This window comes from Xiphophorus couchianus, chromosome 3 (assembly GCF_001444195.1).
Source record: "Xiphophorus couchianus chromosome 3, X_couchianus-1.0, whole genome shotgun sequence".
In the NCBI taxonomy this organism is placed as follows: Eukaryota; Metazoa; Chordata; class Actinopteri; order Cyprinodontiformes; family Poeciliidae; genus Xiphophorus; species Xiphophorus couchianus.
In genome coordinates this window covers 17,226,850-17,465,334 of record NC_040230.1, presented here as the reverse complement: position 1 = coordinate 17,465,334, position 238,485 = coordinate 17,226,850, and the positions used below count along the sequence as shown (strand labels likewise).

At 38.8% G+C, this 238,485-nt stretch overlaps 16 protein-coding genes and 1 long non-coding RNA gene across 28 annotated transcripts; 4 read left to right on the top strand and 13 right to left on the bottom strand.

The window, feature by feature from the left end:
- Positions 1–2,210: 2,210 nt before the first annotated feature.
- Positions 2,211–8,449, top strand: gsdmeb (gasdermin Eb). Of its 2 annotated transcripts, XM_028012804.1 has the most exons (11): positions 2,217–2,346; positions 2,441–2,443; positions 2,644–2,873; positions 2,977–3,169; positions 3,410–3,584; positions 4,418–4,538; positions 4,626–4,724; positions 6,950–7,077; positions 7,159–7,330; positions 7,423–7,496; positions 7,610–8,449. In XM_028012804.1, the coding sequence occupies exons 3-11, from the start codon at positions 2,669–2,671 to the stop codon at positions 7,826–7,828; spliced, it is 1,386 nt and encodes a 461-aa protein (XP_027868605.1). In that variant the 5' UTR covers positions 2,217–2,346; positions 2,441–2,443; positions 2,644–2,668; the 3' UTR covers positions 7,829–8,449. The 2 variants fall into 2 exon arrangements, with proteins under 2 accessions (XP_027868606.1, XP_027868605.1); XM_028012805.1 differs by lacking the exon at positions 2,441–2,443 and having other exon boundaries at positions 2,211–2,348; positions 2,642–2,873.
- Positions 8,450–9,448: 999 nt separating this feature from the next.
- Positions 9,449–20,614, bottom strand: pals2a (protein associated with LIN7 2, MAGUK p55 family member a). Of its 2 annotated transcripts, XM_028012801.1 has the most exons (14): positions 20,469–20,614; positions 17,748–17,832; positions 17,134–17,256; positions 16,410–16,528; positions 15,482–15,634; positions 14,734–14,883; positions 14,345–14,572; positions 12,808–12,939; positions 11,900–12,002; positions 11,732–11,803; positions 11,478–11,639; positions 10,836–11,038; positions 10,627–10,755; positions 9,449–10,521 (listed from the first exon to the last, which is right to left on the bottom strand). In XM_028012801.1, exons 3-14 carry the CDS (start codon positions 17,162–17,164, stop codon positions 10,345–10,347), a joined length of 1,659 nt encoding a protein of 552 aa, XP_027868602.1. In that variant the 5' UTR covers positions 17,165–17,256; positions 17,748–17,832; positions 20,469–20,614; the 3' UTR covers positions 9,449–10,344. The 2 variants fall into 2 exon arrangements, with proteins under 2 accessions (XP_027868602.1, XP_027868604.1); XM_028012803.1 differs by lacking the exon at positions 16,410–16,528.
- A 2,744-nt stretch (positions 20,615–23,358) lies between these two features.
- On the bottom strand, positions 23,359–24,777 carry LOC114141905 (peptide YY-like). Its single transcript, XM_028012806.1, has 4 exons — positions 24,513–24,777; positions 24,188–24,370; positions 23,996–24,085; positions 23,359–23,485 (listed from the first exon to the last, which is right to left on the bottom strand). Exons 2-4 carry the CDS (start codon positions 24,349–24,351, stop codon positions 23,461–23,463), a joined length of 279 nt encoding a protein of 92 aa, XP_027868607.1. The 5' UTR covers positions 24,352–24,370; positions 24,513–24,777; the 3' UTR covers positions 23,359–23,460.
- A 5,664-nt stretch (positions 24,778–30,441) lies between these two features.
- malsu1 (mitochondrial assembly of ribosomal large subunit 1) lies at positions 30,442–31,945 on the bottom strand. The gene is made up of 4 exons (XM_028013259.1): positions 31,556–31,945; positions 30,970–31,145; positions 30,795–30,876; positions 30,442–30,716 (listed from the first exon to the last, which is right to left on the bottom strand). Exons 1-4 carry the CDS (start codon positions 31,860–31,862, stop codon positions 30,559–30,561), a joined length of 723 nt encoding a protein of 240 aa, XP_027869060.1. The 5' UTR covers positions 31,863–31,945; the 3' UTR covers positions 30,442–30,558.
- A 713-nt stretch (positions 31,946–32,658) lies between these two features.
- On the bottom strand, positions 32,659–36,597 carry smpd5 (sphingomyelin phosphodiesterase 5). The gene is made up of 7 exons (XM_028013255.1): positions 35,479–36,597; positions 34,348–34,423; positions 34,132–34,272; positions 33,924–34,013; positions 33,784–33,847; positions 33,500–33,659; positions 32,659–33,342 (listed from the first exon to the last, which is right to left on the bottom strand). Exons 1-7 carry the CDS (start codon positions 36,559–36,561, stop codon positions 33,235–33,237), a joined length of 1,722 nt encoding a protein of 573 aa, XP_027869056.1. The 5' UTR covers positions 36,562–36,597; the 3' UTR covers positions 32,659–33,234.
- LOC114142145 (SUN domain-containing protein 2-like) lies at positions 36,522–44,923 on the top strand. 2 transcript variants are annotated; one of them, XM_028013258.1, is made up of 8 exons: positions 36,522–36,634; positions 40,951–41,041; positions 41,146–41,309; positions 41,409–41,482; positions 41,570–41,690; positions 41,788–41,891; positions 42,033–42,206; positions 42,469–44,923. In XM_028013258.1, the coding sequence occupies exons 2-8, from the start codon at positions 40,953–40,955 to the stop codon at positions 42,574–42,576; spliced, it is 834 nt and encodes a 277-aa protein (XP_027869059.1). In that variant the 5' UTR covers positions 36,522–36,634; positions 40,951–40,952; the 3' UTR covers positions 42,577–44,923. The 2 variants fall into 2 exon arrangements, with proteins under 2 accessions (XP_027869059.1, XP_027869057.1); XM_028013256.1 differs by having other exon boundaries at positions 41,143–41,309.
- A 2,400-nt stretch (positions 44,924–47,323) lies between these two features.
- Positions 47,324–48,176, top strand: LOC114141982 (uncharacterized). The gene is made up of 3 exons (XR_003594935.1): positions 47,324–47,473; positions 47,549–47,664; positions 47,739–48,176. It is a non-coding gene; the product is annotated as an uncharacterized LOC114141982 (long non-coding RNA).
- Positions 48,177–51,633: 3,457 nt separating this feature from the next.
- On the bottom strand, positions 51,634–59,542 carry grinab (glutamate receptor, ionotropic, N-methyl D-aspartate-associated protein 1b (glutamate binding)). Of its 3 annotated transcripts, none has more exons than XM_028013576.1 (7): positions 59,392–59,542; positions 56,228–56,597; positions 56,044–56,147; positions 54,933–55,133; positions 54,541–54,669; positions 54,305–54,448; positions 51,634–52,452 (listed from the first exon to the last, which is right to left on the bottom strand). In XM_028013576.1, exons 2-7 carry the CDS (start codon positions 56,550–56,552, stop codon positions 52,303–52,305), a joined length of 1,053 nt encoding a protein of 350 aa, XP_027869377.1. In that variant the 5' UTR covers positions 56,553–56,597; positions 59,392–59,542; the 3' UTR covers positions 51,634–52,302. The 3 variants fall into 3 exon arrangements, with proteins under 3 accessions (XP_027869377.1, XP_027869378.1, XP_027869376.1); XM_028013577.1 differs by having other exon boundaries at positions 56,228–56,557; positions 59,392–59,517; XM_028013575.1 differs by lacking the exon at positions 59,392–59,542 and adding an exon at positions 58,076–58,210.
- A 723-nt stretch (positions 59,543–60,265) lies between these two features.
- rbm24b (RNA binding motif protein 24b) lies at positions 60,266–68,379 on the bottom strand. Its single transcript, XM_028013578.1, has 4 exons — positions 68,054–68,379; positions 66,649–66,772; positions 66,435–66,489; positions 60,266–61,798 (listed from the first exon to the last, which is right to left on the bottom strand). The coding sequence occupies exons 1-4, from the start codon at positions 68,219–68,221 to the stop codon at positions 61,429–61,431; spliced, it is 717 nt and encodes a 238-aa protein (XP_027869379.1). The 5' UTR covers positions 68,222–68,379; the 3' UTR covers positions 60,266–61,428.
- Positions 68,380–69,510: 1,131 nt separating this feature from the next.
- Positions 69,511–112,859, bottom strand: kif13a (kinesin family member 13A). 5 transcript variants are annotated; one of them, XM_028013570.1, is made up of 40 exons: positions 112,463–112,859; positions 112,135–112,225; positions 96,817–96,829; positions 94,450–94,510; positions 93,624–93,716; positions 92,914–93,094; positions 89,874–89,961; positions 89,240–89,374; positions 89,044–89,156; positions 88,837–88,948; positions 87,695–87,907; positions 87,495–87,605; positions 87,279–87,413; positions 85,824–85,954; positions 85,487–85,573; positions 84,684–84,859; positions 84,283–84,502; positions 83,500–83,662; positions 83,235–83,378; positions 82,998–83,147; positions 82,514–82,678; positions 82,212–82,385; positions 81,965–82,116; positions 81,743–81,875; positions 81,510–81,656; positions 80,451–80,483; positions 78,545–78,644; positions 78,335–78,461; positions 78,197–78,252; positions 77,978–78,102; positions 77,487–77,663; positions 77,311–77,403; positions 77,044–77,196; positions 75,551–75,628; positions 75,414–75,467; positions 75,059–75,146; positions 74,819–74,970; positions 73,277–73,429; positions 71,351–72,533; positions 69,511–70,911 (listed from the first exon to the last, which is right to left on the bottom strand). In XM_028013570.1, exons 1-40 carry the CDS (start codon positions 112,515–112,517, stop codon positions 70,778–70,780), a joined length of 5,949 nt encoding a protein of 1,982 aa, XP_027869371.1. In that variant the 5' UTR covers positions 112,518–112,859; the 3' UTR covers positions 69,511–70,777. The 5 variants fall into 5 exon arrangements, with proteins under 5 accessions (XP_027869371.1, XP_027869372.1, XP_027869375.1 ...); XM_028013571.1 differs by having other exon boundaries at positions 75,560–75,628; positions 112,463–112,858; XM_028013574.1 differs by lacking the exons at positions 112,135–112,225; positions 112,463–112,859 and adding exons at positions 107,149–107,243; positions 107,333–107,404.
- A 1,263-nt stretch (positions 112,860–114,122) lies between these two features.
- LOC114139258 (E3 ubiquitin-protein ligase NHLRC1) lies at positions 114,123–116,162 on the bottom strand. Its single transcript, XM_028009073.1, has one exon. The coding sequence runs from the start codon at positions 115,783–115,785 to the stop codon at positions 114,586–114,588; it is 1,200 nt and encodes a 399-aa protein (XP_027864874.1). The 5' UTR covers positions 115,786–116,162; the 3' UTR covers positions 114,123–114,585.
- A 2,401-nt stretch (positions 116,163–118,563) lies between these two features.
- Positions 118,564–128,685, bottom strand: ptdss1a (phosphatidylserine synthase 1a). Its single transcript, XM_028013051.1, has 13 exons — positions 128,238–128,685; positions 127,752–127,843; positions 126,418–126,462; positions 126,199–126,323; positions 125,925–126,083; positions 125,571–125,722; positions 124,446–124,587; positions 122,831–122,943; positions 122,664–122,729; positions 122,053–122,152; positions 121,833–121,901; positions 120,614–120,680; positions 118,564–119,974 (listed from the first exon to the last, which is right to left on the bottom strand). Exons 1-13 carry the CDS (start codon positions 128,417–128,419, stop codon positions 119,892–119,894), a joined length of 1,395 nt encoding a protein of 464 aa, XP_027868852.1. The 5' UTR covers positions 128,420–128,685; the 3' UTR covers positions 118,564–119,891.
- An 8,323-nt stretch (positions 128,686–137,008) lies between these two features.
- LOC114141910 (uncharacterized) lies at positions 137,009–139,151 on the bottom strand. Its single transcript, XM_028012812.1, has 7 exons — positions 139,012–139,151; positions 138,765–138,930; positions 138,550–138,642; positions 138,399–138,455; positions 138,065–138,166; positions 137,854–137,982; positions 137,009–137,767 (listed from the first exon to the last, which is right to left on the bottom strand). The coding sequence occupies exons 1-7, from the start codon at positions 139,041–139,043 to the stop codon at positions 137,738–137,740; spliced, it is 609 nt and encodes a 202-aa protein (XP_027868613.1). The 5' UTR covers positions 139,044–139,151; the 3' UTR covers positions 137,009–137,737.
- Positions 139,152–146,808: 7,657 nt separating this feature from the next.
- plekhg4b (pleckstrin homology domain containing, family G (with RhoGef domain) member 4B) lies at positions 146,809–169,734 on the bottom strand. Of its 2 annotated transcripts, XM_028012810.1 has the most exons (24): positions 169,472–169,540; positions 165,336–165,533; positions 163,225–164,470; positions 160,168–160,371; positions 158,612–158,735; positions 158,101–158,194; positions 157,513–157,599; positions 157,184–157,300; positions 156,783–156,881; positions 156,248–156,390; positions 156,035–156,173; positions 155,813–155,935; positions 155,333–155,485; positions 154,174–155,045; positions 153,833–154,082; positions 152,985–153,074; positions 152,641–152,865; positions 152,316–152,486; positions 152,057–152,234; positions 151,115–151,231; positions 150,386–150,667; positions 149,798–150,033; positions 148,432–148,494; positions 146,809–147,153 (listed from the first exon to the last, which is right to left on the bottom strand). In XM_028012810.1, exons 1-23 carry the CDS (start codon positions 169,538–169,540, stop codon positions 148,450–148,452), a joined length of 5,262 nt encoding a protein of 1,753 aa, XP_027868611.1. In that variant the 3' UTR covers positions 146,809–147,153; positions 148,432–148,449. The 2 variants fall into 2 exon arrangements, with proteins under 2 accessions (XP_027868611.1, XP_027868612.1); XM_028012811.1 differs by lacking the exon at positions 148,432–148,494 and having other exon boundaries at positions 169,472–169,734.
- A 17,457-nt stretch (positions 169,735–187,191) lies between these two features.
- On the bottom strand, positions 187,192–217,034 carry nkd2b (NKD inhibitor of WNT signaling pathway 2b). Of its 2 annotated transcripts, none has more exons than XM_028013170.1 (10): positions 216,727–217,034; positions 216,596–216,622; positions 216,401–216,492; positions 191,273–191,333; positions 190,830–190,957; positions 190,270–190,365; positions 189,974–190,115; positions 189,452–189,509; positions 189,247–189,371; positions 187,192–188,126 (listed from the first exon to the last, which is right to left on the bottom strand). In XM_028013170.1, exons 1-10 carry the CDS (start codon positions 216,749–216,751, stop codon positions 187,513–187,515), a joined length of 1,368 nt encoding a protein of 455 aa, XP_027868971.1. In that variant the 5' UTR covers positions 216,752–217,034; the 3' UTR covers positions 187,192–187,512. The 2 variants fall into 2 exon arrangements, with proteins under 2 accessions (XP_027868971.1, XP_027868970.1); XM_028013169.1 differs by having other exon boundaries at positions 189,247–189,374; positions 216,727–217,033.
- A 4,344-nt stretch (positions 217,035–221,378) lies between these two features.
- trip13 (thyroid hormone receptor interactor 13) lies at positions 221,379–228,433 on the bottom strand. The gene is made up of 13 exons (XM_028013336.1): positions 228,130–228,433; positions 226,690–226,843; positions 226,468–226,594; positions 225,292–225,347; positions 225,104–225,194; positions 224,940–225,012; positions 224,787–224,850; positions 224,605–224,691; positions 224,348–224,454; positions 224,079–224,232; positions 222,658–222,770; positions 222,482–222,551; positions 221,379–222,403 (listed from the first exon to the last, which is right to left on the bottom strand). Exons 1-13 carry the CDS (start codon positions 228,198–228,200, stop codon positions 222,308–222,310), a joined length of 1,263 nt encoding a protein of 420 aa, XP_027869137.1. The 5' UTR covers positions 228,201–228,433; the 3' UTR covers positions 221,379–222,307.
- Positions 228,434–228,954: 521 nt separating this feature from the next.
- Positions 228,955–236,160, top strand: brd9 (bromodomain containing 9). The gene is made up of 17 exons (XM_028013335.1): positions 228,955–229,141; positions 229,937–230,148; positions 230,220–230,342; positions 230,419–230,548; positions 230,646–230,703; positions 232,080–232,224; positions 232,337–232,447; positions 232,895–233,070; positions 233,206–233,338; positions 233,488–233,563; positions 233,670–233,765; positions 233,877–234,009; positions 234,102–234,213; positions 234,309–234,365; positions 234,493–234,598; positions 235,578–235,748; positions 235,878–236,160. Exons 1-17 carry the CDS (start codon positions 229,093–229,095, stop codon positions 235,976–235,978), a joined length of 1,989 nt encoding a protein of 662 aa, XP_027869136.1. The 5' UTR covers positions 228,955–229,092; the 3' UTR covers positions 235,979–236,160.
- Positions 236,161–238,485: the final 2,325 nt, after the last annotated feature.

Sequence of the window (238,485 nt, the reverse complement as noted above, 5' to 3'; positions counted from 1 at the left end):
TACTCTGAGCATCACTATGAACAAACCGTAACCAATGTAAAACAAGGTGAAGGCATCATCTTTTTGTTCCTGCAAGGATGGACAATCTGGTCAGAGATAATGAGAAGATTGGATTGATCAAGATAAATAAATCCTGAAGGAAGACCAGCTGCTAAAGATTGGGGCGGATGTTCTCTTTCCACCAGGGCAATAACTCTAAGCATACAGCCAGAGCTACATCAACGTTGTGACTGTTGACTTTTAAAGAGTTTGTTTGCAAAGAAGAAAGAGAAAAAGGTCAGTTCAACCCTGAACTAGAAATATGTTGTTAACCATTTGAAGCTAAAATTGCCTTGTGAGTCTACAAAGCATAAAGTCAGACGGGTTGTATACAAATGCTCGACCCACACTTTTTTATCCTGGCAGTTGTAATTAAAAAATAAATGACAACCATGTCTGCATTTATTTTCTTTTTCCAATTATTCCCAACTTTGTGTTGGTCCACGAGATAAAAATATCAATAACACAAACAGATGTTTGTGGATATAACAGCAAATGCAAAAGTTCGAGGTTCATGCTACTTTAGCAAATACCTGCATGTGAAGCAACACCTCTTTAAGATTAGCCTGTAATAAAGGTTATCTAAAGTTGACTTCAGTTTGGGTGTGGATGACAGATCATCTTCTCAAATGCATCACTTTGTTCAGTGATGCATTTGTGTGCTGCTGCAGTTTGTGTGCTGCTGCAGTTTGTGTGCTGCTGCAGTTTGTGTGCTCCCGTCTTCTTAAAAATCGAATTGGTTCAGAAGCTCTCTTGTTGTGTTTGGACAAACATGAACAAAATACCTCCTACTAAAGTATTAACATCAAATAGTAAAATAATACCTGTGTAACAAGCAGACAATATTTTTGTATATTAAAATGGGTCTATTAAAGACTCAAAGTGACATTTTTTACTCATTAAACAGTTTTGCATACAGTTGTCCTGTTTACATGGGGAAAAGTCCAAAAGGCTGCCCAATTATAAAACATTTGAAAGCAGGAAAGCCGCTATAACTGCTTTCAAATGCTTTTGAAAGAAAAATAACTCTAACTAGCATTTAAAGACTTTCTTGCTTTCAAATGCTTTTGAAAGCAGTAAAGCCTTTGCTTTGCACTTACCTTTACTGTATGCTTACCTTTACTGTGAAGGTAAGCATAAAGTGTCTGCATAACCCTTTCACACCCTACAAGTCTCTGTGAAATGAAATCTTTGTGATTAAGTGGAAAGACAGTGTGGCTTGAGTTCTATAGCAACAATGTAAAACTGCTTATCATCCTGGATAACCAGGACATTTTTTAAATGTTATTACATATTTTAAAAGCTGTAAGACATCATTCCAGTTTTCTAACGAGCCAAATTAAACTAACTAAAAATTCCGTACCTGAAAATGTTCTTTTTCATGAAAAGGAAAATCTGTGCACCTAATTTGTATGCTCAGGCCAGTTAATTCTCCCCTCTTAGAACAAAAAATTCAAGCGATTGAATTTTAGCAGCCACTGGGTGGCAACATAGATCAATAATTTGAGTGAATCTATTGGTGCCTAAACGTTTTGCCATGAGGGCCAAAATAACAGTAAACGTTCTTGGGGATCACAATAGCAGTAGTCAAAATAATGTTAATAATAGTAAATAAAAAAATTAATTATTTTGCCCTTTTTAATTTGATCTGCTCAATAATAAACTCAACATGCAACATTCTATTTAAGCTAATAAAAGAAAATCACATTTTTGTAGAAAAGGGCTTTGTAAAGTAGGCCTGGTCAAATGACAGGGCGTCAGCCATATGCACCCCAGAGGTCATTTGAAAAGTGTCCCAGACCACGATCTTGCAAGAAAAACAGAACAGAAACAAAACAGCATATGGGTTACTTTCTCCTGAAACATCAAATAAAATCCATCTTTAATGCCCTGCTGTCCAGATTCTTTTGGTCGGAGGCCGAACAAAGTTAATCAGTGGGCCGCAAATGGCCCCCAGGCCGCACTTTGGCCTCTCCTCATTTATAGCAAATCTTCCAGTCGGGATGTTGTTCTGCGAATATAATCAATATTCAGTTTTATTTGTAGCTTCAACAAGCACATTTAGAAGTCAACTATTGAAGAGCTCGTCAATTTAAGAGATAATCACTGTAGAAGTGATTTTTCAGTCTATTTGATCATAAAGGAAGAGAAAGTAGAGCAAGCGCTTCCTGTACTGAGGGCGGGGCTTTCTCGAGTCCTTTGTCCAAAACAGACTGAAGTAACAACAGTATAATAGTAGTTAGCAACTCCTTTGTCACGTAACTTTCATAACTAGCTTAGCACTAAAGCAATAACTCCAGAGAAGCGGTAAGAACATGTTTCATATGTATATATTGTGTTATTTTGACGTTTTATTGATAAACGCACAGCTCTGATTAAAAAAACTGTTTGTAGATGCTAGGTTGTTTGAGCTACTTTAGACGTTGAACTATAGTGTTTAAACCGAGTTTTGCATTATTGAAGTTCAATGGACCTTATGAACCTTAATCGAAGCTACGTTTTTATCAATTAGCACCTGGACCCGACAGAATCCAGGTGCCAGATGAAGGTAAACATAACCTTTTCTTATGTCTTGCTAACTTGATTTCACTTTATCCGTCAAAGGTTTTTTTTATGAGCCGCGGGAGAAATGTTTGCCATAGCAACCAAAAACTTTGTGAAGGAGGTGGATAATAGGGGCTTACTGATCCCAGTGTCCAGCCTGAATGACAACTTGGAGCTTCTGACGGTGGTGGTGAAGCGTGAACGCTCCTGGTTCTGGCAGAAACCCAAATATCTTCCAACTGACTTCACCCTGAATGACCTGCTGACAGGCGATTCGCCCATAACACCAGGTAAGTTAATAAAAATAAAAAAACAACACTCATGTTGTTTTTTTTAAAGCATTTATTACAGCAAAGTGACAGCAAACCTTAAATGGTTTATTTGTATTTACAGCTGTGCTAGATACAGACTTCATTAAGTACAGCGGCACATATGGTGGCGACGTGCAGGGAACAGTGGATGCCAGTTTTGTCAAAACCAAATTGAATATAAAGAGTGAAGGCTCCTCCAAACTCCAGTTGTCCTTTGGCAGTCTGAAGAAAGAGGAAGCGGACGTCCCGAAACTGATGCGAGAATCCAAAGGCAGGTTAGCTCCCCTAACTGAGTCCACTCTGATAGATTTAAATGTCCCATTGAAGAAATATAAACAGAAGAACGTTTTTTCCCCTCAACCGTAAAGTTTATGAGGGATTGATTAGAGATGATCATATTTTTCTATGTACAATAGACAAACACATAAAATAAAATGACAGGCCTTTCAGTACTTTCATAGAACCAGACTTTCTCTGAATATCGTACATTTGTGTTTTTTGCTGTTTTTTTAAAGAGTTCTGGACATGTCGCACTCTCTGATCCAGCAGACGAAAGAGAGAAAGAAAAATGTGTTTGGCATTGTGAAGGAGCGCATCATGACCACACAGCCATGTTCAGTCGTAGAGGACGTGCAGCAGCGAGGATGGCTCGTGGGGACTCTAATTCCCTGCATCCCCAAAGTGTCTAAAGTACAGTGAATAAGAACTACCACAGACACCAAACACATTCATGCTTTCAGTATCTGCATGTTAAGTTTATTGTAAAAGTGTTTTTGTTCCATTTTTGCCTGCATGTGATGGTGGGCATGTTGCCCAATATAAATATGGTGGATTTGAGAAATGGGCTATCATCACTAGGTGCCCTACTGTTCCTGAAACTAGTTTCAGTTCTGCATGCAACTTGGCAAATCAACTGTTGAGCAGAGGGAGCGGAAATATTGTTCTATTTAAAAAGACGCAACGTGTGGCAACTGCATGCACGCACACCACATCTGAGTCATTGTTAATACAAGTCTAAAATTTTATTTAAATGATTAAAAAATAAAACTTGAATAAGATAGACATATTTTTAATTATTCACCATCTCATTGTCTACATTATAAATACCAGAATTTCTAAAATGATGTCAAATCAGGGTGTATTTTCCCCAGATTTATACAGAAGATCCTCACTTGTCACCCTGACGTCACCCATTCGTCCACTCTTTTAAAAATTGGTCATAAATGGACTTAAAATGCTGGAAACTTCAGTCTCAAAAATGGTCAGAACCCTGACAGCTGAAGTTGTAATATGTTGGGAATAGAAATAATATTTTAGAGATGGGACGATAAGAAAAACCATATTTTAGATGTATTTTTAATAGCTTTTGTTTTCATTGACACAATCTATAAAAGTTAACTGGAAATGGAATCATTTCCAGTTCAGTAAAAAGTAAAAACTTGAGTTTTTCTTTAAAAAGACAAAATTTTGATGTGGTATATTATGTCTGAGCTTCCCTGAAGTTCTGCTAACTTTCCACCCAGATTTTACTGACGGAAAGTGGAAAGTTGAGCAAAGACAGCAACGTTACATTGGAGATTCCTCCTCACACCACGATGGCCTACGGCATCATAGAGCTGGAGATCAAAAGCGACGGGAACTTTGGTGAGGATACTCTGAACTCTATTTAATAACTTTTGCTAATTTAACAAGACAAAAATGATGAACTGTCTATAAACTTTTTTTCCACAGAGCTGTGCGTGATGTCAGATGGAGGTTTTGAAGTAGACGGCCATGGCAAGAAGAGTCTGCTGTGTTTCTCAGTTCCAAAAAGCAATGTGATTCAGCAGGGTAAAATTACTTTGCTTTTTTGTTTCTTTTGTCACTTTTCTTTTTTCTGTCTTATCTTTTTAACAGAAAATAGCATCATTGATGATAACTGCTGCATCACAAATACATTCTGAAGCTTTAGGATTATAATAGCATGATAGTTATATGGTCTGACTTACATTAGTGTATCTTTTCTGGCCTGTGTGATAATCTGTGAAGTGCAGATTATCCAAATGTCTCGAGACATTTCTATTTTTTAATGTTCAGATTTAAAGGAAAATTTAAATTAGTCCTGGACAGTATTACCTCTGGCTTTAAAGTTTTCTTTGCTCAGTAACCACTCTTTTCTGATCAGGGGTTGCTGACTGTTCAGTAGACGAGGATGAAAAACTAAAGGAGACAGAGCTTTTGCAACAGTGACCTTCAGACTCTGGAATTGTCTCCGTCTGAACTTGAGATTTGTGGATTCGGTGGTCTTATTTCAGAGCTGAAAACATTTTTACACTAGCCTTTGCTTTCATTTTGTTTTTTATAAGCACTTTGTAATACTTTTCTTTAAATAAAAATTTTACTTACTCACTCTTTGCCCTCATTCTCAGCCGCAGACCTGACTTTTTCATTGCTTTGCCACTCGACGTACCTTCAGGCATATTAGAGATTGTGAATGTATTAATCAGTGTGGCATTGATACATTAATCCACAACTAAGAAAAGAACACATTTTAAATCTGACCACTTCACACTTTATTACTAGTAGCTTTTTTCTAAAGCTTTTTAAGGTTTTATACCGCTTCTTTACTCCATTACTTGACCAGGTAATTTACTTAGACACCTTCTGCAAGACTGGTGGAAGCACCAATAAAAACCAGCCAATGTCTAAAGTATATAGAAGTTGGGAGCTGACTTAAGACTATTGCTCAGCCCTGGTGACAGATACAATTTACAGTTGAAACCAAAGGTTTACACTCACTGAATAAAAAGATACAGCTCTTCTTTTTCCTCATTGCCTGAGCTGAAATCAGACCATACTTATCTTGTTTTAGGTCAGCTGTAATTACCTAACTTATTTCTGTTCCCTAAATGCCACTACAATGAGAGGAAGAATACGTATTTATTAAAGTCTTCTGAAACAGAAGTTTACATACATTTCCCTTGTATTTGGTAGCATCGCCTTTGACCTGTATGACGTGGGTCAGATGTGGGTTTCCTTCCACAAGATTCCCACAAGATTCTCACTGTAGTTTGTTGGAGTTCTGGCTCATTTCTCTTGACAGAACTGCTGGAACTAGGTCAGGTTTTCAGGCTGCCTCACTTGCATGCGCCTTTTCACATCTATCCATACATTTTCTATTGGATTGAGATCAGAGCTTTGTGATACCTACAGTACACCAAACATTGATTTTGTTTGGCGGTAGTTTTAGGGTCATTGTCCTGGCTGATATCTTTAGATGTTGCTTCAATATTTCCACATTAAAGTTCACTAGTTCATCCTGCAGAAAAGCAGCCCCACAACATGATACTGTCACCATCATACTTCACAGTTGAGATGGTGTTCACAGGCTTCCAAGCATGACCCTTTTTCCAACGCCTTTATTACGCCTCTAACAGTTCCACTTTAGTTTCATCAGACCACAGGACATGTCTCCAAAATGAAAGTCTTTGACCTAGTCTGCATTTGTAAACTGCTATATGGCTTTTTTATGTCTCTTGAAATAATGGCTTCCTCCCTGCTGAGTGGCCTTCCAGCCCATGTCTGTGAATAGAGACACTGGCTTCAGCAGCGTCTTCACAAGATCTTTGGCTTTTGTTCTGAGGCTGATTTTTGGACCAAAAGACATTCATGTCTGGGACACAGAACCCATCTCCTTCCTGAGTGGCACGATGGTTGGACATTCATTCATGTCCATCTTTGACAACTGGACATTGAAGCTTCTTCAAATTGTTTCCGAACATGAACCAGACGTGTGAAGCACCACACTTATCTTCCTGGAATCTCGGCTGATTTGTTTTGGCTTTCCTATTGTACCAAACGAGAAGCAGTGTGTTTGAGGTGTGGTCTTTAAGGTACAGCCACAGATGTGGCTCCAATTAACTTAAATTTGTCAGATGCGAAAAATACTCCAACCAAAGTAGCATATCCATAGAATCATAGGAATCCTGAATGTGCCCCTGTCATTGTTAACTTTTACTTTGGGCATTGTAGATATTTGTAAAACAAATGATGTAATTTGATGTTCTTTATCCAAGAACTGGAGAAACTGAAGGATCATTTCCAGCAGCTTTCCACCCTCCCAGCCTCCACCAGGTCGTCTCTGCTCCAGCACATCACAGGACTGATGCAGGAACCGGCAGCCGTTGGCGCACTTCAGATCATGGTAAAGAGCCACACTGATGTGCCTGGTTTTTATCATAACATTAACAGAGCAGATAACTGTAGGTGCTTCTATTTGTGACAGCTGGACTGGATGTATCTGGGTAAGAAACCCAGCCTGAATGATGACGGATTAAAGGAATCTCAGCAGCAGAGCATCCAAGCGATTTTTGAGGTGTTGGAGCAGTCTGGTGCAGAGGAGTCGACTCAGAGCCCAGTCCTCACCGCACTGCATCTGGTTGTCAGTGCATTAGAGGGTAAGACAAAATCCCCAGTGTAGAAAGGAAGAAACTGAACTGCTGTATTTGTTGGGTTTTTTTTTACATTGTTTATTAATTTTATCTTTCAGAGTTACCAGATGATTGTCTTCCTGTTTTAAGTGTTTGCAGTAATCCTGCAACCCTACAGACTTTGGAGCTACTGGTTAGTGAGGACCGTTCCCACCCTCAAGTTAATTCAACAGGTCATTTTAAAGGCAGAAGCTAAATTATTATTAATTCTTTTGAAACACATGGCTTTCCTTACATTTGTTCTAGGTGCAGTGTGTGTCAGGAACCCGGGAGAAGACTCTGAGCAGCACAGCATTGCCAGATGACGACTATGAAAGGACTGAACATATTTTTGCCTCCTGTAATGTGTCTCTACGGAGAGACAGCGATATGCTACGGGTTGAAATCAAGCATGAACCAGGAAATCATCCCCTGATTCTCTGCATTGCTATTAAAAGTCTCGCCTCTTTAGCCTGTGGCTGTTGAACCATATGAACTGTATACTGATTAAAAGGAAATCCAATATATTATGTTTTCTTTGGGGATTTAGTATGGACAATTATAAATAAGTGCTTGAAACATAAATGTGAGAATGAACATCGGACTAAATATTTTTTATTGGCAGATTTTACATTGTATAAGACTTGGACTTCATTGAATTGAATGTGATCAAATGTCGATACCCTAAATACGCACCATCTGATAATTAGAAATCTGTTTCAGCAAAATTCATGTTGTACTACACTACAATAAGCCTTTTGTGGCTTGAGATTGTTTTTGCCCTTTTCAATTAATTGGCCAACAAATCTTTTTTTTTTTTTTTACATAAAACCAAAGAAGTCTTTTAGAAATTGATTTAGGCTTTGACTATTGACTGTGAGGTGTTTTCTTTAAAACTTAGTAATTTTGTGTTTTTAAAAACACTTTGAACTGCCTTTCTGCTGAAATGTGCTATACAAAAAACTTGATTCTTTCACCTAAAGCATCCAAGGCCGACTTCTACTACAAATGCTTGTATTCATGGGCCTCGCATGCAAATTTTTAAACATGAGAAGTTGTGCACAATGAAAGGATGGTGTTTCCTTATTGAACAGTGTCTTGCAAAGATCCCACTTTCTCGATTTCAAGTTAAAATTTTAGCTCATTTAGGATTTTCTGTGACAGACCAACAAATTAACAAATAATTGTTTAGTAAAGAAGATAGGATAGGTGGTTTACAAAAAAATTAAAGTGTGAATGATATTTGTTACCCTGACACTTGAATACAGGTGTTTTGTGAAATGGTACAATCACAAGCTTCTATGTATTTCAGTGGGATTTTATTTGATGGATCGAAACATAAGAGAAAATTTGTTAAGTGGAAGTAAATTGATGCATGTTTTTTTTTCCCACAAATAAAACTCTAAAGTGCAGCAGATATTTGTGCTTAGCTGCATTCTTTCTGACACCACCAAATAACATCCAGTGAATCATTTAACTTGAAAAATTTATGCTCAGTAAAAATCCATCTGGTCTATGAAGGCCTCAGAGATTTGTTAGAGAAATTTTGTGAACAGCATCATTAAGATCAAGGAACACAGCAGGCAAGCCAGAGATCAAACTAAAGTTTAGGTTGTGAAACCAAAAAGCCACAAAGTTAAAATTAGTCCAAACGTTGCTTTGGTGCGCCTCAGTTACAGTTACATTGATGTTTGTAATGTTAAGAAGCTCAAAGAATTTGGTAACTTTTGCAAAAGTCATTTTGATTGAAATCTCAAGATTGATCAATTTGGACAAGAGTGTTTAATAGACCTAAACTTCAGATGAAGGTCCAGAGTTCATGTAAAACATGAAACTGGTCCAGGAAAGGGATTATAGACATGTTTCAGAATAAATGGTCCAAATTATGTTTAACAGCTCCAGAGTATCGAGGATATGTTTATTAATAGTTATTTTGAATATTTATTAAAACATTGAAGGTTTCAACAGTGTGATGGCATATATAAAAAGCTGCATCATTGCAATAGTTCAAATATTCTAGAACATTTATGGAGAAATAACTAAAACGGAATGTTTGCTTACTGAACGGACAGGAGGGGATTTTTACTGAAAAAGATACGAAGCAGATCATTAGAAAACACCTGTTATTTTATTACACATCTGAAAATACATCTTATCTGAAATCTTGTAAAATAAACCTTTAGTAAGTAAATATGAACATTATTTAAAACTGTTAAGTCTTTGTATTATCACATCTAAAGGGATAGTTTACTGAGATGACGTACCCTCTTCAACGGCCCTGGGTAAGCTTTTTTTTTTTTCTTTATAAACACAAACAGCACCAAATCCACTGGTTTAACAGTCCAAAAACTTAAATACTCTAACAGTTAGCATTATTATCAGAATGGCTTTACCAGCCTTTTGTCCAGCTTCAGTGAATGCTGGACAAATACTACAGTATTCCTTTGCTTTCTGTGCAACAATGATCTTCAAAGAGTGATCGGAGGAACGGCTTTCAGAGAGAACACTGAACTAAAATAATGTAGGGGAATACATTTTAGCAGTAAGAAGATATAAGAAACATGATGAATGACTAAGTTTGTAGTGACAATGACTTGAAGCAGTGGACACACACTGTAAACTTAACACTGAGGTATCACATCCTTTTCTTTGACAGAGCCCTCATTTTAGGAGAATAAATAAAACTTACCTTTACAAGATGTGAAATTAGACAAACTGACAGATGATTAAAAGCAATCTGACAAAAAAGCTGCATCTATTTAAATAGAAATACTCTCTAAAAAAAAAAAACAACATATTTGGCACTAAATAAGTACTCTTCCTGTTGTTTGGACAGTTGCATAGTGTGTTGGAAAAGAAAACTGGCGATTTAGATTAAGGTGACGGATGCAGTTTGTACCAACGAGGTTGACGTCCCATTCTTCCTGTGTGCAGCACAGTGTTAAAAATTGTATTTAATCCCAGGCCCAGCAGCTCAGACAGCAGGTCCAGTAGGAGGAGCTTCAATACACCCAGCTGACTGGAACCCACTGAGGCTCGACAAATAATCGCTCCACGGTATCTTGCAGCTTGTCGAACGCCTTGTCCAGATTGTCATTGACTATAGTCAGGTCAAAGTAGTGGCTGTACGCCCGGCGGATCCTGGCACTCTCATCTACCGTCTTCTTTAAATCGTTCTCCTGCAACAGAAGCGGGAGTCCAGTTATACTCTGATGGCAGTAGCTACTGTTCAAGAGCACCAACGATCACCTCACAATACGCGAACAGGAATTTCTCAGGATTACCGTTAGGATTTTGGTGGTAAGGCCAGCATCGATCACGGCTTTGTGCATGCCTCTTAGTGTGTCCAGCTCAGGAGCAGCGATAAACACCACGAACGGCATAAACTCTGCAGTCTTCAACACCTTCAAGGCCTGTGCATAAACTGTGTTGTCACAACCAAAGCTTCAGGGCAAAACAGCTCCCTGTATGGAAGGTGCTGAGGAGATTTTACCTGAGGGTTCACGTCCAGGATGCACGTGCGGCCGGCCTGCACCACCTCGTGGATGGAGTCGATCTTTGTGCCGTAGAGGTTCCCGTCGTACTCGCCATGCTCCAAGTACCGGCTCTCCTTGATGTCACGCTCCATCTCCTCCCGAGTCACAAAACAATAGTTCTGCCCATCTTTCTCCTCTTCTCTGGGATGGCGGGACGTAACTAAAGCCAGAAAAAGTCAGGAAATTAATCACATATAGTGCCTTGCAGAAGCATTCTTTCCCCGTCATTTTTGGGGGGAGTATTTAATGTGAGAGACCGAAACAAAAAAGAACATAAATGAGGTGAAAAGTAAAATAAAAATCTGAAAAGTTTGGCATGGAACCATATGATACAAATTTACCTAAGTCCGAGCTATTTTGAAAAGAGTAATGGACAAAAAACACAAGTGTGTATTTGTGTAGTGCTGGTTGGGACAGACAACATAAACTGCATCTGGAACAACAATCAATGGTTCTAGAAATGATTGATTCTGGGGAAGTGAAACACTTTCAGATTTTTTGTTTCTAAATTTGTCAGTGGACACCTTCAATGGGTATGAATACTGACAGCACACTGTAGACAATTTCTGTAATTGTCCAGGTTTGTCTGGCACACTCACAGGGGACAGTGGCTCCATATCTTAGAGGATTCATAACAACAAGGCGGTTCTTCAGGCTCCTCCTTCCGACCCCCTGGGCTCCGATCAGAACCAGCGTTTTCCTTCGAAACGGGGGCATCCTGGCCACTTCCTCATAGATCTGCAGCTCATAACGGTCAAACTCTGCTCAAGGCAATGCACACACTGAATGAGAACTGCATCATCTCAGATACATTTTGACGAAAACACCATAAAGCACATTTGGTGATATACACCTGCGTTCTTAGAAGTGAGGTACATCATTCTTTTCTTCTTTTTCTTTGCAGTCAGAGTCCCACAGAGCATCCCTGAAACACAAACGCCAAATCCAAAGTGCATCTGTCAGAGAGACTCAACAATGGTGTCTGGTTTGTTGGGAAACTGGGGACGTGATGTGTGCTGACCTGTACCAGCAGTGCCCCAGTCTCTCCTCACAAAAGCTTTTCTCTTCTCCTCCAAGAACTGACTGGGAATCAGGCCAGTCGCTCCACCAACAACTTTGCGTGCCTTTGTTGGAATTAAAACAGTTGAGAAAAGAAATGAGGTCGATCTCTTAAATGTGGCACTCAGGAAAAGAAAGAAAAAAAAAAAACATTTAACTGAATCTCAACTATAGTCTCTTGTATATGCCAGTACCTGGTCTCCCTATTCACCTTTGATCCTTTAAAATGGGGATCGAGGTTGTATTAAAACTATAATGTGTCTTCTGTACGCAGTAAAGCTGTGGAAATGTTTTTATAAAATCAATGCTTTTCCAGATTCAACTACGCAAAGAAAAAGGCCTTGACCTCTTTAGGAATTAGTTGTTTATTTGTAAATGATGCCAGAATAAATTAGATAAAATAAATCTAAAACATGTTAAGGTCAGTTAATTAGACAGAAAGATGAGTTCTGCAGAGCACTTTTTTTCTTATTTACATGTGGAAACTAATGCAGATATACAAGAAGATATTTTCTTAAACCTTGCTGAAAAGCAAAAGGTGCTTAATCAAATTATTTAAATCCAAACTCGCATAATATATCAGAAATATATCAGTTGTCAGTGTCTTGCACTGTCTAAGAAGCTACAGGACAGAGAGTGATGGAAGCATCCCATTAAGATGCGTCCATATTAAGTGAGGAAAAGGTGGATTCATGCCCACAGATATAATTCCAATATCTATCAGTAATACTATTGAAATCACATGATTTCTTAGTATTTTGCAGCCCTACTCCAAACATCAAGGAAGAACACAGAAAAAAGGACTGAATAAACCAGGCCTGTGAAAATCTGAACATAATATTTCAGTATTTCTTGGTGCTGTTGACTCACCTGCCACCAGTTGGGGTCTTCCTTGTTGACAACATGAAGTATGTCTCCTTTAGCAAAGGCCAGACCTGCCTCTTTACAAGGGATCAGGTTATCTGTAGTTGGGTTGTAGCTGAAGTATGGCTTCAAATAAACCTACAAGTTAAGAATTAAGTTAAAATTCAGTGCAAAAAAACCAACTTAAATGTATAAAATTCTTTTAAAATGCCTATGAATTTTTTATATTGGTGTGGAAGAATTCTGGTCAATTTTTGAACTTAAACCCCACATTTAAGGGCATGCTGCAGCATCAAAAACAGACTGAATCTGAACTACTCCATTTGAAAACCTTCATTTTGTTCTTAAGGCATTCAAAGGCGGACCAGTGGGTGATGTGTCGGATCTGCACAACCCAGCTGTGTTTGTGCTTAATCTCACTAGGCATAGGTTGGACATTCTGCTTCAGGATTTTCCAGTAGAGTAGAAAGCATGGTTTCATCGATTTAAATATCTGAGTTACTGCCAAACTGGTGGTGTGACCGTTCCTGTTTTACCCACAGATTTCACTCCACGTTGTTGTTTTTTCTTATTTTGCAGGAGTTATGAGACACGGAGGCAAAGTTACTCAACAAGTTGTTGCTAGGTAACCGAAGTAAAGGGAACTTGAAACTGCTTGTTACCCAGCAGGTTGTTACTAGGTAACCAAAGAGTGAGTTAGTTGATGCCATTCACTTTGCTTAGCTGGCCGTGAGAGGTCGAGCGGCCAAAGCCTTTCCTCTGCCTACATCCCCCAGAATCACATGTGGGTCTGGATCAGAGTTTATTCTATATATTGAATATTCTACCAGATATATTACCTGCTGATATTGGTCACATGACTATCATGACATATACTGTTAATATGTGGTGGTAGGGTTTATTGTCCAACCCTACCACCACCACGTATTGACAGCTGATGACTCTTGGCCGTGATATTAACCTCAGAACACTCCCATAGATGTAATTTCTTCACTCACTTTCTTATTGTTGAATCATGAAAACTGACACGTTTAACATGTGGCGTGGGCCTGCAGTGATAAAAGTAAAGCTGAAATCTGTAGGGAGCTTAAAATATATCAGAATGAGCATTGAATAATTTATTCTGTTAGCATAAATGGAAGGTAACAGGGACATTAAAAAATAGTAGAAAAGAGGGATTAATCGGTCCCATTTGGCAGAGATGTCAGTGTGTGACATAACCTTACACACTCTGCCAGTGTCAGCCGCTGTGTGTGCCTGTTACAGTAAGGACCAGAGGGGTGTTCCAGTGAACAGAGTGGTATGTGTCCTACTTAGAGTGCAGAGTGTTATTAATAGTTCCTCGTGGACTCAGTTTTCAAACGCCTGGCATTCTGCAAACAGCCAGTCAGGCTGCTCCCCCCCAGTCCTTGGCAGGTTCAGGACAAATCCATGCCATTCCAAGTAAGAGTCCCTGTGTCTGGATTACTTGTACATCGAGGAATATATAATTCATTAGGACTGTGTGGGATTTGACATGCTGGTGACACTGCCTTCACCTCACCTGCGGGGGCGCCGGTATGTCTCTGTAGCTCGGCAGGACCTTGAGTGTGACGCTCCCGCTGCAGTTTCTCAGCAGCTCCTGGAGTTCCTCGGGGTTACTGCCCACTTCCTGACCGTTGACTTCCCGGATGACGTCGCCTGTGTGCAGCATCCCCTGCCTATCGATGGAGCTGCCGTGCAGGATCCGTGTGATCACCATCTCCCCGTTCACCGCGCGGAACGTCACTCCCTGAAGGAGAGAACGAGTGGGTCGTTGACAGTGACACAACCTCTTGCTATGAAACAACTTGACCAAGTCAAATTAAAACGCTGAACTGAGTCACGTTAGATGGAAAACATGGAGGATTTGCAGTGCTACATGTCCTCCTCTGCAGAGATGAGGGTGCTTACCAAAGGCTCCCCGGTCTTTTTCTGGATGCCAATCATCCTCACAGCGTCGGCGGGCATTAGGGAACTTGGAGAGAGGGAATTGCTGTTATCCATGGCATTGGCCATTTCATAGGACTTTGCAGCCACCTTGTCATGAGCTTCAATCAAAGACTGAAACAGGAACATAGGGAAAAATTTTATAAAACAACAATACAAAGCTTTTTTGTCAATAAATAAATAAATAATCACTGCAACATCAATTTAGCAAAACTGTTCCTAAAGAATGACTCAAACTATTTTGCTTTGTTTATGTCGGCGCTGACTGATGATTTGGAGAACATGACTCACCATTATTGCTGTCCTTCCAGCAATAAAATAAAGCCAGCATCATTTATAGCAGCCATTTTACAGGATTAATGATGAAAGCCCTTCCCTCTTGTACCTTGTTTCCTCCACCATTAAAACCAACTCAAACGTGCTTTCTAGTATTCACACAAACCCAACAACAACCATTTCCTGAGGATTTTATTTCAATAAAAACTAAAAGCCAAAGACATGCGCTGTCACTCTATCTATATAATTCTGCCCAAAGTTAATTTTAGCTTCTAATGCTGGCCCAGAGACTCAACATGACAAGTTGCCATGTATCTAGCAGACTAAGGGGGGAAAAAAAGGCTCAAAATTTCATTATTTCACAAGTTAAAAAAAACTTTCTCATCCTTCCTGATCCAATAAACCTTCATTGAATGAGCGATTACAGTCTTAATACCTTAAAGTGAGGCTCTTGGAGGATTCTGGCGAGCTCAGCTGCAGCAGGATCTCGTTCTTCGAGGTTGTTGAGGGAATCCAAGATCTCTGTGAGCAGCTGAACGTTGTCGTCCCCCACAGCTTCTAGCTTGACTTCCTCAAGGCGCTCGTGAGCCTGAATGCACAAAGCAGCAGAAAAATGACTGAAAAATTATACATAAAGTAGAGATAAGAATGTACATGACACCAAAAAGATGGGACCACAATAAATACTTTTAAAGACTTGTTTCACCTCTGAAGTTCACAAATATTGTGTACATGTCAACACAAATATGCGCTGCAATAGCCTGGCTGCATAATGTTGCTCGAACTATGCTATTTAAGGACCTTTTGGTCTTTTTACAACATTCAGTCTCCTTCAGTTTACACCTGTCATGAGTTATGGAGAATAGGATTAACGTTGATGAAGTTCAGCTGTGGCCCCACATGATGAGGGCTGCAGTGGAGAGATGTTGTAACAATATGGCAGACTCTTATCAACTTGTGCAAGGCAGAGGGAAGAAATATTATTAATGTTGCTGTGAAGAACCCAAAACAAAACTGAATGCTGAAATTGAATCAAAAGTTAATTATATAATTCCACTCAAAGATTAATTTAAGGATGTGCAACCAGGTTATTGCACTTTCTTTGTCTTTTAGTCAGTTTTAGCGTACAGATCAGTTAAAACATGACATTTTTACTCTTAACACTTTTTCCTATCACCTGCATATAAAACTAGGGCTGCACCGATTTCAATTTTCTGGTCAATCACCAATCTTGAAAAAGCTAGACCTGCCAATCCCTCAATATATACCATGATCCTGGAAATTCCTCTCCTCTCTATAATGTTAGAATTTGCTTTTGCTAAGCAAGAATACAAAGTAGTACTAATGGGAAGTTTGCGCTTCACCTTAGCAAGAGAACGGACGATGGGGCTCTCCATGATTCCTTTGAGGAAGATGAGGTCAATATCTTTGGCTCCAGTTCCTGATGGCATGTCTTTCAGGTTGTCAAGAACCTGCTGCATGGCTGGAGAAGAACAACGTCGTCTCAGACACGAGCTTGACCAAATGAAAGATCATGACCAGCAGACAACTGCATGTTGGCTTAAAGTGGTATGACTTGCATTTGTGAAAGTAAAAATCGGAGCTGATTGTTACATCTACTGGAAAATAACTGGAGTAAAAATGCCCAAGGTACGAACAAGTTGACAGAAATAAGCTTAAAAGCATCAACCGTTACTGTTGGAGCAGCAACAAACACAGATTCATATAGTTCAACAAGATTGGTCCAAAGAAAGCCACAAAATAATCAAAGATTTTTGGGTTTTTTTATTTTTAGCTCACAGAAGACAGCTAAAAATTTCTTTCAACGTTTCCCTACACAGACATACAAGCATACACAGGTGTTTTCTTTCACATTAGATAAGCAGATAAAACAGACGTAGTGATGTATGATAGTGTTTGATTTAGTAAAGACTATTACTTCGAAACATTTGTTTTGTTAATGCAATATCAACTTTGTAGTTGACAATGTGAAGTTCACAAGCAGCAACAGGACATAAAAAATAACAAAATAGTTAATGATTCGAAATCAGAAACAGCTGTTTTAGTTTGCTGTCCATTGTGGCTTACCTGAGCCAGACTTTGCATTGGCCACGGTCATGTTGATTATTCCTGAGCTCAGGATGGTCAAACTCTGAACACGCTCAGCAGCCGCCCAAATGCCCGTTTAAAAAAACCAGAGCAACTGCAGAGCTGAAGGGAGACAGAAACCCAACAAGTCAGAACAGTTTACATTACGATAACCACATTATACAAACCTTGAAATGACATCTACCAAGCTGACATGTTGTACTAACACAGATCCAAACTAGAGAATGAGAACAACTAAAGAGCACAGAAAATATGCCTCCCTTTGGGTTTTATGTGAATTTCTCTAGCATGGATTTGCTATGAACTGGTATGAACTGAGGAAATGATATAAAGATGGCAACTGAATAAGGACTGAATATCATCTCTTTGGTTAAAGATTGTACAATTCACTCACAATAGAGGCTTTTTGTATAAACATTCTCCCAAACCAAATCTATGATATTAGTAAAAAGTCAGGTGATGGCAGCTGTGGGTCTTCTAAACTCTATTTAGTCACATTCTGCACCGTTAATGCATAATACACGCAGCATCCTAATATGCATGGTGTGAACTAAAAGCAGCTTACCATTCTTGCATGCATTTCAGGATCTTACCTATGAAGTGTGTTTAAATCATCAGAGCGGCAGGCTGTCTCCGAGCTTCAGGTCTTTCTAAAAAACAGGCATCTGGTATGTCTGCCTTTAACACAAAGAGGAAAAACAATCCACTGAGCATCAACAATTGTTTGAAAATGTGCATGAAAGGCCTTTTAAATATTTAAAGAAGCTGACTACGCTGATAAATAACCTTTAGTTGTCTACCTCTGATCCATATAAGGAAGCACTTTTTTGAAGTCAATCTAAATGGTCAAATTAAATACACAAATAGTACTAGTTATTACATACAGTAAAAGATCAGTTGAGTTTTCCTTCCAAGGTCAACTGCTTGTGTCATTTTTCACAATGAAGAACAAAGATGCCGTTTGAGGTAAAACAGGTTACCTCAAACGGCATGTGTACGTTGTCCTTCGACCGTGCCCTGACTTGTCAGAAATTTTATGCAAATAAAACAGCTGATCATGTTGTCCTACTGCTTCATATGAAGGATAAACATATATTAAGGATTGTTTGTTTAAACTTTCAATTTCATAAAAAAATAAATAAAAATTGAATTCACAGCATAATAGAAGCAAAACCCACATTAGTCTCTCCGGTGCCAAGTCATTTCCCTCTCACAACTAAAAGTTTTTTTGTTTTTTTTCAATTAGACATTTTTAAATATTAGTCTTGATTGAGTGTAGTTGTCTGATAAACACAGAGATGGGACTCTGTGTTTGCTGAGATGGGACTCAGTACGGTATGCACTGCGCTGCTGTGCATACCGTAAAGGTGTGAAATGTGCGATATTACAGTGCGCTGTCAATCTAGTGGCCTCCTGTTGGGGTGTGCAGGAGGAGTGATAGAGAGAAAAGCCACAGCTCAATGTGCCACAAGTTTCAATGGGCAGAAGGTCTCAGAGTACAAGTAGAGGTGCACCGATCGCACCTTTCATGGCCAATACCAATTTGAGTGTGTTTTTTTTTTTTTACATCTGACCTGCTAACTTTCTTTTAACCAATTCTATTTCTTTAATTTTCTTCAACATATAAAAGTAAAGAACAACAATAAATGTGCTGTTGGTTTCTTGATAGAGGTAGAAGCTTAACCCTTCCATGCATGAATTATGATCCTTTGTGTCAGAATTTTTTTTCCATTTTAAAAAATTTTTTTCTTAAGGCATAAAAAAGGTAGGAATTTTTTTTTTATGTAATTATTGTAATTTTGTCCAAATACAAAGTTGTTATTTGAAAAATACATCAGTAGTATTGTTCCTTAGGGGTTATATATTTTTTACTTGCAAGAGTCGTCTACAGTAGAAGGAGGGACCGGGTCGGTTCTCATGCTTTTTTGTCTGTCGGCCATATTGTATTTAACAAAAATAATTTCTTGCATTTGCAGCTGATGGCCAGTAGTTGATGGTATATTTTATGATGCATTAGTGTCCACTTCAGTGGTCTATGTGCATTTATAACATAAAAATCCACAGGAAGCACAAGAAAATGGCTTTTAGATAGCTGTCCACTGTAGTGACCACTATGCATGAAAGGGTTAAAATTAAAAAATTTTTTTAAATCTTGTAACAACAAGATTTTGCATACACTGCATAAAAACATGACCTTGTCTGATTTCCATTTGACTAAATTTTTTTTTACCAAGTTTCTGTTGCTTCAAGCATTTAAAGACTGAAACTTATAAGCATTCTTAGTTTTGAGGCAGATAACGAAAAGCAAAACAGACCTGTGATCACAAATTAGAATAGATGCTTCACTTAACTTGTTGGTGCTTTCTTCATATAAAGGATATCAGCAAAGTGAAAAACATTATAATTCAGAAAAAGAAGTGGCCTATTAGCCTTGGCTGCTATTTCATTAAATATCGCCACGGGCCACAGAAAAAGCCACATCAGTCGACCGCAGCCTGAAATATAAGGAATCCTTTCAATTTTTTTTTTCTGTTATGAGATGACTTGCGTGAAAAAACAACTCTGTCAGTGAGTTATGCATGGAAGACCTTTCTTAATGCGAGTGATTTAAAAAGTATTTGAGAAGTATTGTAATCCAGCTAAAGTTACGAGAACAGAGTAATATTATTTTTAAAAGAACATGCCAAGTGATTTGCACTGATTGCATAAAAGTAACCATGCAGGATTTGAGGTTATGATAAAAGTTGGGTTGAAACTATCTTAGAGTCAACATGTTGAAAAGCTGTGCTGGCTCCACGGACTGAACTGCTGTCAAAGCTACACGTGTTTTTCGCTGCTATGATAAGTAGCCTCTCTTGATTAACTGACAGGAAAACTGACATTTTCATAGTAATTTCCAATCACTTTCTATTAGTTTGACTTTCAATTTTTAAAACTACGCACTGTCAGGTCTTCTTTAGCAGCATTTTAAAAGAGTCGACCCTCTTTCGTTTTGCAGTCCACATGCAGGTTAGCAATGCTAACAAGTAGCAACTGCTAGCTAGCTGTAAAAAAATATCTTTCAAGTGTGACTAATTAAACTGTTGCGTCATATCTAAACAGAAATAAAACAGTTAATCCAGCTGCGTTTTAAGGTTATTTATTTATAAGCAGAGCAATTTATCAGGGGAAATTAGCCGTGTGCTAGTGCTGTGGAGCTAGCTAGCTAGGCGCTTCAACGTTACTCCACATTAGCCTCAGAGTTAATTAAACAAGAAGCAGCAGGTCCAACATTGAAACGTTTGCTGCCCAATTTCAGTTCGGTTATAACATACCCAATGTGCTGTAATCCAGTCACGCCTCCATGGTTTTCCTTTATTCAATAGATTTATTAATCCCCGATCTCTCACGCAGCAGTAACTTGTGATTTCATTTCCAGCGTGCCTGCCCCCTTCCTCTCTCTCAGCTGCCTGTAAGTCCACACACACGCTGTGTGAATGTCACGCAGAGCTGCTTCGAGTTATCCAACCCATTCAAACCCGCCACAGCCACTGGAGACTTACACAAACTCGGACACTTATTTTTAATCTGCAATTGTCTCAGTTTTACATATCACCAACAACACTTTTCTCATCCCATCTTTTCTCTTTCAACTTGAAAGTTAGTGTGTGGAGATGTTCATTGTTGTTACCTATAAACATTACTTTAGCTGTTCATCAGTTGCAAAAGTATTGCCACGGTTCCCGGACCTTGTAGAATAAACGCATCCCCACAGCATGATGTTGCCACCACCATGTTCCCTGTTAAGTTTGTGTCTCACGGTAGATGACAGATATAGACTGCAGGCCGATCACATTTTTTATTATTTTTGATCACCTGTGACGTTTGAGATCAGTGTAGTTTTGCATAACACCATTATGCACACCATAACCAGAAAAGAAGATGTCAGATGAATGACAACATATGGTACTCCAAAACCTGGCTTGTCTTTTTACATCCATTGCTTTTCACAGATGTGTGCTTATGATTACCCATGTACCATGCTATGTACACAAACAAATGCTCACTCATCTGTCTCTAATGCTGGTCTTTGAGCTGTGAGCTAACAATAAGGCAGATGGTTCATCACCTCATCTACCTACAGATGGCTACAAGTGTTTTCTAGAATGGTCATTTTATAACTTTTTTAAAATACGGTGACATCAGATCTGCCTTAGATTATAGATCTAGCTGCACATCATTAGTAATGAATGATCATCTTAATACTTACAATACATTTTCCCATAATCTACTGATAAACACTGTACAGTTGGTTTTGTTTCACTTATTCTTTACAGAGATCCTTAAATGCCTTTTGTTGTGGTGTTACAGCTTTGGACTCCTCCAGGTCACTAAAGGATTAAACTGCTGATCTGTTTTCAGTCAGGCTCCCAGTGCTGGGATGTTTGATGGACCATGGTATATAATTGTCTCAGTTTACATTTCATTTGAAGTCAATAAAAAAAAATTAAAAAAACATTTATTAGCACTAAATCTCCGCATAATATACCCATTGAAAATGCAATGCTTTAATTTACCAGAAGGGGTTGCTATTACCCTACGACTTTATGACACTGAGTCCAACCACTTCAAGGGGCGGTATTACAGTATGTATTTTCCAAGCAAAGAGTGCCATTTCATAGTACAATCAAGTAACTATGTTACCTTCAGTTTATATAAAAATGTTGTATATACCAAACATAATCTAAAAGACATTAGACTTTATAAGCTGATGCCTTGAAATTTGGACTCTGTTTAAAAAGCTTATGTTCCTTCTGACAGTCAGCCTTCAGCAAGTAATCACAACAAGGCTTCTTATTATGCCAGAAACAACCGCACTTATAGCTTCGAACTGAGAAGTAGTGTGTTTGATAAGGTTGGCAGACATGCAGTTCGACCAGGATTTTGCTGATTACTGCTGCCGCTAGTTTGGAGGGTGATTTATTAAGTCTCAAGACTGGATCTGCAGTCTTGAGACTATGTAGAAATAGGCTGCGATTGAGGGAGCAATCAATTTCACCCAAACAGAGATAACTAACTTTAATAGTTATTAATTATTACTAATTATTTACTTTCATAAACCACTTTTTATTTCAATCAGTGGCATTGTTATGGAGGTTCTGCTTAGTCAGTGGTTCCTGAAATTATCAGCTTTAGTCCTACAGGTAGCAAAGGACTCAATGAAGTATACATGCATCCATTACAATAAGGTAACTTAGCAGTATAATTTACATTTACAAATTACATTTGTTACCTTTGTTTTGTATTAACATTTTTCCAAATAGATCTTGATTCCAATTTTGGGAATCACTGGCATTTACATGGATTGTCATCTACCTAAATCTCCTATTTGCGGACGTTATATGGCATACATGCTGCAACACTACACTCCTTCAGAGACCAGGGTTTCTTTTTGTTAATCAATTAAAAAGGAAAATAAATAAAACTACATTGAAGTTTATCATTCTAGTGTGACAAAATGTGAAAATGTTTGAAGGGACTGCACCTACAAATGATTTTAATTTCTGATTATTTTAAGATGGGATTACCTGGACATCTCTCTGAATGTGGTAACTTCAGAGATTGCAAAGATGAATGATTTGACTCCAAGCTGATGCATAATGAGGAATTGTTGTAATTGTTTGTCTTACTGTGTAAGGCATTTAGAGGGATGTCAACATTATTGCAGAATTATAAGATGCTACAAAAAGTATTTGAATTAAAAGAAATTAAAATATTTAAAGGAGATATTAACATACCATTATTGACAGCCGTTGAGTTTTGTCGTGCTTTCAGACTAACTAGCTGCATACATTAGTGAATTCACAGATGACTAATCTAAATAATATGGGGCACAAAGGAAACCCCAGGTAATCTCCACTTGATTACATGTGTGAGTCTTTGACTGTCCTAAAAAGCTCTATATAAGTTTAATATATTATATAGTTTTTTTCTGCAAACTGTGTTTTCCTGCTTTTTTTTCAAGTTTTCAGATAAGCAGTGATAAATCTCTATTCTACCTATATTCTACTACAAAAGATATATTTAGTGCACTAATTGCAGTCACATAAGGGCTAACATTCCCATCTTTCTATATATGGTAAAAAAGCCTCTCTTAATTTTAGTGTGATAAATAGTGCCCCTCCGCCCACGATCAAAAATCATCAAATAAATTAGAGCACAGCCGGACAGACAGACAAATGAAGTTTATTTCATGCAACACAAGTTTCTGCCATGTTGGTAAGAGACATATTGTACCATCTTCTGGATGTGACAAAGCAGGCAGAATCACCACCCCGGGAGACCTTCGTATCTACATGAATACATACAAAGTTCATCAGTCACTGATAGTCTTGATCTTACACATGCACCAGTCAGAGTTTTACTGAGCGATACATTTTACATCTGCCCTACTGATTGACAGTTTGACCGATTCTGACTATACTACATGATGGAGAAATACATCTTCTACAGGTTTTTTGATAGAGGTAGTGGTTTTTGAATACAACTGAAAATGAAGAAGTTACACATTTGACCGCATTTATGCCTCAAAGTGTATGTCCCGACCTTTTATTCCAATTGTTTAAGCTCAAAAAATATTACAGTGCATGGAGTATGTTATAAACCTAATGATGAAAGTTCTAGTGCGAAAGAGATCAGACTTTTCAGTATTTAACCTGCCAGTCACTGATTAGAACCAATTAAGAAAGCCAAACTGACTCTGATCTCTTATCAATTGATGGTTGCATCTCTATCTCTCTTGCTTTTTATTTGTAAAACTCTGTGTCTTAGTTACAGATCATTCAGCCAATTAGATTCTTACCGTATATAGTTGGATCCTGGAAGAGTTTCTGCGCTCTCTTTCACAAACAGGTCAGAAAATACAGTGTCTGGGTTGTCTCTTTTTCCATACCTGTGCATGAAAAAGTAAAATAATCATCACATCAGCACCTTCTTGATAGACTCAGGTGATTTAAGGCACTTAAGAAAATATAAAAGAAATTTAAAAACTTACCTCTGTCTTGTAATGAGATTGATATAATGTCTCAGTGCAGAGTAATACTTGGCAAGCTCCTCAGGCGGAGCTCCTTCCCGGGGATTGGCAGGCTTGACTGGATAAGCATCTCTGCCAGAGAGGAAACATGCCAGCAAGCAAAGAGCCAGAAGAGTTGGTGACATCACAGCGTCGGAGTGTGTCCTAGGTTAAAATTTAGGGGCAAATGCTTACTAAGCAAAAAGATTTTACACCAACACAGAATACACACTCTAAATCAAAAGGTACTCCAGATTTCTTGTCAAAAATGAAGTTTCAACTGAGATGAAACAGAAAACTTCCTTACTCTTGATAATTTGATAAAAGTGCCGTTGTGGGTTTTCTTGCTTGTTCACGAGCGCCTGTTGCAGATTCCCAACGTTGCCCTGTCTTTTATAGTGAGCGCAGAGCGTGAGGAGAGGGGGTGGCAGAGGGGCTGATTTCATTTTCCTTCAAAGCCACTCCTGAGAAATATCTGTTGCCTCATTAGCTTAATTAAACCTGTAATGGCCGAGCAGTGAAATAAAATGGAGATGCACAGTTACATTATGAAAACACAAAAGGTGTCGGCATTGGGCTCATTAAAAAGTTGTTTGACGTGATGGACTACATATGCCCCATTGTTTCTATTAAATAATTTCAGATGAGTCACATTAGAAGTTCATTGTGTGTGAGTAATTAATTATTTCTGCTTTATAGTACCACAAATTAATGTTTTGCAAGATCACTGAGCCCTACATCATGGATTCATATTTTATTTTGTATTTTAACTTTATTATGCATTGATTATGGGGTTAAAACAGCACATTTTCTTATAAAGGAAATTCTCACAGTAATTAGATTAGATGATCACATCTTGCTTGATATTCTTGAGTAAAGCTAATGATATGAAGCTTTTTCCATGGCTGATGTTTGAAAGCTGCATGTGCCTGGTTAAATGATGCTACAGCTGATTGAGAAAACATCCAGATAAGCTCCTCTATAAAACAAACTAATGAAAACAGCTTTTTCTTCCGTTGTAATGCCTCATAATTACACTCAAGCAGTCCAGCTATAGCCATAAACACATCTCTTGAATCAACAGGGATACGAAACAGTTGCACTCGTGCTTTTTCTGCACTGACACATAGTTGATTTAGGTTGGCAATTCTGATCCATACCAGACTGCACAGGTTCAAACCATACCAAACAACAGGAAAACAGCTCAGCAAATCAGACAAACCCACAAACTTCTAATTTCAGGTGATGGAGGGTACAAGTTGCTCTCAGCCCTCTAAATGGCAAGACAAGTCTAATGGCAACTATTTTCTTTGAGGAGCACTCAAGTGAAATTTGACAGGAGATGAGTGCTGCTGTTATCTATGACAGACATGAACTTTAGCACAGGTCTTACATGAACAGAACATAGAAAAGTGAAAAAAAAATTTTTTCTTTGGTCTCACATTTTTCAATAAATATTGAGATGTTATATAAAACACACATAGCCATGTATTAACAATTTTACATCATTTCCCAGTTGCCTTCTGATGGTGATAAGCAACAAAACCTTCATTTTCTGTTGATACAACCAATCATATTGTCAACGTGTCATGGTGTTCAGTGTCTTCTTTTATTCCTGTTCAGTTGTCACTCTGGATTCTGGCAGTGAAAGCAATAAAATAACAGCAAAATAGCACAAAACTGTCTTTCTCTTTGACAATTTATAATTTTCCTTAGAAAATAAACACATGCTGTGCAGAGAATCTGCTCAGTGTTGTACATTTGATTTACATACTCTGTCTCACTGCGTTTGGCAGACAAACATGGACCAGGTGGTTACAATGTAGAGTCTCCCAAGTGTGCTGTTTGGTACAAGAGACATCGTCTGTGTTCTTTCAACAAATACAATGTATGACATTTTGACTAATGATATCATTTTCTTTTCACATTTTACACAATAGAACAGCAACAAGAGCGTATTTGTGCATAAAAATAGAGTTCTTTGTTTTTAAACAAAAATCTGACATGTGACATATTTGATCTCAGCTTAAATACAGCTGTTCCATGAAAGCCTCAGTAGTTTGTCATAGAATGTTAGTGAACAAACAGTGTGGTGAAGATCAAGGAGCCCTCAGGCATAAGTGAATTCCCATCCATCACCATCAAATTTAACAAAATTGTGTCAAATGTTTTTGACATGTCAAATGTTTTAAAGCTATTAAAGTATTCCAAAGAGCAACAGGCAGCCTCCAAACTACATAAACACAAGCATCACATACAAATACTTTGAATCTCACATAGTTAACACAACTGATCAAAAGCGATTTGTTTTGAGAGCAATTTCAGTTAGGTGACATCAGGAGGAAAATATATTTGAGTATCTCATGTGCCGCGATTTCATTTCAATCCAGTTAAATGAAATTAAATCAAACTTACATAGCGCTGTTCAAGCCCCAAAATCAGACATTTCTGTTCACACACACATTCACACACTGATAATGGCAAGTTAGTTAACTGTAGCCACACCCTGGGGCAGTCTGACAAAAACAACCAACTCCAGTAATAAAGGCAGGCGGAGCAGGAATTGAGCTGGCAACCCAATGACTGCCCAACGATTACTCCTAACGTCGTCACCACCATGACCTACTTCAAAAGAGAAGCACAAATACAGCCATTGAAGGTGTTCTAGTCTGACCAGATTAATATGAAACTGTTTGGTCTCTGTGCCAAACATAAAACTATCACTAACACTAAAATATCACCCTGATTTCACCTTTGTCAAAACATGGTGAGATGGCAGTATCATGCTAAAGAGATGCTTTTCTTCTAGAGAAACATGGAAATTGGTTGAAGTTTACATGATTTTAGAAATAAACATATTTCCAAAGATCATTACAGGGGAAACATAAAAGGCTGCAACAGACTAAACTGTGGTGGAGGTTCAGTGTCTGGAAAGGCAACAATCCCTAAGGCCACAGCTAAGATGGAATGGTTTTGATCAAAGCATATTTTACTTGATGTTAAAATGGCCCAGGAATCCCAACAGTGTGGACAACAGTGGCCTGAAAGTGTTCTGAGGCACTGGGAGATGAATGATTAATTCCCCAATAGATGCATACTGAGAGAGTGATAAAACAGCTGCCCATTATCCAGCCTGTTTTCTCTGCAGAACATTAAGTTGTCACATACACACAAGTATAGGATGGAAAGCTTTATATTGGCTTTGTTCATTTATGTTGCATGAAATGATCCATTTAGGGCAGCGTGCTGCACCTTTATACAAAAACAACTCATGCAGGAGAGATAGTCTGCCACTGCTGCTTGCAGAATGCTGTAACCAATCGCCCCTTTCCTCATAATCTACTCCATCAACAAGTCGACTCCTAATGACCACACAACAGTAGGTAAAATGACATCGTTATGTCACACAGCAAAATCTGAGTGGAAAATTTCTTTCACATTTCAGTGTTCCTTAAAGTTCACCAGAGATAAGCTTATATTATACAGCATAACTAGAAACAAAACATTTATAAACCTTAAGTAATGGGCATGTTTTTAGACCTCCAAATACAAAATCAGTGCAATTTAAAATAGTTGCTTGTCGAAACTTATTTGATATTTCTTTATTCCTAAGAGTTTGTTATACAGGAACAAGACAGTATGACAGTATCGGAAGACAGCATAAAGGTCAAAAGGAAAACGGAAAAAGATATTTATGCATCTTCAAACAGTCAAGAGTGATTATCAGTATACAAGCCGAAACAACACATATAGCTGTGGCTAGAGAGCCAGTTAAACCTGTAAACATGCAGATAAAGGGGACAAAGTGACCTGGACTGATACCACAACACAGAATGTGGTAAAAACACATCACCAGACCTAATTTTTTTAATTTAAGTAGCACAAAAGCTTTCAAGCAGGAGGTTTGCACAGGCATATCACCTGACGAGTCAATGAAGTGTAGTTGTGGCTACATAGGGTTATATGACCCTATGACCTTGGAGGTTATAGGTTTATATTAATATGCTATGTGTTATGCAGTGCTTTACAAAATTAATAATGCAACTTGAACTTTATCACCTTTTGTCACATCACAATCAAAAACGTCAATGTCTTACATAATCTGCTGCTCAATTTTACTTGATACCCAACAAAAAGCTCAAGATCAGTCAGATGAGTCTTTGCTTAGTAGAGACACCCCCCCAAGAAACTCAGCTATTAGGTGGTTGCATACAGGGGGCATAGTAATTATGCTACACTTCACAAATTTATTATAGAACAGTTAGAAAACCTTGCTTGTAGTAGTTTCTTTCCATATTACAATGTTGCTCTATTTTGTGTTGATCTGTCACATAATATGGCTAGTGCATGATAAAATAAGAAAATGTTCAAAAATGAATCCTCTGTTATTTAATCATGTACAAATTTTACTAACACTAGAAATAAATTTGTTTGATCTAACAAGAGACTGGAGTTTGACTGAAGTGACAATCTGCAGTATGAAGATAAAGCAGATATAAATGGGAGATATTTTATCAATATAGCCAAGCTTGAAGCCCACTGCTTACTGGGTAAAATGACCAATTTCACTTGTAATTGTCCATGGTTTAAAAGTAGCCCAGAGCAACATTTTATGTCAGAATCACCACTGGCACCAAACAGAGTGTGTGTTTGATTTTAAAGACATTGTGTTATAATTAGTAGTTAGGAGTTGGACCCTATATTAGAGTCAGACACTGATTGTGTATTGAGGTTGGCTAGTACGTTGAAGCTGTTGAGTAGAAGGTTTGAACCAGTGGTGCTGCTGTTTTTATACTTCATAAACTTGATTTTGAAAACTGATGTTAACATGGTTCAGTGATGTTCAGCTAGAGGTCAGACTTTCAGTCAATTTAAGTGCTGGGTTAAACCATGTCGTATGCAAAAGTTTAGCTAACAGCATCGTTTTTCCTGTATGCTCCAATCAAACTGTTTGAACAAGTAGAAAACATCAATTTGAAATGGTTGGCTTTGATTACCTTCCATCCCTCTTTTTGTACCCATCAAACTGCTGTGAGTCAGTCCAATAATTGAAAGGTCACAAGGTGTGCAAACTGTTATAATCTGCTATTGCACAGCTTTCTAGATGAAGTTAACTGGAACCACTCTCCATCCCTACAGATACTTTGAAATGTTAACATTGTAAAGGGGAGTTCTGGAAAAAAACAGTGTTGCTTAACTTCCACTGCTGAAAAATTCAAAAATATCCTTAAAAAACCCACTAGGGGTGTGCAAGACAAAATAGTTTTGCTATATACAGTATATATATATATATATATATATATATATATATATATATATATATATACAGTACAGACCAAAAGTTTGGACACACTTCTCATTGAATTCAATGAGAAGTGTGTCCAAACTTTTGGTCTGTACTATATATATATATATATATATATATATATATATATATATATATATATATATATATATACAGTACAGACCAAAAGTTTGGACACACTTTCTAATTGAATTCAATGAGAAGGTGTGTCCAAACTTTTGGTCTGTACTATATATATATATATATATATATATATATATAGCATTTTTATGTCTAAATCTTTTATTTCCTCCTGATCATGAAAAAACAGCTTTTCCTCAGTCCTACAGACTAATTTTACCTGTTCACTATATATTCATGTACATTTCCCACAGAATATCTGTAAATAATGGTTAATTGACTGATTGAATTAGAATCATGTTTGCAAACAACCATCAATTCTGAGGTTAAATTAATATTTTTGCATATCCAAGTTGCTGCAATAAAAACTCCACATTGTTGTACTTTTGTCCTGTGATCCTTTATCTCATGCTTCAAAGTACAGTTTCAATGTAACAAAGACCAAATTCTCATATCCACTCTTAAAAGTGGGAAATATAAGAGAACACTTCATTCAGGCGAGGCAGATTTGTCTGAATCTTAATAAGTCAGGATGTGGTGACAAGAAAATAGCTTCTGGTCTAAAGTTTCTCATACCTGCACTGGGCAACTATTTAGAAAGTTAAACCAGCTGGATCTGTAACTAACAAGGTTTCATATTGATCTTGTTACCTGGCACTGTCATCAAGATGATAAAGGAAGTAAAACTAAGTTTTAATTTTAAAGTCCTTCAAAGTTATTGGGGACTGTGCTGCAGATATCAAAGAACTCAAAGTCGTTTTACAAACTTTACCAGTATGGTATACTGGCGATGCAAAAAAAAAGTAAAGACTGATCTTGTTAATTTTTTTTTATTTAATACAAAAGCACATGAACCAACTAATCACTGAAAAGGTCAGCTAAAAATTGTAATGAATTAATTGACTTCTGGCTCTGTTTAAATATACAGTCATTTTGTAAATTCGCTGGCATCAAATATAAAGTCTTCAGGCAGCGTCTCTGCAGGAATTTTCTTCAGCTGCTCGTCATAGGTACGCAAAGTCCACAGTTTCTCCAGTTCATACACTTCTCTGGTCTCAGGCAACATGAAGTGAACAACCATTTTACCTGAGAAAGAAACACAATCTACTTTTAAAACAGCAACACCAGTAGGGAAAAAACATTTTCTTTAGGAGATTTACGCACCAAAGTCAACACACATCCAGTCCTCTGCATCTTTGCCTTCAATTTTGACATGCGGCTCTCCATGGTTCCTCATAAACTTGAACTGAAGGAGAGCAAGTCTTAGTACTGACTTTGAAAACAAATGTAGGCTGCTTTTATAAATATATCAAATAGAAAGCAAGTCAAGAATAGTTACCACTTTGATAGCATAAAGAGCCATGGCACGGAGATGTCTTGGTGACACACCACTGACCACAATGAAGTAATCTGCATATTGAATATGATCCGGCACTTTAATCACACACAGGTCCACAGCATTTTCTTGACGCAGAAGAGAGATCAGAACGTCGAGAGTGAACACCTCGGAAAATCCTGGACAAAATAAGAACATTTTGAAGTATTTGAGGATTTTTAAGACTGTCTGACTTTCATAATGAATTAATTTGACTGTTTATTATTAATATAAAGTATTCTATATTAAATTTCAGAAAGCAAGTTGAAAAATAAATACTTTTTGTAACCTTTAATAGTAAAAAATAACTAGCCTCTATTAAAAATATTTAGTACATAAGATTATAATAAAAAAAACAGTGCTGGACTAGTCAATCACCAATAAATGACAGGAACTGGCTAATTTTGCCTTGATTAGCAACAAACAGCATGTTCCCATAATTTTATGAGTCTTTCACTTTCTGGATCATTTTATCACATTTATACAGTAAAAAAAAACATGCTTGCTATAATAATATGTTTTATTATTATAGCAGATAGATATTTCTTACCCTGGTTCTGGGAGTTAGAGTTACTCCTGTTATCTTCCACCTCCTCGGTTTCGTCCTCCAATTTCTCCGGTCTTTCTGTGAGTCTGCCCTCACCTCTGTCTGTGTAGCATCTTTTTGACTCAAAGGGACACTTGAGACACGCTCCGTAACGCCACCGTTGTTGACATGAGGATAAATTAACAGCAAGTCTGTGGCACCGGGCTTTGAATATCAAACTCGTGCACCTAGGAACAGCCGACTGATCTATTAAACTACTTTTCCGACAAACTGAAGATACCAATATCCTGGATCTACACAGAATATTCATGATTTTTAAGCTACAACACAAAACAGTCGTTCTCCGTTAACGTTCCCCACGGGCGGTAAAACCAGGAAGTGGATCTTGTCTTTGGATTCTGATTGGTTTGTACAGGTCTTCGTTGTTTTCTGAGGAGAACAAAATAACTGGAAGTACCGCCACCTGTCGGCGAATAATATCAAACAGCACTGGCTGTATTTTACAAGGTGGGATTATAAAGCAAAAAAAAAAAAAGGATTATAAACCAGCTTTAAATGGTTTATTTTGACTTATGATAGAGTGATACAAGTCCTAACACAATGAGCACTTTCAGAGTAACATGTTTAATTACTTAATTAGAATCACGACATACTAGTCATCTGTAGTAAATAGATAGTAATATTTTCATTTTTTGTTTCACTGATTTGTTGAGACTAACAGTTAAAGTAAGAAATACTCACAGACCGTCTGGTGGCTTTTGATTAGATAATTTTTAAATGCAAAGAAGAAGGTTGTTTGTGATTGAAAATTAAACATGATAATGAAACAAAGTAAAAGAAGTACCAATTTTAAAAAGATCATTTAGATGATTTTATTTACGTTAATATCATATCTAAAAGGACTATGAATAATTTGGGGTTTAACTGTATAAAATTAACATTGAGTACACTGCATTTCTCTTGAATAGTCCCATGAAAAAATGCTGCTCTCTTGTAGATATCGTATAGTTTGTTTGTTTTTTTAAATCGAATGTAGATGTTTTATAGCATAAAATGATGCTAATCATTAAACAGTTGAAGAACACAACACGAGAAGACACTAAGGAGCATTTTTAAATTATATAATTTATTACATAGAAAAACAATTAAACCAATCTGACATAATCTAATCTCTTAGTAATCATCCTAATTATTCTGATCATACTAATCTATTCTGAGTGATATAATCAAATCAACCTATAAATACACAAACCCGTAGCAGCTGTTTGGTTGTAACATATAATAAATTTGTGATCATGCATGCAAACTTTATGAACTTAATGGCACCTGTGATCAATGAGTTTAATAGTCAGATATGACATCATATTAGATGACACATCATAGCAAGATAGAAAACTGAAAGTAGTCTTTTTAATTTATTTAAGAATTTTCTTTTCTGCTGATTCAAAATGTAGCTTTATAAAGATCAATCCAACAACTCTGAGCAGCTCTAAATGTATAAAATGCATATGAAATGTGAAACAATAAAAAAATATTTTAAAAAAGTAAGTTCCACCTGTGTCACACACTTACCAGTGGCTAAAGGTTTTTCTAAAATTACAAATTCAAGTATGTGAATAAACAGTTTAAAGTAAAACTGTGTAAAATTGTGTACATTTGGCCCTGCTCTTTAAAATTAGCTCTCATTCATCATCATAGTCACCGTTCATACTGACTTTTAATTTTAAGCCAACAGGAATATGATCAGTAAGCCCAGCCAGCTGAGATATGAAGGTCACCTCTTCCAGTTCCTGCATGGGTAAAAGCAAACCCAAATATGTTAGTCTTGCTTTAATTTGTTAATATATTATGAACTCTCAATTTATTAGGCTATTTTCTAGAATTAGGAGGAACATGGGTTAAATGGGAACAGAGCAGAGTAAGGAAAGAACTCAACAGTGAACGTACTGTTCTGCAGAGCTTTGAAATAGAGGTTTCCCGGTAGAGAATGTAATCAATCCGACGCCCAATCCAAGGCTGGCCGGGTTCTGGGTAAACCAGAGGAACACCTTGTTTAGGAACAGGAGGAGAGATGTACTGCTTCCTCACCTCCTCTGTTACCAAAGTCCTACAGAGACACAAAGAAAAGAAAACAGTTCGTTATGTCACCACAGTGAATACTCTAAATTTAAATAATGCTACTCTCATCATATTTCTGCCTCAGTAAACAGAAGAAAGCTAGAAAAAAATACCTTTGTAGCATTTCTGGGGAATTCACATCCTCCTCATACAAAGAAGGCTGCTCTAGCAGAGTACCTTTGGTTAATGAAAAGAAAACACAGTCTGTATGTGCTGTATGTAGTCTAGCTTTAAAGATGTAAATAATACCAACCAATAACCCAGGGCTTCTCTTTTCCAGCTTCTGCTCTGCACGGATCTCTGTACTCCTCAAACAAACTGTGGTTCTGTTCCAAAACATCATCTACACAGCACAGATTACATGCTTATTCAAATAGGTCTAAAATGAGCTTTAAAATAACACTGTGGAAAATGTCCAAAATCTTAACATAATACCAGCTATAACTACGAATGAGACATACCAGGTGAGCAGTTATCAAAGTTAAAATCCCCGCAGAGAACATCAAAAACCACCTCCTCATCAGGCTGTTTGTGGGCGGCCTGGAATTCCCCGATCCACCTGGTGACCATGTCCAACTGGTCACAGCGAATCTTCCCCTCACCTGTGGACAACACGGGGAACGTTGCTTAAGAATGTGCGCCTATCTGATCGAACCAAATATGAAATTGGCGCTCACCCTCCGGTGCATGAAGATGCGTGCAGTTGAAATAGCCAACCACTTTCTTCTGTTTCTGATTCTGCCCGATTAGAACCTGAAAATGTTCAAATCATGGGGTTTGATCTTATCCTAGGGTTACTGGTAAAACAAATGCAGCCCCCTCCCATACTTATTGGCATCTTCCACTATTGTTGACTACCTTCTTCAAAAAATTCATCATGTTTAGCAGGAGCATCATATCAAATTTAACTTCTAAAAAGACAACCCAACCTTTAATTTGAAGGCATTCATATAGCTTAAATAGAAAAATACAAACTAAACCTGATAAGTCTTATTTTGACAACAATACACCTCTCCTCTTACTGTATGCTCCAATCTTGGTAGATTGGAGCATACAGGGAGAATAATCTTATTATTCCTCTTCAGACAATCTCTCTTGATCATTCAAACTCCTGGGTATCCTTAAGAAGATTCCCAGAGCCAAGCAAGAGGCCCACAGCATCACAGATGCTTCACCATACTTAACAGTGGACATGTGTTGTGGTTCCAATTAGTTAGCTAGATAGACGAATGGTAAGTAAAATGCTGAAAAAATCAGCATTTTTTCTGGTTCATTTTATGCAAACTAAGACTTCCCAGCATTTTTGAAGTATAAACAAATCACCCAACAGCTTGTACTGTTCTAAGTTTAATAAAAAACAGATCCCCACATGCTTCAATGCATAAGTGGGGCTAATTTTCCTCCAATCTCTGATGGATTAAATACCTTATGTGTTAAAAAACACACAAGGTTTCTCTATTGTGCATTATAGCCTTTAAATTAAAAACAAAATAGAATTAGCAGGATAGTTTTCAGAATAAAATCAAAATCGATTTCGGTCAGGAATATTTTGATTGTTTCACCTTTAGTTCCAACAGTTTTTAAATTAATTTAACTTAATAACCTGTTTGGATTATTTACATAGCATTTTGTGCCTTAATCAGGAAGCAAAGGTTATCTAGTTGAACCAGCATGTTTAACTATTTAGGATATCTTTTTAGATGTTTGTGACTCAATCTCTTATAATAGATTAGCTCAGGCAGCTGATATATTAGTACATTCCTCAACACATAAATAAAAAACTATTTATTGTCAGATTAACCAGGCACCTTAGTGGAGAGCAGACCCTTGGCAGCCAGAGCATCTTCCCCACGGCTGTTGGGAAACCAGTGGTACTGGGCCTCCAGCACTGGGAACCTACTGGCCATGAACAGACCACTGTTGAAGAACTTAAAGGCAGAACATCTGCACGGCGGCTGGCAGGCGTACACGCCGACGTCATACAGTATGTGTCCAAACAATGGTTTAAGTGTATTGGTGAGCTTTTTAGCAGCTCTCTTATCAAACACCTCATCGAGACACAGTATATCGATATTGGCTGGAAAGAAGGGTGACACCTCCCAGGGTTCCTCATCCTGCTGACGAATACGCTGGGAGAACAAAACAGCAGGACTCTTGTTATCAGACTGACCCTGTTTGTTGGAGTTCTCATTATAATTCAGTTGGGAAGAGGATGGTTCGGTCAGTGGTTCCTCTGCGCCATCAGAGGATGCCGAACTTTCGGTTGGTTCCGATCGATGATCTCCTGTGGGTTGAGACTGCCCCTCCAAGCCTCCGTCTGTGTCTGAGCATGCTCTGGGGATGATGCTGTCAGAGGGGCTGGCAGGGCCGCAGCTGCTGGGAGATTCCACCGTGATTATCACATTGGGTCGCACAACGCTCTTCGCGATACGCTTGCCGATCTCGTACGCCCTCTGCTGGGTGTGGCCCAGGTTGTTGAAGCGAGCCAGGCTGTCTGGTAAGAGACACAGATTGGCTGAGGCAAAGGTAAAGGACGCCTTTCCCGTTTGCTCAAAGCCTCTGTTTGTCTCCCTCTCTGCTGAGGTCGGTTCCACTCTGTGGTAGGAAAACGGCCGGCGGCAGGCCTGAAGCGGCGCCCAGAGCAAAAATCCCAGGAAAGCCAAGGGGGCTGTGAGGAGGAAGAAAATGAAAAAGAAAATAGAGCCAAAGAAGATTTTGAGAGGGTGGAGGTAGCATTCTTCCTCCTGTCGCTCTTTCCTCTCCTTTGTGGTGGACTTGCACACAGCAATAACGCGATCAAGATACCAGAAGCACGGCACAATTAATGCCCATCCTATGGCGTGGATGCCAGCAACAAACCCGTTGGGGAAAGGAGACGCCCGTAGAACCATGGCTCCCCGTTGTCTCTAAACAAAAACAAGGTTGAACAGCATCCAGATATCCTGCTGTGGCCTTATTCCAGAGGTAAGTCTCTCTCCCCAGAGATGCTAAAAGAGAAAAAGAGACTATAAATTTATGGTGTCCTTCTTCTTGCAAACAGCGCCAACATATGCACCAGAGTTCCCAGGAAGAACTAGCTTTTGACTGAATGTCCGTGCATGTAGTGGAAAATACAAAGTCACAGAATTACATTGCATTCCGTTGAAATAAAATGCAGGCCTATGCACTTTATAACAACATAGTTTATGTTGTTATAAAGTCTTAATAAAATATACTTACTGCTGTAAACAGACAAAATGACAAAAAGTTTAAATATGAATAGTTTAACAGCCACACTCCTTCAAAATATGGTTATGCCACAAGTCATGATTAAAAACAGTGTAAAATAGTCATGTTCCCTTTAAAATCATCAGTGAATATGGACATGGTGTAATGTCCATAAGGTGTTGTTAGGTGTTGTTATTTTTGATCTGAGCACCACACCCTTGCCTTGTGTGGATTTACACATGAAATACACCGTCTACAAATATTGGGTGAGGCACAGCTTAACTCTTCTCTAAACCTGCTCTGCAACATTTTAATTGAAATTTAAATAATTTCACATAAAGCACATTCACCAAGTTAGGACATTTCTTAATCTGATCTTCCATTTGACGTCCAGTGAACAGCTTCACTTAAAACAAAAATTCACATAAAGCCACCAAAACGTCAGACCTAGATTATAACATAAAACTAATGAATGATCACGCTTTAAACATGGTTTATAACACATCACTCACATTCTGTAACCTCAATCACCTGTGTCTATAAGGGAGAGCACCTAGCTTAAACTGCTTAGCTGTCTTTTGATGATTTGATCCAATGGTCTTCTTACCTGAACGGGACAAAATCGGAAGTCCGTGTGATGGACCCATTCAGTATAAACACTGCTGGTGTACTAATGTCATCATATCTATTGTTGTTTTTAATATATCAAATGTTCACCTCGAACATGCTGGCTTTCGGGGGAAATCAGAATAACCGAGCCGCGAAAGCAGCACTTTGAAGAGTAAAAAAAAAAAAACCCTTCCTGTCCCGGCTGAATTTAGGCCACGCCCCCTTCGTTGTTGCCAGTCACGTTTGTGCCCCGTCATTTTCCACTGTTCATAAAATAATCGGATATCAGCTCAAGGCTCTTTTGTTTCTGTTATTTCTCTTTTTTGCTATTTTGGCTCCCTTAATTCATGTCCTATTAAGATATATTAAAATCTGTAACTCTGTGCTATTTTTTCCCCGATTAATTTAATATCGCTAGTGGTTGTTTGTATTTACTAATATTTAACTCTAGGATGCGAGGCTTGTCAGGAAATAAGCAATTTTCCCTTTTAAATTAATAGCGCATATTATATTCTATTAACTTTTAAAAATGTGACAGAAAGCAGTATTTTGCTGGTTTCCTCTGGATATTAAAATATTTCTGAAACTGCTCAGGTGAACCTTTTAGCGTCTAACTGGCAGTTTCTCATCATATGTTGCTCTTATAAATATTGATATTTACTTCTGTCAAATGGCATAAGGTTCCGCTTAACTACCAAACGTAATATACAACGTTTTGCATTGAAATGGGAAAATTTCTATTCTTTACTTTCTAAATCTATGAATACAGGTTGATTTTATATCTAAGGAAAGGAATTTGCACGTTTAGCATTATGCAACTTTAATTTTAAACTATCTTTTCAGTTTTTATTTATTTTTGCACTGAAACATCTTAATTCAAGTCAATATGAATTAAAATGGTTCAAATCTTAATTTAAATATACAAAGTTTTACATTTAAATTCAAATTTAAATGTACAGCTTTGTATTTAACTGGAATGAGTTTATATACTTACTTAAAGTAAACCACTTTACATCAAGTCAACATAAAACTATGTTTATTCTTTAAAGTGCAATCTGTCAATTGTCACACTTCTTGTCTTTTATTCAATTTCTTTAAACTTCTGGCAAGAAATATATTGCAGCCAAAAACTAATTTCAGTGATTCTTGAGAAGAGGGACAAAACAGGTCCTATGGATAAAGCACAACATTTTAACAAAATATATATTTTTTCAAATATCTGACTAAACTAACCTGAGCCATCTGAGCACAACAATGTAAGTTTTCCTGGTGTTTGCTGAATATTTTTTTATTTTAAATATTGTAGTAAGTGGATGGTGTCTTTAAAATCCCCTCTACTGGAACAGAACTCAATACATTATAATAGTTTAGAACAATTAAAGGAATACTAAGTTAATATATTATGACAATTAAGTATAAGTATTCAAATAAATAATTATAAAAGTATCAATAAATTGAATCAAAAATCATTTTTATATATTTTCCAACTCAATTGAAATTTGTCCCAAGTTTTTGTCAACGCTGTCAGACATAAAAAGAATGGGGGGGAAAAAATCAGGCATTATTGGAGGGCATCAAAACTTCTCAGGACCCCATGACCTCTTCCTTTCTCTTGTGCTAAGAAGGCTAAGCAGCTCTACTTATCTTATGTTATTTAGTTTCTTCTTGTTTTCTTCCTAAGATGTTAGTCACAACCATGATGTGTCAACACCATAACTGACAATTTACAAAACTTGGATACAATTTTGTGAAATAAATGCTTAATTTTAGTATACTGTAAAGATTTCATGGATCTGATGAGCTACAATATGGCCTCCTTCAGAGTAACATCATATAAACTAATATTTAGTTCTATTAAAAATAAAAGCTATTACTAAAAATCCTGATAATGACCACAAAACCTTAAAAAAGTTCTTGTTTTCTGACAAATGAAAGCTGTTGTTGTAGCCACCTGTGTTGGCCATAAACTATGTTTTGTGCTATATGTTTCTATCCTTCTGTGCTACGTTTGCACAGGACACAATACGCCTGAAGAAAATGGATGGGCAGCGTTTAGGATTATGGGAAGAGGTTGCTTTAGACACAAATGAGACAATAATCTGGTTAATTATTGTCCATCTAAATATCCATCTTATAGTAAATTAAATATTTGTTTAAGAAAAGCAAGAAAAAAAAGCAAGTTTCATTACAATTTGTACTAGGAAATTTTTTTATAAACTTTGTGTTGCCAAGAAACAGACATTTTTTTTCAGGTCAATCCTAATAGTTTTGATTATGCTTCATAGAATCAAACAAATTAAAACTGTAATTTACTGTCCTGGCTGCACAGTTTTGCCTTTCAGCAAAAAGGTGCTGGGTTCGATTCCCAGCCCGGGCTCTTTCTGCACGGAGTTTGCAAGTTCTCCCTGTGCATGCGTGGGTTCTCTCCAGGTACTCTGGGCTTCTTCCCACGGTCCAAAAACATGACTGTTACGTAAATCTAAATTCTCCCTATGTGTGAGTGTGTTTATGCATGGTTGTCTATCTCTGTGTTCCCCTGTGACAGACTGGGGACCTGTCCAGGGTGTACCCCGCCTCTCGCCCAGAACGTTAGCTGGAGATGGGCACCAGCAACTCCTGACCCCACTAGGGACAAGGGTGTTATTACTTCAACAAACAGCCATGCTATGTTACAATTTTCAATAAAACATGCCACTACACATTAAAACATTAGGGATTATAACCACCCATTCTAGAGCAAGCCAAGGTTTTTAAATGTTTGAACTGAATTTCAACAATTCATTTCAAAGAGACAGAAATGAATTGGGGCAGGTTCTGTTGAGCATTGTGATGTCACATAGGCTGACTTGTCATCAGGTGCTTTTGGAACTTTTGTCAATAAGAGAGGAGTTCCTATAGGAATTCATACATTTGAAGAATTAGACTTCGGATATATAACTTCAAGGAATTTAACTGAGCTTCAGTTGTTCAAGTATGTAAAATTAGTGAGGCAAAGAAAAAATTGTAATTTTGTGCTAGAGTTTTTGTGCCAGCGATGTTGCAAATAGGTTAAGCAAGACAAGTTGTTAGTAATGATTTGATGTTCTTAGCTCAACATCAAACTAACTTTTTGATGTAAATATCCAATGTCTCATTTGTGTTTTGGCACCTTTTTTGCATATTTGCTAAGTTCATTGAGTATTGAAACAGCAGAAAAATATTAGGTAGTTTTAAATGCAAAAAAAAAAAGTTCTTCCTTCAAGTTTTATAGATAGTTTATGATTTTCACACATGAAATGATATATTTCTTATGATAGGTAAATGATGATCTGATCAACATTAAATTAAGTTTTAGATTTATTACATCATTGAATTTAGTGTTTACTATGAAAATGACTTACTGTAGAGTTGTTTTGTACATTTTAGACATGCTTTGTGCCAGTCACCGATCACTTTTCCATGTCTTTGTTTTTTTTTTTTTTCAGTCATGCCAAGAACAAGTGAACGTTTGATAAGAAATGGGTACTATGACATGTATGGACAACCACTTATTTCATACAGAGAGATGCCAAACAGGTATATTAAATCAGCAATTTTTTTAACTCTTATGTTTTATGCAGTCATCTGCTGATATATCTACATCTTTACTCACTTGTATATTTTCCATCTTGGGTCAGAAGGAGGCGCATAACAGGTCGCCCTGTACATGGGGAGGCAACATTTAGAGAGAGGTTTCATAGCCTTGAGGACAATATGACTGTCCAAGAAAACCAGACCATGGACACTCTGATACGGGATTGTTATAACATCTTTGTCTTTGTCTTTGTCATCTTTGTCGTCTTTGGTAAATACTCTCCTTCAACAAATAGTCAATTTGGAAGTGTTATAGAAAGGCTGTATTTTAAATGTTGTCTCACTGTCATCTTCTGCTCATGTTCATCAGCTTGTATTTGCCGAATTATTTCCCTGCACTCGCGATCTTCAGAATTATATGTCACACCAACTCTAACAGACATGGTAGGCTTTCTCTTCCTAATCTTAACACTGATTTAACTATCCCTAGCAAACATGAGAACAAACTGTTAACTTTTATGTTGTGCACAGGTTACAATCTCTGGAGGTGAGGATCAGGTATATCTCTCCAGGCTGCAGTCGTTGGAGGCAAAGCTTGAGTACCTTCTACCACAAGCAGATCTGTGGCCCAACTTTGCTCTGGGGTCTCAAGGTGAGCCATTACAAATATGATCGTAAACTACTTTTCAAATTTTCAGTATTAAATTTTTCTGACTCACATTATTTCTGTTTTTATGTTCTGTGTACAGGAGCAACGATTTTACACAAGATGACCTCAAAAACATATCAGAGCATTAAAGGATGTAGATGGTTTGGGAAGCTACCTCCAATAGGCCCAAACATTGTTATTCAGGTCTGAATGACACTCAGATCATTAAAGGAATAGTAGGAAAAATGGTGTAATATTAGGCTTGATGTAATATTAGGCTTGAGGATTTCCTTTTCTCTTAGTCTTGGTACGCCACCTAAACTTTATTCTGTTTTCTGTTTTCAGGGAGGAACTGATCTGATTCCAGGACAATGCTGGGCCTTTGAAGGCTTCCCGGGACGTTTATCCGTCGAACTGTCAAACAAAGCCACAGTCACTCATGTGTCGCTGGGTCATATTCCCAAGATTGTTTCCCCAACTGCGTCAGTCTCCAGTGCTCCTAGAGAATTTTCTGTCTATGTAAGTCAAGTAAAAGGAGTGTCAAAACTGTAAATCATACATATCCACCTATAGTATATTTTAAGCATACATTTAAAATGTGATAGCAATGATTCATTATGACATCACTTGATCTCATTCTAAACTATGCAAACTTTCTGTCTGCACTAATGAATTTTCTGCTCATCTCAGGATGTGATGTGTCTTTAGATACACCAACTAACTTTCACATATATAGAAAGAACAAGATAATGAACTGCATTTCTATCTAATTTTGTCTCAGGGAAAGAGGAATTTAGAAGATGAGGAGAGTCATTTGGGAACTTTCCTATATGATGAAGATGGAGACCGAATACAGACCTTCAGACTTCCCGTAAATATGTCAAATTAATGTTTTATTAACTAAATACAGTTCTCACAAAAGCCCAGAGTGACTGACCCTGTTATAAATATTGATCATCTTTCCTAACATACAACCATAAGGTTCTTCACTGGGTGTTTCTAGCATTCAATAAAAAAAAAAAACAACTTTAAATAAAATGGCAGATACCGTATTATTGTTCCATTCAAAATGCTCCAATGAAAATTTCTATTTAAATCATAAAAATTATGTTAATCTGCACTTCCAGAGCTGTTGCGTGAGACTGCAACTGGTAGATAGCATTGAAAAATTAATCTATTAGTCAAGTTTGTAGCAAAAAATATTATTTTTTGTCATGATAACAATTCATTTGTTATCCCTGTGTTACTACATAACATTTTGTTTTCTGGTTAGCAGGATATCAGTATAACCTCCATGCTATCTTGAGAAAAACTATGCAAAATATTTTTACAGCAAGGCCAGTTGAACTAGGCTTCCATGCACTTTAAGACAGACCTCCTTTGTTTCTATTGTCTTTCTATTTGTAACTATGGATTATTAATCTACTTTACAGGCCAATAAAGTTGGTTCCTTCCGCTACGTGAATCTACAGGTGAACAGCAACTGGGGTCATCCGGATTACACCTGCCTCTATAGCTTTAGAGTGCATGGAGAACTTGCTGAATGACAAGGACAACAAGGAGGAAAGGGTTTTCTCCTTTCATATATTACTTTTGTATATGTTTAGATAATTAATTTTAAGTCCTCACAAAAAACAGATACACCAGTCAACCATAAGTAGACAAACAAATGAAGAAGGAAAAACAACACACACACATACATAAAGGCTCTCAGACATGTACAACATGAACCAATTACATTTTCTTGTTGTCCCCCCAACCCTCATCTTGGTGCCTGTATGTTGGGGTTTACCCCGGTGAACAAGTGGGTAACCTCCCTCCGCCTACGAGTGGGGGGACAGGTTCTGACTGTTATTTGTGCTTACACACCAAACAGCAGTTCAGGCTACCCACCCTTTCTGGAGTCCTTGGAGGGTGTACTGGAGAGTGCCCCTCATGGGGATTCCCTTGTTCTACTGGCGGACTTCAACGGGACAGTGGGCAAAGACAGTGAGACCTGGAGGGGTGTGGTTGGGAGGAATGGCCCCGCTGACCTGAACTCCGGTAGTGAACTGTTGCTGGACTTCTGTGCTCGTCATGGATTGTCCTGTGCATGGTTGTTTGTCCTGTCTCTCTCTAAATTGAGCAGGATCCATTAAAACATCTTTTGGAATAATTCTTGTTATTTTCTTAACCTCCTCCCAAAAAGCCCTGATTTTGTTGCATTGCCATGAGCAATGTAATAGTGCCCCTTTCTCCACCATGCATACACAAATCTAGAATGATGGGGTTATATTTATTCAGTTTTACAGGTGTGATGTATATTCTCAAAGTCCATTTATACTGTAATAGTCTAGATTTTGTTCTAATGGATTGAGTATGGGGGCTGCACAATGGCGCAGTTGGTAGCACTGTTGCCTTGCAGCAAAGAGGTTCAGACATAATAAAAGTGGCATGTGTGGGTTCTCCCCGGGTGCTCCGGCTTCCTCCCACAGTATAAACATGACTGTTAGGTTAATTGGTCTGTCAAAATTCTCCTTAGGTGTGAGTGTGTGCATGCATGGTTGATTGTCCTGCCTCTCTCTAAATTGAGCAGGATCCATTAAAATATCTTTTGGAATAATTCTTATTTTCTTTACCTCCTCCCAAAAAGCACTGATTTTGTTGCATTGCCATAAGCAATGTAATGCATACACAAATCTAGGATGATCAGGTTAAATTTATTCAGGTTTACAGGAGTGATGTACATTCTCATAGTCCATTTATACTGTAATAGTGTAGATTTTGTTCTAATGGTTAGAGTATGAGAGCTGCACAACGGCACAATTGATAGCACTGTTGCCTTGCAGACAAGCGGTTCAGACATAATAAAAGTGGCATGTGTGGGTTCTCTCTGGGTGCTCCAGCTTCCTCCCACAGTAAAAACATGACTGTTAGGTTAATTGATCTGTCCAAATTCTCCTTAGGTGTGAGTATGTGTCGCATGGTTGTTTGTCCTGTGTGTCACTGTGTTGCCCTGGGATGGATTGGCAACCTTTACAATTCCATGTTGTGAATTTAAGTTCTAGTTTTTGCACCATTTAAAATGAAAACACTGACACTTTTACATAAACTGTTGTTACATTTAACATAAATTGTCTGAGAGCATTAACATATTCAAACATAAACATAAACTCTGAAAACAGTGCATCTTTATTTCTTAATCAAAATTAAAGATTTTCTGTGCAGGATATGGGAACACAGCAACATGATTTTTTTAGATAATGGTGAACTAACACAATTCTTTACGTTCTTTCAGGACTGACTCCAGTGAGAGGTAGTTTACTGCTACAGGCTCAGACTGCAACAGTCTGGGCACTATTTTCTGTCAATAGCTATCTTATAGACAGAGCACTACTTTCCTAAATCTCCCTTTTTAAACATGTGTAATGTAAACTAACATTGTAACTAAATCTGTCTTTCTTCTTTCAGAGGTTGCTGCAATTTTTGTGTTTTGTTTTTTATTTTTGCCCACTTGAAGCCAGCCAGCCTCGGCAGATGGCTGCTCATCCTGAGCCTGGTTCTGCTGGAGGTTTCTTCCTTTTAAAGGGAGTTATCCTCTCCACTGTTGCCTTGTGCTTGCTTAGGATGGGGGATCCCTTGGATTAAACATCCATCGCGATCTGCTGGTGACCCCTCCGCAGAATCGCCACCTTAACGTGGTGGAGGGGTTTGAGTATCCCTATGACCCAGATGGAGATTTTGTCTTGGGGATCAGTCAGTAGTGAGGATTCTCAGGGCAGATAACCATTGGGGAGGGATCAGACTAAGAGCGATTCAAGGTTTTCAATGAAGGACTACCAAAGGGATCAGGTATTTCTAGGAGACAGATTGTTATGGTATGGTAACGTTTACATATCCATTCAAAATAAGATACAGATGCACCACAAAAATGAACATTTTACTTTCGTGAAAATTTTAACTCACAATAATGACTAATGGAAGCCCTGAGCTTGTTTCTCTGCAATAAGACGGTCCCATCTGGGAGTGATGAGAGACGATGACACCCGAAGTGTTGCTTATGCACAGGGTGCTTGGTCTCTACGTGGCGAAGCAGTTTGAATACTTAATTCCCTCATTAACGAGTCGGTCACCATATCGTGCAGAGCGGGCTTGGAATGTGGGAATCACCTACCAGGATAAATCCATTCTCCTTTTCCCCTTCGCAGTATCCGTCTCAAGGCAACCGTTGCAACAGTTGGACCCATAGACATAAATACTAGATGCATTGAGAGCTGAGTCCTGTGTTACGTCGCCGCCATCTTGTATGTGGCAGTAGAGCGGTCGGAGGTCCCCAAGTCATGTGCTGTGTATACTTGTTTCAACCATTTTACAAGACAAACTGGATTCATTGGCATTAGATTCCACAGGTAAGGATGGAAAAAAAAAAAAAGCAATAATGCAATTTTTACAAGCAGAACTACTTGGCTGTTGTAAATGTGGTGGGATGGTGTTCCACCCTCCCAACTATGTGCACCATAGTGATGTTATGTGATGTGCCGAGGCTTCGAGGCGTGTGTCGAGTAATGGAGGGGGCGTTTCCGTAAAGCGCGTTTCGAGGCTTGCTTCATTTAGGGGAGGAGCCGAAAACGATGACGTCCGAAGCCTCGCTGCCTGGCTGTACCACGTGACTGCTTCGGGAAGTGGCTCAGATGTTGGCGCGGGGTTTGACAGCTTTAGAAACCCCACAGGCTCCATTCATGTGGGTTGTTGTAGGCGAGTTGCGGTCAGTTGAGAGAGTGGATAGAGTTTTGATAGTTTGGATAGCAGAGTTTGGATAGTGGTTATTTAGTTTGAGACAGTTAGTTCGGTGTTTGGAGAGTTTAGGAGAAAGATAGATAGGAGATTTAGGAGCGCGAGGACAGGATAGGAGTAGGATGGAGCCGGCGAGAAAGAGGAGGATTTCCCCTATGTGGGAACATTTTGATTTGATAAGCCCTAACAAGGTAAGGTGAACTGAACATTTGCAGATGCATTATGTTTGCTTATGAGGAACTGTATTTTTCACTGTTTCTTATTTTCTGTAGAGGTGAGGTGTTTATTGTGCTCCAAGGAGTTGGGGTACAATAATAACACCTCATCCATGTAGTGTCAAAAAAGAGAAATCGTTTGAAACCAAAAACTGTGGAGAAATTGTTGTTTCTTAATAAAAATGCATGAAATCATCCAAGTTACACAAGCATTAGCCTATTCACTACCCCCTCCCTAGTTCCACAAGCACTTTCACTGTCCTCTGCCTGATTAAGCCCAGGCCATTTTTCTAGAGTCACAGAAAAACTTTATTACACAACATGCCATATCACATGACACTACTATTTTGGGAATAATTACACACAGAGAATACATTCAAACAATATTTTATTATACACATATGTGTATACATAATTTATGTAGACAAATGATTTCGTCCTACATCTTTTGTGAAGTCATTCCCAAGAGCCATAATAAACAAAAATTCAATGCATCACACGTGTTAAGATACAGCTGGCTGTGATTATACACCTGGCCAGTAGGTGGTTTCGTGTGCACATGAAGCTTCAAGAAATGAACCCTTTCTCGAACCAGTTGGCTCAAGTGGTTCAATGCCTCATGAGGCTTCATCTCACCATCACTAGTGCACCAGGTGTATCAAGTAGCGTGCAGTTGATTGGTGGGCGGGGCAAATGGCTTTATAGCTGAGCAGGCCACTGCGAGGTGTGTGTCTTTGTTTCCCCTACTACATGACGGCTGCCCAAGTGGCTGGTGTGCTTGATCCGCTCATCTGAATTGTAAGTGCCATTTTGTACCATCTGGCTGGGATTGTGGTTAGGTTTTGGTGCTATACCTGCCGTGCGTTTCTGCAGCGTTTCTCGGCTGGCGTTAGCGGCTGCAGCTGGAGGTTGTTGCGGCGTGCGGCTTCCATCTAGCCCTCGCTTGCTGATCCGCTCTCTCCCTGGGTCGGCTGTGCTACTACTCCTGGGTAAGCTACCTGTTTAGATTTTAATTTACTTTACCTGAATCCACGGGTTTTCTAATGCGATTTTTTTGGTTTAGGATTGTTTGGGAGTTGCAGCGCTTGGACGCTCTGCTGTCTTGTCTTGTCGGTGTTTGTTTGGGCCGCTCTGAAGGCAACCTGTTGCTGATTGGACAGGCTGAGCGAGCGGGGCACGACTCCTCTGGCCCATTTGAAGGGCACTGAAATTGGACAACGACGATTTGTTCCACCGTTTAAAGTGTTTGTGTTTTTTCTTTTACAGTTTGCTTATTATTGAACTTACTAATGAGTCTGTTTTTTTTGTTTTGATTTACTAATTTGTTTTCTTTGGCATTACATGTTTTGTTTGTTCGTTTATTTTTTTGGAATAATTCAAATTGTCACTTTTATTTCACATGATCCTTTTTCATTTCCAGGGACAGAGTAGTGGGCCCGAAGCCATGCTTTTAAAAAGAAATGTTTTAAATGAAATTGTTTAAATAAAATATTGTGAACTATTCTGTGTTCTGGTGCATCTTGTTTTAAAAAGAACCCCCCTGCTGGTCATATAAACAAATATCTTAGTAATTGAGTAATTTGTCGATTATTCTTACGATTAATCGGATAAAAAAAATTATAAAATAAAATATTGGTAAATCTGGCATAACACCAGATATCTATCAGTCCAGTTTTTCATATTTGAGCTTCCCTAACAGTTACTTTCTGTAGTTTAGAAAACTAACCTGTAACAATAATAGCTCACTTTCTAAGTTAACTAGAAGGAAAGTTATACAACGATCTGAAATTCTATTCAAATCTTTCACGAACTGAACCGATTCTCCAAATATGCTGCAAGAATACATCTTTGAAAGAACGCAGCCGTAAGGTTAGCTAGCCTGGAATCAAAAAAGGCATAAAAACTTCACCCATAGCATCGAAACGAAGCTACACTTATGCGACAGTTAAATTAAATCACACGTCTCTGAAACATGCACGGTCAGAAGGCTGTTTTTTAGTCCAAGTGGTTAATTTTCAATGCTAGGCGGGAGCTAAAGCTTACTTGACTTTACCATTTCCACCTTCGCTGTCTACAGCACAGCGCCGTTAATAAATAAGCAAATTTTGATTATTTTATTATTTTCTTAAGTAACTGAAGCCCAAGTGTGGTCACAGAAAATAGAAACAACTTGGTAAAAGTGAAGATCGCTTGATGCCGTAGTCCAAAGTAAAACTTATGTGAAGCTGTATGACGTTATCTGCTTTGGAGTCCGACCCAGCGCGCTGATTGGCCCATTTGAATTCAGGCGCCTTAATGTGAAACGATGCTTCAGACTTCAGGGGGAAATATTTTGTATGTTTTAAAATACACAAAAAATATTTAAGCATGAATAAATAGAAAATACATCAGATTATTATTTTAATGCTTTTGCGATCATAAGATATATTTTAATCAATAATTTAGGCAGCTAGCTGTCGGCCTAACTAGTTTACTTTGAATTGCAAAGCTCATGCATTATGAGCTAAACAGAATATACACTGCGTGCCAGAATTATATGCAAATTGGTCTTTTTGCTTTAAGTCGAATAGTTTTCAATAAAAATTTGCAATACTCGGCACGTTACATGACAATGCTAAGACATGTGTAGATCTAAAATTTCAAGCTGATCGGAGCAATAGTAAGCAAATGGCAACCTTTTTGGTAATATCTAGTGTGTGTGAGCGAGCCATGTTTATATGCAAATCATTGTTAAAGTGCCAAATGTGGCAAAGTGAGGATGGAAAATCAAAACATTTATTAGATTAGGAACATGTAATGTGAAAACAACAATAATACAGAGCAAACATAGTCAAAAAGGTTTCTTGGTACAATCAGTGTTTTATGTAATTGCCATTTTTGTGGATCAGAGAAAAAAGCCTTTGGTCCATCGAAGATGTCAAACTTCCGATGTCACCTGATGAGATGTCGTTGGCAGCAGTCAGAACGGCATTCCAGAGGTCATCCTTGGAAGAGTACTGCCTCCCACCGGAGTAAAGCTTCTTTTTCAGGATGCTCCACAGATTTTCGATGGAATACAAATCTGGTGAACAGGCTGGCCATTCCATAATTTTCCCATGCTTCGCAAAAACACTTTGCAAATATTCGTTGGTAAGCCTCGCAGCATGGGATGGGGCATTACCATGCATGAATACCATATTTTTCCGGAATGACAATTTCTTCTTCTTGTGCCAAGGTTCCAGGTGTTCCTTGAGGAAGTCAATGTAGAGTTTGGAAGTCATTTTCACCCTATCTGCAACTCTGAATGGTCCTACCAGCTCGTTTCCAATGATTGCCGCCCAAAACATCACTTGATCATAAGAAATTCCCCTGTAGGCTGCAGGTTTGTCTTTGAGACAGACACCTCGACAATCCTCTGTGGTATGTTGAGTATGAAACCATAGAGCCTGATGAGCCTGGAACACATAGGACAGGATACTCCTATCCAGCTGATAGGCAATCTCACAAAGCAGCCTTGGATTACCTGAAAATAAATAATTTACTAAAAAAAAAAAAAAAAGCAAAAACATACAACTTTAGCTTTAAAATCACAGGAAAGGGTGAGACCGAAGGCAGAAGGAGGAACATCAGCCTAGCTCTGAAGCTCTTCTGCATCTTTTAATACCAAACTTTGGAGGAACGATTTGAAGTTGACAGGAGACGATGTTCTGATATTCATATTGGATCTGTTCTGATGGAGGTCTCTCATGAACTGTTGCTCGTCAATGCTGCTGTGCCACTGGTCTAAGTGCTTAGATCCTGGTGTTAAGAAATAACCAAAATTTGATACATTTTCAAACAGAGGCATGTGTGGGCATGATTAGATCTACACTGTTTAAGTTTATCAGTTTAATTTGCCTTAGTGTTGGTGGCATTAACAATAAATCTACAGTACAACTAAAAAGACTCCTGCAAAACCCAAGCTTCAATTAAGGGAACATGTACTCTTAATTGGACAATGAAACTGAAACACCTGATTTTAGACCACAATAACTTATTAGTATGGTGTAGGGCCTCTTTTTGCGGCGTCAATTCGTTACAGCAGGGTGAGGACGTCATCGCTGCCCTAACTACGGTATGCATTAAGGGACAAAAGTGACGCTGAACAGAAATCACGTAATACAAACAGTAGTACTCAACATAAAACAAACTATTTAGGGTCTTTTGAACACTGTTGTTGTAGCCACCTGTGTTGGCCATAAACTATGTTTTGTGCTATATGTTTCTATCCTTCTGTGCTACGTTTGCACAGGACACAATACGCCTGAAGAAAACGGATGGGCAGCGTTAAGATTATGGGAAGAGGTTGCTTTAGAAACGCAAATGACAAAATAATCTGGTTAATTATTGTCCATCTAAATATCCATCTTATAGTAAATTAAATATTTGTTAAAAAAAAAAAAAAGCAAGTTTCATGACAATTTGAACTAGGAAATTTTTTAAATAAATTTTGTGTTGCCAAGAAACAGACTATCAATCCTAATAGTTTAGATTAGGCTTCATAGCATCAAACAAATTAAAACTGTAAATAACTGTCCTATTATTACTTCATCAAACAGCCATGCTATGTTACAATTTTAAATAAAATATGCCACTACACAATTAAGACATTAGGGATTGTAACCACCTTTTCTGGAGCAAGCCAAGACTGCCACCTGGCGGCAAAAGAGGAATACCTTACCTGTCAAATCAGTCAGTGTGGAATCGCTGCTGCTGGGCGTCCTGGATGTCAGCATCTGGTTTTCCTGGAGCATGTTCACTATATATCTCAGGTGTTCAATCTCCCGCTTAAGTTGATCGTTTCTGACCAGCAAGGCTGCAGCAGCTTGTTCTAGACTCGTCCTGAGGCTCTAGGACACAGAGCCGAGCACCCAAAACTGCTCAAAGCACAGCTGAATCTCCAAGGACATTTTGAATCAAAACATAATTACAAGCTCTGGTAGAAGGCATTTTTAAAACTTTATTCCATATAAAGAACAGACATCAGGTTTACAAAAGTACTTAAGACTTTAGACCATAGTGAAAACAGTATAGAATTTCAAACAGTGCTTTGGAAAAAACAGAAGAGAAATATTTCACAACGACCACTTTGCAGTCACTTTTCAATAAGGTTTTTTAGCAGGGGCGGTCTCAGAGACTCGGCTCTCACAATTTAGCCCTTCGCATTACTACTGACAGCTTCAGCAAAACATCAACCTTGATCCGATAGATTATGATTTTATGGTCTTTGGTTGGTGACTAAATCATTTTAGACATCATCACACAGTCATACCAGAGAAAAACTGCATCAAGCATACTGACCTATCTACACTCCTTAAGTGTGAAAGCCTCATTAGATGCTCGCCAGCTGAGCTTTTATCAAATCTCCCCATAAACAAAAATAGGATTTTAAAATAAGTTTAACAAAGAAAACTTCAGTTATCAACAAAACACTACTGACAGCATCAATTAAAGATAAGCGTTTACACTGGATGAACCAAAAGCAGCCTTTAACCATATGATGAATACACACTAGAAAGCAAGTCAAAAGCTTTGATTATGAAAACTTGATTCTTTATGCAAATTCCAAATAATGTTCTGCCTTAATCGCTGTCGGACACTCCTTCCGCTCAGCCTCGGGCTCTTCCAATGAGAGCAAGAATGTAGAGGAAGATGTTAATGATGTCCATGTACAGGTTGAGAGCAGCAAAGACATATTCCTCTGGGCTCAGAGAGAGCTCCTTGTTGCCAAGCAGCAGTTGGGTGTCCACAGCCAGGAACTGAAAGGCACAAAGAAGTTCAACGCCGGTCAAACACTTTCATGTAGCTCATCTAAACATGTCAAAATCTAACTATACATCTAAATATATTGTGTAAAAAGGTAATGAACATAACTTAAGAAATTGTTTGGCAGGGCTTTTTATCATTGACTTGGATTCTTCTGGTAGAATTTCTACCAGGCCAATCAGAGAACAGAAGGAGACGTTATAAACGATGACATCAATTGTCTGTGCGGTTTTAGAATTGTAGTCTGCCTGCAGTTTTAGCAATGGCAGCGAAATGACCGGAGCCGTTCAGCCCGCATTTGAACTGAATTCAATTTAATAGATGGGCACTTCTCTCTTTACGGCTCAGACAATTTCCGCTAAGCTTCACAGCACTGAATTGGCGTGTTACACATGTCATGGTCAAACGTTAGGGCTAGTATAAAACTAGCCCAGAGTCCAGATCCTCTGTAGGAGGCATTATAGAACAAGGGAATGTTCCTTTTTTTAAAAAAAAAAACAGGCTAGTTTAGACCAGTAATCTTAAATAAAACCAAACACAACCATTTCCCTTCATAAGTCCCTTAATATTAAACACGGAGCTTATCTGGCAGGTTAGGGGATGTACTTCGGTATTTTCTTGCCTCCCACCGTTATTTTCTGTGTTAATAACCTTTAAATTGTTTTGAAAGTGACAAGTAATTATGGATTCAGAAAATATTAGTGTTTTTAAGACTAAAATTGTGTAGAGTGTAGAAGTCTGCGTTGAACTTTGATCGCATTAGTCAGTCAGAACCAGATGAAAAATCTAGATATTAATATTATTATTCCAAAGAGAAACTAAACAAATTCAAAGAAAAACTAAAAGTAAAATCTGTTTTTGCACAATTTGTTATGTAAAATACAACACACTAGACAACATAATTACAGAAGTTGTGACCACAGAGTTGAAAAACTAATGTAGAAACATTCTGAGGTTTTAGTCTGAGCGTTTTAAATGTTCCATGTTGAGTGAACAGATTAGGGAAATAAGAAAGAAAAAACAAAAATTCTAAGTAGAAAACAACAAGCACAGTCTCCAGATTTCTTTGCGGTCTTGGTGAAGGTCCAACTAAAACCTCAAAACAAAGAAATGTTTTAATGCTGAAGCATTTTATCCCACACATTTTAAGCTAGTTGACTCTTGAAATGTGGGAGATTAGGACTTCTGATCAAACAAAAATTAAGTGAAGACACTTCCTGCTGGCAGATATCTATAAATAACATTTCCTTATTAGTAAATATTTTTATGTAAGTCATATCATCACATTTCCTTATTAGGGTACACTGTAGACCTTTTGGTACATTTGGAATTAAATGGTCAAAACCACAAAGAATCAAAATGGCGAATGAGTGAAATGATCTTTATCCGTCACTGAGTGAATGAAGGTAGTTTTATTTCCCAAAAAGACAAAAACTGTAATGGCATAAAACATTGCAGAAGTAAAATGAAGCATACACAGCTTTTAGTTCCAGGTTTCTGCAGCAGCTATTTTGGGTTGGAAGCTGAAAGCACTAAACAACTGCTTCAAATAATCTACTGAAAGTAGAAACTATGCTTACAAAATGTTTTTAAAAAGTATTTAGAGATATGTTTGGTTTTAAAGTTAAAGATGAATGCACAAACCCAAAACAGCCATCTGTTCTGAAATGATTGGAGAATGGCTGACCTATGTTGTACAATCAAAACTGGCATAACATTAAATAGGAAAAAAAATCTGATTTCTTTCAGCAGAAGGTTGGCTAACAAGTAGCACCAAACAGCCATAAAACAGAGGATTAGATGCTTTTTATTTAGTAGGAATGTGTGAGAAAACAAAGGACTCACTGCTGTGAAGAGCAAAGCTCCCAGTCCAGCATAGACAATCTGCAGGATGTTGTTTTGCAGAATGATGCAGAGGATGCCGAAGAAAATCAGGACCAGTGAACAAACAAAAAGCACGCCGTAACAGGAAGTGAAGTCATACTTGGTCTGTGGGCCACAAACAAGATTAGCAATCACAGCACTGCAATTTCTCTGCGAGAGTACATAACTCACAAATGGGGATGCTGAGGGATACGAACCTGCATGGAGAAAATGACCACCGTAAAGCAAACGAAGGCAGTGATTCCCACCGCCATGATCACGGCCTCGGTTTTGTGGAAGCTGGCGATGGTACCCACCATATAGGACATGCTGAGAGTCAGGATGGACTGGAAACCAGACAAAAGCAGCACAACAGCATTGATCCAGACATCATTTTAGGGGTAAAATAGAAATACTGCTTCATCTATCATTTCATTAGATTGTGGCCTAAACTAATCTTTTATGAAGAAGTCAAGTCCACCTGCAACTTTTCTCCCCCAGAAGGCAGTAGCAGCCCTGAAATCATCATGACACAACCACGCAATTTCCTGTGCTGAAACCTCTTCCCTCTCCTCATGCGTTTCCTATTGTGAAAATTAGTTTGTCTTACCAATCCCACCAGATTCCAGGGGTGTCTTCGGCGGAAGTTTCCGCAGCAGCTGATCGCCAAAACCGACGCCACGAACACTCCGTAGGACAAGAAGTACGTCCAGACATGTTCTAAAACAAAAGACTTCACTTGTCCCACAAAGGTGAAAACAGCCACAAATGCGAATGTCACCATGAGCTGAGCGGTTAACACCAAGTACACCTGCAGGGAAAAACAAGAATACATTAGGAGAGACAGTCAGCTAGGGAACCGAGGCAGAATTACAATCAATTTTGTCATTGCAATATTCCAGAATGATGCCATAACTGCATATTTTCATAATATCCAGCAGCACTGGAATAAATTTTTCAAAATGAATACACTGCTTTTAAGGAAACATGTTGTGCGCAGTTTGCTAACTATAGCTACATTATTAAGAGTGATCCTCTCTTTTAATTTACACACAATAATTGTCTATGTCAGTCTTTCCAAACAGCTGAATTAATCTTTCTTGTATTTCTTGGTTTTATTTTCACCCAGCTGACAATCAGTGCACAGCAGCATGTGGGAGAGGTACATGCTGCCTCTCAACATCCCACCAAGCCCATTTGATGTGATTATTGACATCACAACAAATGGGCTTTAAACCATGAGAACGATACGATGGAAAATTGGAACAGCTTTGAAACGCTTACTTTTTAACTTTGACTGTGCAACCAACTCATATCTATTTTACATTACCATATCAAGCTGTTAAATTAAAATGTAGAGCACTGACAAAAAGCTGTCCGCCCTGGGAAATGTCTGATGAATAAACACAGAAAATATGACAATGTCTTCCATTTGAAGATAATGTCCACCCTCATTTGAATTGAGGTTGGAAAGTGACAAAACTTCTGAAGATGACTCTTGAAATCCAGATGTGGTCAAAAGGTGCTTGGTGGTGCAAACAAAAGAGCAAACTAACCCTGACCTTTGAAATGTTGGTTTGGGTTTAAATAAGCTGAAAAAGTACAACTGTCCTATCTATTATGCAAAAAATGAGGTTCATCCATAATATTTAGTATTGGAGGGAAAAGATTATCTGATTTAAGTTTTGTGATTTAAGGTTAGTTTTATCTCATTGTCTTACCTTTCTAATAAAGGCCCTTCTTATGCTCTTGTTGTCTAATCCAAAATCAAAGTCTTGATTCTCATTGAAGGGTGGAGGAGCTTCCTCACTGAGGTAAGGATTACCTAAAATGACAAAAAAAATCTAATTAATAAATCCATACCATCATCACAATCAGTATAACTAAAGGTGTAGAAACACTCACCACCACTATAGCTGTCAACAAAGCCCGGGGCAGGTGGAGAATACGGCGGGGCATTTTCTGGATAACCTGGGTAATTGGGGTTGACATAACCAGAGCTTCCATCTTGTGGCTTCACTGTCATCCCGTAGGCTCCGGGGATGACGGGGGCGAAGGCCACCGGTGGAGGAGGGTACGGCAGGCCGCCAGGGGCAAGGATGGCCCCGCCGTGCGCCTCCGGGTCCGGTACAGTGACGCCAAACGCCGCAGGAAAATGAGGTTGATCGAAGATAGGAGGGTGAGAGGTGCCCACCACCACGGGAGTGTAATCGGCCCTCTCGGTGGTCATCCTTGCTTTAGATCGGGAGAAGAAGATGACAGGTGCGAAGAAAAACTGGAGATAAAACAATAATGTAACGGAGAAAAACAGAAAATACTGTTATGGCGAGCCGATGATAAGGACGACGATGATGGGTTGAAGATACCCACAAAAAAAAAACCAAAACGAAATAACGTCAACGAAGTCACGTGACAAGCACCATTTCCGGTGTCGAGTCCTATCGCGTTCCAGTTTAGAAGCGTTTGTGTCTTGCCATGACACCCGCTGCGCTCTTACACTGTATTTTACGGCCATGAAAGGAAACCTTATGGTGCATTCAAGTACAACTCGTATATTATACAATCAGTTTAAAAAAAAAAACCAAAACCCATAATCATTCAATGTAACGCTCAAACTTTACTATTCTTACTCAAAACCACTCAACATATTTGTGTTTATTGTAAATCAGGATTGGTTCCTAATAACTCACCTGGTTGAATAATTTAATAAGGTATATAAAAAAAACATTCTTGGCCATTTTAAGACTATTACTGTTGAATTATTTTTTTAAATTGCTGAACCGATCAGGAATCAAATGCCATAAAATGAAAAGTTGTTACCAGGAAAGTACAATATACATTAATGGCTAATCAAACAAATGAATACATCAGCATCTTTGAATGACATATTTCAATGCAACACAGCTTGACACAAAAATAGGTAAGGTATATGCAAACAAACAAAATTAATCATTCTAAAATATGTTACGATAAGGAAAGCATTAAGTACCTCTGCAACTACCTCATTTTTTACCAATTATATTAATATTTAATACTGTTGTTGAGAAAAAATATAGGAAAAATAAACATAAAAAGGTATTGATACTGAAATCAACAATGGTGTGAATCATGTTAGAAATTCTCATGGTGTGTTTTTGTAAGATTTGTATTACACATGAAGAAGGAGATGACAGATGAATGACTACCTCCCAGTCTCTTCTTTTGCTTCCTTTTTTAAAAAAAATGTTTCTCCGAAGAGTTTTTGCGGCGCTAGTGGCTCGTATTTTTTGCAACAGTAGGCAGACAAGAAAGAGGGCAAGGAGAGGGGGAAAGACATGCGGCAAAGGTCGCCGGGAGTCAAACCCGCGACGTCCGCGTCGAGGACTGAGGCCTTCAAACGTGGGGCGTGCTAACCCCCTGCGCCACCACAGCTTTTTTAAATTAACAACAAAAAAACAAAGAAATACACAGAATTTAAAACAGATAACAGATCATATATCTGATCAACAGATCAGATATATTTTACATTCCAGAGTCTGGCCTTTGACTATTCGGAAGGCAAGCACACACAAAAACAATTTACCATGAAAACCAACTTTCCCTACAAAACTTAAAAAATGTAAAGCTTAAAGGAAAGAAAAACAATATTAGGGGCAATAATAACTGCTTATATTGGGGAAAAAGCTTTTTCTACTGTGTAGTGAAAAAGTATTTGTCCACTAGAAATTCACAATGCTTTAGATCAAACAAATTTCAATATAAGATAAAGACTACCTGAATAAAGTTTGTCCTTTGAATGTCACTCAGGTACTGAAGCACAAAGCAACCAATCACACTACCACCTCTGTCTGACGTTCCTTTTTCTGCAATGTTGCTTTTCATCAGATATGTCGTCAAGGACCTCTCCCTCTAAAAAAAGTTCCAAATTTGTGTCACCAGTCTACAGAACATTTGGGGATAATCAAGTTGTTGAAAATGAAAAACAGGCCTTTGTGTTCGTTTTGCTCAACAGTGACAACATGCATTTAGAAAAATAATACTGTGAAAAATGCCGGAAATGTTTTATGGACATAGTAAAAAACACAGGAAAAGAAAACAAATAACTTCCAGGCAAACACAAGTGCTCATTCAGTGGTGAACCCAATATTCCTCTTTTCCATTGTGAAAATAATGAGCAAAAAATTCTTCTGCTCACAAAGAAGTAACTTTTACATTAAGTAAAATTTTGATGGTGCAATTTTTTTTCCAAATATCAATTTGACAGCTAAGGTGCCCACTGTCAAACCTCAAACGCTTATGTGTTATCCAACGGGTTCATGAGGACACCAGTGCCCTCATGACACTCAATGGGAGACCTTGTGATTCACAAGAACTCGACAAAATTTGCCTCAACAAATTCTGTAATATTTCTTATTTTTGGTGCGTCACCACTTTGATTAACGTCAGTCTCATTCACCCCTTTCACAGTTTCCGGGAGGAGACCCCTCCTTGAAACAGCAAAGAATGTTATTTATGAAGTGTCAAGAAATACCTTTTAGACACAATGAGTGAGCAAAAAAAAAAAAAAAAGTTGTTTTCCTTTGTACCAGTTGGCTTAAATTTACCATAGAGTTAGAATGCGGCCGTAAAACACCGTGTAGAAACGCAGCTAGTGGACACTCGTATAGACGGGGAGACTTGAATGGACACAACACATCCAAAAGCCAAAATCCGTCATCGAAACAGTCCCCAACAGTTGAACATGTGGTCTGTCCTTTGTAACATTATAACGCTCCCTGAATGGAAGCTTAAAAATCAAGTTAAATACAATTTTACACAGAGTTTTAAACATTCGCCACGTTTATTTAAGCACCTCGCAGAGTTTATATTAGGATACATAAATTGATTTCACTCTCACGTCAATGTATGACCTTTACCTTTAAAAGCAACAAAACACGAATTCAACTGACTGAAATTAATAGAAATGCAGTTTAGCGAGTTTCTGTATTCGACTTTCCTTTCATTAATACCTGTTTTTGTCCACAAGAAAAACAACCTGTAAAGTTTACTTCCTGAAACACAAAAAGTGGAGTAAGTAAAAGAGCACTTACACTGAAGGGAATGCAAACTTTGTTCCCCTAAGACCGACTGATAATTTGTTTTCCAGATTACTAGCTGCCTGAAAACTGTCTGGTTGACGGTGAGAAACTTCCGCTTCGGCTTCTCTATGTGGCTGCATTAACCATACACTGAAAAAATAGGAAATATGGGAACCATCACCAGAACATTAACATTTCAAGTGCATTAGCTTCTTAATGCTAGCCATGTTATTGGGCAAACGGAACCCAGGTAACTAAAAATGTACCGGATTAAAAAACTGCAAGTCATTTTATACAATTTGGATTGTTAAGGAATAAGAATTGTGTTTTAGTAGATGGGCTCATATTCCCTATATTTCCGGGGAATTCACATTATTACCAAATAGTTTGTTAAAATATACGTTCATTTCTATGTCTACATTTACAAAATAAAGCAAACGCTTTCTTTGCATGTTATTAAAATAAGAAACGTACACAGTAATGATTATTTCTAGTTGACCTGAATGTAGCACGGTCTGTTTTTGAGTTAACTGTAAACTGGCTTTCGCCCCGCCTGAAATGCGTGAAGGGAATCGAAAGTAAGGCGCTCCAAAGTTTGCGTGACCCCACATATTGAGCAGACAGTGTTTTATTTATAACAGGGAACAGGGATGATAAGACGGTGTTAGATGTGTGGCAGTGCTGCAGCCTCATTTTTCAACATTTACAATTTGGAACCGAAAGGTGTTCTTCTATTGTGACCATTCATACATTTTTTAAAAAATATATTTTTAATCAAGGGCTTAAATGTATTTTTTCTGTTCATAATCATTTTATTTAAAAATGTTTGCTGTTATTTATTATTGCCTTATGAGCTGCACAGTGTTAAACAGAGTATAATCAAACATTTAATTTGAAGAAAATTTCAATTTATTTCCCAAATTACATTATTTAGAATCATGCATTACAAGATAAACAGCTCACGTACCTGCATTTGAAACATTTTGACGTCAAAAGACATAATACACAGCACATTTGAACAAGTTAAAAGTTCATGCGGTTCAAGCACTGTCCTTATCAAACAGGTCAAGTATAAAAAGATACATTTAAGAGTTTTAAACTTTAGAAAAAAAATTAGAACTAGAAAGAAAAACCCAAAAAGCTTTAAATTTATAGTTACCGTTCACACACTTGTTCAATGTACAGAACAGAGTTCAGTCAGACCAAGATAACTCAGTCTTTACATGCTATTGATCATGAGAAATGCAGCAGGACAGGTGGGCATGTTCAACAGCAGGCCTTTTACTTACATGTGTTAAATAAAGCGTTTATTGCTCCAAGGCTCCTGAATAAATACATAAATAGCATAATTTAAAAAGGCACACAGTGAAAACATTTTATCAAAATACAAGATTCACATTCAGCAGTTTCTCCTTCTCATTTGCTTAAGCAAAGAGAGGTGAAGGTGAGTGCTTTTACTTGCTACAGTTGTCATATTTCACATGTGCCATCAAGAAATGCATTGTAAAGCAAACCACTGAAGTGAAACTACTCTGTTTCACTCTAAATGCTGCTTAAAAATTAGTCCTAACAAAACACTTCTGACTCAAGGTACGCTGCCCTTCCAAACAAAAATAATGGTCCGATACTATTAAATACTGAAGTGGATGATGATATAACCCACTGTTCTCATGCATTTTTGCTTTCAAATTGTAGAAGAAAAAACCTGATCATAAGATATAATATGCACTTGGGAGTTCCGTATAAAAGACACTGTGCTGTATATATACAACTCAGCAGCAGTTCACACAAGATCAAGCAAATTTTCTTTATCTAACATGTTTTAATGCTGAATAAATATTAAATATTCATATACATCCAATACTGATCTCACTTGAATAAAATATACAGTTATTCTTTATGTATCTCCATATTTCCTTCAGGCTCTTGGGTATAAAGTTGGAAAAACTCAATCTCATAACTTTAATGTCTTCACTAGGAGCGAATGTCAACTAGGAGCGAAGGAGAGAATCACCCCTCTTCCCTGGCATGAAGGTGGTCTTTGTGAGTTTACTGCATGCGATCTGTCTGAAGCTGCTGAGGCTGATACTGGCTAAAGGCGGCAGCAGCCGCAGCAGCTCCAGGTGTTGCAGCAGTAGCGAGCGGCTGTTGGACGGTGTATCCATACCCGGCTGTGGTCATGTAGCTCGTAGGTGCCGGCGAGGCCGCATAAGGGTACTGATCATAAGCAGCAGCTGCAGCGGCGGCGGCAGCAGTGGCAGCAGCAGAGTACTGGGCATAAGCTGCCCCCGTATAGTCAAGGTAAGGGGAAGTTGCAGCAGCAGCAGCGGCTGTTGCTGTAGCAGCAGAGGGTTGTACATGAGGGATCACCACACTGGGCTGGACGAAGGCCTGAGGGTAGACGTAGTGGGCCGGGATCCTGTTGGGCAGAAACATTCACAGGTTCAGAGAAGAGTAGTGGCCTGTTATCTTCCCGACGCTGAAACTAAAAAATAAAAAATCTGGAAAACTGAAAAGCAGGTGCCAAATATATCAACCCAGTACTCAAGGCACAGCAAATCCATTCATTAACAACTGAAAAAAAATCCCTACCTAGAAATGAAGAGTTAAAAAAAAAGCAGCAAAAACCAAAAGGAACACGGGTGCAGCTTTTAATTCTGAAAAAAAAAGCACCTGAATCTGAAACACAGTGAGGCATTAAAAGAAGGCACAGCCAAGCTCTGCACCACAGAAGAAAAAAAAACAAAATCATATTTGACAAAATGCGAGTTTGTCACAAAACACCACAACATCCCAGCACAAGAAGTGGACATTATTCCCCCTGTCCATAGTCTGGCACAACACCACACATACTGGCATGCCACACATGTTAATACATCCTAAAACACAAATATATCTGTGTCCAAAATGACTGGACACAGTTTTTAAAAACAAAACAAAACAAAACAAAAAATTGACAATAATAAAGAAATAATTGAGTTGTAGCAGCATATTCCATCTGAAGAGCAATACATGGAGATCCAGAGCCTTGCAGAAGTATTTATAGCCTTTAATTTTTTCCATGTTTTGCCATCATACACCTACAAACCTTACTATATTTTACTGGGATTCTATGTGATAGACCAACACAAAGTAGTGCATAATTGTGAAGTGCAAAGAAAATCATACATCTTATGACTGTGGAGTTCATTTCATACTTAACCGCTTAATTCAATTCTCCTTTCAATGCTATTACAGTAGCAATTTTTTGGAGGTGGGTCTCTAATAGCTACAGAACTACAAGATAAAATCTGATATTCTCAAAATCAGTCAGCTTAGGCACAGAGCATCTGTGAACATCAATGTTCAAGTACTGCCGTAGCTTCTCAGTTAGGTTTAGATCTGAACTTTGGCTGAAACATTCCAACACATGATTATGTTTTTCATCTACGCTGTTCCATTACAGCTCCAGATCTGTTCTGGGTTTTTGTCCTGCTTCACGGTGAATCAGTCCACATCTTTTGCTCTAAAGGGTTCTTTCAGGATTGCCAGGTACTTGGCTCCATTAACTTTCCATTAATTGACCAGTTGTCATGTCCCTGCTGGATCCTCACACCACGATGCTGTCCCCACTATATTTCACTGTAGAGATTGTCTGTTTAGCCTGTTGCATAGTACCACACTAACTGCCTTTCGTATGCAGTCGGTTCTGATTTAATTTTATGAGCGCTCTCTGCCTTGAATATGTTTGCAGTATCCCAACATGACTTGTAGGTACTTTAAACTAATGGCTTTTGCTCATTAATGTCTTTCTGCTCTTTTAAAAGTGCATTCACCTTTAGTCTTAGTCACTGGATATTATTTAGAGACATTAGAGTCAAGGAGGCTAAGCACAAACACACACCAAATTTTAAAAACTGCTCTTTTTAAAATATATATACTTTTGTTACATTTCACAATCCTGCACACATTTTTGTTGGCCCATCACAAAAAAGTAGTTTGTGTTTGAAAAATAAAATAGAAATGTAATAAAAATGGTTACAAGAACCTGAATACCTTAGCAAAGCACAGTACATGAGAGGACAAAAAGAAATCTTTGTATCTGGGTAAACTTTTCCCCTGTTCAAACTTGTGCTGAAGTCACCCTCAGTAAATATACAGAGGAACAGGTGTGAAACATATCTGTTCACACATAAGTGGGCCCCCTCCCCTTTTTTTTAGAGACATACACCCCCCCACACAAACATACCCGATTTGACTGACAAGGGAGGCTGGATGCGTGCTATTTTTGCTCCCCTTGTCATCTCAAAAGGACAAGCTGATCTTATCCTCCAGTGCACATGGCAGAGTGCTGGTCAACTGTTCTATGGTTTCATTTACATTGCTTAATTTTTAATCATCACAGCCAGGGAGTGCTGGCTAATTTAAATAATTAGGACTTTGTTATATTATTCTTTTGGGTGAGTGTAGGACAGTTACTTCAGCCATTTTCAATCGGAAGACATAAAAACTAACAAACGAACAAACAAAATACAAACTGTGTTGATTCCTTGTGACAAAACTTTTCCTGTAATATGACACCTTCAAAGGAGAAAGTTTAACTACATGATTATGTTTTCTTGAAAGCAGAGGAACATTTCATCGTCCCACAAGTTAGGAGCTAAATAAAGGTGCTTTGTAAATCGGCAGGACACATGGGTAATCCCCTGCACATAACTCGAAGCCTTCATGGGCGCATGGCTCGGTCCACCTGTTGTCCCGAAGCTGAGCGGCCCCGTCTGTGCCATACATTATTAACAGTGCCGCTGACTGACTCCTATTTTCCAAGAGAATTTGAGACGCTGTGCAGATCACTGTGGCAAACAGCTGCTGTCTAACTGTGTGGCTGAGATCTTCGTCTCCAACCGAAGGCCCAATTCAGACTTCTTTTTTTTCTTTTATTGTACAATCAAATCAAAAAGTAGGCATGGAGTAGTATGAGCTTTCCTTAGTATAGTATAATAAACTGGATTTAACAACAGATGATCCAACTGATTTTCTTTTTTTTTTAAAAGTAATAAAATTCCTACTGCTGATAAACTAAAAAATATGAAACATAGGACTTATAAAGTTGTAGGGTTATAATTTATAACATTCATTTTTATATTAGTTTCTAAGTAAACATGCTTATGGTACAAGAACATTATACCTCTGTGGTTCTTTATTGAGTTCCGCAGAAATTCTTAAATAGTAAGGCAATCTGCAGTGGTAGCCAGCCTGCAGTCTGATGCTTAGACGTCCTTGATTGCTTTCCAAATGCAGTTTAACCCTTTAAATGACTACAGGTAACTTTCTTGTTATTATTATATACATTCATTTAGTTGCCATTTGAAAACCTAGTATTTCCACAGGCTTTACATGTCAAAACATTTCTGTATATGAAGGTTTGTTTTTTTAAGTCTGGAGCAAATGAGCAAATGGACAAGAGAAAATGAAAGTACGGACTGACTGAAATGAAAAACAATTGTAAAGAAAAACAACAACAAAAACCATCTTCACTAAGTGAAAACAAAAGTTTTATGTTGTTAAATGTTATTATTTAAGTCCTAGCTTTGCTAAATCAGCAAAATATGTCAAAAATACAGTGGCTAAATGCAAAACACAGGCCAGAAAATAAATTTAGTCATATCGCTTATTTCATACGATATTTTGATAACAAGAATGCTGCGGCTCAGGGCTCTAATATTGTGGCTTTTGGGACTTTTCTGTGATTTATTGCAGAGTTATGAATACATGTTACATCAGTGAGAGTAACAGTAGTTCCAAGAAGGAAATTTGTCTTATTTGTAAGCAAGTGGAAAATGCATGAACTTCCTTTCAGTCTGCTCAATGGCAGTGTGCAGCATTAGCTGGGGGAGGGGCTACTCTACGCTACAAACAACACTTTCACTTTCATCTCATTAAAAGAACTTTGAACAGTAGAAATAGTATGATGGAAAACATTTGTAGTTTTGAAAACGTAACTTTATAAAACCTTGACACTGGTTACTGTCCCATACCTAATATAAAGTCAACTAAATTGCCAAAGTGTTAATTGAAAGCTTCCCCATTATTATTATTTTTTGTGTTTAATCTGCAGTTAAATGACATTTTTGGTTTGCCATATTTCTGAAAATAAACAGCAACAGGAAAAAAGTCAAGCATGGCCTGCTTGCTGATTTAATCTACAAATTAATGCATTAGGTTAATGAAATAAAAACACAGCATCATGGGGGTAAGATAAACAGAAAATCAACTCCCACATGCAAGCCAGTGTTTGTTTTGTTGCAGGGGATGAGAAATTTAAATGAACACGCTGTGAGTGGTTGTCGGCCCGCCCCTTGCACAACAAAACATGTCGTGTTAACTAGAAACCGAGAAAGAAATAAAAACAAAAATCAAAGAAACAGGCTAGAGCACAACCAATTAAAAGGGGGTGGGGGGAAGGATCAACACTCCTCAGCAGAGTTATAATTCCCTGTAAAATCTGATCAAATCTGCCCGCTCTGCACCACCCTCTTCCCCCCACTGCAAGTAGAAATAGGCACACAGTTAAGCTGAACACCACATCATACTGAACACAAGGCACACACCAATCTATGTACTATAAGAAAACTGGAGAAAAAAACCCAACAAAACAACAACCAAAATACTTTCCATGCATCTAGTCACCATTGCGGTTCGTTTGTGTATGTCACAGTATACAGGTAACACTTTAGCGCTCTGCCCAATGCAGACTCAGCTATTCCTTCAAATCATCATGTCCCCCCATCAGCTATTTTAACCGTTACCGAGCCTGTCAGATCAGAGAGAGACAAGACAACATGGAGTCAAGTCCTGCAGTGGCTCTGGGACATATGCGCACTTCCTTCACAGTCAACCCTCAAGCAGTGGAGCACACATAGACACTCACAAGTCCTCATTCATGTGGGGAAAAAAAGGTGGAGGCAACAATAAATGTATGTTTAAAATAGATATTTGATCTTTACATTTTTATTTTTCCAATTTTATACAGACAGATTTTGTAAAACAAACTGAAGTTTTAGTGCTAAACATACCCATATGGTCTTTGGATAAACGCCGGATGGATCTGAGGCACACCAAATGCAAAACCTAGAATTAAGAAAGAGAACTGTCAAACTCAGAGTTGAAATTTAAAAGAAAACAAAACTACAAAAAAATTTTAATTGCTTAATGTTTGCAACCATTACAAACCTCTGCATTACTCCCGTAAAAATAATCAACAAGGGCTGGTGTATTTATACTAATCACCTGGTTGGATGACCCTGGGTTTGGCCCCCAGATAGGCCAGGTTCACGTTGGCTTTTCTTCCATCTATAATGGGATTGGGATCCTTACATGCTCGGTCAGCTGAGGCCCGATCTGCCATGGTCACCTTTAACAATACACATGTTCATATTTTAGAGTCAGCAAACATGAATTTGTAAAAGTATCCAACATTAGTACATCATTATTGACTTTCCACAGTTTTCAAAGCAAATAAGTAATTTTAAAACCACTTTATGTAAAAAAAAACAAAAAAAACAAAAACAAAAAAAACGACTTTATATGTCAGTTTACACAAAATATATGTAATCACTTAGATTTACTGGTGCATCTGTTAATCTGCAGATGCTGTCTGATTGTGTATCATGATCTTAGCTGAGCATCTTTAGCTTCAAGTGAAGTTTTAGCGTAAAATATGTACTTGTAGGAAAGCTAATTATAGTGTCGAGTTGGGTGATAGGGATCCTCCTAAAAAAATAGAGAGAGCTACATACATAAGCACCTTTATAAAACACAAAGAAGAATGTGCTAATGCATGCCAATACACATCACTGCAGGCAGGTCCAGATGTAATAATGCTGGTCAGAACAGGAGCAGAAATTACAATCTTATTTGAGTACTAGCAGAATTTTTTTTTAATTGCAGTTTTTGTAACACACTGTCCTTCATCACTGTATTGAGTAATAGGCAGCAGATTGACCACCTCCATAGAGTACTGGTAAGTTAGGGCTCCAAGTTAACTACAATTCTTCTGGGTCCTCCTCCCTGGACAAAGAACAAAATAATTATTGACAATTTGAACTTAAAAACGGAGGACCTTGCTTTTGTTACTTTTTTTTAATCTGGGGTAGACAGGGCTATGGACTGACTGATGCCTGAGTTTGACGTTCCAATCCAAACGTGACGTCATCACCCTTTAGCAACCTTCGTTTTTTTCTCGGCTACTTTGTGCTCTCAATCCATTTTTACCTTTTTTTTAAGCTTAAACATTTCTCGACTTTGGACATCGAAATCATTAAAGCTGTAAGTACAAGCAGGAGAGCGCTGAAATGCTAAAACAAATATATGCATAAAACTGATACTTACGTTTCTAACCTTTCTAAAAACTCAATACACATTTCATTTAATAATAAGCCGTATGATAATCCAACTCAAAAACGCTTGCCAAGAAATTGTTTAATGCAGTTTTACCAATTTCTTATTTTTGTTTAATTTAGTTTTTAAGGAGTTCTGGTATAGGCAGGGCAATTTAATTTTTTGCTGTGAACCAAAAAAAAAAAAAAAAAAAAAGAAGAAGAAGCCAAGCAGACAATAAATATTGAACTTGGCACGAACGATATATGGCAAACGATAAAAGCTGTTTCAGTTACGTCAGCAGGTTTGTACTTACAAATCCATAGCCTCTGGATTTCCCCGTCTGCCGGTCGGTGATAACAACAGCCTCCTCGATGTCTCCAAACACTTCAAAATACTTTCTCAGGCTGGAGTCAGTGGTGTGATAAGGAAGGCCTCCCACGAAGATCTTGGTGAAGGTAGTGTCTTTCTGTGCCGAGTGCATGATTTGTGGATTAATTGTCCCGGTTGGAGTTTTTCTTTGGGGTTAAACTAAACGGGAAGGAAACGCGTGTGGTTGATCGGTGAGGTGGTGTGACGAACTGGCAGAGGACCTGAAGCAGGAGGAGGACACCTGTTAGTTTGTTGTGAAGCTCTCCCAGTTGTCAGCTCGTGTGACACAGAAACTTAACTCCACCCACATCTGCAGACCACCACTCAGAGTTCAGGCTACTGTCACACAGCTGCTGCAACAGTGGCAAGGACACTCAATGGAGGCCAGAGGCCTGGGCTCTGTCCGCTTTAAACAACGATAAGGAGTTTTTACTCTGATAAAAGTTTTTTAAACTTTGCATCTCGGTGTGTACGCGTAAATCTGTTCATCTTAGATTATTATTATGATTGAAAATATGTTAACAATTATGAATTCACTGCTGTAAATATACGTTCCCCTAAATCAGGGGTCTGCATGTGACACACTACTGTAGCTTTTAGGAACTATGTCCAAAAATGCTAGCGAATAGAGCAATGTTTGAAAATACATGGATAATTGTAAAATACTAATCTTAGCAGTTTTTCCAGTAGTGATTTTTAATTAACTAGATGCTTAATATTTCCAAAAAAAGAATAGTAATGGTGTAAGGAATATGCTTTCTTGTCATTTTTTGTCAATAGGTTCCAAAATATACGTGCTTTTGAAATATTTTAATGTTCCACTAAATTTGACTTTAAGAAAAAGTATTAGGCCTTAAAACAAATAAAATAGTAGCATACTTAAAAAAAATTGAAAAAACGACATACAGAAAGTACAAATACAAGCTATATTGTTTTGAAGCGTCATGTTGCTTTTGTGGCTCTAAAAATATTTTTAGCCCGGTCGAGGGCAGAAATGACAACTGTAGACCAAAATATTTAAATACGTCAAAAGTCCTATTCCTTTTTTTTTTAGAGATCACGGACAGAGAGACAAATGAGTTAACAGACTGGGTGATGGATGGACAACATAAAGGATAACCTACAGATGGACAGACTGATGACTGAGCAGCCAGATGGATGGTGGATGGTAGGAACAAATTTGAGATATTTTATTAAGAAACAGCAACATAAAATGCAGTCTGACTGGCGTAAAGTCTATCACGCAAATAATGGCGCAGGGAATAAAGTCTTAAAATACAAATTTTGTTCCATCCCTAATTGATGACTGTGTCCCAAATGTCTGAAACCACACATAATGAAGCATTATGCCCAAACAGCGATGCTTTTTTTTTTTTTAAATGAAGAGACAACACACAAAAACTGATTGTAAATGTTCTATTCTAGAACACTGTGTACCAATTCAAACAAGATACATTATAAATACAATTCTGTACAATACAATAGTGTAAATACTATGTTCAAATACATTTACATCAACAACTCCTTATTAGGGAGAGCAGCTTTGTTCTCTTCTTTAAAGTAAGGTCTTGGGTTTGTTTTATTTAAGTGAAATTGCAGCTTGATTATTTTTATGTACAAGTCATAACTTTCACAAAATAAAAAAACAAAACTTTAGAGGAAAAGTAATCTTCTTACCTTAATATATTTGTTGTTTCTAAATATTCATCCAATCCACCATGACAGGAAGGATCATATTCTGCATTTCACATACTGATTTAAGGTCCATACTTTTTTATATGATTCATAGCTAATTATACAGGGGGTGTCTTTGCAAATAACACAATAAGGCATATATTTGTATATCCAGGCTTCTGAGCAATCACTCACAGTCGTCAGGGTTACGAACATTTAATCAGTCCTGTATGGAAGACAGTCGGAGAGCTTCCCAAGAATCCTTTCCAGTGCAACCTTTTCTCATTCAGTCTCAAGCTGAATGGGATTTATTTCCTCCACAGTGTTTACAGTACATCAACAGGGTAATTTCTGCCAGGGAACGCTGCAAGCTGCTCCTAGGTTTGGCAGATTTCTCCTGTTTCAACTTTACGTGGCATTACTCCTACAGATATGGCACTAAGCTTTACTTGGACACGTCGATTTATAGTGAGGATATCCATGTATAGATACAATAGAAAAAAATACAACATAACACTCGTAACAGCAGATATGGAACCGTAGTTCTTTGGTTAGCCCTGACGTAACATATTGACGTAAATATCAAAGTTTATAAACAGTAGTACATTCTTAATCTTCGAATCCCAGATCACTTCATTATGAGCCTCAGAGAGGGTCGCGTTCTGTAATACAAAAATATTACATATATTCTTCAGAAGCGATGTAAGAAAACTTAGGCGGATAATATTCCCAGAAAAAAGTCAAGTCCTCTATAAAAATATGAGCATATAGAAAACTCAGATATGTGCATAGTGATTTTGTTTGTTTTCAGTGAACAGCAACTACAAAATACTTCATTAAATGCACAGGTAAGATATGCCTTTGAGCAAAGCATCCACACAAACAGCACATCAGTGGTCAGAAATTAGCCATCGGGGTCAGACTCGGGATGGGAAGGAGAGGAGTCACGCCTGGGTCATTCACATCCCTCAGAGAGGAAGTTCTTCTTTGGGTCCTATTTGATGAAAGTCTGGAGTTCTGTTTCCATGGAGGGAGGCCCTCTGGTGAGCCGAGACGGTTTTACAAACACACCGTGGCCTGGGGGACAGCGGAAGTACACTCTGCCTTGGACAGTCCCGTTGTGCTTACCTGGAGAAGAGTATAAGTGATTACTAGTATTAAGGTTAGAATTATTATACACAGCTCTGGAAAAATGTTAGAGACCACTTATAATTATCAGTTTCTCTGATTTTACTTTTTATATTTATATGTCTGAGTAAAATGAACATTGTTCTTTCATTCTATGAACTACTGACAACATGCCTCTGAAATACCAAGCAAAAATGTTAGTATTTATTTGCAGAAAATGAGAAATGGTAAAAATAAAAAAGATCCAGCGCTTTCAGACCTCAAATAATACAAAGAAAACAAATTCATATTCATTTAGAAACAACAATATTAATGTTACTCAGGAAGAGTTCAGAAATCAATATTTGCCGGAATAACCAAATACTTTTGATACTTTTTTTATACTTTTGATAGTACTTTCAAAAGTAAAGTACTATCAGAACACAAACATGTTACTTACCCATTGCCACATCCAGCTTGACACCAATCCAGATCCCCTTGGCGAACTCCACACCTCCTACATAGTAGACTGTTCCTTTTCTCTTCCCTACCCACACCTGCTCCCCAGGTGCCATCCAGTCAGGAAGCTGAGCTACAGGGGTGCTCTCATCCCCGCTGGAGTCTCCGGAGGGCTCGGCGCTGCTTGGGTTCGGACTGGGGCAGGGGCTCCCGTGAGGCAGATCTCCCTGGGCTGGTTCCTGGATAGGAGGCTCTCCTCCCGCTCTTTGAGCTGGGCCAGAGGATCGTGCTGTTGGTAAAGGTTTGATTTCAGACGCTGACGCTGGAGGTGGGAGTGATGTAGAGGGATCTTTGGAGGATGAGGTCAGGGTCAGGCCTCTATCGGGTGCAGTGATTGGGGCGTTTAATGAAGTGCTAGGTACTTTTGTGTTGGAACTAGACACAGGTATGCTAGCAAGGTTTGCGACATTAGGACATCTGAATATTACATTGTCAGCGTCAGACGACATCTGATTGTCATTGTCATGTGTCTTTACATATTCTGGTTCCTTCGGGTGGTTTGTAGAGATTTCCAAACCATCCTGTCCCCATTTCTCAGTAAAATGAGCCAAATCCCCTTCTCCAACACTGTCATCAGCCCCTTTAAAGTCAGTGAACTCCTGGCTGGTGCTGAGAATACAATTATGAGGCAGTGGGACACTGTGCTGCTTATTTGTGCAGTTAGGAATACCGACAGGTGAAGAGAGTGGATGGATGAGCTGTTCACAAGCACCACACGCTGAAGGAGGCTGCTCCAGGTTGCCCCCTACCGCAACACTTTTGGTCTGTGGAGAGCTTCGCCCAGCAGGGTCGTGGGACTCTCTGGAGGGACAGCTCAGGTGGTCGGAGCTTTCACTGGTGCTGAAAGGCACGTCGGACAGGGTGGCATTGGATTCACTGTGGGAAAAGTAGCCGCTGGTGCAGCTGCTGGCTGTGGGGCTTCGGGACATTTCCCTGTGCCCGCTCCCACCTCCACACCGGCTTCCCTTTGAGTCAGAGCGAAACCTGTCCTGGCTCTCCAAAGTGGCGTTGTATATCTCAAAGTTTGCAAAATCCTCTGGGACGTAACTCTGGTAGCTGCTTTGGTCCAGTGGGCCCCGATTTAGATTCAGAGAAACATCTGTGTCCTCGTCCTCAGAGTCGTGCTGATCAAAACAGAGGCAGTAAGACAAAAGTGGAACTTAGCTTATGTAGTACTCTGATCTATGTAATCACTCAGAGTTATAAAGAGGATGGAGTCCAGGAAGATGGTCAGTGATGAAGAAACAGAAACATGATTTATGAATTCTGTGGTGCCTGAGTGTTTCTGAATTTCATACAAACCCAGCAGAGGGTGAATGCGAATCAGAACAAGTGAGATCATGTGTTCAACCTGAAGATTGGTGTTTTGATCTCCTATACTAGTTTTTTGGAATTTCAAAAATAGTGACAATCCCACTATTACATTGTGATTGTCCATTTACAGTTTTTACCTTTAATCTGACATATATCCTGTGCAGTTAATCTAAAAAAAATAATTTCTTTTGAATAATAGAATGTACAGTATGTAACATGAAAGGTGGCCACAAAAATATTAGCTGCAAATATGATTTCTCAAAAAAAAGAAAAACAATCTGATATTCTTGGTACCTTTAACCTCCTCCTGTCTGCACAGTGCTGGAAATGTAATTTTATGATCAGACACCTAAAAATGTTCCCGAGTTGCGTGACTCATAGCTCACAGAATGCAGTAGCAGCAGCTCAGGGAGCAGCTGAGGCTCTCTAAGCAGAGTCAATCAAAGTCAGAACACAGTGTGATGCCACTGTAGTTAGCGGCTAATGAGCCAACATGTGTCACGAAGTGCAGCTTTATGTTTACGACCTGCATGTATATTGGTGTAGCACTTACAGCAGTGAGTGACTGTGTGCGGCTGAGCTGCCTGCTGGTGACAGTGGAGGTGGGGGTGGAAGGCTTGCAGTGGCCCTCGCTGCCTGCCCTGGGTCGGCGCCAGGAGCAGGGAGAGGGGAGCAGTGCAGGGCTGTCCACAAGTGAGCGCATGCTCTGCAGATGGGTCAGAACGACAGCACACACTTCACACTCACACAGCATGCATGGAGCTGGGCAGGCTGGTTACACAGTTAGTGCCATGCAGTTTAATATTTCACAAAAACAGTGCTTGAAGTGCCCTAAATTGGAGGTGTTGCAATAAACATGCAAAATAGTGCAAATATGTTACTGATTTCTTTCTAGTATTTTGCTTCCAAAACATGATAAGTTGTAATTATTAATCAATAGGCTGTCAAGTTAATCTTTGGACTTTTGCTGATCTTTTAAATGATTTTCAGTGAAACCAATTGACAATTTTCAGACAAAAGAAGTTTCCTTCATAGGACGCTTAACTAAGACGAACTAAAGTCTCAACAACTATAAGGATGAGCAGATGTCTTCTTGTTTCACACCAAACAACAGAGATTCTTTTGGTAAAATGAATCTTAGTTTATTTAAAGAAACGTGACAAAAAGATACAATTTGTATTTTCTCAACTTACTCCTGCCACTTATGAACTATTTAAATTTTTATACACACACTGATTTTAAATTTAAGTCATATCCACTTCTCTTGTCAACAGTGTGCCAGAAAGTTTGATGACAGTAATAAAGTTTGATCTTGAGTAACTCATTCTTTTCATTAGACCAGCTGAGCAAATTTGACGGTGTTTATCGAAATTTTATATGACATATTTTCCTCAAGATACACATGTTGCACAGGTGCTTATGCTTTATAAAGAGTTGAAAGGCTGAAACCTAGACTACAGAATATCCATTCTGATCTTTACATCTGTGGACAACTTACTATATAAGGAAATGAGTAAATAACCTGGCAAAGTCCAAAGATAAACTAAAGAAAACCTCAGAAAGCCTGAAGACCTACTGAGTATGATGAGTTTTTTAGCTTAGCTTAAAATGTTACAAATGATGTATCAATGTAATGTTGTTTAGTGTTTTCATTCAGCTGGTTTAAGACCGTTTACACCAAATTAACTTAACCTAAACCTCATTTAGGACACTTTACCAATAAAAACAAAATAAAACATGGTTATTTCAATTGATCAGAGCAGCCACATATGGAACATTCAATAATTACAAACAAAATCACAAAGGACTGCAGACAGCAGGATTTTTGTTAACTGAAGAGGATATTTTTAGCTTCAAGTTATGTGTCGGCCAATGGAATATCCCAAATAATGTGGAGGATCTTTTCTTTTCGTTCACCTTTTTTAAAACAAGTTTAAAATTGAATTTTAATGGGGTGCCAGGTCAGATGTAAAAGTCAGGACGGACAAAACAATGACACATGGAGCTGAGGAAGAATCAAATGGCGTAAGGAGGAAAATATAAGACATGAATCCTCAAAGAAACAAGGAACAGATTGAACTCATGCCCTCTTTACCGTCATTCCCAGCAGCGGCCGAGCCTCCAGTGCTTTCTTTGCCTTGTTCTCCTCTTTGACAGGAAGCAAAGACTTGAGGAATTTGGGTGGCTGAGGGGAAAGAGCTTTGAAGGGGCTGGCGCTGAAAAAGGTGGAACTCTCAGGACCCGATCCTGTGTGGAAACATTAAAGAAATTAAAATTTTTGTGCATGTTGTCAAAATTCGATGCATTTGATGGAGCTGACTTTATTCTGCTTTACCTGAGTTCTGATTGTTTTTAATGGGTGTGGTGCAAAGGGAAACATCTTGAGGGTTGCAACTGAAGCTGTCCGCATGATCACAGAGCTCCTATGCAACAATACAGAGTCCCAGAAAATACCATGAGGTTTATGCCCATTTTATTCACTTGGGATTAGTACAGAATTATTTGAAACATTCAAATCGATCAAAGAATGTATCTCAGCAAAAGTCTAATCATTTTCCAATAGAAAATAAAAACGGATATAACTTTGTTATAATCTCTTCAAATCTCTTGATACAGATTTTTTATTTTTGGATGTACTTTTACCAACATAATAATAAAAAAAGATTGCTTTGGATGAGGTTAAACCATGCCTGATGAGTCCTGCCGTCTTCATCCTCAGTCAGGTCAATTTTGCTGCACGAAGACTGGGGATAAAGGGGAAAAAAAGTAACTTTATGGTCAAACCATAAATTGCATGTGTTCAGCTGCAAAAGGTTATGTTAATTACATGCTGTACATTTGGTGTGCTTGCACTCCTTCGCAAATGTCTCCCTTTCGCTGCAAGCGCTTCCTTCACCGTCACAGCCTGCAAAGAAACACAAGGATAGATCTGTTTCTGCTACTCTAGTCAGATCTACAGTCTGTGATCTTCTGACTCTTTATGAACTTATATATAGAAAGTCTAATGCTGTTAAAGTCCAGGCAAAAAATAGCAGTAGCGAAGTACTGGTCAAGGCTGTGGGTTTATTTACGTTGAACTTTAAAAGAGAATCAGCCTCCAGAGCAAAGTTGTCTTGAAACGATGACTTTGCTCTGCATTTAGAAAATGTGAAAAGGTGACTAGATAAAGACGTCTATTTATATCCAAATACAGCTTAAAGCTTGATCATAGATTAAATTAGCTAACCAAGCCTGACATCTTTGTTTAGGTTACATTTAGACAGGATGCGTGAGTTAAAAATGTCATGTTTTTAATGTATTTTTTCTGGGCAATTGAAAAAAAAGGACCATCCAACCTGAAACAGCCACCAAAAAAGTTGTCAATTTACTTCCAGTGTTGCGGGGAACTATGACAGGCTGAAGAGAACATTGCCAGTCATTTCACCATTTCTTACTTTTGGATTTTGGTCATTTCCTAGATGAGTACAAAAAGCAGCTTTCTGGCACAAGACCTTTCATACTGATCACACGTCAACCCCAACCTACCTTGAAGACGTTTTGTACCAACGGCAACAACCCATGACTAAGTAATTTCCTTTGACGAACGGAAAGGCCAAAGTCACCAAATGTGGTTCTATGAGTCTAAAAGATATTTCTTTTGCTTGTCTTTTCATAAGACAAACAAAAATAGAGTTAGAACCACAATCACCGGAAGTAGCTTATAATATACCATCTTAAGCAAATAAGATGCTTAAGATGACACAATCCAAATAGAGTTGAGTTCAATTTGAGCTTTTTCTTTTTATTTATTTTTTGCTTAATTACAAACAAAGTAACCCAGCATCATTGTTTGTGACAATGTTTCCAAACTATCATGCTAGAACAGTTTGAACAGTGTATGAGAGTCTTATGGTGTAGCAATTAAGTAAAAATATTATGGCATCTAAACAAAAAAAGGGACTAAAAAGTAATTATTATTATATGCAATTCTAAACAATCAAATATGACTGTTTTGTATGAGAGGAAAAGGTAGCACTCTTTCAGTCCACAGCGTGCAGTGGGAGGTGGGGAAGCACTTCACCACCAATAACTCCTGACATTTCATTAAAATGACTTTAAACCTTAGGGACAGTCTGATGGTTTTGAAACCTGTTTAAATCTTGGTGCATCTTGACACTTGCAACTGACTCATGCCTACTAGACGCACAGGAACATTTTAACTGAGCCATCTGCAAAATTCTCTGCTTCAGTCCAAACTGTGGTTTACATTACCAGAATCAGCTGAACTAGGTTACATTTGTGACACCTGTGTGTCACGGAGTAAATCAGTCTGTCTGATACCTGTCTTAGTCTCTCTAAGCTCAAAATGTTCTCCACTTCCAGAACCCCTCTGGTGTATTTCTCTATGTATGTGTCTCCATCCTGAGTTTCTTCACTGTCGCCTCGAGCAGCCATAAGGGCTAAGGTTTCTCTCTCCTCTGGCTCTTCTGATGCCTGAAGGGAGAGAAAATGATGATAAATATAAAACTCTGAGCCTTTAGTAATATATTGAAGAACCTCAATATGGTTTTAAATTCATATATTTGTAAGCAGGACTCAGCGCCATACCTTTGGTATGTTGGAAACAATCTCATAGATCACACCGCAGGAGTACAGCATGTTCTTTAGAGACATCCTCCTCTTGAGACTCTGAGTGAAACTCTGAATGAAACAAACCAGAAGCATAAAACACGACTCACCGCAGGAAGCCTCCATGTTGACCTCTGACCCATTCCAGTACTGACCTGCTTGTTGTAGATATTGACAGCAATCCTCTTGCGGAGGACCAGCTCCATGGAGGCCGGGTGGCTGAGCTGCACAGTGGCTTTAATGATCAGGTAGATGCGCTCGTTGGGTGACGTGACCCGGTTGAGGTGCACAGAGTCGTGGATCGAAGAGTCCCAGGAACACACAGCTAGCACCTGGTGGACCACAGGAGCCGAGATTTTGAAACATGTAGCTCCAGAGACAATCACATAGAAGGAAGCTATGAGTGGCTAACAGCTCATTTAGAAACATGGAGTTCTGAGTGTGATTATACTTTTAGGACAGTTTCACAAAGCAAATATAACAGATAACTGCACAATTTTTGTTGGGGTTCAGGTTTTTTGTTAATAATAAAAAGATATATATATATATATTCACAACATTAAAATGTTTACAAAACATTTTTCTTCCAACTCAGAGGCCCTTTTCTGTATTTTCGCCACCGGAGGGCAGTATAATCACTGCTCACCTCCTCATTGCTGTGTCTGATGATAGGCAGATAGAAAAACTGGCTGCCATGCTCTTTGGGCAGGATAGAGTTAACTCCAGCAGTGTGTGGTCCAGTCAGCTGCTCATTCACTGTCAGATTATCCGCTGGCAGCAAAAGCAACAACAAAAAGAAAAAAAAGCTTAGAGTTTGGAAAGACAAAGAGGAAGCTGTGAATAAGGCGGTTTTATCCTCACTCACCATTTAAATCCAGAAATAGGACAGGAATGTGAGCCTCCATCCCTGCAGGTGGGATCCTATATGCAGATTAATATAGTTAATGCTTGGAAAAGTCTCAAGGGTACAGAGAATGTATGTGTGTGTATTTTTCTTTCTTACCAATCTGCAGGAGCTCCGGGAATGCCGCTGCCAGCTGCAGGCACCAGCACTGCGTTCCTCTCCTCAGTCAGGCCGACCCACTGCTCCACTAGCCGGGCTTCCCTCTCCACGTCATCCTCTGACTTTTCTGAAAACATAAACCCAAGTACAGAGTTTTAATCGAAACATCGCCGACTGCTTTCCTCCGGCCGTGCAAGTCTTCGAACCAACCGTGTTTGTTGATGATTTTCTTGATTTGCTCATCAAGATACTCCCGGCGTTTGATGAGGGCGTCTGACCAGCGCTCTCTCACGCAGTTCAGGTCTTCCTCCTGGAGCCAGGCAGAGAATCAATGTCAGCTGGCTAAATGAGGCAGATGAGCCGCTGCAAGGAACAGGCTAGTGCTTCCCTAGGTGAGGTGAGGGCTCACAGGTCTCACTTATGTGAGTACTATTACTCTTTCTTGATAAAGCATTCACAATTAAGAAATAAACTGAAGATGTTAGAATTAAAAGCACATGTTACTGTATGATCGACAGTGCCTTACAAAAGTCTTCATACCCCATGAACCTTTTTTGTCACTTAACAACAGCCCTCCAGGTCTTTTATTGACATTCCATGTGATAGACGAACACAAAGTAGAGCATAATGGTGAATCATAAATGGTTTGGAAACATTTCTCGCTAATAAAAATCTGATAAGTGTGGAATACATTTTTTGTGTGGCAACAACTCTGCATATCTGGAGACCAAAACTTTTCCCAATTCTGCTTTAAAAATACCTGATGTTCAGTAAGACTGGGTGGAGACTGTCTGTTCACAACAATTCATTTATTAGTATTTGGTTCTATGTCTGGACTTAGACTGGGCCATCTCAACACATGAATATGCTTTGATCGAAACAAACGGCTAGAGTTGCTGTTCTGCTTTAAGGTGAACCTCCACTCTAGTTTCAATGCTTTCTTGACTTTAAACTGGCTTTTTGCAGGATTGCCCCACCTAAACCTTAGTTTAGGTGAAAGGACACATTGTGGCAGGCTTGCAGTTATGCTATGCTCTTTCTTATTCAAAATAATGGATTAAAGCAGTTTTCTGTGAGATGTTCAAAGCTGAAAATATTATTTTATAAAATAAACCCTATTTTAAAGTTCTGTCCAGCGTTATCCCTGACCTTTCTGCTATGCTCCTTGTTCTATAGGTTGGAAAACATTGACTAACGTTTTCCAACAAACCTCTGAGAACTTAAGCAAAGAGTTTTATTTATACTGAGAGAAACTTCCACTATGCATTACCTATTTACACATTTAGGGGTATTACAGTAAATGCGGCTGAAATCAACTGTATGTTACACTTTTTAAAATTTCTATAGTAAGAAAAGACTTTAAAACCATACATTGCTTTCTTTCACTTTTTAAATATGCACACGTTGTGTTTGTCTACAACATTAAACCCACATTAAAATTTGTGGTTGTCTGAGACAAAAACAGTCAAACAGGTAAAAAAATACTTTAGTTTGAAAGCCTTTTTAAAGATCTAGTAACCCATAAACATCTGTCGCACTTTTGCATGCCCTCCTCGTCTACAATTATTACCCTCAGTCCTACCTGATTATAAGGCACATCGGTCTGCCATTGTCACAGAACCACAGACCAGACAGAAGAAAGCCGATTTCCCTCTGCAGCATGGCTTTTTACTCAACAGACCTCAAAGCCACTCTGACATCAGCACGCTTTCACCATGCAATGTGCAGTAAATCATGCGGCCATGCAATGTCGTTGGGTGTAAATGAGGGTTGTTACTTCAGCTATTCAGCGGTGACATGCAATAAGTGGCATTAATGTGCACGTCCTGAAGTGGAAAGAAAATTGAGCAAGGGATGAGACCCTGGCAGACATGCTGCTCCGGGGGTGCCAACTCAGCCGCGGGTGGAGCTGTTTTTCACATCAACAAACTGCTGGTGCAATGGATAATTACAGCATCAAAAATCATCCACATGTGTGCAGATGCTGTTTAATAAAGCATGTTTTTTAGTCAAAGGAGGGAGTTGCCTTTACGAACACACAATCAATTGGTCTCCCTCATGCTGCACAGTGAACTACAGGGTGGAGAACAGCAGCAGGAGGAGGCATGGAGGGTACCTGATAACTATCCATATCGTCTTCCGCCTCTTTCTGGCAAGGGGAGAGGAGATTCAGTCAAAGGTGAGGAAATCAGAGCAAGCTCTGGGAATAAAACTAGGAGCAAAACATCTACAAATCGCAATTATTTATTTTGTTATTATAAAAGATAAACAAAAATGTTGCTTAGGAGGCAATGGTGAATTTGTAACAAAACTATAATTGTAACGATAAGTCTACTGTATTCTTTGGCCTCTGTGAAAGTGATAGCCTGTCTCTAGGAAGTCAAGGAACAAAATGAGAGCAGCACTAATCAATAGTCCAGCAATTGGAATCTGCCAATTTTCTATCTTCGTTTGTGGTCGATGATCAGCAGATCAGAAATTGAATTCTTATATAGTAAAGGCCTTAAAAACTCAAACTACTTTTGGTATTATAATGGGAGTATCAACCAACAATACATTCTTGTATTGTTGGTATAAGATACATTTAACCTTTTATTTAATCAGCCAAAGATTGTAAACTTATGCCATTAAGTGTACCTAATGGTCATCAGACAAAAAACATTCAAGTAATAGGAAAAGCTAGGTTACTATAAAAAATAATTAGAGAATGAAAATAAAGGAGAAAAAAGTTAAATATATAAAGAAATGTGCAGAAGTAAAGAAAAATGTTGAGAGAATATTTAAATAATATTAAATAATTAATGTCATAATGTGTCTTTCATTTTTTTTTTCCTTTTGATTTTCAAGAAAACATGAGAAAGTTTGTTTTTCACACAGATTGAAAGCCTCTTAAAGGCAACACAGAGAAGCCAGAAACCCCAAAAGCATTAACAGAAAATCAATGTGAATCTAATACAGGAACCCAGCAGCACACCCGAGTTGCTTTTCTCCAATAATATAAATCTACACAGGCTGATTCAGCATCATATTGTATAACTCTGGCACAATGTGAGCATGCTGTTCTCAGACAGATATCTGCTTTCATCCCTTTGCACACCCTCCCTTTGAGGTCAAGCCTATTTAGTCCAACACATGTACAGGCTGTTCAGACTGTAAAAGCGTGCTTTTCACAGACCTGGTAGCTGTCCAGCGGTCTTTGCAGCTTAGTGGAGCGAGCCGACACACAGCCGATCGACACAGACAGCACAGCCTCCACCAGCAGAGGCAGTGTGCCCGAGTTCTGTACCGGCTTCACACACACCTGGAGTCTCCTGGAATGACCCTGCTCACACAGACATGTTGCACATGTTTGCCATCGCTCCATCAGTCTAAGATGAAGTAGAGTCCCCTCCCTTATCTTCCTCTGACCTGTCTGAGTTGGAAGATGCCTCCTGTGCTGACATCCTTTGAAGGTTGCAGCTCCACAAACGTGTACTCCCCCTGCTCATTCAGCTCCTGGATGGAGATCCACAGCTCGATCCTGCGAGACACTTCGTTCCACCTTTTAACAAGCAGCAGCAGCAGGGATTGAGCCCGGTGTAAAGTTTGAGCATCAGGTATTACCTTCAGAGGTCAGGAGGCCCATAGTACCTGTCTCGGAGCGTCTGGGTCTTGGCCTCCAGAACATCGAACTCCCAGGGCGCACGGCCGTTCCCGGCACAGCGGTGGCCCCACACTTCGATAGCCAAAGCACCATCTGATATAAACTCCAAAAACTCATCTGTCACATGCACAACATGCTCCTGGACAAAACAAAAATGATGTACAAATGTTAGCTTAATATTAAAAGGGAAATAAGAGTCTTTATTTTGTCTAGTGTAAGGAGATTTTTCCATACTTTGCAGTGATCAAACTGGACTGTAAACTGAGAGTCTGGGCTTCGAGGGGAGGGAGTGTCTGGGCTGACCATGGGAGGAGCCACGGTGGGCTCGCTGTGCTCCCAGAAGTTGTACTGACAGAAGACAAAGTTGGACAGGTTGAGCGGCAGTCCCGTGGCCTCCTTGATCCTCACCTGCAGCGGTAAGGAAAACAAACAAGATGCAGATTATATTTGTTGGTAATCCCAGTAATTAATCCTTAGAATGAAATTGCAGATGACCCTAAATTTCTTTGGTTCTAAAAGTTAACGGTGTCTTTTACCCTACAGGTGAGCCTTCTGGCCATGTGCACAATCTCCCCGTTTGTGTCCATGACCTCATAGCAGCTGCTTTCACTGGAGTTCTCCGAAGAGTCATCTCCCCCGGAGAGGCGCTCCGGTACCGATCCGCTCACTCGCATGAGCTCCACGTGCAACCTGCCTGCTACCTGAACACATCAACAAAAAACATGTTTTTCAAAATAGAGCAAAAGTAAACCTTTCCACATTTTGTCACTTCACCATCAGAGCCTGCAGTTGACTCTATAACAATCATATGTGTTTGAACAACAGGCTGTAGTGCATAATTGTACAGTGGAAGAAAAGTCATAGATGTCTTAAGTATATTTTTACACTCGAACTACATTTGAGTGTAAAAATAGAAGACACAAGTCTTCTGTGTATGTCTATCTGAGCTTTACACATTATGAAAAAGTCAGTATCATTTATTTACAACTTTTTGCAAGAAATTTGCATTATTATTTTCACCTCTCCCTGCTGGCTGATGATTGGGACAGCATATTGTAATTTGACATCGTGGAAAAGGCACTCTAGAAAAATATTGGCCACGCCGATCAGGTTGTGGTTCTCTTGACCCTCGTAGAAAGAATCACAGTTCTTTTTGTTTAATTTGTTATGCTGTAAAAAGACAGAAGAAGAGTTATTTGTCTTTTTTTAATCTGATGTTATGTTCACTGGTTTCTCCTTATGCCTTTTGTTTTTCACCTGTTCCTCTTTGCCTTCTTTCCAGTCTCTGTAATGGTCTCTCATGTCAACCAGTTTGTTCTCCAGCTTCTCAATGGTCCACACCTGGGTCCCCTTTCCTTTCCTACGTACCTGAATGGCTGGCTCGCTCACGATTGCTCCACGCTACATAAAAAAAAATAGATAAGGGTGAAATGTGTCTCAACATTTTTATATTCGCCCTAACTTGCAGTCCGCACAAAAAAGGTGGTGATATTTTTAAGAAGTGAGGCTCAAGAAGTCTGACCTTGCGGTTGGCACTGAGGTTGGCAGCAGGAATCTGAAGGGTGACCTGGTAGTCGGTGAGTTTGTTCATCTCCTCAGCCAAAAAGTTGGCTTCTCGCACCAAAGTGTTGGCCTTGACGACCTGCTCCCTGAGTCGAGACAGACTCTGGCGGAAAAGCTCATCCCTGCCTCACAGGATGTGTCACAGACATACAGAGAGCTGATTAGAACAAAGCATTCATTCATGAGGTGGAAGACTTACGATGTTGTTCATACATAAGATGAAAGTGTGTTAACAAATATATTTAAATCTGTAATAGTCAAACGAAAATGTACTTGGCAACTCAGCTGTTTGGAATCATCTGAAAAAAATCTGATTAACATGGACAAAGTTTTACTAACTTGATTTACTTAGTTGTTGCGTCCCATATGAAAAAAAGTAGTGGTATATAAAAGTTGTGTTTATATTTGTAGAGAAAAGGTTGAACATTAGCAATTCCACCACTTCTATTTAGGGAAGTTTTAAACTGTGACTTTTCTAACTTCCTGTAGCAATTAGCTGTGCTAGAGAACCAATGCTAGCATTGTATGCAAGAAGAGCCAACAGAATATTCAGTTTTAGCTATTATTTTTCTTTTTACCACATAAATTTTCTCCACTAATGAAAGATTTAGGATTCTTCCCTGTTGCTTATGTAATATTGATGAGAAGTCAAGTTGCTATGCCCATTTAACACCACAAGGAGGCAGTGCAGCAGGTTTGTCTGTATGTGTTTCATTTTGTCTTTGGGTCAAACTCCACTCACCGTTCCTCTGTCCACAGTCTCAGCTTGCCGTGGGGAGTGTGTGTCGGGTAGGCGAGGCGCTCGCTGCTGTGTCGGTGGTACTGCTGTGTCTTCTCCGGAGACAGCTGTTGCCGTAGCGACTCCAGTTCCCGCTCATACATGAGCCTTTGCTCCTCGAGAGCAGTGCGCTTCTCCTCCAGGTACTGCTTCTCCAGCACCTGGACCACATTCTGCATTGGGTCTGTAAATGTGGATAGAAACAGATCTTCTGTTACAATGTATAACATGAAATAATACACTTTCTTTGTTGTAATTTACAAAGAAATAGCTGGCAAAAGTCAGAAAAGGAGAAAATAAAAGTTTACAACTCAAGGATGAATTGCGATATTTAAATAAGAACTGCTGCATCGTCCTAATCATACCATTGTTTCCAAGAGTCTTCATTATGACTTCCATCTGGGCAAACTCATAGCTGTAGTCCTGCTCAGAGGAAGCCTCGCTGGCTGTTTCCACATCTGCCTCCACAAAGCTCTCTCTGGGTGAAGCTCTCTCCAGCTCCTTCAAACGGTGCCGCCGCTTCCGTTTCGGCAAATTGATTCTGAAAGGCAACGCAAGACCTAATCAGTCCCTTTCACGACTCACGACCAGCCTTTCACTTTTGCCAAAGATAGTTTATTAATAAATGTATCAACAACCCTCTTTTCATGTTTAAAGTCCAGTTTTTGATCTAGGACAGCACCGGTAAAGGTTTTTAGTGACATGCAGTGCGTCCTGTGACGCACCAAAAATGTCTGTCTTTGTTTTGTTGGTTTCCAGCGTAGCATTTAATCAAAAACATACAAAAACATTAACAGACTGGAGGAGAAGCTTGAATCATGTGGAGTAACAGCAGTATAAGCTTGTTCATGCCTTTATTTTCAGTCAGTTATTTTAACGGAGCAGCAAAATCCAGATGAAACATGCAGCTGCCAGAGTTCTCATCAAAAGAGAGAAAAGAAATAAAAATGTATTTCTATTTCTTTTATGTGACGTTTAAACTTTAATATTATTTGTTCTTATGTATTTTGCATCTTATTGTAATTTTCTTCTTCCACGTTTCTTTATTTTTCCTGTAAAGTGCTTTGAATTATTTTCTGTACAACCGGTGCTACGCAAATAAACTTGCTTTGGCTTGCCTTTTATTTTCACAACTGTTAACATCTGGATTATAGTGAAGGACTCATACCTGAAGAAGTGGTTGTTTCCCCATAAGATACGATCTCCATGCCATAGGTGCACCAAGGAGTCAACCACTGTGCCATTCACACAGGTCCTGCAGAAAACACAAACATGTTAGTGGAGTTTCTGATCTTCATCTACAGATGGAGAAAAACTGAATTGCTCAGCAGAAACAATCATTTTGCGAGAGGGAGGAAGACAAAGCTCCAGTATCAAAGTGTAGGAGCAGTTCATAAGCTTCCACAGCAATGAGGTCATGAGAAACTTTGCAGTCCAGTCATCCATAGCGCAGACAGATAGGCAGAGAGATAGCAAGCACCCAGTTAGACTTTACAGGAGCTCACCTGGCATTGCCGATGGGCACCAAGGTGACATCACCATCGGGGCAGACGTCCAGGGCGCAGTGCTCCGGCTGGATCCCGATGCCAAAGAGCTGGATGTCCTGAGAGGTGTCTGCACCCACGCGGGTGTGCTCCTTCACACAGATGGAGAGCATATTGATCAAAGCAGGACAGCAAATCTGATTTAAGCTGATGTATTAACCCATTGCATGAGAACATTTATAAAAATCTTAATGCAGCAATCAAGCCCTTACGTTTGGGAAAGTGAAAATTAAACTAGGAGCAGGTTTAAGTGGGGTAAAAATAAAAATGGCCTGTGCAGAGGGGGCACAAACATTCCAGCAAACAGAGGATGTTCTAGCCCATTTCACATTGCTTTAGTCATTCCTCACAGATACGCCGGGCCGGACTGCAGAGGCCAGACAAAGGGCTGTTGTTCTGTACGCCATGCAGACTGTTTTCTCACATACTTCTGCTATTACAGGTCCATCTAGCTGTTTAATGGTCCCAGGCCTGCTCTAACTGGACAAATAATAATTCAAATTCTCTCTACCATCTGAATATAAGACTCAGTTGTATTTTTTAAGGGAGTTTTGCCTCTTGTAGCAATGCTAGGAAGTTTTTACAGACATTGTGTATAATGATGTAATAATTGATAACACGAGTGGGTTGTCACTATGTTTTCTAGCTCACTCTCGGAAAAAGAAAACTAGAAAACTCAGCTGTTGACCAGAACAGGCCCAATTGTAGACGATTGGCAGGTTGGGAAACTCATAAAATCTGATCTTTTACCAATCGGTGAAGGCATCAGACCTGATTTCTAGCAAGCCGGGGGGAACAACAACACTCTTCACAAATTGAAGCTATGAAGAAGACTCAAAGTTAGCAATTTTAAGTATCACAGAGGAATTTGAAAAGAAACCAAGCAAACAAAAATGTTTAAGAAATTTCTAGAAATAACTTCTAGAAAGGAAGCCAGCTTGTTTTTAAAGGAGGCTTGCTAGCTGTTCTGTCAGGCTAGAAACAAGAGCAAAACTCTTTCGGTTTGGTTGCTTATCATTGCAAATTTGTCAATTACAAAAGAGAGTTATTACTGCTAACCACACTAAATATCCCACGGTAAAGGCAGTTTGAAATGTCTCCTTAATTTAAACATTTTCTTAAAGCAACAAAAGTATGTTCTGTATCACACACAGGCACAGAGAGCAAGATGGCAATCATGTTCCTAATATAATGAACAGTTACAACAAGAAGACTGCGGAGAACTATTTTTAGAGCTTTTTAATTATTGTTTTGAAAGAGAAATCAGATTACATTAAAGCTGAACAAAAATTGGAAATCTGACATTTGCTCGCAATCGCTGAGCAAATGCTACTTTAATCTCATCGAACCCTGGAGGTCACAGTGTCATGATGGCAAAGACAGAGGAACTACATTTCTTTTTGGAAACAGTTCTACCTTCAGATAATAAACCAGCAGCTCGTTCAAGGCAGGATCAGCATTCAGATTGACCAGGAAACACTTGTCTTCTCCCACTTTTATTCCCGAGGTCTCCAAAGAGATACCCATGCTCTCCAGTTGCCTCTGTCGCTCCTGTAAACACAGATAATAACAGTGCAGCAGTGCAAAGAAAGGCAGTCCAGCTGCTAAGGTTTCTGTGACTCATATCCATACAGTAGCAATCTCCTCGGTCTTCCTGAGCTTCTCTTCCCAGGTGACTGTCATCTCCTGAATGAGTTTCTCAGATTCCTGCAGTTTCTCCTTCAGCTCAGGTGCCTTCATGGACTGAAGGAAGAGTGTGAGGGAAAAGAATCGGATCACGATCACTGGTGATTGGTGAACAGAGTCGCAATCTGTGACGGGCCAGATCTCACCTCTGCCTGAGACAACTGAACGCGAAGCTTCTCCACCTCCTCCCTGAGCTCCCTGATGATGCGAGCGTTGGGATCTTCATTCACCACAGCATGGTTGACAATCCTTTTGGCCCTGTCAGCATAACGCAACGTGGACAACGTCTCCTCGTAGTTATCAGCAGCTGGACTCACTGTAGCAATCATGGCTGTCTTACTGTTCCCACCAAGGTTATCCTGAGGTCAAGGTAAAATACTGTTAAATATGGTGACAAACAAGTGCCAAACCTCTCTTAAAAACAATTCAATGGTGTCAATAATTACTTAAGATATATGGAGATCTACAAGTGTCAGAAATTTTTCAAAAGCCCTCACAGTTACTTTGTAATTATATTCACAATTTGGAAACCCAAAAGTGGTAAATCTCTGTGGGAAATAAATACTGAAATTATTTTTGATCTGTCTCAATAATGAAGTATAATTATGAAAGTAAGATAAAAAAAAAAGCTGTAATTGATCTTTTCATGTCAGTAATTCACAAAAAATATGAACTTGAAAGTGCCACAATTAAATGAGATATAAATCATAAAATACACTTTTAAATGTCCCAGCAATTAATTTGGAGGCCCAAAAGATAAATTTAGCTAATTTCAAGTCAGGCTAAAGAGTCAAAACAATGAGATCAGGTGATTTCATAATGAACTTACAAATTAACTCTAAAATAATTACAGAAATTGTGAGTTAAAAAATATGATTTTAACATATAGCAGGTTTTTCTGAATCAATGTCTCATTTGGTTTTGAAATTATTCATTTGACCATTTAAATGATTAAGGTATTAATAACAATAAATATCCATAATATTACTAAATATTTTTTATTTTATTTTATTATTATATGTCTGAATAAATATTAAACTGTATATTTGTGTTTTTTTACATTCTGGCAATTTGGCACTAGGCGTAATTATGGGTAAATGTGTTTATCTATCCTCAGTCTTATTTTAATAAAGACAAATTAGACTTAAATCAAAGAATAATTTATATTTATATTGCGTAGGTGATTTTTTTACTTGATAATGTTTTTGCCACTAGATAATGCTTTAATAAACTTTCAGATAATTATACCAATCAGTTCTTAAAAAGTGTAACAGCAGAGGGTTCAAACCTTTAGCAGCCAGGTGAGAACAGAGTCTCTGTAAGGCACAAACTTGGCCTTCCCCTTCCCAGCAGACTGATCGGCCAAAGCAGAAATCACACACCCCAATGTAGTAAGAGACCTAAAACAACACAAATATGCATCAAACAGTGCAGTCATCCAGTAATAACATTTTACTGACATCTCATAATAATAATCAACACATAATCAACATACTTGTTTATATTGCTGCCTTCTTTGAGTCGCTCCCCGGCAGCTCCAGTTTTGGATACACGCTCACTTCCTGCCAGGTCAACCAGACTCATTTTGCTCACTTTTTCCCCTGAATTCTGTTTGAGACAGATTTAAAGATCCAAAATGAAAATTAAAAGCCACCGCCACAAAGGTGTGTGAGGAGCAAAACAATACAAACTCCGGACTGTAGATCATAGAGTGTTTGCGTGACGATTATGCTGAAGACGGCGTGCGATCGACTGCTCTCCTCGTTCATGTTGGTTGCTGCGACTGTGCGTGACTTGTTTCCTTCAGACATTAACACTTCAATATCCTAAAGGGGGGAAATCAAAAGGAAATAATGATGGAGAAAGAATGTTTTTTGTCAGCATGTTCAATAAATTCAGAGAGTAAGCTTAAGACTTCTAAATTGTTATGACCGATTTAAATGCTAGAGGTTTTCACATGAGGCGTTATGCCATTTCTTCAAGTTTGGGTCACAACAGGCAGTAGGAAATCCACTGGACCCAGAACAGGCTACACCGAGCCCAGAGGAACAGGGTGGAGACGTTTTACCGTCACTGAGGAAGGACCTGCCAAGGCCTGGCATATAAACTGCATGCAACCTCATTACTGTAGCCACAGCAGGGTTATGTCTCATTACAACTTCTACATGAGAGGATTTTAAACTAAATCCTCCCATTAACTAAAGATAATAAATCAGTGGTTTGATTACACAAAGGTATTTCTGATGTACTTTATGAATCATAAGAACATAACCAACTGGATTCGGCTCTGGCTGTGTCATGACTGCAGAAAAGCGAAAGACAAACCTCAAAGTTGGTAACAGCAAGTTGCGAGAGGCCATCCACATATGGACCCAGAACTTTGTGTTCCCTAACTTTGAGGGACTGGCGGCTCCTGGGAAAACAGAGCAGGTTGGAAGGAGTCAAGAGGGCAGAGGAATTTAGTTATTTCAAAAACAATGGGAGAGCGTCGCTGAAGCTGCCATTATGACAAATGTATTGACTCTCCTTTCATTGAAGACCAAACAATATAAACTCATCCTAATGATGGAAAGGCACATTGAACTAGACGTCATGTCAAAGATAATTTTGTATTATGTGATCGCGCAACACTTTGAGTCAACTATAATTTATAGCTTCAGTATGTCAATAATTGGAAACAAAGAAGCAATAGAAACATTGTGTACAGCAAGATTCCCTGCAAAATACACATTGTGTGAGAGTTTGTCAGTTCTCGGAAATTACAGAAAAATTGGTCACAGCCAGCGAGGTCTTTGAAGTGGACTTCACTTTGTAAAACACAGACGCAGGAGTTTGCAGCAGATTTCAGTCAAATCAACAAAACCCAACACCGCAAGAAGCAAAGGGTGTCATTTTGAGGCTCGGTGGTAGGGGGCTGTTTGTGAAGATTGTGGCTGTACTAATAAGTGTTTGTGGTAACAGTATGGCATTTGACGGACTGACTCGAATAAAATGTTTTTGTGTTCTTTTGAAGATTCAGAATCCTTTTCAGTAACATTATATTATAGTATGGCTCTTTTTTTTCTTCATGAGCTTACATTGTGAAATCATGTTTTTGTCTCAAGGTTTTTGCCTTCTGTTTAAATTCTCCATATTTATAATAAAGTAGCAATCTAAATATTATTAGACTTGCTAAAATCACATAATCTATATTGCATATTAATATTTAAAGATAAGATTTATAGTTAAAAACATTTCTTTAAAAAATTTGCTACACCTTTTCTATCCTATGTCTCTGTGGTTTAAATGACCTAAAATGTAAAATGTATAAAGTGGTGTTTTTTTTTCTGCTGTTTTTCCCTTCTGCTGCTACTTGCTGTCTGCTAGTTGTGTACAATGAGTGAATATAGAAAATCTTCAGAGCTTTTCCTTGATACATAAAGACAAAGTTACATAAAACTGTTTGGAAAAACAAACAGGCATAACTGCACTATCGCTGGATCTGGTCCATATTTATACTGTCAATGAACTGGTTCTACAATTACATGCACTAATGAATTCAAGATACATACTGTACTTCCACTGGTGATGTTACCACTTCTACCAAGTGTTATATTCCCTATTGCTTTGCAATACACTAAAATCACGTGTTAAAATAAAGACTTATTTAGATAGTTCTGACATGTTTATTGGCTTTATACTAATTAAGAGAATAAAACATTATCATATTGTTATTGATAAGATATTTCTGAGCTTTCCTAGAAAGAGCCATAACCCTTAAAAAATAAAAACATGCAGCTGTATCCATGTGGTCCTTAGAATAGAGTATTCGATTGGCATCAGTATCGACTTCGAAACTTTGATGTTGTTACAACCTTAGTATGAAGATTGGTATTTTAAGAGAAAATATAAAACAAGATTTCATTTGGTAAATGGCCTGAATTTGTATAGCTCTTTATTAAGTTCAAGGACTTCAAAACTGCTTTACATAACAATCAGTCATTCACAGATTCACACGATGATGGTCATAAGCTACATTGTAGCCGCAGCTGCCCTGGGGCGGACTGAAAGAAGCAGTGCTGCCATTCAATTGGCGCCACTGACCACCACCAACAGGATATTCGTGTGAAGTATTTTGCCAAAGGACACAACAACTAAGATGGACTGAGTTTGTGTTTGAACCAAATACCCATCATTTACAAAATGAAGTTCTGCCTTCTGAGCCACTACTGCCCAATGGGGCCATTTATTATTTAATCAACAGAGAGAATTAACTATTTAAAAAACTTGCTAAATAGAGTACAGCTTTCATGTAAATACGTTTTCTCAAATAAAATTTCCAATCAAACTTGTGTTTCTTGAGCAAGGGAAGATGTTTTTAGCGTTGTTTCAGCCAGCTGAGTAGTAGTGAGCAGCACAGGATTCCAGAAACTCTGATCATTTCATCACTGAAGTCTCTTTGACAGGAATTCGAACCATAGAAGAGGTATGATGGAAATTTTTAACAGTTTCTAAATTTTTCCCGGTTATGACTTTCATGAATGCCTTGTCAGTAAGCATATGGCAATATGAGTATTGATCCTGTTCTACCCTTGTTAATTATTAATAAATCTGTATTATATCTGCTTTTAACCCAAGTGAAACAGATGCTCCACTGCATGGGAAACCATTCTTCTTTAACGTTCAGATATTGATACGAATCAGTAACCGAAACAGTGATCCTTGTGTCGTCTTTACTAATCTGTTACTGCAGTAACCCAACAGCCTGGGTTACCCAGGCAACAGCAGGACAATGGCCAACTACCAGCTTACATTAGTGCTAGAGTATGCCTCTCACTCCCAATGCTTCATGTCCAAACCACAGTAGGTAACGTTTACTTGTCAGGACAGGATCAAGGGTCACAGATTGAGCAGGAAGAAAGTGTTTTTTCAAAACCTGAATCTAGCCGCATCTTCAGACATCTGTAACAAACTAAGCAGTGAACTGCTGCTCCTACTTGGCTGTTAGCCCACAGGGTCGATCTGACATCCATTATGATCCAACATCCACGAACAGATGACCCTGAAGCATGCTCTTTCAAAGCTCACTCTTCCTCGCAGTCTGACTGCCAACCCACATCAGGCCACAGAGGCAAAGAATGCAACAGTGTCAGAGGACGATGCTAGCTGCTGTTCAGCAGGAAATGACTGGGTCAGCTTCCTACACGCATTATTCTGTCAGCATCCCACCATTCAGACTAGCAGACACAACAGTGACACCAGAGCGCAGTGCCATGTTATGAATTGGAGTAAATCAACACCAGGTTTCTGGTAGCCAGCTGCTTTTCCGCCAGATCGAAAGCAGACCAAAATGTAAAACTCATTAAACTGCCAGGGCCACACTCACCCTTTGGGATCCAGCAGGTCTCTGACCTTCTCGTTGTAGATCTCCATGTAAGACACCTCCACCTTAAAAGTGTGGGTTTCGTTCTCCTCTTTGTGGACCCTCTCAAAGAGAGAGCAGCACAGTCGAGGGATTAAACCGGGCTGCTCTCCGTTTCCCATCATGGAAAAAGACTTCCCTGAACCTGGATTCATAGCAGATATTTGTAAAGAAAAACAACAAAAAAAACCAAGAGAAAGAGTTAGACGGAATGGTTGATGTAAAAATTCCATGCTTTTGTAGAGTTCTCAAAGTTCACTACCCTTTTTAGAAATATTTAAAGAATAAATGGAAAAGTTATCTATGATTTTATGGCTGATTGGTTGGAATTTAAATACAGAACCAGCAAAAACAGCAAAATAGATTAATGAATGGATGGATGGATGTTTCTTAAAGCTACTGTTTAAAGAAACAGTAGTTTTATTAAAACTATTTAAGAAAACACTTCTTCCCTTTTTATATGTCCTAACTGGAAAGTATTTGGTGAGGAGAAATTAATTATTATCCCTTTTTAAAAAAATTTTAAAATTTTGAAGCCTATACAAAGCATTGAAGAGATAAACCTGCCTGCAGCTAAGGCATTCTAGATCAATTTGTTAAGTGTAAACAGAAAGCATTATCCAACAATCCAGCATGCAAAACAGCATTTCAAAAGATTTTTTTTTTCTTATTACCTGTTTGTCCATAGGCAAATATGCAGGCATTGTACCCCTGGAATGCATTTTCAAGTATTCCCTCTCCAAGGCACTTGAACACCACCTCTTGACCTTTCAGAGAAAGATTCAGTCACCATGGAGATCAGGATAAACAGTCTTCACCATTATCAGGTTGCCTCACTAGTCTGCAAAACCAGTTCAGAGATGTGTATTGACAAGGTCCACAGAGCACTGAATAAGGGTCTGACAGATTCCTGTCTGGTCGTGTGGAAAATGTAAAGCTGTGCAGAGAAATCTTTCTTGTTGCTCGCTGCCGCGGCCCCATTGAATGGGACAGCTGTTTAATGAGCTAAATAAAGCCTTGGCTCGGGCCCTTGAGACAGCCTTTCACTGAGCAGACTGCCCGGTCGGTTCAACACAAAGTAGACGCAAGCTTTATGTTTCTGTCTCACAATGAGAGAAGTATGGCAAAGCAAGTATTCAGAGGGATTATTATATGAAAGTTTTATGAATTTGTTTGAACATAGCACCGGTTAGGCAGCTGAAAAGCTCCTGAGAAGGCTTCATTTACAACATTAGAGGGCATGACACTCCAAGATGAGGACATAGGTAAATGTCTTACATGCTTTTATGTTTTTTGACTTGGAAGAAAACAAGCGTCAACTAATTTTGGATAATGTATGTATCCAAAATCCAAATGATTCCATTTGTCCAAATCCTGCTAAGGCTTTGCATCCCATCAAGGCTGGAATTTCCCTGCCTATACAGTTGCAACACAAAGCTCTTCACATAGGCCTGCTTCATCATCTGAGCCCTTTTGTAGAGGGCAGGATCAGTGACTCACCGGCATATTTGGGAACGTTGGATTCATCCATGGACCAGAAACAGTGGTCAAAAGCAAACACCTGTGAAGGAGATGGAGTCAGACAATGTAAACATGGATTGTCACACCTGTCAGAGCACGCCGGGTGCAAAGAAAACCCCAAGCGCACAGAAGCGGGGATTATTGTACAGCTTTGTACAGTCAAACAGCAGGACAGGGCTTGTCTGAGAGAGTAAGATGAAACCTGAGAGGCTTTGTTTGAGGTGACATTCATCAGGGTTGGACCGTGACTGTCTGCGTTAAGCAGCAGAGAGTTCTCTCTGTTGCAGTGGAATGAATTCATAAATCAGTGTGTGCGCTTCCGAGGAAAGAATCTCAGCACCCGGTGACCCTCATCTCCAAGGAAACTGGGCCATAGCTGTTCCCGGTGCTGGAGGCTGGCTGGCTCTTGGCTTTCAGGCCCAGGTCTCTCAGCACAGACTTTAACAACAGAAAGGCCCACTATCCTCCAGGCACCTGCAGGAACACTGGACTAATAAGGCACAGAGAGAAGGCTATCTCAGACAGAGCAGCCCCCGCTAGTTTGCATGCAGCATATAATCATTTATGCATTTCTAATTTCATTTTGAACAACCTTGGTGAGATGCATCTGTGTTTGTATATGTGCCAGTTGCAGTTCAGCAGGATTTAAGTCCAGAGTGGACACTGACATGTAATGTTTTTCTTGCACTGATAAGGCTTTTCCTCGCCGATACTGATTTCGGATTTATTTTCAGGTGTGCCACATTGCAGAGAAAAATGTTTTGTCAAAGAGGTTTTGATAGCGGTGGTGTTAACATATGTTGCTAACATTAATGTGATTTGTACTAAACTCAAAATCAAGTGGAATAAAAAACATGTTGCCTGGGGGTTTGATGTGTTTGTAGACCAAAAATGGTGCCGGTCAATACTGATGCATTTAATGAACTGGAAAAAGTTAAGAGTCATTAGGATTTGATCTGTCAATAACCAATCAAAGCCCATCAAAATAAAATCTCCCTCTAATCTCTGGTGCATTTCTGACTTAATCTGCAAAAGATCAAAAGCTCCACAATTTGTGCAGATTAGACGTAAAATGTGTTACTTCTGATTTCTTTTTTGTTTCGTAGATACTGCTTGTAAAATTTTAAACTGCTCTTTTTTAAATGAAACTTTTTTAAATTAAATGTTTTCATTTTTCTAATGTGTTACATCTGGGAGTTTTCTCACTAGATATTTGGATCTATTTGCATATCAGGGAATATTTGCTGTATTTTCTTATTTTCCAAGACTCAAAAAAAAAAAAGAAGCTGCATACTCATCCTCAGATTGCAGAGGGCCTCCTCCCTGATCCTTAGTCTGCTGCAGTAGCACTGCCAAAACACTTTCCCTCCCAACACAAATACCACAACATAATTGAAACTCCCTCTTAATCACCAAAAGGGCTAATGGCCAGGGAAAGTCGTGGCTGCACAGTCAGCTTGGGAATCTCTGAGATCACTGAATGCACTGAAAGCAAGACTTCCTCTTGTGACTTCAGACAAGTAAGTGGGTTCCATTCAAAGGAACAAAAGTGCCATCATTCTCAATTAGAGCTGGTTTGGAAACTGGGGCTCCAGTGCCCTCTGTTCTGTCTCAGTCCAGCCAGAGGGTGTGATTGCACAACAGATTTCTCTTGATTGGACAATTACTATTAATCAGCAGTGAAAATCATGATGATGCAAAAAAGGAAAAAGACAAATTTTTGGTCAAAAACACAAAACAAAACAAAAAACTAGTTTTCTGCGACTGCACTGAGGAATGCAGGAAGAATGATTTGAGTGTCATAACTAAGCAGACGGCCACGTGCTCATCTTAGTGGAGGGTTATTACGGGGCAGCTCAGGTTCGCATGCCCCAGAGACCATGCACGCCCACAGTCCAGTCGGGGAGGGGTGGGGGTGGGGTGTGGGGGGTGCCTGAGTGAGTGTACCGAGCACAAAGCCCGTCCCTGGTGTGTGAAACATCTCTGAGCTAGTCACTAGCATGTTGTCAGGGGGGGAAATGGGGGTGCACTGCAACAATGCGGCATTCAATGAGCGCACACACAGCCCCAATGTCCGCACTCATCCCTCTCTCATTGTGGAGCCTTTGTGGGTGTTTGGGAGATCTCAGAGTGCTGACACATTCACACGGACATCTATCTGGCTCCTGCTCACCCACCGATCGACCAATAAAAAAACCAAACTCAATCATGTCTGTAGAAACAACGTCACAATGAAGAATCGACCTGTGCAGGAGAAATTGTCCGGCCTTTTGGGTCTGTTACTTCTGGATGTTTTGATCTGTGAGTAACAAATGTCTGTCGAATAAATGGATAAAACACACATACCTTGGACTGTTTTCTGTTGAAGCAGAAGGTCAATCCATCATACACAGGGGTGAGTGAGGGATAGAGCAGAAAAAAGAGACAGACAGGAAAAAGAGGTTAGAATTCACACAGGACAAATTCACTTAAAATAAATCTCTTCTCCGGTCATGAGAAAATGCTTAATTTTTATATAAAAGACACTTTTGCTTCACGTGACATCTTTATTCTCTTGTTTTTCTCACTTCCACTAAGTAAGTGCATGGCTGGAAGGTGCTGCTGTGATTGGGTTCATAATTGGGCCAGTGGAGTGAGAGGAAGGGAAGAGATTTAAGATTCAATGTCCCACTGACTCTGTTGAATAAATAGCTCTTATTCCTGTGGACTTAACACAGAGGCCAGTTCGGGGAAGCTGCTCTCTCCACCACCAGCAACCACCATCGAGGACAAAAGAGCCAACTATACGTCCCTATGTTTCGTAAGGTTGTCCTCTGAACAGAAGGAACTTTTTCACATTTTGCTGTTGTCACCATTAATTTAAGGTGTTGTCACCTTAAATAACCATTAACGTTATTTAAGGTAACTTAAATGTACCTCATTGGATCATTTCACTTTCACTTTAGAAAATCTGAAGTGTGGTGTTAAACTGTGAATCTTCCAGACTGCTAAGCTTCAATCCTGCCAAAGAGAAGGATTCCCATAGCACGATGCTGCCTTTGTGCCAAATAAAATGTGCTGAATACACATACAAGATGCACTTTTCAGATTTTAGCAGTGAAAACGTTTTAAAAACTATGCTTACCCCTTTTCTTTTTTTTTTACAATCATGCATCACTTTACGTCTGTCTATCACATGAAAGGGAGTTATCTGAACTGAAGCTAAACAGCTCCTTGACTCAGGTTACAACCCCTTGCTGTACACGGATAAATGCAACCATGCTGTGCTGTATTGTGCACAGCAGTGTATTAAAATACACTTCCACCCCTAGCGATTCAGCCGGTTCAATCCTTCTGCAGTCAGCACATCCTTCCTGCAGAACTCCTTTGGCACAGAGACAAGGGTGGGCATCAGGTTCACATGGTAACTAATGCAGGGCAGGGTGCATCAGGAAGACTCCAACTCGCCCTTACACACGCCCCTCTAGAGAGTCTCACACAAATCTGAGCTGAGTCACTCACTAGAGAGCTGCATCAGAGGATACCCACACCCATCCAAACAAGAACTGTTCTCTATTCAAATCTGTTGTTGCCATGCAAAGTGTTCTCTTCAGAGCAAAAATGATTATCTCCTTTATAGGATACATGTGAGCCTGTAGCTGTGCTTGAGCTCTTTATAATGAAGGACAGGATGATTGCAAGGGGGCCGTAGTGGAAGCAGAGGGGGGGGGCGTAAGGGTTCATAATCCAAATCTAATCCGAGACCTTTGCGCTTTGTCTTTCTTTAACACAATAATTAATTTAAGCACCTCAAGATCTTTGTCTTATAGTCTCCATCCACATGCAAGAAGTCTGTATCATTTGTGGGGCAGAATCGAAGTTTCTTTAACTCTGAACTGAAATGTTATTTTTTATTCACTTCAGAAACATTGCAAGACTTTCCTGTGACAAGGACACAAGAAAAGTTTTTAGTTATTGTGTTTTGAGTTGAGCAGTGGCTGATCCAGCATCAACGGTGCCGTGCGCAACCACTCCTTCAAAGACAGGCTGTGCTGGGTGATTAAAGTCATCAGACTGAGGTAGAAGTATTTGAGCAGGAGTAGCAAATCCCTGTCACAATCCTGGGGTGTTTGGGTTTCTTAGTTTTATCTTCCAGTTCTTTGTGTATTTGGATTTATTCTCTTAGCTCTGTGTTAGGTTTTACTTCTCTGTCTTTAATTCAACTCTCTTTGTGTTAATTAGTTTCTTCCCTTATTTCCTGCTTCCTCTCTGCCACAGCTGTTCCTCACCACCACTAATGAGCTCACCTGGTTCCTTTGCCATTTCCACTCCTGGCTCAGTTTTTAAGCTCCTTGTTTTGGTTTTTTCATTGTTAAAAACTCATCATGTCATCATTTTGACTCTAGTTTTGCCTTCATTTGGCTTGAACTAGAAAGCAAAAATGATATTACCATTTTGTCACCAACTTTTTACTGTTTCAACAACAAAAGATAATGTCTAATCTTATATGACTTGGCTCGTTTTCAGAGACTCCAAAACAGCCTGATTGGGATATCTTGAACAACAAGTAAAAAATTTATTATTAGTACCAATATTATTGGTACTGTCCTTAGCAGAGATAAAAAAATAATAATGATCTTGCCAATGAAAAGTTGTAGGAAGTTGTATAAACAGTTTAACAACACATACTCGAGCAAAAACATGACTTAAACGAAGGAGCAATACTTTAAACGGAGGGGGATTGAGGTGCAGTAGGAAATGGGCCTTTTTACATTTCTTTGGCACTTAAAAAAGTCCTATTTCTTTTTTTTGTTGCTTAGTTTTAACATTGTGGACAGCACATTTTATTGCTTAAATCTGTTTTTCCTGTACTGACTACTGATGACAAAGACAATGATGAGGTCTAATATGTCAATTCATACTATAGACATGAGAGGATGTCCAGGAAGAACATCAGGCTGTAATACAGATAAGCTGCAGACAGCTGAAGACCTTGAAACTACAGTCTCGTTTCCCACGGTCAGACAATAGACGAGATGTCAAAGCATAAGTCTATCAGGTAAAAATAAACCGGCTCAGTAATTCACAAAAACAAAATGCTGCCCAACAAAGAAATACTAGGAGGGAGGGAAATTTATAGAAACCACATATAAAATGAAAAATGGGACTAAAACACACATGTGTGAAACTTTATGAATAAACCGCTCAGCATCTGCAGCAGAAAACGAGCCGCCACAGTGTTGCTGCTGCAGTCTGTCGCCTCCTGCTCATTGTTTAATCTGTTGAGTGTACATTTAATGTCTCCAGCTCTGGCATGCCTGGAATGCTCCGCGTGACAATGGGAGGAACAAGATTTATTTAAGATGTTAGAATATAACTTCCTGAGACATTCTCATTTTTATTCCAACAAAATACTTCTTCTAAAACTCAAGTGTTCATCTAAACTGCCTCCCTCTCCTTATCAAAACACGAAAACCTCCCCCCCTCCCAGTAAGGTAAAGCACATAAGGCTCCAGTTCTCCCACTCTGCTGTGGAAATAAGCTCCCTAATCCCCCCCCAAAAGCCGAGTGCTCCTCCGAATCCGTGCAAGCTTTAGCACAGTCTGTCTCCTGTCAGAGATTCTTCCCTAAAATTGGGATTTTCAGGTAATTATACTCGTATCTAAAAGAGCACTTTCAGGTGAAGATTCTGACTTCATGTTACTATAAAAAACAAGTGTTTCACCGCATATTCTAACTATATTTTCACTGTTTTGTACATGAATCTGATTATCAGTCAGTGAGTCTACTGTACCCCACTGGTCTCTATTATTATTCCAGCATGCATGTCACATTAGATGCTGAGAGCTTATTAAAGACACAATTTTGGCTCTATTAATGTACATGTTTGGCCCAGAAGTGCCAGATAGCATCAGATTCGTACCCCACTGGAGGCAGACGTGCTCAGCTGCTGCTTCAGCTTTATCAGAGGATGCCTGAGGCCGGGACTCCCATGAGGTCTGTGTGGTCTGCAGGGAGAGCTCCAGGTAAGTTACCTGATGCTGAGACAGTTCATAGAAACTAACTGGGTGAAAAATTGTCTTTCATAAATTTTTCTTTTACGTCTAACTTGACAAACATCCATGAAGACAGGAGGATGTTTCAGAGTTCTCTGGTTGTTAAAAGCAAACTGGACACTCTTTTATGTCTTCTTAATTTAGCTTTTTGTTTCAGATATTTCAAATATGTGTTTTATGCTAAGGCAACTTTTACATTAGCTTTTAGAGTTTTAAAATGAGTTTAAGAATCATTTTAACTGAATCAATAAATGTAATAGATTATATTCATGTGATGCACCTTTTTAATTATTTTGTTGATAATTTTATATTTTAATCCATTTTGCTTAGAAACCTATGTATCTATAAGCATAGTACATGTATGTATTATTTGTATGCAGTTAATAGATTATTTATTATTTTAATAATAAATAAGATTATTTATTATTTCTAATAATAAATCATATATTATTGTTAAATAGATTAGCCAGGATTAATGAATCAATCCTGGCTAATTCATTAGATTATGGATTATTTAGATTTATATGAGTATAATTTTTGTTTTTAATTAATAAGGTCAACATTATCATTATATTGACAATAGTAGTTCTGTTAATTAATATTTGTTGCTTAAATAGAAAGATTTAAATTGTAAAATGCACCCTGAAAAAAATGACTTTTTTTTTCATTTCAACCAGTTTTGGGTTTTCACTGAGTAAGATCCCTGTAAAATATATTAAATCTCTGTGGATGACTACATACACTAAGATCACACAGAACATTTTTTGGCATGTTTTTTTTAAAATTATTATTATTATTTCATTTGAGCATTTGTATGAAGAGCAGAGCTGCAGCAGAGGAACCCCCGCACACTGCCCTAGTGGCTACAGAGTTGGATTAAGGCCACTGGGTTATTATGCCACCGAAAACTGCACTCTTCAAGCCCAGCAGGCAACAAACCAGATTAATCTACTGTATCATCTGACTACTGAGCCATCTATCCACGCAAAACAAAAAATTACAATGCAAGGCTGAGCTCAGATGTATTAGACAAAGCAAACAGTTTGCATGTTTTTGCAAATCATTTGTTTTAAACCACTATCTATAAACACCCTGCAAGCAGGACAATTAAAAACAGCGATTATTATCCATTTTAAAATGTATGTAAATAAATAAAGAAAAAGTTATGTTTATCTAATGTTCTATATTTTAGGAAGATTTCTACTTCTGTCTGAAGAGAATGCCTAATCATCCCAGTAGAAAATGCAGATTATCTTCTCCTGTGCAAATGCACACATCTACAGTGTGAGATATTTTACCGACACTCCCCGTCACATACTTGTGCCCCTCCTCTTGGTCTATTCTTGCAGCTACCCCCACCCTTCCACCCTTTTAACCTCCCTTGACCCCCAACTATGGATTATTCCCAGCATAAGCAGCCAACAAGCTTTGAGACAATGACTTTTCAAACAGCAGTGCAGTGGAAACCTCTCAGGAGTTTAACATCAGAGCTATAGGACTGTGCACTGGGCGGCTATGAGCTAACATTTAAAATAAGCTTTCAGTGTTTTATGGGACACTTGAGTTTCCAATAGAGGTCATCCTGCTGCACACACAGCAGGCAGTGTTACAGTAGAGGCAGACAGAATCTGTCCATTGACCATTTAGTCTGGTTCCATGTAAAGTTACGAACTAAAGCAAAGCTATTGTATTTATCAGGAACTGTGAATTTAAAGTAAACAGGACAAGTGTTTGCAGTCAGACATGTCTGTGAAGAATGTTTGGAAATGCTTTCAACACAACGCTGAAGGAAGTTAGTGGACTAATGACAAAAACAGGCAGAGGGAGCTCGATCCCGCCACACAAACAATTTCTGGAACCTCTTCCTTACACGCCTCTCACTTGGGAGGCTTCCTCTGCTAAAACGAACTCTTAAGCTTTATTACATAACACACCTAGTGTCAATGTTAAATATCTAGAAGTCTTTAATAAAACAAAATATGTAAAATTAATTCATCATCTATATGATTCTTGATTTAAAAAAAAAAACATTAAAAAACAGAACCACATTTGTTTATTTAGATATTTATAGAATGTTATCTATCAAATATCTAATAAATTCACAAATGTTAAGTGAAACTTGGCTTATCAAGGTTTCATGGTAAACTGGAACAATACTGCATCAACATCATGCTTATATGAAGCAAAGCTACTTTAAAGCAATCATAGTTTCCTATGACCAGGTTGTTTCTGGACAACAGATTTCCAGTTTTCTTTGAGATCTAAATGGGCAATTGAAATAATGAATCTCACGTTAAAAAAGTAAAGTAAAACAAATGTACTTTGACATGGATAGACGTTTTGAAACAGAAAACATAGGAATAAGAATTATCCTCCTTTAGTCATCAAAGCATATGTTCTGAACATTTATAGTTTTGCCAAACCTAGAAAATGAATTAAAGCACATTAAATTTGTTGTTGGATGCACAAAAATGGCCTGAACCCTACTAGAAATGGATAGCTTGGATTTTTCTTCCATCCATAACAGCTTCCACCACTAAGTGTTATTGTTAGCACAACCCATTAGTACTCCAGTATGGTGTGATTACTTAATTGGATTAGTTGATATCTAGCTGGCTGTTCACGCCAGTCAAGATGAAAATGGGCAAATTCCGGTCAACAAATGATTTTTCAGTACATCTCTAATAAGTGCTTAAAGGGTTAGTTCAGATTTTTTGAATAAAGGTGAAGTGACATTGGTTGAACCTGCTGACGCGAGGAACCTGAGGATTTGCTAAATATGATGATGTTCTAAAGCATTAATTAAACCGATGACAGCTCCTTAATTCTGTAGAGAATCTAGAGAGATTCAGGAGGTCTAAACATGTAACAAAGCATCAAACTCCACCCATCCATCCATTTTCTGTGCACCCTTGTCCCTAATGGGGTCGGGAGGGTTGCTGGTGCCTATCTCCAGCTACGTTCCAGGCGGGAGGCGGGGTACACCCTGGACAGGTCGCCAGTCTGTCGCAGGGCAACACAAAGACATACAGGACAAACAACCATTCACACACAAACACACACCTAGGGAGAATTTAGATAGACCAATTAACCTAACAGTCATGTTTTTGGACTGTGGGAGGAAGCCGGAGTACCCGGAGAGAACCCACGCATGCACAGGGAGAACATGCAAACTCCATGCAGAAAGACCCCGGCCGGGAATCGAACCCAGGACCTTCTTGCTGCAAGGCAACAGTGCTACCAACTGCGCCACTGTGCAGCCCAGCATCAAACTCATCTTAACTAATATTTTGCATGTCACACATTTAAGATCTGCATAGTAACCAAAACTAAGCATCAGATTAGACAATATTTACAGGCATAAATGTTATATTATTTCCCCCTGAAATGTAGAACAGATGTAACACGCAACAAATTAAAAATACAGTATGCCAGTAAAATCAAGAGTACAGCATTCAAAACAACATTTTTGGCTCTGTCATAACTAATTCAGGATTTTTGAAGCAAAGGAGAGCTTAGACTGTTCTAAAAGCTAAAATTAGTTTCTTATGCAAATATTTGAAGTGGCTTGAGGGATATCACTCTTTGGGTCATCAACAAACCCCCAGGAGCCTCTTGTATTTTCTGTCTGCTGTCTCTAAGCAACGGCAGTAAACATGGAGGAGACACACAGCCTACCAGCCTCATGAGTCAAAGTTCCAATATGAAAGCCAAACTGTGCATTTTGAAAAACAGGCTAAATGAAAAAGCACTGCCACGAGCAGCACACATGATAATCATGCCATCATCAGCATGGGGCCTCCAAGTTTCCATAACAAATGTTCACAATGTGGCATACGATGGAGGAAGGCTCTAATTTAATCCGCTCCGCCATTTTCTGACACCGCAGTGACAAGTCGGGTCAGCAGGCTGAGGTCCACGTCAGTGTGCATTCAAACACAGAGCATAAAACGGACCACGTGTGCTCCAAACGTCTTAAAAGGTCTGAAAGGCAGCACATCAGCCGAGGAGACGTGAAGTTCATCGAAATGTTTCACTGAGATTTGATTTCTTCCAGGGGAAGGGAAGTGACACTTTTACCGCCGGGACACACCTCCTGTGACGTTTTCTGTCGGCTGAATGCCACTCATCTGAATAGACCTGGCATGCTGCTGCTGACAACAAAATCCAGAGTAAGCTGGCTCACTGAGGGCAAAACAAAACACAAGTCATGAGCCTGAACATATTAAAGAAACTAAGCAAATACTTAAGACAACCTTAAATTCAAGCTTTAAAATGTTATTCCCCTTAGTGTGACTAAATTAAAATGAAAACTAAATGCTAATTTGTAAACTTCAAAAAGGCCTCATCACAAAGAATCATGCAAGAAAACCATTATGGAAGAATTGTCTGAATGTGGATTTTTACATACGCTGCTGCCCCTCCGTATAACAGGCCACATCTGACATTAATGAGGTGCAGGCTTAACAAAGAGGGAGGGCGCCATCTTTTCTCAATTCCGGATCAAGACATAAACAATATCCCACCCTCTAAATAAACCAGTGAACAGTGCAAAGTGAATGCAACCGCTTCAGGGCTTTGCTTATAGCACTTTCCCCTTAATAAAAAACCCCAAAACAAAACAAAAAAAAAGAGAGAAAAAAAAAAAACCCACAGGTTTATGGAGAAAATGTGAGCCGATGTGGAATACTTTAGAGCCAAATGACTCTGAGAACAAGATCCCGCAGAGTGGAAAGGTTGATTATTGGCACAAAATGAGCAGCATGGAAAGACAAAAAGAACATTCCTGAGGTCAGTCACTGGTCAAGGCAGCATTGTAATTTTATTTGGAGGTTAGAAGACATGATGACACTTTGTCAAAAGTTACTGACCTCTACGAGTTTAACACTAACATCTGTGCTGGCAGTAGTTACAAATGAACAGAGAACACTAAATGCTTTTTATACAGTCTCTAGTAGAACCTCCAAAGTGATTGACTTTTCTAGAGAAATGTCGCCTCGTCTCCATATTTAGCAGAAGCACTGATCCATCTTTTGCAAAATAGCAATACTGAAAAATCTAGCCGCTTTTTCTGGTGTTGTTGAAGATTCCTGAACATTGTAATGTAAAACCAGGCCTCTTCCCCCCATAAGCACTCACAGGTGGCCTCATCCTTACACATCAGTCCCTCTCAGGTGCAGTTAGGATTAGGTGATATCTACCCCTTCCAGGTCACATTGGGTCAATAACGATTTATTTTCCTCCATATTATGTGTTCCAACACTAGGGGAACATGTTTACAAATACTTGTTGGACAGAACTGTGTGTATTACTGGTTTAATGAACAACAAACCTTTGCAAGTGCTTGTAAATAGTTCAGACTTTTTCACACACACACACACACACACACACACACACACACACACACACACACACACACACACACACACACACACACACACACACACACACACACACACACAAGCCAAATTAAATATAGAACTCCGGGTTGCTGGGGAAACTCCAAATACTGAGTTTTGACCTCAAAGGCCGTTCTCGTTGTAATCAGACACAAAACTAAAAGAAATATGATACTTGAGTACAAAGGGAGAGCACCCTGTCACATCTTTCAATTATGTGTGTCAGTTCTGATTAGCGCATGTGTTGGGATCAATGGATGTGAAATTCACAATGTTCTGCTGAGACGGTTCTGTTCATTCTGCTGTGATGTGACTTTCATGTTTTCTTGTTAAAGGTCAGCTGACTGTCTGAGAATAAAATTTCAATGATGTGTTAGTTCCCAGAAGTGGTCAGGCGGTTATTTGCCAAATTAACTAGACAAACTTCCCATTAGTTTCATTTTCAAGCATCCAGCATCCTGAGGAAAGTGAATAACGACTAGACAGTGTAAAATGCAATTAAGTGACCTTATTGTTAAGTCAATGATGTGGTGCTTGACTTGTTGATTCTGCAATGAAGACGCAGACGTGCGGTGTACGTATAGCATGACATTTACTGTGGTCATGCAGCACAATTTCGCATCATACCCAAAAAAGTCTGTGACACTCTGGCCTAGCTAGTGATCAGATAGTGTATGCAGCATTGCCAAATGTGCAGCATTGTAAAACAGGAGCACTATTTTCCTACAAATGTTTTTTCTTTCCAGTCACTGAATTGAAATATGCAGAAAGCGTGACAGGGGGTGTTAGTTCAGGATAATTCAAAGAGTGGGAGGACAGTAAAAGCAGCATCCTAACAGAGGAGGCTCTAATTGTAGCCCCTCTCCACACCAACCAGACTACAATACCTAAGGAAGCAACACAACAAAGTCTGTTGGAGATAAATCCAATTGAGCTCTTGTAACCACCAATGATAAGAAGAGATTAGGGTGGAAATTACAAGCTAGGGGACAGACACTATCAGATGAAGACATTCCTCTGCAGATCATCATAAAATGTCAGATTAAAGCAGTTTTTCATTTCACTTTTGGGGATAAAAAGACAAACATTTGATTTTTTAGGTCAAAATTGTGGAGATTCAGGTGTTTTTCACCATGAACAATGCATTCAATTGTTGCATGGTGACTAACATGCACCATAAGTGTAATATGGCCCCATTCTGTGGGTCACAGGGTATTTTCTTGTCATTACACACCACCACTCACCCCCTACACAGACAGTCGCCTCAGGTATTTCTGTTCACCCCCAGCTCCTTCCAGCATTTATTATGTCTATGCACCTAAGGAGAGATGACTGGAACCTGAAAGAAAAACTACTTCTCTCAGACTTCTGTTTCGAATATGCCATTCTGTCCAACGAGCAGAAAGGTGAGACTCAGGGAAATATAACCTTTTGGCCTGAAGTCACAAACTGCTTGATTTGTCCTTCAGTGAGATTAGTGTTCATTTCTGAGGAGAGCTGGGGAGAAGAGTGCGGAGCTCACGAGGGAAGGCCAAAGGCTCTGCAGAGCAGACAATAAGGCTTAGTCATCAAAGGAAATAAAAAAAATTCCTTATTTTTAGGAAAAGCTGTGCAATTCAATCAACTTGAAAGAATATGCAAATAAAAATGTAGAATTGAGAACATTTTTACAAAGCAAAAACGGTGGTAGAACCATTTGAAAGAATGTTTAGATGTCCCCCTTCTTCCATCAAGAAACCCATGTATTTCTAAGCAAACACCCAAAGATTAGTGGTGTGTTCATAAAAATATCTATTATAGCTGTTTCCTTTCTGACGCTCTGCCTGAGCATTCCCACGAGAGAGAAAGTTTCCCATGGCCCCTGCAGCCATATTCAGCAGGCTAATACCCTCTGAATTTGACACATTTCCAACACGCAGGGACAGGTGTCTTCAAAAGCTGGCAAAGCCCCACAGATCAGGGCACTCCCGCCCCTCTACTGCGGGCTCCACACGCAGAAAAAACGGGAAAATTACATGGTTTTACAAAACCAAGGAAGCCAAAACACACACACACACACACAGTGAGCAGCAGCAGTATTGAGATCCTGAATAATTACATGCCTGAATTGCATCTTTGAGCAGAAATGTTACATAAATACAGTGAAAACCATCCAAGCTGTATGGCTGCAAACTGGACTGAGGATCAGAACCAAAATGACTTTATCAAAATCTAAAACACCAAGAATTAAAGACAAGTGAAGGTGAAACTGAAACAAACCACAGAACATTTTCCACCATATTTTAACTTCATGAAATACATTCCTGTGGATCTGATACTGAACATCAATCAGATATGAAAGCTTCCACTGGATGATAAGGTAAAATATGTTTGTATCTCGCTTGTCAACATGGAAAGAGGTAACACATAACTGGCATAAAGTTCTCACAGTTCCTGAACCATGATGTACATGTTTTTTTTACATTTTGTTACATGTTTTATTGGGGATTTTAGAACAATACTGAAAGTTCTACTCTGCTGTTGTACTGTATAAGCTAGCTCAGCAAGATTGGTTGGAGGGTATCTCAGATCAGCAATTTTTCACACTGTCTAATCTGTTCACAAATTCACAATTGGATTTTGCTCTGCACTTTAACTAGGCCATACTAGTTAAAGAATGGCCTAAATTTTAATATAATTATTTATATTATTGTAAATTATTATTATTATTTAGAATAATAAACATATTTGGGATGGTCAAACTCTGCGCCATGCCTCAAGTCTTGTGCTCCCTCTAACATGTTTTCTTCCAGGACTGCTCTGCATTTACCTCTATCCATCTTCTCATGAACTTTGACCAGCATTTCTGGGACTGCTGATGTAAAAAACATGCCATGTTTCATAGTGTAAATGGTGTGTTCAGGAATATGTGTATTTTTAGTTCTCTGCCTCACAGAAAGTTTAGAATGGAGACTACAAAGGACACTTTGGACTCATCTGATTGGAGCACCTTTCACCTTTTTGCAGAGTCTTCTACATGACAGAAGCAAACTGCTGATTGGTCTGCTTATGGCTTTTTTTTGCCACTCCTCCACAAATGCCCGATTGATGGAGGTGCATTACTAATTGTTTTCCAATCGACAGACTCTCCCATCTGACCCGTACGTCGCCTTCAAAGTTACCATGGGCCTCTGGGCTGCTTGTCTGATTAATGCTCTCCTGGTCCTGCTCATCAGTTTAGGTGGACACCCATTATCTTGCTGGATTTGAAGCAGTCCCAACACACTGTGTGCTCCAAGAGATACTCAATGATCGAGAAATTGTTTTATAGCGTAATTATACTTTAAACTTTGTTAGAATTTTAATAGAGTACATAATAGTTTGTGATTGTAACGCAGTGAAAGGGTTAAAAATGCTTAAATTATTTTGCAAGGAACTGCGCTTTGAGCTTGATTTCTGAGCTTGATCGCTTGGACGGCAGCCATTGTGTAGCAGTCTCGCTTCTGATAATTGCTTTAAATACAGATTAGTGCAACGACCAGAGCTACTGGCACAGTAAGCTCATTATTTAATGCTGACTAGGGAACTAAGAAAGTGTTACAAATTTACAAGATTCCCCTTAGCTCATAAGAAAAGAGCTAGACATCTCACATGCATTCTTGTTCTCTGCAGTCACTCTGGGAATATTTGAGCACCCTAAAAAGCTGTTTGTCCATTTAAAACGATCAATACAACAGGAAAACAATCAGGCCTAAACTACAGCATTCTGTTAGACGTTTTGCGCGCCTGTGGGTAATCAGGTCAGGTGTCTAATCATGTGTGACACAGACAGCAGAGGAGAGCTAGCAAGCCGAGCGCAAGACTGAGGCGCAGCTTTCATTGTGGGACAAATATGACATTTTTGACAACTGCTAACGGGCATGAAATATGAGCATACACCCATCAGTCGCCTAAACGCAGTCTGATCTCCTCATTACACCGGGAGAGCATGTCAGATCAGAAGGCAGCGCAGATCACACACTTTCAGTGAGCCTTTGTGCACAGAGATCATGTGAAACTTTCACCCTTTCTTCACTTTTAGCAGAGATGACTCTTAATGAAACATGGAGCATGCTGGGAGCTTGATAGAACTGATCCAATCTAATGGTGCTTTGGTGCAGGACCCCATAAATTAGTCCTGGATTTGGAGATTTAATGCAACACCCTGAGGTTTGGGATTAAACAGTTGAAACAAATTGGACTTCTCGTGTCAAATAAAGTCAACTTCTTTAAACTATGCTATATTTAACATCACCTGCAACACCTTGTTTAAGATCCCAGGCAGCAATTTTTTGTTTCAGAACAAAATGAGTTTACTGTAATTTACTTTTAAATCTTATCCCAGCAGCTTTTTTGGCAGCCTTGACTTTTTCTAGGAACAAACCCAAGACCTATATTTGTTCCTGTGCTGATCCAATCCTGGCTTGACCAGAGGTTTCTTAGCTAAGTGCTACACACAGTCAGTAACAGGTATAACAGCAAAGAAATGCCCACAGAATGATCCTGCCACTACCATAGACAGTTGTTGTTGGCATGCATGGCTACAGAATATATTGAAAATCAAACATTACCACAATGTCACTGTGCCCAATTTCAATACAACAAAAAGCAGTTTGGAAAGCAGTGAACATATTAGTTAATTATCTAGTGCCATGCTTCATGCTAGTTTAAAATTTTAATAGGAAACTTTATTCCCAAGCCATTTAGAAATTTCCCTGCAAAAATAGCAGCTGTAGCCTGACTCCGGTTTTTCAACAAAACCATGTTGCCATGATAGAAATACTTCCTTCTTTCCACAATGTCAACCATCTGTGGTTAATGTTTCAACTTAACCCAAAGCAGAAAGACATCATAGTCATCAATAAAACCTTCAGAAACACAACAGGATATCACATTTTTCTGATATTATGCAGCCACACTGTGATGTGAAGCTGCATGACCAAGTACTAAAAGCCTGACAATAATCACTGTCCTCTAAAGCTATCTGAATAAGGAAACTGTAATTTCACAGTGATAATTTGCTTCAATTTAACCAGTTTGAATGGAGTTTTCATCTGTTCCAAGAGTCAGCAACCATTTTTGCCCTCACTCATGTCAAATAACATTAGCGTAGAGCCACAAAACCTTCTCACTCTACCCAAGAAAGACAGTTTATGAATTTCTATGAAAACCTGTAAAAGCAGTCAACAAAAGAACATGCCATAGAACAACGGAAGGTTTCATATTTATGGTAAATAAAGAAAAACAGCTTGTAGTTTGCATCACATTGATAAATGAAAAGCACTAAAGAAAAAATGATCTGATGCTGCTTAAGTACTGGCCTGTTGTGGAAATACCAACCATGCATTGCAAGAAAACATATAAAATCTGCTAAAACTGTCTATTATTTTTAGGTTTGGAAAACATTGTAGTTTTTCACCATTTTGCAACAGCTATTAAGAATCCCTTAATAAAGAGGACCAGAAGAGACACTAAGAGGCAGGTTGTAGATCTCTGCTCTATTCAGTCAAATGTTCTACATTTGCTCACTTCCAGTTCTTCAATTTCCCATTGCCGCCCTGTTCCACAACTGTCCCTTTGCAGGAACCCATTCTCGATTTCCTCTTTGCAACACGACGATGGGCTTTGAAACCGTACACAGCAGAGACCCCCCATGCCCTTCCTGATCGTGTCCTCCTCACTTACAGATAAGCAGAGTTCAGAGTTTGAAAGAAGCCATGGAGACCGAGAAAAGTGGGACGATGAACTGTACGGTTCTGGAATCTTTCTAGACGAGACGCATTATAGAGGTGTTACAGTGCAATGATTGCTACTGGAAAGATCAAGTGAATGACATAAGATGTGTCATGTTGCAGTCAGGTGGCTAACAGACACTGTGTCCTCTGCAGCAGCAGTGCAGTATTTCTGTAAACCCTCTGTATTTATTTGCTGACATCTACGCAGCCGAAACACGCTAAAGTTTCTCAACAAACTATAACCTGTGTAGTTTTATTCTGAAGGAAAACATTTGCAGCCTTTCTGAGACACACATAGTTGTTTGCTCGTTTCTTGCAGCAGATTGCTCTCTCATGGCTTTGTAATATTGTTCTGACATTTCACCCACTACCACGACTTCAGCTCTGATGATCTCAAAAAAAGTCATAAGATGCATGTTACTGCGTTCATAATCACCTGCTGAAACAAACTACGTGTTGCATTTCAGCTTTGATTACCTGTTCTCTCCTTTTGCATTTGAGGGTGGAGGCTGCAGGATTGTTTGGTTGTCCTCCATGTCCACCACACATTTTGTATTCAGCTCAATCTCTGCAGAAAGAGAGAAGTTTTTTTTGTTTTTGTTTTTTTGTTTTGTGGGAAAAAATAAGGGAGAATGTGGGGATGTGAAAAGTCAGAGAATCTGATCTACTTTCGCTGTGTTGAAAATACACTGGGGCATGACTTCAGGGTTATAACTCAAGAGAATGGTGAGGAAAGCAAAAGTTTAAGATCAAGCGAGAACGAGAGAGGAGTTTGCGGGCGGAAATCGTCGTTTTGAACACTTACCCCTGCGGTTCATGGGCCGAACTCTCACAGCAACTTTTACCTTTGTATCCGACATTTTCGTCCACTTTTTTCTTTTTTTTAACTCCCACCCTGCCTGGTCTGTCTGTGCGCCGAGCTATAAATGTATAGTCTGTAAATCCCCCGACAAGCAGCCTCGGATTTCTGGCAGACTAAAACCGCTTTCAGCAGACGCTGCTCATCGGAAAAAGCCCCCAAGGAGTCCAGATTTTTAGGAACATAGATCCGGACAAGTTCATTTTTCTTCCTTTAAATCCATCCGGGATCTCTTCTTGTGCGGATCGAGCCCTCTGCTCCGGCCCCAGACAGCATCCCTAACACCGCCATCTTCCACCGGGAGCTCGACTGCTCTCCTCTGGCAGGGCTGGAGAGGCTGTGCCAAAGGAGGGGAAAGGATTTACGCACCGCGCCGCTCCTCAACAGGGAGGAGAAAAGCAACGGCAGACAAATGGCAAACTGCATAATGACAAGTGATAAACACGCAACAAACATGAGCATAAATTAAGGCATACTTTAAAGAAATTAAACTGGTTTATGAAGCAAAACTATCTCCAAAGCACACCAAAATAAAATTTCTGATAGTATGTTAATAACTTACGTAACCTTGGTCAGATTATTAAGATTATAACTTATCAGATGCGTTTTTTGTTTTTTCAGTGTTTTTTTTTTTTTTGTTCTTTCCCATGAAATACTCTTTCACATTTAAAAGTCTGTTGATGTTGTAATTGAGTTTTCTCAGCAAAAAACAGCAATTATTAGACACTTTAATATTAATAGATAAATAAATAAATAAATAATAGCAGTTTTGGGGCTTGTCCTCACTAACAGTAAAACTTAGATTTTTTTTTTTTCTTCATATCAAGAATGATACTCCATGAAGTCACATATGGTGGGGATGATTGAGCACATAGTTCAATAAAAACAGTCAAATACGTATTTGTTTACATCCGGACAAGACAAAAGCTGTTCTCTATGTTTTTTTTAATATATCCGAAAACGTTCATATATTGTAACGCCATTGATTTGTTCTGAAGAAACAGCGCCTCCTACCGACAGAAAATACAATAGTCGAAGTGAAATATGAAAAAGGGGCAATTCTTTTTACCCTATTTCTGATAGTGATCTTATCAGCATTAAAAATAGAAAGAAGAAAAGAAAATCAAGTAAAATTTGAATTTCTACTTAAGTTAAATTCTTGACCACAAGAAGGTAAAACCGGCACATTTTTCAGTTATTATGTTTTTATATTTTTACATTTATTTATTTATATTTTTAAAATAAAATTGCAAAAACAGATCATGTTTTTCTTCTTTTTCATTACTGGTTTATTATGAAACTATCAAATTACCAAAACTTACACTGACCTCTTCAATGCACACAAAAATATGGGATGATAGTGTAAAATTGCTAAACAATCAGCATCTCAATTTCATTACTATAACTTTTAAACATTGTGTGCCAATTTTAAATGTGAAGTTTTGTCACTTTTGTTCTTTCTGGACTTTTGTGGCAGGGTTGTTTGTTTTGTTTTCTACTTTTGTGTTCACTGTTATTGTTGTTGCTTTACTCATCACGATCGCTTATTTTCCGCTGTTTCCGTTTTCAGCAGTTTAACACTCAGTAATCAGACTCGGCTGGTTTCAGTAGTCGTCCCAGTATTTATTAGTCATTGTTGGATGAACCTGTCTTGAAGATTCTGCTCGGGGGGGGAGGGTTCATTTCTTATTTTGCCATTAAGTATTAGTAATGTAGCACCAGAAGGACACCAGACGTTAACGGATAGATGAAGAAATGCATGTAGAAGGCTTGAAGGGGAGGTTCACTTTACAGCAGGAAAATATACTTAAACAAACAGAACTGCTTCTTAGCTGTTCAGTGTAAGGGCAAAATTTAGAAAACAATAAATGACAACTTCTTAGGGTATCTTAATTACCCTGCTCATAGCGTACACCCAGCAGATAATAAGTATCCTTCAAACAGACAAGTTAATCTACAGAAATATTTAAAAGTAGAAAGCATAAAAACAACAAAATACTTCAAACAAACTTTAATCTGTTTTTCCAATACCCTGTCTTGGTTTCTTATTATGTAATGACCATGTTGCATCAAGCACCGGGTTTACTAGAATAAATCTTCACCGTATGGTCGCCACCATCCACTGTGATGAGCGTGTTGTTCAGTATTACCAACCCAGCAGGTCGAATGAGATGGACCCCGACAAGAGGAGTCAGGACTGGGTGGTTCTGAAGGTTTCCTAAACTACAAATCAACCCCTGATCACAGTCAGACACAACCACATCTCCATCACTGCTGAAAGCCACATCTGATATGTTGAACCTGAAGGACGTTTGGAGGATCAGGCTGAAGCTGTCCATCTGGTAAAGAAGGTGGAAGTCTTTCGTAAACACCTTCAAATTTCTGTTGTGGTGCCTTCCTCTTGGATGCTCCAACACTGCTGTGTTTCCGTTTTTTTGGCAGTGAGCCACCGCTTTGGGACAACAAAGGTTGGCTAGGACATTTTGACTCTCCAGGATAATGCCATGACTAAAGTTCACTTTAATTCTGAGCAGATTACCAGCCTGGAGGTCAGAAACCAGGATGCGCCCACAACAGTCTGTGTCCACGCCCCAAGGAAGTTGGAAGCAATCTTTGACCGTCACTACGTGTATTCCCCTGGATGTGAAAACCTTCACAGATTTATCCCCTGCATCTGTCACTATGACATAACCAGTAGGACTCACTGCCACATCCACTGGGTAACAGATGTCCCCATTACCTGTTCCTTTTTCTCCAAAACTGTGCAGCTTCCTCCCTTGTTGGTTAAACACCACTACTCTCTTCTCTCCATCATGCACCACGACTACTCCCCCCACAGAGCCCAAAACTGCGATTCCAGTGGGGTTGGTGAGAGTACCCCAGCCCCCAAACGCAGCAAAAAGATGCAGAGCTGTTTCCGAGATAAATCCTCCTTTGGACCTGTGAGGGGGAGCGGAGGACAAGGATTTCTGGGACAAAAGGAGCTCCTGCAGGTCACTGAGAACCTGGCAATGGGAGGTGCTGTCAACACTGCACAGCTGTCGACAGAACGGGCACTCCAGCTTCCTCAGGAGAGGGTGGGACAAAGCTGTGATGCATTCCAGACAGAGTACATGACCACAGGAAAGGTTCTGTGGTCTGCGCTCCCTCTGTTGAGAGTTAAACATCTCAAAGCAGACTTTACACTCCAGTAAGTTGAGCTGGATTTCCCTCAGGGTCGCCTCTGGACTCAGGCAGGAACGATGTGGGAGATCAGAGGTCTGGTCCATGATGACTGAAATTCAGTGACGTCCTGGTAGCCTCTGCTGAGGTAGTTCAGCTTACTGATGCAGATTGAATAAGGTTCAAAAACCAAGCAGACAATCTGGGAATTTCAGGCGACACGATGAAGGAAGACGGAGAGAACAAAATGAACTGGAGAAGCTCTGTGTTTACTTGTCCTCTGCTTGGAGGCCTCAGTCACCACGTGATGTTTTAAAGCTAGCTGAGGCTCTCTGGCGCCCTCTTTTGGACATAACAGTTCATAAGATGAATTTTGTACATTTATTGCTGCTATTTGCAATTAGCATTTGCACAAGTTTGTTGCTGAACACTAGTGAGCAAAAAGCGTAATGAATCTGAGAAGGTTAAGGGAACAGAGTGGAAACAGGAAATCCATTCCATTGGAGGTTTGGTTTAAAGTACTAGATTGGCACTGGCAAGTTTAATGACACAACAGACATGTGGAAAATACACAGTGTTATAATTATTATGCAAATTGGATTTAAGTGTCATAAAGATAAACATTTTTTTGTTGTGCTATTAAATTTATAGATGGTATTGTGTGTCAGGGCTCTTTGAATCAGTATAATTAATTTGGGTTGATCAGTTTGTCTGGTGGCCTCAATTAAAGGAAATCTACTTAAGAAGGATGTTCCACATTATTAAGCAGGCCACAGGTTTCAAGCAATATGGGAAAGAGAAAGGATCTCTGCTTATGAAAATCATCAGATAGTGTAGTGCCGTATGACAAGGCATGAAAACATTAGATATAAAATAAAACTGAAGCGTTATCGTACTGTGAAGAGATTTGTGGCTTATTCAGAACAAAGATGGGTTTGTACAGATAAAGGCAGAATGAGGAAGGTTTCTGTTAGACAAATTTATCGGATTAAGAGAGCAGCTGTTAAAATGCCCTTACAAAGTAGCAAACAGTTATTTGAAGCTGCTGGTGCCTCTGGAGCCTCAAGGTGGAGGATCCTCCAGAGGCCTGTGGTGCATGAACCTACCGGTAATATTCAGCCACCGCTAACCAGAGCTCACAAGCAGAAACGGTCACAGTGGACCCAGCTGTACATGAAGATTAATTTTCAAACAGACTTGTTCACTGATGACTGCTGTGCAACCCTGGATGGTCCAGATGGATGCAGTAGTGGATTGGTGGTGGATGGCCACCACATCCCAACATGGCTGTGACGTCAGCAAGGAGGTGGTGGAGTCATGCTGTGGGCTAAAATCATGGGGAGAGAATCATTGGTCGGAACCTTCAGAGTCCCTGAAGGTGTGAAAATGACCTCAGCAAAGTATATGGACTTTCTGACTGATCACTTTCTTTCATGGTTCAAAAAGAAGAGCCATACATTCCGTAGCAAAATCATCTTCATGCATGACAATGAACCATCTCATGCTGCAAGGAATACCACTGTGTCATTGGCTGCTATGGGCATAAGAGGAGAGAAACTCATGGTGTGGTCACCATCCTCCTCTGACCTCTGACCTATTGAGAACCTTTGGAGTTTCCTCAAGCAGAAGATCTGAGGATGGAATGCAGTTCATATCAAAACAGCTCTGGGAAGGTTTTCAGACATCCTGCAGAGACATTCAAGCAGAAACTTTCCACAAACTCACAAGTTCAATGGATGCAAGAATTGTGCAGGTGATATCAAAGAAGGCCCTATGTTAACATGTAACTCGGTCTGTTCAAATGTTTTTGATTGAAATAGCTTTTGATTTTAGTACATGTGACCACTTAATGCTGCACATTCAAAGAATGACCGTTTGCAGTTCTTTATAATCCATAAAATGTTTAGAAAATCTGCTGTGCATAATAATTTGGAACAGTGCATTTTGAGTTTATTTTTGAACAAAATACTGTTTTCATGGGGAGCTTTGTTCAGTAAAAGTTGATTTATACTGTAATAGTTCAAGACTTGAAAATTACACTGACCATCATTTGCATTGACCATTTAAGAAAATCTGAGAAAATATCACCTGCATAATAATTTGGAACACTGTGTAATGGTCTGATCAGAAAAGACCAACATTTATTTTTGTTATCTTATATGCAAAATGGTTATGTTGCATAAATACATCACTACACATCACCCTGTACACAGAGTTATGGCAGCATCATGCTGAGGGGATTAAGAAAAACTACAATAGGATGACTTGTTTAAGCATGTCGATGTGTTAGGATGGTCCAGTCAAAGTCCAGACCAAAATACAAAAGAAAATTGATGCTTGCAGATGCTATTTAGCAAAACTGCTAGAGAAGGATCCAAAACAAACTGAAGTTGAAATTATGAAAAGGTAGTTTTTATTAAACTTTGCCTGAGGCCAACTGAATACAAATGTATGCTAAACATTTCAAATGATTTGCATATTTATGCATTAATTTGTATTCATAAAGCTAAAACCCAAAAATATATACTAAAATGTGTGGTTGTAGGATAAAATAAAATGTGGAAAAGGTCATGGGTAGTACATATGTTCCAAGGCCGTGTAAATCCTGGTATGGGTCAGCCTTAGGAAGCTATTTCTGTATGACTTTCAAGATGTGCAGCTCGAATGAAATCTGACTCCAGACGGGCAGCGCTGAAGTCAGCAGGTCGAGGAGCACTTACATCCTGCAGGGGTGTCCTTCAGAGCCTGAATAAGATTATTCAAGTTCCACGAGTGTTAAGTAAAAAAAAAAAAAAAAAAAAGTAAAATCAGCTTTAAACATGTTTCTAATTCTTAATTTAAACTTAAGGAGGATTATTAAAAAAAAATACACAGAGATTGGAAAATAAAGAGGAAATGTAAAACATTTTAATATGTTGAATTTGTTTTTTCACAGTGAAACAAACAGCACACGTCATCTTCAACAGTAATGGTTTTGGCAAAATGAAATGTATATCCAGAGACATTGTACCATTTACAAAGCCTAATGTTGCCCGGGAGACCGTTTCACCGAGGCCAGCATTTGGATTGTCGAGGATACGAGAAATATCTCAGTGCTGAGATGATACTGATAGAACAAAATGACAACAAAGAACTCCAGGTGAGAGTATTCAATAACAGAGAGCTTAGTCTAAATACAGACTGAGAAGCGTTAGGAATAAGAAATAATTCCATGCAAACAGGCACAAGGCGTGAATAAAAATGTTATGACAGTAAAAGACAATACATGTGTTCAGATTTAGACATTATAAAGACTTCTTTTTTCCTACTGTTGTAACATTATCCTATTGAAACACTTGATTTGACAGTCATGCAAAAGAAATGAACGGAGCGAGAAGGTCGGCAGGAAAAGAAAACCACCTGCACACCGACATGCAAGGGTCTGAATAATTGTCCTTCAAATATAGCAAAATTTAAAATAACATAGCAGCCACAGGCGGAGTGGAGAAAGTAAAGTCACTCTGGATCACAATAGTTCACATAATACTAGAACATTACGAAATGTACAGTATTTTCAGGGAAAAACTCCTGCAAAGTGCTTTAACCGTGTGCTTCTTTACAAAATGAACCTCAGCTGATCACGATAACAAGCTAAAGCTGTCTGGCATGGAAATTCTGTCCACATTCAAGTATTAAAACAAATAAAAAGAGAGAGAAACATTTAGGAAATAAACCGATAATCAGTGAAGAATGCAAGTATAAAAAAAGACAAAAAAAACAACAACAAAACATACAGGCTTCAAATAAAGTGATTAAATCTTTAAAATGGCTTTTAACATTATGATACCAACTTACTGGCATTCAGCCAGATGAATGCCAACCTTCAGTGATATTGTGTTGTAACTTAAAAGCTAGAATGGACATGCAGTCACAGCAACAGCCGCTTTTATTCTCTCACACGCCCACAGACTGTCTCGCTCTCAGTCACACACAAAGAAACCTGTGATTAGTGGTTTAGGAGTTTCTTGAGTACACAATGCGACGTGCATCTCTGTAGTTTGAGCCGCAACACTTTTCATCACAACACAGCAATCACCTGTTCATCCACTTCCTATTATCTGATGTCTGCTCTCCTCCTCTCCAGAAAGTGTCGGCGGCGGTGGTGGGATGGTGAAGTTTCAGGATCTTCTGCAGAAGGAGCTCGGATGTCTCGCGGCCTGTCCGGCTCAGCTTACTACTGGCTGTCGATGCCGTTTAAGGGTTTGTTTTTCCCTCTTCGTCTGATCGTGGGGCTCTCACCGTTTGAGTCCATGTCATCTAAAATGTGAAGTTCAAACATTTAAAATAAATTCAGGTAAAAAGCGCATATTGATAGTTGTTGTAAGATTCAGAACATTTGACTAGAAAAAATAAAATAAAACTTATCAGTTTTTAAGTAATTAAGTAAGTGGGCCTCATCTATGTTTAATAGTTTGACTTTTGATTTTTGTTCCCCTGCTGCCCTGGCATCTGGAGTAAAGCACCATCTCAAAATCTGACACCTGGACTTTTCAAAGACCAGCTAAAGTATGTTAAATTACTTGCATAATTTTTAAAGCATAGTCTGTGAACACTTCTACCGTTATCCTGTTTGTGTAAAGAAAATATAATTGCAGTTTTTATGCTTTGTTTGGCCTTTTAACCAAACTTAGTCATGGTTATGCTCAAACAAAATCATTAGATTAAAAAAATAATCCAAGTGGAGGATAGTCTGTAAAATATAATTTTTACCCAAACTCAATTTTCCATACTTATCCAGACCTAGAAATTGGTAAAAGCAGATTTCATAACTTTTCAAGACCGTAAACAAATCTTGAATTTTTGTTCAGACACTAGGGGCCAGTGCTTTACAAAAAACCCCCCCCAAAAAAACAACCTAAATGTTGTCACTGACAGACAACAGTAGAGACTCCGTACCTTTAAAATCCCCAGACATGTGGTCAGGAGACTCTGCGTAATTACTGTCTTCACACTCTGAAAGGCTCTGCAAGAGGAGAGGAGAGTAAAGACACATGACACACATTCCTGTAACAGAGCACACGTCATATGTAACAGCATGCAACTGATCCTGCACAATGTTTCCAATAGACCAAGTAGACTTGACAAGACAAAACCTTAAAGTTTTGTACTAACAATAAGAGCTCAGTTACTGCCCAAGAGAAAATCTAACTACTACCATAAATGAATGATGGCAAAGTTTATGTAACAGAAGAGCACAACATCCAATTGTTTTCAGCAAAGAAAAGAATTGTTTAGTTTTCAGAACAAGATATTTTGAAAGAAAGTGAAATGGAAATGTGACTGCTCCTTAGCTAAAGCAATAGTAAATAAATGAAGAAGATATATTTTTCTTCGACCAAAAAAGTATCTCTATTTGACTTTTTCGCCCCAGGAAATGAAACAACTAGAACCTCGGCTTCAAATAAAGGAGACAACCCGGGTATTAACGACTGTCACTGTTAGATTCTTGGTAAGGGTGATGTTTTTTAAGTGCTCCAGATAAATCCTCATTTAATTCTTCACATATTGAACACACATTCAAGATTAAGACTTTGCCATCCCTACTTTTGGCCTAAAGATTAATTTCTCTGTATTTTTTACTTTACATTATTCTCACATTCAGACATGGACACAACTAGCTTACAAGCTATAGAGTGTTTTTGTAAATCCTGTTGAGATTAGCATGACATCACTTAAATTACATGAATTATTTTCCAAATTAATTAGAACATGAAGGAACTGACTAAGATAACCTTTCAAAGAGTTATGTAAAGAAAAAGTATAGCTTCCTTTTACTGAGATAGTTCACTAAAAATAATTATAAGTGAACATTAAAGATGGTCTCCGGTGTGTTAAAGCTATAAGTTAAATTCGGTGCTTTTGAATGGTCTGTTAAAAGCTGTAAGTTCAATTCAATTCAGTTTATATACATAGCGCCAATTCAAAACAAATATCGTCTCAATGCACTAAATAAAAATAATTTGGAGCTCATTTCAGATATAACAAAAATATATCTTAACAGGAAGCCAACCCTGGGTGAAACCTGAAAGTCACTGTCTCTCTATGCCACATACCCTGCTTCTAAGTACTGGATAATAAAAACACACATTCCTGAATGTTGAAACAATAAACACACCTTTCCCCTTGGACCATATGTTTCTGCATACCACACCATCCCATACAGACACAGGAATGTAATGAAGGCCTGAAAACAGAAGCGTAGCGCAAGCTGTCAAATAATTCAGTAACAGGCATTCATCTATAACAATAAGTTATTGAAAGTTATTTGATTGGTGGTTAAAGTACATATTTTTAAGCAGCAGTTGTGTGAAGTTGCACAGAAATCCTGATCTTACCAAACACAGCAGCCAGAGGACCACATAGAGGATCTGTGTTTTTGAGAACAAGTCCTGTCCAAATTTAATACACGCCAAGGCCTCTAGAAAGGCTATCGCCCTGCAAACAACAAGAGGGGAAAACGATCACGGACTGAAACCTTTGGCCAACCTGGAGGATATTTTTAGCTTGAACGAGGAGACACAAGGCCTCGGTCAAACATGTTCGGTGGATATAAAAAGTTTACAGACCCCCAGTTAAAATGCCATTATTTCTGATGAAAAGAACTGAACCATAATAAAAAAAAGTGTTAGATCTATTTCAAAATTTTATTTGACATATATCCTTCAAATATATGAAGGATATATATCCTTCAATTGGTAAAAGAACAATTTTACCAGAAAATTTGTATTTTTTTCAAAATCTAACAACAGGAATCTGTGGGTCACCTAAAGAAGGTTTAGGACAGATGCTCTCATAATCTGATACCTTGGAGAAATAAAAACTAAAAAAACTAAAAGGAGGATATTTACTGCTGATTTTATGAGTTATCTCCACCTCTGTCTGTCTGTCTGCCACTATAGTCTTATTTATATTCAACTAACGTTGCATATTTTCCATGAATACTCACCCAAAGACCCAGCACTGTGTCCCCACTCTCTTACACTGCGTATCTGTGAGGTATGCATAATACTGCCTGAAACAAAAAACAAACACAATGCAGGCATTAATTTATTTCACTAATACTTCTCAGCCTCTTTCTTGCCCCAAAGAAAAAGAAAAGTCGTAACAGCGTACCTTACTGTCGGAGCTGTGATGATACCAACGAACAGGATTCGACACCAGCTGAGAGCGTGGCTCGCGGGAAAGACGAAAATGTGTTTGAGGAAGAACGTGTTCAATTCTGTCAGCTGTGAGGAAAACAAATAAAGCTGATTTCAGTAACTAAGGCCGTGTGATCACCCAAAGAAAGCCTGTTGACAAATACAGTGTAGCTTCCAGACTTGAAGAAGTCTGAGCCATGCGTTGCCTGTGGCTAACAAAAAGATCCGAGAAACAACTGAAAACAAATTGCTGGTTTCTAATGACAAAACAAACGTGTCTCCTAATCTAATCTTGTTTGTTACAGTTGCAGACGTTTTAGGCGTTTTAAGTATTTCTTTGACTAGGCCTGAACCGGTTAGCAGTTTCTCAGTATAAACAGGTTTTCGACCGTTATGGTTTCAAAATCACAAAGATTTACCGTTATACTGTCTCTACATTTGGAAATCTTTTACACAAAAGTCCACTGAAAGTGTCTGGGATGAGTGGTCACCAGGTGCACAGAAGATAGTGTATTGCTGTCCCTCCCCCACATGTTGCTGCACACCTCTGGACAGTGGCGTGAAACAGAGTTTCAAAAATGGTTTTACTAAATTAATTAGATTATGTTATACGTTTGACATAGTTGTATAAAATCAATCTACTCTGAAATGGTTTATAGGAAAGTATTGAGTTGACAATAAAAAGTGCACCAATGACTTAGTTAAAACTTATTTTTTCTTAACATGTTTATTGAATAAATATCCTTAAATATAACATTCCTATGAGTGGCGACAATATTTGTGGAGTGTTTTTTTTTGTTCTGAACTGTAAAAAGAATTAATAAAATACACCCCATCTTATTTTAATAATGCTAAACTTGCTATTTCAGGAAACATTTCTAAAAGGAGGAAATAAGTTTCGAGCAGCTACAAAGTAGACAGTTTTTTTAAATTTCCACCTACTAGAAATATGATCTTGCAACATGCTGACATGAGTGCAGAACAAGCATGGGTGTGGAAAACGACATTCAATAGGGACTTTGTTCAAAATGTGGGAAATGTTTGTAAAGAAACAAGGGCTGAGATCTTAAACAGCTGTTGTATTTTATCCTCGGCATTTTTGCAGGGGTACCAGAAAACAAACCTGTTGGCAACAACAAAGCAAACAGCTAATCCAGAAGCGGATGTGAGAGAAGCCAGTCCACACTCTGAATGGCTGAATCAGAATGAATCTCTTAAAGTAGTTCTCAAAAAAGAGTCAGTCATCAGCATGCGATGCTTCAACTGGGTGTGTTGCGAAAAGAAAGGCAGTTTTTTGCCAACAAAATAAAATCGTTAACATCACATTTAACAGCAAGAGGATAGAACATTTACTCATGTTCTCCATCCTTTGTTTTCTCATTACCGCAAACAGTCTCAGCCTTAAAGGATTAGCAGTCAATGTGTCGACGACAAGACACCTGTGTACTTAATGGATCTGTGAGGATTAGGATTTCACCAACAGACAAAGGAATCAGCTCAGCGGGGACTTAGCGCGCTGGATGATACCCGAATCGTCAGCGCTTCAGTCACTGTCGAGACGCCAGAGCAAGATTTGCCCGGTGACCCACCTGCCAGATGATCATGAACAGGTAGACGCCGGTGACCCGCTGCAGGGAGGACTTCGGATCAAGCCAGCGCACGTAGGTCCAGCTCGCAGGCGTGAACTGCAGCACGGCTCGCTTGATCTTCCCCGTGGTGGTGTGGATGTCCCTGATTGAGTGGGATAGAAGTGGGATTACACAGACTTACTGACAGATTTATAAAAGAATATTATTCTAATGCCTTCAGCAAGAGCAAACAGAACCAACGTCACAACACAAAGCATTCGACTTCGCTTTTTGATTAATTTCTGGGATTATCTTTTAAAATAATTTCAGAATCCCATCTGTAATACCTTTATACAGGGGATTAAATTATACACAAATGTTCTAAAGTTGCAAAAGAAACTAAATAAACAACATTAACAAGAAACACTATATACTTTGACAATGAAATTTGTTTCATTATCAAAAAAGAAAAATTTTTGAGTTTGTTTTATTATTTATTAACGCCTTATACATTTGGATTTAAATCAAGTTGACTTATTCACAAACTCAGAAATCCTTTTTTTTCATCAGTAAACGCAGCATATGAATGCTTCCAGGTGAGAGCATCAACTATCTTTAGCATGGAAGTTGTTATTGGGTGGAAAAAAATAAGCTAGCTAGTTATTTTTGAGGTTTTTAAAAACAGAGTCAGAGGAATCACAATTGTGTAAGAACATCCCAAAAGCTGTCTGCAGTTCTATCAGCCTGCAAGAGAGAGCAGGACTTTCAGCTGATAACAGAAAGGCTGAGCGACGTAAAAATTCAGTTGATCCGTTTCATCTTTTTGACGTTTTGTTATGAATCGTTTGGAAATTTCAGTTTCATTTCAGTAATGCTTCCCTAAACAAGAGCTAATATACTGCGCTTAAGACAGATTAAAATGTTAACTTATTTATTTTGCCTTTTTTGTTTAAATATTACAAAAAATCTGTCTGTCTTAATCATCTGAAAAATACAGAGGAGATGTATTTCCTCGCTTCTGACATAATTAATGACGGTTCAAGCTTTGTTATAGTTTTACAAAGAAATTAGAACGAAGAAGAATCTGTACCAGGAAGATGATGTGAAACGGCTGCTGATAAAATTCTGGGGTGTAAAAATTCATACTTAATACTGGCCCAGTGGTACGTCCTCATCTCCAAGAAGCGGCAGACGGTCATTCCGAGCCAGATTCCTCCTCCGTTACACAGTAGGATGTCCAGGATCACCTGGTCCCACCAGCACTCCGCAAAGTTGGGCAACAAATGCATGAAGAAAAGCTGTTAATTCAGAAAAAAGGACAATTATTATTGGAGACCAGACCACGAGTATAAAATCTGAATTTAATATCTAATGTCAAACTAATCTGACTCTTGCTCCGTTATATAAACACATTACATCACAAGCTTTGGTGATTTAGAGAGGCAGGCAGCCAGGAGCCTCACAGCTGTGGAGTTTTTATTGTTTGGAGAGTTTGTTTACCTCCGTGAGCTCCCAGGTGATACTGATGGTCCAGCAGAGGCCGTAGCTTCGGATGAGGAGGGCCTTCATGCCCCAGCCCCAGAAATGGCTGAACGCAAAGATGTCAAAATGGCTCATGATTCTCTCCCAGGTGATGACGTGGCAGTTCACTGCATACTCCTGCAGGCGATAACACAGACAGCCACGTTATGGCGATCCCCGCCAACGGTGGGAGCAGAAGGCAAATAGACGAGAATATCTTTTTTTTTTTTTACTGTACGCCGTCGTCACAAACCATAATATCTGCCTCTCTCTTGGCGTAGCGCAAGTTGGGATCCAACCAGTACATGAGATGCTTCACTTGCTGCCAGTTGAGGAAGATGATGAAAACCAGGAACAGAAAGTAGAGCACACTCAGACCTTAAAAACAGAAGAACATGACCTTCAGCAAGGAAAGAATTTGTAATAAAAAAAATATTATTTTTGCTCTGAAATACTTTCGCTAGACACTCACCAAACACTATCCGCCATATTGCTGGATGCGGCCTGGTGAAGGGGCCTGAAAGCAGATTTATTAAGACAACATGTCAAATGATGGGAACCGATATCTGATTGAGCTAAGATTTACTGATTCACTGAGATCATAGTGGAGATACTTCACGGGTTTCATGCCAGCCTAAGCCTTGTACTAACAATAGACAGCAAGAATGACCCACTGACAGACGCTGTCCACGCCTGTGTTCAAATGTTCTGCTCTTTCCTCCTACACACAGGCAATTTCTGTACTACCTTTATTGTAAAAAAGCAGTTTTGAAACTAGATTAAGGTGATTACAATCAGCTTAATCTAGTTATTACAATCACCTGCATAATATTTAGTAGATCTTCTGTTTTCAACCAAAAATTGCTTTGAGATGTCAAGGACTACACAAGGTCTGCGAAGGCCTGCTTTGGTATCTAAGAAAAAGATGTAAGATGAAAACCTTTTGACTCCGTTTTTATTATTAATCTATCCATGCATTGCTAAATCTTCAGCCAGATTTATACTGACCACTTTAAAAAGAAAAACGTACCGCACCATATTTTAAAGTAAGCAAAGTAGGGTACTGATTCCTGTTTTTGTGTAAAGTTACGCTCCAATAAAAGAAATGCCAGCTACATTAATTCCTCACTAAGATACTAAAGACAGTTGAAAAATGTCAATAATTGTATCTGTTTTGAAATTCAATTGAAATCCTGTTAAACTCTTTCGCACGCACGGGCTAATCACGCCTGTGGTCCTCATAAATAATTAACGTATCGATCGAAGAGAAGCTATTTTAAAAATTTTTGTACGGTAGGTCCAATAAATTAGTCAATGATTTAACGGTCTGACACATGAAGGCAAATTAAGAGTTTATTTACTCTCAAATATTATGTTGGACTCCATTGTTATTTATTTTCAAAGGATTTTGCAGAAAAATCTTGTGGTAGGTTAAATCTCTGCTCAATAAACTAAAAGATTTTCCTGCACTTGTAGAAAAAAAAAATCATTATTTTATTAAACTGTAATTGTTTTATTGTGAACCCGGCTAAATATTCAACATGGCCAGAAAACACACAAGGGATGTTTTAGTAATTTACAGTCCGTAAAGAAATCAGGGTTGCTGTAAATCAGATCAGTGCATCTCTTAGACAAGGACTTCAATCATTATGCTTGCAGGTTTCTTGCTTGCTTGCAGATGCATGAACTTACGTGACAAACTTCTCTCTCTGCCTAATTTACAGCATCAATGTCTTCAACCATCCTTACTGACATTACTGCACAAAATAACATCCACAATCCCTGCGAGCCATGTTGTGCACTCACCATTGGGGAATGCCAAAACACTGATGACCAGGAAGAAGGAGATGACCAGGATGAGCCCCACCCAGACATTATTGTCAGGATTTCCATCATCTCTGCAGACAGGATGAGAAACAGTCACTAATTAATAACACTGAACTATGACGCACATTGCGTAACCATAGTTTATATTGCCTTTACTGCGGATATGTAACTCGGGCTCATAGATAACAAAACATAAACTAATATGGCACATTTAGCTAAAAATGCAACGTTGTCACTTGTTTCTGCAACGTTGCAGCGAAAGAAAAACAACATAAGCTACACAACGCTTACTTTATATTTTATTACTTTAAAGATTTTTAAAAAAAGATCATCCACGATGCGAAACGATGAGAAAAGCTCAGAGAGCACCACAGCTCGCTAGCTGAGCTTCCTGTATCCGAGCATCACTGACGCTAGGTTAGGCTAGGCTAGGCTAAGCTAGCGTTAGCGGCGGACTCCTCTCACCTTGCAAACGCGAAATACATCAAACTGAGCACCGTGCATGTCAGCAGCGTTATGGTGTGTGGTTTATAGAAAAACTCGATGGTGATATCCTCGACCTGCTGCTCGTTAATCATTCGGAAATGCATCCTGTAGTTGACATCATCTTTGCTCAACGTGTGGGATCCGCTATACACGGACGCCATGGCAGGCAGGACGCGGCCAGCGGAGCAGGAGCGGCGGCGGCGGCTCCTCACAGCGCCGGGGGCGACATGAGAAAGTGAACCGCAGCCACCAGATCAGACGAGCAGGCAACGAAAAAAAAAAAATTATTATTATATAAAGTTACATAACTAACAAGCAGAACGCGATGAGCTCAGAGAGGAGACCCGGTTCCAGAGAAAGCGTTGAGTTTAGGTTCTGATGGGAAACTGAGGTGCTGCACAAACACAAAGCGGAAGAGTTTTCTTCGACCTTATCATTTATGTGAACGAGTAGCTGTGTGTGAGCGGGGGTGGGAGTTAGGGTTCCCGACAATGATCTGGTTCTTCTGACTCGTATCACCAATAAGAATCAGTTCTTTCGGCATCCAGATGGCTCTTCACTCCAAATTGTTGCATGCATCTGGATAAATGATCAAAAATGTAATTCAATCCCTTAATTAGTTCAAACAGTTAAACTCATGAAGATTCTTTTTATGCTCATTTTGATGATTATTATATGAGCCCAATGAAAAAAGAGATTTTAAATAGAGGATATTTATGAAAATACGAGCCTTCAGATGATTATGAGGCAAAGCCCGTTCAAGAGTGTGATTCTTTGTGGCAGCCAGTCAGATGGATTATGAGCAGTCGTGATTTTTTAAATCATTGTTTAAAGTGAAATTTGCCAGTTAATGAGTCCTTCAGATATTTTGTGCTTTGTCAATAGGAACATCTGTTTGCCACTCTTGAACCAGACATGTTAGAAGAATGATACATGGACTAAAGAGAAAAAAGGACTGGACTGTTGCTCAGTGATACAATCTACTCTTTCAGAAAAAAAACTTTCCTTTTCATTTAGATATCAAGTACCCAAAAATGGAGATAAATATCCATATCCTTTGCAAAAACGTTCTGACCTTAATTGTTCAAGTGAGTCAGTACAGTAAGGTGGCTCAGTCATAACTGGCACATCAGGTGAGTTTTCAGCTGAAGGACTTTAAACCATGACAAATCGTTTTAAAAATCTATTTGAGTGACCGCTTCAGTTTCTTCAGGTGTAACATTAAACACAACGAGTCAATGGAATAAAGCAATTTATGAAATGAAGTGGAGAACAGATGTCTAAAACCGAACAAACAACATTGTCTAGGTTTTTTTTTTGGTTGTTGCTCACTCAGAACTTCTCACCAATGAAGATTTTTAGACAACTGAGCGAGATATAAAAGCTTTGAAAGTTTTAATAAAATGTTTTTCCTGGAATACAAACAGCGACTTCCAGGGAATGTTGAAAAAAAAAAAACAGCCTGATTTGCTTTGTGTTTGTCTCCCTCTTGTGGCCACTCATGACTGCACATCTGGCTTCCGATGAGAATCGTCACCCACGCTAGCAATTTTCTGAATATGTAGAAGTATAAATTTAAAAATATTTATACTTCTACAACAAATTTAATATTTAAATATAAATTTGTGTCTAAAATGTAAAAGTTTTTACCGTAGTTTTGTAAATCTTCTCCCCAAACTTCCATCTGTACAAATGAACATTAGTATGCACCAGGGTTTATTGTTTTTTTTTTTTTTAAATAAACATTAAGTGTTCACTATGCACTTTCCCGTCTGTGCCTAAGTTATTATCTCATACAAAGCAGGATGTTGTTAGTGTGTTGATCATAAATAAATAAATACATAAATAAAAGCAAACATAGAGTTAGAAGTGCTGTAGTCTCAACGTTCTCCATCTAATGGTGTTTAATTGTTTAGCTGTATGATATTCAAAAAATTATTAAAATAAATATATATATTATATATTAATATATTTGATAATATATTGCATTTACACAGTTTACTTATGTTCGAGAAATTAACAAGATGAGTCAGCAACACAATACGGTCAAACAGTTATTTTAGGTTTAAGAAGGTTTTAATAGTTACAGAGGGTTTTTTTTGTTTGTTTTTTTGCATTTAATCTTGCAAAAGACTTATATCACTTCTCACCTTTCGAAATATAAAATATCTCGTATCCAAAATGAAGCCTCTCTATACATATTGTGCACTTTGAAGAAGTACAAACTTCTTTTGTTTTTGGAAAGGTTGAGCAAAACTTTAGGCAACCGTAAAATTGTTTCTGCTGCAGCATATGAACAAAAGCTTTTTATAACACATTACTATAATCAGCGGCCTATATTTATTAAACGAAAAGGCAGAAAGCTACATATTATTATGTACTACAAATTGGAATCATTGTGTGCTTTCAAACAGACTTTCCTATTGTTTTTCTGTGAAGCAAAAAAAGAAAAGACAAAAAAGAACAAAATTTGCCAAAATCCTGTTACAGTTTAAGCACTGCACAGGAGCTGATTATTCCTGGTTCTGCTCTGCGTCCATCATTCAGTCCTCCTGCTTCAAAATTATGATGGGCTGCAGAAAAACACAAAGCAAATGAATGACTAAGCATGTTCTGTCATATGTTTAGTAGACATTTATAAGAAAATAACACACATACCAAGGTGTTGAAATGTTCTCTGCACACAGCTTTACTCTGCCAGTAGATCAAGAAGAGCGCCATCATGCATTCAAAGACTAACAGAGTTATGATCAGACCGGTAATTCCCATATAGAACTTCTACCATGAAGGAGAGAGTACAAACAAATACTTAGAATCCTGCAAAGCAACATTTGACTGAATGAAACATACAGTACTTACTTCATTTGTCCAATGAGGCGGAAAAGCACTCAATATGCAAATGTGGAACACATGGAAACCAAAAGCCACCAGTGACCAGAAGAAGCTGAGGATGTTCAGGGAGAATGACAGCTTGGTCTGGAAAGTGGAATAAAGCTGAGTTAACATTCAGATAACGCAATACAAGATGCATCATAAGCTGTAACGTTTTGGGTTATTAGAACAAACCAGTTCACAATATCATTTAGAGATATAAATGTAATATTCTGAAACAGACCAAAGATGTGCCAATAAAATTAGCTTTTGCCTTTTTTTGAGGAACTCCTTCAATTTTTTATGCTTTCCTTAAAATCCCAGAATGTGTGACTTACCACATGCATGTTTGGACATTTCCCTGCAGCAAAGGACACCATGCCAGAGATCAAGAACTAACAAAACAATACATCATGTTAACTGGGTGGAAATATAACCATATCAGATCAACAAAAAGGTTAAATATGTGGGCATTTCAAATATTTTTACCAAAACACTTGGAAGAGTGAAATTGTAGATCTCGATTGATGGCAAAATCCACCCAAGAGCGAAAATAAACACACCAGCAATTGCTTGAGCTGCCTAATGAGAAATTTAATTATATAAATAAATAAGTAAACAGAACAAAGAAAAATCTGCGGATTCTTTTGAGAGACAAGCGCGTGCCTATGATTTAGTTTACAGCACAAGTCAGTGAAACTCACCCCCAGAGGTTTTGGCTTCCCTCGAACGACAAACACCTTGAAGTTGTCCCTGAACACACAGTGGAAGTTCTCCGGCATCAGCTGACCCTCCCGAATGTTCTTCAGGCTTCCGATTGGGATGGTGATGATCATTGACTCGTTGCAAATAAACGTCTTCTTCATTTTCCTGTAAAGCCATAAAATGTTAATACAGCTCATGTTGCTGATAGTGATCAGTTACTACACTTTTTAAAAAATTGAAGGTACTGTGGTGGTGCAGGGGCAAAGCACCACCCACATGTGGAGACCTTCGTCTTCAAAGAGAACATCACAGATTCGAGTCCCAGCCTGGTGACATTTGCCGCATGTGTTCCCCGTCTCTCACTACCCACTTTCCTGTATAATTACTCTCAAATAAAGGACACTAGAGTTAATAAAACCCTAAAAAATATTTTTGGAAAAAAAAAAAAAATTGAAAGTGGCTTAACTTGAAAATGAAAATTTGCCTGCTGCCTTGAAAATGCAATTAAAATCAACAAGATTGTTTTGGGTTTAACTCAGAAATTAAAGAGACAAGTTGTCTAAACATTGCTTGTTTGTTTTTTTAGTTCTGATAACTCATTAATCTTGAAATGTGACTTTTAACTTAATACTAGAATTTAAACCAAGTATTTATTTTACAATATGCAAAAAAAAAAAAAAATTAACTGCCCTCACCTTGTTAAAGGAGCGAACATTCCTGTGTTTTTTTTATTCACATTTCAAGTTAAAATAACTATTTATTTTACATTAGCCCTTTCATGCATAGTGGTCACTACAGTGGACAGCTTTCTAAAAGCCATTTTCTTGTGCTTCCTGTGGATTTTTATGTTATAAATGCACACAGACCACTGAAGTGGACACTAATGCATCATAAAATATACCATCAACTACTGGCCATCAGCTGCAAATGCAAGAAATTATTTTTGTTAAATACAATATGGCCGACAGACAAAAAAGCATGAGAACCGACCCGGTCCCTCCTTCTACTGTAGACGACTCTTGCAAGTAAAAAATATATAACCCCTAAGGAACAATACTACTGATGTATTTTTCAAATAACAACTTTGTATTTGGACAAAATTACAATTGATCACATAAAAATAAAAAATAATAAAAAAATAATTTTTACAAAAAAATTTTCCTACCTTTTTTATGCCTTAAGAAAAGAATTTTAAAAAATGGAAAAAAAATTCTGACACAAAGGATCATAATTCATGCATCAGAGGGTTAAAATCATTTAAATTATTGTTCCAACTTCCATGAACAAAAATTCTGATCTGATAATTAATTTTAAGCAACATCACAATGAATTCTGCTCAAATACATTTAGCGTGTCATAACTTTATCCTCAAGCTTCGCAAAATGATGGTTACATTAAAATGAACGTTTGCCTTTGTAACACACAAGAGTTAAATCAACGTAACACACTTCCTTCTCACTCACTTCTCACTCTGGAAACATTCCTGCCTTTTTCTTCTTTCATTTTTTTAAGTGCTAAACTAAAAACTCTTGTTTCTTCAACTCCTGGAAGTTTGACAAAATTAATAAAAAGCTAACAGGACTTAGTGTAAGTTTATCTTTCACTAACACACACATTTAGGTAAAAAAAAAAAAAAAAATCTAAAACCTCCACGATTCATTTGACTTAAAGAGTAGAAGATAGTAGACACAACTAAATGCGGATCGAATGTTTTCATTAAAGCCAGCTTTACCTTTCCGTTCTTCCTCTGCTCGATTTAGACTTGAAATTTGCAGCTTTCTCACACTTACCCGATGAGGAAATGACATTCAAAACCAACTATCTTCTCTTGCTAAACCTAACCTGACTTTAACCAGAAAAAAAAACACACACACACACACACACACACCCCTGCTTTTGACCAAATTTAGTTGTTTTGCGGAGACGTGCGTCAGGTTGAGGAAGTTAATGTGGGTGAAGACCTCATGTGTGTCTTACGAAAATTAAAATGATGAGATGATGAGAATCTTGCTGAGACAGAGAGCAAAATAGAGATCAAAGGAAACACGGTACGATAAAATATCTTAAAATCTATTTCTTCATTAGACAATAGAAAGATTTCTTGAATAATTTTACTGTACAGGCAGGAGAAGTTTACGATTTTCAATATCTTCTATTTTTATATTTACTTAAATATGAATACATTTATATTTATTTATAAATTTATTTGCATGTTAAATTAGAAATCTACTTTCGGAACATAATTTTCCAATCAAATATCATTCTTTCTGGTAAAAAAAAAAAAAGTGTTTTACTTTTGTTGGTTGTGTCACACTTTTTGTTGTGCCAAAAATGAGTTAAATTAGGATGGGGTTTTTTAATCTGCAAATAAATGTTACAAATTTACAAATGGAATACTGTGACACTCACTTCTTGTTGGATTGTTTTGTTTTGCTCTGGTGTAGCACAATCTTTTTTGTAAAGTAAAATAAACAACTTAAATTTTACATACCCTTCATAGTTATCCTACACATTTTTCTACTTAAAACATTTTGCAAGAATTATGAATGTGTGGACAAGCTTTTCTTTGAACTTAGATTGGAAAAGTTGACTTCTGCAAACTGTTGGTACCTCTCTGTTAATGACCGAACGACCCATACTGGCCACTGGAATAACTTCAAACTGACAGAAGCAATAACAAAATAAAAATTCACTCAAAACTAAAAGTCAAGTAGGTGCTTCTGAATTGTGGTTCAACAAAATGTAGCTACCTTTTGAAACAGGCCAGGGCAAAAACGACTCTACCTGTAATTTCATATTATCACAGTTGTAACAGCTTGACTTGCTTTGGATTTGTCTCCCTCTTGTGGTCACTTGTGTCCAAGAGGACCCCGTGGTAAGAACACGGAAGAACCCAACACCCAAGGTAGCAAGTTCCTAAATATGTATAAATTTGTCTAAAATGGTAGAGGGATTACCATGGATTTACAACTACCATCCCTCAAAAAACATGAAATGTTCTCTATGTTTGTACCTAAGTTATTATTATCCTATTTAAGACAGGAAGTATTTTAGATCATAAGTAGAAAAATAAGTAATTAAATAAATAACACAGACAGAAAACCTGAAGTTACAAGTGTTGCTTTGCACAATGTAGTTCAGTCAATATTTTACACCAAGGGTGCAGAATAAAAGCCAGTATTTTGCATGTAATGAAAGCAAACAGTGCATTCAGGTTGAGGGAGTAGCAAAAGGTCTTGGTGGAATTCAAATAGAGACAACAAATAGTCTACAAGAACGCTTAAAAAACTATTTATTGTATCCTGTCTCCAAAGTCACCAAAGACAGGAATAGACACAGTAAATCTGCCTTGTCATTTAGTTATTTTGTAATTACGTTGTTTGTTTGTATTGTTTTTCACATTTTAATATTTAACATACCAGAATGTGCAAGTAACTTTCTACTTTTATCACTCTGATTACATAATTTTTAAGATATTAAATCAGGTATTATGATCGAATTGCTTGAGCAATTTCTTTCTAGCATTTACATTTTTATTCTTTAGTAATTTCTTTGACAGCCACTTTTTACTTGTAGTTGAATATTACATTGTTGGAGAAGTGCTGATTTAATATTTTTGGCATCTCTACCCCCATCTGTCTGTTTGACTTGGTAGGTTCATTAAACCCACTGTGTTTATGCTCTGAAAAGTTATTTGTCTGTCTCTGTCTCTGTCTCTGTCTCTGTATCTGTCTCTGTATCTGTATCTTGATATATCTGAAAACATATAGTGACATTCAAAATGACTTAATAATGTTTTGCATACATTTATGTAGTAATTGGATTTGCTTCATATTTAATTTGATGTAATTAGTGATAACATGTATACTTCTGTTTGTAGCTTCATAACACACTTGTAGACTGTTAATGAATAAATGTTATTTCATTGTAATTTCTCTGCACAGGAATTTCTACAAATAAAACACACATATTAGCTGGAACATAGGCTTCTGAATCAGTGCATTGCTTTTCTCCTTCATGAGTTTCCTCCGTAAATCTTTTCTCTCTCTGACTCTGAAACCTTCTCATTTTATTTCTTACACTAACATATTTTTCTTTACTTTCATCTAGTTTTTCACCTGTTGCTCTTCTTCAAACGTGTTCCTCCAGGTTTCTCTAAAATGTTTACTCTTTCAGTTCTTGTTTTCTCTTCTTCCTGGTCTTACCTCCATTTTTTGCCACCGAACAAGGCTCGTCTCTACTTTTAAATCCTTTTCGCTGTCGTCTGCAGTTTGCGAGTGTCATGTTTTCTTTTTAAATTGCTATTTCATAAGAAATCTATGACAAAATCAAATTGTGTGAATTTAGCACGTTCACACAAGCACTTTTTGTCATTGTAGCCTATTTATTTCCACAGTCTGACAATAAGTGTGCAGCATAGTTCAAATGTGTGACCACATTAATGTGGTCCACATTGTTCTTACAGAGACATCGGTAAAACAGCCCTAATTATTATTTTTTTTGTATTTCAACAAGTTTGTTATTGTGTTTATTGTAAGCAAAATTAGGGGGATCTGCTAAAGCTCCTAAAAATCACACTGTCTACAAGCCAACAAGGGGCGTATTAAACCGCGACGGTTCTTCATCTTCGACAGACATTTGATTCATTGCTCACTTAGTTGGACTTTAACTTTGTGTATTAAAACATTACTTGGAGAACTCAGTTGCTCCACTCTGCTGGGCTGCAGACAGACCGCCTCATTCATTTCAATTTCAGCAGCGTGTGCGTCCCCACAGCGGGAGACGGCGCAGGGACGTAACTGAGTTTTATTTAGTATAAAGCTTAATAAAGCTAAATTAATTTGAAGGCTATAAGAGACTTCTGGGGAAAAATGAGTTTAGTTTTTGTGCATGGTTAAAAACGTTAGCGGGGCAGTTGCCTTCTTTTCACCCTTTGCAGATCTGCCCCTGTACAAACAAATACAATATCTTTTTTCAGTTGAACAAATGACAGTAATTTATTCTAAATATCAATCAAATTTAACAAATGCCTATTGGTAGTATGTCACTTATATATCAAATCTTTTTATGTCCTTTTTTTAAATCTTTTTATGTTCAGTAAGAAGACAAACAATTAGCAAACCACCCACATTCAGAGATGAGTTGATAAGACAAACATGAACATGAACAAGCAAAATGCTCAAGGTTTTTTAATAGTTACGGAGTTCAGTATTCATTTATTTATTTTACCACAAATAAGTGAAAATTATTTATTTCGAACCTGATAGAAGTATAAAATCCCACACAAGAACAAGGAATGCAAAAAATACATACATTTTTGCACCACGATAATCTTAACATGCTCAAAAAGTTGTAGGAAGAAGTAAGAAACTTGAACTCCTACCCCACAAACTCATAACACATTATAAAATCACTCTCATTATAAAATCAAATAAAAGAAATTTTAAAAAAGTAAACGTAGGTTAATTCATTTTCCATTTTTTCTGGATATACATATGTTCAAATATATACATCCATACACACACACACTCAAATGCGTTAGCCTCAGTTTACATATACACATTCTGCTGTCACCCATATTTCTATATCTTGTGAAAATAACCTCCTTATATTTTTCCTTTTACATTGTATTAAATTTTGACTTTAACTCCTCATTTAACTTGCTCCAGTATTTTACCCCATGAATTGAAATACAAAAGAAACTTTACAGAAGAATACTTTCTAAAGCGTACTGCGATTATTAGCAGTGATGTATTGGAATACACATTATCTTCTTTTAAACAGACTTTCTTGTTATTTGCCTTTGAGCAACAAAAAAACAAAGTAACAAAGAAAGTTTAAGGCAGCAAAATAAAAACGTACACAGGAGTTGATTATTTCTGGTTCTGCTCTGTGTTCATCATTCAGTCCTCCTGCTTCAGCAATATGATGGGCTGCAGAGCAAAACAAAGCAAATGAATGACTCCACATGTTTTCATATATGTGGCAGAGAAACTAATGAAGAAAATAACACACATACCAAGGTGTTGAAATGTTCTCTGCACACAGCTTTACTCAGCCAGTAGATCAAGAAGAGCGTGATCATGCATTCAAACACCAGCAGAGTTATGACCAGGCCAATAATTCCATAAGCTATCCTCTCATAATGCTAAATAATGTGGACAAACAAATACTTAGAATCCCGAAGAGCAACATTTGATAGAATGAAACACATTGATTTTGTGCTATACCGGGCCAAATGGAGGATGTGAATTAAACTTGCCCACGCAGAAACCAAAAGCCACCAGTGACCAGAAGAAGCTGACGATGTTCAGGGAGAATGACAGCTTGGTCTGGAAAGTGGAATAAAGCCGAGTTAACATTCAGATAACGCAATACAAGATGCATCATAAGCTGTAAGGTTTTACATGAAGTTAAACCACCACACCATTTAGAAACACTATATATGTAGAATTGAAATGAACACATTTTTCTCAAGGAAGCTGTGCCAAAAAATAATCACTCTTTGTCTTTTCTTAGAGGAACTCCTTTTAATGTTTTTTCATTATAATTCATTTGACTTACCACATGCATGTTTGGACATTTCCCTGCAGCAAAGGACACCATGCCAGAGATCAAGAACTAACAAAACAATACATCATGTTAACTGGGTGGAAATATAACCATATCAGATCAACAAAAAGGTTAAATATGTGGGCATTTCAAATATTTTTACCAAAACACTTGGAAGAGTGAAATTGTAGATCTCGATTGATGGCAAAATCCACCCAAGAGCGAAAATAAACACACCAGCAATTGCTTGAGCTGCCTAATGAGAAATTTAATTATATAAATAAATAAGTAAACAGAACAAAGAAAAATCTGCGGATTCTTTTGAGAGACAAGCGCGTGCCTATGATTTAGTTTACAGCACAAGTCAGTGAAACTCACCCCCAGAGGTTTTGGCTTCCCTCGAACGACAAACACCTTGAAGTTGTCCCTGAACACACAGTGGAAGTTCTCCGGCATCAGCTGACCCTCCCGAATGTTCTTCAGGCTTCCGATTGGGATGGTGATGATCATTGACTCGTTGCAAATAAACGTCTTCTTCATTTTCCTGTAAAGCCATAAAATGTTAATACAGCTCATGTCGCTGATAGTGATCAGTTAGTAAAGTTTCCACTGATGCCAGCTTCACCTTTCCATTGTTCCTTTGCTCGGTTTAGACATGAAATTTGCAGCTTTGTCTCATTTGTCCGAAGAGGAAATGACCTCGAATGTCAATTCTCTTCGCTCGCTGACTCCCCACCTTCATGCAACACCCCCACCATCTCTCACAGCCACAAGAAGCTTTGCAACCAAACAGACTTAGAAAAACACACACTTTTAAAAGGTGAGACTGTTCATGCAGAACGAGTTTGTTTCTGTAGAGTGCTTCTTTTTCAGTAAGAGAAACATAAAAAAGTGCAGAAAGTGCAGAGTTTGATTCAATGAAGCAGTTTTGCAGAGAGGAGTGTCAGGTTGAGGAAGTTAAAGTGGGTAATGACCTCATGTGTGTTTTAGGGAAGTAAAAATAATGTCTGTAGAGTGACGCCTGGCTTGAGACAGAGAGTGAAAAAGATTCTGCTCGAGTGAAACTCGGTAAGTTGTTTTCTAGAAAAATGTTTTTCCTAATTACATGGCTGAGAGATTTCTTGAATTTTATATAACAAGCAGTTTTTGGGATTAAAATATGTATCTTAGTTATCTTTTTTGCAAGTTTAATTATGAAACTATGTTGTAAATTTTGTGATTAAATATTGTAGCATTAACAAGTTTCTTTTTTTCTGGTTAAGAGTTGTTCTGCTATTGCAGTTTATTGTACCGTTTTTTTTTTTTTTTTATCAAAAATGATCTAAATTAGTGTGTGAATTTTAAGCATTCTTCATAATTATCCTATTAACCAAAGCCAACAATAATATAAATGTCTTCCTATTTTAAATTTTGTAAGAACTCCAATGCAAAGACAAAATTCTCTTAGGATTAACCACATAAAAGTATTTATCATATCAACCTTACGTAAATTAGTCAAGTCTTTTTTTTTCTTAAATCTATGTCATACTGGAGAGCACGATACAGGAAGATCTCGATGAATTAGAAAATGTTTGAAAAGTTTGTTGATTTTAATATTTCAGTTTAAACAGTGAAACTCTTATATTACATTGATTAATCAGAAAAAGAGTGATATTTATCACCCAGTTTCTCAATTAGAGAGGAAACAAAATGTGATGCCCATGCAGAGTTTGTCCTTAAGCCTTGGCTTCAGCTCATTTTACATAAATAACTGCATCAGTCAGTGCAGAATGATTTGGAGGCGATGAGCTTGTGGCCCTGCTGAGGCGTTAGAGAAGCTCTGGTTGCTTTAATAGTGGCCTTCAGGTCATATACATTGCTAAGTTTGGCGTCTTTCTTCTTCTGGGATTCCATGGTCAGTAAAGCAGGTATTGGTGCTTTTGATGAATAAAATCAGCATCTTGAGAGGGTTTGTTAGCAAAGTGAAGCATAAAGTCGTCTAAACGTTTCTACTAGATGGCTGTGCTGATGTTGAACTTGACACAACACAGTGAGCGAAGAGCTGTGGATGACATGACTCTCCCTAATATCACTGATTGCGGAAACTCCACTCTGGATTCAAAGCATCAAAGATTTTGTAGATGTTTTTGCACTCGTCTGACAGATTCTGGGACATTGATTTCCTCCATTCTTTTTTAAAGTTTCGTTGGCTCTACTGGCCTTTATTTAAAAGTAGTTCAACAGGAAAGAGGGTAATGAGGGAGGGGAAGACATGCAGCAAATGTCACCAGGCCAGGAATCGAACCACCACAAGGACTAAGGGCTCAATAAGTGGGTCGTGTTTTGCCCCTGCGCCACCACAGCATCCCGTCTGTTGACCGTTAAGACTGTCCAGGACACAGCATAATATTTCCACCTTTTAAATAATTGTTTTTTATTTTTTGTAACATCAATCACATTTTTCACTTTTCAGAAAACACAAACCTCAAAATTAACAGCAATAAATATACTAAATTGCTCAGTATTTTTATTTTTTGTTAATCTGTCCTAATATGTTTGATTATTTAAATGAATTTCTAATGTTGTACTTTACTGAAGTGTAACTTTACCTGCAGTTTTTCAGGACAATCTGACAACATCTTGAAGTTGTAATTGTCATTTTGATAACACTGCTAAAATGAAACGGAAGCACATAAATAGAGAAATTGGAGGCACCGCGTGGCGTAGCGGTAGAGCGGACACATTTATTTACAGAGGCTGTAGTCTTTGACTAGGCCGTCCTGGACATCTTCTCCTTTGCCATTCCTGTCTGGCAACTGTCAAAAAAGTAAAATAAGTAAATAAATAAAAACTTTTAAAAACAGCACTGTTTATATAGGTAATTATGAGTTTATTTCTTTAGGTTAAAGAAGCACCATGGCCTCTGCTGATGTAGACATGGACATCCATGAGGAAGATGTGCCACTGCAAATGGGAAGGAGACAACCTCCTCCGCCGCCGAGTCAGATCCGATATTACCAGGCTTCAGAGATGCTGCCGGAAAAAAAAGGTCAACTGCACGACCTGCTACAGAAACAACCAGCTGTGTTGGGGGTAAGAATGTGGAAAATATGTAAAAAAACCCCCAAAAAATCAGTCTGCTCTTTTTAAATTATAATCACACAGAAACGCCTTGTACGACCATAACCAAATCTGGCAAAATCTGGAAATTTGATAATGTACCAACAACCTCATACACGTGGTTTAAATAGACACTAAAGGTCACCAGCTTTACCCATGTTTTGTGCACTTCTGGTTATCTGCTGAGTATTTAAAAAATAGAAAATTTGTTTGGACTCATGATGGACCTCTGCACGTTTCATCCAGTGCTGCGCTGGCGTTGCAGGATCTTGAGCCGAAAGGAGACATTTCAAAAGTTCTGTGGGAGAAAACAGTAAAACTTTATAAGAAAATGATATAAAGAAAAGTAGGCTTTTAAGCAATGATGTAGCAACAAATAATATAATAATAGTCAATAATTTGATAGTTCTGCTAATTTAAATGCAATAAAGCCAATAGCATAATAACTTCACAGTAATTGTTTTTTTTAATTCAATTACATAAGAAATGGTACAGTTACTGGTCAGTATACACTAAGTAAACAAATGATCACTATTCTCAACATTTCAAACTATCAAAAATAATTTATGTTAATTAGTTGAATTTTATTCCTTAACATATGGAATTATACATGAAAACATTTAAGGAACTACACAATATTCTAAATAAATTTCTGTACAAAAATCCATCCAATACTTTATTTAAAGAGATAGTGCAGCAGTACAGTATATAAAGGTAATATATGTAGTTCATAGTAATACAGTGAACATGTACTTGTTGAATGCTTATGTTGACTATGAAAAATAATTTATCCATTGTTATATATGAACTGCAAAGGAAAAATAGGATTTTCCATTTTATTCTCACATTATCAGCTGAAGTAATGACTTAAGCCTTTAGCACAGCTTTTTAATGGAATAACGTGACACATTACTGACATTGGTGCAAAATGATTATTACCTTGTTGGCAAGTATAATGTTATCGGCTGTTATTGCATTATTGGTTGCTATGAAAGGTTAAAATAAAAAAGGGAAGTGAATTAAATACAACTGTCAGGCTCTAAAAAAAGAAGAAAGCATAAATAACTTTAGATGGCACGCAGGATTCTAAGAAATAAGTCTAAATGTCACATTAAAGAGACACTATCGGATGCATGGTCAGGAGAAAACTGACAGCAAGATGGAAGGAGCAGGTTAGAAAATACTGAAGAAAAATGGGATGTACTTGGCAATCCCTGCAAAACAGAGAAGTCAACCTTTCCCTGAGGTACCGCAGCAAATAAATGAAGGTTTTGTTGTCTGTCCTGCTCAACCTTCTAATGCCTGTTTCCATCAAAACAGACTAAGAACTTTACCAGTTTTCCAAAAAGTCATCAAGTTGTCATTGATGTCAAAGCAGGCAGTACCAAAAACTGCTTATGTACGTTTTTGATCAGGTTTGATTGGTTGACAACTTATAACGCTATAAAAGTTGCTTGAAAATTCAGAATTTGTGCCAGTGAGGTGAACTTAGATCATTGAGCTCAACAGACAAAAGAGTGTTACAACAGTCTGACAGCCAATACATCACGTACCAGTAACAGCTGGAGGCTTATTTGTCCTACATATCAGAAGATAGTTTCTAGGACAACTACATGAGATGAGATTTTCAGATGCGGTATGAAGGCGAGCTCGTTAGGAGGTGAGCAGGAGAAGCCTTCAGTCTAAACTGCAGATCTGCTGCACTTTCTCAGAAGACAAAGCGCCAAGACTTTGTTAAATAGTTCATCTGACAGTCAAAAATGAGATCAAGATTTAGGCTGAGATAACATGGCGGAGGCAAAAAGAAGCACAGAGATGTTTTTCTGCACTTCTGGGCAGCAGCAAGAGGAAGTTTATGGGTTAGGTTATATTGAGTCTCATGTACGTGCAATGGCTGAAGTTTCACACTTTATAATCCAGAACTCCACAAGTGTGCAAGTATGCATTTAAAAAAAGAAAACTGTTGTATTACATAATTAACACAATTTTATTTTTCCCATCAGCTTAGCCCTTTCTGTTTGTTGCTCAGGATGTGCTAGACTTCTTGTTTTTCACATACATCACTGGATCGCAGTAAAAAAAACATCATGCACACAAAAAATTACTCCTACCCCTTTGTCTACAGAAAGATATATAGCTAAAACTAAACTACAACACGAATCTATAATTTCATATCTATCAAAATTAGAATTTTAAAATGTTAAATAAAAGTTGTTCATGTAGCAAAGGTAAGAAAAAAGACTATTGGGGTAACAATGAAACTGGAATCTAGAAAATAAATATGTTATCTTAACTTGAATGAGGAGTTGTGATTAAGATTAAGTTAATCTTAATGTGTTTCTTAATCTTAACTTTAGTAACTTTATTTTTCTTTACTGCAGTAGCATATTCTTACACTGATAACATCTCTAAATTATGACTCAGTGGTGAAAAATAGGGGATGTTTTTATAACACCAGTTTTGTCTGAATTAGTGGAAACCATAAACATTCTCATAAAACAAACACAACTTGTCTAAATCTATCCCTTATTCATCTGATAATTCAGCTGAATAATATGTTTGTTCAACTAAAACAATTCATTGATGGATCTTTAAGTAAAATCCAGTTGAATCTGTGCGTAATTTAATGCCAGGATAAATGAAGTTGTTGTCCGAAGGCCTCAGAGAGTAGAGAGCAAAAAGTATCCTGAATAACCACAGTTACTCTGGAGGGGCTGCAGAGATCTGCAGCTCTGCTGGACAGAAAGAGTTTGTACAAGTGAAATTCTTTGGACTTTATGATAGAGTGACAAGAGAAAAGCTACTGTTGACAGAAAGTTGTCAGAAGTTTAGTTTGAGGTTACTAGAAAGCGTGAAGGGGGCATAGGAAACGTGGAACAACAACAACAACAACAACAACAACAACAACAATAATAATAATAATAATAATAATAATAATAATAATAATAATAATAATAATAATAATACAGACCTTTGGGCACTTAAATAACTTAAAAACAACATTATATGTAGGAGAAAACATAAGATACAGAAACCCTTCAGCTGTGAGTTTGACAATGAGAAACAGCAAAAACAAAAACAAGTCTATGACTTTAACTAAAATGTGCAGATTCATCATACTGTGATGATTTAAAAATGTCTGCTGGAGCTCAAACATTTCATCCAGCTTTCACGTTGTGAAATATCTATGCATTCACAATATTTCTGCATGTGTAGAAATATCTACACATCCACACACAAAAGTACAAAAACTACGTATCTCCCTGAACACACCATTCTCACGCTGAAACATAATGGCAGCAACATCAGGCTGTGAGGCAATGCTAGAATGAAAACCTGTCCAAAAGCTGCAAAGCATGTTGAAATAATCTTCAAACCCACATTTCAGGTTATGATTGTAACATATGATAAGTACAAATTTTAGTTGTTGTTTTTTTAACCTTTACTTATTTCTACATTTAAGTGTTAACTTTTGCACATTGTGTGAATTTCCAGTTGTATTTAAATCATCTGATATTTTGCTACTGCATTATAACTTATTTCTGGTGCATCAAAAAATAGGCGTGAAAAATAATCTTCACTCGTCTTTTGGTCCTCATAACAAAATAATTTGTTCTGCTTTCAAACATATTTAGACACCGATACATACTGTACTTCTCTGTTCATCACATTTGTTTATCAGGTTTTTAGTATTTGATTTATAATGAGCAGCTTGCTGCAGAACAACTTCACGGTGAGATCCTTTCCCGTATCTCACCAGCAAGTACTGCAAGCTTGTTACCCCACCACTGCGCAAAGAACTGACATACATACTGTATATCTCAGACACTAATGAGCACATTGTTTTTACTTACCACCTCTAATAAAGATCACAAGGTTATTTATTGCTTGCCAGATAACAGAGAATATTATTTTCCATTTCTTATTGCACATCTAAATTAAACACGTCTCCTACTGCTTGCATCAAAACTGCCTGTTCCTTAAAAACTGAGCATTTTTCCACTGAAGTAACCCATCTGCGCAAATCAATGTTATTAATAGTATTACTTGCAGTTATCTACTTTATCTTCAACCCGATCTCATATACAACCTCTTAGCGCCTTAGCTGACACATCTTTTTTTTCTTTTTTTACTTTCAACCTTTTTCTCTCAGTCTCTGCAGATAATGAGCGGCACCTTCAGTGTCGCAGTGGGCATGCTCTTTGCTGCAACTCAGAAAATGGACCAGTCCCTTTTCTGTCTTTTCAGAGTCTCACAGCTGACCGGAGCCCTTGTAAGTCGTTGCTCCAACCAGCACTAAATCATTTTAAAAATATGTAGCAATAAAAGGAAGTCTGACGTCTACATTCTCCGTTCTTACAGTTTGTAATAGCCGGACTTGTTTCCAACTTGTTGTTCAAATATCCAGCGTTGCTGATGGTGAGACTTTAACAACTTTTTTAAGCAACAGTAGTTATCTATATAAAAAAAAAAAAAAAAAAAAACTATGCATGACTTTTTGCCATTACAGGTGTCAATTGCAGTTAACTGTGGCTGCATTGTTGTAGCCATTATTGGTGCAATTCTGATAAGTGTCGACCTGGCTCGGTGGAATCAAGAAAATGATCCGTTTTTGAGAGTAAGAGTAACACCAAAACTGATCCCAATACATTTATCAGCAGAAGCTCACATAAATATTTCCATTGTGACAATATTGTTTATTAATGATGTTTTTTGTTTGTGACAGATTGAAGTGATGGGGCTGTGCGTGTTGGGCCTGGAGGTTTTCCTCTCTGCAATCCTCTGCTTCTGGTTCTTCAAAGAGAAAAAGGCAAAATGATTAAACTGCTCGTATTGTTTAAACTAATCGTGGTACAGTGACGCTATTTGTGCACAGAGAACTGTGGAACTGCACGCTTTTAGAGGAGACAGTGACACCTTTTATGCTTACATGTGTGGCTTTGACTCTGTTGCCTGTGCTAGAGCAAAAGCCCCTGCAGCGCAGCCCGGGCTGTGGTCTGCGTCTGATGCTTTGACATGGACTGCAAAATCGCAAGAGCTGCGGTAACCAAACGTCAGTTTCCCTCATATGAGAGCATAAACCACATTTTAACTCTGTATCTCTTTGAGTAACGGTGATATCGGGTCTCCTTTTGCATTGTGTCTGTACGCAGAGGGCTCTGTGCGGTTTTGAGTTCACACTCCAGTAGTGGAAATATTTGTGTCACTTGTTCTGAGGTATATTCGCACATTCACACTTCTATCTTTATTAGCCAAAAAATAAAAATAAAAATAAAAAGCTTCAGCGGCAATCTTTAATGTGTTGGAGGAATAAAAGCAGAAACAGCTTTAAACTTTTTATTAATCTGTACAAATGTGTAACTCAGAAGTCACGGGAATACAACGCAGCACTGTCTGAAAGTGTCTACTACTTTATTTGCAAAATACATCTACAATATAAACACATAACTATCTCATTGAATCAAATGTACAGACCTCTGACGTACCATGACACAGACAGAAACATAACAGCATGTGTTAGTCTAAGTGAGTTACAGTATTGTCATAAAATGCTATTTTTCTGTTTCAGTTTAATCCAAGTCTTAGTGCTCCAAAAATCAAGACGTTCTTATTTTCATCTTCTTTTTCTCTTGTGTGAAATTTGCTGTACGACTTGAAAAGTTCACAACTGCAAAAAAAAGACAGAAAAGAAACATAAATAGCTTCAATGACTATACATCAAAAATACACACATCGCAGCAGTAAAACTTCTACTTAAGTGAACATGCAACGCTGGACATGCTAAACAAGGACAAAGCAGCGTTTTTGGAAGGGAAATATTTCGTCAAACAGTCCTTTACAAGGTAATGTGATGTGTGAGTGTCACTAAAATATTGAGGTTGTGCATAAAAAGTATTAGTTACATAATATTATTATTAATAAAAGTAATAATCATAAAGCTTTCTCCTCTAGAGATAAGTACTAGTTTCTGTGTTACCTTGCAACAATAAACAGCTTTAGACAATTCTGGAATAATAATAATAATATATAATAATAGATTTTTATTTTGCTTGAAATTAATTTAAATGGAAAATGTAAGGCACTTGTAAGGCGTTTTATCTTGTCTCAAAGCGCTTTTCACTACACTCAGGAATTCTCAAATGTTCACGCAAACTGCTACCTTTTGAACCTCCTTCAGTTCGATAATCTCTTTATTTCTGCTCTTTACTTTTGATTTAAATACTATTTTAAAAAGATCTAGTTGCTTGCATTCACATTTGAATTTTGCTTTAGTTTATAAGTGTATAAAAATAAGAATGTCAAGGAGTGCATGGTATATTTTTAATTGGTAAGGAGATCAAGGATGAAAATAAAATTAAAAAAAAAAACAAACAAAAAAACTAACACAATACAAATATATGCCTAAACAGTAAGAAGAAATTTTGAATTAGTACAACAAAATAAAAATCAATATAATGATATTTGTGTATTTAAATCAGGGCAAAGACAGAGAAGTTAGCTATTTTTTAAAAATACATATATTGTTCTTAATGCCCTACTAGAATTCATTTTTATTCCTACAGCAGTCGGCTGAACAGGTTGAATGGTTTTATTCAAAAACAATACATTCATATGCACTGCAAGGCCATAAAACACAGATGCACGACAGCATGCGTGTGTCCAAACATGCAGAACATGAGCGTCTTTCGTGGGTTGTGTTTTCCCCCTGATGTTGGGTCCACAGATAAAAACAGAAGAATGAGGCAGCAGAAAGCCAGACGCTTACAGGAACACACAGCCAGACAGAGGAAGAGTCTGCTGAATCCATCTGTACACACCATCATGCAACACGAACATCGACACAAAAAAAACAAAAACACTTTTACTTAGATTAGTACTCAGTTCAGGAGTTAATGTGGATGGAAATAGAACAAAAATGTCCACTGCTGTGACTGAGGTTACTTACAGGGCTAACCCTCACCAGTCAGACTACTGTGGAGAGGCCGACCGCGACATGAGTGGCTGCTCTCTGGTAAAAGCAGAACAGCAATGAAAATAGAAGTGGTGTGAGAATCTAAAGCCTCAACAAGAATCTAAAGCCCCAATATAAACCTCCAGGCGAGAAATTCATTTACAGTAGAGCTAGTTATTTTAATAACAACGCAAAACAGTAAGTATAAACTTGTCAAATGATTAAAAATAAAAAAAAATAATAATAATTATTATTATTATATTATTATTATAATAATAATCTATTATTATAATATAATAATTATTATATTGTAATAATAATTATTATTGTAATTATTATTAGTATTAGTAATATAAACAACAATAAATTTCAACTGCATCCAATTCTCACTTTTAAAGTCCTTTATAGTTTGCTACAATCAGTCCTTGAAAAAAAGGAACAATTCAAAAACATCAATAAAAGCCTTAATTTAAAATCCCTGAATATGATAATGGTTTGTAGCCTTGGTTACGGGGTAAAAAGAAGGCTCTGACTCTGAGTCATATTCCGGCTGTTATCAGTGGCTGCATCCAAACAATGTCATCTTTAGTTTTGTTAAATGTTAAAATACTGAAAGCTCTCCTCTGTTTTTTCTTCTGACTTTTTTTGTAGCTCTTAAAAGCAAAACATCTACCAGAAAACACAAATGGCCAAAAATTGATGACATGACTTGCAGTGTCATTTAACTGTCTGCTCTTCTGCAAACTCTGGATCTTCATTTGAAAGAATCATAAAATGAACCTTGAATGACCAGAATGCTACAAAAAATTGCAAAAATAAAGAACATGAATGTGTGACAAAAATTCCCATGTATTCACAAACTTGGATAATTTATCCTCATCTGACTGTAAAGAAGATTTCTGAAAAATGCTGGATCAACACTTTCATCAAACTGTATTACACTTCAGCCACTTCAGCAGATCTCCAGAGCAGATTGCGACTGATCAGGCTCCACATTGTGGCTTTATTTTGGCCAAAAATGAGAAAATAAGGTTACATAAGCTTTTCATTATCTTTCAGTAACAATTTTTGTTCAAAATCTAAAGGAGAAGTAAAATTGGACACATTTTAAATATCAGATATTCCTAAAACTCAATAAGCAAATTTTTCCTCTAAGCCTCATGTAGGTTTTCCAGCTCTAGACAAATTTTATTTAGTAGCACCAGGGGCAAAAATGTTTCTTTGGACTGGAGCAAGTCAGAAGACATGATTCCAAGAGCACCGCTAGAAAAGAAATCCCCGGAGAAATGTGCTCATCTGCAGCACAGAGTGTGACTTCAGATAAAAAGACCTAAAAAACAACAATCAGACGGACACTTACTGCTGTGATGAACTTGGTGCCCTGCGGCAGGAGGTCTTCATCTTTATGGAACATCGGCATGGAGGTGATGGAGGGAGGAGGCGTGGAGGAGCAGAGGAAATCAGGCGACTCGTTGTTGTTGTTGTTAAACGTCTCCATGATGACGCTGGGAGGTCCAGGGATGGTGAGGGTGCTCAGCCCTGTTACGCTGTCACTGGAGTTGCACTGGGAGGAGGACGTCTCTGAGCTCTCAGTAACTGGCACAGAAACACACAGAGAAGGTTATTCAAGAAAGAAAGTATAAAATATTTGAAGGCAAAAGTTTTCATGTTTCACATGGACAGCGATGGAGCTAAAGCTTCGGCATGTGTTTGCGTTTGGCAGCTCCTAGTGGTAGCACCAAAAAAGACACTTTGGAGAACAAAAATCTGAAAAACATTATCGTACTTTTATCCTGTCAATTTTTCAGCAAATGCTTTGAGAGTTAAAAAAAAAGAGAGAAGAAAAAGTACATCGGAAATAATAATAAAAAAATATGAGCACTGTAATACCTTCTAAACTCTAACTTTAAACTATTTATCTAAACGTTCAAATCAAGTTGCCACTGACTCATGGAGGGCCTGCTGCTCACGACGTCCTGCTCCAGCTCGTCCTCCTCTATGCAGTCATACGGCCACTGGGCGAAGGACGCCACGCTGCCCATCGGGTACAGGTATGGGTGAGGGTGAGACGGCGAGGAGTACAGATGGAGGTTGAGGGAGCCCAGCAGGGAGGAGGACGACTGGCTGCTGGAGGAGGAGGTGCTGCTGTTGGAGATGGTGGAGTGGGGCCTCTTAAACGCAGCGCAGTGCTCGAACGACGACACCGCGATGGACGCCCGCGTCCGACACTCTGTGGGTAGAAAAGAGAACAGAGACGATGCCTGAATTGAAAAGGCAAAAGTAATTTCCAGTGTTGAGAAAGGAAACTAATTTTCTGACATGAATTAGGTAATGTTTTTAAAAATAATTTGGATTTGGCTTTAGTAAAAAAAAAAAAAAGTTTAAACTTTATGATTTTTGATGCAGCTGTTCTGTAGCTTGCCAGAGAGTAACTGGGTGTTAAAAACATTAATTCTCAAATGTTTGATTTGTTTTACATTTTTACACATTTCCTTTACACATTTCTTTTGACTGGTTAAAAATTACGTTATCTGAATAAGACGGATAGTGTGGATAAAATGTTGACCACTCACACCTTATCTACAGAACCTGTCCTTGGAAAAATCTAAACGGTACCTTTAAGGCTTCAAATGAAAAAGTAAGATGAGTAAAATCAGATTAGAAGAGCACAGCTCACCTGTCCCCTTCATGATGAAGTCAATGGCTCTATCACTGATGGCTGCATCACTGGGCTTTATGTCCATGAAAGGTTTATTACCAATCCCCATGGAAACCATCTCCTGCATACGCAGCTCTACAGTGAATAAAACAAAAACAAAAAACAAAAATTTTATATTATTTTCACCTGAAAAGAATCAGGTCACCATCACAGGAATTCTAAATTATTTCTTGAGACATCTGTATGAAAGTTAAAATATACTCCAAGAATATAAATGATCTTAGCACAAGAAATACAAATTGGAAAAGATGAAATGAATCCATGTTGGATGGAAGAATAACTTGGATGCAGTTAAAAATGAAGTATAGAAATATAATACGATGATATGTTTTGAATTATCATCCTGCTGAACAACCAAATGAAAACCCATTTTCCTTTTTTTCTGGCAGAGGTCACAAGAGGTCATGCAATCCATAAGTATACATAAGAAATATATAAGTTAAAAGTTACTTAAGTTTATACTTTTTGCTCCCTTTCAAGCATTTATTTTAGTTGTTAAGTGAATTATTCATATTTATTATTGTCTGAATGAAATAAAAAAGAAAACAGTAATGGAACTCTAAGGTCCACAGCATGACACATCCTCTGCCTTACATAACAGTGACATGAGATGCATTGTTTCACTCTGAGCCTTTTTGGAGGGTTTGTTGCAGAAGGAATTTGACATTATTGCACATGAAGAGTTCAGTAAAACATGTTTACAGCTTGTGATGCTAGGACAGAAAAAGCTTTTTTCACATCATTGTCATTGGTGGGAACAAATCCACTGTCTTCTCCTAACATTATCTAGTCATGGTGAACAACTTAGCAATATTTTTTACTTTTTTTTAGCAAATCGGTATAAAAATAGTCACAGATTTTGTGCTGTATGGACACTTTTTATTTGACTTTTTAACCCACCTCTGTTTCTGAGGGCCTGCCTCCACAGGATCTTCCCAATAATAGCCGTCCACACTGCCTTGACCTCAGCCGAGCTGGCCTGGAGTATAAACGTGTCCTGGGACTTCCTCCGACGGAACCAGATCTCAAAGCGAAGGCCGCTGTCACCAACATTTTCCGTCATACCTATTTCTGCTGTCTGCAAAGGAAAACACAGAAAAGTTTAACTCAAGTCAGTAAACAATGACAGAAATACATTTGAAAAACCCGGAAATCTTACTTTGAAGGACTGCTTGTAGATGTAAATGTCGTATCCTCCCTCTATTTTCTTGGTCTTGCTGAAGAGGATGAGGTCCTCAAACAAGAAGACGTGGCGAAGGTATTTCCTGCGTCCACACCAAACGATGAACTCATCCTGGCAGCGGAGCTGACCCTGCTCTTTCAGGTTCACCTGGAGAGGAAACATGGCCGCTCACATGCGTCACAGAGAACAATGCAGTTCCTCATAGGATGAAAACAAGATGACTTCCATTTCAGAAAATAGCTCTGATGACCCCTCAGTCACCTTAGTTATAGAGATGTGATCGAATTCCCCAGGTACTCACATCGCAGCCACGGATTGCATCCATCGCCAGCAGGTCGTTCCCGTGGCGAAGCTGAAACCTCACCATCTCCTCAGCAGTGCGAAGGTCACTCAGCTCCTGCTCCTGAGAGTAGCTGCACTCCTTTATCAGGTCTTTGAGCAGCAGTGCGTATTTGCTCATCCTCTGAATGGGCTTCAGCAGGTAGGACGCCAAATCCATCTTGTCTCCCAGCTCCAGCTGCTTATTCTAGACAAACAGATAGAGGAAGGCAGTTCAAACTTTTTTATCAACAGGTTTCTGGTGATGTGACCTGTTGCTCAACTCTGGGGCCGCGAGGAATGTGACCAGAGCAGTTTTAAACGCACCTTAAAGAACTCATGGCCATGGCTGCTGAGCAGAGCGTCTGACTGCGGCTTATTCTTGCTGTACAGAGCGTACATTCCAAACTGATCCTCCTGCACCCAACGTGAATCAGTTACCACAACGTCTACATCACAGAGCATGCTGTCATTTCAGCTGACAAACACATTAAAAGACCAGGACCTCAGACCTCAGAGTATACTGGGAGGCACATGAATTATAGAAAAATTAGAAACTATTTCTAATTACATACTTAAATTCAGTGATGCCTTAAGCAGAATTTTAAAAGTAGAAATAAAAACACAGAACCTCTAAATTTTAATTATTAATTAAAGCTATAAACGTAAAAGAATTGTAGAAAGAAAAGATAATGGAAAACATAAAGCCTGACAAATGTTGGAAAAATGTAAAACTGAGATAAGGATAAACAACTAGGCAGAAAAAAACATGCAAATAAATGTGGGAAATAAAATAATAATAAATTATAAAAAATGAAATAAGGATCACAATTAATAGAAAAACAAAGAACATGACATACTGATTCAATTAATTGAAAAATAAAAACCAAGCACATAAACTGAAATAATAATAAAAATGTAATTTAATTTCTATATTTCAACCTCTTTAAATTATATATGATAAATTGCTATAAAACTTTCTTATTCATATGTGATATAATTTATTTATTTTGCTTATACACCAGTAGTATAGTATGCTGGTGTATTTTTGACAGATTTCAGCTTTCAGTTGCTGATACATCTATTTCCTAAGATTTTCATCTATGTTAAGAGAGCTTTGACTTGATTTACATCTCATTCTCACTCAGGGCACTTTTACAGAGACCTCCACTTACATGTCGCAGGAAACAGCTGCTGATGCTCAGCGGAGAGTGAGCGCTGGCCTCCAGCTCCTTCAGGAAGTACTGGCTGTGGAAGTCCCACAGTTTTTCCAAGTTCCCAAAAATGATGCTGCGCTTCCCTCGCAGGTCCTGCGGCAAGTCAAGACGCTCCATCTCGGGGAAATAGTGCTCAATGATGTAGCTGAGAGAGCGAACGTACTCCCTCTCTGTGGAAATCATTTCATCCATGATGTGCTGAACTTTACTGGGAAACACAAACATGTGAATGATAAGCACATAATGCAACTTACTGTTAATGTGAAGTTATTGGCAGAATAACTGGGTTAAACCGTCACCTGCTCTGTTTCTTGCCATCTCCTTCACTGCGTCTGTTGTGTGTCCTTGAAGGTGTGGACAGGCTGCGGCTGCGTCCCAGAACGGGACTGGTCACATCAGGCCTCAGCAGCTTCTTCTCTGCTGACACATTATTGGCAACCTCCAAGCCCTTGATGTAGACCCCCGTGTAGCCGTGAACGTGGCTGATGTCTGAGTGGCCGCCGTCCCTCGGGGTCAGCTCGTAGCTCATGGTCTTCTTCATGATCTTCTTCATCGGGTGCTTTCGAAGCCGAGTGGCCTTGGAGTACACTGGCTCAGAGTGGCAGGAGAGGGTGGAGTCGATGGTGCAGTCGCTGTCCGTGTCATCGAGAGTGCATGAGCTCTGCCCCAGCTTGTCTTCTCTGTCCACGGGGAACGTGAAGTGCGATGGAGATGAGATGGAGCCGGAGGGGCTCCTCGAAAAAGGTTCAGCAGAGAGACTCTTGCTGTCCTCAAATGTAAGTGAGGTAATAGCTCCAGGTAAGTGCAGACATCCATTAGCTCTGGGAAGTTCTAGGGGCACCACACAGCTTTCTGCAGCCAGTAAGGAATCCCCGGTGCCGACAGCACTAGGGTTCTGGTCTGACAACGAGGCTCGAGCCAACGTCGCTTCCAGCTGCCGTTTGGTCTGCTGGCATTTGTGCCACATGGAGTTCCACTGCTGCAGCTGCTGGGGGCACTCCAGCAAGAGCACCATGTTGTTGAGAGTACTGAAGTTGTCCATGGAGAATTTAGATGCTTCCGTGCAGTAATCCTGCAGGATTTTCACCACAGACGGTGAAAATGTCTGATCGGGGCCGTCCAAACTCAGCTGGTGGAAATAATCCTGACAGTGCTCTATCCACTGCTGCGCCTAAACATGTGAGGGAAAGCATTTCACTTGTAGAACAAAAGCATAAGCTGAAAGCTGCATTTTGGGTTTATTCAAATTACTAATGGCTGATATTGATTTGATAATTTGAAACATGTAACTGTGACAAAAATGAGGAAAAAACAAGAAAAAATTCTGTATACTTTTCATAGCAATGCATAGTGAATTAAATATGAATATATTTTCTTAAAATTGTATGTCTAGAAAAAAAAACAACTAACACATCACTTGACTTTAGGCAGAATTTAAAAATGATTTCTGAAACTCACCGAGTCATAGAACTCGTACAGGTTTGTTAGGACTTCTAACTTAGCCTTCCTCTCCTGTACTCTGCTTAAGATGGACCCCAGACGTTGTTTAAAGTTGCAAGCAGCCGATTCTGGAGGGGAGCTGGGATTCTGTTTTAGGAGCCTCGTCTGGAACTGTCAGGAAAAGAGAATGCATGAGAATGACGTGTCTCAGAACAGCCTGTAAGAGATAGTTTGGATTTTTCAGGTGGGCTTTCAATGAAAAGACATGAGTAGTCAGTATACTACATGCAGCAGGCAACAGAATTGGAGAATTGGTAAAAAATTTGCACGGACGTGTTAAGCTAAAGGCTTCTCTGAATGGGAGGAAAACTGGAATAGGTTTTAGCCTTTAAGCGTTTATTTTCCTTATACTGTAGAAAAGATACTGACTCCTCATGTCTACCACAACATGATTCAACAGAACCATGCAGAGGTTGTTTTTTTGTAGTTTTTATTTACCGCTGACTCCTCCAGAAACTGCTCCAAACTCTCCTTCATCTCTTTTATTTTGTCCGTAGACAAAGTTACAGCTTCCAGAGGTAGAAGATGCTTCTCTCCCTCTACGCTAAACCAGCGCTTTATCTAGAAAGAAAAACACAATGATCATCCAAGTAGTTTTGTTATCAACAGCAAACATTATATAAGGATCTGGTGGAAAGGGATGTCTGAATCTGAACTCACCTGTTGTGTCTGCTCCTCAAACTTGTGAAGCTCCAGCAGATCCTCCAACTCTTTCTGCGACTTGTTGGACAGGATTACCAGTTTATGAACCTCTTCATCTACTTGGTTGTAGAGTGCATTCAACATCTCAATTGCATCTCTGAAAAGCAAAATCACTACAGTTGGTAATTTACATTTTCACGTCACGGGTCCCAAGTTGTCGTCTAATTGTACCTGTAGTTTTCATTCTCACACGCCTCCTCCTTCCTGATGCGAGCGAGAACAGTTCCTCCTTCCAGACGCAGTCTGTTCAGATGGGTGTCGTCTAGTACACTCTTCATGAGATGCCTCTGCTGTTCCAACACCTCAGACACCTCCTGAGTGGCAAATTAACGAATTTCACAAAGTATCGGTCAGAACGTTTTCACATTTACTGATACAAACACAAACTTCTCTACATTTTGTTGGGATTTTACCAGATAGACTTACACTAAGTCGTTCATAATAGTGAAGTAATAGGGGAGTAACATGGTTGTCAGTTATTTCCTAATAAAAATCTGACAAGTGTGGTGTGCATTTTTTATTTAGCTTACGAATCAATACTTTGTAAAACCACCATTTTAGGTGCAAAAAGCGGGAATACTTTTGCATGGCACTGTGTAAATAATAAAGTCAGGGTTAAGAAAAACATCCCAATTTGTCCCCTTAGGGAATTCCCAGATGTCTCTCACACACAAAGCTTTTTATTGTATTTAAGTGAGTGCTTTACCTGAGAGGTCTTGAGGTCTCCAGAAACACTCAGAGTCCTGATGGACTCCTGGAGGAAGCTGATGGCTGCACTGCAGCTGCTGGCAAAGGGCTCAATTTTCTGCAGGGAACAGAAAAGAAAACAAACCGAGACAGCCATGGATTAACAGCATTACCACAGTCAAAACGAAACTATTGCCACACGTGAAACCAATCATGCTTCAACAAGCTCGCAGGCTTTTCCCTATAATTGTTTGCAACATTACAATGATCTTCCTTTGTATTTTTATTTGCAATAAAAAACTAAATAATGCTAACAACCAAAAAGAAAACTTTTTTTAAAGCTTCTCGAGCCTTGTAAAACTGGGTTAACAGATGTATTTATGATTCTGGCAACAGAAAAGGTGCCTGCGTCAGACGCACTTGTCTGAAGCTGATCCAGTGGTTGTGGTCGTAATGATAGGTGCCCTCCAGGTCCCGTGTCAGCTGGGTTTGGTCGATGTGCTTCAGCAGTGCCTTCAGGGATGAAAGCGTCTCAATCTGTGCCAAGGAGGAAAGAAAAAACTAAACGTCTGAGTCAAGACCATGCTGCTAGTCTCGCCTCGGAGGAAAAGCAGATTTAAATGCCTGCAGGTCAATTCCTGCACGTAGCTAATCTCAGTCATCAGATCATGTAGTGAAAAGATGAATGAGAAACAACCGGATATCTTTCAGACGTATAAATAAGTAAAACTATTAGACGTCACTTTTACCTGTACGCCAAAATCCCTGTCCAGTTTGGCTGATCCATCTTTGTCCACCAAGAACAGGATTGAATAAAGTGCATTTGGTACTAAAGCCTGAGAAAATCAAGGAAAAACTCCAATTGAAAACAATGCATTATGTTCCCATATAAGTGTCTCACAATGAGAGAAAAAAAAGACAATCTTACATCACATAGAGAAAAGCTTAACCATAGCATGATGATATGTATCGTTTGGCTTTAGCAGCCAACCAGCTCCCAGCTGGTGGTTAAAAACAGACAAGTAAAGACAGGCCTCGGTGCGGGAGCCCTGAGGTCAGGCATTTTTTAAAATATGCCTTGGAAGTGCAGGCACTATACTCTTTAAGGTGTGCCTCCTCAAAAAAAAGCAAACAAAAAAAAACACAAAACATAAACACAAACCACACGGTGTCGGAGTCCGAGAGGCAGAACAATTGCAAACGTGTAAGGAATGAGACATATCATAGCTCTGGTGCGGAGACATAACATTACAGACTTTTTTAGCAAGGCGGAGAGAAAAAAAAAAAGCCGTTGGGTGTGTTGGAGGGTAATTACATACTTTCCACAGCGGGCTCACCTGAAATTCAAACAGAGATGACAACAGAGTTGGGACAGGCTGCTGTTTTCTGCTGTCTATTATAACAGCCAGACCTTGATCACGCCTTTCTTTCCTACAACCAGAGAGTTACGGTTAGTGTGCTGCCTTGAGCCAGCACATGATTGCATGCAGTTACACAGAAATTAATACTCTCTATTCTAAGGGAGCAAACCCCCTTTATATGTGATTATCTTGTGCTGGGTTTAGAGACATTTTATGTTTGCTTGACTAACATCAAAGACATGCACAATGTTCTCTGTGTGGAGGAATGCTGAATGTAGGTATTATAGACATCTCCAGTAGCAGACATGTTTGGGTAAAAGTGCATACTCCTTTCATGAAATAAATTTTCAAATATGCTGCTTTAAAGAACCAGTTTGTACAGATTGTGAAATGACAAGTGCAAAGATCACTTATGTTCATCATTTGTAGTTACTATTCCAATTTGGTTGTGTTTAATGGTGCATAATCCTGAACACGTGACACATACCTCAGAGTTGAGTGGTAGTAGCCCAGTAAACACGTTACATCGCTGACTCTGCATGTGTCAAGCGCCCACACCTCGGCTCTGGTGCACACCTGAAGCACCGGTCTCCCTCCACGGTCTCGGTTTCCTGGAACAGAGAAAATGCATCGCAGCGCATTTTGTTGGGATTTCATGTGATTACAGTGTAATGAAAATGATTTTTCAAAAATAACTGTGACACATATTTGCATCCAATCTCCTTTATTCTGATGCTACAAATTCAATTGCATTTAACTAGTCCATAGAGTTCCCCTATATGTCATTTAACCTAAAAAAGCTGTTCTGTGAAGATCTTAATGGTCTGTTAGAAAAACATTAGTGAACAAATAGCACCATGAAGGGAAAGGGACACACAAGACAAGTCAGCAAAAAGCAGGGTTAGGTAATCAAATGATGTTAAATTTGATCAGTTAAAGAGAACACCCTACATCCCATGGATTACATCCTCCCTATGGTGAAACATGTTGGTGGTGGCATCATGCTGTGGGAAGGATTTCCTCATATGGGACTTAGAGCCTAATCTGAATTGACAGGAAGACAGATAGATGGAGCTCAATACAGGAATGTTATTAAACCTATTAGAAGTTGTGAAATCCAGCTTGCAGTGGTAATTGCAGTGAAATGTATGTGCTAGGGGTTGAACACAAGGGCAAGCCACCATGTAAAGATTTTTATTTGTAAAAAATGTAAATTAACATTTCTCATCTTGCTTGTAATTATGCAATATTTTTAATTTACTGCAAGAAATCACAATAAAATCCCTTGAAGTCTTAAAGCAGCATAATATTTCCAGTGGAACATGTGTCTTCCTCTTGTTTTCTCATCTTCAGCACATAGGAGCACAGATAGCAACATGAAAGTTTTTTTTTTCATTGAAAAGGTAATTCATTACATTTGAATGCGGCCAGCAGTTTCAGATTAAGTTGGATTTTAAAAAGGATGTGCTGTGAGGTTGACTGGTCCAGAGTCCAGTACATCCAAGACAAGGCTTCGACTATCAAAATCCGGTCTTGCGTTCAAAAACCTGAACAATATTGATTTTGTGTGTAACAATAGCACATTCAGATCGTTATGCCCTGTAAGTCCGGTTTCCCAAAAGTTATTTGGGAATAACTTTATTGGTGCGAAGTAACAAAAATAGTTGGAGCAAATAGTGTATTTTCACTTGCTAGTAGTCACAAAGTGCCAAAAAGCATGATTTTAAATGGATTCCTTTTTATTGTCTGTTGCATGTTGATGCTTCACTGATTTAAATGATTTTAAATACAGGCCTTAATCCTTAATGGCTAATTGGTTAAATAATGTATTGAATTAAAAATGCTCAGGTATTGGACCACATAAAAACAAAAAAAATCTAAAGGAAATTTTTAAAAGGTCTTCAGAAAGAACAAAAAAGAAGAAATGAAAAAAATAAAAGAAGCCTAACTAATGCAGTCAAATTAATTTAAAGAAATACAAGTCGGCATTTGAACAGCACGGTACATGTGAGACGAGCTCACTGGATACTCAGAGTTTCCTACCTGCTAAGATCACAGCCCTTGAGGTGAGCAGCTCTTGATTGATTTCTGACATCAATTTGGGAAAGGCCGGATTATAGTCACAGGAAGATTTCTGAGCAGAACCTGGATTTAGGGTAATCCCATTTTCATCTTTGGGACTGTGTGATTCTTCAACATTTGTTTTGTGCCGTCTGATGTCACTGCTAACGCTGTCGGTACGTTGACCTGTAAAGAAAAGTACAAACTGTAAGCACAGCTCTGATAGGTTCCTTAGAGAGGTTTACCAGTGTTCAACTATAGAACTAAATTAGAGGCTTCCCTTTTTACTATCCCTTGTACCATGGAAGAAGTGGTTATTTGTGGAGAATTAGATGTTATCTATCAGTGCGTTCACCCTGAGTCATCAATGAGACCAGATGTGTGGTTTTTCTGAGTCACAGGTGAGTCTGGTGTTGTTAGACTTTCATATTTTTACCTCCGCCTGTTCAACCCAGTCAACCCGGAGGCTCTGTTTACAGGAATGATGGTCTAACATTCCCAAGTGATTCCACACATCACAGCCTTAATTCATTTCCAGAGGGAGCAAACAGACTGCAAACACACTCCTGGGTACTTTACTAAAGGATACTAACATCAAAACACAAGAATTGTTGTTGAGAAATAAGTTAATCAGTAATAAAACAAATACTGTACATCAAATTTCTACACGGATTTATTATAATTAAACATTTCTGTTGTTTTAACACAAGTGACTCAAGTTCTCCGATGTTGGTGTGTAAATTTTATTTAATTAGCCAAACTAAGTGAATCTACTGAATAATTGCATGTTTAATGTTTTTGTGATTTTTCATACATTTTATTAACCTTGTTCTCAACCCATCAGGCATCACACAGTCTCTGAAAACCCCTTTTTCTTTTCTTTTGGTGTCAGACTACTACTTTGTGATTGGCTGAAAATTTAACCTTCGGAGAGGTTGTAAGTAGGAAGTTCAGAGGGAACTCAGAAGTGCTGCACAGCAAGAGAAAACTCTGGTCACTGTGGATTTTTGAGTGTGCAATATGAAAAAAAAGTTGCTCAATTTTGAAACAGTAACTTTTTAAAAACCTGGGTGTGTCTTGATACCAGTAACTAGTGTAAACCTTGGTGTAAACCAAACTTGAAAATTCAAGTAATTGTTTACACATATGTCATCAAACCATTACTAATAAAGTGCTGCACCCACTCTGTGGGTAGCTCTGCTTGTCTTTGTCAGTGATTTAAAAGATGACTGTTAACTGTTGTCTTTTTAACCAGACTGAGGCCTCTAGTGTTGTCCTGTTGTGCTGCGTGACAGTAAACCCTCCATGATCAGCCTCTATTGTCTTTAAACAGTTTGTGCATTTCCTGTGCGACTGTGTCACCAGGCTTGTGTTTGCAGCACATTTCCTAAAATATTTTGTTTCGAGAGGAAGTGACCGACGTAAAGGAAAGCCGCCCTTGTATCATCTTGTGTTTTTAGGCAAAAGGTGATCCTAAATCTGCATAGCTTGTTGCAGTCGAGATAAAAACTGAGTTCAAGAATTGCAAATATTTCCTGTCATTATGAGAGATTCAGCATCTGGCTGGGTTTTTCTTTTCAAAACAAGAAGTAGTCAATACAGGTAATGTTTCTCAACATCACCATGGTTTGAAAGCATTTTCTTTCCCTGGATCCCCAGTGACTGTTTGACTCACAAAGGAAACTTTTGTAAAAGAGGGAACCTATCTGGGATCAGTTCATCCCCCGGCAACCCGAATAGCATTGCAGCTTCATCTCATTGTGGGATGCAGGGGTCCCTACGGTCAGTTTACAGGGTTTACAGGATCTTTTGTAGGCTTTGAATTACCACTGTGAGAAAACTGGCTCTGCAAACGCTGAAATACGATCTCGGCAAGAGTGATGTGCTTTTACTACAGTGTTTTAGATGATCGACAGTTATTCTTTCATCAGGAAATGTCTCTCTCAGCAATATTCCTGGTCGCATCCAGATATTTAGCAGAACACACACAGTTTTCAGTGCACGCTCACAATTCACGGAAGACCCAGCATAATTTAAAAACAGCACGATTTCCGAGGTGGGACCCTCACATCTCTGTTTTCCTGTGCCACCCATTGCAGACCAACAGAAAACAAAACAGACTAATGGCGGGAAAGAAAACACAGGCTTGAGCTCAAACGTTTTTTTTTCCAGGGTAGGGCCATACATGCCTCCCTGAATGAGCCAAAGAACACATAGCGTGGGGTTTAAAAAAGGCAATCACTCATTAATGAGACATTAAAGCCTAAGATACATAAGCTGCCTCTACTCCGACTAGAGAACCAGCCATTGGATGAACTGTTGCGACTGGTCCTGCTGCAGGGCATTACTGCACACCCTGCTATTAGTTTGAGGTTTGTCAAGCGCAGAGGGCATTACTTGATGAGTGATAAGTCATCATAATCCAAATAACGTTAGAGAAAGCAAAACTTGTCAAGCAGTCATGAGAATTTGAAAAAGAGAAACTAAATCCCTTCATTTAGGTCACAAATGCATTATTTCTTAGTTGAAAACGATTACACAGATTTGAGGAATAGTTACGTGAGGCATTGTCATTTTAGGACAATTTTCTTGTCAGGGATTAATGCACATTTCAGAACAGAAATATTTACTGTAAAAGCAAGGCGTATGTGATGATAGCTAGAAGTACAATAAAAATGACAATGAAGGAACATATCACCCACCATAATTACTGTTATGTAATAAACTTGTGGTAAACTTAATTTGTTAGATAACTGTACATGAAAATTTACCTCATAATTTTTCTAAGGTTTCCTGAAAAACACATTTAGCATTCAGTTACTTGCTTTAACAGAAGGTTCAGCAGCTGTTGTGTTTTACAGCTAAAAACAACTAAACGGGTAAAGAAGTAGAGCAGCCTTAATACATTTTGTGTCGCTAGGTCATGTTTTATATAGTATCTTATTTACACCAGATTGGGGCACATTATAAGTGCGACATTCAATGTGTATTATTGGGATTTTATGTCATGAGGTTAATAATTGCTGCACCAGGACATACCCGAGTCCTCTTTGCTGCTCCTCTTCTCATTTCCATTAAACACAGCCTCCACATCCAGTTTCCCAAAGCGGAGCGTGTAACCGTTCATCAATTTTTTGGGAGACACGCTCGTTGAGCCTCCAGAGGAGGATCGCTCTCGGTGGCCTTTTACCTGGCCTGCCTTGTTAGTCCTCTCCAGCGACTTGGAGCGCCTGTCTGACCGCCTCTCGGCGCTCCGTAGCCCCTTCTGCAGGTAGAACAGGGGTGTGTTGGGCCTGGAGTCGTCGCTACTGAGCCAACTCCGACTGCCAAACTTCCAGGTTAAATGTTCTCTGGGAGAGGCGCGGGTGTCGGGGCTGCTACCCGGTGTAACGGCTCGCTCTCTCGAGCCAGTGCCATGTTCAGGGCTTTCTTCCAGAATGGATTCAGAGCTGGACCCCAGGGTCATTGGATTCTGCAGGGCCTCCATGTAGGATTCCCTGAAACGTCTCCTGCTGCTTCCATTTGATCCAACAGAGTCTCTTGGGCGGCGACGAAGGTCTGGAGTACTGAGATCCGTATCAAAAGAGAACCTATTCGACCCTGATTCTCTTTTTCTTCCACCAGCATCCTCATCTCCTGTTTCTTTACCAAACTCCTCTACATGTCCCTCTATTGTAATGATTGGTGCTACTGTTTTGTCCCTACAAACACGTTGGTTTTCACCACTTGAGTCCTTGTGGTTTGTCTTTGGGGAGGTGGGCTCAGAGAAGATGGAGTCAGCTCCCAGAGAGACCAGGGACTCTCTGGAGCTGCGGTGGCTGTCCAGCGTCCCGGTGGAGCCGCTGGTGCTGCAGGTGCTCAGGTGACCCCTGAAGCTGCCTCTGCTGCTGCAGCGAGCTTGCATGATGGCGTCCGCCGTGCTGCTGACAAACAGCGGGTTGACCACGTTCTTCCACGGTGTCTTGTACACGGCCGTACCACTGGTGAGCAGGCAGTTCTGTAGAGGGTGCAGGTTTCGATCTCGTGTCACATTCTGCAGCAACTCAGCCGTGAAGATGCTGCCATACATGCTCTCTGGAATAGGGATCTCTGCGATGGCCTGCCCGCTGGCAGACAGGCATTTTATCACCAGCTTCGCAGCTTTGCGCCCCAAAGGAACGATCTGGAAGTAGAAGTCTCCTTGCTTTAGTCGAACCTTATGCAGCGGTGCAAGTTGCAGGACGACTTTCTCGTGAATGCAGAGAGGCCATCCTTCGTGATAAAACAGCAGACCTCTGAACTTTACCTAAAAGAACGAAGAGACATCAATTAATTTTAGATTTACCAAAACGTATTATTATCGTTCATGTTTTATGTCTCCCAGCACTTGGTCTCACTTCAACTTACATGTGCAAAGCAGCTCAAACACATGTTTAACTGTAATGGCGAGACAAGCTTTTACAGTATGTTCTGGATGACTCACTCACAGGGATCATTCAACTTAAGACAAAAAAATCCTGTCTGATCAGGCCTGGTTTCGCAGCAACCACAACACAAATCTCTGCTGTGACAGCATTAACAGAAAAAAAACAGACCTAAAGATTCAACGCTCAAGGGTTGGTTTCTTTCACTTCTTATGAAAACCGAGGGAAAGACTGAGGAGGTGATCTCCCCCTGAAAGCTCTCATATTGCTTGCAGTACAAAGACTCTCATGCACAGCGATCTGTTCTCAGGGGCCAGGCTTATGTGAGGCTATTGCTCTGTGGCTATCGTCACAGTGTAATCAGCAGAGAGTTGAATACAGAGGAATAAAGTTTCAGTGCTTTGGTCTTAAGAGTCCTAACTCGAGAGAAAAAGAAATATTGAGTTTCACTTTGTACCCCTTTTCCTTTGTTTCCCTGAAAAAAAAATCTATTTCTTTTTGAAGTCATTAATCAACTCTTTCTCAGAGCTACTTTCACTATTCAATAAAACCTTTTAGCCTCAACTGTATTGTTGAATGCCCTTTCTCTCAAGTTTCATATTCCCTACAAAAGTTAGGAAGAAACCTGGTTTCATCAAACCTGCAGTAAATATTCTAACTACATTGTGCCCCAAAATGGAGGCTAAAATAAATCCCAGCAGGCACTCCCAGATTCCTCAATTTGACCGTGTCCAGTGAAGCACTCACGCAGCTCTCCTTTTGGACGATCTGCAGGATCCTCTTGGCAGGAAGCAAGAAGTCGATGAGGCAGCGGAGGCCGTCTCCACGGTACTGCCTCTCCACCACGCTGAAGAGCTGCCACAGCACGGTAGAGGCGGTGGCACTGAAGGGACGGTAGAGTGCAGACAAGGTGCTCTGGATGCAGTTATCCAAGGACTCTGCGTCCTGAGGGAAAACGGGAAGCACAAATCAGAAAAATATGATTTTCCAAGGCATGTACTGAGGTGAACAATGCTGTTTGCACAGATTTTTGTCATGCAAAAAATTTGATCATCATCTAAACGTGTTCCATCTGACATACGAAATATTTGGACAACTACAATCAATGGTTCTGATTAACCCGAAATAAAGTTCAGCTGTTCCTGTTGGGTTTATTTTTAACATTTCCACATTTGCGTACTTTATCTTTTACCTTTTTTTCCAGCGATATTACAATGGACCAAAATGATATAACTGCACAAATGTATCAATCAGAAGAAAGGTACTGCAGGAATGTACTGCATGTGAAACAATCTGCTGTATTCTCAAGGCTAAGCAGTACAATTGCAAGACAGAAGCATTTTACTCCAAATACAGCATTTTATTTGGCTAAAATCAACCAAACCCTGGTGGAGAAATGCTTTATAATCTAATGGCAACCAAACTAAACCAGGTTAAAACGCATGATTAAAACTGAGGCAACAATATACATCACAACACCATAGCTTGGAGGAAATTATAATTACTTTGAGAGAGACAAATAAAGGCTTTGGTATGGCATACCCTTACATTGCAGGTTAAAATAAAAAAAACAATGAAAACTCTCGAAAGACCATCAAAAAACCTGGGGAATTATCGTTTGCCTCCTTGGCAGCAAACATATTAGAAATTAAGTGTGAGTTAAAATTTTTGCACAGCATTTTATCTACACAGAGCAGATAAATTCAGCTAAGCATTCATCTGTAAGCACGTGAGTCCCTGTGCAGGATTAGCAGAAGAGTCAGGATGTTAGCGCATCCTAGCGACGGGAAACACCTGGTCAAAGTGACATCACCTCCATCACACACAAACAACCAAACTGGAAAGTCCAGACTGGTCAGATGTTTTAGGCAGGGTTGTAATTCTGTAATAACAACAAAGTCATCACACATTATTTGACTCGCACATGACCTCCCCAACCACCATCCGCCACCGACAGAGGGGAAAATGTCCAACGCTGTTGGCTACAACGTGTCTGACGGTGCGGACATCTGAGAATACTGAGGTCCTGCAATGAGGTTGACCTGCAGTGTAGGTTGCTTTTGCGGTTGAAGCTGTGCCCTTCCTCTGATTAGTCACAGCCAAGGCCAAACATCGCCCAGCTATCTGTCCTTCCTGAGTGGAACACAACAGTGGAATAAAGACATCTGTCTTCAACGATAAGCATCCAGATATACAGCCGAATGGCAGGGAAAGTTGAGGCACCATAACAGCCGTGTAGCGCGTTGAAGAATGCAGGGTTTATGGCTTGTTATGCTCCTTTCTTTAGAAGATCTATGCTACATTTACATGACAATATACATGCATAAAATGCCATGTGGAAATTAAGAGACACCCTTTAGAGTTTCAACCTGTAGGACAGCCTATGTTTCACCCTTTTACAGGAACTGTCCGGTTCATCTGAGCAGCTTTCCATCATGAATTAGTGTGAGTACAATTCAGCTCATTTGGATACAAGCTGCGACCCCGCAACAAGGCATTCATTGTGCACTCCTAGTCTCTAAGTGGCATGTGCTGTACAGTGTTGGTGCCCAGAAACAAAAACGCCCACTTCCATTAGCAGTCAGACATTGCTTTGGTTGAGACAAACATTTCTCTAGGCATTAGTCATTAGTCACTGTTGCGCCTAAGGGGAGAAGAATAAGGCGGTGTTTTATTAGAGGAGCGCTAACAATGGGAGGAAAGCCCTTGCTAGGACTGACTGGCGAGTTTGTGTTCAGGTTTCAAAGGCATAGCAAAAACTTGCCAGTGACACAAGCAGGGCTTTGAAGAGCAATTACCTAACAGAGCAGAGATTTGAGTTCAATTGCAGTTCAAAGACAGCTCATCTTGCAGGAGTGGCTCTCCATCTGACCCGGCGCAATGGCGTTGCAACAAAATGGCACAAAGATAATGCACAATTTGCATTATCTTATTCCTCTGGGATAATATAGTTCAGAGTTCATGAGAAATTTCAGGCTCTTTGGACACAAGCACCACCTGAGAATACTGTCTGCTCCAAAAAAAACACATCTGCATATATCAGCTGGAGGACTAAGCCAAACCACCAAAGCTGGACTTCCCATTCGCTCCGAGCCACAGAGGAATGCAGTTTTGTGTGTCTGGCTTCAGAGCTTTAGCCAGGATGGAAGCAAAGTGGGAAGTCCCACCCTTTTTGATGCCAGGTCTTTGTAAAACGGCTGGTTATGTTGATGGAAGGGCCGAGGTGGTAATTGTCGGGTTTGAGTTCCAGGTGGGATGGTTTCGTCTGAGTGGTGGGTGAAAACAGCTGTTCGCAAGGTGAACACACAGAGTGAGGGATGAAACGGGAAAACTTGAAGGGGAAATTGAAACTGAGGTTTTATTTGGTTTAAATTAAATAAAGTTATTTTAGCGTACTTCATGACTTTAAAATGAATGAAGATTCAAAACCAGCACAAAAGAGTGCGTCAGTGAGGCTGCTAAAAGAGAGAGACACAGAGAGTCAGAGGGACAGAGGTGGTCACCGACGCATTTAGTGGGTCACGGACACAAAAGACGTTGCCTACCAGGACTCCAGTGGAGCATGAAGTCACCGGGGGAGTGAAACAGGAGAGCCCAGAAGCCCCCATACAGGCTGCTCACTAACCAACCTGCTAACATCCCTTGAAGGCAGCAGAGTGAATGAAAGGCGGCAGGTTGCTCAGACATGCCCCACTCTGCCAGGTGCCAGGATGCCAACAAAGGAGCGAGGTTAGACCCCCGCTTTGAGCAGCTGGATTCAGCTTCTAGATCTGCATCAGTGGAAATCTCATCTGATGAGGGACGGTCAGGAAAAGAGAGGCAGTAGGGAAAGGTTTGGCTAATCTTAAACAGATAAGTGAGTCTTACAAATGTATTAATATTCCTAAAAACATGGTGATGGTAGAATCATGCTGTGGGGGTGCATTGCACTGTTTTCATATTTCTATTTTTAGGAAATATTCAACACCATTTATTATCTTCCTTCCATCTCAGAGTGAACAGTTTAGTAAGACAACATGAGGAAAAGTGAAAAGTGGTTTGAGTAGTCATCAGACTGATGTAAATTGATTGAGGTACTTTTCCCAAAAAGTTCCCACAGAATTTATCAGAAAGAGTTGACTTATATCTTCAGCATGGATCTAATGACTTTTTCCAACAGGATGTAAACAGCACTGACAGGATATTGTCCCCACGCTGAGCGCACAATCCCAGCAGACCCCTATTGATGTTATTAACATCCTGAAAACACACATTCTTAAAGTTTTCTTGGATGTCTTTGAAAAAATTGAATTCCTTCAAAGAGGTCTAATAATGAATGGAGGTCTCTTTAACGGCGCAGGGGCAGCAGAGACAAAGGGAGCTAACACACTCTGCTGGTACTTAGCAGGGTAAATATAGAAAGTGTGCACTCCAAAAACAATTGAGAGGCTGATAAAAGAGGAGCATCTCACAGAGAAAACAAATGTAGGACTGACTGACTTTGTATAGTTTCAAAAAGGTGAAATAAGGCTCATCTAAGCACTAAAACATGTTTAAAGCTACTATTCAACAGATATTAGATCAAATTAAAGGGATATTCATGTGTACTGGACAATAAAGTAACTCAAAATCAGACACACTGCTGCGCTTTTTTCTGCTTCACGTATTGCATGTACAAAAAGTCGAAAGGTATGTTTTGTCTACAGCCCTTGCAGTCATAATATTAGCTGCTTGTGCACTGCTATATCAAAAACATCTATCTGTGGAATGTCTACAATCATACGCATAGGTTGTCGTAATCAGACATTTCCCAAAAAAGTTTTGTTTTCAGTTGACAGAATGAAAATGAAACAATATACCCAAAAGAGAATTATTGTGATATAAAAGACTTTTGAAGCTCATACCTTAATACTCAGGTAGTTATCACAGCTGCGGGACTTTGCCCTGGGGTGCATTTTGCCCTGTGACAGCATTTTGGCACCAGAAGAAGATCCAAAACATCAATAAATAATGTGGTCAACTCCGAGTTGCTGATCTGATCCTCCACTTTCATGATATCAACTGGTCCAGGTCCAGCTCCATTTTTTCCACCCCCCCTGCCTGCCACTTTCTGTCTCTCCTTCAGCGTGCTGTGCAGTCGGCGACTGGAGCAGACTAACTAAACTCCAGAGCGTGAGAGAGGCAGAGAGCTGGCTTCCCCGTCACTCACCCTCCCTTCCTCTCCCAAAACAACTTCCCCCGCCCTGCTACTGCTGCCGCTCCTGCTCTACTACTGAAGCCTCCTCCAGCTAGACAAATGCAGCAACTTGCAGCTCATCATTCATAAAATACTCACACACAGCCTGCTGCTTCCAAGCCCCAACATTCAAACAATGAGTGTGCATCAGACTCTGACCAACTCTTCTCCAAACTCCCCCACACATAAAACCCTCGGCACCCCCTGCCTCCATCTAGCAGCTCCCCGCCAGCCCTCTTGCCTCAATGGTCTCCCTTTGTCACCACAATACAAATGGACCAGGGTTTCAGCTTATTCTGCTGCTTTTCAAACAGAAAAAGAAAGGAAGACATTAGCACAGGAGCAGCGGCTCAGGTCAGTGTGTATAATAGCATTCCTATTAAATATTGTCACGGTGGAATGTGCAGTTCTTTAGCTGGCTAGAAAATGAAGTTATAATTACAGCTTAGTTAACATTCCTTAATAATTACATCTGATCAACAACAAGAACAACAAAAAAAATTAAACAGGGACAGACTCAGAAACCTGGACGAGGGGAGAATGGATCTTCAGTGAGAATGCGAAGATCACATTAAGGCAGCCTGTTTAAACAGAGTCAGTAGTGAGGAAAGGTAATTAAGTTGGTTTATATTTAGAGAAATGGTTGGCAGCAGACAACAAAATGACCAGAGAGAAACAAGAAAACCCACGGTCACTGGCTGCAGTCACTCAACACTTGTGGGCCAAATCTCTGCACGACTATCCAATAAAATGGACTCTTTTTTTGTGTAGAGGAGATATTAAAGGCTGATTCACTAAACTATGAAAATATGTGTTCTGTGATATGATGTTAAATCTCCAAGCTTGTCTTGTTTTAGTCTCTACTCTATAATCGTCAATGTAAACAGAGGACACACATACCTCATGTAGTATATAGTCCTCCTCCCTCTAGCAGTATGCTATTTGGACAAAGACAAAACCTATAATTACTACTGAAACTTCTGAAACAAGAACTTTTTCTGTTTTAGTCTCTTCGCAGTCTTCATTCTCATTTGTTCTCGAGGAAAATGCAAAAACTAGAATTGATGAGCTTCTGAACTATAAGCGCAATAAGGAAATGAAAGGAGGTTTCAGATTTTTTGAAAAAGCTTTAAAAGAAACATTAAAACAATTAAAAATATATTTTTTTGATATAATACACTGCATTGGTGTTTCATAGCCTTCTTTAGTGATGAATCTTAAAGCAGAGTGGTTAATAGCATCTATGATTTAGTTATAAAAATAACACCACAGTAACTGTTGTTATTTCTTATTTTTGAGAAAAATGTAAAACTGAGTCTATTTCTCAACACAAAAGCTAATTCATGTATCAGTTTAAACAAAGTATTGCTGTACTTTTCATCAACCCAAATGCTTTGTATTGTATTGTCAATTCCAGTGTTATCAGTGTGAATGAAAGAGACGTATGTCTTTTAGGCGTATTTCAGGAAATTAAATAAAACTTTCAGATTTTGAATGGAAGATTTAATGGATTTCTCACAATAATACAGAAGTAAACATGAAAATTAAAGTTGTGTAAAGAAAATGTAACATTAGTCGTATAATTGTGAACTGAACTGGTCCTAGAACAGAATCTAAAGGAACAAAGAAGAAAAGAAGAATGAACATTTCAGGTCTTTGACATTGGATGTTTTTGAAGCACCTCTGGCTGTATTTTTTTAAAACCTAATCTAACTGTATCAGAAACCTTTTTGATACAGTCACTCAATCAAAAGTTTTGATTGACTGCCTCCATACAACTACTATGTACAAAAAATAGTTAAATATTAATAGAAGGAGCCTAACTCCAAAAAATGAAGCAAGTCGGGTGAATAACATATGATATACTGAATGCTACACTTGAATTTTATCAAAAAGTATAAACAAACAAGTCAAAATAAATGAAAAGACCCACTTAGAAGTTCTGCCTCAATAAAAACATGGACACAGAGAACTAGCAGATGCTAATTTGAACTGATAAGCTTTCATTGACCTCAGACTTTTCACTGTTACAGAACAGTTACTTTCTGCTGAATAAGGGTAGCTAAAAAATATCCTGACCAAAACTAGAAGAAGCAAGGAAAACGCAAAACGAGGAATGGCGTATATGGACAAATATACAATCATATGCTGTTAACTAATCATAGAACATGATCCAAAAGGATTACTCATGCAACAGTGACGAAATTCTACTCAAGTTTGCCTTTGAAAAGATCTGTCTTCGTCAGAGGATCCAGAATAACTTCCTTCTGTCTGCGTTTACCCACTTCATACAGTGTGTCTTTTTTAGGAATGTGTCCTCTGTGGTCACAGGAGACAACATCAGTGTGTTTTTTCTCTTGGTGACTGAGGTCAGCAGAGAGCCATGTAAAACTGGGATTAACAAACTGCATCCTAAAGGCTGAACTGGTGAGCTCATCTATGTTAATGTAAAAGTCAAAAATAAATGTAATGATTTCAGTCTTCATCTATGATAGAAATATAAGACTCATTCCGGCTGATGTCTCTGCCCGACTAACAGTCAAACCTTTCCGGTTGTTTTTCCACTGGCAATCGCAGGTTTAAAATAGCCCTATTTACGCAAGCTTCTGGTAAACATTATTTATGTGATGTGAAAAATCAGATAGAGCAGTCCCCTGGGGAGGCACGATATCAGATAAAAGACAAATTAGTCAGATGACACAGGAGCTGCAGCTTCATCGTTTTTCATCTTCATGTCTCACAGATAACAAAAAAGTAGGACTTAAAGGAGGTGGAGGATGCAAGATGTGCAGTGCAATCCACAATTATTGGCACTTATGTTAAAAAGAAATAAAAAGTCTTGAAATAAATTGTAGTTTTGAAAGCTCTGTGACCCCCAAAATGTTTTGTAGCTGTAGCTTTACCTCCCGTACCTTCATACTGATGGTGCATTTGAAGACAAACTCAGGTCCTTGTCCAACCTAGACTGTCTCAGTTCAAGTTGCCCTGACTGTAGGTATAGGAAAGTTTATGTAAGTATCCATGCATTTGTTGCCATTTCCTGGCTGAATGACAAATACCGGCATTACTTATTATGCATAATACATCTCGTCTTTCCCAGTTTGAAAAGAGTCACAAACTGGGCCTCTGTGGTGACAGAACACATTTATACCTCTGTCCAGTATTTCTACTTAAACGTTTAAAGTTATTTACATTTTATGAGATGTTTAGGGGTTATACTACTACAACAAAAGATTAATTGACTTTTGTTTTTTTGTTTTTTTAACCCATCTCCTTCAGTGGTGCTTATACAGAGGAGAAAGCTATAGCTTCCAGAAAGCTTAATAGCTCAGTTTGGGCAAACTTTAGACAAAAAGAGCCACATTGTAAACAGACGATGGATTATATTGAGCAATAGATTGATGGTCATTGTGATGAACTAATGCAAACATGCACCAAACTGTGGAATGTGACACCTTCTTCCTACCTCACTTCATACCAGTCCCACAAGGCACACAGTCCTCCCAAAATTGTGGGGGAAACTTAAAGCGTCAACCTTTTTCTTAAAAAGTTGTGGCAGAAAGAATATAAAGCTTCCTTTAAAAATAAAAAAAATAAAAATAAAATTAGACATTTGCTGTATGTACTTTACAGTGACTTACTATATCTTAGTTTCTCTAATTAAATCTTATGAAACAAAAAAAGTAATCGGAATTTCTCCACAATGTTCTAAAATAAAATTAAATAAGATGCAAAAAGGCTAAAATGTTGTGAATTTTGCTTAGAAAATTTCAGTCAAAGTATCTCCACCTGTGAGGCAGTCATTTAATGGATCAAAGCAGCTCCAACCAAATATGAATGTGCATTTCAATGTTGAAAGAGACATTTAAACCCTTTTAGCTGCTATAAGAGTCTTTAAAAGAGAATAACATAATAGGTTTTGTATTTACAACTCAGTTTTGGCCTGACTGAAGGAGGAAGTGAGTAAATGTGGTGGACAAAGTGAACTAGTCATCCTCTCTTTCTGACGGCCTCACAATGACTTGAGAACTCACATCATCATTCAGGTTCAGCCAGATACTGTCCCCTCTGACCTTTCCTGACCAACCTCAGTAGTCAGCTAAAAACAAAATCAATGGGGACGTTTAGGGAGCTGCTTCTCCTGCTGCTTCACAGTTCGGCTTTATTAGCACAGCTACCCAAACACTAAAACCACGTCACATTATGAAGTGCAAATCTTTAGTAAAATCTCCCTCACATTAAACATTTAAAGCGACCATGAACCATCCAATATCTTTTGACTTAATATTTGAAGTGATCTTCATTGATATCAAAAATGTATGATTTTTCTTTTGGATTTTAGTAGTTTTTTTATTCCATTTATGAATTGGATCTGTAAATAAAAACTAAAATACAGAAACAAACAGATACATGACACAGACCCTGAGAGATTTAACATTCTTTAGTTGATCATATAGGCAAATATTATCTTTTTTAAGAATAACAGGCTTCTGAGACATTCAATAGTTAAAAACTACTTAATAGGTTTTTCAAAATTTTTGATAGAGTAAAACAAATTCCTTGTTGGGGCTTATAAATTCCACAAATCCACATTCTGACAGCTTCCGATTCACTGTATGGTGAAGCGCTGAAACAAAAAAAAATCTAATTTCTTTTTTTTTAGATGAGTATTCACTCAACCTGTCTAATGGCTCTCAGTCAGCAAAAGGAAAGCTAATCAGAAACTGATCAAATTTAAGTTGAGGTAAGGAAAATCAAAGAAAACGACTATAGTTTAAAACAACTCATATTTTTCTTTTTATCATTGGTTTCCAAACATTTTAAAACAGGTTCCAACTCAGTTTATGTTACACATAGTAACATGATAAATAGAGATATTCTAGAACAACTCAGCAGGACTTCTACTTGTTCTTTCCAGTTTGATGTGTTGTCTTATGAAACCAACAACAACAAAATGTTCCTATCCATTACACCTGGGTATTCAAATTTATTTAGGCATTTCATTTTTACACACAAGTTGGCATTTCTACACACAAGTTGGCATTTCTAAGTCTATTGAGGTCATATTTTACAATCTAAAAGGTCACCAACCCTGACCTCAAAATCCAAAATGGCTTTCTTACTTACAAAAGTTTAAGAAAGCTACTGTAATTTATTTGCATATCCGAAAATTTGTGTGTAAGTGAAACATAGAGTGTCCAACCATAATTGCTTGTGTTTTGGTTTGCTTTAATTTTCATCTAGTTGCATCTGGATTTTTATTAGTGTTGGAAAAAATCCTGCCACATTTAGTAGTTATTGTCACCAGGGTTCTGTTATGTTGATTTATTACTTTGTGCTTAGCTTCTTAGCTATTATTGTGTTTGTTTAATCTCAGTCATAATGCAGTCAAGTCCAGTTATCAGCTGGTGAAAGGTTTTCTAACGCAAGATGTTTTTTTAAAGACTTTTGTTTAATTAAGAGAATAAGGAATAACACCCACAAACACAAACACTTGTCTTTACTGTTCTTTTCTTTTCTCCATGATAAAACAATTAACAGAAAGCTCTATGGCATTTCATACTTTTTGGTGCTGCAATATTAATTTATCACATTTTCGCCCCATATTTCCAACTAAATAAAAAGGGAAAAACTGTTCCGCCTTAAAAGGTAAATATGAAAACAACCTGGATTGCAAAAGGATTAAAAAAAAGCCTAAATTCAAAGAGAACTTATGACAGGCCTTCAAAAAGTAGAGAAATGTCAACAAAGGCCATTCTAAACGCTCAATAAAATTCTCTTTCCCAGTAGCACTCGGCACTGTGCCACAGCTGTTCTTCTGACAGTCTAACCAACCATGCTGGTGCACTTTACTGCCTGGAGAGTGTGCCACCTGTCACGGTTAACCCCAGCGCAGCCCCCTTCTATCTGCTGTGTGGACATCTCACTCCGACACAAAAGCCAGTGTTTTCCCCGAGCGCGCGAACACAGGTGGCTGGAGGAGGCCAGATCGAGTTACTGCGTGGTTCACAAAGTCAAGGAGAACATGCTGACAAAGTATTAATACACCGAGGAATGTAATGAGAGCAAGAAGTATGCTGAGGCAAGGCTTACTTCTTATAATAAACAAGTTACAGCCAGTAATCCTTGTAATTAAAATGTTGTAATAAAACATGGGCAATAGATTCCCTCCCTTTAACACCTAATTGTACCACAGGGAGCAATAAGTTGAGTGAGACAAATTATTTCCTAAATAAATACACCAATTTTGGATTTTGTGGAACAAACTAAATGTTTGCCTAATAATCTGCTTTTTATAGATTATTTTTTATAGATTATTTTTATAAGTCAATTGTGAGACTTTCTTTATGTCAAACACAACATCTGGGTGTATTTTTCTGAATGTATCTGAAATATTCCAGGTGTGGTTGACCACATATTACCTCTTGCTTTGCTTTTTCCAATTCCTACTTGATTAAACAACTTTGACGGCAAACCCAAATTGATTCCTGCAAACCTGATTAATTTATTGCCCCAAGAAAATCAGAACTCACCTCACTCTGTTCTCCAGATGTGAACCCTCCACCAGCGCACGGAGGAGTTTCCGACTCTCTGAGCACTTAGAGCAGGCAGCTGTCTAACCAAAGGAGAGGACCAGCCCCTGAGTCCGAATCCTGCAGCAACCTGACGTGTCCCATCTGAGACTCTCTGTTTTGTTGACCGAGGAGGAGGAATCACTCTATTAAGGCTAGCCAGGCAGAAGGTTTCCCAGCCCCCCCTCAAGGCATCCCAATTCCTCAGTGGGGCGTAACCCTTTTCACGTTTTATCTGCACCCATCTCCCTCCCGTGTGTGTGTGTGTGAGAGTGCGCTGCGAGAGGAAACCAAATGCAGAGCTTTTTAACTCGACCTGCCATGTCAAACAAGAGAGGTTTCAAAACACTGCACTTAACCTGGGCGTCCAAACATTTTACTCGTTATCTTATTTGTTTTTTTGCAAATCAGTTACCAATCTTCTCACATTTCCCACGAAACAAAGAACTTTAATCATATTTAAGTCCTCTAACCAGAAGTCTTAAAATAAAGGATTATTACAATGACGAGATCCTCTAATGCCTTTGATTGCAGCAGACGCCATCATGCATTGTTATATGGATTACTTGAGCCACTCAGCAAACACCTCCAGGTGTACATTCCACACTGGGAAGAGGGGAAAAGGTTAGAGCTGCTCCTCTGGGTGCAAAAAAAGGTGTTGACATTTTTTTCTCTTGTGAACTCTGCAAATCTGAGCGCAAACAGAGGAGTTAGTTAGTATCGATATGGAGTGAGGAGAAGCGTCTCCTTCCACAGAAGCACGGGATGGTGCGGCAGTGTATCGTTTCTGTGGCGTAACAAAGATAGAAATATGACAAGTTGCGAGCTGTGCACCTGGTTCCCATAGAGTCTTTGATCTTTGCGGGAAGAGGCAGAAATTAGAGGCCGCAACAGTGCATCCTTCACAGTGAACTAAGCTTTTCTTGTGAAACCCAAGGCTGATTACTGTCGGACCAGTGGAACCAAGAAACCACTTGAACAGAATCTGCCTGGCAACACGAAGTAGAGTAAACAATCTAAAAACGATAAACATTTCGATTAAATTAGAGGAGAATTTTGCGTTTTATGACAATTCATCTATTTATCAAAATATAACAAAGAAGGACAAAATGGCAACTCATAGTTACGGACTTAGGATTACAGATGAAAGAATAATGTAAAGCTAAAGAAAATGAAAAAAAAAACACTTAAAGAAAATATTTGAAAAACACAACCTTCAATTTGAGTACATTTATTTATTGTGTAGAAAAAATATATATTTTCAGTTTAATTTTTATTTACCAAAATCAATCCTGCCCACATCAGCAGTTTCAGAGAAAGAATGTAACTAAATAACTTTTAATTAGTAATTAGGTAATTTAGGTATTCTTGGGGTATAAATATGACTTAGGTCTATTTCTCTCAGGAACACTTCAATATGGAAAAGACAAGAGAATATGTCATTTCAGTAAGGCAGGTCATGGCTGCAAAGTAACAGATATTCAGTTCAATCTGCCCATGGAAAATAAAATAACACCAAACTCCTAGTGCTGTTATAGGAATTTGTTATTTAATTTTTGTGTAATTCAAGCTTTAATGTTGATGTTTAAAATATTAATTAACAGCCTTAAGACAACCAAGGGATTTGGTTTATGTATAAAACCCTACATTCCTCAGTTTTAGGCAGATTGACAGTCAACTTTTCCAAACATCTCAACCCTAATGTTTCTGTTTTCTTTCATCCACCTTCTTCAGAAACAAAAATGGAGGACAACTATGTCCTCATTCCAGTAAAGAAAACAACATAAGTCACAGTGATAACCATCACCTGACTAATTACAGTGATATGCAGCATCTTGCACCTGATAACTTGTACATGCACATGCAAAGGAGGGGAAAGAGAGACACGGGGGTTAGACAGAGGGTGAAGAGAATGATAGAGAGGGTGAGGTGTTTCCTGTTTCCATGGCTCTAATTATACACATCTCCTGAGGACAGGAACCATCTGAACGAGGCAACTGGTCATTGAGGAGATCCTCAAAGACAAAAGGTGCTTTATTCTTTAGAGTTATTTCTATATACATCTGCACTGATGTATGTGAATAACATCTTTGCGTCCTGAAAAAGACAAATAATGCTTAAAATACAAAAAGACCGGATTAAATATGGATTAAATATATAAATTAAGCATAAGGAATGTTCTAAGTGTGTGTTTAAACATGAATCTAAATTAAAAATAGCTAATTCTTCTAACATTGTATGTCCGTACTCTTCTTGTCAGGGTTCCTATAAACTAAAAGCTTACTCTACTTGTGGGTTGCTGCCAGAGTAATGATTCCTTCCTGTTTAAAGATGCAGCAGTGATAGACTCCTGAAATCTTGTGGCTTTGGGACTAAGTAGTCTGTTGCCGTAAGAGATGTCTCACTGACATTTTTACAAACAGGAACTACACTGCTCCTAAGAAACAAACAAACAAACCCAAGACAAATCCTAAATATGACTTCTTTTAGTTCACCAAAAGGAGTAAAAGAGAGTTTAGCTCAGTAGATCCTGATTTGGTATTTTACATTTTGGCTCTTTACCTCTTCTGTAAATGATCTAAGAATCATTGGGTTAATCCAAGTTTACAATATTTTTTTATATGTTTAGGTGCAACATTTATCATTTTCAGTCTAACTCAGTGAGAGCTTGAAATTAAAATGTTCAACCAAAGAATGCCTATGGTCATTTTGGAACAAAAAGCCCTCTGATGTTTGTCTCTTGTGAAAATCAAAGTTAACTAGAAAGTGTGCATTTCCTATGAAAATGCAAGTGTGAATGCTCAATGCTGAATTCTTTTGGTGAAAATGGCAAAAGCGTTTGAAGCCAACTGCTGAAGACTTGCAGAAAGGTAAGAAATAGTCCATGCAGTATAAAAAACCCAAATAAAAGCCAAAATTAGCTAAAACTAGCTAAAATACTAATGATAACAAATAGGCTACAACTAGCATGATGGGTTACAGTAATATATTCCATGAAATGTAAAAAAAACAACTTATGTAAACCCTAAAATTGGAAAAGGACAGAAACGTTCCCCTATTCCTTCTGATAAAAACAGTGGGTGAATGAAATCCAAACCTTTTATGGTTCCTGAGATATCAACATTCGTTTGGAGGCATCGTTTAGCACGATGACTACAAAAAACATGCTACATGCAGTACGACAAAAACCAATGTCAAAAGCTCTAATTATTCCCAGGTGTTAAACAGCATAAAAGCTGTTATACTGTCCAACATCAAAATCGTGACTGCCTTGTTTCCTCCATCACAGCTCCAAAACTGGATGATTCATTGCAATTAATAGGCAGGACCGGAAACATCCACTGTAAAACACAACGGACATTTTATATTGTAATTCTCAATTCTGCCACAGGACGGAGCGGTTTACGGAGAAAAATTCATAAAAAGCTGAATATTATAAAAAGTATGAAGGTTATGAATACCAAGAGTTATATTCGGCATTATTAGGGCAAGCTGAATAGTATAAAAGTTGAAAGTTGAAAATAGCACAAAGTATGCAGGTGAAGAAGAGCGGCAAAATTTACAGAGCAACCAGAAAAGTGGAACTCAATAGTGTGAATGCCAGGAGCATTCACACTAACGACTTATCTATATATTATTTCTCAGAAAATAAAGACAGAAAGAGGTCTCCACTCTTGAATTGTCATACCAAGTCTTCTCAGATGACTATGTTAGCACTTTTTCTCTTTTTTTTAAAATAATTTTTTCTGAATCTACTTGCCTAATCAAGATGCGGGTATTGTTTTCAAATTTACCATGATATCTGTGTAGTTTTGGGCATTCTGTTGGGATCTTGATGGAAATTAAACAAAGTTGTCACCCAAAAAATGCTTCATGTTGACCTTGTGTCATTTATCTTGAGGTAGCTTTGACGTTTCATGCCCGCTTTGAGGATTTTAACAGATTTTCTATAAGCTGCTCATACCATACTGTAAGGAAAAGTAATTATGTGCCTTTGATAACTATTATCCAGTAGCAGTATGAACAGTGCCCTGGGCGACCCTCTCCTTCTGCCACCGTAAGCCAATAAAAAGGCAGAAAAACATCTAAATTCTTGTGGTGAGACAGAAATCAGAGCAGTGCTACACAAAGCATGTACAATAGTCTTCCCATTCTCAGAATCCAGCAGGGGCATCAACTCTGCATTTATAGAAGCAACAGACAACAAGTTCAAGATACAAATGACAAGACATTGTTTTTTTAACCTGGTATTGCTCCCTTTCTGAAGCAACCATTGCCACTGTCTTGTTGCAGGGGGTCACTCAAACTTTCTTAGGTTTCATCAAGGGTCATTTTCTGACCTATCTCATCCAAATGGGAATAAGAACCACAGAAAATGAAAATAAGATGTAAAATGGCCTTAAAACGTGGCAGGAGACCAGCCCTCGAGGACTGGAGTTTGAGACCATTCGTAAAATAATGCCTTCAGAATTTAACTTACAAACAAATTTAATTACATGTGAGATTTCAGTATTTCAACAAATATTTACCTTCATAATTTAGTGCAAATACCAAGAGAAAAGATGTGACACACAATGCTTAAGTACATGGGTTACACATCATTTCACCTCGAGTTCCCTTATATCACCACAGCGTATACACCTCTGACCTCAGTTTTGTATTTGATTTGTTTCAGGGGTCCAAAATCCTCTTTTCAGATAAGTGGTCATTTAAAATTTGAAAAGGGAATCAGTGTCTTAGTGTCTGGATGAAGGGAGGAGAAGCTGTACATTTTGAATGAGGCTCAGAATTAAGTTTCTCCAGTCAGGAATAAATCTGGAGAGCCATTACATCTGCTGGTGTTTTCACTTCGTGCTTCTCTTCACTGGCAAACTTCATGGAAATGCTGCCCACACTCTCAAATGTACCACTACCTGACATACTCACAAATAAACCACGTCAACATCAAGAGAGTTAACAATGCAAACAAGCTGAAGGCCGCTATTTAAGCAACCTGGGCTTCCTTAGCACCTCAAAGTCAGCAGAGCGCCAGGATGATCACCCTCTTGTCATGTCACATTAATGTTCTTTCAAAGAGGGCCCTAAAGAGCAAGCGATTATACTCCGCAGAAAAATGGACAATCCTTCACGTAAGTTGGCATCTCTGTATCAAAGATAATTTTTTGGTCTTATGAAATATTTTCATTTTATTCAGGAATGGATCTTTTGATGCTCACTAGCTGTTAGCTGCCAAAGCTCTAAGGCAGACTCATACCAACAAAAGCTGACATACTTCTGGGTTTAAACTTTTCAGCACACTGTCTTCCTCTAGTGGCCAACAATTATATATAAAGTTCTGAATCGCACTAATGCATATTACACCATGTAAGGTAACTACTAGACTACCTTAACATTAGAAGATACCTGACTGACATGTACAAGCATCTGCAATAATACTGGTTATCAGAATGAAAACTCTGGTCTGTGGTTACCTTCATATGCTCAGATCCATTAATATGCAAACAAAGTAAGCTGAGAGAAGAGCCAGAGGATATCCAGTCAGAGTGACAGAGGGGGGAAAGCCTGCGGGGCAGAAAGAAGCCTTTACCCAGCAGCTCTTATTGCCCAGCAACCTCACCACCGTACAGAGAATGCGTAGTGCTCTCTGCAGACTGCCACTGCTTACTCTCACCAACAGAGGTAATTACTTACAAATAAGGGGAAAAACCAGCTGCGAAAAATTAATGTCAAGTGCTAAAACTGCATTGCTTGCAATGAACAAGCAACAGGTCAGCAAAACCATTAGGAATCATTTATATAAACATTTAACTTAAAACAAAAATGCCAGAAATGCCAAGAAATGTAATATAAAGTGAAAGAAAAAGAGTCAGGTTTTAACAGTAGACATGTCTCGCTTCTTAAAGGGATGCTTTGGAAAATGCCCACCTCAGTGTGCAGCAATACTTTTGGTTGATAGGATGTTGTTTTTTTTTATCTCAGCATGTCTGACTAAAATTAAAGGCAGGAAAAGGTCGTTTCCCCTTTTTACATCAGATTTGAGGGTCATCATTAGTGAGCCATTTTCCCTCCAGATTCAACTCTAGGCAGCTTAGGGCTTAATCAAGTGGAAATCTGGAAAAAGGGGGTTTTTAGGGGTGGTCAGGGTTGGGGTGCGAGACAGAATGGGGCAATTGTTCAGATAAAGGCCTCACATTGAGTCTGCTTTCATGTCTCTCTGTGGGATGTGATGGGACTTTACAGTAGCATTTCACTCCCACTAGGTTTTTGTTCACCCCTGCAGAAAAGATGCAGCCATAAAAGGTGATCTCAAATTTACAATCATGTAATAAAAATAACTTAAAGCAATTGGAGAACAGATTCAAAGAGAGGGATCATTTAGGAGCCATAATGTAGTTGTATTTTATCTTGCTTGTTTTACGTGTCACCAACACACATTTTGAAGGTCTTCACAGAAATCAGGGAAGGTGTTTAAGTTTGTTGGATAAGTCTCTGAAGAAGCCAAAAATCTGAAAACTTAAAAATAATGATGTCATAGCTCCACTTTTGATTAACTGTTCGTACTAAGAATATCAAATATGACAACAGCCAGCTTTAAAAATGTTCCTATCTTCCTTCCATAATTTTGTTGTTTTTGAAGTGACTGGATTAGGATTCTGGGTGTCGAGTTCACACTGTTCTGCTGCATTACTTCTGTTCTTGTCTTGTTTCATTTTCTATTCATGAATCAACTAACCATCTGGGAATTTAATTTCAAAGCTACATGTACATCCCTAAGAAGTCAACTAATGATTGCATCAGTAAGAAACTTCACTGAGTTCAACTTTAAGTTTCAATTATTGGGCAGGTTGAGATGTGTGTCGCATTATCTGTGTAAATATTATAGAGTAACGTTAGTTCCTTTTGTTATTGGCTCAGTGCTGCAGTATTTGAGCTACAGAGATTCTGGAGCAGTGAGTGTGTGGGTTTCATATATGGCACATGAATGCTGCTAATGCAGTTGAGCATTTTTGGTTTTAATTTGATCAAAATTAAGATGCATGTGAATAACATCTTAGTGTTGAGATGTTTCTAAACTTCCATAATTTGACTTTTTTTTTTCTTTAAAACATTTTTGTAATGAACTCTTTAGGAGGTGGAGAGAACTGGAAATGAATCCAGGAAAAGAATAGTACATGAAAAGCCTTGAACAGTATATATGAATGTCAATTTATGCTTTGCATCCATGAAAGAAATGCGAGTAGGTGAGGCACCAAAACTGGCAACAGCCCAGGGGCCCACATCATCCTAAATCCGGCCCTGATCAAACTGTTGTCGCACCCTCAACTTTCCCAACACTAAAATGAGATTCCCTTCAGTTTTCCTCACAGACAGACAGGCTCCCACTGATCTATTATGCACCAAAGCCATTCTCATGCGTGTTTTGAATGAAATCTACCGTATTGATGGGTCCAGATAATCACGTTTTCTCTAGACAGGCTTAGTGTCACTAAATAAGCTGCAGAGAGGAACGAAAGAGACGGGTGAGAAGGGGAGGAAAAAAAACTTCTGAATCATGAGAGAATTTCTTTGAGAATCTTAAACACAGAAGGAAATGTGCTTTTGCTAAAGGCTAAACTTGTCATAAATGGCGCTTAAAAGAGAGCGTTAGCGTAAACTGCTTAACAAATGTAAATTACTTACAGGCTGGTTGGTTGGCTACCTTACCTTTATTATAACGGAGTGTGATCCATCAGCAGGTGCATTTGGCACATTTCAGTGATGCCTCCAGGTTCCGCTGGAAAGTTTTCCACTTGCCTCGGTTTCAATGAAATTCTCCACACCACTAGTTTTTGACACCAGTCAAAATACGAGCTTTAAAAAAAAAAAAAAAAAGTCTTCTTCGTCACCTATCCTCGCAGTTATTGGTGGAATTTGGTTGCTATCAGTGCATGCTCTCTTCCAAGCCGAATAAAAGTGGGTATTTGCATCAGAGTGACCCTCCCCTCGCCTTTCTTAGCTGCCATTGTTAGTCACAGTTGGGGCTCGGATTCATCCCTCCCTCGCCAAATCCCTCCCGAACTGAGCGAGGAGCAGCTTTTATTCTCTGAGCCCAGGCTGGCAATTACTAAAAGCCACAAAGAAACTATTATACCGACCCCTTAAAAAAATGAACGTCTATACATCACAACTGGTCAAGTTTAAATTACTTTTGCTTTGGCGCAGTTCTTTAACTCTGTGTAGTCACATTACATTAACAGACAAGTTGAGCAGGAGCGACAGGAAGTGTCTTCCTTCGCTGCTGCAAGTACCAACTGCATGATGACCTACTCACTGTCTTCTCTTTAAGCTGCTGAATAATCTTCAATCAATCAAAAATATATTTTTGATTAGATTTAATTTACATATCAAAGTCCATACTTGCCATAAACAATGGCCTGAGAAATAGTTGCTTCCTATAAATTAATCTGGCTTTTTCTATTTATGTTATACATTATTCATATTATGATTTATATATATATATATATATATCAAAGATAACCTGAATTAAAAAAAACTGTCTTGCCGTCGAAACTGTCAATGGGTATTGATGTGTGGGAATTTTGGCACCACTCTTCCTGGCAGAATAATTTAAATTCAGCCACATGGTGAAGCTTCCAACTCTGAACAGCCTTTTTAAGGTCAAATCACATCATCTCATTTGGATTTAAGTTGAAGCTTTGACTAGGCCATCTTAAAACCTTTTATATAGCCAGTTAGTTTTGGGTCACTTCTGCTGGAGAACAGAAGTCATGATTTCCATTAATCACACAGCAAGTAGCAGCCCTTGTCCATTAAACTTCTGCCACCATGTGTCAGTATGATGTGTTGTTTTACTTCTGCATTTGGCGCATCACAATGTTCCACTTTTGTCTCATCTGTCCACAGAGCATTTTTGAGTTGTCAATGTGCTCCAATAGTAATTTTGGTTGAAATCCATGACACTCTGTAGTGCAAACTAATGCCAATGACACATCCTTCTGAAACTTCCATAAATATGAACTGTATATTTACTTTTACCATCTTATTCCCCATTTTATCCTGTGATAGATGTTCAGTGAAGACTGATTAGAACAGAATATCTTGCTCATGTCATACCATACAACAAATCCAAGGAGGCAGATCATTGCACACTTCAGTCTGGTGTTCTGTGAGGCACTTTTTCAGTCTCTTCTTTGAAACAAAACAAACAGGGTCATATTTTTTTTAAAACTCTTGTTTGGTTAAAGCTCCCAGCTTCTGTCAAAATGACAAAGATAAAGCAGCAGATTTTGTAGTGTACAAATACATCTGTTGACATTGACGGTAGTTTTCCTTGTTTGGCAGACTGGTGTTATTTTTTTGATTTCCTCTTGATGTGTCATGAGGTTTCTCGAATAAAAAGCTCCATTACTGCTGCAAATGAACCTTGATGTTGTTTAGTTGACAATAAACCAAACTGGCTGGTTTAGTTTGAGACAGAACATCTTAATAGGGGTGGGGGGGGAGTGTTTAGATGCTGCCAAGTGATGTGTTTTATTTATGTTCATTTACAGTGAAAATTGGTGCTATCCTGTTTACAGGCATTTTTACGTCAGCAGATTTTATAAAGGCTGCAAGGCAGAAAAGCTTTCTGTTCAGAGCACATCAAATGTTTGAAATTATTTAAAATGTTCTCTGAAACGCAACATTTGAATTTGGATTTAAAGATAGTTTAAGTTTCATTTTCGATAGAATTTAATTGTTCTACAACAGCTCTAATTTATAAGAAACATAATCCTAAAAGCAGTCTTTGGGTTTATATCTCAGCACAAGTGTTGTCAATAGCTTCATCTGCAGCTGCAATTGCCAAGTGTATGCCTATGAATGACCAATTATCGCCACCTAGAGGATAAAAACAGACGTCAACTGTTTTTCACAAATTTTACTGCTTAATCTTTACTAACTCTTGGTTGATTTGCAATTAATTGCAATAGGTAACAGAAAATGTTATGCTTAGGTGATCCAAAAACAAATCTTCATCAGACAATTCAAACTTCAAGGTATCCAAAAAAGCCCAGTTAGCACCAAGGGCCATGTTCCAAAGAGGTTCGGGTTGCTAACAGAGCAGAGCTTGCCGAAATGGCAGCAAGCTGGTATGAGTGTTTCAATCCACACAATGGGGCAAATGCTTTTAGATAACAGCTTTGTGTCAACAAGGGGCAGCAAAAAGGACACATTTCTGCAAGAAAATGTCAACTGAGATCACACTGATAATTTGCAGGAATGGCTAGAATTGCACTGCAGAGGACAGAAGCACACTGAGACTTGTGTATCACCAAAGGGTCAATGGAATCATGCATGGTAATAAATAAATGGCATACATGCCTGGAAAAAAAGAAAAGAAAGACCTCTCTGCATTTGTATAAATGAGCTATATAATGTTTATTAAAATATATAAAATACAAAATACATATATGCATAATTAGATCCAGGATGAAATATGCATATAGAGCATAATTATTATACAGTAAAATGTGTTTACATATATAGATTTTTAATACATATAGGAAGATATTTTTGCACTAAAACTGGCAGTGGTGATTTCATATTCCCTCTCCCCTCTCCTCCCTCCCTCGCACACACAAACAGGAAGCCTCCTGGCCCCACAGCACCGGTCCCACGAAAGCGGGGCCTCTCTGGAAAGCTTGCGAGCAGCAGCACCTTTACACCTGAGATCTGCATTTGTGAAAAAGTCTCACACGGAACAACAACTATTCGGACACATACTATAGCTTTATAGGACTTTGATTGAAGAGACTGAGTGACACAACAGAAGTCATCTGATTTGAATTTCTTCTTTACTGAACCCCTTAAAAAATATGTGGAAGGAGTGCAGGCTTTCAAGTACAACATTTGGGGAAAATACTGAAAAACTGCGCCATTTCTCTCTTATTACGTGCCGAGATCCTGCTAAGCAGACACCATTTACCATCAGTGTACTTGGCAGCTTAGTACAGTGTTTCTTAGTATATCTGTAGAGTTTGCAGGAAGCTTTGAAGATCCAGGATGGAGAGTGCTTCCATTGGATTAGTCCTTCAGAATAGCGTGGTTTGGTCCTGTAATGGTTTCAGTCACTCATATGTATTTATACATAAAGCTGTCATGTCTGGTGGTAGTGGTGGTAGTGGTGGTGGTGGTGGTGTTCATGGTGATGGTGATGCTCATGGCGCTGCACCACAGGAACAACAATCCCTGGGCTCCCGGGGGGGCCGGACGCTTGCTCCCTCTCCATGCCGGGCAGCATGGACGGCATGGCAGGCTGCTGTTGGTGGTGGGGCTGCGGAGTCAGAGGGGTTTTGGTCGGGGACATGGAATCGCGAGCTCTGGCCTTCAGCCGCTTGCTGTGACTGTGCTGCAGAGGGTGCTGGTGGTGGGCTGAGGGTTGAGCTTGGTGTGGCAGGTGGTACACATCCTGACCCCCGTGACCTGCGGCGTTGCCACTGTGCAGCATCGTTTGGGTGGGAGGGTGGTAACTGTGGCATTTGTTGGATTTGCCACCTCCGTTATTACCTCCACTTCCCTTATAGACTCCTTTAGGGGATTTGAGAAACTGAGCACCTTTGGTTCGAGGCTCTGCAGGGTTGTAGCTTTCACCAATGACCTGTGAACGTCGGTGGTGAACAACTTGGGCTTCTGGCTCGTGGGAGCGAGAGCGACTCTGGCTTTGTGAGCTATGAACTTGAGTCTCCTGAGCGGGGCAGTCTGGGTTCGTTCCTGAAAGACAGCATAAAAAGTAGTGGTATATTAAATTAAGGTAAATGGATATTTTTCACACTAAAACTGATATAAACTTTTGAAATGCTGCAGTAAAGCTAACAAAAGGAAACCTGGACACATTTCCCCTTGCAGACAAAACATCAAACCTTGACTGTATCAATCCAGGTCAATGTGAAAAGGGGGGCTGAGACACAGTCTGGAAACCTGTAGCTTCTGAGATAATAGAGACCCAAAGAAAGTTTATGTCCGACTCAAAATCCAAACTGAAACTGAACTTGGAAACCATGCAATAGTTGAAGTTTACAGCTTGCACTTGGTGAACTTTTACCCTCTTGTTATTTCTTTAGCTATGCCGCCCTGCAGTGAACGCTGCCATGTAGATGCATGTCGGTAACTGCAGCAACTGTAGCTGTGGCACAGATTGACAGCAGCTGGAGAGCTCCAGTGACCCTGACTGCTTGTTTTTACTCTGCCATGGTGAAGCATTTGATCAGGTTAGTGGAGGAACGTTTTACATATTTTTTCTCAGGTATACATCCTGGGATAAAACTGCAATTACAATATCAAAAGTTATTTTATCTCACCTTACGAGACTTTGCTGACTTAAAGCTATTACCATGTTATTATGAAAAAGAGGTGAGTGATGTTTTCAGAACAGACTATAAAAAGTGAGATCCAGATTGATATTTTCATTACATTCAGAGATGGAGCATACATTTCGAAACTCACTGAAATTAGACTATTCAATCATTTTTACTTGAAAATTCTGAATGAAAAATGTGTAATGAGAGATCTTTATAAATATTTTATTATTTATTTACAGGAATAAATAAACATTTATGAATTTAGTATCTGCAGAAAATGATAACAATAGATGGGAGTTTCAGAAGAATGAGCATCTGAAGTATTTTAGAAGTTATAAATGTAACTTGAGTTCTTGTATAGACCAAATAAAATGGAAAATATGTCAAATGTTTTAATTATGAATAAAGCTTCCATCTTTCACAGGCAAAGTATTTAAGTTATTCCTGCTTTAGTTAAATCTTAGTTTGAATGTGTGGTGATAATACATGTATGCTGAAATCAAAATGGTTAAATAATGTCAAACTGAACTGACCTTCAAATCTGGAAGTGTAGTTCTCAATACCAGCCAGGTCCAGGTAGTGGTTCCTCCTCTCTGTGTTCTCATCCACGCAGTAATGCTGACCCTCGGCGGCCGGAGGCTCACTGCTCTGTCCCTTGCTACTGTAGGAGAGTAAAAAGAAAAGTCATATGTGTGGCTTGAACATATTTTTCATAAGAAAGGTTTCAGACAGACTAACCTGAAGTATGAGGAGAGACGCTTGTCAGATGACCGGCTCTCGTCGTGGTGACAGCGCTCTGAAAATGTACAGTTGAAGTTAAATAATGACTGAATGAACATAAACCTGTTGTATTGTTATGATTTAGTCTCAATGCATATCAATTTACTTCTTCTAAACTGAAAAAAGGGGAGTGTAAATACTTTGGTATCTAATCAGGCCGAGTTTAACAATCACAGAACCATTAAAAGAGGGCTTAGGAGCTAAAAAACATGTAAAATGCCACTATTGTTTCTGGATAAATCTGTATTAAACCAAAAACTAATTTGAAAAAATGTTAAAATTAATTGCAAATCAAATATAAATTATATCATATTAGTATAAATTAATGAAAAACATACTTAATTTTTTTTTTTAGAATTAATTATTCCAATAATGGAGTAAGGAATAAAGCCTGGAGACAAAATAACAACAAAATCAAGGTTCAGATTTTTTTATACTCTTTAAGACTGAGTAGGAAACCTGAGCCGGTTCATTTTTCACCTGCTCCCGTGTCTCGTCTGTGGCTCCTCGGCTCCGGGGTGACGGTCAGCTTCACGCGCAGAGTCTTGCTTTTGTTATGACAGGAGTGATTCACAGAGGCATCCACCACATCATAGATGGTGTGCATCAAACTCGACATGTCCTTTAGAGATCAAAAAACATCGTTTACAATTCCAAATTTGATTTAAAAAAAACAACTACTAAAAAGATGCGTCTAAATACATATTAGATGGGACGTTTTGGAAGCATTACAAAAGCAACAGCTCAGTAGCCAGAGGCAAAGCCAGCCCACATACTTCTTTGGTGACTTTCCCACTGTTGTCAAAGTCGTAAAGAGTGAAGATCCACTCCTGACGGTTGTCATCTTCCAAAGAAACATCACACTCCACATCCTGGAAGAAAAAACAAAAAACATTTGTCCCTCTTTCATACACATAAACACTCAGACAGTTCAGCGTAGCTCTTTATCCTCCTCATCATCACTGCAATTATGCTCCAAAGGAATGCCAACGGCAAGACACATCCGCATTTAAAACAGCAGGAGGCAGCAAAGTACAGCTTGTTCTGGTTTTATTTAGTCAGCAACAAAGGTTTTCATTAAACGTGCATTACAAAATAGGAAAGATTGCCTAACTCTGCAAAATAGAGTTAGACGTTTTCTTATGCATTCACATTTAGAAAGTGAAAAACAGAGAGACAGAATCACCAAATTTTAATTACGAAAAAATGCAAAGCGATTCTTAGGGGTTTTTTTCAGCTGCAACCTCACTTACTGAGATGAGAAACACTGTCTGATTGTAATCCAAAAATTATATCAGACAAGGAAAAAATGCTGCCAGATCACATTAACTCTTACATTGACGCTAATGCGTTTCTTCCCAGAACTTTTGGTGGCGTCTCTGAGAGGTTCCTTCTCTCCATCCTCTGAGTGCAGGAACTGCAGGTAGCTTTCACAACCCTCAGCCTTCTCCTGGGGAAGAATCACTGTCGATGCAAAAGAAAAGCAATAAATAAGAGTCGGAGACAACCTTTTGTTCTATGCAAGACAATCTTTGACTCTCACAATGTCAATCTAATCGCTATGAAAGATGTCTGTGATGCCTACCTACTTTTCTTGATAAGATTTCTTTTTAAGGGTGCTTTTTGCAGCCATGAGGCTTTGTGTGCTCAGCTCAAAGTGAGCAGTTTAAGATTAAAACACAACTTTACAATTTTTGTTCAACTACATGGGACAAGCCAACAAAACATGGTACAATCTGTCATAATACATCTGATAGGCTAACTGTCTTCTCTGCCTACCCTCAAGGGGACAGTGTTGGTCTGTGAATTGTCCTTCCTTCAGTTCAGCATTCGGAAACTCCTGGGGAAAAGAAAAGAGGAGAGAAAGACACAGAGGATGGGAGAGAGGAAAAGCAGAGAGAGGGTTAGAGATGTAAGCGAATCTGCAGTTCAGACCACAGACACAGAAAAAACAAACAGTTCCAGCTAAAGCATTTCCTACTCAGATGAGTGGCAGAGGGCTCCAGGCTCCAGCGCGGCCAAACACTTTGAACATCTGCACGCTTATTGTGTTTCACTGTCTGGGACGCAGCGAGCGCGGCCACAGCCAAGCTTTCAAGATTCCTCCGAGCCCTTCAAATGGATCCCTCACATTCATCAAAAAGCTTGTGATGCACTTCATCATCTGAGCATCCTCTCTCTCTCGCTTTCTCAGCCAACCTGTTTATTCTCATCCTGTTTGACATGAGAGACCCACTGAGAAGTGTTTGATGGAAACCCAGAGTTTAGGAAAAAAGTTCTGTTGTATTGCTTCTTTTTTTTTTTTTTTTTTTTTAAGCAGCTCAACTCTGAAAAGTTTGGCTTATGAGCAACAAGCCACAGAATGAGGTCTGGGCGGCATTTATGCTGTATGCCAGATGGAAATTTCCTTGCAGATAGGATGAAACTGACTAATTACACCAGTACAGAAAGAAGAGAGGGATGGAAAGAAAAACTGGTCTTCTTCCATTTGTGAATAATTCGTATCTTGGATAAAACTGGACCGCAAAGCATTGCACACATGTGCAAATGCAAAACGCGCAGAGGGAGCAGCAACACACACACTCAGGCTTTTTTAATTACAAGTGCATTGTGGAAACAATGAAAATTAAGTGCAGCACAGGCCCTAAACCACAAATATTTGAACAACAAATGATTCAACTTATTTACGTCATTCCTCGTTCCTCTAAGCTGCTCAGCAGGCTTTGAAATAAAATCGCACCAGATTGAATCAAGGAGGCCCACTGAATTGAGACAAATAAAAAACAGACAGGGCGCTCGAAAACAAAAGAACTCCGTGTACCTTTTGACGGAGCCGAGGTTCATGAGAGCATGAACATCTGAATGCGTTTAGGTGAGCGAGCCCCCTCCCCGTTTACCCCCTCTGCCTCTCAGAGTAATCACAGCGCCAGGGCCTGTTGTGGTTCTGTTTAAGAATCTCAAAGACTGATTATTCCGGACTTCAGAGGACAATACGTCAGGACGTAATCTGGTCGTGACCTTTGCAGCTAAATGGGAGGCAGTCTGATAAGCCTTGGAGGTCAAGGCTCAGACGGCCACCGGAACCCCTGGGAGACGGGCAGGAGGAAGGAGATAGGGGAAGGAGGGATAAAAGGGAAGAAGGAGGGAAGGGAAGTTCAGAGGAGCAAAGTCGAGAAAGGAGCAAGGTTGATAAGAGGAGAAGGGCAGAGGAGAATGTTAGTTAGGAGACGGGACCAATCTGTTGGTGTTTTCAGACGTATGGCGCTTGGTGGATGGCCTGGGAGAAATGGAAACTGTTTTTTTTTTCTGTCATAAACAAGAAAACCCTAAATCATAAAGCACACATTCTTGAAACAAAAAGAAAGAAAATGTGTATTTATATACACAAAACTCACAGCATCCATCTTTTGTGGTTTCCTCAGACAAGTTGTTGTTTTCCTTCTGATCTGGAAGCTTTTATCCCCTCCCTTTTATCCTGCAGTCCCCCTAATGAAGGCCAGTATGTAAGGACTCAGAGGAACATCAAAAACAGCCATTGATTCCTCCCTTCCTCATTCCCCCATACGGTGGCAGAGCAAACTGTTCACAGCTGAATTAAAGACATGATCTTCCAGAGGTGGACCAATCATGCTTTTTCTGGCTAAAGAATCGTCATTTCTGGCATTCTTTGATATCTGACTTGATGATTTGGATTTTAACTGACACAGATTTTTTTCTTTCTTTTACAGATCATAAAACAAAAATGAGGGGAAACATGCTGTAGGTGTTTGATGTAGGCAGTGATTTTGAATCCAACAGACAATGAAGAATTATCCATCAACTTTTTTTTTCATTAAATTGTTGCATTAAAGATGGAGGACTTCTTTGCAAACGTAAGAGATGCAGAACTTGTCTTTGGTTGCCACACACTATTTTAAGGGGGCCGACAGGGTTTGTTTCAAACACATGTTGTCCCCATACCAATAGCACCAGCCCCACCTCTGTGCTCATTACATCCATTGGTGGAGCTAATGAGAAAGCAGCCTGTACCTAACCGCAGTCTGCAGCTCACCATCTAAACACATCTCCCTCCACATCGCCCACGGTGTCGGGATCAAATCTGCCCTCCACATGTGCAATTAACTGCTCTCTGGCAGTGAGCAGCTTTCATTTTTTCACTATCAGATCACAACTGACTCTTTAGGACGCAAATCTCTACCCTACAACAAAAGGGTTGTTTTTGTTTTTTTTCTTTTCTTTTCTTAACAGATGTGTTTGCTTAAAATCATTTCTGTGATGTGAAAGAGACATTTTAAATGTGCACATCTTAAGGGAGAAAAAACACTAGGTATTGGATCCACATTATCCAATGTGGATAATACTTTTTTTTTAAGTATTGGAAATATGCAGTGACAACATTCTGTGTCAACATTCTGCGTCTCCGACGCCTCGACATAAGAGAGAGAAAGAAAGGTGAGTGATGTTTGTTCCTGTTTAATGTCGCTGTTCTGCCAAGCTTCCCTAAAGCCTCAGTCTTCTGCCAGACTTTTATGTGGGATAAGGTAACCAGGGGAAGCTTTCATAGCTCCCTACCAGGTGACATCAGACATCCCCCAGCAGTCTGTCCTCCCACCCCACCTCCGCCACCCCCTCCCTACCTACCACCCACCCTCCCTCTGGAAAACACTGAACATCTTTGTTCTCACATCTCCCCCTCTGGCTCACCCCCTAAAAATAAGTGCACACACTTCTTTAGGGCCACGCTCCAGACCTTATGATGCAACTTGAAAATTGTGCTTTTAAAAATAGGGAAGGCTAACATTAATATTGTTTACACGGCTCCTCTTCCCTCGGGTGAGGAAATATGGCAGCTCGATCGGATGTATTAATGCGTGTCGAAGTACAAACACATGCTGGAAAGACACGAAAACAGGATCCGACCTTCTTCTGTGTGGAGTTTTGAATTTGTGTGTCTTTTTTTCCTGCTTAGTTCTGAGCATGGGTAAAGGTTGTTCTTCATTTATTTTGTCAAAAATATCGGCACCTTTATATTTTTCTAGGAAAACCAGGTCAACAATCTAAGCTCTCTGTTGCATTTGATGTTAAAGGGAGCATTGGGAGGTAAATGCTATGAAGCTACTAGTGGGAGTTTTCTTAAATTTCAGAGGGCGCCACCGGAAAAGGCTTCAAGACCACCAGCCAGCAGACCAGCATTCCTTCTCAACCCCAATATTAACTGGAAATTATTGTGGCGTTCCCTGTGAAGAAAAATCAGAACCCAAATGTTATTACTACAAAGAAAGGAAAACCCATTTGTAAACAAGCGTCACTTTCTTGTGCATTCCTGAGATTGAAACTGGAGAGGGACAGGGGCCATTGAGAAATAAAAGCCCCCCGTTCCAGCTGAAACCAACCTGGCCTCGACTCAAAACCAGATGTGAGCAGTTCTGCTGGAAAGAGGCAGAGCAAACGAGAAGGAGATGACGGGTGGATGGAGGGGGAAGGGGCCATTGCCTAAAATATTTGGGGCTCTGAAGCAAGAAGATTAGATGTACAACTTGTGGCAACTTCTGCCTCTTCTCCAGCAAGAGAGCTAAAGTACAAGCTGCTTACGTTACAACCAATACCTCATTCTCTTTGTAATTTTTCTATCTCTGTCCTTCTGTGGCTTAAAAGTTCCTTACTTTTTGTGGAAATAGATGTTTGGGATTTTCAGATGATCTCAGGAAACAGTGAGAACTGAACATACCTAGTCATTTACAATTTTTTCGAATACCAAAATTTTAAATATTAGCATAATATGAAATCCTGTGGCATGTGGTAATGGCTGGTTTTCAGCATGAACGGTGAACGCTCGGTCAAGAATTTTAATCGTTCTATTTTGCATCTTTAACGTAAAGGTTATTTAGTGAAGATTCCACAATGTGAGCTGTTTTTTTTTAAACACTGAGTTGTTTAACAATAAAGTCACAGAAAGCAAAAATGTACATACATGCAACCATTACAAAGCCATGTGTATCACATCAGGGATTTATTCATTATGTTACACGGTTTGTTCTAATGAGATGAAAGAGTGAGTTTACACAGAAGCAACGCAGTTCAGTCACAAAGAGAGTTGGACTTCAGCAGACAACCGGAAGGCTGAAAATATTTTAAAGTTGTTTCATCTTTTTCAGTTTTAAACCCGTTTGTCTTGCAACACATTGAGTTTGGAAACATCTGGGTATGATATGGTACAGTAGAATCTATTCTACAGGAAATATGCATAGAGTCAGCAAACCTTTGCAACTCAAGTTAAAAAAAACCCAAGATGGATCTAGCTTACCTTGACCGTTAAAACATTAAACTATTAAATAAGTGACCAACATATAGTATATAAACAATATGAAATGTCCTCTGTTTGTTTAGCCATATGGTTTGCTCACATTTTGATTTTTAATATAAAAAGACTACATAAATTGGAGTTTCCGATTGGAAAAAAAATAATTAATCGGATGTGTATTTGATCTTTTATACCTTTGGACAAGAGGTCACTCTAGAAGACAATCTGTGTCACACAGCAGAGATGGCCCAGATATGGCCGCCTGTTCAGGAAGCTCTCTAAGGTCAAACAGGAGGCAGAACCTCTCCCTTGGCAGAACATGAATTGCTAAAACGAAGCCTCTACAGTCCTACTATAACAACAGCTGTGGTGAGAGACGAACATGCTTGCCTGTCTATGTAAGAGCAGCGTGCACGCTGCTAAAAGTCAGCCGCACCCCTTCAATCAGGGGAGGAATGAGCCTCCTCTTCACTCTTTGTCACTGATCTTTCTTTCACTTTGATTGTGACCTCCTGAATCCCTAAACAAAGATTAGCATCACTGGCTGACAGCCTTGAATCTGCCACCACTGCTGTAATCAGCCTGCCTTCATTAAAATGAGCTTTGATAGGAGCCTGATGTAATGGAGCATAGCACCATGCCCTCAGATGTCTCACATTCAGCTACCGTAGGAATCATGCCGTTCATACCAATGACTCCATAAAACTCACCGATCGAGATGAGGCAAATGTATGAAGCTATGGCAGCATGAAAGATCACTCACATATTTGCTCAACTGATATGAAGGAAGCTGTGGCTGTCTTTGCTGTATTAATGTTTTTTAAAAAAACACAAAAAAACTGCTTCACTGAGAATACACCTAAATCTTTGATGCATTTTATGAAGCACTCGCACAAAGGATTGACAGGCTTATTCAGGTATGAGCAGTCTTTCATTAAATTCAGAGGCCAAATTATACTGAAATAACTCAGGCATGTTCCAACTTACTGAATGTTAATGCTACAGCAACAAACAAATCTGCCAAATATGCATTATTTTTGGAAATGGATGAAATTGGATGGTTGTTGCACCTTTGGTGGCAACAACTGCCGTCAAGCGTTTGTGTGATAACTAGCAGTGAGTGTTTGACATCGCTGTGGAGGTCTTTTGGCTCACGTCTTTCCTAAGTTGTTTTAATTCAACCACAGTGGAGGGCTTTGGCATAAAGGGCCTGTTTAAGGTCAGACCGTGTCATCTCAATTGGATTTAAAGCATAGACTTTGACAAGGCCACTTCAAGACCTTCCTTTTTTTCTTTGTAAGCCCTTCAGGGGTGAACGTGCTGGTCTGCTTTGGCTCATGCATAACCCAAGTGCCCTTTAGCTTAACACAGTGATGGGTGGAAGTTTTTTTTTCAGGACTTTCCAGTTTCAATCAGAAGTCATGCAGTAGTCATCCAGATCTTGAAGCAGCCAAAGCACCTACCGCCATCTATGATGACTGAAGTACTGTTTTGACTTCACATCAGATGTAATATTATGTGCACCTTAAAAAAGCTTGAGTTTTGTCTTGCTTCACCAGTCCCCATAATATTTTCCCAAAGTTTTATTGATCATCAAGGTGTCCTTTTTTTGGAAATGTGAGACTTTGTGTCTCACATTGCCATGGCCTTTGTGTGTGTGTGCGTGTTTTTTTTGGTTGGCTAGTTTTCAAGTTGGAGCTCTTCCATGGATGTCATTTTTGCTAAGGCTCTTTTTTATTGTTGAATCTGAATTACTGACTTTAACGTTGACCTTCTGGATGACTTGTTAATCCACTCTTGGAATAATTTCAGTAGGCCATGCTCTCATTGGCTCTTACTGGGGTTTGGTGGAGACCCAAAGCCATAGAAATTTCTTTGTGATCTGATTTGTGTCATTTACTTAGTTCCTCATCCGCTTTTGCAACAAGATGTGTTATTTTTGAAATCTTAATGTTTTCAGACAGGTTATTTTTAGGTGATTTCTTGATTCTTCAAATCTGGTATTAATTGGGTATATGAGTGGCTAGTGAAAATGAACAAAAAATTGTGGCTATTTAGAGTTAATTGATAATTCAGCAAGGGGGACAATAGTAGTTCCAAATAGGTTCAGGTTGGTTTGGATATATTTTGTCTTTCAATAAATGAAATCATCTTTTGAAAAATGCTTATCTTTGTCATTTAAGTGAAAAAAACTGTAAGGATGCAAATACTCTACACACATTTATACATTAATTTTTTTTCTGTGATAAAACTCTTTTATAGCACCACACAACAGGGATTCATCAAAACCAAACAAAAGATGCATGCCCAACCAACCGTGAGCACATTCACAACCCGACAACAAGAAAGAGGTGAGTGGAACAAGCTGATGGCATATCGAAGCCCACATTGGGACCCAAAAAGGATGTTCCTCGTTTCTGGCCTCCACGTGAAATTCTGTAAGCCCCCGGCTCTCAGTGGGAGCCAATGGGGAGTGCGTCCAGGCCGATAAAGCTGAGGGGATTTGTTCCACATTCCACGGGCCCTTTAAACAACATAGAAGATGCCAGATTGCCAGGCTGTGGGTGAGGTGGCTATAACCCAATCCTGTTACGGTCCAAAAGTAGTTACTGTCTGCACACATTCATCTGAGAAATGAAAGGGATCAGATCCCATGTTGGCAGAGGTTTAGCATAAACCAACAGTTTGAACTGTCACGGTCAACAAGCTTGATAAACACTGCTTTGTCTACTTCCATAATGTATAAACCATTTCAACACATCGCTGTCACCTGTTTGACCGCTTTTTCCTTTCGGCTGTCGTCAGTATCGGGTTTCCAGCTGCCCGTCGAGCATTGAGATGTCAGTTATAATTGCTCTCACCTGTGAGATAACCCCTGACACCACAGTTTTCACCACTCATTTGTTGGGCTGCAAGAGATTTGAGTCAGAGCTTTGAAAAGCAGCCGTGGCAGATCATAGGGGCGAGGCCCTGCGGTCGGAGGCTGAAGGGAGCGAGAGGCGTTACACAGCTCTTGTGGGTGACTGAGAAATGTAAACAAACCATGTTGGGGAAGGACAGCTGCACGTCAGGGTGGAAGAGTGGCGACAAGTCTTAGAATTTATAAGCAGTGCCATTTTAACCCAGGTACCCCATAATACTAAATGACAGGGTCAAGTGAGGCATTTTCACCAGTCATTAAGTACCATCTGCTCTTTTGTATATGTTAGAGAAAGTTTAATAGACAATCTGTTTTCAATAATGTTCTTTTTAGTCATTTTTTAACTCTTATTTGTAACAAGTGGTTAGTTTTCTCTCTGACGTAGAAATCCTGGGTATGTATGGAGATATTGTGAAGCTGTAGACATTTTCTCACTAATATTTTGGTATTACATGGGTTGTACATGTTACAGTAGTTGTTCTCCATTACTAACATTCAATAGTAATAGACTAACTACTTTTAGTCATTCATATATGCTGATGATGGCAAGCTAATGGATTGTAGCCATAGCTTCTCTGGGGCACACTGACAGAGGTGAGGCTGCCATGCATTGGCATCACCAGACCCTCTGATCACCACCAACAGGCAAGGTGGGACAAGTGTCTTGCCCAAGGACACAACAACAGAGGACAGACTGAACTGGCAACCCACCAGTTGCAGGACGAACTCCCACCACCGTCACCCAAATCATCCCTAACAAAACAACCATATGCACATACATATAATGGCTATTTAGGGAGTCCACTTAAGCTAACATGCATATTTCAACTATGGGAGAATGCCGCAGTACCCAGAGATAATCCACCCATTCACAGTGTGAAAATACTAGCTGCATGTAGAAAGGCCATGGCAAGGGATCTTCAACAGAGCAAATGACTACAACACCTAGAAGCCCCGCTATTTATCTATCTTGTTAATCCAAAATATTAAATTGGGTATTTTACAAAATCAACTTGTGAGCTCTATGTCATGTTGTAATGTTATTCCCTCAACAAACGTATGGTTAATGTTTAAAGTGTTTAGTGCAGAGGTGTCCCTGGTAGCAGATATTTAGGGAGTCTGAAAATGCCATCAAATGGACATGAACTCTTGAGATGTTATTGAGATGGAGAGAGAATCTTCAGATTGCAATTTTCCAAAACAAAAAAGAGATATCCATTGTTAAAAATGTTTCAATAATATGCATTTTTTTAGCTCTGCTCACAAACTCAGGATCTGTTTGCAGCTGTAGGTTCTCCTCCGAGAAGAAATTTCTGGATTGAGACAACCTTATCGAACAGGAAATGTTACGACACTATAAACTGTTTAAGTGCAAAAAATGCCTAAATACAAAAAGTTGTCTTAAGGCAACAATATCAATAAAACCTCAAAATCACTCTAAGATGTGTGGATGCAATCAATCCTGGTTTGCTTTTTCTGTTTGTTCAGCTAACTAACAAACCACAACTTTGGCTATTGTTAGGGATTTAGAAATGGTTTATAATTTTAAAAATACATGAGCTTTTGTTGCATCATTGCAAAAAGAAAAACCCCCCACTGGGATAAGGACTGCCTAACAACCTGGTGTTTTCCTTCCAAGAAAACATACCAACATACTAATTTGTCACATATGACTGACACACTGACCGTTTCAGTCACATGTGGTGAAATGTGACTGAAACATGATTGAAAATTCATGAGGTTACAAGCTGCATTTTGATTCATTGTTTGGCCAACATGAATAATTGATTATTGTTTGGAACTCACTCATATACTGGGTTGCTAAAACAGTGTCATCTGCCTGTGTGTGTAAGTTTGGTAACACTTTATTTGAAGGAGTGTGCATAAGTCTGGCATAATGTTATCATAAACACACCAGCTGTTACGAAGATGAAGGAGTCAACATGAATGTCTGACTATTGTCATGAAGGGTCATTCGATAAATAATGACACTTTTAATGGACTTTTAATGAAACATTTACTACAACTTTGCATTAAAAGTGTCATTTACCGAATGACACTTCATGACAATAGACATGAACATTCATGAAGACTGCATGTTCATAACAGATGTTATGTCATGTTTATGACAGTGTCATGTCAGTCTTATGCACACCCCTTCAAATAAAGTGTTACCATAAGTTTTAGTCTCCTCACTTTGAAAGGTACCCATGTTGTTGAAAGATCTCAGACCGATTTCCCTAACATGTTTTAAAACAAGAGAAGGACATGTTCATGATTAAAACCACAACTCTCCATTCCACTAGTTACTGCTCCCTATGGATGACCAACCTGCGGAAGTGCAGATGCATATAAGTAACCACAAAAAGGGGCGCTTATAGAGCCAAAACCAATGAGTCACCAATGTAGCATGAACTCTCAACACATTCGTCTAAGAGTTATGTTGGAGAAACAGAGATGAATGACTGTTATAGTGTACTATTATTGAATTGAACCCTTAAGGAGATTCAGGGCTGCAGAACAGAAGCAGCCAAAATACACAGTGCAGTTCAGTAGGATGCAGCACATAAAGGAAGCAGAGCCTCTAATAACACATCTGCTATAGCCTAACTATAACCAGCAATGTCTGCCAAACCTCAGGTCCCCAGACACCGCTTGTTTGCATAAATGGTACTGCTCCTCTATATTATGAAGAATTTGAGGCTTGTGGCCATCCTGTTCGGGGTAAAAATGTCTTGGCTTCCTAGACTGTGGCATAGTTTTTGACACTGAATACCTAGACTCTGGCATAAAGAGGAAAGAAAAGCTGTGTCTGCCTGTTCAAAGCGTCTGTATACCTTTAATCTCCTTTCTCTCTTTGCTGTTGTGTAACTCTCCCTGACAGTCAGGTACTTCTGTCTCCTCCCGCCAACAGGCGTTGTCAGTCTTGGAGACCACGAGAATTCCTAACATTGGAAGAACAGGCTCAATTCCAGGCTGTGAAGTTCCTCACACGCCTGGAACTGGACAGCAGGTCATCACAGGGTCAACACCAAGTGTTTTCCTGAGGATTCCTAAAAATACACCCCCGCTGTGCTCAGGAAGCCGAGGAGACTTCACGTTTTTTTAACTAATGTGAAGGCAGGCAGGATATGTAAGATGGAGCATGCTATGGTGTTTTAGGTGCAGCCTCCCATGAAATGGGAAGCAAGTTAAAAGCTGAAGAGGAACAGATGAGATGGAGGGTAAAATGCATCTAACTACTTGAAGGCCTACAATATTCAAAAAGAAATAAGGGAATGAGTATGAGGCCATGGACGCAATAAATTACTTCAGAAATTGTGGCAAGTGGAAAAATCTTTAAATGTTTACAATCCAAAACGTTACATTTACTTTACAGGTGTAACACTACATGATTTCGTTCCAAAACTTTTCATTCAAAAAGACACCTTTGTGACATTGTGTTCAGTTAAAAATCATTTGTACTTGCTAAATAATGAGAAAGTACATTTTATAGATTTTTTTAATTCAGAAGCTTTCCTATTTTTTTCTTTGCCATTGGTATAATTGTCTTTTAAACTTTATAATTTGTGTGAAATGCCACAAGTTTTCTTCCAGAACCTTTTGATAATAGCATGCTAGAATTTCGCCCCCTTTCTCCAAACAAAACTACCGTAGATGAGCTGGGTTTGTAGGCCTTCTAGTTCACACAAGCCCCTTTTTTATTTTGCCCACAAATGTTCTATGGGACTGAGAATCAGAACCTTGAGATCCTCCAAAACATTGACTTTATTGTCCTTAAGTCACTTTGTTCCTAATTTAGAATTATAAGTGAGGTTATTGTCCATCTGGAAGACCCATTTGTACCCAAGCTTTAACTTCCTAGCTGATGTCTTGAGATGTTGCTTCATTATTTCCACATATTGTTCTTTCTTTATGATGCCATCTGTTTTTAGGAAGTACAGAAATCCCTCAAGCAGCTAAATATCCCCATAACTTATTCCTGCCTCCTCAAGTACTTCTGACGTGGAATGGCATTTTCAGATTTGCAAGATTTCTTCTCCAAACGCAAAGTTGGTCATTATAACCAAACACTTAACTGTTCGTTTCATCAGATCATAGAAAATGTCTCCAAAAATACAGTTTTGTCCCTGACAAAATCATGCTTTTGGGGTATTGACTTCTTCCAGTCTGAATGACATTTCAACACATAAAGGTACAGGCTTGATGAAGGCAATCTTCAGCCAACTTCAGCCATCATCTATGTCTTCACATTCATCTCTGGGACAAATAATCCTATCTTTCCTAAACATTAAGATGGAGGAACATTCTCATGGTGTTTATTCTTGAGTAAAATTGTTCGAACATATAAAGGTGGCATCAGGAAATGATACGTAAAGATTAACTAGACCTGTGAAAGTCCACAGTTCTCTTCTTTATATGGCTAATTGGCTGATTTTTATATTTTCCTATGATGTCACACATGGAAGCAGTGTTTGAGATTTGGCTTTAAAATATACTGTATGTCTCCATTTAACTCAAAAATGTTTAGCTTAATCTATTGTAGGCTTACAAAAGTCATTAAATCACCTTCTGGGCTTTCCCAAAAGAGCTTACAGACATAGTTATCAAAGTGTATGTAAACTTTTGAATTTGAAGAAAGTAATAAAAGTCACTGAGAAAAAAAAATCTATGTGCTTGTTCTCTTTAGATCGAGGCTCAAATGTGAGTACTTCAAGAAACCTGACAGACTATCTGTGTGTTCACACTGTTCCCCAGTGTGAAATTCTGAAACGTAATTCATCCATGGCACAAGCAGGATCAAAAAGCTACAGCGCGGAGGGAAGCTCAGCCCAGCCCCACCTCCAGTTGCAGTTCACTTTTTTTTTTCTTTTTTTTTTTTGCAGCAGCAGAGCAAGCAGCAAAACGGTTGCTCTGGCAGCCATAATTATAAAAACCAAGTCTACAAGTCTGGGAAAGAGTCCAGGCTTAAACAAGGGTTGCAATACATTTGAGTTGGTTTCCTTCTGCACCCTATCTTATCTCTTGTGCAAAGCAAAAAGCTTGGCAGAGCCCATACAGAGTGTCTCTGAGCGCTCCACTTGGGGGACCCTTGACATCTGATAAGAATTTATTGAAAGAGGATTTAGGGATCAAAAAAGAAGAGAGTGCTGATGTGCAGTAAGACCTCAAGCGTTATGAGATAATCAGGTGCTACCATGAGTTCTCAAAGCAAAGCATGTGACAGTGGGGGTAAAAGTTCAAATACTCTGATACACTGGCATCTTTGATGCGATAGGATCAGCCAGGCCCCTATCAACACAAAGAAGTGGGTGCTGGTTATAAAGGAAAATCTTGCTGAGCAACAATACAAGTGAATTTTGCTGTCGTTATGAGAAAGTTTGGAGCTCGCTGAGGGTTTTTGTTTATTTTAAGCCTTTTCTCCATAGTAATCATCTTCTCTGCGATATAATAAAAGAACGGCAAGCTTTAAAAGAAAGGGTCCTTATTGTGATGTATCTCCTGTAACCATATGGTGTCTCTGAAAGGCTCCCAGTGAGGGGGGAAGGCATCTCAAGGAGAGGCGCTGTTTATTTGAAATGAGCCTTTAGGTAAACATGTTACACAGCACACAGGGCCAGGTCAGCTTTTTGAAGTGGATGGGGCTCAGGAAAGAAATGGGAAGGTGGAAGAAAAGAGGGCTGCCTTCAGAGGAAATGAGAACAGAGGCCTCTTTCAGGAACGTTTCATCCTCTCCCTCCCTTCCTGTCACATATAGAAAGAACACAAAAGGTGTTGGGCTATAAAATCATCACAGATTATGAAAACAATTTTCTTTTCTTCTGAGCACACAGGAAGAATCATTAAAATTTTCCTGTAGCTCACCATGCACTTCCGCTGTAGTGGAAACCCGTTGAAGGTTTTGATGGAGAGAACAGGTTTGTGTAACAAAAGCAGGTTTTTTGCAGCCATACCCAAGCTGTGGGGAATTGCTCTGTGCCTGAGGAAGTCCCAGTCTGTGCTGTCTGCAGAAGTCGAGGTCCAAACTTTGAAGCACCTAGCAGTGTGTTTCAGCAGCTAACCACTTTCAGATGTGACTGTATCGTTTTATGAGCTGAGTAACAGCGATACCTACACATGTGCAGCGCTTGGGGTCCCAAAGAGGGAAAGGATCTGCTCAGAGCAGAACAGAGAGGCAAACTCCTCAGGGGTCTGGGTTTGGTTGAGTTTGATATATCTCTCAAGAAATGGCATTCTGCACATGAAAATGGAGAGCTGGAAGATGGATGTTGGGGGAAATCTTTTCACTTGTGAACACATTTCTGTCAGGATTTCCAACTCTTTTGAGCTTCTCTTTGCAATGAGAACGAGACCGTTTGAACAAGCCTTTATGGTAATGCTGACTATATAGCACAAGAGTGTGTAAGAATGAGTGTAAGGCTTAATCTGCGTAATACAGCAGATGCAAGGAAGAAGTTAAAAACAAGACAAAAACTTTGCATAAACAGAAAAGTATAACAGATTTGACTCACAAAACCAGGATCTCTCCACATGTACCCTGTGGCTAACCTTTTGTTTTCAGCCTACAGGAAGCTGTAATCTGTAGTATGTGTCCTACTTTAATAATGTCCACTGTGGAATTTTTTCCCACAAACTTAAATACACTGATAATAGATTTACAAAACTGGGTAATGAAGTATGGATATCCACAGCAGGACTTCACACCTTTCCTTTAAAATGTTCACTAAAAACAAAATAAGTGAATTCTCCTTTGTTTGCATGTCATCTCAGAGCATATGCTCTAACGCATGCAGTTCTTTGAAAAGCAGTATTCTCATCACTGCTTCACCCTTTTAAGTGCTAAAAAATGAGAGGGTTTTGGAGGGGTCTAGTTAAAATCCCAAGGGAGGTAACTAGGGGGCATTGTCACTCTGTCTCAAAGTGAAAGCCCAGCCACCCTGTTTGTGTCTGGGATCTCGTTCTTTAGGTCAGGAGCCAAACTTCATGACATCTGGTGAGGATAGGAATGTAGACTGACCATTAAATTGAAAGCCTCATCTGATGGGCTCAGAACTCTTCACCACAATGGAACTGTGCAACTGCGGTCGTGATGGCACACCTGATCCTCCTGAAGCCAGAGTTCAACTGCCAGCCAGACTCCCCTCTATGTAGCCAGGAACCAGCACCAACCCCAGTCTGCCAGTCCAAAGGCACTATTCCTCCCTGGTCCTTGTTTTTGCCTCTCCACCAGCACACAGGTACCTTTCAGATGCCTCAGGAGTCCCACAAGCCAGTCAGTTCAGTAGGACAACTTCTTCAGCTTGACGGCATCCCTTACTGCTGGTGTCCACCAACAGATTCAGGGACCGGCACCACAGACTTTATGACCACAACTAAGGGCAGACAGATATTAGAGCGAGAGACACGGTCCATTCAGACTCCATGTCCTCAGCTTCCCCCAGAATCCAGCTCTCCTAGAGGTGGGAGTTGAATACATCTCTGATCAGGGGAACATAGTGTTCATCATTGACAATTCATTACAGGAAACATGAATGAAGAGAAAAAATAACAAACATACAAAATACAACTGCTGCTCAAATTGAGCTCTGATTAGTTGCCTCACGCCAGTTGAGATATCACAAGGGGGAAAAGGTACGGGGCTTTTTTATTGGCGACAACTAAAAGACAGCTAATCTTTTATGAAATTAAAACGTACAATAAAATGAGGAAACGGAAAACAGAGTGAAATGTTAACTAATGTTTAAATTATTATTATGTTTAATTATACTAAAATCTGACTTGTAGCTTTAAGGCCCCCTCTGATGCCACCGTGGGATGAAAAGATTCAGTTTCTACTGGTTGTATACTGTAATGTGTACATTGGTCAACGTCTAACCCAACCTCAGGTTTCCACTTGCTGAATTCAATGGATCAGTCATGTGTAAAAGTGGAATCCCCGGCTCTCTTTGAGCAAACAAGCAAAACCTCGGGCTTTTTCAGTCCACAAAAATGTTAAAAATCAGCATCTTGAAAGGCAGCGTATCTACAATGTCTCGTCTGATCATGTTTAATGGATTTAAAAACTTCCTCTGTTGTCCCTTTGGCCTATATTAGGATTTATTCCCACTAATTATGAAGTTAAAATTAACACTGTACAAAGGCAGAATACAATCCCACAACAAACAACCAGCTATGACTGAAAAAACATTTTATTCCCCCAGGAGCTCTAAGGCTTGTGAAATAAAGTCCACTTGGAAAAGAACAGAGGTTTATATGGAAACATACCTGACACACTAAAAAGTAATAACATTTAAGTCTCCTGGTGTTTTACTTGGCTTCAAGTGCACAAGATCAAACACAGACTTGAATCCAGCAGCCTTTGCCAAAAATGTCAGCGCTAAGCATTGGAGTCCAGCTTCAGGTATTTTCTTTCTCTTGGCAGGGAGCAAAAGGCAAAGACACAGACCGGCGTTAACCCATGATGGGGTTGCCTCGGACAGCCAGAGGCACGCTGACCCGGGTTCAGCGGGGGTGAGAACCACCTGCCATCATAAGTGACCAAGCAGATGTGGGGCACGCAAGTGTCGCTGAGAGCGTGGGATGGATTCCAGCCTGGAAGTTGAGCTATTCACATGTTAGTGCTTCAAGACTCGCTGTCATCCGCTCCTGTGAAGCTGCACAGATCTCTCTGAAGTGCGCAAACAGACATCTCATAAATATCATGAAAGCAACGACAAGAAGTAAGTGACTTCAAAGCGGCGTTGATGGGGATGAGCTATCTCTAAAGGCAACAGCTTCATTTTCTGTGTCTGAAGATAGGCGCTGTAACATTTCTAAATCTTGTATGGGTCCTTTTTTTCCCCCCTAATTAAATTCTGTTCTGGTTTGAGGTGCAGGAGAAAAAAAAAACATTATTTATTTTATTAAATCTAACAGCTTTGTGTGAACAAAGCTCTTTTATGGCATGACAGCTGTTGTGACAATATCATCAAACCAAAAGAGATTGTCAGAAAGCAATGTTGAGGCTGCCCAGGAGGATGGATGCTACATGTTTTATGACAGCCACATCAAGGCACAAATACATACTTTTATAAGCCCAACAACATACATTTAAAGCCAAATGATGCATGTTCTCCAGACTGCCTACTAGTCTGGACACATAGACCATAACTGTATGCAATACACACTCGAGTTGCACATGATTGTCATTAGGGAATATAAAGCTCACACAGTCAAACTATCCATACAATAATCTGATTGCCTGGTGGCTTTAAAACGGTTTGAAATTTTACATTTTTTTAAAAGTTTCGAGCAATGGCTGCAAAGTGAAGAAGCAAACCTTCAGTTCGGTATAACCATGAAAATACGTTAACCGAGTTTGGCACATAATTTTCATATGGGTATAATTATTTTTATTCAATTATTTAAGAGTGTGCCTTGTGTCAGGACAGATAAATAAAATTAGCCAAGAGCTGGTAAGACTTTCTCAAACTTTGGGTTAACATTCCACCGTTTCAATGTATCACAGTATTTACAAAAAAAACATGTGGAAGATGTGCATAATTCAAATGCTCTTATTTTAAACAGAAAAACAACAATGATCTTATTGACTGATAGTATAAGCAATAAATGCAGCATAAATCGACAACAAATGTTGTAGTTTTTAAGTAGCAGGAGTATGCCTACATAAATTCATTCCAACATTTAGTATCAAACTGAATCAAATTTGAGAGCTGTATTTGTTTCTTAGGCACTGCAGCACACCACCTTCTCCATACTACTCAGTTGTCCAATCAATTTGAGATTACTTAATAACCTAATGTAAATGTTTTAGAGTTCTAGAAAGTAGCTAGAGTTGAGAGCTGATGCTGCATTCCAACTCCACACGGAAAGGTTTGCTTAGCCAAGACTAAAACATTATCACCTACTTGGTGCGACTTACCATTAATAACCAAGACACTACCAAACCAAAACGGCCACAATACTTTTATCTCCCATTCACATTAAAACAATTTTTTGTACTTTACAAAAGGTAACTCATATATATGCAGTGATGCAGCTTTAAAAGATCAGTCTGAAAAGTCAGGTCAGTCATGTGCCATTGGTCAGCTTGGTCCCCCTTTTTAATTTGATGAAATATTACAGAAAGCATCTGTGGCAATAGATTAGTTGATTCTGCCATCCAAATGACAAAAAAATCCTAACTTTTTCATAATAAGGATTGCTTGGAGTGCTCATATTTTTTTGCATCTGCTGGGTTGGAAACTCTTCACCATCATTGCATCACTGGTGTTGATGAAATATTTTACTCATTTCAGACAGACTCGTTTATTTTTTCTTCTTCAGCCAGCAAAAGACAGTTACTGTAGAGGCCAAGGCCCAGGTCGGACAATAAAAGGAGTAGGCAACAGTGGCAGTGCTGCTTTTTGCTGCCTCTTTGAAATATCTCTGTTATGAATTACATGTCATTAAATACACTTAGAACATTTCTTTAATGCAGCCTAGATGACAGGACAGGTGTGTCTTTGAGCTAGATTATGCTTTTCTAGACAGAGTGACTCTAATCAAGCCAATACTTCCTATAAAAGCACAATAAAACTGATAATTACAGCTAACCTAAAAATGGAATTGGATCTGAAGCTGAAACCAGAACACTGACTTCACTTTAACCTTTTCTACAAAGAAAAACTTGATCTAATTTGAATCAAGTCTGTGCCAAACTTGCCAAAGTGATCATACCTTGTAAACTATTCTCTGCTATTTTTTAGACACAACCAGAAGCAGCAATGTATTTATTAAGATTTTAGGTTATAGACCAACACAAATGTGTTGCAAATGTGTGTGAAGGGGAATGGAAATAATGCAAAGTTTTTGAAGATTTTGTTTTTCCTCATTTATAAATAAAGTCTTAAAATACATATATATGTTCAATGCCCCTGCATATACTTTACAGAAACACTTTTTGCTGCAATTACACATGCAAATCTAAATTGTAAGGCTGTGACTGCATGTGACTGCAGTCAGAGCACAAATACAAATACTGCACACATAATTAGTGTATTGGCGTCTTGGCAGCTTTGCTCATTTATGCTCTTCTTGCCTGATCTGCAAAGCTTTTGGATGTTGTTTTATAAAACTCTAAAATTCTCCACAACTTTATCCGTGATCTTACTGCTATGTTCCTTAAGATATTTGCTTACTAATATTTTCAGAGATTAAAAACCACAAGTGGAGTTTTTTTTTAAAGTTGGGTGACTTTTGAAAGTATATGCAATGGATTTGTTTAGGGGTGTCAAAGTAAAGAGGGCATGTCTCATTATTCAGTTTTATTTAAAAAGAAATTTAAAAACGATATGCAAGTTTCCTTTCAATTCACAATTATGTACTACAGTGTTAATCTTCTACATAAAATCCCATTAAAATACATTGAGGTCAGTGGTTCACAAAACTGAAAAAGTTCACAGATTCTAATGTATGGATACTTTTGAAAGGCAATGTACGTAACCCTTTCATAGCTTCTTTAACAGAGATTACTAGCAATGCTAACCAAACAGAAGTGACCAAACCGGTCATGCTGAAGGATGTTGCAGGCAGCAGACCGCTCTCCACGGCGTCTCCAGACTCTGTCACGTCTGTCACATGTGCTCAGTGTGAACCTGCTTTCATCTGTGAAGAGCACAAGGCGCCAGTGGCGAATTTGCCAATCCTGGTGTTCTCTGGCAAATGCCAAGCGTCCTGCATGGTGTTGTGAGCACAACCCCCATCTGTGGACTTCGGGCCCTCATACCATCCTCATGGAGTCGGTTTCTAACCGTTTGTGCAGACACATGCACATTTGTGGCCTGCTGGAGGTCATTTTGCAGGGCTCTGGCAGTGCTCCTCCTGTTCCTTCTTGCACAAAGGCGGAGGTAGCGGTCCTGCTGCTGGGTTGTTGCCCTCCTACGGCCTCCTCCATGTCTCCTGGTGTACTGGCCTGTCTCCTGGTAGCGCCTCCAGCCTCTGGACACTACGCTGACAGACACAGCAAACCTTCTTGCCACAGCTCGCATTGATGTGCCATCCTGGATGAGCTGCACTACCTGAGCCACTTGTGTGGGTTGCGGAGTCCGTCTCATGCTACCACGAGTGTGAAAGCACCATCAACATTCAAAACTGACCAAAACATCAGCCAGACAGCATAGGTACTGAGAAGTGGTCTGTGGTCCCAACTGCAGAACCACTCCTTTATTGAGTGTGTCTTGCTAATAGCCAATAATTTCCACCTGTTGTCTATTCCATTTGCACAACAGCAGGTGAAATTGATTGTCAATCAGTGTTGCTTCCTAAGTGGACAGTTTGATTTCACAGAAGTTTGATTTACTTGGAGTTATATTGTGTTGTTTAAGTGTTCCCTTTATTTTTTTGAGCAGTGTATATTGGATGGTGAGCATTTTAATGAGCACTGCCCAGTTACAGTAAAAGAGAGTAAATTGCTTCAGAACCATTCCAAAAGTACAAATATCCTCAGACAAACTAAACATTTAATCTTCTCTGAGGGTTCTAACATCTATCTCCATTAGGGACAGGCCCCTGAACCCCGCCAGTTCTTCACTCAGACGTTTCGGAGAGAGAAACCTGACCTTTTAAAGGCAATACATGCTTGAAACAATTAAAAGCAAGAAAGAAAAGGGCAAGCATGAACCATCTCACACCTTGTGAGAGGTGTCAAACACAACCAGGAGATGTTGTACCCACAGGCAGACTGTCTGCACCAAATGATCATAAGAGTGCTTCATTTGCATTCATTGAACTTGTAGACAAGGTTAGAGGAGGTTAATGGTCAGTGGATAATCTTAATGAGGCCCTCATCCACCTACCTTTAAAACTATTAAATAAGAACATTAAAAAAAAAAAAAAACACTCTAACCCCAGTTCTAGTTTTATTCCCTCCGCTTTTCCTTCCCTTTCCCCAACCACCCCCTTCCCACCACAGCCCCTCTTCCCTGCTCCAGGATTTTGCTGTACAAACCAGAAACAGATGTCTGCTGGGGCCGTGCTGAAAGACCCCGCTGTTCTGGATGCCAGCCACATGCTTTTCATTCAGAGATGAAGGCTCACAGCTCGCCTTCTTGTGAAGCCAAATATAAAAAAAAGAAGAAAAAAAGGTGGAAAAAAACAAACTCTCCAAATGCCTTCAAGTCTCTTCAAAAGCAGTACATATATGAGCACACCTTTTTGTCTCCTCTCCACCATGTATTGTTCCCTGCCTCAGCTAACAGCTTCTTTCCCAGTTTTGGTGTTAGATGAGTCAAAAGCAAAAATAAATAAATAAATAAAATAAAATGTTGCTGACAAAAATATTTCATAAAACAAGCCTTGAAGTACTTAAAGACCCACAAGATCGCATCCCATGCATGCACAACTACAAACTCAGAATGGTGATCACAGTTTTATACATACAGCAGTGTGCTGAGAAATAGAAATACATCAGGTGCTGTAGTTTTCAGATTGTACAAATATCCCAGCCTAAGATGCAAATCGCACTCAGATGACTCAAAATTAGCATGACAACTAGAAGATATACCCAAAAAAGCCCAGCAGTAAAAGTGTCCAAGCTAAACAGCTATTTGAACTGGATCACTGAAAGGGGATTTTATACGCAGGGAAAGTTTTATTCACAGATTCCAAATGAATTCTAAAAAAAACATTAGAGTACAATTAGTTTAGTGGGCTGCATGGGAACTATGCTCTTAAACTTAATTAAATATTAAAGGTTAAGTGACGTGCAACTCTCTGTAAGTCAAAATAAATTAACGTCTTTGAACTTTTGGCACATTATTAAATCCCTTCCTGAATATTTTTTTTTTACTTGGAGGGAGATATCATTTACCTTTCAAAGAGGAATAATGCAGGCCTTTGTTGTGGAACTTAAAATGTTGACACACTCCCACTTCACCAGCCAACTCTTTGGGAAACTTGAGAACAAAAGGTAGTGCAGAAAGGATGAATTAACTTGTCAATATTTGACTCCTTGAGCATGTTAGCTTTGGGTCGCTGTTTTTAAAGGGGAAACACTTTAAGGAACAATCTGTATTTTTAGTGAAGTTCTATAATCTCTCTTGGTGTCTTTGGTGAGTTTAAATCCAGACTAGGTTGCCCCACAGATTAAAGTTAGCCTAACAGGTTTTCTAAGAGGGACCAATACAAGACTTGCATCATCTTAAAACCAGTGCATTCAGAAAAACACAAAAGTCGTATTTGCAAAAGCTGTTGTTTTTCTTTACCTTTGAGGCACCTTAGTTATACTTTCTAGCATTAGCCTAAAATGGTTCCTCTGAAAACTAGCCTTGCATCAAATATTTTTACCTACTATAGATATGAAAATTGCTAGTCAAATTGACTTGACCAAAGCGATAATTGATGGTAAAAGTATTATTATTATTATTATTATTATTATACATAGGGCCTAATCGTTCCTGTCATATCTCAAAAAAGTGTCATAAAATCTAAAAAATTTTACTTTTAGATATTTCCAACACTTGCAATGCATCAGTTTTCTTTTAACTACTTCAGAATAAAAGTTCAGAAGGTCAGCTTCTTAACAGCCACTAATACAGCATATTTACCTTCCACTGCATTGAGGATTTCTCCATTTCTATTCTCTGCAATATGACATATGTCTACAACAGTAAAAGGATCCATTACTTATAAAGACCTCCACAAGACCGAATTTTTAAAAATCCTCAACTATTCCTTTAAACCTTAACGCAGATTTTTCCTTCACAAGTAAGAAGCAATTTTACATATTCACTGACTTTTCACAGCATTTTTATGCTTTCATTTCATCTGTGGAGCTTTGACATTACACCAGGTGTGTGAGCAAGTTGAAGTCATGTCGAACACCTGCATAGAGGTGTCAAAAGCCAAGTGACTGTAGCCAGAGTGAGGCAAGTTATCCTGCTAAATCCCACAGGCTTTGTCTCCTTAAACCAAACTTTAAGAAGACAGTAGGATCACACGGAGAGGGCAGCCTTCCAGCTACAATCTTGACTCATGATTTGCAGTACTATCAATATTTAAACAGCTCTTTCAGTCCTTTGATCTTTTGTTATTTCTTCTTACAGCACAGAGAAGCAGTCACGATCTCCTAGATGAAAATGATTGCTTTATTTGGAAGATTTAAGGACATATTGGTTGCATGGATGCTTTTTTTCCCCGCCTCTGTCACTCTGGGAATCTGTCATCCAGCCCATCCCCCAAATAAGGGCAGGACGGGTGGGGGGGGGGGTTCGAGAAGTTAGCAGTGAGGGTTCGGAGCCTCCACTGTTATCAGAGCCCTTTTATAACTCCCAGTTCTCTCTTTGAAGTCAAAGCCAGACAACTCAGGAATCCTGCTCACCCCCCTATTTGACAGTGAGAACTAGGGGGATGGTCAGAGCTAAACCATGTGTTTGGCCAGTCTTCTCCCACATTTATAATCTTCAGTGATTTTAACTCTCGTTTTTTATGAGAGCCATGTGCTGTAACACACAGGAGAAGAAAATATGCCTGAAAAAAAAAAGGCAGAAGTTTAAACCGCCTGAAGCATTCCAGCTATTTACTGTTTGACTTGGGGATGTTTTATCACGGTTTGATCTCCAGACATTCAAGATCCTTTAATCCAATAATTATGTCCTGAAAATTCAACAAAGTAATTTGATCCAAGTAAATAATTCATTTGCAGAGTTTGGAAATAGTTGAAAAAGTCCTATAATGAAGTTAAATCCTATATATGCCAAAGAAGAAGAAAAAACTAATGTTAGGAACATTTTAGGATTTTACACAAATGTAGTAGTAATAAATAGAGCTGTCACTGCTTGTTGAAATTTAATTCCTAAGCCCTGTCTGTTTTTGTAAAAGCAGCTGCAGTTAACAAAAGTGTTGAGCACAGATAAGACTTTGTGTGAAGTTGTATTTTCAAGTTTAGACCCCAAGTTTCTAAAAATACTGAGGAATAATAAATTAAATTCTTCAAAGAACAATTAAAACCTCTTGATATTCAGGCTTTTCACATTCCGTCAAACTTTGATGCACCTCATTTGGATCTGAAATGATTATGAAATGAAAGTTAAGTGATACACGATTTAGAGATGAAACGTAAAAGTGTGATTTGCATCTTTACTCGCAGCTTTTTAATCAGACGTCCCCAAAAATCGCCATGAACAGAATATGCCCATTAAGGTGGTGGCAGCATCATGCTGTGGGATTGCTTTTATTCAGAACACCTATCAAAAACTGCAAAGGACTTGAGACTGGGCCAAATATTGACCTTACTGCAGATTACAGCCATTAAAAAAACAACCAAAGTTTCACCAGAATGGTTTACATTAAAGCATAAGAATAACTTTCCTCCTCCTGATCCCATGTATAGCTGGTGGAAACATCCCAAAAGTCATCTGAAATTGCAGCAGCGGGTGGTTGTACAAAATATTGACTAAACTGTGTCAGAATACAAATGGCCAATGTTTTGAACATTTTTGGCAGAAAATTATGGTGGTCCACTTCTTAATTATCAACTTCTCAATTGTGTTGGCGTTTAATGTGACAGAAAGTGGGAATTGTTAAGGGGTGTGAATACTTTTGCGAGTCACAGTAGATAAACAAACTTCAAACTTAGAATAGATTAAATAATACGGTAAACACAGCATAGTCAGAAATATGTTTTCACTACAACACAGTCAGAAGATGTAACTGCTGCAATCACTAAAAGACACATGAAAAGAGTTGACAGAGATCCACTGTTTGGGGTGTGAATAAGCTCATAATTATAGGAATTAATGACGCAAAAAGAAATTAGTCTCATGACTTTGATTGATGGGTGGGTGGGATCTGCAGACTAATAAGCGCCAAGCTTACGCCTTTCGTGGTTTTCCTTCAGGGGAGTGTAAAGTCAGACTCCTCTGAACCAGAGCAAAGGAGTCTTATAATTTGCACAGAGTGGGCGGTTTACGGCCCTGATATAATCCATAACTCTTCCACTATAACAACTACCCATCTCATGATTCGTCAGCCTCTGGCTGTGGAGTTCTGCCGTCCAGCTCGAATCCTGGTCCTCGAAGTGATGTAATGTTATAACGCCACAGAGGGCTGCCCACTCGGAAGCCACTAGAATGGGAGGCACTACAGAGAAAGACACCACCCTGGGTCATGATGCCAGGAGCCACCAGAGTAAACTTATATCTGTCACTCTCAGAAATAACTACATTTCCATCCAGCTTGAGCTTTTGCTGTATGTGTGTGTGCATGGGGGGGTGGGCGCGCGCGTGTGTGTGTGTGTGTATAAGGTTCTCAAATCATCCAGAGATTCTGGCAGGGATGGAATAACCACAGCAGTCTTGTGTCAGAGCCAGGCATGACAGAAAGAACAACAAGCTACAATTTTTACAAACACATCAGAGAGAGAACAGTTCCCATCCACTCGGGTCAAGGAGTTTTAGGACTTGGGCTAGAGGAAGAAATTGAATGCAGCCGCTGTAATGTTCTTGTTCATTAGCTCTGCAAACACTTAAATCTTACACACCGATTCTCCAAAAACGCAAAATAAATAAATAAATAAAATCTGCAAACTTGATGCACAGCAAAAGGAAATTGCAGGTTAAGGGTATATTAAAATGAGTGATTTGCGTTAAAGCTAGCAATTATTTGAGACATGTGGTATTAAAACGGGAAGAAAATAGAAAGTGTGTACCTGCATGTTTTTCAGTTTGTGATCTGTTGCGCTGTACCTCTCACATTCCTCCATCCCTCTCCGGAGGAAGGCATTCACAACAAAACTGTCTCCTGAAACACGGAGAAACAGACGCATCACGATCAATCTGAGACTTAACATCTGATCAGCTCCGGTCAGCCTCCAGTTCGGAGAATCATGAAAGTTTATCCTCACCTTCGGGGTTTTCTCTGCGCTTGGACGCTTTGGATCCCCAGACAAGGGTGTGAAACAAAAAACAATTATTACTTTCATTTAGGAGGTAACGTCAAAATCCGAGTTTGTTTCTGCGTTAAAACGTGTCTTACCATGTTTTGACAAAAGTTTGCCCATCGTTAATATCCTTTTCTTCCGAGATCAATAAAGGTACTCCGAAATCCGTCCAGGGATAAAACAGTCTACTAACTCTACATGGTCACATTGTGTCTGTTCAGCGAGAAGAAAACCTCATCCGCTCAGTGAAAGTGCACTTATGAAAGCATCGATCTCAAATCGGATGGTCAAAGAAACAAAAGAAAAATCAATTAACTGATCGACCAGGGAAACGCGACGCTCTCTGTATCTGCCTTTAGACTTTCCTGCAGTCCAACTGATGTGAAACCTCCTCAGCGCTGCAGAGACGAGCAACTGTCAAGTTCAGAAAGCAAAACACACTTCCTGTTCAGGTTGTGAAAAATAAGACACAATATTAGACAGGGGAAGCCGAGTATAGAGAAAACTGATATGATTAGTGGCTTGACCTTCAAAGAGTTTCCACAAAGTATGTAATGATTGCGTTCTTGCAGATTTAGATCAAAATTGAAACGTTCTTTGTTACTTGTTTTTTATTTAAAATTTGCTCATAACATACATTTTACTTTTTCCCAATTTTAGCTTAATCTAATCTTTATACACCCAAAAAACAAAAAATAAATAGATAAGTTGGAGGGAGAAAGGTACACTTCAAAATAAATAAACCCATCAATAATAAAAATAAACAATTATGGGTTTTTTTTAAAGTCACCAATAGACATAGTGATTCATACAATTTACTCCTGGAGATGGTGTGTGGCCGTAATATATGTAAATGAGGAACTGAACATCAATGATGAATCAAAGGGATCCAGAACCCCCAGATCATTAGATGGCAGATACGTTATTTATTTATTTTCGTTGTTTTTGTCTTAGTGCAAATGTAATTTGCTCTGACAGCATGTCAGTCTGAAAACGCCATACGTTTTGGATCCATGCGGCTATTTACTTGTTTGTCTAAAGTGTTGATTAAGTTGATGGAAACTGTAGCAAAAGTAAAGAAAATAAGGACCAGCAAAAATGGATGCAGTCTTTGTACAATACATAGATACAACTCAGCTGTTTCTATTTTTAAGGGCCATTAGCAATTGATTGTTTCCGTCCGTTGTCTGAAACCGCTGGTCGTAATTGCTTTTATTTTGAAAGGGCAGACTCTTCTTTTCCGGTTGTTTTAATTAACTTGCCTTTGATAACTAGTTTGGCAGGTCTTCTGAAACTGATAGAAAAACCGCGTCCTCTGTTGGTGCACCTTACTATATGATCCATTGATGGGTAATTCATAAAAAAAAAAAAAGAAAAAAGTTTTGTTCCTATTTGGATCATTTTGGATCATCCTGATTGTGACTTATTTATTTGGATGTCTTTTTAATGATCCATACAATAAAATAAACCACAGTAAAAAAAATGTCTTTACATGCCCTTCCAAACCAAATCAATGCTAGATAGAGTCAGTTCTCACACAGACATCAGTGGACGATTGTAAATTATGAATGGAGTAATAAAAGGATGACACAATGGCCCTGCATAGTGTGTGCTCACGCTGATAAGCTGCCTGTGAAAAATTCCAGGACTTATCTTTGATAAATGCTCCAAAGATGCTGCAGATAAACGGTGCATTAAAAGAAACCATGAAGGACGAGTTGTACTTCAGCCCCCCCCAAACATCAAACGCTTGTCTGCAGTTTTATAGTTTGTTTTCTTTGGCAGGGAATTAAGACAGGGACTCTGCTCACAACGTACGCTGTGTGGTGTGAATTTTAATTTGCCATGCAAAGTTGTATTTCCGCATAAATAGTGAATGCTTTTAGCGTATTAAAACTACCTTTCTATTGAACTTGGTAATATTAAAATTTTAGTATAATAAATAAACTTCACCTACCACACACTGTATACTGATGTTAAGTTTTTACTTACAGTCCTTTGCAAAAATATATATGTAAATACCCCCCAACAAACCAACCAAAACAAACCATTTGGACGAACTTACTCTGGCCAAGATGAGACTAAACCTGAAACATCTGGTCGACATCTAAAACTCCGTGGTGAAAAATGCAGCATGTCAGTCTGAAAACACCATCCCCACAATGAAACTCGGTGGAAGCAACATCCTGCTGTGGGAATTTCTTTTCAACAGCACAACTACAAGTCATACAAGCTACAAATCCAGCTTCTGTGGAAGAGCAGCAAAAAGATATGCTCTGTTTACAATTTGCCACAAACAATTAAAGGGACACAGCAAACACAAGACAGTCTGGGGAAATGAGAACAAACTTAAAACTTGGGTTTTGTAGCTATATGCAAAATTCTGCGTTGAGGGACTGTCATTTCTATGGTGAAGCACAGTTGTGGCCGCATCATGCTGTGGGGAGGCTTTACTTCAGCAGGGACAGTAAAGCTGGCCGGAGTTCATGTTGGATTCATGGTCCCTGGGAACTTATAGCGTAATTAAAGAAGAACGGTGGACTCTGCTGAGTTCACCTCCAGCAGAACAACGATCCTATAGATAGAATAGAATGGTTTCGATCACGGATATATTGGCCTCGTTAAAATTCACAGTTGAGAAACTGTCGCAATTAAAAGTTGTTTTTCACAGAAACCCTCTTTCCAGTCTTTTGCAAGGTACTGTCAAAGATTTCAGTCTCTAGACGTCCCCAAAGACTTGTAGTTGCAAAAACGACTTTGTGTTCACCTATCCTATTAAATCCAAATTTTAAAAAGTTGTTTGAAACGATGTGTCATTGTTCAAGAGGTATGAGTGGCAAGGCACCGCAGATCTTTAATTGCACGATGGTAGTAATATACAACAAAAGCGCCCCACCCTAATGAACCTGGGTGCTGTTAATAATCACCGCTCCCTGTCAGTTCTCTGCTACGGGTCCTCACAAACACACGATGCTTAGATCACTCTGCGGTTGACAAGATGAACAGATATTTGCATAGCTCGTTCATAGCAGTCGCCTTTGATCCGACTTGCCGTGCCTAATTATCACCGTTTCTTTATGCATCCCGACCCCTGAGATTCCAGCTCTTCACAAGTTACCTTCCTCTCATCGCTCTCCCACCATCACCTTGTAACATCTTGCTTAAATGGCAGACAAACACAAAGGGCAACAGAAGAATCAGCAGAGATGAGAGACGAAAGAACCAGGCAGAAATGATTTGATTGGAAATAGAAGCAGAGAGAGTTTGTTTTTTTTTTTTTTTTTTTTTAGAGGCAATGCTCGTTTGGATACACACACTGGTGTGTGTGATCAAAGCCTGTAACGCAGATGAAGAATTGGAAAAACCCAGACAATTTAAGTTTTATAAGCTCCCATTATGTTTTTGGGCAAAGGATGTGGATCATTACAGCGGCAAAAAAGTTTAGGGTATTTTTCTGAACTTGATTTTAATCGGCGCAGTGTTCAGCTTTGAAAGCAATAATGCACACGTTAAACCTCAGAGAAATGAGTGATACTTTCCATCGTTTGTGTGCGACTCTGCTCGGTTTTTCTCTCAACATACCTAGAAGTATGTGTTTAAGTTAATCCCCCCCCCACCCCCTATTTTAAATCCCCACTGGCACATGCATGGATATTACATTGCTCTCAGCAATGTACCTGAACAAGATTTGAAGGGGATAAATACCAGGCTGTTTGTCTTATTTGGAGTTTTCTGACATTTTAAACTGCGATAAAATCCTGCAACAATGAGGCTTTTGACTTTTGTTATTTCTCAAGCTTGACTGCCTTTAAACAGCTGCCTCTATTCTGGAGCGACTACAGTCAAAAAGAAAAAAAAAAGGCCTCCAGACAGAGCAATTATGGTTTTATTTACCATGGCCCTTCCAACAGTTCTGCTTTACTCTGTGTGCCCTCATTCTCCACTTTGTGTTGATCAAACTTCCCCTTTTCATTTAAATCACACTAAAAACCTTTGAAAAACAAAATTGGAAGGCCCCAACCAATTACATGTATCAAGTTAAATATGCCTAATAAAATAAATTCTCTGAATGCGGGGAAATCCATTTCTGAATAGTGTTGATTAGAATAGAAATCTTTGCCTTTGATGATGGAGCTTTTGACAGTAAAATCTAATGCAGCAATAAAACACTTTACAACCACAGTAAAAAAACACCTGAGAAAAGTCATTCAGCAAGATGACAGCGATAAGACTGAGACTGCAGGGTGTGACTGAAGATGCATTCAGTGTTTGCTTTCCTCTTTCATTATGGACAACCAACAGGATCCTGCTTTGAAGTGGAATGAATGAGAGTTGCCAACAACAAACAAAAGGCACATTGTCACCAAACCTGCAAGTGACATGTGAGGCAGCAGAGCATTTCCCTAATGCAAATCCGATTCGTCTGAACAACGCGACCTCTGATATCCTCGTGTAAACTGTCATAGAAAACATTTTTCAAACGCTTTCCAGTTGCAGTGTTATGAACTCATGCTATGGCATCCAAATTATGACCCACTCATAAATAGTACCAACGCTGGAGCTGCATAACTAATTTCTATTTCCAGGAAAATATTCCTCCTATTTGTAAACAACCGGAGTAAATCAGACGGATTACAAAACGGGTGCAAGTCCAGCTGCAATCTGCTGTTATTGGATTTTCTGCATTTATATTGCAACTCATATACGGTATATATATATGTAAAAAAAAAAAAAAAAAAAATGCTTCTCATGTGTAAAAATCTGCAGCAGCTTATGTGCACCACTAAGTGGTATCTTCCACATAGAAGCAACATGGTTTATTAAACTATTACATGCAGAAATGTCAAGAATGAGTTTAGATATTTTAGACAACTTGGGGAAAAAAAACATATCACTTTTGAAAAATGTTTACAACATAATGCATGAACAGCATTCATACACACAAACAAGAATATAAAAATAGATGTAGCTTTGCATAACACTTGTAGGGATGTGAAACATTAAGTGATATCATAATCACATCCCTACAGCTTAATAAGCTGGCAGTTTAAAACGCCAACTTATCAGACAAATGAGCAATTAGAACAAAAAACTAGATCCCTCCATAACAAAACTACATCATGAATGCTACATTTTAATGTTCTACAAGTATGAAGCTTCTAACTGAGAATGCTCCACCTCAGCATGAACCGGTTGCAGAGGTTTTAAAAACACACAATCTCAAATATCACAAAAGCATTTTCTCATTACGCCCTTACTAGGGTTCAAAGTCAGTTTAATGGAAAGATAGAAAACAAGTCTGACTGGAGTTTTCTCCAGCTGCCCATGCCTGGTTCTTACTGATAGGATCAACCGTATGCGATGGTGATGGAAGAACAGTTTGCCTTTAAGCAAAACCAGCAAAACACAAAAACTGTTACGGTTAAAGTTGTGAGACAGTGAGAGCGAACACAAAGCAGCATTTCATATAACAAGTCCTTTCCTGATACAGTTTGCTTTAAGATATTAGCACCAGCAGTTACCTGAATAAAGAGCTTTAAGTGATGAACAGGATTTGTTAAAGCAATATTGCTGCCAACTGAACTGTGAAGGTTTAAAAAAAAAAAAAAAAAAAGACATCAGGAATGAAAGATTGACATAATAATTATGTGCCAGCTTTAAGGTGTCGTAATAGTTTCAGACACCATTGATCAGATTGGCCTCTTCCTCCCTCTGTTTATCCACCGCTCGGCATATTGCCTTCAGGAACCTTTCGAGAGTCACTGGTGGTGTCTGCACACAAGCAAAATTCATTTAAAACAATATCCATGTCATTTCTTTGTTCTGCAAAGCCACTAATTAAATGCTTACCTGTACAAAGAGGGCATGAGCTAGAAAGGGTAATTTCCTGAGCGCTCTTCCACTCAGACCTTTGCTTTTTCTGAAGAAGAGGAGCAAAACATGAGCCTCCGGCTGTTTCGGTGAATGTTATGACAAGCAGAGCTGGTGAATTAATGACTTTCGCGTTAACTGCATTTGGTACTCACACAGCGATGTTCCTCAGCTTCAGACTGAGCTCAGAAATCTCGCTCCTAACAAAGCCCATAGTTTCCAGCTCGTACATAGTAAAAAGCTGCTGCCTGGGGTAGATGATCTGGCACTGGATGCATGAGAAAGAACAGGCATTCGGATTACCTGTTCGTTTCCAGTGGCTGCTTATGTAAAAGCGTTGGTCAAAATGAACTGAATATCACCGTTTGTGTCCCACAAAAACACTAATCTGGGATTTTCACACTAGCTCTAATTTACATTTAAATTTCCTTCAGCTCATATAGTTTAATTGGCTGACTACATGACTGTCATCTTATTCAGTGCTGTTGAATTCGCCTTCATTTTCACATGTTAAATGCTCCTTTTCAAACAGAACACTAGTAGTAAACCAATTATTTTGTTCTTGGCTATGTATGCACGTTTTTCTATCCGACTGTTTGCTTGTTCTCTTTTTTTTTTTTTTTTTAAACCTGTTTGAAATAAATAAACAAATGCAAACATAAATCTATTTCATTGGGTTTTTGTTGATAGACCGTCATGAAGCAGTGCATGTTTATAAATTCAAAGAAAAATTATACCTTGTTTCAGCAAGGATAGAAATCCAAAAAGTGTGGCGTGCATGTATTTTCAGCCGCCTTAACTCTGAGTCCCCTAAAATAAAATATTAACCTCATCTGCTCTAACTTCATTATAAATCCACCTGTTCTGTGAAGGCCTCAGAGGTTTGTTAGAGAACATCAGTGAACAAATGGCATCATAAAAAAAAATATATATATATACACACCAGAGAAGCTAGAAAGTGATGAGCCATAGAACAACCAACATGTATTTAGAAGCTCACAGACCTCTATTCTATCCGTCATCTAAAAATTGGACAGAATATGGCACATGAAAACAACCAAAGATAGTTGTACACCTAAAGAAGAACATAATTAGATGGAGAAAGAGAGGCCCATGGTTACTCTGGGGGAGCTGCAGAGATCCACAGCTTACGACGGATATTGTGTTGACATGGCAACCATTATGGCCTTTATGTGAGGAAAACCTCAAGACGGCTCAATAAGTTTGCCTCAAGCGATATAAGGGACATCACAAACATATGAAGAAGGTGCTCTCGTCATATCATATTTTTTCCATTTAAAATGGACACAATTTCAGTGTCACAACGTGAAAAGCTGACAAAACATGTACCAGTCTTTTACCTGTTCTGCAGGGGGGGCTGAATACAGATGTCACACTTTTGAGATTACTTATAAAAAAATGCACAAATTTGCTTCCATCTCCAAATCAGGTGTTAATTTATGTCGTCTATCACGTAAAGTTTTATAAAACACACCAAGGCTTGTAAGAAAAAAGTTTGAGTATAATTATTTTGTAAAAAAAAAAAACAATAATAATGTGCATTTTGCTTGCTCACTTTCATCAGCTCTTCCAGACAGGAGAGATAGATGTTATAGATGCCTTTCTCTGACGGAGGTCCGATGTACTGCTTGATGTCGGCTCTGTCCACAAACGCCAGGTCGATCTTCTCAGTCACATTGGACGTCGTCAGGATGACCACGTTGGGATACCTGCAAAATTAGCCCACTTGTCAATACAAGACAAAGACTGAATCTTTGTGAAACATTAAGTGATATCATAAAAATAAAACGTGAACTTCGAAGAGGTTTTAAACTGCTTTCTGACCGTTTGATTTGATCCAGCTGTGTGAGAACGGCGTTGACCACTCGGATGGCATCAGACGGCTCTGTTCCCGCCTGGCAGGCCTTCCTGGCTGCTGTCAGGCTCTCCACCTGCATCGTCATGGCAATCCCGTAAAAGGTTAAAAAGAGAAGAAAAAAAAATAACAGAACAACAGGTGAAACATCAAGCTGCCTTGACTACTACAAAACTGAAGTGAATAGATTTCTGTTTCAGGTTATTTCCCATGAACTAGATTTTACCTCATCAATCAAAACAAACACCAGAGCGTCTTTGTCGTCAATCAGTAGTTGGATTTTCTGAAACATCTTTGTGACCAGCTTACCGCTCTGAAACAAAGAACCAAGATTAGTAGCTGGAAAGAGAATGCGGTTTCAAATATCTTTCAGTTAAACGAATTTTCCAACAAAGAAGCCAGGTGTACCTCTGAGAACCATTTTGAGAACAAACTATGACTGTTAATCTCCACAAATTGGCCAATGGTATACCTGTAGGGCGAAGGGTGTATTGTGAAATGAATAGAACGGGTGTAGCAATAGGTGAAGTCGCAGTTTCACTGAGATGATGGCCATCTTACCGACTTGACAGCCTGATTGACAGTTTCTGGGCAAGAGCTTTGCAGAGTGATGTTTTCCCTGTGCCTGGAGGTCCTGAATGTGTTCACAGACACAGAGAGATGAATCAGTCAAATCACAGCCGGGATCCGACAGCGTCACTCACTACGGCTTTGAAACAATTTACCGTGAAGAAGCACGACGCGGTTCCAGGAAATAAGGTTGCTGTCGACGTTTTTATCTGAGAAGTAAATTGTTGTTGTGACATAATCCAAAAGCTGAAGAAAAACAACAGGAATTTCAAAAAGTGATATGATGGCAAAATTGCATTACAACCTCCCGACCCCATTTTAAAGAACTGATTGTTTACTTTACCTTGGTTTTCACTCCCGTTTCATATACAAGACTCTCCCAGAGCCCATCAAATTCAGCTATTTAAAGACAAGGCATATAAAACAAGATTTAGGTTAGATCGAATCTAAATGATTCAACATGCACGTCTTTCCTACAATATAAACATTATAAAAATGTTTTTTAGAAAGACGACCTTTTCTGAGTATGCTAAGAAGTTTTTTATAATCCTACTTTTGTGATACAAAGGCTCATGATGACTTATTATGATAAATGTCCATGAATTCCAGATTTCCACAAGAGCGAAACAAAGAAATAACCCGGCTGCTTACTGCACTTCATTCATCAAAAATAAATATTTTACCAAAGTGTGACATGATCTTGCATTACAACCATGTCGACATATTTTTTTATAAGAATGTGACACTTTTCCACATATCGAGTAAAATGTCTTATATTAAATAATTCTTACACTGACTAATGCAAATATTATTTGGTGGAAGAAAAAAAAATCCCACATGGATCATCTCACAAGTGCCACAATTTCTGGCATGCATGGTAGTTCCTGCTACATAGATTTTCCCCTGGGGTTTAAATATACCGTGACACGGCAGCTCATTTCTCTTAGCCACTCTTCAAAATGGGAAAGACAGAACAAACCATTCAAGTAAAGAGAGTTATGTTGCCCTTTAAAAGTCAGGAAATTACTATGAAGTCATTTCTCATGTCTACAGTCTAAAACAATACTTAAAATATTTTTCCTATATTTGTTATTCAAAGGACACTTGCTAAATTCCCAGAATGCACCAACCTTGTAAAACTTTTGTAAGATAACAATAACCACAGCACAGAACAATAAGTACTGGTATTAAAAGAAAAAAGGGGGGGGTCAGGCAAAATATTAACAGCAAGGGTGCTATTAAGCGTGGCATGATTTTGTTGAAAATAATTATTTTTTAATGTGGAAGTTCCCCCCGCATTATGCTGCTGCAACAATAGAAGGATTTGTTTTGAGGCTTTTCAGACATCATTACCAGGGTAGAAACTATTTCTAGAGATATGAAAACCTGAGTTAACTTCAGCCTCACAAAGAATAATAATCATCTCTTAGGGGGTGGTAATTAAAGAAGCATCTGTATTTTCAGGTCATCTTTAGTATAAAAGAAAAGCATTAAAGTATAGAAAGCAACATTTCTCCACCTGTTGGCAGGAGCCAGTGATTAGCTGCTGAAAGGTTTTCATCCTCCTCCAAACTGAGTGTGCTGGGTCCTTCCTCATTCAGAGTGAAGACATGAATGGAGACGTCACAGCTCTTCAAATCGAGGGGCTGTGCATAAAGTGGTCAGTGCTTTACTCCACTTTTAAAGCAAAAAAAAAAAAAAAAGAATAAAAAAAACCATCTGAAATGCTTAAATAACTAACCTGTGTCGTCTCCTGAAGATCAATGACTACAGAATCCACATGCTTATGCAGGAAATTGTCATCAAACTCAGTCCATCTGTAGTTTCCAAAAGTCATGCTGTGGCGATTCAGCAGCGCCTGAACGTGCATCTTCACTTCAGACGATTTAGCTGTGCTGAAAAGGAAACGAAGAATAAAATCAACGTACTGCAAGTGTGTCAAACTGTAGAATCGATCATGTATGTTTTGCATATATCAGACACCAATACGAAGTTATAAAAAACCCATCAAAAACTTACTTTAAGTAAGTGAAAAGATAGTGTTTTTTTTTTTTAGTAATTTCACATGTAGTGGCCACCAGAGTGGACGGCGATTAAAAAAAAAAAAAAAGATGCATTATGGGCCTTTAGTTAATTTGCAGATAAGCAACTACTTTGGACCCTACTATGTGACTAAATACACTGCCATCTACAGGGCAGTTCGTGTAAGTGCACTAAAAACCGATTCAAACCCAGACAGAACTGTGAAGCACCCTCAGGAATAATAGAAAAATAAGTCCCTTCCTTCTAACATAAAACAAATCCTTTACTATTGTAACAACATTTTTTCCTTAATTATAGACATACTGAAATAAAAATTTGTACAACTCTGGCTTTATTACATTGAAAGTGTGATTATTACTATGACAGTATTTTTACCAAAAATACTTTGACAGCAAAAGCATTCTCTACAAGAAAAAAGGATGATCAAGTAAAAAAAAAAATAAAAGCAACTCTAGAGACGAGAACCTATAGATGTCAAAAGCAAGGCCTGGGATATATGTGGTGACGGAAAACTAGAGCTTCACAATATCAGAAAAAAATATTTTATTTCAATAACAACACAGGAAATTGTTTTCAAAAAAATATTTTTCTTTTATCAAAATACAACGTCCCACTACTTTCTATGAGTTTCAGTAACTTAGCCGCAAAAGATATAAAGACATTTTTACCATTCAAATGGTATGAATATATGATGTGTGTGTGTAAGAGTCTAGATGAAGACCTGAGTGAGGAAGGGATTAGACAAGTGCATGAAGAAAGAAGAAACCAATATGTCAGGATCAAGTTTATATTTCTCATTTCACTAAACCAATGGTATCAAAAGTAGGTCCTGTATTTTTAGTTCTCTCCCTGATGGTAGTAACAACCTCCTCAGCATGTCAAAGTTCTTCTTAAGCCTTCTAATGAACCATCATTTGATCCATGTGTGTTAAACCAGGCCGATCTTTTTTGGCACATACATGTTTCATGTTTTTGTTTGTGGTCCATTTGTAAAGCTATAATGTATACAGGAAGAAGGGAAAGGGCGGGCATCCTGCTAACTAAACATATGCCTTGATGTTGACTCTTAAGTGTGGTAATGAGGCTGGTGGCTCTGATGTTTCACCTGATATCCAGCTCTCGGCACTAAAGGACTCACCTAAGAGATTTAACATGGACCTCCACATGGATGTTTGGGATGGGTGTCATCTCCATTTGGTCGCCTTCCATCCTCGTACGACGGCAGAAACAAGATCCAAATTAGGAGATTTTCACATCAAAGCTGCACAACTATCAAGATATTCACAGAACTTCTTCACACCTACTGCGTTAGCTAACTAGCTAACTAACCTGTGCTAACTCTAGCTCAATAGCAGCACGCTACAGAGCGTGAGAAACCCGACAGTCAAACTCAGCGCGCCGGTTTTTAATGTCTTCTTTAATGGCGGGTGACATCTAATGTTAAGATGCATTATCGCCATCTACTGTGCTGGAGTGTGGACCAAAGTATTTCCCTCTTTTTTTCTAACCTAAATTCTTATTCAATCCTGCTTCCTTCGAAAAAAATTTTTACAACTGGTTTATTTATTTTATTGTGTTTAACTAATATCTTATTAATTCTTAATGTCTCCACATCATGTTTCCTAATTTCTTGTTTTAACTTTTCTCTATATTTTTCACAATTAATTATTACACGTTCTACTGTCTCCATGTCCACAACTACCTTCTGTTTTGCTAACATTTCCACTGTATACACAGCTAAATTTTCATATGTTCTTTGCTTCATAAATATATTTAATTCAGGAGTAGCATTAAACAAATCCTGTTTTACCCGAAACTAAATATTTTGAACCATCTGTAATTGTAAAAGATCTATAAATATGCCTATATACTTCACACTCATAATCCAACACTGATCTTATCAAGGCAACATAAATATTTTTAGATCACTTTTCCTCAATCCAATCCTGTTTGTTTTTAACACCGGAAGTAAAACCATGGATTCATGGTTTCACATCCGCCTTCTTCTTCCTGCTAACACGTTAGCTTGTTTCAGCTAACTAGCCAACAGTGGTAGGATAACGGTAGTAAACACAAAGCCTTCAATTCTTTTCGCAGAGATATGGGGAAAAAGCACAAGAAACATAAACCGGAATGGATTACAGTAGCTGGTACGCTTTTATATCATTTACCATTAGCTTTAGGGGGTGCGCTTTTGTTTTAGCTTGCTTTTCATTAGCCTGCTACTGTTATCAAAAATTGGTTGTAAATGATGCAGACTCGCTTAAAATTAAAGTTTTATATACGAACATCACGCAAGTATTTTTGACTTGTAGTTTGTGATATTGGTTAGAAATATAAAAAGTTTAAAATGCTACTTAAGGGTCATAACAATAAAAAAATAAAATATTATAAATATGATTAAAGGGCACATTTTGATGATCAGATTTTACAAAATCGATCTGTGCTTTATACGTCTAAAAATGTGTGTCTATACAGTGCAGTTTTTTTGCAGAGAAAAGGTAATATTTTAATCAACTAATAAAACACATTTATAACTGAGTAAAACTAAACTATTTGGAGTATACTATGTGTTCGCCTGCTTGTAGGTAGATGCACCGATTAGAAATGTTGTGGCCGATCAACGAGTTTGCTGCTACCGATTTTACCTCAATTTTTTAGGAATAAAAACTATATTTGTACTTTATTCATAAATTGGAAAGGTAGCTATCTTGTTGAAATATTTATAGAACAAAATGCTGGTTGTTCAAAGTTAGACTTCTCTCGCTCTAATAAAATATACAAACAATCATATGCAGGATCTGTGGAGTAAACCATTATTCCTTACGTTTTTACAAGACAGATTATCGTTCGCTTTTTTCTTTTCTTTCTTGCACCTAAAATGTTATGCGCATGATACTACATTACACTATATTCCTGTTCATTTATTCCTGTTTTGGTTGTAGACTATGAGGACAAGACTCTTGAGAAACCCCTCAAGATCAAACTCAAAGTTGGAGGAAGCGAGGTGACGGAGCTCTCCGGCTCAGGACTCGACTACGACGACAGGTCAGACCACGAGCGAGAACGACACAAAGAGAAGAAGAAAAAGAAGAAGAAAAAATCAGAAAAAGATAAAGACAAGTATGTGGATGAGGAGGACAGAAGGCGAAGGAAGGTGAGTATGCAGAAGAAGAGCACTCCACGTGATAAACGCATGAACTGGTAAACACATTTTTAACTCAACAGGAAGAAAAGAGGAAGAAGAGGGAGCGAGAGCAGAATGAATCGGAGGCTGCAGCTGGTGGAGCTGCTGGCACGGCCCCCATTGAGCCATTCACTCTGTCTAAAACCATAAACATAGGGTTAGAGGTGGGATGACACAGCCTGATGACATCGTAATGATAATTTTTGTGGAGTCATTTATATTCAGTTTGTATCTCATCAGCCGGAAGAGATAAAAAAGAAAAAAGAGAGGTTTAAAGTGGAGCCTGAAGTGGAAGACTTTCACCACAGTGTGAAGGTGGAAGTGGAGCAGCCGGGAGACAGACCAGTTAGAGCATGCCGCACACAGCAAGGCAAGAGTGCATCTCTACCCACACCTCAGAAGAGTTTCATGACACATTAGTAAATCTGTTTTTATAAATGGTATTTCTTTATGTTTTCCCAATGCAGAAAATGAGTCCACTCCTCGCCAACAACTGCTGGAACACTTTTTGAGGCAGCTGCAGAGGTGAGAAGCACTCATTTGCTCCGATTTCTACATCTCTCCAGGGAAAATTTTGTTAAGGCCTAATTACCTTTCAGTTGACGCTGAACAAGGTCTAAAAACATCCATAGTAGCATAATGTCACCCACAATAATTAGAAGGTGTGGATGATGCACAGACTGAAAACATACTACTCTGAGGTTCTTGTTTCTGACAAGCTGCACAACGCCACACGTACATTTACAAATAAAACACACTGTTAGTAGGTCACCATGAACACAACCTAGTTTCCTGCTAGTAAAACAGGTTTTATTTTAAGCTCTTTGCTTTATCCAAATGTCACATTTTGCATACAGCCTCATCTGTGGTCCAGTTTGCATATTACCTTGAGCTTAAATTATGATGCATGTTTTCCTAAAGACGTGTTTAAGTTTTGGACTTTCCTATAAACCCACGAGGGGCTTGAAAAAAGCCAAATTTGCATTTGTACTTCTGTCATGTGGCACCAGCTAAATAATATGCTGCTCAATAAAGAACACTGCTTCTACCGGCTGCCTATTTTTATTGTCCTACTGTACTTGTTTGAGTAGAGCAGACTTTCCATGTACCTATTTGTAGCTTACATGAATAATTGACACCTAAAAAACACTGCATCAACTCTCAAACATGGTGGTGATAGCATCATACTGGAGGCTTGCTCCACAACCAGTTTTTACTGTGCATTGCTCAAAGGTGGATGAAAGGAGAAGAAGGGTGACTTCCAACTTCTTTATCTTCTCCTCAAATCAACAGCTACAAAAATAATTCCAGGCGCACATCAAAGCTGGTTTTGGAATTGGTAAAGCAGACAAGCATGAACCTTCTGAAATGGTTCCACTGTTAACACACCTGTAAACTCCTGAACTCATCCTTAAGGATAGTCTGAGCAGTTTAAAGAAACGCTACCAATTCAAATATCCTGCCAGTATTATTCCAGAAGCTTGTTGGTGGCTTTAAAATGGATGTAATGTGCAACTTGCTAAATATTAGTGGGGATTTCTGAATATATTTCAGCTTCTATGTATAATCTGACGCCACAATGAATTTAGTTTTTTGCTCTTAATTCTAGTTTTCAAACTTCATCCGACTCTGTAAAATAAATGGTTATAATAAATCATTAAAACTTGAAAACTAAAGTAAAATTCCTGGCTATTATGATTAGATGTAGACTTCTCAACAGAACCTTAATATTTAGCTGAAAAACTGTATATGTTGATCTGCATTTTGACTGAAACAGAAAAAACACAAGACTGTCCATGTTTATCATACTAACTTCACAGAATCTTAGGTACCGGCTTTCCACTGGAAAGTCATTACATTGCTGCTTTACCTAAACGTCGTTGTTTTACTCTGCCTCTCAGGAAGGATCCCCATGGATTCTTTGCGTTCCCGGTAACAGATGCGATTGCTCCCGGCTACTCGTCGATCATCAAGCATCCCATGGATTTCAGCACCATGAAAGACAAGATCAGGAACAACGACTACAACACAGTGACTGAGTTCAAGGTGACATTGCACTGATCATACCTTGAAAATGAGTGATTAATTAATTTGAGAGTATCATCAAGTTGAATGAAATTTTATGTAAATTTTTGTCTATAAACGTTTTTACCTTCAGGCGGACTTTAAGCTGATGTGTGACAATGCCACAGTGTACAACCGACCGGAGACGGTCTACTACAAGGCTGCCAAGAAACTGCTCCATACAGGATTCAAGATGATGAGCAAAGTAATAAGTCACAAGCACGGAAAACAAAAAAAAGTATTTTTTAATAAATGTATAATGACTCGTACAGCCTTGTCTAAATCAAAATGTAGATTTTCACTTAAAGGCAGAGGAGCAAACAGCATTAATTGTGTGCACAACTTGTGAGTCATGACATAAATTATTTTAAGAAATCAGAATATGCAACCAGTAATAGTAATGGAGAAACATCACATTCCTTAAAACTTTAGTCATGAAATTATTTATCAGTGTGTACTCTTACGGTTGAATATAAAGGCAGTTTAGAACATCCATTTAACCCAGTGTGCATGTTTATGGATTAAGAGTCAAAACTGGACTACCCAGAGAAAAACCATGCATCTACAGATAGATTAATGCACACGTTTTGAACACAGGAGGCAGAAACTTAGGCACTAAAACAACTGTTCAACTTTTGTTTTGTTTGTCCAGGACCGACTTCTAGCCTTGAAGCGCAGCATGTCTTTCATGCAAGACATGGATTTCACGCAGCAGGCAGCTATTTTAGGAGACGAGGACCTGCCTGCTGATCTCCCCCTCCCAGAAGTGACACCCCTCCAAGTGGAATCTACCAGAAAGCCCAAAAAAACACCAGTTAAAGACATCAAGTAAGTCACCAGGTTTTCCTAACATGTACTGTGATGAAGTGCTGTCTAGAAGAAGAGCCCCAGTGTTTTTTTAAATGCTGTTTCTTTATGAATGTTCAGTGTTGTGATGCTGTAACATCGTATCCGTTTCCTCAGCTACCTGTTTGAACCAGAGGGAAACGCTTGCAGCCTGACTGACAGCACAGCAGAAGAACATGTTCTGGCTCTGGTGGAACATTCTGCAGATGAAGCTCGGGATCGCATCAACAGATACATGCCAAACTCCAAGGTGTGCCACATTAGCTTCTGCTAATACATTTCCAAACATATGTAATAGTTCACGGTATAATCTCTTTTTTTATATAAGGTGGTATGACTTAAAGCGGTGTTGTTTGAAGAACTTTTTGGACTAAAGCTGTCACCGCTCTTCGTTTTCAGATGGGTTATTTACGAAAAGATGCAGATGGCAGTCTACTGTATACCGTTGTAAACCAGCTTGATCCTGATGCTGAAGGTTTGTTATTATTCTACATGTTGTTTTTTTCATCTTTTCTACATTGACATGATTGGAGTTTTTTATTTAAAAAGCTAGACATGATCTTTTTTTTTTCATTTTGCAGAAGAGGAGACCCATAAAGTTGATCTTAGTTCTCTTTCGAATAAGCTTCTGCCTGGTTTAACGACATTAGGGTTCAAAGAAGATAGGAGGCATAAAGGTAGGTCAAAATGTTTTGGTTAATTTTACTCATGCAGGTTATTTATTATAATTGTATTGGAATCATAACTTCAAAAAAGGTACTAAAACCATAGTATTTCTTGCTGTTTAGTGACATTTCTCAGCAGTGCCTACAACATCCAGAGTCTTCAGAAGAACTCCGTCTTTCCAGACCTGCAGTCTGATGAGACCGACATGCTGTATTCAGCGTATGGAGATGAGACAGGAGTACAGTGCGCTCTGAGGTAGTGGAAAATGAGCAGTTTTAATAAATCATTTTTGTTCATGAACTCTTTAGTTAGATTGAGCTTTGTTTTTTTCTTCTTGACTTCAACAGCGTACAGGATTTTGTGAAAGGCTGTGGAAGTGTCACCAAGCACTGGGTCGACGACCTTCTGGACAAGATGACAGGAGGCGATCATTTAAAGGCCGTCAGTCAGATTCGACAGGTGCTGTAATCTGACTGAAACTTTACTTGTTGTTTTAAAATATCGTATTTGTTTGGTAAATGTTTACTATTTGCAAAACTTATTTTATATTTCAGAAAAGAAACATAATGTTGAAACCTGATGAAACCAAGTCCAGTATCTGTGACATGCAGGTATCCTGACATTAATCTGTCTTCAGTAATCACTTTCCATTTTGTTTTAGAAAACCAACTAGTGACTCATTCTGTGTCTTTTTTATTTTGTTTATTTTTTTATTGTTGTTTTTTTTTTTTAATTAAGATGTCCGACGGGACTGGTCTTGGCGAGAGCAGTTCAGTGCTGGACTTCATGTCAATGAAGAGCTATCCTGATATGTCCCTGGATATTTCAATGCTCAACCCATTAGGTGAGTATCCTTCAATCGTATGTACATGTATTCATATGTACTTGTGTAAACATACTTTAATTATTGTAACACAAAAACATGAGAGAGCAGCCCCCTTATTGGAACCAAATTGTGATAACTACCACAGCAATCAGCGCTAATCTGATTGCAAATCACCAGCAGGTCAAATGCATCAAAGCAACAATTTTCCAGCCATTCAGTCAGTTTTTGAGTCAAAAGAAAATCTGAGAAAGATCTACAGTATGATTCAGGTATGAGGATAATCCTTTAATATCTTGATTTTTATTTTTTTATTGGATTTTTTTTTTTATTACCTGAATAGTTTTTAACGTTATATATCCAACACTTGAGACAAAAAAAAATTAGAGTTGGCTGTTCAGATGACAAAAAAATGAAAGTTTTTAATCATCAGCAAAAGCCGGTTCTGTCTTAGTTTTTAATCATTTTCAACAAACAGCAGTAAAATCTGCTTAATAAACCCTTGATGTCTAAATTTATATCCAACTGCAAAAAATTGTATTATGTTTTTGCTGTCAACCAGACGTTCAATTAGAAATTTGAACATTGCATCAGCCTTGAGTGCGAGTTTATGGATGATACTTATTAGATCTGATAAGCACTTAAGAAATGAAACAGACTGTTCAATCTCAGCATGTTGATCATTTTGTTAATAATGCTGTCGTTTGGGTATTGCATACGTCCACTTTCATGAGCCATGTGTAGTTCGTACTTCGATCAATAGATAGGTAACAAAATACTTCTAATAGTATCCTTTGTATGAGAGGCATATCTATCAACCATCACCTATAGTATTCATACACACCCTTGGTTGTATTCACAACAGAACATCAGCATGCGTGAGATGCAGCCTTGTTTGGTTGTGGATTTCAAATGTGGTTGTTTTTGTTTATAAAGTCAAAAAATAACCATTTGGTGTCCTAGTATTTGAATGATTTCATGCTCACTTTTACATCAACAGGTAAAACGGTAAAGAAAGAGCCAGGGAACGAAGAAGGACACCAGCACTATGATGACGCTGATAAACTCCTGCAGGAGTTCCAGGAGGCTCAGGCTGAAAGAGTTTGCTCCAGACCTTCATCCAACCTCTCCTCACTTTCAAACGCTTCTGAAAGAGACCAACACCACTTAGGTATGTGCAACACGTGAAACTTCAAATCTTAAGATCATTTTAAAAGTTAACCCTTTTAAAGATTGTGTTACCTTGAATGCATTGTCAACTCTAGTGTAGTAACAAAAAAAACCTTTCCTGCATCCACAGGGAGCCCATCACACCTGGGTGTCGGGGATCATACAGAAATGGTGCACGATCCCTATGAGTTTCTGCAGTCTCCAGAACCAGAGGGCTCAGCCAACAGCTGATCATGCTCACAGACGATCCGTAATGCTGATATTAACAGCACCACTTTCATAGTGATCGAACACGGCCGGATCCTCAGATTTCTTAAAAAGCCTGAAAATTAGTGTACAGACTGTATTGTATTTGCGTTTTGTATTAAGGAAACCTTCAAGAATAAATACTTGCAACTGCATTCCTAAGTGTATGAAGGTGTTCCTTGCATTTTTGTGTTGTGTGCAAGTCATTTTAGATGTTTATAGTTTCACAGTTTTGAGAAAGCAGAGCAGATGTAGAGACACAATAATTTTGTCCTCAGATTTCACATCTGGAAGCATTAAACTGTGTCAAACGTAAGGGCAGCAGACCGAAATGAGTCACTGGAGATAGGCACCAGCACATCTCCTGACCCCACTAGGGACAAGGGTGTAAGAAAATGGATGGATAATTATATATATAATATTAATTCTATTATTATATTAATATACACTGCTCAAAAAAATAAAGGGAACACTTAAACAACACAATATAACTCCAAGTAAATCAAACTTCTGTGAAATCAAACTGTCCACTTAGGAAGCAACACTGATTGACAATCAATTTCACCTGCTGTTGTGCAAATGGAAAAGACAACAGGTGGAAATTATTGGCTATTAGCAAGACACATTCAATAAAGGAGTGGTTCTGCAGTTGGGACCACAGACCACTTCTCAGTACCTATGCTGTCTGGCTGATGTTTTGGTCAGTTTTGAATGTTGGTGGTGCTTTCACACTCGTGGTAGCATGAGACGGACTCCACAACCCACACAAGTGACTCAGGTAGTGCAGCTCATCCAGGATGGCACATCAATGCGAGCTGTGGCAAGAAGGTTTGCTGTGTCTGTCAGCGTAGTGTCCAGAGGCTGGAGGCGCTACCAGGAGACAGGCCAGTACACCAGGAGACATGGAGGAGGCCGTAGGAGGGCAACAACCCAGCAGCAGGACCGCTACCTCCGCCTTTGTGCAAGAAGGAACAGGAGGACCACTGCCAGAGCCCTGCAAAATGACCTCCAGCAGGCCACAAATGTGCATGTGTCTGCACAAACGGTTAGAAACCGACTCCATGAGGATGGTATGAGGGCCCGAAGTCCACAGATGGGGGTTGTGCTCACAGCCCAACACCGTGCAGGACGCTTGGCATTTGCCAGAGAACACCAGGATTGGCAAATTCGCCACTGGCGCCTTGTGCTCTTCACAGATGAAAGCAGGTTCACACTGAGCACATGTGACAGACGTGACAGAGTCTGGAGACGCCGTAGAGAGCGGTCTGCTGCCTGCAACATCCTTCAGCATGACCAGTTTGGCAGTGGGTCAGTAATGGTGTGGGGTGGCATTTCTTTGGAGGGCCGCACAGCCCTCCATGTGCTCGCCAGAGGTAGCCTGACTGCCATTAGGTACCGAGATGAGATCCTCAGACCCATTGTGACACCATATGCTGGTGCGGTTGGCCCTGGGTTCCTCCTAATGCAGGACAATGCTAGACCTCATGTGGCTGGAGTGTGTCAGCAGTTCCTGCAAGATGAAGGCATTGAAGCTATGGACTGGCCAGCCCGTTCCCCAGACCTGAATCCGATTGAGCACGTCTGGGACATCATGTCTCGCTCCATCCACCAACGTCACGTTGCACCACAGACTGTCCAGGAGTTGGCGGATGCTTAAGTCCAGGTCTGGGAGGAGATCCCTGAGGAGACCATCCGCCACCTCATCAGGAGCATGCCCAGGCGTTGTAGGGAGGTCATACAGGCACGTGGAGGCCACACACAATACTGACCCTCATTTTGACTTGTTTTAAGGACATTACATTAAAGTTGGATCAGCTGTAGTGTTATTTCACTTTAATTTTGTGTGTGGCTCCAAATTCAGGCCTCCATTGGTTAATAAATTTGATTTCCATTGATGATTTTTGTGTGATTTTGTTGTCAGCACATTCAACTTTGTACAGAACAAAGTATTCAATGAGAATATTTCTTTCATTCAGATCTAGGATGTGTTATTTGAGTGTTCCCTTTATTTTTTTGAGCAGTGTATATGACATAATTAATATATGTATTATTAATTGCATATGTAATATATAAATGTTATATATATTATTAATTACACATATGATATATTAATTATAATCTAATTAATATATGTAATATAATATATAATTTGCCCTGCGACAGACTGGCGACCTGTTCCCCGCCTCTCGCCCAGAACATTCGCTGGAGATAGGCACCAGCACCCCTCCCAACCCCACTAGGGACAAAGGTGTTGGAAAATGGATGGATGGATGGAATTTGATATCTTTGTATATTACTGAATATTGTACTGAAATAATTTGGTGACACGTTTGTTGATTGGATGTGTGAAGTTCCTTGAATATGCCAGCTATTTTCTTTGGTTGCAGTGTTTTATAATTTTTGTACTTCCTTAAGTTTTATTTGACATTGTGAGATGTATGTTATTTTGAATTAAGTGTAAATCTATGTATCATTTGGATATTCAATGTAAA

Excerpts from the sequence above, each read along its gene's own strand:
- LOC114141910 (XM_028012812.1), bottom strand. The coding sequence starts at position 139,043 with ATGTCTAAACCGAGCAAAGGAACAATGGAAAG. Across the intron at positions 138,643-138,764 it reads GGAAGCCAAAACCTCTGGGG|GCAGCTCAAGCAATTGCTGG; the intron begins GTGAGTTTCACT and ends ATTTCTCATTAG. Across the intron at positions 137,983-138,064 it reads CACATCCTCCATTTGGCCCG|CATTATGAGAGGATAGCTTA; the intron begins GTATAGCACAAA and ends CACATTATTTAG.
- LOC114142145 (XM_028013256.1), top strand. The coding sequence starts at position 40,953 with ATGCCAAGAACAAGTGAACGTTTGATAAGAAATGGGTACTATGACATG. Across the intron at positions 41,691-41,787 it reads CTTTGCTCTGGGGTCTCAAG|GAGCAACGATTTTACACAAG; the intron begins GTGAGCCATTAC and ends TTCTGTGTACAG. Across the intron at positions 41,892-42,032 it reads GCCCAAACATTGTTATTCAG|GGAGGAACTGATCTGATTCC; the intron begins GTCTGAATGACA and ends TTCTGTTTTCAG.
- kif13a (XM_028013570.1), bottom strand. The coding sequence starts at position 112,517 with ATGTCGGATACAAAGGTAAAAGTTGCTGTGAGAGTTCGGCCCATGAAC. Across the intron at positions 93,095-93,623 it reads ATTTGCCTATGGACAAACAG|GTTCAGGGAAGTCTTTTTCC; the intron begins GTAATAAGAAAA and ends CTATGAATCCAG. Across the intron at positions 89,157-89,239 it reads TCTATGATCTACAGTCCGGA|AATTCAGGGGAAAAAGTGAG; the intron begins GTTTGTATTGTT and ends TGTCTCAAACAG.
- grinab (XM_028013575.1), bottom strand. The coding sequence starts at position 58,183 with ATGAAAAGCAACATTGCAGAAAAAGGAACGTCAGACAGAGGTGGTAGT. Across the intron at positions 55,134-56,043 it reads GAAGGGCCTTTATTAGAAAG|GTGTACTTGGTGTTAACCGC; the intron begins GTAAGACAATGA and ends TTTTCCCTGCAG. Across the intron at positions 52,453-54,304 it reads GAGCTTTGCTCTTCACAGCA|TTCCTGGCTGTGGACACCCA; the intron begins GTGAGTCCTTTG and ends TGTGCCTTTCAG.
- malsu1 (XM_028013259.1), bottom strand. The coding sequence starts at position 31,862 with ATGAATATTCTGTGTAGATCCAGGATATTGGTATCTTCAGTTTGTCGG. Across the intron at positions 30,877-30,969 it reads CTCTTTATGCTATCAAAGTG|TTCAAGTTTATGAGGAACCA; the intron begins GTAACTATTCTT and ends GCTCTCCTTCAG. Across the intron at positions 30,717-30,794 it reads CTGGATGTGTGTTGACTTTG|GTAAAATGGTTGTTCACTTC; the intron begins GTGCGTAAATCT and ends TTTCTTTCTCAG.
- nkd2b (XM_028013169.1), bottom strand. The coding sequence starts at position 216,751 with ATGGGCAAACTTTTGTCAAAACATG. Across the intron at positions 216,623-216,726 it reads CAAACTTTTGTCAAAACATG|CGTCCAAGCGCAGAGAAAAC; the intron begins GTAAGACACGTT and ends GGGGATCCAAAG. Across the intron at positions 189,375-189,451 it reads CGTCTCTCCTCATACTTCAG|TAGCAAGGGACAGAGCAGTG; the intron begins GTTAGTCTGTCT and ends ACTCTCCTACAG.
- ptdss1a (XM_028013051.1), bottom strand. The coding sequence starts at position 128,419 with ATGGCGTCCGTGTATAGCGGATCCCACACGTTGAGCAAAGATGATGTC. Across the intron at positions 125,723-125,924 it reads TCACCTGGGAGCTCACGGAG|CTTTTCTTCATGCATTTGTT; the intron begins GTAAACAAACTC and ends CTGAATTAACAG. Across the intron at positions 121,902-122,052 it reads TCCTCTGGCTGCTGTGTTTG|GCCTTCATTACATTCCTGTG; the intron begins GTAAGATCAGGA and ends TTCTGTTTTCAG.
- pals2a (XM_028012801.1), bottom strand. The coding sequence starts at position 17,164 with ATGACCGTGGCCAATGCAAAGTCTGGCTCAG. Across the intron at positions 12,940-14,344 it reads ACATACCGGCGCCCCCGCAG|GTTTATTTGAAGCCATACTT; the intron begins GTGAGGTGAAGG and ends CTTAACTTGTAG. Across the intron at positions 10,756-10,835 it reads TCCTGGACGTGAACCCTCAG|GCCTTGAAGGTGTTGAAGAC; the intron begins GTAAAATCTCCT and ends GTTTATGCACAG.
- gsdmeb (XM_028012805.1), top strand. The coding sequence starts at position 2,669 with ATGTTTGCCATAGCAACCAAAAACTTTGTGAAGGAGGTGGATAATAGG. Across the intron at positions 3,170-3,409 it reads ATGCGAGAATCCAAAGGCAG|AGTTCTGGACATGTCGCACT; the intron begins GTTAGCTCCCCT and ends GTTTTTTTAAAG. Across the intron at positions 4,725-6,949 it reads AAGCAATGTGATTCAGCAGG|AACTGGAGAAACTGAAGGAT; the intron begins GTAAAATTACTT and ends TCTTTATCCAAG.
- LOC114141905 (XM_028012806.1), bottom strand. The coding sequence starts at position 24,351 with ATGTCACCAACTCTTCTGGCTCTTTGCTTGCTGGCATGTTTCCTCTCT. Across the intron at positions 24,086-24,187 it reads AATCTCATTACAAGACAGAG|GTATGGAAAAAGAGACAACC; the intron begins GTAAGTTTTTAA and ends TTTCATGCACAG. Across the intron at positions 23,486-23,995 it reads CCAGGATCCAACTATATACG|ATACGAAGGTCTCCCGGGGT; the intron begins GTAAGAATCTAA and ends GTATTCATGTAG.
- plekhg4b (XM_028012810.1), bottom strand. The coding sequence starts at position 169,540 with ATGCTGTCACAGGGCAAAATGCACCCCAGGGCAAAGTCCCGCAGCTGT. Across the intron at positions 156,391-156,782 it reads GAGACCTCAAGACCTCTCAG|GAGGTGTCTGAGGTGTTGGA; the intron begins GTAAAGCACTCA and ends TTTGCCACTCAG. Across the intron at positions 152,866-152,984 it reads ATGGCCATGAGTTCTTTAAG|AATAAGCAGCTGGAGCTGGG; the intron begins GTGCGTTTAAAA and ends CTGTTTGTCTAG.
- brd9 (XM_028013335.1), top strand. The coding sequence starts at position 229,093 with ATGGGGAAAAAGCACAAGAAACATAAACCGGAATGGATTACAGTAGCT. Across the intron at positions 230,149-230,219 it reads AGGACAGAAGGCGAAGGAAG|GAAGAAAAGAGGAAGAAGAG; the intron begins GTGAGTATGCAG and ends TTAACTCAACAG. Across the intron at positions 232,448-232,894 it reads GATTCAAGATGATGAGCAAA|GACCGACTTCTAGCCTTGAA; the intron begins GTAATAAGTCAC and ends TTGTTTGTCCAG.
- trip13 (XM_028013336.1), bottom strand. The coding sequence starts at position 228,200 with ATGGAAGGCGACCAAATGGAGATGACACCCATCCCAAACATCCATGTG. Across the intron at positions 225,195-225,291 it reads AAACGGGAGTGAAAACCAAG|CTTTTGGATTATGTCACAAC; the intron begins GTAAAGTAAACA and ends GTTTTTCTTCAG. Across the intron at positions 222,404-222,481 it reads CTCATGCCCTCTTTGTACAG|ACACCACCAGTGACTCTCGA; the intron begins GTAAGCATTTAA and ends GCTTGTGTGCAG.
- rbm24b (XM_028013578.1), bottom strand. The coding sequence starts at position 68,221 with ATGCACTCGGCACAGAAAGACACTACCTTCACCAAGATCTTCGTGGGA. Across the intron at positions 66,490-66,648 it reads ACCCAGGGTCATCCAACCAG|GTTTTGCATTTGGTGTGCCT; the intron begins GTGATTAGTATA and ends TCTTAATTCTAG. Across the intron at positions 61,799-66,434 it reads TTTATCCAAAGACCATATGG|GATCCCGGCCCACTACGTCT; the intron begins GTATGTTTAGCA and ends TCTGCCCAACAG.
- smpd5 (XM_028013255.1), bottom strand. The coding sequence starts at position 36,561 with ATGGTTCTACGGGCGTCTCCTTTCCCCAACGGGTTTGTTGCTGGCATC. Across the intron at positions 34,273-34,347 it reads GCATCTTCATGCACCGGAGG|GTGAGGGGAAGATTCGCTGT; the intron begins GTGAGCGCCAAT and ends TGTTGTCCACAG. Across the intron at positions 33,848-33,923 it reads AGAGAAGCCCTGGGTTATTG|GTACTCTGCTAGAGCAGCCT; the intron begins GTTGGTATTATT and ends CATTAACCAAAG.
- LOC114139258 (XM_028009073.1), bottom strand. The coding sequence starts at position 115,785 with ATGGACCAGACCTCTGATCTCCCACATCGTTCCTGCCTGAGTCCAGAG.